The sequence below is a fragment of the Mchenga conophoros genome, linkage group LG1 (assembly GCF_057382185.1).
Source record: "Mchenga conophoros isolate Kocher_MC1m ecotype Shallow Benthic linkage group LG1, M_conophoros_male_GT1.1, whole genome shotgun sequence".
Classification (NCBI taxonomy): domain Eukaryota; kingdom Metazoa; phylum Chordata; class Actinopteri; order Cichliformes; family Cichlidae; genus Mchenga; species Mchenga conophoros.
Window position 1 is genome coordinate 25392692 of NC_140526.1, and position 253670 is coordinate 25646361.

Consider the following 253670-nt stretch of genomic DNA (forward strand, 5'->3'; position numbering starts at 1 on the left):
CAATGCTAACCACTGAGCTGAGAAGCCACAAGTCAGAGATTTCATGTTCCCCACTTCAAAGTGTTGCTAATCACTTTAAGAAGACTGTAAATATTGGAGCAACCGACACACACCATGTGGTGTAATCTGTACACTCAAATCTATATTTTCATGTAAATGTTTAACCTTTACATCTTATTTCCCCCTATTAGACAAAACTGAGTTAAACAGCTAACTGAAAATGAGCCATAGCATTACCAAAATGCCAGTGGCACGGCAGCCTGCCAGCTCACAAACCATTACGACTCTCATTTTATTTCCAGTAAAATGACACATGTGACCTAACTTTGGTGAAGAGCCATTAAGTGATCATTGTTTGCAAGTTTCACTAACATTTGACGAATACTCTTGGAGTACAGACCCTTATAAACTGTGATGAGCAAAAAAAATAGACAAAAACACCACTTTAAGAACATGATATATTTGCTAACATAATTGGAAAAACACACAAAAACCCAAAAAGATGACAGAAGATCCCGACATACAACTGAAAGATGGAGCATTTCAGAATTCCAAAATCTTCTTCACATTACAACACTATTAAATTTCAGTCCCTCAGGTGTGTCACACCCTCTGTGGAAAGTGAAATTTGCCCGTGAAGCGTCCGTGGTTGTGCAGGTCGAAGGGGCTGAGCACCCTCCTGATGCCCAGCATGTTGCCCTGTGCGATCTTCTTAAAGCTCCAGGGATTCTGGTTGTTCTGCTCCATGTCAGCTTGTTTCTTATGCAGGGCTGCTAGACTCTCTTTGCTCATTACCTGGAATAAAGACATGAGAATACTGTTACCACAGAGAACCAGTGGGTAAAAACTGCGGTCACTTCTAATCAAATCGCATCATCTGAAAACAGTTCAGACTTTTTCTCCCACCAGCGCATGCCTTATCTGTGATCTCACCTTCGCAGGAAAAGGAAGCTTCTTTGCCACTTCAGTCAAGATGTGCTCGACCTCGCCCAGCTCCACCTTTCCTCCCACCTCCACGATCAAACGTCCGTAACGAACCGGTGTCACGTAGTGGTCGATGGCTCCCTTGCCCCCACCCATGCGCTGACCCAGACCTTTCCGCGTGATGGGCTTGTAAGGGGCGTTGATGCGCCACATTGCAAACGTGGTCCGGGCGTCCATCTTTCGATTGATCGTAAGACGCATCATCTCTATATGACCCCAGTGGAGGTACCCACCTCCCAAGGCCTGTATATCAGATCAGAGAAAACAGGTCACTTAGTGTCATTCTCTATTTTTTAACTATTTAAAAAAAACATATGGCAGCACACAGATTAAACCAGGCAGCAACTCTTAAGTCAGTTTAATGCCAAAAACTGCAGTCCCTGAAATCAATCCACATAAAAACCCATTTTAAAGAAGCCAACATCGGCACAAAACATTCTGGCACAAAAAGCGGCTTTGTTTCCCATCACTCACTTTCACCATCTACCCGCGCCAAACTGACAAATACCTCACTTCATTTAAACTGTGTAAAAGGCTTAAAGTTACCATGCTGTGGCCGCTGTGTGACAGACAGGTGCCGTTTCATCTCATTTAACTTGCAGGTGTACTGTTAAGTTTTTCCAGCAAGTACTTTAAAAAAAATATCTTGGGTAAAATTAAAAAAGAACCAGGTTGAGTCACCTTTTATTTTAACTATAAATCTTGATCAGCACAGAACAAACAAAATGTCAAGGCACTTAGTCATATCCTGTAAAACATGCAACACTACTGTCAGCCATATCTAAAGTAAGATAAATGCACTCACCACAATAGCGTACTGTCCCGTGGTGAAGGTATTTGCAGATTTAGCTGGGCCCTGGATATCCCACAGCTTCTTTGCCTCTTTCTTGGCCTTTTTTAAGTTCGGCACCTTGTTCAAAAACTTCAGTTTGGGCTTGTCTGGCAGCACCACATCTGTAGAGGATAAAAACAGGCACGAAGGAACATGTCACATATTTACATATTTACCTGCTACTGAACACCAGAACTGAGGGTGCTGGATGCAAATAAAAAGGTTGCTATGTGGAGAAGGGTTGGGATTGGAGCTCTAACTGCTATACTAATAGTCCACGCAACACTCATGGTGAAAACTGCACCTCCGGCACAATTTCCTCCACGGGTGTTTTGGATCAGAGGCGACCTTTTCACAACAGAAAGGAGTGAATTGACGCATGCAAAGTGTGAATTGTGTTGCCATGACACATCTAGAAGAAACCCAAACCCTAAAGATTTGTACAGCCCTGCTACAGGCACATTTATGTCAGCAATGTTTGTAGGAAAACTATAGATGTCTTCCCACTGTTCATGTTTACATCGCAGTGCAGTCTGATTGGTGACCTTTCCAAATCTACAGTGAGATGAACGTGTTTCACCTTTTCAATTTTGAACCTGTGCATAACTGAGAAAGTATTTATTACACAGCGTGCTGCGGGGAAAAGCCTGTTCTAACGTTTGAGTCTAAGGTTTATTTTTTAACACCTGGCGGCTTTTTTGCTTCTCATCCGTAAATACTCTGCATACTCTTTCACATGATTCAGTTTATTTTGAAAAGTCTCAACAGGATCTTGAGCTTTATTGTGAAAGGTTCATGTGGAAAATAAACAAGCGGACATGCGCTTGTCCGTCTGTAGTGTGGTTATATTAAATATAAGAGAAAGAGAGAACTTTAAGAAATTAATAGAGCCATGAAAAAATATTGACGTAAACAGTTTATTTTGCGACACCATGAAACAAACTATAGCGTAAAATGAACCGATAGATGTTTTTATATAGTCATCCGATATATAAATCGTTATATCAAACAGCCCTATTCACATGAATCATAACTACTGACTCATGCACATCTGGTATATCCCTCTGCATGATTTTTGAACCAATAAATATATTTCAGGTTTTCTTAATAGGCGGAGAAATCAGCATATAAAGGCCCGCAGGTTGAGAGTTGGGGTTACTTTTGAAAGCTTCATGCTGTGATTTAAGTCATGGTTGGGGTTGTTTAATGAGAATGAAGCATGACTCTGGACCAGCAGTGTAAAGCCATAAAAATTAAACAGCCTGACACAAATAAGTGAAAAGAAGATGAATAATTACCACTGTAGTCTGGAGGGATTTCATATGTCTTCAGCCCTGCAGAGAGGACTTTCAAGTAGCTGTGCAAAGGACCTGTGGAGTAAACCACACGTGAGACAACTGTGCAAGAGGAATTTTGTGGTTTTCAGAAACAAAACAAGTCTTACTTGTGTAGGCTGTTATATTTACGAAAAATATGCTTGAAGCAAGTCTGCGGTGAACTTGTCTTCATCTGAAACTGATGTTGTCATGTCCTGTGTGGAAAATCTATTTACTGTGTGTCCAGCTTTTACAGGAAGTCAGCTGCTCTTTGTACATGTGCAGCTTATTGTTAACTGCAGGTTTCTTGTTTGGCATAATGTAATTATCATATCCTGTTGAATAAAATTAATATGGCATTTCTGTCATAGAAGTGCTTCAGTAGCCAAATGTCTAATCACTTCAATCAGCCTCAGCGTTAAGGACCTTGGGGGTCCAAGTCCTGTCCAAGTCCTGCATGCCGAGTGAAAAATTGCCAAAGCTCTGCTGATTCAATAACCTCAGAGCCCCAAACCTCATCTCCTTACCATCAGCTCAAAAACTTAGTGCAAGAGCAAGGTTTCCACAGCTGACCAAATCCTGTAGTATGCATGTGTGAGTGGCCCAGTTGCCCAGTTTTAAGGCAGGACCTCACTCATAAACTGCAAAACAAGTGAAAATGTGTTGGAAGACACCGTGCCCTTACAGTCACTGTACTAGTGTGTGGTGAGCTCACTGATCCACATCGGCACCAGAGAGAACATCTCTCATGATTTCTCTCTGTAGTCTTGTGACTGCTTCTCTACGAGCCTACTTACACCCATCCATGGATTGGTGTAATTGTGTGTATGGTGTGGTTTAAAGTAACCACACCATACACACAGTAATGCACAGCGGTGCATTACTGCACTGTGATATACGAATGAACTCACTCTTTATTTTTAATTGTTGTGTTTACTGGCTGGTTGCCCGTCTAGTTGATAACCCTGGCCAGGATCCTGTCTTCATACACTGCCTTTCTTTATGGGCTAACTGTGTAACGTTAGCATGGAAAATAAGGTTTACACAGTTTAGCTGCAGTCTCGTCTACCTAGTAGTGAATGTCGGTAACCTAATCAAAATGCCCCGTTTCCACCTTTACCTGGAGGTTAACGTTATGATGAGGTTACCATTAGCTAGCTTGTATTACCTTGTAGGTGACTGCTGGTTTGACAGATTCCGGTCAGCCCGCCGGCAGCAGCTTTAATGAGGGAGAGCATGATGTTAGCGTTGAAATGGACCCTACAAACACCAAACAGTCATTCCGTGTGGTACATATACGAGCATTTTAGGTGTGTGAATAATATAAAATTCTACAAACACCACGTTGGACAAATGGTCGCTGCCATCGCGGAGTTACTGTAAGACTTCCGGCACAAAAAGAAACATTTCCGGTGTTCGTGTCTTTCACAATAAAAGTATTACAGCCCTCTTTCTGGCTTTTTCTTGTCATTATTATCATTAATCTGATATATTTAATGTGATATAAACATATCACATGAAAGTACAAAATCTATTGTGGTATTTGATTTATATACACATTTAGCACATGAGTTCAGAAGCTGACACAGTAAAAATCCACCTTAACCTCCTAAGACTCGAACTCTTTCATGGCATGCATTTTTAATTTCTCTTTGATATTTGGGCTGATTGGGACCTGAGAAGTTTAAAAACAAAGAATTGCCAGATTTATTTTTTTTTTACCTGATTTTTTTTTTCTGACAAAAAATGAGATGCACATATGAGGATATTTGTTTTAAATTTCAATAGAACAGTAGCAGTATCATGTCCTCGTAAGTGAATATCAGGCCCTTGTAGAGCAAAATTTTGTATTTTGGTCTAGAGGACCCAAAATGTTATGTCCACATATGTGAACACCAGGTCCTAGGAGGACTAATAAGGTTAATAGATCTCAACCTACTTCTATTATCCACCTATGGGGGATTTTAGACGTATGCACACTGCTCTATGGAAGTTTTTTTTTGTGCCACTGGAACAAACAAAAGTTTAGAAAATAATACATTTTTGCCACCCATAAGTTTAAACTTTCTAAATAATCATCTGAAATTTTCAACTTACTAACTCACCTTGTTGAGAAACTTGAACTCAAAATTGAAAAAAAAAATAATAATGTAAAATTTCAAATTAAGTTGACAATTTGAGATGAAAATTTCAACTTATCTCTGCCAATCAATCGTGTTTGTTTCAGTGGCAGAAACAAGCTTCTATACCACAGTCCACTGCTGTCATCAGAAGATCAAATTTAATTACCTTACCCTTACATTAACACCAGTGATCCTAAGAAACTTGTTCTAAACAGGTAGAAAATGCAAACTCCACACAGACAGACACCTGTCCAACAGGAGGGCTGAGCCGAGAGAACGCAGAGAAAAATGATGGTTGAAATTTTATTATAACAGCAGAGCATGCACAGTGGATAAATGTGCCATCTCGCTGCTGATATACATTGGTTTACCACAGGAAACGCTAACACAGTGCATCAAAACTCACGCCTATCAAACGTGTGAAGAAGGCAGAAAAAAACAAAAAACACCAAAATTATATTTTTCACTGATAAAAAATTTTTTTTAGTGTTAACAAAATAAACTATGAAACATTTGACAAATCCCACTACAGAGTGCGCACCTGCCATTACTTAACACAGGTAAAATTTGAACTCATTCCAGTTTTTCCAGCCTCCCACATAGTTCTGTTAAAAACTGGTAGAGACTACCCTGCAGTCAAACTCTTTACATCCCTTAGGTTTGCATTTCCTATATCATCAAATATTTGCAAAACACTTCTGTTGATATCTGTTTTTACTAACCCGCAATCCTCCTTACTGTCACACTCCCTGTCTAAGTGAATTAGAAGAACCTTTAAAGTATCAGGAGTAGAAACAGTAAAGGCAAAAACACTGTCGGTAATTTGATCTCTACAACAAGAACAACAACAAAAAAAGAATAAATGTTCAACAGTCTTTAAATCAGAGGCACTTTAGTATTCCTCAAACAGCTACTTTGTGGTTCAAAGTCTGAATGTCTCTTGTTACTCATTCAGCAGCCGTCAGTGCTACTCTGCAGAGCTTCTTGCCCATCACATAATGAATAAAGTCACCGATTCTAAATCCCGTGGTAGAGGAGATCATATTTGGGAATATTTTGAGGATCTATGGGACTCTGGACGATCATTTTCCCCCGCATGGCTCCTCTGTAGATCACTTCAATCAGGTCCATGAAATCTTGCTTGGTTTTGAAGCTGCCAACGAACTTGGTGTGATCTGGAGAGCTGAAAGACAAACAATTATTAACAACTGTTGGCCTTATTCTGACTCTTTGCGCATCAGCAGTAGCTTATACTTTTGGTATGTGTTGATATGTATCCACAAAATTGACATTGATTATTCTTAAGTTGAAAGTCATGCCATCAAAATGAATTTGAAAAAAGTCTGAAATCCCTTATTTCTTTATAATTAGGAACGGAAATACAACGTTAATGAAACGTGTCAAAATAAATAGAGCATCAGAGTTTGTAAAATTCGAATGAGTTTGAAAGTCAATATTTGGTATGACCACCTTTATTCTTCAACACAACCTGAACTCTCTTAGGCAAGCTTTTATATAACATCTGTAAACAGCCTTCAGGAATGGCAAATGGCAAATATTTGTATAGCGCTTTTACTAGTCCCGCCTAGGGACCCCAAAGCACTTTACACACCCAGTCATCCACCCATTCACACACACATTCACACACTGGTGATGGCAAGCTACATTGTAGCCACAGCTGCCCTGGGGCAGACTGACAGGCAAGCTTTTATATAACATCTGTAAACAGCCTTCAGGAATGAATGTTCTGTTGTCTGTCAAGATCGACGCGATGGGCAGAGCCGTGAGTACTCAAACCGTGCTTATTGAACGCAATATGGATAAGATCTTGGAGAAGCTCACAGCTCTGCAAAGAGAACTGGATAGACCTGGGGACCAGTGATGGATATTAGATCACCTGCGAAATCAAATGCAGCCCGGTCACTCTAACCTTAAACCAAACAACCATCATCTTATTCAGCTACCCGGCCGTCAGCTTAGAAGGCTTCAAGGCCGAAAGCTGGCTGGAACAACTCCCCCTGATAACAGGACTGTGATTTGACCCTCTGGCCACATCCTTCAAGGCCAACTGCGGTGGCTGGAGAACTGCTGACTTTTGCTTAGAACTGGGTGAAAGGACGCTCTCTTTTCAGTTGATACAGGATACACACACGCACACAGACACACGTAATCAGACACAGATATACAATCACCCTCCTCCCCCTCCAAGCGGCTCCGATGCACGTCCTTTATGTTATATGGTGGTGTGAAGACTCATGTGCTCTCTGTGCTGAGGTGTTTTTTTTCTGTTCTCAAACTGTCGTCCTGTAGTAGCTCAGTCTGGGTGGAGTTCTTTTTCCTCCTCATATTCCATCATATATTGCATATTCATTGCTTCCATCCTACCTCTCTTGACATGTCTTCCCAATGTGAAGTATGGGATTTGTATGTACAGTCAGAAAGGGTCCAATCTCACTGCATATGCACGTAAATGGCTATCTATCTACATATCTAAGATGACCCCACAGTGCTTAAATAATGCTAAGGTCTGGGCTTTTGGGGGGCCAATTCATGACTGATAATTTTCCATGTTTTTTTTTTTTTTTCTCTATCCAGGTATACTTGGATTTAGGGGTGGGTTTAAAAAAAAACTGATTTCCTGATTCAAATCTCTTAATTTGAATAATGTGATATTGATTCATTATTCAAAATTCATTGAACCAGCAGCTAAGAAGATAAGAACTACACTTCTGTTTAATACACATTGCCATGCAGTTCCTCTTACTTTGGCAGTTTTGCTTCCACCATGATAAAAATCACACTTCCCGCACAGCTCTCTCTCTGTACTTCAAGACCAGTTTACCATCAAAAAAATCTCTGGTTTCTGCCTTATTTGGTGGCTTATTAAACACCAGTCTGTGTAACTTGACTTCCTACAGTTTTTTCATATGTATTTTAAGGGAACACTGCACAGCATGATCACAAATGCTATGTTTTCAGCTAATAGCTATTTGTAATACACCTTGTAGGTGAAAAGTGCCAATTAATGTCTGTTATCTTTTGCACATATCATAGATTCAATTAAATAAGCAGAGACACATAAGGTGTTTTTGCTGCCTAAAGACACAATGTGTGCGTGTGTGTGTTTTAGATTACTTCTTTGCTAAGTAATCTTTTAAGCGTTTGTTTAACAAAACAAAAAAAAAAACTCAAGAAAGTCTGGCAAGGAAAATGTAACTGAGGGGTAGCTCAGTGGCCCTCGATAATCACTCGGGTCACTTCCCTGGTTCAAGCTATTCGACTGCTTCAAACTAATGTCTTCTTATAGTGATTTTAGGTTAATGTCATTCTGAGCCCTAGGTCCACTCACCCATAATCGACCTTCATGTGCTGTCCGTTGAAGAAGAAGACAGTGGAGGGGATGTAGCTTATGTCGAAGTATCTCGTGTAAATGGGAGCTTTATCAACATCGACGATGTAAATGGACGCCATGTTACTCAAGTCGTGGGCCGTTTTAGAGAGCTACAACAGAAAGACAGGAGACACATGAGCTAAAGTAGAGAGTGAGCAGTTATTATTTACATTCATGTCACCGTTTCAGCTTACTATCTCGTCGAGCTGCAGACACACCGAGTCATCGTCCCTGCCGAACCGTAAAACCACGACTTTTTCTGCCACCCCTTTAATGACTTCGTCGATATCTTTTTTGCACGTTAATTTGGGCAAAAACAAACTCATTTTGAGGCTAACGAGCTAACGTCTCCCCCTGTACGGTTGTTTTACTTCCGGGAGGGAAGTGCGTCATCATTGCGTCGTGTGCGACACCATCAAATATCCGCCTTAACTTTAATTAGAGACACTGTGGAAATAATTTAAATAAGCTGTGGTTTATAATTTACTATATCATATTACCATTTAAATATATTGTATAGATTTAGCTGGCTAAAAACGGCTCGTGTTCTCTTCTCAACAAAGACAATCGATGCTGTGCCACCTCGTTGTTTCCTCTACGACACATTATAGTGTGACACCGTGACCTTCTTCCCTAGTGTTTGAGAAGCCTGGCCGTCAACACATGTGAGCACACGTCTGAGAACGTTCTGGACTCTGAGTGAGATGTTGCCGTTACTTGTAATACTTGAATAACAGCGGAAGTCTGGGAGAAGCGCTTCTGTAAACACAGTCTGGCTCTCCTGGTTTTCTAAGCAGCTCTTGTTTCGTTTCATTTGTGGCGATGTTGCTGCGGCTCTTCACTCCCAGAGGCTGTGCTGTTTTTTGGAAATGCGCTCATTCTGTGTCATTCTGCGCTTTCGGGAGGCAAGTGTGCAGTTTTAATACTAGCAACAGCAGGGCCAGCAGGCACAGAGCGTCCATCGCGGTGTCCATCCGCCTCCTCAGTGCTATCAGCCCAGCGGGGACAGATGCTGCGCAGACGAAAGCAGGTAAAACCCAGGAAACAGAGGCTCTAGATCTGGACAGGTGGAAGTCTGTGATGAGATCCCAGGCTGCATTTGATGAGAAGCAGGTTCAAGATGAAGCAGAGGAAAGTGATGATGATGAGAACCTGAAAGAGCCAGGAGATGATTCAAAGGACGGGTCTTCTCTGGAGGCAATGCGGGATCTGGTTGCGATGTGGCAGCAAGCTGGAAAGCTTGTACCTGAAGAGATGACTGATGAGGAGGTGGAGACACTGGCGAAGCTCACCACCAAGTCTTCCAGGAAGAAGTACCTGAAGTACCTGGCTATCAGGGAGCGCCACAAAAAGGCCCGTAAGGAGAAGCAGCAGCAGAAGGCAGCCAAGAGAGAAGCATCTTTGATGGAGAGCGGTGGAGAGGAAGGGGAGGGCGAGGGTGGACCCAGGTTGAAAAACACACTCTTCCTTCAATTCTGGGACCGTTCTCTGGACAAGCTGCTGGCGTGGAAGTCCGCTCAGTCCATGGTGTTCGGTCAGCCGCTGGTGTTTGACATGAGCTATGAGTCGCACATGTCCAGACGGGAGATCGAGAACACGGTGTCCCAGCTGATGGATGTTGAAGGGCTAAACCGGCGTGCCACTGAGCCCTACCATCTCCACTTCTGCAACCTGCAGCCAGATGGACTCTACAAGAAGGAGCTGCTCCAACGGTACGGTGCAGAGACTTGGGAGCGCCTACTCATCTCCACCTCTGAGCGGCAGCACGTTGACCTGTTCCCCCGCGAACAGCTCGTGTACCTCACTGCAGACTCGCCCAACGTCCTCCGCACCTTTGACCACTCAAAGGTTTATATCATCGGAGCTCTAGTGGACCGCTCGATCCAGAAAGGCTTATCGCTGGCCAATGCAAAGCGTCTGAAGCTGGCCACAGCCCGTTTACCCCTCGATGAGTTCCTCCACTGGGAGATGGGAGCCAAAAATCTGACTCTGGATCAGATGATCCGCATTATGCTCTCTTTCAAGGATAGAGGGAGATGGGATGAGGCGTTACAGTTTGTGCCTAAAAGGAAGCACGATGGCTTCCACCAACAACAGACGCAGACTACCAGACACAGAGCCAGAGATGATGGCGACAGGCCACCGAGGTCAGGAGAGAAAAGAAATATAAACACATTTAAAAACAAAGAGCACAGAGAGTCCGGGTTCACTGGAAGAGACAGAGAAAACACACCAGCTGGAACCAAAGTACGGACATCATTAAAGAGTGACATAGAAGCCAGAAAAAGTGGAGGCAGGAACAGGATGTGGTGGCATGAGGAGTGAGAAAACGAACTTTTGCTATTTTGTAAATGTAAATTGAAAGTGAATAAATGCTGCTTTAATGACAACAATGCAAAAGTAGAAACTACTTTGGTCTTTATTTTAGAAAAACAAAGGATGTACAGATATTTGTTGTGCATTCACTGCAGATGAAACCATCACTATTACTGCAAAGAGCAGTCGTTTCCAAAAGAGATGAAAGAAACAGCTCAGTTTTAAATACATATTTTCAATCGATTACCAGTTATTTTATTGTAATGTGTTTTGAAGCAAAAATACAGCCCTTATACATTTCTTTTTAAATAATAATAGACAAAACAAAAACGACATTAAATGAAGAGGAAAAAAAAAAAAAATGAGTCAAGGTCATTTTTGCTCTTGTAGTACCATCTGTCCACTTCCAAAATACTGTATATTAATGCATTTACATGATGAAATATACAAAATATATTAATACAGTGTTTTCCTAAATAAGGTAGCACCATTATACAGAGGAAGTGTGGCTCCTGCAGTATAGGAGGGACCCTGATTCACTTTATATACAGTCACAGTGGAAGCAGCTCACTGGAGGGGTATTTACACAACATACTTTCAAGTCTCAGGATCAAACTTACAGCTGGAATATGCAAATAAAACTCAGCACACCCTCAAAACACACTAAAGACTGGAGGCTCCGAAGGAGTATTAGTGCCACATTAAGAAAAAATTGTTTTTGATCATTTTGAGAGTAAAGTCAAAATGTGGCAATTAAAACCTTCTAAAAATGCCTTGTATAGATGAGTTACTTCAGAATTGCATTCAGTAATAAGGCAATAATTTCTCTGTTACTACATAAACACAGTGTAGTGATAAATATGAGGATGGTGCAAAACATTGCATCTGATCAGAAGAAAGAAAAGCACAAACTTGAAAGAGTTGGCTGAATTTCTGCAAACCAAAGTGGCTGGCAATGGACAGATGCAAGCATATCCAATGGTTACACCTGGGTGCAATAAAGTAGGTAAGTCACAACATACAATAAGACACCAACAGATGATCAAGTTGTTTCACTAACTCATCTACACAAGGACGTCTGTAGAAGGTATCGCAGCCGTGCCAGCTGTTTGGCTTGAAACTATAATCTCCACATTTCTACTTTCTTTTTTAAAAATAAATATATTCTCTGCTCCAGTTGCCTAGGTAACCTCCAAATGCATATACTTTCAGATAATAAGTCAATCATTCTTACAGGTAGTCACTTTAGTCGCCGGCCTGGAAGTCGAGAAAAACTGATCTTGGGTTCTGTCCATGTCCATCGCCAGTGACTATGGTCACCGATCATCACGCTGCTGTGAATCGCTTCCAGCGTGCATGTTTGCATCTCTGTTCAACGCATAACACGGACTCACCTTGATGTCACATCCCAGTGAAAAGTCTAATCATTGCGTTACGATTCCTGAATTCAGTTAAAGAGCAAATAAAAGTAACAAAATAAACAGAGCCATATATATTCCGACCATCATCTGAAATGTAAAAATAACAGTCAGGGTAAAACCACAACCAGGAGAGCAGCAACTGTCTGCTGCTGTTCCAACTAAACACAAAGCTCCAGTAACCCTCAGACTACACTCAGTCCTTTGAAATAAGCTCCAACGATGTTTGTGGTAGTCTCTGTGACCTCTACAGCACCAGGATGTCTCCTGTACAGTGCTCACAGCAGTTAAACGTAATGTTCTCGTAGCGGGTGTAAGGGTGAAACCTGCCAATGCTCTTCTTACTATTGAGGAAGTTTGAGGGGGTGGAGTCACTGAGTGGAGACTCAGCCTTGTTTTCGGAGCAGGAAATGGGATCTAAACTCTTCAGCACCTGAGACAGAAAGTGAGTGACATCTGTGAGTTTCTGGATTTTCTTACAAATGTGAGAAATTAAATATGATATTTATCATAAACAAACATGTAAAACCTTCACCTTCTCGGCCATCTTCTCAGCCGGTGTGCTGCAGAGCTGCTCAGCTGCTGCGCTGCTGCTGCTGCTTTTTGCGGCATTGGTGCTGCTGCCGCCGCTGTTACCCAGCAGGTGGGCGTTGATGGCGTCTGCTAGCTTGTGATTGGCCACCGCCAGCTCTCCCGTGCTTAGGGGTTGTGAGGTGGGATAGTACGTCTGTTGTCTGCCCCACTGCAGAGACACCAGGAGCTGCTCCAGAGATCTGAAAACACAAAAACAGGTAACGTCAACACATACTGCCATCATTCACGCCAGCATCAGGGGCTCTGAGTTCCAGTATGCTTTAAGTTTAGAGTTCTTATAATAGACACTCCAGTTTATTTAATCACTACATGTGAGTCACAATCTTACCTGTGGGTGAGCATCATGTCCCTGGAGAACTCCTCTCTCTCCAACAGCAGGTCCTGAATTGCTCCTTGTGCCTCTCTGGTCTGTCTCTGCAGAGCTGCTCTGGCATTCGTTAGTTCCTCTGCCATGACTCTGAGGAGACAACACAAATTCAAGAGTTTATTCAGCAAAACACAGATAATATATATACACACACATACATTTTTTAATTTATCTTCCACTGAATTATACTGTCCATTACCTGCTGGCCAGGAACTTGCTCCTCCAAACGTCACACTGGATACTCATTCGCTCTAGTTGCTCTGCAGTGTGTGCCAGACTCCTGCCCAGAGCCTCGTTCTCCAAAATCAGCTGATTTTTCTCCCGTGACAGGCGCTCAAAGTGGTACTGAAGGTCGTCACCCACCGACGCCACCAGCAGCTTCTTTAGCTCACGGTTCACCTAGCGCACAAATTTGATAAAACCTCCTTTTACAACTGAAAACACAAATGAGAAGTTGAACTGTCTTCTCTCTTCGTATTGTAAAGAACTTTGTCATTAAAAAGAAAAAAGCTTTAAGAATAACAAACCATATTAGTTACATTTTTGTTGTGCTCACCATTTAAAAAAAAAAAAAAAAGGGTCCTCAGTGTGTCTGATATTTAAATAATGCGTGTCAGTTTCATTGCAGCCTCACCTCTGTTTGCACACGGAGCTGATTGGACAGGCCTTCTTTGTCCTGCAGCAGCCTGCGCTCAGAGTTCTGCAGCTTCACCAGCTGTCCTCTCCAGTCCTCCACTAAATGCAGCGAAGGAGACCCCTGCTCCTCAGCCTGTTGCCCGGTCTCCCCTTTCGCCTCAGTGGCTCCTGTGCGGCTGCTCCGGCTAATAGCAGCACGTGGGACCATGATCCTCACAGCCTCCACCTCTGTGCAGGCCTCTCGAGTTACTTTCCCAAGGTGGAGCACTCCGAGTGGCTGCGGGGCAGCAGGAGGTGCTGGATGGGTAGATTTGGGGCTGCGCTTTGGGCTAGCTACTTTCACGAGGGGAACTTCAGATGGACCTGGTGGAAGTGTATCTGTGTTAACCTCCAGGATGGCTGGCGGTTTTTCAGTTTCCATGCCATCGCCAGGACCTCGGACAGGCACACTGGCAGAATCTGGAAGATAAAAAGGAACAAGAATTGTGATCACACTTTGCACTGAGTCCGATTCCTCTAACATGCGGACAGTGCAGTGGAATACATATGCCTAACAATGTTGTAAAGCTTTAATCCTTATGTGTGTCAGCTTTGTTTATGTTTCACAAAAACAGAAGCTCCGCAAACACCAAACAGCACAAGAAACGCATGAAGACGATAAAAAGACAGACTTCCATCAACTCTTGGTCAAGTTTACTTCCGCTGACTTTACAAATACCCGTGTGTAAAATGTGAACACTAGAGCACAAAGAAACCACACGTACCTCTAACAGCAGCAGTCATGGTGGAGGTGGTGTTGGTGTGAAAGGTAGTCTGTTTGGGTGAAACCCACGTCTTGATGACGTCTCGGGTGGCCCTTCGCCCTGTAATAACAACAATGGGGAAAGTGAAATATTTTTAACACCTGTCGTGTCCAATGATTAAAGAAGACCGCCAGTCAAAGGTCAGGGTTAACAGCTGAGGCTCTGAAAACGTAACGTGATAACGGTAACTTGGTAGGAAGCTAACTGTGCTAACATTAGCCGATTGCAGAGCAGCGTCAATGATAAACAACTTCGCTTTATATTAGCATTAGCTGTGTCATAATGAGTATACAAGACGCTTTTCTGTGTATTTGGTATCGTTTCTAGTGAGTTCACAGATATAATTGGATAACATACTGGGTAGAATCCTCCTCGCTTAACTAGCCGTAAGCCCCAGGCTGTTTGTTTTGCCACCGGACACAGTTGGCCTCTCGCGAGTTTCGTGTGAGATTTTTACCCTGATTTTTACCTCCCAGGCAAAACTTCCTGTTAAACCAGCAATACACCTTTCTAACCCGCTCGCCAGATGGAAATAACTGCGTAAATATTAAGCCACGTTTTTGTTTTGTAATCCTAAACTTGAATAGCTGTTACATTATCTACAAAATAATCGTTTTTGTCGAAAAAGTAGCGCAGGTCGCACGTAGCCTGTCAGATGTAACCCAGGAACTATTCCACCCAATTACTCCCCTCAACGTCACAACACACTGATCTCAGATCGGTTTATCTATCATTCTACTAACATTTCTTAAGCCTCAGCTGATTTATGGTCCGAAATAGATGCTGCGATAAACCGCTGGTGTAACAGAGTATTGATACCCCTCCCGCCCCAAGCCCGGAACCTTCATACGAAGGGAATAATTGCTTTCCGGATGAAAATACAGTTGCAACAAATGTTAAAAAGGGATCCCCTTTTTCTGCTCCAGGGGTTTCAGGACAAATGCTCAGTGCTTATAGCGCACTGTGGCATTGTGGCGGTATGTTTCAGTTTGTAACACATTAATTGGACTGCTAACTATGGGAGTGCACGGACTGTGGAGGCTATTGGAGAGCACAGGGAAACCCATCAACCCCGAGACACTGGAGGGAAAGATCCTTGCTGTTGGTATCCTCAGTTAGAAATGCTGTATTTATCTTTGATCTGTCCACCATTATTTGCTTCTTCTGTCTCAGCAGTGTGTAGGTTTTACTAACTTCAGTCATAGCAGAAACCTTAACCAGAGCCCCCCTCAGACATCAGTATATGGCTGAACCAGGCGGTGAAAGGGGTGAGGGACCGTGAAGGCAACAGCGTCCAGAACGCCCACCTGCTCACTCTCTTCCACCGCATCTGTAAGCTACTCTTCTTCCGCATCAGGCCAGTCTTTGTGTTTGATGGGGATGCACCGCTGCTGAAGAAGCAGACCCTTGTAAGTCTGTGTGCCCGCGTGCATGCGTTTGTGTAGCAGGCAAGCGATTCCTGCTTAGCGTCTTCATTTTAACCTTGTTTTCCTCCTGCAGGCTCTGAGGAGGCAAAGGAAGGAGGAGCTGACTCGCGAGTCCAGAAACACCAATGAGAAACTGCTCAAAACATTCTTGAAGAGACAGGCTATCAAAGCTGCACTTGGAGACCACAGGTGAGGGACAGAGGGAGCATCCCTAAACCAGCAGTAAATAGTTCCTCCCATGTTTACCCTCCTATTCTTCAATGACATCAACAAAATAAAAATACCTCTGCTCTCCTTCTGGAGTCATTATAGTGTCAGGGCTTTGGCCTGAAATTAACGCACATTTCTTTCCTACTTCCCAGTAAGGAACCTCTCCCCAGCCTCTCCAGCGTGAGGAGAAATGAGGTGGATGACATGTATGTTCTTCCAGCACTGCCACCCGCAGAGGAGAAAGCCAAAAGCAGGTTACTGTTCACTTGCTTGCATACATAAGTTAGTCAGAATCCATGCAGGGTCTTTTCTGGGTAAACGGAATGCTGAAAAGCTCTTTTCCTCCACATGTGTGGACATGCCAGGAGGGTCAGGTGCTTTGTGAAAGCAAATGGCTTCATATCCACGACTAGAAACTTTTTGTTTTCTTGCCCTCTTCTCTCAGATAACCAAACAGTTCATATGAACCAAGGAGCAATTAGTAAAATGCATGGTTGTCTTTATTTAGTGCCATATCAAACATAGTGTGCAATAACAAACATCTGAATGTTTTCCTGTTGCACTTACAGCTCAGAGGAGGAGGAGGAAGAACGAGAGGAGGAGGAGGAAATGGTTGATAGTTATTACATGTATCAGGTAAAATGGTGTCATTGCACTCTGAAAGTGCACCAAATTGGTATCCTCTCCCCAAAATGTTAACATATTTTTGCAATTTTTCCTTTACAAACTCTTCTTTATATATCCAGTAAAATTCATCGCCTTGTGTCTCTGTTCACATATGGGTAACTGTCTTTACGTTTATTGTATAACTGTCCTCACTGACTAAAGTGAGTTTGTTCTTCATGTCTCAGGGAGACATGTGTGAAGACCCCAACTCAATGGACATCAACTCAGAGGACTTTGCCAGCCTGCCTCCTGAAATGAAACATGAGATCCTCAAAGACATGAAAGAGTTTTCTAAAAGACGGCGGACCATGTTTCACAAACCTCCAGAGGTACATCTCACTCTCAGGCTACAGTTATTGCTAAGGCTTTTTTTTATTTTTAAATGTTTTAAAATGGAAATAGTTTGGTCTGGATAACTCCTCACTCATGCTTCAGTGTCTCCTGACGCTTCTTCACTCTCTCAGCGGTCCGGAGACTTTTCACAGTACCAGCTGGCTGGCCTGCTGCAGAGGAACCGGCTGAACCAGCGTCTGGAGGGTGTGGAGAAGGAGATGAACCACCGGAGCGCGGGCAGTGCTCCAGATGTCTGCCAGCAGGACGGAGCTCAGCAAAGCGTGGAGGCACAGCGGCTGGTTTCAGAAGACCATTCTCACTATATCCTTATCAAAGGTGAGGCAGTCAGTGGATTGTTGCACTACTGTCTGGAAAATAGATAATCAGTGCTACAGATTTCTTTTCCGAATCACATTTAAATGTCTGAACATTTAAAAGGTTCATTGGAAGACAAGTAATGTTCATATAAGTTCATATTTTAAACAGTTTTTTGTTCAAAAACATCATGATGTAGTTCTTTTTATCAGATTTTTATTGGTGGATCATTGTGTTTTACTTTTCTTTTGACATATCAGAATGCTGAAATGAAAAAGTACAAGCTTGCCTCTGTGTTAGTTTATAAAACTGCACTCCACTTTACCTTCATAGGCACCAAAAAGAGTGAGACAGCCCCCGAGAGCCAACCTGCAGCTGCACCCTGGGCTGGGAGCTCCCTGTCAGGCTGTCAAAGACGGCCCAAAGACAAACCTGAGCCTCTTTGGCGTCCTGTCTGTGAGGAAGAAGATAAAGCGCAAGCTACCTCCTCAGGCGACTCCAAACCCTCAGCATCAAAACCGTCTGATGGAGACGCCTCACCGCCCTCACCTCGGACATTCAGAGCTATCCAGGCTGCGATTAACGACAGCTCCGACGAGGAGAAGTCCGACCGGGTTAAGACGGATGGTGGCAGCATGTCTCCACGCACACTGCTGGCAATCCAACAGGTTCTGGCTGAAGATGAAGGTGGAGCTGCTGAATTTAAGAGTAGCTCGCCCACCAATCAAACAAATATTCATCATCGTGCCCCAAGAGCGGTCACCAGCAGCTCGGAGGAAGAGGCCAAACCTTCACTCAAAGAAAAAGGCCTTGATATGAAGCTCACGGGGCAAAGTTTACGTGACAAAGACAGGTTGTTAGATAGCAGCTCTGAAGACGAGATGGAAGAATTGATTGGCGAGAGAAATAAAGCACTTCGATTAGCAGCAAAGGAGATCAGCTCAGAAGATAAGATGAGGAAAGCAGAGCTGTCTGAGGATATAAAGACAAGCTGTCGGGCACGAGTGGAGAAACAAGAACAAGTTAATAGACGAGAACCAGAGCGCACACCTCAGGATGCTGCTGCTGCTGCAAACAGTCAAAACCCAGTATCTACAAACCTCTCTCCTCAGCTCTCTGGAAGACCCACCGCACTCTTAGAGCAGTTCACCGAAGCTCCAGAGAAAAATGGATCTGAAGTGAAATCAGAGAGCAGCGAGGAAAGCGAGTCAGAAGGTACAGTAATGGTGTCTTTCACATTGCAGTCATTCAAAATGTGTTAAATCTGTAGTGTGTTTGTGCTTCCAGATGTCAGATTTACAGGTTTAAATAAGCAGAGGGTTTTACATTTTAATATAAAATTTTGAACTGAGACGTGTTGGTTTCTGAAAAGCCTGACTTCTCAGAACAAAACCGATCACTGTATGGATAATATAATAACAGGGCTGCATATAGGACGTCAAATAGACATCCTGCAAATTGGTCCTGTGCCTTGGGTAAAGATTAAATTATCTAGCTTACAGAGTAGGTTCAGTCATCAAGGAAAACCAGTCGCTTAATGTTGTATTAACCAGATTTTAAAGTGTAATTATGCCAGTTACCCCATGCTTGGTCTAACAGCGTTAGTGTTTGTTCAGGTCGTGCAGCCCTGATGCATCAGCAAAAGCCAGATGGTGGCCCAGCTGATCTAGTTGGTAAATCTGCCATAAGGCACATTATTAAGCCGCCTTTGCTTGCCGACACTTTATTAGGTGTCTGCTGCAAGCCGCTTTGCGACCCAGCCTGATCCTCTATTGTTGTTGATGCTTTCCACATATACGCGTGGTCCCAGAACATATCAGTCACTGCAGTTAGAAATAACGCCACATTTTCTCTTATGGGAATGCAAAGGTCATCTCAGTCTGCTCTTTCCCTGTTTTCTCAGAGAGCTTCATTGAGGTCTCAGAAGACGACTCAAAAGAGGAGACTGCAGATGATTCCCTCGTGATAACTGGAGAGAAAGCACATCCAGATAAAGTCCATAAAGATGACGCAAAGGAAGAAGGAAACTCAGAGGAAAGTTTAGCAGAAATTTCCTCAACTGTTGCGCTGAACTCAGAGGAAGAAGCAGAAACAAAGGCACAGAATGAGATGAAAGAGCAAACGGAGACAGAATCCAGATCAGCTCCAGCCATCAATGAATGGGAACACTTTGATGTTGTAAGTTTCTGTAATTCTGCAGTTTACTGATCTCTGATAGACAGAAAATTAGTCATCTTGATGATTCATTAGTACTCAAGCGGTACTACAAATATAGTCACACGTGGCCTACTTTCTTCTAAGACGTAAAAAAATTCTTCTTTTTTCTTCTTATGTGAAACTAAGGGCTCATTTTTGGGCTCTTCAGTGCTGAAATTTTCAGAAGACTGGTATCCTTTTGATATTTTAACAGAGAACTACTCAGATCATACTGATCACTTCAGATCAAACTGTCAGATCATTAAAAAAAGGAATTATTATGATGGGCATATTCCCAAACCCAGTCCATTAATTTGAGATGGTCGTGTAAGTAAGTTTTACCGAACTGGTGTTGATTTGTCTCCTGAGGAAAGACCAGATGTTCAGAGAATGCTCAACTAACACCCTTTCGTATTAATATTATTAAGCAAACACTCATTCAGTGAGTCATGACCAAGGTTTTGCAACTCAAAAATAACACGTACGTCATGTCTGTACTTTGATTTCTTATCAGCTATATCCATTACTGTTTGTGAAGAAATGACAGTTTCAGACTTTCTGGTTTATCTATAATTATTTGTTGTTGTTTTGCACGTCAAGCATTCTTCAGCATAAACAGAAACAAGACTATAAGGAGCAGGTTGACATGCAAAAGTGTGTGTTTGTTCTGCAGGATGAGCTGGAGGCCCTGGAAAGCTCCCTGAAGGTGGAGCAGAGCAACCTGAGGGAGCAGAAACAGCAGCAGGAGAGAATGGCCAACACAGTCACCGGGCAGATGTACCTGGAGAGCCAGGTGAGAGAGAAATCACATCAGCACATACAGCCACACGCAGACCGTAAACAAGTATATATGTTTTTTAAAAAGTTGATGTGTACGCTTTAATTAGAAAAAATAGAAACCAGCATGTAAATAGATTAATGCGCTGACAGCGGATCTGACAGATCAGAGCAGGTGTTAACTCCCAGCAGGGATACATTTCCCAGCATCACCTCTGCCAGACATTCCCAGAGTCATTGCTACCTCACAGTCTTTGCTGTGCGTCTGCTGGCTCGCTCACACCCCTGAAAGCCAAATGCTGTCAGCATTTTCTCCTTCATAAAATTCACACTGAGGTAAAAGCTCAGTGTGTGCGATCTGTTTTTAATCCTGTCAGCTGCTCCTGTAATCAGCTGCTAAGAGCAGAAGTACCTCTCAGATGACCACGGAAACATCCGCAGCCTGTTGAGCTGAAAGGGTTGTAATTTTAAGATCAGAGTCTTTTAACACATCTCGGGACATAATGAGACCTAAACCCCTAAACGCCAACTCTGATACTGAGAACGCTCTACATCATCTTATTGTACTTTGTGAGTAATGACCGTTTGAAACCAGGAGCTGCTGCGGCTGTTCGGCGTCCCATATCTGGTGGCTCCGATGGAGGCCGAGGCTCAGTGTGCGGCGCTCGATTGGGCCGACCACACGCACGGGACCATTACAGACGACTCGGACGTGTGGCTCTTTGGAGGACGTCACGTTTACAAGAACTTCTTCAGCCAGGACAAATATGTCGAACATTACCAGCACAGCGACCTGCAGAGCCAGCTCAGTCAGTGAATGTGTGTGTGTGCGTGTGTGCGTGTGTGTGTGTGTGTGTGTGTGTGTGTGGGGTTATATGAAAAAATATATATCAAAGGATGGAATTCAAGCCTGCTTCCAATCAAATGTATTAAATCTACATACATGATTGCTGTGGAAACACAACAATCATGTTCTTTCATGGGCACATTATAGTTATTTTCTCTTAAACCAGCACACTGACCCACATGGCTCCGTGCATGGTTGATTTAGTTTTATTGGTGGTTGCAGCTGCAATGGTGTCATATTTATGGGAGTGTTGTAATAGTGCTAAGATGGCACATCACAACAGGAATTTCATAAGCTAATATTGTACATATGAGGGAGAGGTGTTTGTGTAACAGGCTGTCAGCACAGTCTTATTGCTTACAGTGTTGTCCTTTTCTTTATTTTTCCTGTTTACTTAACAACCTGTAATCTCGCCTCCGTCAGGTCTGGACAGGACTAAAATGATAAATCTGGCTTACCTGCTTGGAAGTGACTACACGGAGGGTGTGCCAGGGGTCGGCTACGTGACTGGCATGGAGATACTGAATGAGTTTCCAGGACCAGGCCTGGAGCCACTGATACAGTTCAGGTGGGTGAGATTGCTTCTGTGTGCAAGAGACAAAGACAACAATCAGTACTGGATGTCTGTGATCTTTTGGACTCAGGTGGATGAATTAAAGAGTCTGATAGCAACAGGAAGAAATGACCTCCTGTAATGTTCCCTCAGAAAGCGAGGTTGAAGGAACCTGTTTCTGAAACTGCTCTTCAGATTGTCCAGTGTGTTAGGGAGGGGGTGGGAGTCATTGGAGTCAAACATGTCCCTGTGCCAATTTTTATTTTTTCAAGCATGCTGCCACCATCAAATTCAAATTGAGCCAATATTTTTCTCATTTTTTTAATGTTCTACTGTGAATAATGTTATTATATAAGATTTGCAAATCATTGCATTTTTTTTTTTTTTTTGCATTTACATATTTTTTAGGATTGGGGTTGTGTGCTAAAAAACACCATGAGTAAATATAAATGTTATTTCTGCATTGAGCTTTCTTTCTTATTGTTGTTGCCTTTGTTCTTTTCTTTTTTTTAATTTAACTGTAGTAACTGGTGGTCAGAGGCTCAAGAGAAAAAGCACCTGGCGTCTGATCCTCGGGACACAAAAGTTAAGAAGAAGCTGAGGGATCTGAAACTGCAGCCTGGTTTCCCCAACCCTGTGGTGGCTCAGGCTTACCTGCACCCCACTATTGACCAGTCAGGCAGCTCCTTCAGCTGGGGACGTCCACAGCTGGACATGATCAAAGAATATCCTTTCTCTGTTTGTGGGAATGTGTTTGCCTGCTTTTCCTGAACGTATGAATATTTCTTAACAAGCGCTTTACATTCTGCCTGAGTCGTTTTGGCTGGAGCAGTCGGAAAACAGAGGAGACTCTTCAGCCTGTGATCAAGCAGCTCAACACCCAGCAGGTAACCAGGTTACATCCACATGTGAGCATGTCAAAGCAACAATAACCTGGCACGGAGGCCAATGTCAAAAAAGGAGAGAAAGGCGCACACCTTTGAAAATGCAAGACAAAATCTTTGTGTTTTTTTTCCACATGTAAACAGTTTCTTGAAGTCTTCACTCAGGAAGCAGCTTCTCCAAAGATCAGTTTTCAGTAACCTCAAGTGAGAAGAAATTTAGTGATAGGCTAAACATAATGGTTGAATATTTGCAAGTTAAAAGTAATGAGTAAACAGTTAAATGGTTAGCTGAAGGCGATCAATTGTAATGGGTAGCTAGAAGGAAAAATACATTTCAGATTACAAGCTTGTCAGTGGTGTTCCCCAGGGCTCTGTCTTAGGGCCCTTTCTCTAAAATGCATATCAACAATTTTATTCATACTGTGATTTTGTTATTTAATTGATTTTAAGGTGTCCCAGAATGTTTTGAAACAAAAATAAAATTTATTATTATTGTTAAACACATTAAATGGCCATAAAATGGCTAAAATGTTTAGCTAAATGTTAAGCTAAAACCTAAAGATACAATAAACAGTGCAGATAGTTGGTTATAATTTGGCATGTTATCAAAATGTTAGCTTAGCTAAGATAGGTTAACTAAAATAAATAATTGCCTAAATGTTTTATTAGCTAACGATTATTGATTGCTGACATAGCAGGAATCAGAATAATGAACGGTTACATATTGAGCTAAGAGCAGTAAGCACGCTAGCATTAGTTAAGTCTTAGTCTTAAACAGTACTATTATGCTGTAAATTCAAACCCGTGCATATCAAACAACCACCTGGGTCTCAGGGGTTAAATGTCTCCAGTTAGATTGTGTAACTTTTGAAAAATCAATAATAGAAACAATAAATTAAACTGGCTTGTAGCCTTCTATCGTTCATGTCTTGTCTGCTTTGGTTTAGACTCAGCTGCGGATAGACTCGTTCTTCCGCATGGAGCAACGTGAGAAGCAGGCGATCCGCAGTCAGCGACTCCGCCGAGCGGTCACCTGCTTGAAGCGAAAAGAGAGGGAAGGAGGAGCCGAGGAGGAAGAGGACGACAGTGAGGACGATACGCATTCCCTGTCTAAGTCTAAGAAAGGGAGTCAGGATAAAGGAGGAGAGGAGAAAGATGTGAGGAGATCTGTGGCAGGAGGAGGCTTTTTAGGGTCAGAGATGACTGATGAATCTCCTCTTACAGCTCTCAGAGATAGCAGTAGCACCAGTCATGACTCCCTCTCAGTAAAGTCTGTTCCTCAGTCTAATAAAACTCCACCTAAGAGAACCAGGATGAGCAGCAGCAGCTCTGGTGAGGACAGCGACGGTGGTCCTGGAGTTGCTATGGTTACAGCCCGATCTGTGTTCGAGGGGAGCCGGAGAGGACGCGGAGCGAAAAGCACGAGAGGGAGAGGAAGCATGAGAGGAAAAGGCAGGGGGAAGAAGACATGAGGACTTTGATATGTACTCCCAAATGTCTGACGTCTACATGTCTGATAAACTCAGGGTTTCCATTTTATGAAACATGAATTTTGTTAAAAACTGCTATGAACTATTAATAGAAAATTATTTTCCTGCTTGTAGATGTTTGTGTGACCACAATGAGTTCATTTTGCATAAAATTTTTGAGATGTGGTACATGTTCACCTGTCATTTGTCGCCCTCGTGTGTCAATGAAACTGAGACAGATGCAGGTTTTCAAACTCCTTCTTTCAGGTCTTATTTCAGCTTCTTTTTATCCGCGCTATCACTTCTACCTACCCTGACTTGAAAAAACAAACACGTTTAAACTTTTGCACAGATGAGAAAGAAACTTCACAATCTTGCAAGTTAAATTGTTGGAATAAGATCAAAGATTTCTATTCCACTTCCCTCTCCAGCTCCGGTTCAGCAGCCGGCGGTGCAGCTGTTGCTGTCAGTCACTGTTACTGCTTCATGCACTTTGAGTTTAAGCATGCCCAGAAAGAGCTTGAGATATCGGGTACAGTGAGCCTCGGTGTGGGAGTCCTGGACAAGAAATTGGAAAACACTTTGTTTGTGTGAAACTTAAAACCACCGAAGGCAATCGTTAACAATCCTAGGGATCAGGATCCACAGTGACCCAAATTCAAAAGACTTCAGCCTTGATTATAAACCAAGGACTGCTTTGGCTGCTATCAGATCTCCTGCGTTGGACGTTCCTGTCCTGTTTCTTCCCTTAGTCATGGAGACACAGCAACCCAAGACCATGGATGATCCCAAAAACAGACACAAAGGTGAGTCATTAAAAAAAACATATAGAGAATACATGATAAATGCTGGCATTGTGGCACCGAGTATGAATCTGATATCAGACCGTGCAAGAAGTGTGGCTCTGCTGATGGATCTGCTTACTATTTACACACACAGAGCTCTAAATTGAGCTCTCCCTGTTCTCACTCAACCTTTGCATTGTGGCTCGGTGGGCTCCCCTGACCTTTTCTCTAAAGTAGCATTGCATAACTGAAGTTGTGGGTCAGACGCTCTGAATAGATGTGACTCACCGGCTGGAGTTACAAACAAATGCAGCAGGATCAGAGAGGCATTATGAGCTGAGATGCTAAAAGTACAAAAAAACCTCCAGTACTTCAGCAGTTCTGCTTATTGTTGTATTATTGCCTGTGAGATGAAAGTGTAGGATTTCTGCTCCCACTCTGTCACAGTGTTGCACACATAGAACAGCCATCCTGTGCTGGAGCTTCTACAGTTCTGTAGTGAATAAAAGATGGAGCAGTTGGCTTATGTTTTGTGTGTGTGTGTGTGTGTGTGTGTGTGTCATTGGAGAAAAGAAAGGTTTAAATATATTGTAATTCAAGTGATTTTGTTCTGTCCCTTGGCTTTCATTTCATGGGTTAGAAAATGTGTAATGTGTAACATGGGATTTCAGGTCACGGGCCTAAAGCGGATACATCTAAGAGTAATTTGTGTCAAAGACCAGTCACAACAAAAAACAAACACACTGGAAATGACAAAAAATAGACCTCACAGCAGCCTTATTTCCATAGAAGAGGATGTTGCAACACATGGTCAGATGAACCGGTGACCTTTAACAAAACTAGCATTTCCTGGAGGGTACTGTCCAGCACAGTGCTGCCTTTGCAGTCTTGATCCCTGCGCACAGAGATTTCTCCAGATTTCAGACTTTTTTTTTGATAATATTATGTTGCAGGTGATGAGATATGAGAAGTCCTCACAATTTTATGTTAGGAACATTAATCTGAAATTTGCACACTTGCCAATCAGTGATCGGCCCGTCTTTACTTCTTTTCTAAGAAAGTTTCTAACATGTTGCAAATTCACCTAATTAGTCGCAAAATGTCCCACCATCTATTTCTTATTAGTACCACTTGCTTTTCCAGCCTTTCGTTGCCTCCATTCACACTTTTCTGAGACGTGATGCTGCTTTCTACGGTACGGTACGGAGCCCCGCAAGGGACATGGGAGAAAAAGAATTAAGCCGGACTTTTGTGAGATCTCGCAAAACTAACTCGGGATCTCGCAAAGGTTTTGCGAGATCTCGCAAAAGTTCATCGTAATTTTTTTTCTCCCATGTCCCTTGCGGGGCTCCGTACCGTAGCTTTCAAATTCAAAATTAGCTCATATTTTTCATGGAATAGTTCAATGTTACTAAAAAAAACATTAAAATGTTTTCTATGTTCTACTGTGAATACAATATGAGTTTGGGGGATTTTTACAAAGCATTTAATCTTTTTTGGAATTGCTGTTGTAATCCCAGTGAAGAAAGACACATGAGATCAGAGAATTTACCTAAAATTTGTCCATCATGTCTGATGATCCTGCTTTCCCTTACTGTGAAGTATCTCTATATAAACACAGTTAATATGATATCTGCCTCTTCTGTAGATGCCTGCAAAGCAGGTTCTGCTGTGGATGCAGAACTAGCCAGCGCCATAATGGCACGGCAGTTTCACCCGCCTGTTACTGGTCCCGAGGTCTGGGAGGGATACGTCTTTTCTGGTCTGGAGATCCTCATCAAAGAGTCCACAGACCTCTATGGAGCTGTGCTCTGGCCCTCAGTGAGCCCAAAAATTGTCCTTGAGTTTAGATGTGATGTATGCTCATAATTTTGATCCCTGTCACTTAAAAAATATATACTTGGTTCCCTCTAACAGGCCATGGTGCTCTGTCACTTCTTGGAGAACAACCAAGACAAATACAACCTGCTGGACAAAAATGTGATCGAACTGGGAGCTGGAACTGGGCTTGTTACCATCGTGTCCAGCCTGTTAGGTACTCACACAAGCCAGTGATTAGATTTAATCTTGTTAAGTTATTTTTCTCTTCCTCCATAGTTATTCCTCAATTTTACTTTTACTGTCTCTCCAGGTGCTAAGGTGACCTCCACTGACCTACCTGATGTGTTGGGGAATCTCCAGTACAATGTGACGCGTAACACCAAGGGCCGGTGCAAGTACACCCCTCTAGTGGGTTTTATATTTTAAAGCGTCACATTCAGGAGTATCACCATAAGAGTTAAAGATTGAAAGTGTGTGTGTAAATCAACCCACCCACCTCTGCTTTCAGGTCACTGAGCTGATCTGGGGTCAGGAGTTGGATCAGCGTTTCCCATGTGCCACTCATCGCTTCGACTACATCCTGGCAGCTGACGTGGTGTACGCCCACCCTTACCTACAGGAGCTGATGGACACCTTTGAATACCTGTGCCAGGAAAACACTCAGATCTTGTGGGCTATGCGTTTCCGCCTGGATCCGGAGAACAGCTTCGTGGATCGCTTCCGGCAGTGTTTTCACTTAGAGGAGCTGTACGACCTTCCCAGTCTGAGTATCAAGCTGTACCGAGCCTGGAGGAGGGACAGCACGACCAAGGACCTCAGAGAGGCTGCTAAACACTGAAGGAACTGGATGGGTTTACTGTGTGTGTTTGTGTTTTTGCTCAGTCGAGCCTCTGAGGGTCACGTTGCTCATATCCAGTCTTCTCACAGCACTGGTGATGTGGGAAATAATGTTTCTGACAACCCAGAGATTTTCAATAAGAGGTCTTTTGCTATGTGACTTCATGTGTGCAGTGCGATCAGGTTTTATCACTGCTGGAAGGACTGGAGAAGCACACATCTGTGTCTCGGACTGTTTAAAGGTTAATAAAATTACACACACTAATGGTTCTTGTATAAAATATCTTCTGGGGACCATGAGGAAGGGGGATGCAACTTGTTCTCTATCACCATCCTCGGGTCAGGCTTTATATTTTTGGGATTAAATGATAGAAAACTGCAACCTTTACCTCCTTTTTTTGTTTTTGTTTTTAATGTTTTCTATTTTAAACTTTTTTAGATTGAAAATTAGCTGCTATGAAAGTTATTTCTTTGAAAATTTAAATAAAAATATGAACTCATCAAGACTATATGAAAGGGGCTGCACCTTGTGTGTGTGTGAGACTGCAAACAAGCCAAGGTGGTTCTACAGGCCTCAGCTGGCACGTTTAATGTTGAAGTTCATGAAAGTACAATTTAAAAAAGACTGAAGAAGTATGCTTGGAAGAACTGCAGGAGAAAGCCTCTTCATGATAACATAGCTTAGGTTTGCAAAATTGGGTATGAACGATGTCCTTTGAACAGATGAAACCAAGGTGTGTACCCGTAGGTAAGTCCAATAACCACTTGTTACAACCAGCATATGCAAAAGAGCATCTCTGAATGCACAGCACATCAAACCTCGAAGCAGTGGAAAATCACACTGAGTGCCACTCCTGTCAGCTAAGAACAGGAAACTGAGTCTACAATTTGCAGGGGCTCTCCAAAATTGGGCAACAGAAGAAAAATGTTGCCTGGTTTGATGAGTTGCATTTCTGCTGGATGGTGAGAATGAGAATTTGGCATGAACAGCATTGGAGCATGGTCTTGTATCAGGCTGGTGGTGGTGATTCTGGGTTCTTCTCCTGCACCCAAAAACATTAAATATTAAACTTTAAACATTTTTTTTATTTTTTTAAGTTTACAGTGAATTGCAGGTAATTTTTCACCAGCAAACAACTTCAGGAGGTCAAATGAAAGATCACAACCATACTGGGCAGTACATACTAGGCACACATTTTTTTGTGTTTTGGAAACTCCCCAATGAGCCTTATTAGCTGCTTTGGAAAAGGAAGGTTCCCGTCACTTTCTATTCATGTGACCTATAAAATCTGATGCCTAATTTTTGATTCCAAATCTTCCGACACATCTTGGCTCATTTCTGTCCGGTCGTTCCTCTTCTTTCTGCCAGCTCAGAGCATATGCGCAGTTTGGCTGCGGAGGTAGAGGAGAGGTGAAGATCTGTTTAACAAAGCAGCTATCTAAGCTGGTGTCAGTAAATGTCACAGCCACCATTAAGAAAAACAAATACTCAACAGCTGAAGATTAATGTGGACTTGTGGTGCCTGTCATCGAGCTTAAAAACTCCCATCTTTTATCCAAATAAGGCTGCTTGGCATCGGTAGCACAACCGGGCAATGACTTAACCACTGCATGCTTTCTATTAATGTGTCAAAGCATCCCAAGGTCCTGGATGGATTCGTGTTTTAGGATGTGAGTGGATTTAGCTGGACGATAGGTGAAACTGGAGGGTGGGGAGGTGGTACTTCATGCAACTGAGGGTGGTCTAACTGAGGTTTATATTACTGAAGCTTGCTTCTTTTCTCGGGGGCTGATCCTGTTACATCTCTGGTGAAGCAGTTGAGGGCATTGCAGGAAAAGCAGGCACAACATGGACATGTTCCACGTTACACACGTCACTTTTTTAAATAGACGAGACCACATTTTCATCTGCAAAAGCAGGTGATTGCAGGAGACGTGAACGATCAAGAAATAAAAGTGCTGCTTGAGCTTTGACCTCTTGAGGAAACATGGTGATCATCCCTTTAATTACTAATTAAAAGGCGTATACAAAATTATTAAAAGCTTTTTAATGGACACAATGCTGATGTCCTCCATTCAGGCATGTTTCATGTTGTTATTTCTGGTCTCTCTCTTTTTTCTTCCTCCTTATGCAGGAGTTACAGTTGTTGACTGCCTAACAGCAGGCATTAATTGAAACAACACAAACTTGGGAGCTCTCTGCCAAGATGCCTTCAAGCCAAGCATAAATTATGTATTGGCCTTGATTCCCCTCTTGGCCCCATGTGTCTCCACTTTTTTTAGACTACTTACTATCGCAATAAACGATACGTGGACTGATTTGAACTCACGGTGGTGTTCAAGTTAATGTAAAGTTATCTCTTAACTTTAAAAGTTAGAAAAATACCAGCTTCTACAGGTTTAACATGAATTCCTAATACATCTGGGTATGGTGTTACAGACCGTGCAGGTTTTTGCAAAGTTCCAGCTTTGAGAAGTCAAAAAGTACCGGTGACAACAACCCCCCCCACCCCACCCTCAGCCTGCTGATATCATTCTGTCTCTCTCTCTCCTTTTGGCTTCCTCTTTGGCTCGTCTTTGTAGCATGTCCGCGTGAGTCTGCTTCTACGTGTGTTCTGCTCTGGGATATTGCTTGTGTTTATTTCTCATGGGTACTGCTCTAAAAATATCACCGTGCCCTTGTGATGATGATGGGTGTGTCCTGGAGGATGCTCTATAACACCTCAGTCCGAGGTCTCTGTGATGCATTCGGGTGGCTCCTGAGATCTTTCTCAAATTTGAAGCTTGCAAAAGGTATGTGAGGCACTTACAATATTTAGAGGATTGTTTAACATACAGTCCTACATGGACTCATGTCTCAGTTAACTGTCTAACATTGCAGAGCATTTTATATGGATACTTTGTCCACAACCTCTCTGGAAGAAACCATGTATATGGGAAGTGAAGAAGAAGAAGAAGATGAGGAGACAAATGGAAGTGAAGAGGAGGACAAAGGTAGGATAACCCTTGGTGGGTTATGTGTTTGATTCAGATCAGATCAGAGTACCTGACATTTAGATCTTTCAGATGATTCGCAAACAGATCAGTCATCTGTAGGGAAGCAGCAGAGACCAGCCTGGGCTCCATGTTTCTTCTACAGAGCTGGGAAAGAGGTGTACAACTATGTCGGCCAGGAGATCATCATTCAAGAGGCTCTGGACTCGTATGCTGGCATGATATGGCCGGCAGTGAGTAGCACTGTTTCCCTGATTTGAAAGCTTGCATGCAATCATTTTCTCTAATATTACCAGCTTCTGTCTTGTATCACAGACCTTCTGTATTTCTTTGACATTTTGATCAAATATTTTTGTGAAGTTTTCAACCACGTTGCATCATCATCATCACTCAGATGGACACAGAAGCTCAGCTAGCTGACTTTGCATCCATGAAATGTGTTTGTGACAACTGTGAAGAAATCTGAAGATTTCACAAGGATTATCTCCACAACAAACTTGGTGAACTCATCAGATAACGCAGTCCATTTGATTGGGTCAAAATTTTTGTTACTTTTTTATGTAAGTGCTTCAAATATTGGCAAGAAATTTGTATTTTAATCACTTACATTAACTGCTGTGAGAAGTGCTGCACTGAAATTTGCGGTACATACAAAACAAATGTCATCAGTACTTCTACTCCTCAACAACTGCAGTAAACACTAAAACAAAAAAACAACCTCACCAGTTCTGGATACCCCTGCCCACAGATTTTTGAGGTTCTTGGCAGGCTGGTTGCTGGAACAAGGGGGTCAGACACATGCTCTGTCCCCCTTGTTCTTCTTGTTGCTGAAAATAATTTTTAATGACTCTGGCTGAATGTTTGAGCTTGCTGCAGAAGGAATATGGGACAGAATCATCGAGAAAGAATGATCCTACTCTGTACTTGAATATAAAGTGCTTAAAATTGATATAGGGAGTCAAAAAAGGATGCTTAGAAAAGTAATGGATATAGAGTCTTGCAGTTCATCGTCCTGCTGCATAACCGAAATGTGTTTTATGGCATGAACTGATTGCTGGACATTCTTCTTCAGGATTTTTCTGGTAGAGAGCAGAATTCATGGTTTTATCCGTTACAGGAAGTTGTCCTGACACTCCAAAGCACTATCACGCTATCACCAGAATGTTTGACTGTTGGTATGATGTTTCTTTTATGAAATTCTGTATCACCTTTAAGGTAACAGGATTCAAATGTTGTAAAAAGTTAAACTTCGGTTGATAGTGGATTTCTCCTTGGAGCTCTCCCATTGATGCCATCTTTGCCCAGTCTCTTTCTTATTGTCAAATCAAGAACTCTGACCTGGACTGAGGCAAGTGTGGCCTGCAGCTCTCGGTTGTTCTGGGGGTGGGGGGCTCCTGAATGAGTCGTTGATGCACTCTTGGGGTAATTTTGGTAGGCTGGCCACTCCTAGGAAGGTTGAGCACTGCTCCGAGTTTTCTCCATTTGTGGATAATGGCTCTCATTGTGGCTCACTGGAGTCCTAAAGCCTTAGAAACAGCTTTGTAACCTTTCCAGTCTGGTAGATGTCAATGTGTTACTTTTTGAGAGGTTTTAGTCTATTTCGCTTTGTCAAACAGGCTGACATTAACTAAATCGAACAGGGTTTGCTAATTATAAAGAGAAGATTAAATATGTACATATGTCCTCAGGGGTTGGCTCTCTGTCATTACCTGGACACTCATCGAGAACAGATCAATCTCGTGGATAAAGCAGTCCTGGAGATCGGAGCAGGAACCGGCCTTGTGTCTGTCGTAGCAGCACTCCTTGGTACATAGGCAGAGATGAAGCTGTTTTCAGAGAGCTGCGAGGTTCTACATGTTTTGTTATTTCTCTTTCAGGTGGCTGGGTCACAGCCACAGACCTACCAGAGGTCCTGAACAACCTGAGGGTCAATTTGTGCAGGAATACCAGGGGCCACTGCAGACACACGCCCCAGGTAGCAACTTTGTCATGGGGCTATGACCTGGAGCGCACTTACCCATCATCGGTCTACCGCTACGACTACGTGCTAGCAGCCGATGTGGTCTACCATCATGACTTCATGGATGAGCTCCTGGTCACCATGAAGCATTTCTGCAAACCGGGAACAACTCTAATCTGGGCCAACAAGGTCAGGTTTGAGTCTGACTTGACTTTCACTGAGAACTTTAAAAAGGCCTTTAACACAAGCTTATTGGCCGAGGATGGAGAGATGAAGATCTTCATGGCAACAAGTAGAGACTGAAAGGCCAAAGAGGTGTGGATAGATTTCCTGAGACACTCCCATGGGATAAGCCATTGAAGTGTACGAATTGCCAGCAACTCAAATGGATCCATTGAAATGATCCAGTGTTTACTAATGCTGCTATGAGCTTGAACTAAAATTTGTTACCTGCTGTTTTATACATGTTGGTGGGGGATAAAAGAAAAATCTGAGGAGATGAGTGTGAGTTTGGATCTGCTGTGGCAGTGACGTTTGCTAAACAAATGTTTGGATACCAAATTCAAGGATGCTGAAAATGTGTTGTGAAAATCATCTGCCTTCTATGGTGCAGTCCTTTCTAGACTCATTAGACACTTTCTCGGGGGTGCGTGTTACACTGGTTGACAATAACCTTCATATAGGAAAATTTTCTATATCATGCTGATAACACACATCCTGTACACTTTTGTAGAGTTGTATTACATCCCCCAACACTCTATACTCATATTTTGTAATTAATACTTAAATAGAGTCAATACACACTTACCTACCACTTTATTACTGGGTTGGACCCACTTTTTTTTTCGTCAGAACTGCTTTAATTCTTCATGGGATAGATTTAAACACGTCTCAGAGATTTTGTTCCATGTTAACAACAACCACTCTGCAACTATTTGAGCTTTGGGACATTGTGGATTATCCCGATAGAAGTTAACATCAGAAGACAGGTACACTGTGGTCATAAAGAGTCAATACTTAAGTTGTGCTGTTAAAAATATCCTCCACACCATTACACCACCACTAGCTTAAACCATTGATCCAAAGTAGGATTCATGTTGTTTACATCTCATTTTGACCCTAAACATCACAGCAGAAATCCAGACGTTTTTACAATCTTCTGTTGTCCAATTTTGGTGAATCCATGTGAGTAGCCTCAGTTTCCTGTTCTTAGCCAACAGGAGTAGTGGTGGTCTTCTGCTACTGCTTCAAGGTTTGACATGCTGTGTGTTCAGAGATGCTCTTCTACATACCCTGGTTTTAATGGGTGATCGGCTTCCCAACAACCTAACATATTCACTTTCCCCCAAAAAAATCAGACTTTTTATCCTTGAAGGCCTATAAATAGTCAGTTTAATGCAGATGGTTTTGTTGTTGTTTAGACTTGAACTGTCTTTTAAGATGACTTTTAGCCATCTTTTTCCTCAGATGGTAGTATAAGAGGCAGCTTCTCAGATGTAAAGATTTTCTCTTAAATATACTGTGTTTGGGATAAAACAAATCATCTGAACAGGACTCACTGGGCTGTGGGGTATGGAGGGCCATAAGTGCCAAAAGGAATTATATTAAACACACCATTAAAGAACTGTGATTAATTAAAATTGGAAGTAGACAAATGTCAAACAAGTCAAATATTTAGTCAATAGAATGTCATTAAAATAGGAAAAAAATATTAAATGGCTTAAATGAAGTGAATTGAAATTGAACTTTTTCCCCCAATTTTAAGTATTTATTTTATTCATGTTCGGCTCTCTCGGCCCTCCACAGTAAGTATAAAGAAGCTATGAAATGTCTTTTTTTGGCATGTCAGCTGTACCGTTTTTAAGTCTCTTTTGCTGTATGTGCAAGTGATGCTCAGTGAACACGTGAATTCTTCCAAATATTTTTATTCAGTGTCATTTTTCTGATTGTGACTTATTCCATGTGACCACAAAATAGTGACAGTAGCTCGGGGTCTTTCCCACGTCATCAAGGAAGAATAGGTATAAAATAATACTAAGAGCATACAACCATATCTCGTAACATTTGATAAAATATTGGCATTTACTAGATTTTATGACTATAAATATAAACACAACCGTAAGAAGCTTTTCTGAAGTCTTTCTCGACACCAGCAGAGTGAGAGCAACGGATATGAGACGTCTGTTTGGTGCCATGAAGTGGACGGTAAAGTCCTGTGGTGAACGTTAAGGCCTTTTTAAAATTATTTTAAAAGTGAAACTGTCATTGGCAGCGTGTAATTGTTGATAGCAGAGCCCTGAACGCAACATCTGTCTGAAAAACAATCCAAAACTCCAGAAAAAGGAGAAAAGAGAAGATTTAAAAAAAGAAAAATGGATTCCAGCAGAGAAACCTGAGACTGCTGCTGAGAAGCTAAAAACAGAAGAATGATTTGTGACCACCGATTCACCCCCAGAAGAGATTTTTCTGCTCCCCTTGAGGACAAGAGGCTCGAAAGCAGCTGCTTTTACATTCGTAGGCATGGACCTTCCACTTGAGAGAGGTCTTAAAACAACATCAGGGAAAGATGAGACCATAAACAGTCACAAAATCCACACCGGAGGGTGAGGGTTCATCTTCACACGTGGGGCGTGACACCACCACCACCTCCTCTCCGATATGGTTTATGCCTTCATACATGCAGCGATGATTAAACAGCTTAACGTGGAAAATCGTTCTTTGGTTAAAGTGATGAAACAGAAATCATACTTTAAGTTTTATGGATTTAAAGAGAAAAAAAAAGGGGGGGGGGGAAAGATCTGTCCATGTTAGATACACCCTTAAATACAACCCTTTGAATTTTTGCTGAACAGCTTTCAGAAGCATGTTGTGAGGTTTGTCTATTTTTAAAAGCATTTTTTCCATCTACACCGTTTTCCTATGCTTGCACACGGCAGCGTCGACCATTTACACATCACATCATCACTACATGAAGAAAAAGCATGCACAAAGCCTCAGAGCCGCGCCCATTCCAAGGTAAGGAGGAGAGGAAAATAAAATGTACATTAGCTGCAAACCTCACTCACTTCTCACACACGCACTTTTCAGCAGATGAGCATTGTGTATCATAAACTCTGAGCTCTACTCAGGCACCAACCTCGCCTGGATTATTTTGAGTAGAGAAACATGTGGCACATGGCAAATGTCCAGACCTATTAAGTTCAAAGAAAAAAAACAAAAACAAAAATCACAACTTGCAGAAGCTGTAATTTAAGGTCTGTGTAAATTAGATAAATTGGACAAAAGCACTGTGTTAGTCCTCAAAAGCAAAAAACAAAACTTATGCTCAGCTCCCCTCTAAATGGCTTTCGTTACAGTCTCGCTGGGAGAAATGTCGATGTACACAAAAACACCCTCACAAATAATATTCACTCACAGACACGCACACATGAAAACAACATCAGAGGATACCGTCAGCGATTAAAAATCATTCAAATAGAAACTGAAAATCCGCTTCCAAAAAACTATGCTTCCTTACATCCTAGAAGACATGCATATACTCAAAACACATCGATTAGAATATTTTTGTGTTATATACCTATTGCATCTTAATATACTGTAAGTTATGAGTGTATGTACATTATTTTATGACACTGTGTACATGTGCAACGCCGTGACTGCTGCACAGAAACTCGTCTTAACACTGTGTGAAAGTTTTACGATGAAACCAGATCCGAACATCCTACCGCTGCCCGCGACTGCATCGTGACGTTAGTGAGGTCTGTTTTAGGTGGTTGTCGAAGGCGGCGGTGACGCAGCGAGCACGCGGCTCGTCGCGCTGCTGATACGAGCTTCGACGCATCCGTCGACACCACTGAAGGTTGATGGGTGAAAGCGGATGAGCGCCTCCTGTGGTCAAATCCTCCCCCTACGACCTGTGTTTCATCCCATCAGAAAAGGTCAAGGTACATGAAGAAAGGCACCTCAAAACTGTTGTGTGTTCTGAGACAGACAAGAATAAATGGTAGCTTTAACCCAGGCGGGCTGGACAATCAAAAGAAAAGAAAAAAGGGAGATTGAGCTCTGTCTGTGACTCCCTTTTAACTCAAGGATCAGGCGCCGTGTGTCTGCACGTGTGCAGCAGCGAGTCCTCCGTCTTCTCTCTGAAGTATAACAGCAAGCTTTGAGTAGTCAGTTTGTTTTCTTCGCTAATAAACCGGGTCGTGGCCCTTTTGTTTTGTTTTTTACAGTATTTACACCAGACAATGAGGTTTTTCATGTGAAATGAAGTCCAGACAGCTGAGAATGGGGTGGATGTGAACGCCTCCAAAAATCTGTGGATGACAGCAAAATAAAGGACGACGACTGAGCTGCAGGATCAAGCCCACCCTCGAGAGAGTTCAGAGCTCTTAAAAACTCATTTATTGGTTGTTTTTCTTGCTGAACAGCCGAGGCTGCTCGACAACATGTTTAAAGGTAACTTCAGGATGAGCATGATCCCTCCACTTACGCTCGCCGTCATCATTTATTTGGTGTTCATCAACAATTACATTTTAAAAAAAAAAAAAAAAAAAAAAAAAAATCTGAGGAGGCAGCTGGTTGGTTGAATGCATAGACCATGTGACCCTGAGGGACATGATATCGTAGTTGTCATGTGATGGGACCGTGGGTGGCTGTGCTGCCCGAGCGTGCATGCAGGTGTGTGCGCGCCGTTGCCTAGAACAGCGTGTAGTCGGCGGGGTACATGACGGGGAGCCAGTTCTCGCTGAAAGCAGCGCAGTGTGTCCATCCGAGGTGACGCATGAGCTGAGGAACAAGAAACAGAAAAAAAAAAAAGAATAATTAAAAATCACTGCAGTGAAAAAGACGTCATCATGTGCTGGCCGTCACTGCTGCCGTACCTGGATGGAGTTCTTCATGTTTTCTTTGCTGGGCTTCTCCTCCACCATCTTTGAGGCGTATTTTAAAGCCCGCCCGTACATCTTGTTCACCAGAGCGTGTTTATATGAAAACATCAACACCTGAGCAGCCAAGGCAAAGAAACACAGAAAGAAAACTTTAGCCATGACCCCAAATCTTAAAAAAAAAACAAAAAAAACAAAAAACCCAAAACAAACAAACACCAATTTGACTTCTCTTACCTTGGACTCAGTTAGCTCCGCCCACTTCTGCACCTCCCAGAATGTATCCATCAGGGCTTTGGAAATGTTCTGCAGGATGTCATCAGAGCTGCTGGCCGCCTCCTCTGCAGGCTCTTCAGCCACCGTCTGCCCCGTGGCGACAGCCCCGGCGCCATCCTGCGACGAGGGGGGCAGGAGGAGCTGGTCGGCAAGAGCGCAGCCCTTCCTGCACAGAGCGTCGAGCAGGGACGACTTCTGCTTCTCCATGTCGCTGATACACAAATATTACCAGAGGTCAAGAGCAGCACGGCTACGTTAAGCCTAATTGTGCTTTTGTTTTATTGTTCTTCAGTTTGTCATTTTTCCATTATGTGTTTTATCCTATTGTAACGTGTCCTTGGGTGTCTTGAAAGGCGCTTTATAAATTTATTATTATTATTGTTCTTTTTTTTTTTTATAAAAAAACAAACAAATAAAGGAGCCTAAATTCTAAAATGTACTTCATGTACAACTAAGGTAAAGAATGCCTGTTTATAGAACAGAATGCCTGGAGTTTGCAGAAAAATATGAGCCAGGTCACAAAACAACATCAAGGGTTTTTTTCTAGTTTGCTTTCAATGGATTGAAGAGTTGAGCTCTTGTTTGAGCTGCCAAAAACAAACTAAACTAATAAAATTTGTTATGTGTGGAACACCTTCTCAGGGGTTCATGCTTAAGCTAGACTGAAATATTTACTAAAACTAGTTTGTGGTGTTAACGCTGCTCCTTGGAGCAACATACCTCTTGATAGAAGCGGCGTCCGGCCGTGGGTCCGTCTTCATGGTGAGGTAAACAGCCAAGGCTGTCTGGTCGATGCGGGAGATGACGAGGTCTGCTGCTGACACCACCTCCTTGAGGCGTTTCACACGCTCCTTAAACGTAAACAAAAGAAAAAAATGACTGTGAGTCAACAAGGTCGCACAGTTTAAACTCCGTCCCACGACTCCTGGCACATTCCCCGTTCCTCTTTCACCTTTTCCGAGTCCAGCTGGTGGAGCCTTTGCACATGCAGTGCCAGGTAGTCGGCGTAGTTTTCCATCAGTTCGTCATAAACAGCGCTGGAATCTAACCTGAACAGTAAAAGGTGACACACGGATGAGCGAGAAATGAAGCCGAGTTGAAGCGTTGGCGGACATAAGAGATGAGAAAGTGCACACACTTGGTCATCCACTGAATCTTCAGATCCCTCATAGCTTCTGCAAACTCGTCCTTAACGTCCTTCTCCTTCTCTCCTTCCTTGTCCTTCTCCTTCCCTCCATTCTTTGTTTTGTTGGGAGCAGGAATTAAGTGGTAGAAGACGGGAACGACATCCTGCATAAATGTACACACACACACACACACACACACAAAACAAACAAACAAACAAACCAGCTCAGTCGAAATAAAGTCATTCAACCTTCAACATAATCCATCATCATATCCCAAATTCTCACCCTCTGCTAACTTAAAGCACCAAAATCCTCCCGTTTCACTGATTTTTAAATTAAGGAAAAAATACCCAGTTATAAAAGTTTCAATTATAACTAAAAAGATAATTGTATTGACCACCAGAAAACTAACTACTCTGTCGAACAATTCATCAAAGAACAGAAATACTGACATGCTTTGAAATGATAAAGCAGAAGTAACAAATCCTAGCTTAAGGCAAAGAGTAAGCCATTTCCAGATGGTAGGAGAGCAGTGGACGCTCTGTTGTACAGTGTTTCTAGCTCATCCAGTACCTTTTTAAACTTCCCTTGTCGTTTTGCTGAGGCCTGCCCCTGGTGGTCAGAATAACACACAGTAAGGAAGAGACAACACAAGCACACCAGAAAAAAGGATTCTCTCTTTATTTCATCCTCACTGGCAGACTCGGAGAGTCCGCACACCTACCTGTTGCTCACTAAACGTGTGGTCTTAGATTTAAATCTAAACACATCTGATCTACTTATTTCCTTTATTCCTGCAGCAGGGAAAACTGAATGCAATCAGTGCATTATCAGAACTATATAGGTTCTGATAATTATATAAGTATAAGTGGAAAACACTGATCTGTAAATGGCTGCTAGAGTTCAAACTGAAGTCTTTTGCGCCGCAGCCACCAAGTAAAGCCACGAACACACACAAGCTTAAAATAAAAAAAAATAAAAATAAAAAAAGGGAAAGAAAGACATTAAGAGTTGATTCACGAAGCGTCTTTAGGGAAGTTAAAGTGAGTGCTTGCAAACTAAGAAAAACCAAGAGAACAGGCTCTGCACACAAAACAAAACAATTGTAGAGCAAATTTTGGCAGGGTTATTGCAAACAGCCCCCAGGCCCAGTGGTAAGTAGCAAATCCCCCTCACATTAATTTAGTTGGGAAAAAAATCTTTGTCTTTTCCAACTAAAATTCTTCCAAATTTTCCAAACAATCGGACTCAGCTGTATTCAGTGTGTGAGAGAGCCGCATTTACCACATTAGATTGATTCTGGATTGAAACAGAAGCCAAATGAATGAGAAAAAAAATATATCAGGCTTCAACTTCAACAGGTTTGTGCGTGGAGGGGAGCAATCGAGCACCGGTGTTTTCTGATCCTCAGGACTGCGAGTCCTGCCGGCTTCACATTAAATGCATCTAAGTGAATGCTTGGCAGGAAATGTGAAATCCAGCACGACTTTGGGTCCTGATGAGCAGGACCACATATTTCTTTGAAGTATCGAAGTTTACAAAGAACAAAGCTACTCACAGCTTTCTTGCCATACTCGCTCTTGGGCACGACGAGAGAGCCTGAAAGGTAGCATCCTGGACTCGTTCCCTTCGGGATCCTGTAAACAAAGTAAAGGAAGAAAGAGAATAAATTCAGAATTATAAATAAAGACTCACATATTTTAAAGGTGAAGTATTTTCACACTGGTTTGTGGTCCTGTTTTGAAGTCTAGAGATAATGATCATCATCATGGTTACAAAAACCTGGTCTGACTGTGACACCACATGCTCACTGACGAGTCAGTCATTAGCCAACGAGCTTGCAGCTGCATACCACAGAGAGTATCTGTGGTAATTGAAGTGGATGAAATGAAATGTTGCGTGTAAAGAGCAACCAAATCTATTTAGAGACCAAAAATGGTGCTGCGGTGCAAGGCCACAGGAAATAAAGAGTTTTGGAGCATGGATATGCAGACTAAATATGTCTGGCCCCTTGGTGGGTTTGACTCACTTGTCATCTGGCAGGCCTGTGACGTAGAAAGGCTGTGTGGCACCCGGGGACAAGGTGACAGAATTCACCTTCTTCTTGGCCATGAGGGCAGCGCGATGTGTCTCGTAGACATCCAGGCTGAGGGTGGTGGAGAGACGGTGAGAAACCACGAACGGCAGATCCTTAAGTCGCTCCAGCTCACTGGACTGCTCGTGGCGGACCTGCAGCCGGATAGTGTAGTCTCCCTTTTCCAGCTTTAAAGAATACTGTAAAAATAAAACATTTATTTTTTTAAAATCCACTTTCCCATCATCATAAAGCAGGTACAACCTGCAGGTATGAAGGAACGGTTCAGAAATGCGTGTACAGGCATTCCTTGTGGCATGGTCTTCATGTGTACCTGGTGTGGATAGGCGTCACCAGAGCCCAGCAGTCTCTTGTTCTGGTCAAACAGCATCCAGAGCTGACTGTCAAACTCTGACTCGTACAGCAGCTCACACAGCATTGGGCAGCTGGGTGTAACTTCTCCACTCTTGGGCTGAAAACAAGCAGGAGAAGATTATACACACATGGCCAAAAAAAAAAAAAAAAAAAAAGCTACGTTTTCCTCTTCATATGTTGTGCAGGTGGTTTTACCTGGTGAAAGCTGTAGGTGAGCACGATCTCATAGAGTTGTCTGTTATCAGGCAGAACATCCCTCATCCCCAACGCTTTTATCTTTGAACTTAAGGGCCTACAAAACAGACAATGGGCTCAATAAAGGAGCTACAACTAAAGTTAGAACCAAATTGTGCACACCTACACTCACCTCAGAGGCTGAACCCACGACTTGAGGGTGATAGTTGGAGACACTTCTTCGTATCTCAGTGGTGAAAACACTTCGAAACTCGTCACTCCCTCCGAGGCATGCTGCGCAGTCACAAACCAGAGTCAGAAAAGAGACAGAAGAGAACCGATACGGTCTGAGCAGCGTCTTAATTCCTGCTGTTGCTGTTCTCTTTGTTCTTACTATGTGCAGGGGTGACGGAGACGTGTTGAGCCCATGGAAGGCGATGGTGTAGTCCACCGTGACGTCACCCAGGCTCGCCCACCAGCGTGCAATGCAGAACTCTACCACTTTACCTGACTGGAGAAGAGATTATAAAGCACAGTGCTTATCCACACTGTTTTGTTTTTCCACATCATAATTTACATGTTGAATCCCAGCCAAGAGAATATAAATATACACACCAGAACAGGGAAAGCCTCAGTTAGTGAGCCTCTCTCCAATAGTGACGAGAACTTGTAGAACTCATTTGCTCTGTAGGCTTTCTGTTTGACCAGGTGCACTGCATGGAGAACAAACTTTGACGAGACGTCTCCCGAATGAGACGTCAGTGTGACCTCTGCAAGAGAGAGACAAGAACAGAGGTTAAAAAAACAGAAGAAGAAGCAGCAGAAGAAGAAGGCTGTATCCCAATTCAGGGTCTGCAGCCTTAAAGGCCGCATTTTAAGGCCGATTACGTCACAGCGATGCGACGAAGGCTGTCCCAATTCGAAGACTGCTCGAAATGCGGTCCTCAAATGCGTCCTTCATTTCCCTGAATTTTAAGGACGTGGCGGTGTAGACTTCGTGGCCCAACATATCCCAGAATGCATAGCGCGGCGGTGGTGTGGATAATTTTGCCGGGGAAAAAAACGGCGGATAAGGGGCGCCCGAAGAGTAAACTTTAAGTAAGTACTGAATATTATGTCACTTATTTATGTGCAAATGTTTAATAATGAAGAACATTAAAACATTACTGTTGGCCACATGTCGGCAAAGTTATGTGACATTAGTGACGTTTGTACTAACTTGGTCTTAAAGCCTTTACTTTAAAATATACGCCGTTCAATAGCTGATCTTAATCAGAGAATGATCAAAGCTCATGTAGAAACAAACAAACAAACAAACAAAAGATTTTCTCCTTCATTTCTGTCAGACAATGCTGTATGAAACGTATCCAGCTATTAGTATCATGGTTGCTAGGCAACCTGCGCAGCGCAACGGAGGCTAGACCATCCCATTTCACAAGCCTCGCACTTCCGGCCTTAGCGGTCTTTAAGTACGTGGCCATTGAGGATCGTTGACGCTGCGTACTTTAAGGCTGCAGACCCTGAATTGGGATACAGCCGAAGAAGCAGCAGCAGCAGAAGAAGCAGCAGCAGCAGAAGAAGCAGCAGCAGCAGAAGAAGAAGAGCAAGAAGAAGAAGAAGAGCAAGAAGAAGAAGAAGAGCAAGAACAAGAAGAAGAGCAAGAACAAGAAGAAGAGCAAGAACAAGAAGAAGAGCAAGAACAAGAAGAAGAGCAAGAACAAGAACAAGAAGAATCAGATTCTTCAATTATTCTGAGGCGTGCGCAATCAAGATATCCACTATATGGTCAAACATGTTGGGCTACACACCTAATTGTTGCGGTGCTTTCACTCCCTTTGCCACAGATATATAAAACAATATCAAACAGCCAGCCATGCAGTCTGCCTCTATAAACATTTGTGAAAGAATGAGTCATTCTAAAGAGCTCACTGAATTCGACTGTGGTGCTGTAATAGGATGGGCCCACGGCACCAAGTCAGAAATTTCTTCCATCCTAGATTTTACAGAATCAGCGAAGAGTGGTACTGCTGCAAAGTAAAAGCATTTAGGAAACGCACCAACTCAGCCATGAAGTGGCAGACCGCTTAAAGTTATAGAGAGCAGTCACCAACAGCTGAGGCTCACAGTGCATAAAAGTCACCAATGCTCTGCTGACTCAGTAACTGAAGCATTACGAGATCTTTTCACTGGATCTAAGCTATAATTAACAGTTGACTGTGCAATATGTAACAGTGAGGAAATTTCCCACCTGGCTTGTTGCACAGGTGACATTCTATCACATACCTTGCTGGAATTCACTGAGCTCCTGAGAGCGACTCATTCTATCATAACTGTTTGTAAAAGTAGCCTTCATGGCTTGGTGTTTGATTTTACACACCTGTGATCATGGAAGCGGCTGGAACGCCTGAATTCAATGATATGAATACAGGGAGTGCAGAATTATTAGGCAAATGGGTATTTTGTCCACATCATCCTCTTCATGCATGTTGTCTTACTCCAAGCTGTATAGGCTCGAAAGCCTACTACCAATTAAGCATATTAGGTGATGTGCATCTCTGTAATGAGAAGGGGTGTGGTCTAATGGCATCAACACCCTATATCAGGTGTGCATAATTATTAGGTAACGTCCTTTCCTTTGACAAAATGGGTCAAAAGAAGGACTTGACAGGCTCAGAAAAGTCAAAAATAGTGAGATATCTTGCAGAGGGATGCAGCAGTCTCAAAATTGCAAAGCTTCTGAAGCGTGATCATCGAACAATCAAGCGTTTCATTCAAAATAGTCAACAGGGTCGCAAGAAGCGTGTGGAAAAACCAAGGCGCAAAATAACTGCCCATGAACTGAGAAAAGTCAAGCGTGCAGCTGCCAAGATGCCACTTGCCACCAGTTTGGCCATATTTCAGAGCTGCAACATCACTGGAGTGCCCAAAAGCACAAGGTGTGCAGTACTCAGAGACATGGCCAAGGTAAGAAAGGCTGAAAGACGACCACCACTGAACAAGACACACAAGCTGAAACGTCAAGACTGGGCCAAGAAATATCTCAAGACTGGTTTTTCTAAGGTTTTATGGACTGATGAAATGAGAGTGAGTCTTGATGGGCCAGATGGATGGGCCCGTGGCTGGATTGGTAAAGGGCAGAGAGCTCCAGTCCGACTCAGACGCCAGCAAGGTGGAGGTAGAGTACTGGTTTGGGCTGGTATCATCAAAGATGAGCTTGTGGGGCCTTTTCGGGTTGAGGATGGAGTCAAGCTCAACTCCCAGTCCTACTGCCAGTTCCTGGAAGACACCTTCTTCAAGCAGTGGTACAGGAAGAAGTCTGCATCCTTCAAGAAAAACATGATTTTCATGCAGGACAATGCTCCATCACACGCGTCCAAGTACTCCACAGCGTGGCTGGCAAGAAAGGGTATAAAAGAAGAGAAACTAATGACATGGCCACCTTGTTCACCTGATCTGAACCCCATTGAGAACCTGTGGTCCATCATCAAATATGAGATTTACAAGGAGGGAAAACAGTACACCTCTCTGAACAGTGTCTGGGAGGCTGTGGTTGCTGCTGCACGCAATGTTGATGGTGAACAGATCAAAACACTGACAGAATCCATGGATGGCAGGCTTTTGAGTGTCCTTGCAAAGAAAGGTGGCTATATTGGTCGCTGATTTGTTTTTGTTTTGTTTTTGAATGTCAGAAATGTATATTTGTGAATGTGGAGATGTTATATTGGTTTCACTGGTAAAAATAAATGATTGAAATGGGTATATATTTGTTTTTTGTTAAGTTGCCTAATAATTATGCACAGTAATAGTCACCTGCACACACAGATATCCCCCTAAAATAGCTAAAACTAAAAACAAACTAAAAACTACTTCCAAAAACATTCAGCTTTGATATTAATGAGTTTTTTGGGTTCATTGAGAACATGGTTGTTGTTCAATAATAAAATTATTCCTCAAAAATACAACTTGCCTAATAATTCTGCACTCCCTGTAGTTGAGTGACTGGTGTACACTATATTTCCAAACCCAATCTCATTTTTTTAACCTTCACCATCTTTAATATTAGCTTCCATCACTGTGACCGTATAGATATGATAGAAACGTTCATAGAATGGTACTGGGCACAAAAAAAAAAAAAAAAAAAAAGCTGGTACCTGCAAGGCACCACTAAATTGCTGTGCACAAATTTGGAACCAACTATAGGAGTGATCCCGCAAGACCAAGCAATGATGCTTCCCCATGGAAATTAGTCCAACTTCTGCTACTTAGGGTTTGGCTAATGTGGGCCAGTTCTCTAAAGGGAGGCAGATCAGGCCCAGCATTAGCACAGTGTCAGTGGAAAACAGAGAGACACCAACCTGCCCAGGAGGCTCCCTGAGGAACAGTAATGAAGTGGCGTCTGATCTGGCCCGGTCTAAAGTGGACGTCTGTGAAACACACCTCATGACTACGACTGTCTATTACTCTGTAGGAAGAGAGAAGATCCATCAGACAGAGAAACACACAAACCTCTTATGCGGAGCGGGGGCAAGCATGTACTGACTTACTTGGCAGGGATAACAACTGTGATTGGAACTCTGAATAGTGGCCCACAGGTAGAAGCTGCTGTATCATACCCACACACCTGAAAGACAAATTCAAAGTGAACGTAAGTGCACACAGACACATGAGCTCGATTTTTTGACTCATTCTGTCCTTCACGTGGTGCCCACCTCTGTGTAGTGGACTCCCTCTCTCAGTCCAACGGGGTCGATGCGGACGTTAATGTGACGACACTGGTTCATGAGCTCGAGGTGGGAGGGGCACTGGACCCACGGGGCAGCGCACGTGAGCGCCAAGTGAAGCTGCAGGTTGATTCGCTCAGAGTTTCCTGTGATGGAAGAAGAAGATAGCTACATTCTTAAAAAAAAAAAAAAAAGAACAAAAAAATAAATAAATAAAAACATGATGTATGAAAGTACCTGTGTTCTCTGGAAAGATGGGCTCAATTCCAACTCCGTGATCAGTGGGTCCAAGAACGTGGGCTGGGTCCCTGAGGTAGATGCCTCTCTGTGTTCCCACACTTACCGAGAAGCCTAGGTGGCTTGTGGGTAAAGAGGCGTGCTGAGTGAGGTAGTCTAACGCCTTTTCCACCTGAGAGGAAGACAAAACGATACATTTGTTTAACATCTATCAGGGAAAGAAATGGCAGAATATCAGGTTGAAAGTCTTACAATCACAGTACCTGGATTATTCCATGGCCCTGTGCAAACACCTCGATGTCATCAACCTTCAGAGCAGTGTTTTCCAGCGCTCTTCTCACAGCAGGAGCTGAGGGATGGATCCCGTTCTGTTTCAATCCTTTTTCACAAAACAGCAAACACCAGCATCAGCTTTGAATTCACACACATTTCTCTACACACAGCAGGCTGAATTATCACATCTCACTAGACCCACCTGAGAGGACTAGTGCGATGCCGCCACAAGCGTTAGGTGATGACATGGATGTGCCGTTCATCAGCTGGGTACCACGAAGGGTCCAGTTGGGCACGGATGCAATGGCACCGCCAGGGGCGCTGATGCTGACCCCCAGGGCCCCGTCGGTACTGGGACCCCTCGATGACCAGGTGTACTGGTTCGGAGGCAGCTTCTCCCTCAGGGAGTATTCTGCCACCATCATGTCTGGCGTCACGTATGCGCCAACTCCTGCAGAATGAACAAAGCAAAAATGAAACCAAGCATGGCTGGACAGATGTTTTGATCCAGAGGTTATCAATCCGTGGTCCAGGACCCACTGCAGGCTTAACAGTTTGAGAAGCACTGGTTTCATCCGAGCGTGTACCTATAACACTGCTGGTGGTTCCTCCTGGGCAGCCGACTGTAGTGAGGCAGGGGCCGTTATTTCCCGCGCTTGACACAAAGATCACGTTGTGTTTCTGCACAGCTTCAGTGATCACCTCACAAATCCTCCTGAAGGACAAAAAGACAGCGACAAATGAGTAACAGTAAGCAACGAGGAGCTACAGAGGCAGCGCCTGCTCTCCATGTACTTACCCTGAATTGGGCCAGTGTGTGGCCTCCCCATAACTGTAGTTAACCAGGTCACACTTGTAGTTGATTACTTCAATCATCTTTAAATGACAGACAAATAAAGAATAAAATGGTGCAAACATATACAGATATTTTCTTTAAATCTATATTCTCAGGACTTTGAGGAATATACCGCGCGGATGAGCCCTGTGCCTGTTTCCATGGTGCTGAGGCGGGTGTCTCCAATCTTCAGAGCCAGGATTTGGGCACCCGGGGCCACACCATTACGTTCGGGCTCCTCTGGGAAGTAGCCTGCTGCGATGCTTGCCACATGTGTCCCGTGAGCCCCTTTAGGAGCGCACAAGCAGCATTAGATCATGTGTGAATACCCGACTATTAGGCATATTAGGAATCTAATGCGCTGGGATGGCTCACCTCCGCTGGTGACTATGCAGAGCGTGTTGCCGTCATCATAAATATTAACAGAATAGTTAAGCATCTCGACAGTTCCTAACGTGGCATACTCATGTGACTCTCTGTATGAGCTCAGCACAGTGCACTGGGACAGCTCTCCGCACTCTGAAGTGTCAACTACAGCCCTAAAGGGAACAAATCACAAATAGATTACTGGTAAACAAGGGAAGGTTGTGAAAAGAAAGGGTAAAAAAAAAAAAAACAACAACAACAAAAAACTGTAAGGATACAGAAGGGGAAAGAAAATTAAAGGTGGCCGTACTTCCATGTGACGCCATCGTGCCAAAGCACACAGTCATATACAGGCCCAGGATCACTGTACTTCTTTTCTAGCGATGCCAGGAGCTCTGACTGACACTGCAACTCTTCTTTCTGCAACTTCTCAATCTGTGGAGAGACTGAAAGATGAGAGATACAGTCGAGGCATCCCATGCTAGTAAAGGGTGCCTAACTACACTTGGAAAAGGCAAGAAATGAAGCCCAATACGTTAGATCCTCTCACATTCCCTCCTTATTCCTCTTGGTGATAGCAGCTATTCTTGCTGCTCCATTTTCTTTGTCACTTCCGATTTTGATCTTTCAAAATTGTTTATCACCATTCTTGTTCAATAATCAGCCCACAATCCCACTTCTTTAAATGTATTATTTGTGCCATTCTCACTTTCTCTTCTCCAAGTCGCTCTATGAATTTATAAATGTACATATTTTCTAACATAAACGTTGCCTTTTTCTCTCTCAAATGACCTCAAGGGAGCAGGTCTGACCTGTGAGGGGTTTGGATGAGCGAGGTCAAACTCTTCCGTCTTGCGGCAAACCTCAGCGAGTGCTGCTCTGTGTGGCGGATCCCACATCTTCTCCTTTCGCTCTTTCTAGTAGTCAAAAACCACAAAAAAAAAAATCCAATAACTCTCCAACACAACACACAGTCTAACATACAACTCAGGAAATAATCTGAGCTTAGGAGCTGTCAACAGGGACACTTCAATTATGTTTTTCCCATCATTCATTCATCAGGTGGGTGTATTATATGAAAAAAAGCTATAAACTCTTTACAAAACTTTCCAAGTATGGATAATCAATTCAGAATAAAGGTCAGAAATCCTATCAGTTCACTGATTTCAGATGGATTTTCTATGAGAGGGAAGAGGACAATTCAGCAAGTTTTTCTGTGTTATCGCTAAAGCTGACTGAAGTGTTGAAACATCAGGAAAAAATGCCTGTCTGTGACTCAGGTGGCCAGAAGCTCCAATGCCATGAGTCTTTTGAACAGTTGCTATCATGTCCAAGCTTAATTGTCCACGTGTCAGGCGTACTGGGCTTTGTGCTCAACACTGTCAGACAAAATGAAGTAATAATGTCACCTCTTCCTACCTGTACTCTTTCTTTCAGAGCCTTGGGGAAGAACTCGTAGCCATTTTTAACTCCAATGCGATACTTCCCTGATGGATTGACCCAAGCAGGAAGGATCTGGACGATGTTAAAAAAAAAAATGCAGTGTGAAACAGATGTAAAAGAGCGCCTATAAAGGAATGTTTTTAATGTTTGTGTACGTTGAGGTGTTTATATACTGACCTTGAGTGTTCTGCCAGAGAGGCCGGTGATTGTCCCATCTTTAGGCTCCACCACAGTGGTCATGTTCACGTCACCACTGCCTGTCGTATCAATGATGTCAACAATCTTTGGCTTCCCCTCAGTTGTAACCTAAGAGAACAAAAAAAATTTGTAAGAAATCAGCAATCCACTAGAATGCAGACAGAAAAAGGTGCAAATCATAACTGGTATCTTACATTGAATGGGGAGGGGTGTGTGGACAGCAAACTAAATGAATCGTCATCCATAAATCAGCTAAGTAACTCAGCCGGTAAAATGATACCTGAAAAAGCTCGTGTTTTTTAACATGAGGATTTGTTTACTACCAGAGAAGCAGTCAGTTTCAGTCTCAGCCCCTCAAGCATGACTGAAGCAAGAGAACAGAAAATAAGCTCAATGTATTATGAAAGCTACCCAGCTAGACTTACACATGTGCACTGGCAGGTTTAGACTAACATGTAGTGTTTAACACTGTGTTGGTCGGCTTATTTTCTTACGTTGTGACTTGGCAGTTTGGATAAAGTTTCAGAGTTTACGGATCACTTATCAAAACGCCAAATACGCTTAATTTACTCTGCCTTGCTACTATTAAGCTAGCTACATCCAGTCAGCGTGTAAATCTAATAGTGTAAACACTGGAATAAAGAGGGGTAAAAAAAAACCAAAAAAACCCCCACGAAAATAATTCAGCGGCTAGCTTCCAGGCTGTCATGCTAGCACACATTTTAACTTACTGGCTAACTGTACGCCAGATTAGCACGGAAATACACTCTGACAGCAGGGGTAAACACACACTACTAGCTGCTTTGCCTTGATATGGTTGTCATTGTGGCGTTAAGTTAACTACTGGTGTATCCACATATGCTAAGTATCTAGCTAGATAGCTAGCCGCTGCCGTTGTATACCAATGAAGTGAATGAGTCGGCCCTTTAGCTTCGCTAGCTTCCGCCAACTAGGTCGTAGCTTAACACGAGGCAGCCGGTCAGATCTACCTGCATGCCGGGGGCCCCGGGATCCACGCCGGTGTCGAGGATGGCGATGAGCACCCCTCGGCCGTCATACTCGGGGAACCGGGTGAGGTAAGAGGCAGCGCCGGTTTCTTTTTTGGGGAGCAGCCCGTGGAAGGGGAATGGCTCTTCGGTAGAATGAGCAGCCATGATCGGAAGAGCGACAATGAAAACAAAGCAGCGAAATGGGGAAGAGAGCAACAGTACGCGTGTGGGACTGACGGGGAGGAGAGCTGGTTAAAGGGGCAGTACTTCCAGTAACCCCAGGCCAACGAGCAGGCCTTTATCAGCCTGTTAACTTATCTGCTTTAGTCTGGACTGGGTTTTTACTGTCATGTGAACTGTCTGCTGGCTGGAAACCAAGATGTGTAAATGAGCAGTGTATGACTGCATGAAAGCCAAGAGGTTTCACATCCTTCATAACATCCCCGTACACACACACACACACACACACAGAGAGAGAGAGAGAGAGAGAGGTGGCTGACTGATAAAACTCAGAGGTGTATCAGCATCTGCAGTGTGTGCAGAAAAGTTGATTTTTGGCTGTGATCATTTTTGTGTTTGTGAAACGTCATCTCCAGGTCAACCTGAGGAAAGGTCTCATCGGCCACCCGTAGAGGTGAGCAGGACTTGTACGCTGTCACATGCATCTTGTAAATCCTGGGTCATTAGTGAAAAGTGGCACTGGGTGGTGCTGTATTACCGCTGAGTGTTTGCTGCAGTTAAATATTTGTGCTCTGTAGGAACTCTGCACAGTTTATCCTCCCAAACGGGTTTATTAAATCAAGTCTTAATGCATCAACATCACCCTTAGGAGAGTAGCGGCTTGCACTAAACCACAATCCAAGCGATTTTAATAATGATTTACTGCTTTGTGAACTGAAGGCAACAAAACCATCTGAACAAGCCTATGGACAGCAATCTGTAATTTGTTGGCTATGGATGCAATGTATGCGCATATACATTTTTAGAATTTTAACCCTGCGTAGATTAGAGAAAATCCTGAAGAAACAGCACCCAGTTGTTGTTTTTAAAGTCATTAAATTTGTGAAAGCTGGATTAAGGGCTATTCATATTTTTGCACGTGTTCTTTATTAGTTTTTCTGTAATGTAACACCGTTACTAGCCAACAACAAAAGTGCTGCTCTCTAGTTTCTTTCTGACACATGCAGTGCTGAGAATAAGGAAGAAATTAAAAGTTACAAAATGAAAGTTTTATTTGTCTCCCTCTCACATACCAAATGACATACATTCAGATTTGATTCATCCTGTATTCATAGAGCTTTTTTTTTTATCTTCTCTCTAATACCAGGATTAACCTTCCACGTCAATCGCCATCTGTACAACTCAATATCACGTCTTTCTCTCTCAACTTATAGCACATCGATTCACATATCTAGACTGTAGGTTAATCTTTGTGGTTGTGCTATTAAAAAAGGGGGGAGAAAAAACCACAAAAGGAAGGGTTAGTCTTTGTTATTTTAAGTGTGCCAACGCCCTCAGATGCTGTTATGATGCCTGGTTTGCACGTAAAAACTAACACTTAGGATCGTTTCACTAATCTGCCTTTAATCAGCATCTGTCTTCTCTTCCTCTTTCTGTCAATGGCTCATCGTTGTCACATATGAACACACAGAGATAACCACACTCCTGCAGTCATATTTTGTTGTCATGAACAGGATGCATATACTGTATATATATATTCCCCCCACCCACCCACCCCCCCCCACCCTTTTTTTTCTGTTAATAAAATCGTTGGTTTGTAAGATTCTCAGTTTTATACCTTTTGCAGAGACATACACTTACATGCACACACTTGCAGTTAAACACACTCTTGTGGTTTACCACAAGGGCGTAACCATTTAGCTGAACTGAAATAATGCACGTCATAAACATCTTTAAGGCCGTATTTTCCTACGTGATGCTGTGCATTGAGCTTCAAACTAACGGTGTTCTCCCTCTCCAGGTTTGGAGATGCGTCACAAACTTTGAATGAAATGTCTTGATAGCAGCGACCTGTGACTCTTGCACTGTAGTTTTACAGTGGGGGAAATAATTATTTGATACCCTGCTGAATTTGTAAGTTTGCTCACTTATAAAGAAATGAACAGTCTCTCATTTTTATGATAGTTTCATTTTTTACAGAGAGAAACAGATAATCAGTTACGATAGCACGTTACCAGTGGTGTTCTTGGTGACTGTGTTTCAATTGCTTTCAGATCAGTAACAAGCTCCTTCTGTGTAGGTCTGGGGTAATGCACCACCCTTCTCATGATCACCCTCATTCTGTGTGGCAAGATCTCACAAGGAGCTCCGGTTCGATAGCAGTTGATGGGCATTTTATATTTCTTCCATTTCCAACAACAGTTATCACCTTCTCAACAAGCTTTCTGATGGTCATGTAGCCCATTCCAGCCGTATGCAGCTCTACAATCGTGTCCCTGACGTCCTTTGACAGCTCTTTGGTCTTGCCCGCAGTGGTGGGGAGGGTAGAATGGAAGAAACTGATTCTGTGAGCAGATGTGCATCATACACACAATGATATGAGATCAGGAGCATGTGTAATTGATTGATTGACGAATTGTAATCTGTGTGCCACATGGGCACGCAGCCAATCTGCAGCAGGCAGAATTCTGTCTCTGCTGAAGGCATTCAATACATATTTCACTCAGCGACATGCAAATCAATTTATAGCTTTTATATAATGTTTTTCTTTAGTCATATTTTATATCTCGTCAATAAAAATGAAGCTACCATAAAAAATAGAGACTGCTCATTTCGTTCTAAGTGAGCAAAGTGAGCAAACTCAGTTGTTACATCTTTGCATAAAACGGTATCAGTGTTCTCCAGTTATCTGCTGTGATAAATTACTGGGGAGTCCAAATCGCTCGTTGTCGCTAGATGCTCAAATGCAGCTGACAGGACATGTGCAACTTAAAGGAGTTGTATTTTATTACCTCACATGCTAGCAGGCGAGTTTCCCTGCAATGTAGTTATCTTCAGAGGTTATTTATGCAACATGGGTAATACCATGGTTATTATCTATGAAAATAGCCACAGACTCTTAGAGGCGCTATTCAAATGCAGGCAAATGCTCTTGTAAACTGCGTCACTGGTATTCACCCTCAGACACAATGTGTACATTCAGTGAGTTGGGGGGGGGGGCAGTCTTATTACGTGTGAGTCATTTTCCAGTAGTTTTTGATGCATTAAAACACACGCACATACAGTTGCAGATGATAAAGGCAGAGCTAATATTAAAGACATTATATAATGCTGACTGGTTTGTGTCATAATAATGCATCATTGCGTATTTGCTAATTATGATGATGGTTTATTAAAGAAAAGAAAAATCTTCACTGTAATATTCTGGTAATAGTCCTGCATTCAAATTCTCACTAAAGCAGAAGTGCAGAGGTATCAGGAAAATGTAGAGAAAATGTTGCAAGAAAAACTACCTCCCTCTTTTGAGTGCTGTACTAAAATGTACACTCAATGGGCATTTTATTAGGTACACTTTCCTAGTATCTTTTGCATTCAGAGCTGCCTTAATTCATCATGGCATAGATTCAGCAAGGTGCCGGAAACCTTTCTCAAAGATTTTTGAGATGCCAAATTCTCACCCTATTATCTATCTGAATGTCGATGTAGAAACAGAGACAAGGCAATGTTTTTTCAGTCTTCTTCTATTGTCCAATTTTGGTGACCCCATTTTAACTGTAGCCTCAGTTTGCTCTCCTTAGCTGATCAAAGTGGCACCTGGACTAGTTCATAGTCCTGTTTTAATGTATTTTTTCCCCAGAATATTTTCTCTTTTTTCAGACCATTCTCTGTAAACCATAGAGATGGTTGTGTGGAAAATCCCAGTAAATCAGCAGTTTCTGAAATACTCAGAAAAACAGCCATTCAAAATTTCCTCATTGTCACTTAAATCGCCTTTCTTCCCCATTCTGATGCTCAGCTTGAACTTAGCCGAAATGCACTGAGTTTCTACCATGTGACTGGCTGATTTGTATTAAGCAAGCAGTTGCATACAGTAGGTATACCTAACAACACGAGTACTGTACTTTTGACATTATTAGCATGTTGTAAGCAATTTGCTGTATTCCCACTAATACATGTACCTCATGGAGGCAGAAGTAAAGTCCAGATATTCCCAGGCTGGGGATCAGTGGCTCCAAAAAGATACAAACTAAACCTGAAGATGATTATTAGTGAAGAAAAAAGACCAAACAAAGTTCGACTGCATACTAAGTCTGTGTTAATTTCTCGCACTTTTCCCCTCATTTTTGCTGTGTTGTGTCAAGAAAAGTCCTTCCATCGATTTTAACTGCTTCTCCAAGGCTACAGCCGTGGGCTACACCCCAAATAGTCTATTACAGGACTAGGGCTGCCACGATTAGTCGACTAGTCACGATTACGTGGACTATCAAAATCGTCGACGACTAATTTAATAGTCGACGCGTCATTTGAAGCTTTGTAAGATCCCAAAAGACGCAGGAATAAGTAGTAGGATTTAAGAGTGTCATAACGGACTGAAACAGAAGATGACAGCACTGCATGTACAAGGATGCCAGCTGCTGTTAAACCCCAAAGAAGAAGAAGCTGCGTCCCAGAATTCATAGCGCAGCCCAGCTCAGTTTTCAACAATGGCAGCAGCTAGTTAGTTTTAATATTACTCTTATTACGGTATTCTTTCTGGGCCACAAAGTAAACGTTTAACATGTTTTCAGGCGAGAATGTAGCTGTGTAAACCTCAAATATCTGCTCAGTTTATCAAGACACCACATATTTTCAAAAGCTCTCCGACGTTTTCAGAGACGTCTGTTACCTACCAGCTTGATAGCTAGCCGGGAGCAAGGCTCACTAGAGCCTGCGAGAACACCGGACTCCGGGCAAATCGTTTTCAAACCCACCACCGTCTTTCACTACTCAGGTTAAACATGATATATAAGTCACTTGGATAACTTTAAAATGTTATTGTTTGGCTTTTTTTAGTATTTTATTTGTTCCTGAGTAAATCGGTTTGGCTGAGATTAAAGAGATGCTCGAATATCCTCCGGTGTCCTGTTATATTTTAGATCGCAAGGAGCAGACAGCTGAGTTTATTAAACTCCACTGAAACAATCTGCAAATTTCATTAAAATTGAATAAACTATCATCCTGTCTTTATTTTTAGTTAGCACATATCTTAAACACAAGCTGTAAGCTAATGATAGTTATATAAGAGCAGACGCATGCTGGTGCAATAATCTGTACGTTTTACGTCCAATGGATGATGATCTGATTAGTTGACTAATCGCAAAAATAATCGGTGACTAGTCGACTATCAAAAATAATCGTTTGTGGCAGCCCTATACAGGACTAACACAGAGAGAAAGACGAACACACCCACAACTACACTTGTGATGGTCTTGAAATAACTAGTTAAACATGTATATTTTTTTGGAGAAATCCAAATCTTTCCACACATACACCTATGTCCTCCTGGAGAGGTATTACAAAGTAATTGGAAAATAAAGCCTTCAAATTATGTAGGAAATTAATAACTACTGCCATCTAAATCTACTCAAATAAATTCTAAGTAGCTTAAAATTAAAATACTCAAGTACAAATTGACTCCAGTGTGTGTGTAATTTCTAATCTTGATGAGGGTTTAACATGCTAACAGGCTGATGAGACATGTTGTCACGGTCCTGGGTCTCCTGACCCAGCGTTTTTAGTTCTTTGTGATTTTTGTATTATTGTACTTGTGTGTGATTTATTCTATGGCTTCTAGTTTTGATCCCTTGCCCTTCATGTCTCTCTGTGTCCCCTCTGTTCTGTGTAATGGTGTCTTTGCATGTTTGAGTTTCTTGTTTTCTGTCACTCTGCATTGTGCATTATGTTCTCATGGTTGGTTTTTTGTTGCTCTCTCTAGTCTAGTCTCTTGTGTTCCCAGCTGAGTATTTCCCTGTGTATTTTGGTTCTTAGACCTCTGCCTTATGGTTTATGTCTCTGTATTTCTTAGTTGCTGTCTCCACTGTGTCAAGTTCGCGTCTCTGTGTGATACTTCCTGTTTTACTTTGATGGTCCGTGTCTCATGTGAATGCGTCCTGCTTTGCTTGTCTCGTCAGTCCTGATTTCTCCCATCTGTGCCCTCCTTCTGTGTCTCATTCCCCTCGTTACTTCCCTGTGTATTTAAACCCTGTGTTTCTCTGAGTCAGCGTCGCGTCGTCCCTCATGCTGTGTGGATCTCCCTGTGTGTCTCTCTGTGAGTTTTCCAAGTTCCCAGTTTAGATTAGTTTGTATGTTTTTTCCCTGCCAGCAAATAAAGCTGAGTTTTGAGTTCACCTCCCTGAGTCTGTGAGTCCTGCACTTTGGGTCCAACTCCTGCCTGCCGCACAGCGATTCATGACAGTACGATGCGACCAGATATGGACCCAGCAGCACTCAACCCACCAGAAGAACTGCGTCTGGACATTATCTACTCCGTGGAAAGACTCCTGCATCTGTGGCTCGAACATGAGGGGAAGGAATTTCGCCGTGCTGTGGAAACCAAACTACAGCGTTTAGTCTCTGGTCTTCCCTGGCTACTCAGTGCGCTCCACCCACTCGAACAGGATTTAATCCACAACGAGCTCCACCTTCATCCCCCCAGCTGCTACTACCCACCTGCCTGAAGGGCCGGATGTGGAGCCGCTCGGCCCGTCAGAGCCATCATCAAAAAAGAAACGACGCCAAGCCAGCGCGCCACCCCACAGCCGGACATTCAGACTTGTACATCGCCGGCTGTGGTGAGTAAGGACTCTTTTTCTGTGTCGAACCGTGGGACTATTCGTTCAGGGGCTGTGTTTTGTGCTACGGATGGTAATGTGAACAGTTTATCAGCTGCCCAGCCTCCTGAAGCTCTCTTAGCTGCCCAGCTACAAGCTGCGTCTCCTGTGTCCCCGCTAGCACAGCCATTAACTCCACCACACGCTCCGTTTTCACCTCTACCATCGCTTCAGTCATCAGTTCGGTCTGCCACTCAGTCGCCCTTAGTTCCGTCATCCACACTACCACCTGTTTCCCTTCCACCACCACCATCACTACACCCAGCCATTCAGGCTGCTACTCAGTCAGACATTCAACCCATAGCCCTGCCGTTAATATGCTCTGTAGCTGAGCCACTAGCCGCCCGACCCGCAGCCACTTCAGCCACTCCTCCACCCGTCACACCTCCACTACAACCATCACTGCAGTCTCTAGCGCAGTCTCCTGCAGCTCTGCTTTCCCCAGTGCAGTCTCCAGTGTCCCCAGTGCAGTCTCCAGTGTCCCCAGTGCAGTCTCCAGTGTCCCCAGTGCAGTCTCCAGTGTCCCCAGTGCAGCCTCCTGCAGCCCTGCTTTCCCCAGTGCAGCCTCCTTTAGCACAGTCACCCACTCAACCACCAGCACCACAACCGTCACTACCTCTAGTTCATTCCCCTGTGAAGTCATTAACTCCACCACCTACTCCACTCTCACCACCACCGTTACTACAGACATCAGTTCAGTCCCCTGTGCAGTCATTTACTTCTCCACCGTTAGCAGCTCAGGTCCCCGTGTGTCCAGCAGCTCAGGTCCCCGTGTGTCCAGCAGCTCAGGTCCCCGTGTGTCCAGCAGCTCAGGTCCCCGTGTGTCCAGCAGCTCAGGTCCCCGTGTGTCCAGCAGCTCAGGTCCCCGTGTGTCCAGCAGCTCAGCTCGCACCTGAACCTTTGGCCCAGTTCCCCGTAGCAGTGCAGTTTTCTAGCCAGCTTAACGTTGAGCCCGGGGTCCCAATTCTCTCTGGCTCTACATCGGCTCCTGCTGGAAGCTCGGATGAGCTCATCCAGCACTCCGCGGCTCCCGTGCCGCCATCTACCTCGTCCGCTGGGGGTTCCAGTGAGCCCAGCCAGCACCTCCTCGTCTCCGCTGGAGGGTCCGAGGGGCCCGTTCAGCCGCCCGTCTCCGCTGGAGGGTCCGAGGGGCCCGTTCAGCCGCCCGTCTCCGCTGGAGGGTCCGAGAGGCCCGTTCAGCCACCAGCTGCTCCACTGGCAGCCTCGTCCTCGTTTGCTGCAGCTCCAGCCTGTGCTTCACCTGCTACAGCCTCCGTGTCTTCATCCACACCAGCTGCAGCCTCCGTGTCTCCACCCTCGTCGTCACCTGGTCCGGCTTCATCTGAGTCTTCATCCTGTCTCCAGCCAGAGGCCTCCGCGCCTACTGGCCCTGCCTGTCTCCAGCCAGAGGCCTCCGCGCCTACTGGCCCTGCCTGTCTCCAGCCAGAGGCCTCCGCGCCTACTGGCCCTGCCTGTCTCCAGCCAGAGGCCTCCGCGCCTACTGGCCCTGCCTGTCTCCAGCCAGAGGCCTCCGCGCCTACTGGCCCTGCCTGTCTCCAGCCAGAGGCCTCCGCGCCTACTGGCCCTGCCTGTCTCCAGCCAGAGGCCTCCGCGCCTACTGGCCCTGCCTGTCTCCAGCCAGAGGCCTCCGCGCCTACTGGCCCTGCCTGTCTCCTGCCAGAGGCCTCCGCGCCTACTGGCCCTGCCTGCCTCCTGCCAGAGGCCTCCGCGCCTGCTTCGCCTGATCAGGCCTCTGCCTCAGCTGCACCCACGCCCGGTCCGGCCTCTGCATCAGCTGCACCCACGCCCGGTCCGGCCTCTGCATCAGCTGCACCCACGCCCGGTCCGGCCTCTGCATCTGCTACGCCTGGTCCGGTCTCAGCCTCTGCTTCTGGTCCAGCTTTGGCTTCTGCTTCTGCTCCGCCTGGCCCAGCTTCGGCTTCTGGTCCAGCTTTGGCTTCTGCTTCTGCTCCGCCTGGCCCAGCTTCGGCTTCTGGTCCAGCTTTGGCTTCTGCTTCTGCTCCGCCTGGCCCAGCTTCGGCTTCAGCCTGTGCTCCGCCTGGTCCAGCCTCAGCCTCTGCAGCTCCGCCTGGTCCAGCCTCAGCCTCTGCAGCTCCGCCTGGTCCTGCCTCGTCTGGTCCTGCCTCGTCTGGTCCTGCCTCGACTGGTCCTGTGCCCACCAGGCCATGGCCAGCACGCCTGAGACTGGAGGGCCGCCGCTGCCTTCCGCGCGGTCGGCCCCCTGAACTGCTCTGTCGTCTCCTTCGCCGCCGCCGCTGCCTTCCGCGCGGGCGGCCCCCTGAACTGCTCCGTCGTCTCCTTCGCCGCCGCCGCTGCCTTCCGCGCGGTCGGCCTCCTGAACTGCTCCGTTGTCTCCTTCGCCGCCGCCGTTGCCTTGCGCACGGCCGGCCTCCTGAACTGTTTCCGCATCGCCGCCGTTGCCTTCCGCATGGTCGGCCCCCTGAACTGGTTCCACGTCTCCGCCGTTGCCTTCCGCATGGTCGGCCCCCTGAACTGCTCTGTGTTTGGGTTGTTTTCTTGGGCTCCGGTGTTTGCTGTGCTCTTCTTTCGTTTTCTGTTCCGAGCCCTCCGTCCTGGGCCCCCGCCGCCCGCCCTGGGTTGTTTTCTGTTTGGTTTTGTTTTTCTGTGTTTGGGCTGTCTGGAGCCAGCCCTTGAGGGGGGGGTACTGTCACGGTCCTGGGTCTCCTGACCCAGCGTTTTTAGTTCTTTGTGATTTTTGTATTATTGTACTTGTGTGTGATTTATTCTATGGCTTCTAGTTTTGATCCCTTGCCCTTCATGTCTCTCTGTGTCCCCTCTGTTCTGTGTAATGGTGTCTTTGCATGTTTGAGTTTCTTGTTTTCTGTCACTCTGCATTGTGCATTATGTTCTCATGGTTGGTTTTTTGTTACTCTCTCTAGTCTAGTCTCTTGTGTTCCCAGCTGAGTATTTCCCTGTGTATTTTGGTTCTTAGACCTCTGCCTTATGGTTTATGTCTCTGTATTTCTTAGTTGCTGTCTCCACTGTGTCAAGTTCGCGTCTCTGTGTGATACTTCCTGTTTTACTTTGATGGTCCGTGTCTCATGTGAATGTGTCCTGCTTTGCTTGTCTTGTCAGTCCTGATTTCTCCCATCTGTGCCCTCCTTCTGTGTCTCATTCCCCTCGTTACTTCCCTGTGTATTTAAACCCTGTGTTTCTCTGAGTCAGTGTCGCGTCGTCCCTCATGCTGTGTGGATCTCCCTGTGTGTCTCTCTGTGAGTTTTCCAAGTTCCCAGTTTAGATTAGTTTGTATGTTTTTTCCCTGCCAGCAAATAAAGCTGAGTTTTGAGTTCACCTCCCTGAGTCTGAGTCCTGCACTTTGGGTCCAACTCCTGCCTGCTGCACAGCGATTCATGACACATGTAGCCTTATTAGATTTTGAGCTGTTCTAAAGTAGTCACAGTTAATCCCAGCACACCGGCCAGGAGCAGAAACACTGCAGCTAAATGTTCCTATTCCTGCTGCAGACACTGTCCGACTGTTCTTCAGCCCCACATCTCTGCTGGGCTGGGCTGCTGGGTTTATAGAGCAGCGCGGGCCAGCGCCGTTCTATTTTGAGGAATGTGGTTAAAGTGATCTCAGGGGCGTGGCCCAGTAGGCTCAAGCGTGGGCCGATGATGTGTCTTTCACCTGAACGGATCCATCTGTTATATTTAAACTTGACGTCAGAGTCAACAAGAAAAACAAGGACCAGTCTGCGATCATCTTTAACTTTCACCCAACCTGTATTTAACGTTTAAGGACTACACGCGGAATAAAATGCTTTAAGAAACAGCCCTGGAGGCAAAAATGTGAACATAATCCATGTCAGCTGAATGTCTCCAGTCGTCAAGGCTATGTTTTACATTATGTTTTGATAGACTTTGGTGATGATTCAGATCAGCTGATGGCATTTTATTCATGTATGTACAGATTTTAAACAATGCTGTGTATGCAGACTCTATGCACTGTGACTGGGACATTTTTCTTTCATCATTTATGGTCTTTCTCTTTTTTATATTTATTACAAATATTTTATATTATATTTATAATGTAAAGACCCTACAATAATACAGAGAAAACTCCCAAAATAAAAATAAAAATTACTTTAAGCATGCACTTGGCGACAGTGGGAATGAAAATCTCCCCTTTAACAGGGCAAAACCTCCAGCAGAAGAAGACTCATGGAGGAGCAGTCATCTGCTGTGACTGGTTGGGGGTGAGGGGAGAGAGACAGGACAAAAAGAAATCCATGACTTAATCCATATTTAACTGCATGAAACACTGCGGTGCACTCAGTTCAGGCTCTGAAAGCCAAAATGATATTTGAGGACTTACTCTGTGTAAAGCTTAAATTTTTATGCATACATGTGACTGATTTTAAAACATAATACCATAGATATGCAGCATGTGCTGTCATTAAAAGTTAATCCGTGGTCCTTTACTGCTTATAGAAATGATTGTTTTGCTGTTTTTAGTAGTAAAAAATCAGGAGAGATTCATTATTGGCTCCTGCTGCTCTATGCAGAGCTGACGCTCATAGACGATGGGTTAACAACAGAGAAAGGGGGACAGATCAGAGCCGGATGTGCATGAGTGCACATGGGCAACCTAGATTTGCTCTGGTCTTATTTTTAAATCATTCACATTTCCCATTCACAGTTAATTACAATTCTACCCACCCTTATGGTGTTGCACAAATGTATGAGGAGTGATTAATGCCTACAGAAGGTGAAGAGGCAGTGCAGTTTTCTGCAGGGAATTTGTCTACACAAATGTTGTGTATCATGCTTGGCTTTAAGCTTTGAGGAGGCGAGGTGAGATGATTTACATATATGCAGAGGAGGGATAGTTGATATACTGCACAAAAGATGTTGAAGATGGAGCTGCCAGGCAGGAGGAAAAGAGAAAGACCTCAGCGTAGGTTCATGGATGTTGTGATGGAGGACATTTAGAGGGCTCGTCTGGCAGAGGAGGATGTAAGGTATAGAGTTAGATGCAGGAAGATGAAATGCTGTGGTGACCCCTAAAGGGTGCTGCTGGGGAATAGCTGCAATCACAGCCTCGTAAGCTGGAAGAAGTGGTGAAGAGGGCTCTGTTAACACAGAGCACCATCCCCAGGCCCGAAGTAAATGTGGTTATCCCAGCTTAAAATTTGTGAAAAGCTGCAAAGGCACATCAATAATGTTGCAGGCCAACCTCTGCCTAAACCTTTGGTAAGGCCTTATGTGTCAGGAGTATCAGAACACATGAAACACGCTACTCCAATCAGATGTCACGGGACTCTGCAGTTTGTTTACATATTAGGGCCAGTGGCCACTCCTTCAGTGACGAGGATGTGCCTGGACAGGAAGGAGAAGTAGCCATGCTATCAGCATTCAGGTAATCAACATTTAGAGTTTGGGTAATTTGGATTAGGGGGAAATATTGTTGGGTTTTTAGCTGCTCCAGGAAGGAATGTGAAATTAAAGGAAGTTCTGAAATGGGGAAAATAAAAATAAAAACTATGAATTGCAAAGCATGTGTAAAAATGTTTATTTGTCACTCCTGTGTTTGTAAACCCGCAGAAAGTTTTTATGGTTTTCAATAAATTATGTGTCAGATTGATACGAGGAATAATAAACTTGCCAGATTTCTTGAATAAAAGCATTAAAAAGGAGCTCTGATTTGATCTGGAAAGCAAGGTCGTCATTTATGCGAAAATATATCTTTCGCCATCTTACAATGCTGTGTTTGCAGCCATTCCCCAGCTCTCGCTGAATGGTACCAATGATCGGTGGTCATGGCGATCTGCATATTAACAATCATGAAACTGAGTCATTGTTAGGCAACGGTGCTAGTTTCTTTTATTGTGTAACCTCCTCACACTGAAGAAGTCACTTGGATGAGTGATGAATTGATAACATCCAGACCAGAACACTGAAAACATACGTTTACCTTTGTAAGCCTCTGGATGATTTACATTTACATTAGCATTAAAGAACAAAGCACTCTGAGCTTTGACGGGATTAGGAAAATCTCTCTCACTAGTTATTGAGTTAAGTGAGGAATAACACGCCATGTTATTATTAAACTAGTAAACAAATATGCTTTCCTGCATTTGCGCAACGTTCCTAAGATTTAAAAAAAATCTCTGAGTGATGCTGAACAACTAGTTCATGCATTTCGGTTGAACAATTTTAATTCATTATTATCTGGTTTCCCTAAAAACTCCCTGAAAAACCCTTCAGCTGATCTAAATTCCTCAAGCAAGAATACTGACAGGGATAAGGAGAGCATATTTCTCCCTTTTTGGCTTCTCCTCACACAGAAGGTCTTGAATAATCAGGCCCGATTAGGGCTCTTCTCTCTGACACTGCAGGGTTACTTTTGGTTTGTAGAGTATTTAAAGTAGAATGGGAGGCAGAGCCTTCAGCTTTCAGGCCCCTATTCTGTGAAATCAGCTCCCAGTTTGGCTTTGGGAGAAAGACACCTTTTCTACTTTTAAGATTAGGACTAACTGTTCCTTTTTGATAAAGAATATAGTTATAGCTGAATCAGGTGACCCTGAATTCCCCTTGTAGTTACACTGGCCTAGGCTTTTGGGGGCTTTTGGAGTGGTTCTTCTTCTTCTTCTTCACTTTTTACTTTTATACACCACTTTGCATTTAATTATTAGTTATTATTAATCTCTGGCTCTCCTCCACAGTGTGTTGTTTCTGGCTGCCCCTCGCTGAGCCTCAGTCTGCCAGAGGTTTGTTAGGACCGTGTCTTGGAAATCAGCCACAATACTTCCTGTAACATCGCCTTAAATCTTGTTGAATTCAGTTGTGAGCAGCTCTTTACAGCCCATACACAAAATGTACTGAAGCTCACAATACAAATTACTAAGTTGTTTCTGAGTGGTTCTTTTCCCCAAGCCACACCGCTACAACCTACATGCCAAGTCACACTTCAACCACTGACGATATTCATCTTCCTGTTTAGGTGTGGCGACACCGCTTGCAGCACAGACAGCAACAAACAGAGTTAGTTTTGTTTTGCTCTTTTATTCCCTTTGTTTTTTCTTCTTTGTGTGTTCCACATAAAATATATCCAAGAACTCATTAGAATTAGAACTTAAGTTGAAATAAAGCTTATATTCCCTTGCATTAATTTATTTGTATTGCTCTATGGATATGACAAAAATAGCTTCCAGAGGAGCCGCTTGTTTCTTTCATACTTTTAGCACATTTTAAAGCCTGTACCTTTTCACTTTTACTTGAGTAAAGAAGTGGAATCAGCACTTCAGTTTTCACCATACTCACCATGCTTTTACTTGAGTGAATACAATATGAAAAATAATTTAAAATCACAGCTCATGCCTCTCAGATGGTGTCATCTGTGGGCAACTGCTGAAATGTAAACATGATAAATGTAATAATAATAAATAAAAGTCTTTGGGACACGTGAGATTAACTTGATGCAAGGCAATGTGATATTTTCCCTTTAAGCCCTTATTCCAAAGAAGGAATATGTCCGATTCAAATTTATTGTTAATATTATTTTACATGTAAAATTTAAAGCTTTTGTTTACAGCAGTTTTCCTGGTGAAAACGCTTCCGCTGCGCTTCAATCGCCCGGCACTGTTCACCCAGCATATACTAGTGGGCGGAGCCGTATAAACCACACCCCCTCTAGCGCGGCTGCTGCTGCTGCTGTTGGTCTGAGGTTGAGTCCGCTTGTTAGAGCTGAGCCAGCCAGCAGCCGGAGCGCGATCGCCGTCTGGGGAGCATAGATGTGCACAACCCCTGGAATATCCGTGCGCTGGAGAGGCCAGAACCGACCACCGTGGAGGACCGTCTTCATTTAGTCGTCATAAAGGAAAGTGCCACGGCGAAAGCATGGCGGTAGAAGAGGAAGGTCTCCGGGTTTTCCAGAGCGTTAAAATAAAAATAGGTAAGAGAAAAAAAATCCCTACCCCCAGCCTGAGCGCCTCAATGGATGGCCCCGTATTCACGGGTGAAGCAGGCAGTCAGTGAGGGGCTGGAGGGACTCGGATCTGTGTTGTTCAGCCTGGTATTGTAATTCAAATCACACGCTTTTTCCTCCCAGCGCACAGGCTAATTACAAAAATGAAAATGTTAAGGGGGGGGGGGGACATTTCCAGAGATCCAAAGCTTTGGGGGATATTGTGGGAATTTGGCAGCTGGCATTTGGACCCAGATCATGTGCGTTTGATAGAAGTCTCCACATGCGGACTTGAACCGATTAGAAGCAAGCTGTGTGGCTGCACACCAAACATCCGGCTGTTTTTATTATTATTATTATTATTATTAATAATAGTATTATGTATCTCAGATAAAGTAAGCCTTGATTTCGCCTAAGCTGCAGCCGGCCAGTCATGTTGTTGCACCCCTCCTCCCCTTATCCCTGCTTTCTCTGCACTCGCCCCCTTCCAAAAAGCTTTATGCATGACTGTCTAGCTATTGATTGTTAGCCCAGATTTCTATATTTAGAATTGTAGCTAGTCTCCAGTGGGTAACCCCGGTTTCTAGGAGGTATGTGGTGCACGCATATCTTGTGAATGGAGCCATGAGGACTCGTGCAGTGAGTGCTTTATTGAAGAAGACAGTATCCTAATGTAATTGTCTAACTGTAATATAGTAGTAACTGCATGTAAGCCCGCATATATCAAGCGCAAGAATTGATAATACCGGCTATAACAACAGTCCTGCTTTCATTTTTATTACTCTTTAATTGTTTGTGCAAAACAGTCTTATATGTGTACTTGCTCTTTTTTTTTTGTTAATGAATCTGTGGGACTGTTGCTAACTTTGGAAAATACTTAACAATAAACTGGATTTGCAAAGCAAGTTTTGAATACACGTTTCAGGTGTCATCAGAGGGAAGACTGTGACGTTTGTTTTGCGAGGGGAAGTGGTCCAAAATGCCGCAGCAGTCTGACCTGTTTGACAGCATGTTCACATGTTTGCCTTTTTAACATCAAACCACAGGGAGCAGACAATCATTTCCTCTGTGTGCTCTAACTGTTATCACGGGTCCTTTTCACTGACATCTGGCACCCAGTTCATCCCGTCTGTGCTGTCCACTTTGTTTTGACTCCAAACATGCAACAGAAGGGATGAACAGGGATGAAGGAGGGGTGGGGGGGATAAAAATTTACAATAAACACACATACAAGCTGTGTGCCAGCCAGTATTTCTGGGCACAAAACTCTCCGGTTGTCAGCTTCTCAGTTGAAGTTAGGCTTTGTTTCCAAGCTTCCAACCTCCAAGTGAGTTCCCAGGAGAAAGTTGGAGAAAGAACCTGAGTCAAGTTTATGAAGTACTCCCAGTGAGATACTATGCTCAGACTCAAGGGAGAGTTGGAATATTTAAATTACTATGGTCTCATTAGTTTGCTGCACTTTCTGAATGAGTGTTCAGCCGGCCAGCAGCTTTGAGTTCCTGTTCAGGAAAACCGAATGACTGGAGCAACTCTTCCCGTCACAGATGTGTTTCCTAGATATACGTCTGCTTACAGCTCATGCAAGAAAAGAAAGAAGTGGAAGACTCATATCCTTTAATTCAAGAAAAGAAAACTGTTACCAGTTAAAGTCCAGACCTGAATGTATCTTCAGTATTGAAAACAAATGCAGACACAGGACCGCTGTGAGTGTCATACACAAACATGTTGTATTTTATTACTGAAGAACTACTTAGGCATTAATATTAATGTGTAGTCAGCATTTCACTGTTAGTTGGTTTCATAAAAGCCAGTATAATATGAGCTTTCTTTTAGACATACCGATATTTGGCGATTTAAAAATCCGATATCCTGATATATCAGCCGATATTTTTCTTTATTTTTCAGACACAAAGCAAAAACACATTCTCCTTGATTTTGTTATGTATAGTTATTTGTTTAAATATTTAAATTTTGCCTGACTCTCCTCAGATCAGCTGGTTGTTGTTTGTAGCATTCCAAAGTCAATTGTTCCTAACAGGGAAGTTGCAGAGCTCCCCCTGGTGGACAAACCATGCGGTCACTGGTAACATAGTCGAAGGGTGTTTCTCCTGGCTATTTTTTTTTAAACTTTTGTAAATGTTAGCACTGCTGCATAGACAAATATTGGATGATATTGATACACACTCGCTACACTCAAGGGTTTTTGACTGTTTGTTGGACATCTTGTTGGACTGGAAGTTACTGGATTTTTTTTTACTGTTTTTCTGAAATATAATGTGTTTATTATGGATTTACATGTGCTGAGGTCCATTTACCCATGCCTTTTTATATACCAAACTGCTCTCTAAACCTTAATTGAGAAAATAAAGCAGAAATTAACACATAAAAATAATATTAGTTGGAAGTTGTATTACATCGGCTTGCAAAATGTATTCCATCAGAGGTATAAAGTGTATGTAATCTAAAGTGGAGCTGTGTTACCCTGTAAACTTTTGCCAGTGAGGCATGATTACTGACACTCATGAGGAACATTTACTGTGCGTTTTTATCACTTCCGAGCACTGACCCAATGTTTCCTTCGTCCTTTTTCTTCTGTGTCATCAAACAGTGATGACAGTGGAGTTTATACTGTGTTGTTGCCTAGCAGCAGTCATACTTGCCATCAGTACGATTCCCATGGCGCTCTGCTCCCAGTAATGTCTGTGTAACGCTTGCATCACATTGTTTTCATCAAAGTCTTCTCCTTTGGCGTGAGAAGACATTTTGCTGATGACTCAGAGCTGAAAATTTGCCACATAGTTGAAGACCAGAGGCAGCGAGGGAGAAAGAAGGACTTATTATTGTAACGCTGTTCCAGGTGATGACTCGTCTCAGTTTCCTGGAGGAACACGCGAATGTCGGAAACTGAACGGGGCTACTGGGCCCGAGTCTGTACTGTCTGGGGAAAGACAGGAAATAGGAAGCTGCCCCCAAATGTCTTCCTGATTGGCTGGACTAGACTACAAAAGAATTGTGTTTTTTCCTGCATGGCAACAAGCTAATACAAAGCAGATGTAGTGAGATGCAGGGAGAAAGGGACAGAGGTGGTGTCTCACGTACAGGAGCAGGCTGCGCTCCGTCTGTCGGCGGCTGTGTCTGTGTCGGCGCTCGGAGAGATGGGAACTCTCAGTGGCACAGCTGGAGTTGGGACTTTGCACTAATTAACAACAACATATGTGCGTTTGGCCTCTCTGTTGCTGCTATGAACATAATCTGACAAACACAGTGCAATTGGACCGACCTACCGATTTGACTCATTTGGAAGTTTGCATTCCTGCGTACACCTCTGACAGCTTCATCAGGGAAAGTTATCACCATAGCCAATAACAATTTACAATCTACACAATAAGTAAAGCGTTGGAAGAAGCTTGTGCAAAAATACTCTGTAAGAAAATATGGAATAACAATCCTTAAAAGTGTGACAGTAGATTTTTTTTGTGGCCTTTTTTTGAGCACTGCCAAAATTCTCCCTGAATGTGTGTTTTACAGAAACCTGCCGTGTATTCAGTAAGCTTTTAATAATGAAAATGGAGTTACCTACAAAGGACAAACAGAAAAAAAGGGACCGGGAGTCCCGGCTCAAGCAAACAAAAGAGGAAGAAACCTGTGAAGTGACACACAATAGGTCCCCTAAACAAACAAAACTGAAAACAGTAGCGCCGGTAACTCCCAACTCAACCTATAGCTGACAAACAAAGCTGTAAAAGCAGCAGAAAAAAAACAGCCGATGGAGGTGAGGCGGAAGGAACGAACGCCCGAAACGCCAGTTGGCAACATTTTTATTCGTCGGTGAGCCTTCAGCAGCCAATCGGCGCTAAGAATAAATCAGACAATTGAGAGAGCAGGTTAACTAGAGTGACGATAAAAACACAACAAGAGGATTACTCGACCACCACGCCGGGGTCGTGCGTAACAGTCATTAACGGTTATGTGGAGCTGGTTCCCATCACCTAATAAATATCTGTCTCCTCAGCTGTTCAGTGCTTCCTGTACTCATCAACTAATACTAATTTGCATGCATATCAGCGCTGGGTGGGTTATGGGGTGTATAGAATTAGCTGAAAACCACCAAGACGTTGCTAATAGCACTGAACCTGAACTGAATGGAGTCTTTTCTGGGCTGATTCTGGCCCCCGGGCCTTACGTTTGACATCCCTGGTTTAAATCCTTTCACGGTGCGGTCATTGGCTGATTGTGTCATAGTGCAAGTCACCGGTTTGGTCTGGAATCGGTTCTCCGCATAAGCTGCGCACCCTGAACTGTTTTCATAGGCTTCATGTTGGTTGGCACAGCACTGTTGTGTTACTGCTTAATGGCGCCGTAACAATACAAGTGTGATTTTTGGAAGTGGGAAAAAAAACACATAGTGAAAGAAACTGCACAGAGTCTGGAGGAGAAAAAGCGGTGGCGGTCCAGGAAACAGGAGTGCGCGGCTGACTTCAAGAGGCTCAGGCTGGGAGGGAGAATTTGGTTGGGAGTGACAGAGCGTCCCTCCCCTCCCTTCGCTTTGCCTTTCTCTTGATAGGTGGCCAACAGAGTTTCCCAAACTTCATTCTGTCCAGACTGAATAGGAGATGCGGAGTGACGGGTGGCTGCGTGTGGGGTCAGAAACAGTTCATGTGCGTGCAGCGTTGAAATCTGATTTAGTTTAATGGAAGTAACAAGATCAGTTTGGTGCTGTTATTACATGATATTCATCTACAGTAGATGCTTAATACACTGCATAAGCACAGTCCACTATTTTGTCCTAGAAGGCGAGGTGTGTTGGAAAAAAGTTTGCTGCTGTAAACGTGTGTGTTGACCTGTTCAGATGCAGACAGTGTAGGTGGCTTTAGGCTGGTGGAATAATCCGGTTTGTAATGTGTCCTCCATGGGAAAACAGAATGGGGAATAATGTGGAAGCATTGCCGTAGGCCCCGCATGCAGGGTCAGCACGGGTAAATAGAGGTCTGGAGAGCACGGCTCCTCCCGCGTGTCCTTCAGATGCCTCGTGGAACTGGAAGATGTCTACCAGCAAGCAGTGACTTAAGCGTGAAAGCTTTTAGTGGACAGAGAAACTCCCGTGTCACAGAGTGTCCTCTTGTCACGACTTTCGTGTGAAGTTGAACTTGTGTGGCAGGCGTCTGCACACACGCTGATTAAATCTGGTTTTGCAACAGCGTTTTCCTCCCCTGGCAACACCGGCAATGTCAACTTGCCACATGCGGGGACGTACACCCAACTCGCTCTCCCTTCCTGTGCTTGCAAAAGATAACGTATCTTTGTGTTTGCCAAGCCTGTTTGTGAGTCTGCGTGTGTGGAAAAATAACGGGTGGGAGGGTAAGAGCTCGTTTTACACCGTTTAATTGCTTTTTTTCTAGAAGTCATAAAAACAAACACAGAGATTTCTAAGAATTATGTGAACGGATAAAAAGCCCGGAGGCAGAGTTGAGGTTAAACTGACCAGAACGTAAAGGAAATAAAGAGCAGTGAAAGCAGCTCTCTGCAGCAGCTACACGCTGACGTGACACCGAATGAACGCATCAGGTCTCTGATCGGAGCTTAATTTAAGCCTAACTGTCCCTGCACAGTTGTGTGTGTGTGTGTGTGTGTGTGTGTGCATGTTTGTAGTTGTGTATTTTTGTTTCGCTCAAGTCAAGTTTTCCATTGAGACTTACGAATCTGTGTAACCATTAGCTCTGTGCAGCGGCAGAAAGAGATTGGGTTTGATCAGTAACTGAATCCTGGTTTATCACACAGTCTGTGCTGTGCAGCCTTTAACCATAAACTCCCTTTGTTTTCCATGCTGTTCCATGTATGCTCCTCCAGCAGCTGTTCTGGTTGGGTGGAAACTTCAGGATAAGACAGCTCAGCTGGATTCATGGGAGGCAGCTTGTGATAAGCTGCAGTGCGTTTGAAAGCACCTCAAAACGTCTTTGCAAACCTAAAGAAGTGCAGTTCCTAGTGCGGTACAGTCATCCAATGGACAGACAGTTCAATTCGCACTAATCGTCTCATTCATGATTTAAACGTTCATTTCCACACCTATGATTCCTGGTTTGGAAATACTTATTTATCTAATACTGGGGTTTGGCGCAGCTCTTTAGTCCATCTGTCTGAAACAAGTACTCCCAGCCCCCTTGCAGCTCCCTTTAAGGCAGGCTTGTGATTGGTTGCCCCTCATAAATGGATGGTTCAGGGTGCACTTGGTGACATTGTGAAAGCAAAACTCCCTTTAAACAGGAAGAACTCTCAGACAGAACCGGGAATTCTCAGTTTTTCATTAGAACCACCTCATGTCTTCTCCTGATGTTACATAATAAACCCTATGATGCAAATATCTTTGTGGACCTCAGAGCCAACAGTTCGTGCGATCGAGTCTTTCTTGCAGAAACTTGTTACTTTTCTTTTTTTCGTAAAAGTCTGGATGTCCAGGTGACGTTGAGACATGAGCTCAACAGTGGCTCAACCTTAATTTAGGAGTTTTTTTTTCAACCATGACTGGATGTTGACAAAAGACGGCCAGCCGAGAGTTATTCATCGTCGATATCCCAGAGAATGTTATTTTAATGTTTTCACGCAGATAAAACGACACGTTCAGAGCCATACATGTGGCTACAGCCGAGTGTAAAACAAGTGCATCTGTTATATGGTTTAGTGAAACTTTTGCATGAAACCCTCAGCCCACGTAGGCTTAAAAAGTGGCCGTTCTTATCTACCACACCCCTTGTAGCCTCCTCTACCTGAAGCTGATTCTTCAAGTGTGATTTCCATGCTTAGATGAAAGTAAATCTCTCTGCAGCAGTGCTGACTTATAACAGCCCCCTCCTTTTGTAAAAACCTCAGAGTGGGTGAGGTTTCAGCAGCGCAAAGAAACTGGTGGGGCGGAAGCACGAGCACGAAACGGCTGTCTTAAAAGGTTAACAGGTTTTCACTGATTGTGGGTTTCAGGATGCCCTGGTGCAGGTTCGCAGCGGTAATTGTGGCTACCTGTTGTTGACTGTGTGGCTTATTTCTGACTGCACTGTAATCTGCTCCTGGGCCGTGTTTATTCTCTGAACTGGGCGTACTGATTAGTGCTCACCTTGGACAGTTATAGCTAAAGCACGGATGCAGTTTTAGAGAAGATTGCTTATTCTCTTTGTCACACGTGAATAGGACTTTCAGGCTGCTGGACATCACATGAGGTCATTCTCCCAGTGTGCAGAATGACTTCACAGCTCAGGACCAGTTTGAGGTTAACTTTGAAAGAAGCGGTCAGCATTGGAGTTGCACTGTGCCAAGTGTCGGGCCTCGTTTGTGCCGAACTGTCCCACCCCCAACTGTTGCTTTAACCTCTGTCGTTGAAAGTGCAAAGTCATAGAGTGAGCATTTTTATAGGGCAAATTATTAATCAGATACTAAAAAAGTTGATTGGGAGATTAACTGATGCTAAAAATACATGTGGGCTGTGCTTCTGGTTTCAATTATAAAGCAATATTTCCTGCAAGAACAAAGTGCCAGCTGTGGAGATCCACCAAAAAGGCCTGCATACGTATGGGTGTGTGTGGGTGGGCGGGCGCAATGTTTTTATGTTTAGTCAGAAAAGACTGTAATGTCTTACAGTTTGGTTTCAGTTCTCGTTTTGACTCTCTACCCAGAAGCATCAAAGGAACTGAGCGGAGACAGAGGGATAATATAAATGAGTTTCACTCTTTTCCATTCTCACGGTGTCTCTCTCCGTCTTACACACACACACACACACACTCTCAGGGGCAACTGGGTTGTTCGCCGCTTTTAAACTTTGCCTTGGATCCAGTTGAAATTCCTTTCTCCTCATCTCATTTCCTGTTGTCGCTCTCTCCAAAGCTAACCGCTCTCCAGTTTTCTATCTGGCTGACTTCTCTCTCTCTCTCTCTTTCTGCAGTCTTCCTCGTCTCTCCCCCTTGATTGAGTACACTGCTTGTATTTTTCTCAGTAACAACCCCCCCCCCCCCCCCCCCCACCCACACACACACACACCCTTCCTTTTCTTAAAGCCTGCGTTTCCCAGGCCTGCTACTTGAGCCCACGGCGACTCAAAGCATTCGCGCCTGTGTATCCTCGAGTGTGTTCGTGTCAGAGGGGATTAGAATAACGAGCCGAGCGGTGCGTCTGTAACTGTACGCCACAGCGTGGCCGACTGAAACCGGTCGACAGAAGGAGAAAGCCGAACATTCGCTGCATCCATCGCTTTGGCTTCGCCGACTTCCGTTTCCTCATTTCTTCCGTTGTTTTTTTTTCTTTCCTCTGCAGGGATGTAAAGTTTCTTTTTAAGTGTCTCATTCGGCTGTTCACTCTTCTCCTGTCATCTCAGCTCAGTGCCTCCCCCTGTTTTGCGTGCACACAGAAACACGTGCAAAGTGTGTGTGTGTGTGTGTGTGTGTTTGCTTGTTTTGCTCAGATACTAGGGCAGGATATTCTCCAAGGGCAGCTGCGGTGATGCTTGATGAAAAGAAAACAAAAACTGCTGTTGTTGTTGGTTTTCTTTCCATATTTTCTGCTTATTATGAATCGCGAGAGAACACACACACACACGCGCACACAGCTCTGGAGAAGTTGAAAAATGAACAGATGAAAAAAAAAAAGGAAGCAGCATGAGATGTAGGGAAAGTGAAATCAGGTTAAAGTATCTTGAAAGGGAAAACGAAAGCAGGCGTGAAAGACAAGTCCTGCACTGATAAAAACGCAAACAAAGGAGGCTTCAGACCAAAAGAGAAAAGGGATAAAAGGAAGAAAATGATAGGCAGGCTGAGACAGTGGATTACAGACTCTGGTTTTATAATAAAGTCTTTAATCTAACATGATGAATGGCAGGTTACTGAAGAGGCTTATCTTTTCTTTTGTAACAGGCTCACTCACTCGCCATCAAACATATACACACAAATATCTAAAAGTGGAGTTTGTATGCTCCACTCTCAGGCTGACAAACTCTCCTGGTCATCATCCAGATAAATAAAACGGTCCATCGCTTCTTCCTCTCCTGAACAGGAAACTGTCACACTGTACTTCTAATTGTGGTAAAGACAGATGGTTTGGCGTATTTACTACAGATCATGTCGTCTTTATAGAGCATACGATCATTTTCTGAGCATTGAGGCAGCAGCCAGTTTCATTTAGTTCCTCAGTAAAGCACAGCATGGAAACACTGTGATCCTTTATTGTAGCTGCCTTTATTTTAGCTTGTAAATTGCACAGTAACGCAGCTGGAAGCAGTAACTGTTCTGATGTGCTTACAGGCACTCGAGCACAGTGTATTCAGGCTGTTCAGTATGCAAGGCCGAAGGTGGGAAATCAAGAAGATTCTTCTTCAAGCTTGATTCTGATGTTGTGTGTTTGCTTGCTTGCACAGTGTTAAGTATCGAGATGTTGAAGTCGAGTGACCGCTAATCATGAGATGCTAGGTTTGGACATTATGGGTGTGACAGCGTAGGATCAAGTGATAAAAGCGCCAGTCACAAAGGGATAGAGACTGGTTCCCGACCATCTGACAAACAGTTGGGGAGTGTTTGCTCGAGGTTGGAGGAAGTTGCTCTGAAGTCGATTGCTCAAGCTCCTGCCACAGAGGCCTGGAGACTGGCCATTGTTCCCTGGCAACCACAGGTTGCTGGGTAAAAATGTGTATTTCCTGTTGGGGAAAACCTCAGATTGCTTTGTTCACTAGTGGATTGTCGTGGTTGTCATGTTTTTCATGGAAGACCATGAATGAGCCAAGACCCAGAACTATAGTGAAACTGCCAGTTCACCTTCAAAGTAGAAGTTGTGCCTTGTGAAGCATGTTGGATTTTGCATCGAGGCACACCTTTTTACTTTGAAGCAAGGTCTTCTCAGTTTCAGGTTTGCAACACAGTTTTTCAAATTATGCTACTGCTTGGCTAGTAGTTAGTGAGCGTTTGCAGACAAGCCAGCGTCTTCCATGTAAACTATGGGTGACTGTGACAATCTGCTAGTGACCACCCTCACTGTGACCGATTTCTCTCAGCAGCCACTCGCTAACCAGTCCAGGAGTGGACGCTTTTTTTCTAGAGACTGGTGGTTGTATCATGTTTAATCTGACAGGCTGCTCCTCAGGAATGTGTAGGCTCTACTAATCAATCAGGGTCTGGAAAATGAAGCCAATGTGCAGGTAGCTAAGCTTGCAAATCCTAGAATCACACCTTTAGACTGGCTCCAACTTTCATTGGAATATTACCAAAGTGAAGCTAGTAAGCTTAGTAAGCTAGCTAGCTAGCTAAAGTGCGTCGAAAACAGTTTTTTATGCCAACTTAAAAAGATGTGCGTTTTCACACTAAAATATTATTAACTCACTTTTGGTGCCAGTTTCAGATGGCTGTATGAGGAACACTTCGAACTTGCCTTCATTTAATTAAATTCAGTTCAATTTAGTTTTAGTTATATAGCGCCAAATCACAACAGCTGCATTTAGAGGCTTCAGTAATCACCTGACCTGAATATGTGCAGGAGATACGACACATTGGCAGTCGTAGAACTATATTCTTTATGTTGAACTCATAGGTGTCAACACCCCCATTATGCTGTTTCTAATTTGTATGAACATTAAACTCTATTCTAAATAACTTGACCGCACAAGTGATTAAGTTTTGTGTTTTTACCTAATGTTCCCAGATTGTCTACATATACAGTCCACATATTACATATAGCTTCAAACCATCATTTCAATCTTTCAACCCACAATCAGATTCAAAAGGTGTTGGCAGCTTCTGTCCAGAATAACCATAAATAGTTGAAAGTGGATGATATATCTTTGGTGGTTTAGCTGCTGTGGGACGATTTCAGTTCTCCACTTACTGCATCATTTTGATTAAAATGGTTGTTACCCACCATCTAGCGCTGGAAAGACGCGCTGTTAGATCACTTTGCACAGTCTGTTTACAAAGTGCAACACTTAGATACTGCAAAAACATGCAATTTGGGCAGAGTAGTGTCACCAAAATCATTTTGCACATCCTGTCGGTTATTGTGGGAACTTAAAAATAAAAATGAGACTTTGCCCTGCTTATATTGAGTCATCTATGTAAAGTTACTAACTTTACTGTAAAAAAAAAACAACACTGTTTACAAGCTACTTGTAAGACCTCATGATTTGAAACTTTTAACCCCTTGAATTATCTCAAGACTGATTTAAAAAAAATTGATTTAATCTGTGCTGGTTTTGTTTTTGTTTTTACTAAGTTGAGTCATTAAACACATTTGCACGCTTTAAGCACGCTCACTGGGAACGCTGTGGTAATCCCATGATGTTTCTGGTCACCAGGATGAGTGCAATCTGCAATCTTGCAGTTCGTGAATGAAAGCAGGTGGAAAACAGAGATTGGAGGGAATTCGGGTGCTCGGGGTGAATGAGGAGGATTACGGGACGGCGATAAAGTAAATATGAGAAAATAAATGAGAGCTGCGGAAGCAAGGGAGCTCTAATGACAGTAGGAAGTAAAGGGATAAAGACAGAGATGAGAGGCAGTTACATCATCTTGAAAGGCAGATGGAGCTGTATAGTTTGCATCAATACGTCAAAGCGGTGCTGCGTGTGTCCTGTTCCAGAGCTCAGGTGTCGTCTTAATTTGTGAATGAATGTTGTTATTGTGAATTGTTGAGTGCACGAATCACGCAGTGCACGAATCAGCCTCCAGAGAAGCAGTCATAACACCGTGTTGTATTACAGACCCCACAGGGTGCACTTCACCATCTTTGTTTGTCTCAGCGAGGGTTTAAGGTTTATCCAGCGTCACGGACTGAAGGTGGAGGCACCAGATCGTATCTTCCTTGCAGCTGGCTGCTTGCCTGCTATCTATTTTACAAAAAACGAGTGGGAGTAACAACAGCGCATTGTGAAAACGCTCAAAGGACACATCTTGTGTTTTGCATTGTCAGCAAATCATTGATTTGACTGATTGTTTTGAATTTTCCTTGTGGGATTCGTTGAAGGAAATGTGGAACATCTTGCCCCACCTTCCTGGTTCTGTGATAAGATGCGGTTATCGGGAAGTCTTGATTATATAATGCCAGCAGGGGAATTATGTTTTAGTATTTATGGTAGGGCTGATTGAGTGGAACTTTAGTGGGGCTGCTGCATTAATGTGCAGCCATACTGACAAACAGGAAAAATAATTTGAAGATAGCCATCTGCTTTGCAGTTTCACGCCCGGCTATTTGGTGTCAAATGTCAACTCTCTCCCCTCCCCCCTAGGGTCAGCCGCAGGGTCGGAAACCCGGCAGTGGAGATTTCTGGCTTAGTATCTCTGATGTGTTTCCTGGTGCAGTAAATGTAATCAAAGTTTATATTGTTATGTATCATATGATAAGGCAGTGGTTCCTAATGTGTGGATTCACTCCCAAGATAAATACAAAGTGACGCAGGATGATGGAGGAGTTCCTCATCGGGGCTCTAGAAATCTTTAATAGGATCCTCTTTAAAGGATAAAAACATAAGGAGACATGCTAAATATGAGGTAAGGTAATGTAAAAGGCAGAAATGTGGATAAAGAGAAGTACTGCCTTAAAGAGAAAGTGTCAATTTATCAAATAGCATCACCCGCCCTTTAAACTAATGCTTCTTACTGTGAAGACGTTTTAAAGCCAGAAATAACAGAGCAGCGTATGCTAGCAGTGTCAGATAACCACACAGACAATGAAGCGTTACTCAAGCAGACGTTCACAATGATGGTTAACACTGTGAGTCCCCCCCAGGGTAAAGAGGGTAATGGCTAAAGTGGATGCACGTCTTCATAAATGAGAATAAATATGCCCTGCGGGACCAGAGTACCACCTCTCCGGTTTGTGTGTTTGTGTGTCTCGGTGGGTGGCTGGATCACATTTTTGTTAAAGGGAGTGCTGACACACATGTTTGACATACAGGAAGTGTCCCACGCAGATTCATTCATTCACAGATGTTACATCACAGACACAGACATGCTCGCGGACACGGCGTTCACATGTCGCACATTGTTTTCTGAGGCCACGGTTTTATATATCTGCACATAAAAACAGCCGCCCTGGCAGAGCTAAGCTCATTATACATGGTGTCGGATGTGGTTAGGTAATGACAATGAGAGTGCGCGTTGGGACACTGTACCAGCTCTGGACCCCTCCTCCCTCCTTCATACACTCATCTCTAAAACAACAAACTTTACATAATGTTTCTTTTCAACCCTTTCCTAGTTCTTTAATAAATAATGACCTGTAGCCTGAATAAACACATTGTTTTTTTCCTACTTAATATGCCTCCTTTGTTCTTTTCATTGTGCAGGAGAAGCAAAAAACATCCCTCCGTACCCGGGGCCAAACAAGATGAGGGACTGTTACTGCACAGTCAACCTGGACCAAGAGGAAGTCTTCAGGACCAAGATTGTGGAGAAGTCACTTTGGTACAGGCCCACCTGTCCATTTTTACTTCTGTCTTTTTAACTTTGCTTCTAAACTTTTTGGTGTGTAGTTACAGAAATATGCAGTTGCGACATTTAAATAATACCTAAAGGCAAAGCTGATCATGAATTTAAACAAAAAGAAGCACCAGAGTATTAAAAATGGCAGCTGGAAAGGGAAAACGATTGAGGTGTCTCACCTGATGTCAGCGTGTCCACCATAGTGGAGATGGTTCAAAGACAACATGTTTTAAAAGGCACAACTTTTATTTTGAAGGCGAACCTCCTCCATTTCCAGGTTTGCTGCACAGTTTCACTACAGCTCCGAGAGTAGCTGTGCAGTGTCCATCACAAAAGAAATCACAAAAAGTTTTAAGTCAGCCGTTCAGGAAATATTGTCCATTTGTCCCTAGCGACAGTTGTTGCCGGTTGCAGACCAGTCTCCAGACCTGTGTGACTAGTTAACTTAAACCTATACTGTCACAATGACTGTTACATATCTAAAATATCAGACGTTTACATGGTTACATGTGGTTAGTGGTCACATGTCTGCAAAACCTCAGTACGGCCTAAAGATGTTTTGACATATATATGACCTATAGTTTGTTCTGGTCTCAACCAGTGGATGAGTTTGTAATCTGTAGCTTTTTCCTGTGGTTTGGTTTCTGTTCACGCAGAGAAAACTCCAAGCCAACCGAAACGCGTCACTACAAACGACGTGAAAACATTCAGTCTGCTTGTTGTCAAGATGCATCTAGGGCAGGAGAACAAGATAAAATATAGGAAAGATGTCCTAATATTTGTATTTTTTTGGCATCAGACTGAGACCATCTGAGTGGGATTACGGTTGTCACATCTTCACATACGACCAACGCCAAGGGAGAAAATGAGCCATCTAAACAGACTAAGCCGGTGTTCCTCAGACCAATAAACTACTATTATTTTCACTTTATGATATCTGCGCTGTTGCTCACACTTGAGGGAAAGCAGAGACTAAATCGATGGAGTCGAAATGTACTTAGCCCGCGAGGGCTTTATTTTCATTGTCTCATGTGATTCATTGACAAAATCAATCACTGCTGAACAAGGAAAGAAAAATAAATGTGGCTGTGATGTTTACACAGAGGGGAATGTACCCTTACCTTACCCCAACTAAGACACACCAGTTCAGACAACACTGAAAAATACTGTGGAGGCACGAATAGTTTGCAGATTAACCAACCAGTCCATCAATTAGCTCACTTTAAACTTGATAGGCTGCTTTGTTACTTTCCAAGCACGACATCTTGTATTTCATAGAATACTTTACATTGAAATACTGCTATAGTAGTGAAAGTATTACTTTAAAATATGACGCTGTTTCCAGACAAAGATGAAATAAATGAATTAAAAGGCAGTTATTTGGTGTCGAAGATAATGCAGCACCACTTAAATGGCATGGTTCACAACAGGCTGTAAAGGGGTACAGTGGTACTGAAACCCACTGCATTCACAATACCAAGAAAAACTTGCACACTGTCTTTCTCAGTATGACTTCTCTATCTAAACCAATAGTTTCTCACGATAATGAAAGATCCGATCATTTTTTCTTTGAATAATTCCAAAGCCTTTCATTGCATTCGTGACTTGAATCTGCATTTTGCTATATCTCTTTGTCCAGAACATGTTGCAGACATGTGACCTGAATTTCTTCTCTCAACTTTCAAAATCTCGCCATCTGTGTTAGTCGTGCAGCTTGCTTTATCAGACTGATCACAGTTCCTCTCTTCTCTCCTGCAGTCCGTTCTACGGGGAGGACTTCTACTGCGAGATCCCGCGTAGCTTCAGGCACCTCTCCTTTTACATTTTCGACAGGGATGTCTTCAGAAGGGACTCCAGTATCGGTGAGTAGGCAACTGCTCCTCTCGATAAAAAAACCTCACCGTTTCACCTCTCGCTACGGGCGTAACGATTCTGAAACCAAGGCAAAATTCTGTAGTGTGAAACCCACCCCACCCACCCACCCTTTGCTTCAACTGTTGAGCTCTCTGTCCTCTGTCCCAGAGCAGGCATGCTGAGACAAACCTCAGTGCAGCAGCTCAGTGTATAAGTGTAAACACAGACAAACAAGTTATATGTTGCGTGGGGGGCCATGGTAAATATACTCACCACAGGTTTTTACTGTTCTTACTCAAACCTCCCACTGTTTTTAGGCATTGTCCTGTGATTGGATGTTAAATTGTTAGCCGTATCTGATTAGGCGCTTCCATCGTAGGCAGGCAGAGCCAGATAAGTGACAGAGTCACAACTCGAGATTTTTACAGGTTTAAATAAACAAAAACAGCTGCATGAGAGCATAATGCAGAACGATGCAAGCATGGCGGTGGTGTCGTTATTCTTTTTGCAAGGAAGTTTGTTTAGGTGGATGCACGCACCTGGTGAAACCATTCATTTGTGCTGAGGGTGTAAAATCAAAAATAGCACCTTAGTGAAGGTCACAGCTGACATTTAGCTGACTTAACCTTTTTCCATGCTCAGCACATCAGCTGTTAAATGAAAGGGAAACAGCCAGTCAGAGCGGAACAAGAGCGTCCCTCCCACTGATCCAGTCCAGCACCTACCGCAGACTCAACCACGCTTCACTTCCTGTGTTTTGATTTGCAATCGTGGGCGACTGGTCTCTCATACTTATTTCTACAGAACCATCAATAGGTACCAGTGTCTGTCTCCATGGCAACGTACAGACTCATTGATGTTTCATTGATGTTTTTCCCACGATCCAGGATCTCTCTGTTCTGGGTTGGGACACCTTTTCAAACACCATCAATTACTTACAGCAACAGCTAAGGATGCATTATTTCCTTTTTAAAATGTTATTTTTTTTCTGCCCAAAACCTCTCATCTGAGGTTGGCAGTTTGGATTTTGAGGTGAAACATCAGAATAACTTGTACTGACATTCAGTTTTTAAACTGATGTTCTTGGAATTTGCACTTGTTTGGAAATTACTCCAAGAGACCTTCCCAACTTGTGTAAATCTTGAGTTCTCCTTAGATCTTCACTGAGTTCCTTGGACATTTCCATTGTTCTCAGTATTGATCAATCCAATGAGTGCTGTCAAACAAATCCTTTATTGCTGGCAAAGACAAACTACCAGCTAAAGTCAAACATGATCGTTACAGTTCAAACAAATCGTTAAAAGCCCCCAAATTATCGTGAAACATTGATGCCCACGATTATGGTATGTAAACTTGTGACCACAACTGCATATATATATATATATATATATATATATATATATATATATATATATATATATATATATATATATATATATATATACATATATACACCATCATATATGTGTATCTGTATAGTGGGTATGACTGCTTTATCGCAGAACAATGTTTTGGCTACAAATACGTGTCAAAGGTGTGTGTTTGTTTGTGTGGGCGGATGTTTCTATCATTGGGTGTGTCAGTGTGTACTGGTGGGTTTGGATATGCAGCGTGGGTGTGTGTGAGGTCTCAAGCACCACACACACAAATGGAAAAATTTATGTGTGTGTGGGTATGTGTGTTAATGTCTGTGGGTGTTGCAAACCCCTGCTCTGACTGATTTCAGAAAAGAAATGACTGGAGTCATTTCCAGGGTACTGAAATGCACGTTGTTGTATTTCTGTGCCAGGTGACTGTGTGCATTAAAAAGCAATTGGCATGTGGTTTTACAGTACATGAGCAGACATGTAAGTATTTGTGTAAGAGTTTGTCAAGCATTCACGATCTACGTCACACTGAAGTACGCAGGCTTTTTGGGATGCATGAAGTGAGTTGTGTTTTTCAGCTCATTTATCTTTGTGTGCTAACATGTGCGTAGGCAAGGTTGCCGTGAAGAAAGAGGACCTGCAGAAATATCACGGGAAAGACACCTGGTTCCAGCTACAACCTGTCAGCGCTGACTCAGAGGTGCAGGTCAGTACAAAGACACGGAGACATACTTTTATAACAAAACTAAGTGTGCACTTTTCATCTCTTCCTCTCTTTTTGTACAATCTCTAGTTGTTGTTTTTTTCTACAGCTTTAAAGGGTTTTTATATCTCCCCTAAAAATGTGTACAGTTAAAATTGAAAGCTGGCATTAAATACTTTTAATGTCAGTCAACATTCAAAGCAAACCTAAACCATAAATCATCACTGGTAAGAGAAACCCTTTATTTGGGTCAGTCTTATAATAGCATTTCTAATTTCTCCACTTAATGCAAATTTAACAGTTCACAGCATTAATCCCATCACACAGCTGCACAGTCATGTTCCCCTTTTTTCCCCGTACACTGATAAGCTTCTTTGAAAATTTTCACAAAAAAACATAGTGTGAAAAAAGACATTGTATTAGATTATTGTAAGCCCACATTGCTTCATTATCACCCTCCTTTTATTTGTTGGTGCCACTGTTGTTTCGATGTGAGTTTATTCCTTTTGATTTTTAATATAAACTAAACACTTGGTGGCAAACACATTGTCAGGTAAAATCTTAAAGTCTCAAAGTCTTAAAATTTTAACCCAGCACATGAAAGAGCCCCAATTCGAGACCAGGTATAGACACAAATCTCTGGTAGGGTTGGATCAGGAAGGGGATCTGGTGTAAAAAATCTGACAAATCAAATATGTAGTTCCTGCTGCTGTGGCGACCGCCCCTGTGAATAACAGAGCACCTGAAAGAATAGGCTAGCTGACATTAGCTAGTGCTTGCTAATCAGAATCAATTCTGATTAGCCTTCAATACTGAATACTAGGCTAAGGTCACCTTCTCAACCAGGTGCGCCACAGTGGTACCCCAGCTAATGTTAGCTAACTTTCGCTAACAGTACCTCAAGCTAAACTTAGCAAACATGAATTTACATTACTTACCAGTCTTCATTTTATGTGTTGATAGCCCAGCTAATGTTAGCTAACTTTATCTAACACTAGCTGAAGTTTTTTAACATTAGCTGACATTTTCAAACATTAGCCTTCAGTACATGGGTCACCTGATCAACCCGGTGAGCTATAGTGGCACCTCAGCTAATATTAGTTGCCTTTAGCCAACATTAGCAGACACTAGTTTTTGATACATGGGTTGCCTGTGAGCTATAGTGGCAAACACTAGCTTAGGTCTGTCCTTAATCTAATATCAATTAGGGTACCTAATGTTAAGAACTTGTGTCACTTTACTTATTCATACAGTAAATCCTCTTTTAATAAGCTGTTTGGTTTAAGGGAAAAGGGCCCTGCTTAAAAATCATATTCCTGAAGATAAGGTACTAAACAGCACTGTTTTGGTACGGAAATACAAGTGTTTTAAATGTACTCATATCAAAACTTTTAAATATTACACCTTCCCTCCACCATGTATAGATGTAGTGCATCTGTGTGTTTGTGTCTGAATTGGGGCAGAACCCAAACAAACAGACTGTGTGTGCACCTGAAACATTTGAGACTGGAGGGTCAAAGTCACCTGCGTCTCTGTGTCTATATAAAAAACATTTGTTCACCTCTAAGAGTTAACGTGCAGCTTTTATAATATTACTCTATGCTCTCTATTTGCCATGAATGAATGAAATTAATGGCTAAATGTCAGCTGATTGACAGATGTGAGAGCTTATGTTTGGACTGCAGGTTTTTGTTTTCATTGACTCATCTTGTATGACAAAGATAAAAGAAGTGTTTGCGGGAAGATTAAAGGACAGCGCTGTATGAAAGGGTCGTTTTAATGTTCAGTGTAGCACTGTTTGCAGTCTCTCTGTTACCACTGATGTGTCTGTCAGTTGCTTTGTCCTCTTTCCCCTCGCTCACAGCCAGTCGCGGCAGATGACTCTCTTTGAGCTTGGTTCTGCTGGAGGTTACTTCCTGTTAAAAGGGAGTTTTTCCTTCCCACATTTACCAAGTGCTTGCTCGCAGAGGGGTTGTGTGATTGTTGGGGTTTCTTTCGTTTTAATATTGTAGGGTCTTCAACTTGTTGTTATGATATGTACAGATTTCGTTTTATAGCACTTGTCCACCATACTTATTTATTACATGTGCAGTATTCTCTACTATTCACTATTCAGCAGTGTCACTCACCCACACACATGCACACACAGAGTGTGAGACACAGTGAACAGTGAACAGTAACATCTGCAGACAGATGGGTGTGTGTAGCCCTAGAGCAGTGGTCTGAAACAGAGAGACATTCATGCGAGGAGCTGGGGAGAGGAAGGATGTGTGAGAGAATGAGACAAGAGAGAGAAAAGTGAATGTGATGGATCAGATGAAGTAGGAAGATAGAGTGTCTCTCTTCTCTTTTCAATAGAGGACACATTGTTTTGCCTGTGTGCACATGTGTGTGTAAAGTGTGCGTGTGTTTGTTCTCTCAGCTTGAATCGTGCAGAAAGAGCCAACGCCTGTAGGTTTGCATACTGATGCTGTTAATTAATGGAGTTTTTCTAGACAGCTGCATCGCTGCACTGTCATCATGTCATTAATCCAATCACTTCAGAGGAAGAATAACTTCAGCATGATGTTCAGGCTCAGCTATTTTCACAGTGTCTCTGTTACTGAAGGAATTCCACTTGTTCATGATTGTGTGTTTTTGTTTTGTGTGGGGATTTATTAGAGATAAATTACTCCGTATTTCTGTGTGTGTTGAATGAAACTCCCTCTCCATGGATCGGTCCTATTCTGAGAAACTGTTTCACGCCTTAGATAAGATTAAGAAACACCAAGTTTGCACCAGATTGCATGTCGGTTTCAGTTTCAGATTTAGCAGAAATTTGTCTTGTTACACAAACCAACTGTATTTCCTGTACACACCTCAGGGTAAAAATCTGCAGAGGGCTGAATTTTATGCTGTGTTCTCAGTGGACAAACAATGGGCTAATAACAGGTGTCTCTGTTTTTGTGTCATGCAGGGAAAAGTGCACCTGGAGCTTCGTCTGAGTGAAGTCATCACGGACAGTGGCGTCATCAGCCATAAACTGGCCACACGGTGAGGCCACTCATACACACAAACACGTAAACACGCAAAAAATGCTTGGATTTAATGTACATTTTTTACCCGCATTGCCATACCATCTTTCTTTGTACCACTATGGTGCTAACAGGCGGTGACAAAGAGACTTTTTTTGTACATGGCCCTTTGTTGTTTGAAAATGTGACTGTATTCACATGTGACTGGTAAACTTAAGCGATGAATAATGATAATTATGCTCATGGATGAATTATTACGCTTACGACTGTGTGCGCTTGTTGGTTTTTCAGCCTTTGTAGCGTGTAGCAGTACAGGCTGATGACGAGCCAGCGTGGCTCTGTTCCCAGTGCACATCGTGGGTAAGGAGCTTAGAGTGGAAAGCAGCAGGTCATCTAGTCAGATTTCTCTAGAAAGACACGTGTACGGCAGAGACGGGGAGAGCCTTGTCCATTAAGCAAAAAAGTCTTAGCCATTATTAATTTACCGTTAAAGTGTTGTAAACTGGAGACCCAGCTTCATTCACGTCTTCAGAGTTGAGTCCCGTGTGGGTTTTTTACTAAGAGTTACATTTTAAGCACGTTGTTGTCTTGTGTAGTTTTTGTTTGATGCTACACACAGGGGGCTTTTTTTTAAAAGCAAGTACATAGCTAGTTTCAGTTTCCATAAATCACAAAAACACAGATGATGGTTATATCAATTTAAACCCCCTTCCCATCTCTCAAAGGGAAAAACATGACATGCTGGCAGACGTTAGTACTCATTTTACAGCAGAATACCTCAAACACAAAGTCAGATATGTTTCTGATTGAACTCCACACCCCCCGAGGGTTTAGGACTACAACTATGAAGTAAGTGTGTAGCCTGCTGATTTATACTGAATGAATTCCTCAATTCAAGTGGTGTTTAAACTATTTTAAGAAACCACTATCACCCAAAAAAAGAAGCAGAAGCAGCAGGCTGTATTACGTTTTATTAAAATTACTGCAAAAGTATAAACAAAATAAGAAGAAGGCTTCAAAGTTTTTAGTCTTATTACTTTAGAGTATTCCCAGAGTTAAGATCTCTTCTTATCTTGTCTGAATTTATATGAAGTCAGACAGAGTGGCTCCATAGCCCTGAGTTTGACTCTAGGGGACACAAATCCCTTGGGAGTTGTATCAGGAAGGACATAGTGTGTAAAAATGTAACAGTGGCAAGTCCTTGTGAATTAGGTAGAGCTGAAAGCTGAAAGTAGGATATAAAAACAGACATAGCCACCATGACATCATGCATTGGTTTCTGAACTCTGCATTTTAATGCCTCAGTGTCAGCATGTTAATTTTGTGTACTTTTTTAATAACTAGAGGTTGGTGAGTTGACGTATAAGCTAGTAAAAACAAGCTTGTTTGGTAAGCTGTATCTGTACACTCTGCAGGTCGGTTTCACAGAAACAGATACCAGCTAATTAATGCCAAGCCAGAACCAACCTCACAACATGTCATAATTAGCTACACAGCGAACCATATCATTTGTCAGGTAATTTAATTATAAATGCTCCAAAAGGCACCAACACCACAAACCGAGAGGTCAAGCGTGACTGGAGTAACTGGAAGCTGCCTGTCAGTCAAACGGACTATGCCCTTAACTCTAAGACTTAACAGCTGTCTAGATAACAATATTTAGACTTGAGAGTTATAAGAATAAATTCCCACTGTATTTATGAGTGGGGAACATTTGCACTGAGACAATAAAATCTTTTTTTTGTGTTTTAATATCGGGCTATAAAAATGCATCTTAATACATGCTTAATACATACTATTAAGTATTGAGATACAAGTATATTAATGTAGAGTTGACATTTCAATGTGGGACTCAGCCTCAAGTGGTGATTAGAGGAACTGCAGTTTTTGACACTTTTTAGTCCCAGAGGTTATTGCTAGACTTAAAGGTACAGTGGGGAAAATCTCACCACTAGATGTCAGTAGATTGCAGATTCAGTTAACCGAATTCTGTTTTTTACCCCACTTAATTCAAGTGCATAACCCTAGCTACGGTGGCCACTGTAGGACAAACTTATTTTTAAAAAGACCCATTTTCAGGTGATAAAACATATCTATGATCCTTCACGGCTTCAGTCTAAAGGCGCAAATATGAATTAAAATTTGCCTTCACAAATTGTTCCAACTTTAGCGTACTGCTTATGTCTCTAGCTTGTCCCTAGTCGATCTTGACTGCTGTATTCTAGATGCCTCAATCTGACCTCTCAGTAATATCTACATGTAGTGCTACATGTAGCCTCGAGCCTTTAGGGATCAGTAACGGTTTGTAGTGCTCGCTTGTTTCTAATTTCCACCTTCAGTATTTCTTTTCCCCATTTCTCTTTCTTTTTTCTCTCAGCTTGCAACCGCAAATATCACTGACTCAGAGTCCCCTGAGGCAGTGTATCAGAGTTCATGCAGGCTCCTTGTGGGCCCTGTTTGGAAACAGACAGGTAAACAAAATGCTGAGAAAACTGATGACTCGAGACACTGACAGGCAGATTGGAGCTGGTCGTGTAAAACCATGGGGGACATCAGGAGATAACAAGTGCCTTATAACGTCCCTGCTCTCATATATCGCAGTGGTGTAGCCATCAGAGACACTGACTCATAATCACATCCACTCTATTTGTCTGGGCTGTGATGTAATTAGTTTCTCTTTTATTTGAGTGATATTGTTTTTGACAGGAAGCATGGGTGCAGCGGTGAAGCACATTAACCTAATATGAGTAATGTGGACTAAAACAACCAAAAAAAAGTCCGGATCTCCACCGCTGTCTGGCATGCCAGAGCTCACAGCAGTGATGAGGTAGCGTGGGGCCAGGATTGTAGGCCAAACAAGGGTTATATAAACAAGCTTACTGGCCAGGAAGTGCTCTGGCATTAGTGATGCTTAACCCAGCCCACTTCTTATTCCTTATTAGGGGACCTGCGTGTGCACGCGCATCTGTGTGCATACATGTGTGTCTATTCAATTGCGGGCAGCGCTTCTGTGATTTGCCGTGTGGTTCATCATGTGTTGTGACTAGTGGTGCATCACAAGTGGTGACACACAGGAAGTGATTCGTCCCGCTGGGTGTCCTGTTTGGATGCTAATCTCCTTACAGCATGATGTCATGGGGTAGGAGGACAGCGGTGACACGTAGACATAGATTACAGTGAATCACTCTGAAACATCATTTTACCGCTTCGTCCTGACCTTTTTTTTAGTGTACTCAGCCAGCGTTCGGTTAGTTTTTAGTTCTTTGTGCTTTAAAAGGGAACTTTTTAACAGCTTGCTTTTTGTAGCATATAAACTGTCCACGTCACACAAATAAGATGAAAAATATACTTACATTATACCATAGGGGAGAAATTAGAATATGCAAGATGTCAATAACTTAATAAAATGTGGCAATCATAGATTTTTATACTATAAAGTGTAAACAATCTTTATATTATCTACTTTAAAATGCAGTGTGTTTATTTATAATGAAAGAAGTGAAATAAATGTCATATTTTTTAGAAAAATCACAATTCTTGGGTGTCACTTATGGACCAAAAGCCTTCCTGTGTTTAGTTTCCTCTAAACTAAATCTTTGTCTATTTCCCTAAAGATACAGTTTTGATGGTTTTAATGTGATCTTATTTTCCTGTAACTTCTCACAAGTGACGCTTGGGTCGTGACTGTAGTTGCTGAATGGCGCTGGATTTAAAACTGGCACAGGCACTTGCCAAACAGCTCAGAGGGAATTACTTTCTTACATCTTTTTTTTTTTCATGTGTTTCTCAGCACAGCCCGGTGGGGGATTTGTTCCAGAATGCCTCGATGGTCACTGTGTGCCAGCTGCTGGCATTCAAACTATTTTTCTAAATGAAACGTTCACACAGAATGATGGCAATGATTGGAATTTTTTTTAAAAAGAATAGTTTTATTCATGTATGTAATTGGTTTTGTATTATTTTAAGATGTTGAGGGATTTTTTTTCAACCTGGTAAAGCCACACATTCTTGACAGGTGGACCTGAAGTCGCCACTTTGCGCTGGTGCAAACCAAGCTAAGAGCAAAACAAGTCTACAGGGAACGTGTATGCCCAGAAAACTCTTGTTTCAAATGACATCACCAGCCCAAGATGTCAGCACCCATTTCTGAGATGTGTTGGCCTCGCTTTTTCTTTGCACAATGACAGGAAGTGGTGACACATTGTCTGTTGTTAAATAGTCCGTGGGTAAAGCTGAATGGACGTTTTCTCCAGGAAAGGCACAGGAGTGATTTAAAGACATTAATCATGGGTTAAACTGTATTTAGCCTGACCAGCAGGAAAAACATCCTTAAATTCTCACAAAGGCTTCAGATGTCACCAATTATCTCAAAAAGTATATGCAGGTGTATTCAGGTAAATTTCTTTAATGTCTTCAAATTAGAAAAAATTGATTCTTAAATGAATTTTGAGCTGTATTGAGTCTTTTTTTTAGCACTAAGATACTGAGAACCTCCAGAATAAACTCAAATAATCACAAAAGCACAGTCATCTACTTTTTGCATGCAGGTTGTTTGCTGGTTGTTTACCTCCACAGAAACTTGCATATGTGGTCGGATGCTACGTGCACAATAGCAATTATTTCTGTGTTGATAATAGCTTCTTTTTTGTTCTTATCCTATAGGCGGGTTGACTAGAGGTCTGAGGCTCTTACTGGGTGTGCAGGGCTGGGAGATTGGGTGTCAGCTCTCAATGATCTTGACAGTACTCATGACCCTATTACGAGTAATATCATTAACTGATTATGTAAAGTGTAATGGGGCTTTAAGAGTCCTCCAGGAGTATATTCAGACGGTTTTGTTTTACCATTGGTATTTGGCGATCTCTTCATCCTTCACCTTTTTTTTCTTTTGCTGCTATTTTTAAATGAAGGAAACAGTTGAGCCAACTCCTCTTTTATTAAGGATTGGAGATTAGAACACCTGAACTTAAAATAATTAGTATATTGTAAAGAACATCTGGGTTTTTACAGCTGTTATTGTGACACAACTTGTAGGACTATGATGTGTGTGTGTGTGTGTGTGTGTGTGTGTGTGTGTGTGTGTGTGTGTGTGTGTGTGTGTGTGTGTGTGTGTGCTCATTCGCTGATGTTCACTTCGTCTGTTTCTGCAGAGTACTGGAGTGCCAAGGTCTTCCGATTGTCAACGGCCAATGTGACCCCTACGCTGCCGTGTCCTTGCTAGGTCCTTCAAGGTGTGAGATCTTACACAATTAAGTGTGATTTTAGAAGTCAGCATGTACAACTTTATCACGTTTAGCTTTGAATATACATGGATGTGGATGATTTATCTCCATCTGCTTTTCTTTACCGCTCAGGTCAGAAGCCAAGAAGACTAAGGTGAAGAGAAAAACCAACAATCCACAGTTTGAGGAGGTTTTCTATTTTGAGGTAGTGTGTCAAGAAATGAAAAAATATATATATTAACAATACAAATAAGTGTAATTGTCAATTTTCCAGTTTCATGTAAAATGTGGCCTGATTCACAATCCCAGTTCCTCTGAAAGGCCATTGACCTTATAATTCTCTTTATTACACTTGAACGAGGTTATTGATGAGTTAAACTGTTGTGTTTTACTTGGGGAGGGGTTATTCCCAAATTACTGATAACTATTCGTGAACAACACCTCATTTTTGTATCAAGTTAGAGGTTTTCATGGCTAGTGAAAAACCTCGAACCTCATATGTTCCTCCCACTGAATGAGCAGTGGTATTTGCACAGGCTTCACATACATTAAACACGAGCTGAATTATTGATTTTTAGAATCTAAGATAGTAAATTGTGGTCTGTATGAAGAGCATAACTACGTAGAGCCCTCATAGCTATTGACTCCAAGGCTTTGGGGCAGTGTGGCAATGCCAGGTGTTTGCTATCACTCTGTTTTTGACATAATATCCTGTTAGCTCACTCGGGCATGTTTGCTGGAAGTTTAGGAGCAGGTTTGCTTCCAAAGTGGGCTTTCAGGCAGCGAGGCATTAAAAAGACAGGAACTGAGGGGAGGCATAAGATAAATAATTGGGGGCGGGGGGGTTTGAGCTGTGATTACTAATTGTAGAAATAAAGCAGACATTGTAACTTTTACAAAAACAAGCGTGGCTAATAAACAAATGCTAACAAGCTAATGTATAGTTAGTATCAACAAGCTACAGTCATGTGAAACAGAAAGTTTTCACGGGATTTCGTGCACTCATGTGAAAGACTAAGTACAACCTTACTTCTCGGTCAGTATCATCAAGGTGCCGTTAATTAAATCCACTGATTAACTGATCATCAGCAAGTGTGATCACCTCTTTAAAAGCAGAAGTTTTAGCTGTTTGCCTTTCTGGAAAATCTATGTTTGCACAATGCCACGATCTTTATAAGAGTGGACGTCCCAGCAAATTCACCCCAAGGTCAGAGCGTTGCAATGATCCAAGAGGAAAAAAGCTTTTTTTAGATAGAAAAAAAACATGGCAGCACAGCTTAGCAACGTTACATGTGAACAAATTAGAAAAATGTTCTTTGGAAAAAAAAACACTCTCTTTGCATTAGCTTATATGTAAAGATATTTTTCATACACCCCCTATCACACTGACCCCGTTAACCCTCGCTCACTCTGACATTTTTGTGTTTGCTCCTCCTTCTCGCTGAGGAACTTACTCTGCCGTGGCCTCCTCGTTGCAGCACCAGCAGACAGCAGGACAAGACTGTGATTGATTCAGACAAACCAAACAATCTGGCCCATTGATTTCTAGCCGACAAGAACGTCCTATTTATTCCTAACCACCACATGAACACAACTGTGCATTGCCTGTCATGCTTTCAGCTGGCAGCACCTCCCCCCTCGCTCTAACATAGCCCATCCATCATATTTCTGTCATGTGATCAGATTTTTTGTTTCATTGCTTCAAAATGTCTTTTCTTACTGCCCCAAACCAGCGTGAGCGAGATCCTCTTTTGCACCCAAAATGATTTGAAATCGTTTTTTTTAAATAGGATGTAAACAAATTGAAACTTTCTCCATTTCTAGGTAACGCGGCCATTGAGCTACACAAAGCGGCAGTTTGACGTTGAAGAGGAGGATGTTGACAAACTGGCGCTGAGGTGAGTCAGTTTGCTGTCTTGTCTGTGCCGGGATCAGCGCTGAACTTGGCATGGCGTCAAGCCTCTCTGGTGTTTGATCGGTTCCATGCTCTTTGTGTTCAGGGTGGACCTGTGGAACGCCAGCAATCTGAAGTTTGGGGATGAGTTTCTGGGAGGTGTGCGTGTGCCCCTGCGGGTCCTGGGTCAGGCCGGAGTACACGACGCATGGTGAGAAAAAAACAGGGCACACATTCCACCCTCCACCCAGTCCTCGCTTTAGGATTACATGTTACAACTGTCCGTTTTTAATCCAGTCTAGTTTTAAAGATGTTATAAAACGACACTTTTTCCTGTGCAGGTACTTTCTGCAGCCCAGGGAGAACGGGGGGAAGTCTGTGAAGGTTGATGAGCTCGGCTCTCTGCGTCTGAACATCGTTTACACCGAGGACCACGTCTTCCCCTCCGAACACTACACTCCGCTCAGAGATCTGCTGCTGCACTCCGCTAATGTCGAGGTGTGTGCACCTGCTCTGCTAACCCCTCCCCCCCACTCAAGTACTGTTAATCGTGCTGCTAACCGCCGTTTCTCAACCCCCCTCCTCTGTGTTCAGCCCGTTTCAGCGTCCACAGCTCATACTCTCGGGGAGGTGTGTCGAGAGAAGCAAGAAGCCGCCATCCCTCTCGTGCGTCTCTTTCTTCATTACGGCAAAATAGTGCCTTTCATCAGCGCCATTGCTCATGCTGAAATTAACCGCACACAGTGAGTGACTCATTACAACTTTTAGACCAGTATTTGTTTGTTTTCACTCCAAATTCTCACTTTTTTGTTCTTTTCGCAGGGATCCAAACACCATTTTCAGGGGAAACTCGCTGACTTCTAAGTGCATCGATGAGACCATGAAGCTGGCAGGAATGCACTATCTCCAAGTCACGCTCAAGCCAATTATAGATGAGGTGTGACACTTTGATGTCAACACGTTTTTCATTTCCCCGAGTTACGTTTGAAAAATCTCTCATGAAATAATAATCGCACGCTTTTCTAACTCGCCACAGATCTGCACTGAACACAAGCCCTGTGAAATCGACCCCGTCAAGCTCAAAGAGTCAGAAAACCTGGAGACGAACAGGGTAAGAAGGAGAAACCAAAGAAGTCTGTTAGTTTGTGCCGGTGCGTGTTTTCTGACTCCTGCTCTTCACACCTCAGGAAAACCTTCGTCACTATGTAGACCGCATCTTCAACGTTATCACAACCTCTGGTGTTCGCTGTCCCACCGTCATGTGTGATATCTTCTTCTCTCTGCGAGAGTCTGCTGCCACTCGTTTCCAAGGTAACCTGGAGAATGAATGGCTTAGAGGGGGATGAAAAAAGCTGCTAATATGAAACAGGAAATAAAGGATGGTAAAGGATGTGCAAGATGTCCAAGGACACTTTTTTTTTCTATTCACTCAGAAACAGAAAGGCTTTTTATGCTCTGTTAAACACTTAAACCTCCTTTACAACCCTTAAGGTCATCTGTAACACATTATGAACTGTGTCTCTTATACTGTGCTGCCTCCTGTTGGCCATTACATGGCACTGCATTCATTCAGAACGAAGAAGCTTTTACATGTTTTCTTTGTGTGGATATCCTGCATCAGTCCTGTTTTTGTGAAGTTGTGGACTTTCAGAACAGGTCTAATCAAAACTTTCTGTTTTCTGCTCTCTAGTTGACCAAGACGTCCGATACACAGCAGTGAGCAGTTTCATCTTCCTCCGTTTTTTCGCTCCAGCCATCCTCTCTCCAAACCTGTTCCATCTACGACCGCACCATCCGGTGAGTTTGATGGTTAACCCTTTAACGCCTAGTGCAGGGGTGTCATAAATAAGGCCTGGGGGCCAGAATCGGTCCAGCAAAGACCCCAGTCTGACCCACTGGACGGCTTTGGAAAATGGGAAGGGGAGGCATGGATTTGGACCTTTTAACTGTGTTTTTTTTTAATAGTTTTTACAGCCTTTCCTACTAATAAAGACCTCCACCACTGCCTTTATAGTACACAAAAATAACTAAGTTGTAGATAAACAATAACAATTAAAACACAGAAAGGTTTGCAGTGAGATACCAGATCTTTTTCTGGAGCTTTACACTTTTATTTGTGCTGACAGATTTATTATTTGCCATATTTATTTATATTTATGAGCCAGATGTAGCAAATATTATTCATTTTTATTAATGTAATAAAAGTTTAATAAAGAACAAAATATTTTTTTTGGCAATTATTTCATGATTCAGAGCTAACCAAGTTTAAACATTCCTGCTTTACTTTTTTGTGCTCTGGTCCTGCTTGAGAATTTTATTTTATTCGCCTTTTCCTGCCCTCAGGACCCTGCCACTTCGAGAACCCTCACCCTCATATCTAAGACGATCCAGACCCTGGGGAGTCTTGCCAAGTCAAAATCTGTGAGTTTCTCAGCTCAGCGTGCAGTTTTTCTGTTTTCGTTCCTGTCTCTGAGCTGGACTTCCTTTGTATTTCAGTCTAAGTGTTCAAAAATGCTGACCTCTTGTCTCTTTACATACTTTTTTTTGTGTCCTTCAAGGCCAATTTCAAAGAGTCTTACATGGCTGCTTTTTACGACTACTTCAACGAGCAGAAATATGCAGACGCTGTGAAGAATGTGAGTGTTTGATCTTTGATTTTCTTTCACGTTTCTTGCATTCAGTGAATTTTTGCCTGTCAGCACACACACGATCAAATAGTCTTTTAGTCTTGCGTGTCACAAGTAGAATAAACACAGATGAACAGATAATAAATGAGTGAATAAAATGGTGAAAGCATTCATTTTACAGATATAAAAAAACTGGGATGGCACATGAGCCCGACCCAGACTTTTACCACAGCAATAAACGTTTTGATTGATGGCCTTCTTACGCTTAACCTCCACAGTTCTTGGATCTGATCTCCACGTCTGGAAAATGGGATCAAAAGAGCATTGAGACGCCAATCATGCTCAAAGAGGGGTAAGGAGCCTGCTTTCTAAAACTTTTTATGATGCAGACTATAAACAGCTCCAATACTTCTCCTCCGAGATTCTTCTTCGTTAGATAGGTGGTCATATCCACAGTGGCCACTTTATTAGGTATACCAGTTTAACTGTCCATTAAAGCAAATATCTAATCAAGAACTAATTTAAGCCAATGGAACGGCAACATCAAGGCATGCAAAAGAGCGTCTCTAAACACACAATACATCAAACATTGATCTGACCATCTTCTGATGACTGCTGGAGGCTGCTGCCCATATTTGACCATGTAATGAAGCTCAAATCATCATTAGTTTCTTTAACATGACAATGGGTTCACTGTATTAAACTATATTAAAATGCCCTCCACCCTCCCTGGATCTCAATCCGTCTTTGGGGTGTGGTGGAACGTGAGATCACATCATGGATGTGCAGCCGATAAGTCTGATCCCCCATTTCCCGTCTTTATGCAAAACTAACCTAATCTGACTGTCAGACTAGACCTTTGCGTTACAGTGAAGCAGATTCAGCCTTTACATACCTGACTCCTTAAAGTAAACATTTCCGGAAAAGCTCCATCTGAGGTAGTAAACAGATTCTTTTGTGCTGACACGTTGGCTGTTCTGATGTTTCTAATGAGGCATTAAAGAGGAGGAGAGTTTCCATTTGACATTAGTTGTGCCAGCAATTCACTCACCAGCATCCCCACCCTCTTTTGTTTCTGCAACTGTGCGTAGGAGTGTAAAACTCACTATAAAGAGGGTTGATGGGAAGGGGTCAAAAGGCACGAAGGGCAGGTAAGAGATTCTCTATATAAAGGCTTTGCCCCTTGAGACCCCCCTACTGTTTGTGCACTGTGTCCCCACCTAAATCAGTCCGGGTATTTTTTTTTCTCCCACCAACATCATGCGCTGTGGTAGATGCTGCTGCACTTTACTTTATATCTGACCTGTATACAAGTGGTCTGTCTTGTTGTACTATCTGAAACTCTTATTATCTGCTCTGGATTTTAATCTTTCTGCATTTACATGGCAGTAGACCGACGAATACACTGGCTGTAATGGTATAAAGTAAAGTGTACACATTTAAGCCTGCTTACTTAGGAAGTGTAACCAGTGTTGATGGCCATAATTTGTTGTTCCTCCGAATGCCAGACATGCTTAGTGTGACCGCAGGGGTGGGTTACTGCAGTGATTGTTAACCAAGGGTACAGTATGTCACGAGAGGGTGTATTTTATTAAAGTTAAAACACAAACAAAACAAAAATTATATTTTATATTTCATTTAGTTAAAAGTTTATAGTAAAATAGTAAAAAATAATTCAAAGTAATTGTCAAAAGGGGAAATAGCTAGCTAAAATAATTGCAAAAAGTATAAATTGGCAAATGCTATCCGGTTGTTCAGTGATGACGCGATGAATCCTACTTCCGGGCCTAAAGTAGTCTGCGTTTAATATGGCTTTTGTGTTGTTAACATGTTTAATGTTATGTATTTTCTTCTATTTAATCTCAAAAAGCTCCTAAAACAGTCAGTGATCACTGTTGACCTCCCTCAGCTTTTATTACCGCTAATCATTTATTTAAGCTCAGTTTTTAAAACCTTAGGATGTAACTACAGCCCAGCCCATGCAGCAGTATATGAATGACTAACCTCGTATTATGGATGGATTATCTCAGTTGTTCTCCTGGCTGAAGTTTGGTCCTTTTACAGCATCCTGCCATGCCATTACATTTGTTCCTGACCACCGAGAACACTCACGGTAACTTTTATCGAGTGGAAAAAAAGTTAGCTTGTTTATATTATGCTAACATAGCTGTGTCGCTAGCGGTCACGTAGCACATCATTATATACCAGCTAGCCCAACTTCAGTTGGGCTAGCTGTTTAGTTTTCTGTCTTCATTTATGTTGGAAGTGATAGCAGAGCTGTACGTTTTAATTTGTTTCCAAAACCCCGCAGTCAGGACATGCTATATTGTATTTAGAAGCTAGCGAGCTAACTCCCTGCTAACTTCTAACTCCGTTAAATGTCATAAATTCCGTTTTCATGGATGCCTGGATGTTAAACTCAATTGTTACACCTGGTAGAGCAGAACGCTGATCATTTTATTAAAGATGAAAGACTTTAGACAGTTTTTCAACTCTCAGTAATGCCATAGTGATCGATTGATATATGGACCTGCAGCGGAGTTTAGGTCCAGACACGGCTAGTGACGTCAGACTGAACAACCGGATACTGCTATAAAATGATGAAACTTTGGATATGACAAAATTAAGATTAAGCAATTTTATTTATTAGCTATACATATGCATTTACAGTTAAAATAGCAAGCTACAACTGAGTAAGACTCTGACTTAACATTACAGATAAAAAGGCAAAGTTTCCAATTAAACATGAAAAACTGTTAAAATTGGTCACTAAATATAATCAATAGCTGTTGAATGGAGTGAGCTAAAATATGACTAAAAAGGTAGTCAAGTCAGTCGTTAAAAATGTGGTTAGCAATTTAAATTGTTAGCTAAAAATTTGATTTATAGTGAAGTTAGCTCAATAAAAGTTAGTTGTCAGCTAATTATATGGTTAAACAAGCACAGCTTCTAGTCAAACACTGGTCACTAAACACAATACGTAGCTGGTAAATAGAGTCATAGCTAAATCTATAACTAAAAGGTTGGGAATGATTCGTTTAAAAAAAAAAAGGTTAGCAGTTAAAATCGTTAGCGAAAACTATGGCTTTACAGTTAAAATGCCTCAGTTTAAGTTAAACGCTAGCTAACAATATGAAGTTACCACAGTTTATGGTTAAGCATGCTAAACAGTTAAACTAAAGGTCAATTGTTAGCTAAATGGTACAGATTAACAAGCACAGCTTTTGGTAAACACTGGTACTAAACTAAATAGCTGTTAAATAGAATCATGGTTAAATTTTGACTAAAATGATTCATGATGAAAGTGTTAATTAAAACCGGATTTAAAATTGCAATAACTTTATAAAATTAGCTCAATAAAAATTAATTGTTAGCTAATGGTATGGATAAACATGAAACAAAAAGATAATATTGGTCACTAAACATAATGAACAGCTATTAAATTGGGTGTTAGCTTAAATTATGACCAAATGGTTAGAAATTATTAACTAAAAATATGGTTAGTTGTTGAAATTGTTAACTAAAAGTATGAATTTACAGTCAAAATAGCTAAATATAACTTAATTGTTTGCTAACAGTGCAAATAAGTAAACACAGTTTGTTGTTAAACACAACAAACAGCTAAAATTCATTACTAGACATAGTGACCAATAACTGGTAAATGTATTAGCTGACTGATAAATGGCAAGTAAATAGTAAAGACTGACTTAAAATTTGAGTTGTTGATGACAAAGGGGTTTTGACTCCACCTGACAGACATGTCAGGTGGACTACTGTGTGAGCATTTCTTGGATCACATATCTGCCCCCATCCTGACCCTTTATGTCCTTACTCTAGAGTCTAGACTGTGACCATATCGCTACTAAACACAACTGAGTTTCCAACACAGCTTGCAGCAGGTGTGAGACCAGCATGTTCTTCACTCTGTAGTAAAGAGTTCAAATTGTGTTGTGGGAAAGTGTTGGTGCTTTTGTATTTCACATGACCTTTGGCCCCTAAAAAGCAAAAATGAAAACCTTCTGCTGTTTACTATCCTTAAAAGGAGCATACCAGTGGTTTTACATGTTTTAACAATGAATTGTGTCTTTCACAAAACATTAGAAACATTTTAATACAATGATTTCAAGCAACAGGCAACCACTGGTTCCTTTAATTGAATGTGAATGTCAGTTTATAGAAATCAGAATACATCCTTGAAGATATCTAATCCATTATATTGGATATTTACATCATATTGATGGCATTAAGGCGCAAAAGAGAGTGACATGTAAACACAGTTTTACAAAACTTTAAAAAATACAATAACTTTTAAACAACTAAGAAATTGATTGGCTTATTCCCTAAAAAATGAGTGCTGATGATGTCATGCATCATTTTTCTTGCATTTCATCTCTAGCATGTATATTTTCATAATGAAATGGAATAAAGAGAAATCAGTGGTTATATGGAAGGCTGGAAATAAATCACTAGAATCCTGTTTTAGTCAGTGATTTATGCACAATTTGTTGGTACTGGGGTAAAATATGCAAAAACACTGGTACCTTTACCTGCTGACCCATCTCATTTTTTGACTCATAGGCTCATGATCTATGAGAGCTGTACTGTACTTAAAAAAAAACAAAAACATGTACAGCAGCAGTTAATTCAAATAACTGCCAGCATGTAACTGGAATGATTAATAGAGGACTGCAGCCGATCCCTTTTAAGCGAATAAAATGGCATTTACAAATAGCTTTTCGTCTTACACATTTAGGTAGCACACTTTCCGGCGTGAAGAAATAAAAATGCTCATCTCGTATTTTTCTTTCCCATTTTTGTACAGGTTCATGATAAAGAGAGCCCAGGGGAGAAACCGGTTTGGAATGAAAAACTTCAAGAAGAGATGGTTTCGTCTCACCAACCACGAATTCACCTACCACAGAACGAAAGGTGCGCTCTTGTGATCTGCTCGTGATCCCAGTAACGTTGTTTACTCACCTGATTGTGTATCATCAGGATGGTGGGGACATGGGACAAAATCTGCATACTCATCATCTAACATATGTGGAGGATATTAGGTTACTGAACACACATACATGAGCAGTTTTCAAATTCCTTAAGCAGAGGGCTATACTACTTAGAAAAATGGGAATCACAATGGTGGTTATCAACTTCCTTTGTTAAACCATATGACTTCCTATGAGTGCATCCTGCTGATAAAAGTCTATAAAGGCCATAAAAATAGAGATAGAGATTTGGAAATATAGCTTAAAATTATCTTCTGGGAGCTGCTCAAACATCATCCTACCTAATAATAATAATAATGGATTGCATTTATATAGCGCTTTTCGGAACCCCTCAAAGCGCTTTACAATACTACTATTCATTCACTCTCACATTCATACCTAGACAACATCTTGACATGGCCTGGCAGGCTGAACTCATTTCATGAACTGATGTGGAATAAACCAGCTGTGCTTTCTAATATCATCTTTTGTATTAGATCTTCCACATATGTAGATCTCTTTCTGATTTTTAAATGGTTACGTAATGAAGAAAGGTGAAATATCATCCTACAAAGAGAAGTCACAAGCTTATAATTGATGTTAAAACTGATCTCAACAATCTGCATGGGTGTAAAGTGTAACAAATTAAACATCTTAGAAATGGTAGCCAATTGTCTCTTTTAACTGTTAGATTAAAAACTTACGATATGAGTAAAACAATTTTTTTTCTTTAAAAAAAAAAAGTCCATATGAAAATACTACAACTCCTTATCACGACAATTTGCCACAAAGCAGAAAGCCTAACAAGAAAAGAAGCTGGACGGAACAGGTCAAATAAAATGTGTATTTACACCATACTACGCATCTCAATGACAGTCATAACAATCCAGTTTGTTATTACCTCAACAGTTCCATGTCTGATGTTGTTCCTGTTCCCACCAGGTGAGGGAGCTCTTTGCAGCATTCCCATAGAGAACATTCTGGCTGTAGAGCGGCTGGAGGAGGAGTCTTTCAAAATGAAAAATGTAAGGAACCCCCTGTGAGCCCTTGTGAAATATTTGAGGGTTTGAGCATTTGGGCCCAAATCTCTCCTACAAGTGTTTACTTTCTTACCTAACTTGCACTCTTTTCTTCCCACACTCCTCCTTCAGATGTTCCAGGTCATTCAGCCAGAGCGGGCGCTCTACATCCAGGCCAATAACTGCGTAGAGGCGCGCGACTGGATCGACATCCTGACCAAAGTCAGCCAGTGCAACCGCAAACGCCTGAGCACCTACCACCCCTCAGCCTACCTCAACGGCCACTGGCTGTGCTGCAAGCTCTCAGCAGACACGGCTCCCGGGTGTACGCCCTGCACCGGGTACATAAAGTTGCTAACATCTGCGCAGCTTCACATTCCTGTGCTTTGTTTCCGCTCTCTCTCATTCCATGCACGCTTCGTTTTTTTCAGCGGCCTCCCGGCAAACATCCAGCTGGATGTAGATGGTGACAGAGAGACCGAGAGGATTTACTCTCTGTTCAGCACATACATGACCAAACTGATCAAGATGCAAGGTTAAATGCCAAGCGCATGTTTTTTTTTTTTTTCAAACTTCCCACATTTGTGTTTTTTCACATTTCCGTCTCTCATTCCGTTTCCCGCTGCAGAGGCCTGCGGCAGTAAGTCGGTATATGACGGCCCCGAGCAGGAGGAGTACTCCACCTTCGTCATAGACGACCCCCAGGAGACCTACAAAACCCTGAAGCAGATCATTTCAGCCGTGCAGACGCTGGAACAGCAGCACACCAAGTACAAACGCGACAAGTTCAAGAAGACAAAGATAGGCAGCCAGTACGTGCACTGCTTGTGTTGTATTAGGAGGTTAAGTTATAGATGAATGCATTTATTGTATCTTTAACAAAGTGGAGGCGCTAGTTCAGAACACTGCAGTCACATATTTTTTCCCTTTTCTTTGTCCTCAGAGAGCATCCGATTGGAGACAAGAGTTTCCAGTGCTACATCCGCCAGCAGTCTGAGAGCTCCACCTACTCCATCTAGCCACAGCCCTGGATCCGGTTTCTGTGATGGACAAAACCAGCATATTTTTCTCTACTGCAGAAAAATCCACTGAAACTGAGCTCTGTGTCTGGTATTGAGTTTTGAAGCATTTCCCTTGTCTAAAATAACTTCCTTAAGACGCTTGTGGAAGCAAAGCAACCTTTCACCCCGATCTGATCCTGTTTTGAGAAAATGACAACTTTACGACTCGTTGCCAAACTCCAAGAGCCGCGTATATGGACCTACCTGCAGTTTCTCAAAGTGCATCGCTCCACATTCGGACAAACAGACCTCACTTTTAGAAGAGAGAGAGGAGAAAAAAGAGGAGCACTTGTGGAGGAAAGGAGGGATATGAGTGAAGAGGTAACCGTCTCCTTTACATGACGTGACGAGAGAACAAAGGTTTTCACTGGACAGTTCTGACAGTGACCAGCACGCACTTTAATCGCCTCCAAATCTTCGGACGAACAAGCCTCACAGCACAGTTTTCAGAAAACGACTTTTACCTCTTTGATTTGTGTGCGGTTATTTTAAATGTTGTTGAAATTGTTACCTTTCATATGCCGTCTGACGGACGAAGCTCCAGACGAGAAGGAATGACTGCAGCTTATCCCCTCTGCGGGTGATGTTATACCTGTGTACCTTTCACTTTCAAGCTTCTCCCCCCAGCGTCTTCGGGATACAAGTTCAGGGAGAGCCACAAAAAAACAAACAAAGGGATCGTCGGGCCCATTCACAGTCCAAGTGACTTCATTTAAGCTACCGAAAATCTCTCCACACACAGTTTTAGCCCACATTTTAAACCCTTTTAAAAGAGTTTTCCACGTTTTGTTTTTAAAGCTTTGGTCTGTCATTTGGTCGTCATGTAACCAGTACCCAGGTTGGCATTTCCCCCTCCCCTTGCCCGCACAGGTTATGCTTTAAATTACATCATTCAAAACCAGTTTCTTTAGATGCAGAAAATGTGCACGTGACAGAACAAGTCCTTTTACAGGTACAGCTGTACAGTGTAGTGGACTACTGTATGTTATACTGATACAAACAGAAAGGGAGACAGAATATTAGAGAACGCTGAGTACAGTGTAGTCCAGTACAAAACTGGCTTTAATAACTACAGCAGAGCAACTGTTTTGTGTCATAAGACACAATTTTCATCACTCACTGTCCATTTATGGTGGATAAATATAATTAATGTCAGAAAAGCAGCTTTAATGATGAAATGGAAAGACACTTTTCCCCGACACACAGCGCTGGGCTAAGGCCCCACAGCTTGACATTAACTCAGAGGCCTGTTTCACTCCTGTGTAAGCAGGAAAATAAGTAAAAGCCAGTCTACCCCCTTCAGCTATCACAAATGAGATCATTAACAGGGATGTTTTATTTTCAGATACACTTCTAATTATTACACAAACTAACATTTTAACCTGTCTTAGTTTGTAATTGTGAAATGGATAGAGTGTGACTGATTGTGTTGCCCCGCTGGTTACCTAATAATAATGTGGTTCTTTTGTTTCTGTGAGTTAGCCTCCCACTCCCTCCATACCTTGTCGTTTGAACTCTTATTTATATGCATTCCACTGAAAAGCTACCTGCTGTGAAGCGCCTCACCATCTATTGAAGGTACAGGATTTATTGTTGCTAGCCAGCTGTGTTGTGTTGTCCCACGCTTTCGCAAAGGCGGACGCATTTTTTGTCTTTCACTCCGACAGTGCATGTGAAGTGTAGACAGCAGCCTCTGCAAGCGACTACAAACCACGACTTTTGTATTTTCCGAATCCAAGTATGTGCTTATGTAGCCTCGCGGGTGTTCGCCCCCATGGTCACAGGATCCCAAACAGTGCCAGTTATCACTTTTCTAAAGTTCATTTTTGAAATATATATATAAATATATTAAAAAAATAAATAACTGTACTGTTTGTAAAACAGCTGAGCAACTAATCCAATTATATGTTTTTGTTTTTTGGGTGGGTCAAATAAGGACAACAATTTGACTCAACAATTTGACTCTGTTTTCTATCTTGTCATACGGAAATTTTGCTGTGTATCTGAGCTGGATGAGGTGTGTGTGTGTCTGTTATGTGGGTGTGTGCTTGTTTTTGTCAGTGTGGACACATGTGACTGACATGATGGGTTGTGTTGCCAATTGATCAAACAGTGTTACAGGTCAGGAAAGGCAGATCACTGCCTGTAATTATACTGAAGACACTGTTACTTCACTCTTGGCCTGACGTAGCGTATCCCCTCTTTCCTCTCATATACAATCACTGTTTCTTTTCAAGAAGATTTTGCCAATCTATTCTCCCCAGATGTCTTATGAACAGTAAAAAAATATTAAGAGAGCAGCCTGGGTTTAATCTCTTTCAGGTTTTCCTCCCCCTACAGGTTACTAACTCTCCTCAGGTTTATGAAACTCATATTTATTATAACTTTCATTCAAACCTTCCCAGAATTCCCAGCGAAGTTGGTGTGGGTATGACTCCTCCAACCCCGATACCCATAAAAGGAATGAATTATGCAATAACGGTGTTTCAGCATGCAATAATATTAACAAGCCCTCGATAAGCCTGTCAAGTGATCACAAATTAACAATGCACATCTGCTGATGTTTTGCAGTCAGATGCCTCTTCAGATAAACACATATTATAAAAGGGAGAACAGTGTATTTTGTACAAATATTTTAAAAGTATTAAAATAAGCCTGTTATTTGTGTACATAAAACAATTGAATGAATGGTGAAAATGTGATGTGTTTTCCCCCGAGTAACCAAATGAAACAATTATTAATGCAAATCTGGTGTGTGTCATTTATTACTTATCAGTAAAGTCTACTGTACAAACTCACATTAGCAGATTTATATTGTTTTGTTAGAATTGCCCTGCCTAAGTATGCCAATCTTGTAGCATCTCACTGATAAAGACGTTATTGCTATCATTATTAGCACTCAGAGCACATTACACTCCAAAAAAGGCCCACCTTAAACACGAAGTAGGAATCTTTCACCTGATGCCATAACAGATAATTTAAATGTTACACGTGAAATTATAAAGTGAGGTAAGTGGCAATGTGAAACCTAATATACAGCTTTTTTTAAAAAAAAATCTACTACATATTATAATCTACAAAATTATAATCTATCATAATCTAGTGAAATAATATAATAATAATTAAAAAAACATTTATAGTAGTTTAGCAGTGCCATCTTTTCTTGGATGCTTAGCAACGGCGAGACATTTGCGCCATTTTTTTCTCGTCTTTTTTGGCGTGACGTTTGTGTGTGTGTGTGCGCGCGGTGGGGGGGGGGGGGGGTATTAATGATAATTTGGACTTTAAGAATAATTAAAAGTATTATAACTATTCCTGATACTAGAGCAGCCTGTTCAGCACAGAGTTTTGTGGTTATTTACCTACACAGTGTGTCCCGGGCCTCCTTTAGTAAACCTATTTTCTGCATGAGTTCAGCCTGAGCCGAGCCGCACGCGCACGCTCGGGGGAAAAAATAACGGCACAGAGCGCGTGAGCGTGCGTGCAGCGTTCCCTAGCTGCCTCCCCTCTCCTCACGCTCCACACACACACACACACACACACATAACCCCTCTGCTGGCAGCTGCCTGTGCTCCCCCCATCTCACCCGACGAAAAACACTTTCGGGAAGAATAAAGTTTTTTCCCTAACGGACCTGCCGCTCAGCCAGTCTCTACTCGCATCCAAACCGTGGCCTAGCAGGAGGAACGGCTCGACTATGTGGAGAAAGAAGAGGGCTCTTGGGGAACCCCTGGCTTGTCTCGTGTTACTGGTGACGCTGGTCGATGCTTATCGGTGTAAGTACGCTTGAGGTTTTGCGGTTTTACGTGTTGAGCTGGATTGTAGTGTTTAGTCAGAATGTCCCAGTTTGAAGAGAGCAGTTCACAGACTGGATGAGACCAGCTGGGAACCGTTTCAGGACTTCAGTATTTTTGTAATCACTTTTAGCATATGTGAGGGTCACATGGCTCCGTTGTTCACCATGAAACAATGCTTGGAAAACAACGTGAAGTGCTTGTTACAGCAACTAGGGGTCATTTCTGAGAAATGGCGGTTTCGCAATAACACTCCCTACCTCTTTTCGGGCCAATTCATCTAAATGAAATTAAGCTGCCCTCTTCATCCATTTAGGCAGAAGCCTCGGGAGAGCTGTCATGACAGAGGAGGCTTTAATTCCTACGGGCATCAGTCATTTCTTTTTATTGTAATGTTGTTACAGGTGTTTATATTAACCAGCAATAGGTTTGTTGGACTCAAAACAGAGCTCACAGTTAAAAGATGTGCTACATGCATGCGCTGTACACATAAGTGTTTGTGTCTCCCATAGTCTTGAGCCAGAGCACAGCCTCGCAGTTCCTGAGCAGGCACAGGAGGGCCAACTCAATGTTTGAGGAGAGCAAGAAGGGCAACCTGGAAAGGGAGTGCATCGAGGAGCTGTGCAACAAGGAGGAGGCCAGGGAGATCTTTGAGAACCAACCGGAGACGGTGAGAGCTGACAGGGAAAGCCAGGTCAAACTGAAGTGACTAGATGGCAGTGAAGAAGAAGATGAAATAAGCAGCAAAAATTATAACAGTGGATTGGATTTTTGGCTGTTATCCAGCATGTGTTACTAATGACATTATGAAGGCACAGAGCTTTAATGAACGTGATTAGTAACACAGTAACGAGGGTGTGTAATCGGTGGTTAGGGAGCTCCAAGTCGTTTAAGATAAGAGATAAGATAAACCTTTATTAGTCCCACACGTGGGAATTTTTTTGGTCACGACAGAAAGTACAAGTTTAAGAGCAGTAAAAGTTAAGAAAAACTCAATAGAATAGGAGAAGATTAAATAGAATAACATACTATACAGCAAGAACGAGATACTATATACAATAGAATAAAGTACCAACAAAATAGAATAAAATACTGTACAAAATAGAAAGAAAAAGCTCAGTTATAGTAGGGAAAAAAAGATCTGTACTGCAAGTATTTACTGCTTCTTCATCTTCAGCTCCTTTTAGGGGGCACCACAGAGGATCATGTACCTCTATCTCACCCTATCCCTAGCATCCTCCCCTGTCACATCAACCCTCCTTCACTGCATCCATAAATCCTCTCTGTGTTTTTAATCCTGTCCTGCAGCTCCCTAGTCATTATTTTTTTTGCCAAAATATCCACCATACCTTCTCTGCAGATGTCCAAACCATCTCAGCCTTATCTCTTGCTCTGATTTTGTCTCTAAATGTCTCCGTCTCATCTGTTTGGGCTCTTGCTGTAAAATAGTAAAAGCTAAAGATGCAGCTGCATTTTCTCCTTTCTGTCCTTATCAGTAAATACCAAACTATCAACAGCCTTTTTTTTTCCTTTTTTCTTTTTTGCAGGAATACTTTTACCCTAAATATGTTGGTAAGTCTGCTAAATGAATCACATTTCTTAATATTTTTGTCTATTTTGAACTGTTTGTCTCAAATAAACGCTCATTTTTTTCTGCAGCGTGTCTGGGTTCACACCGTGTCGGCATAAATAGCCAGCACTCAGATGCCGGCATCCCCTCTAACCTACGTGCCTGTGTGAAAGGTGAGCTTAAACCTCAAACTAAGCTTTTTATATGCCTGTTACACTTCTCTGTAGCTGTCAAATGCTGTGTTTCCAAAACCAGAGATCAGTAATCAGTGCACGCCGTTTCCATGCTACAAGGAGGGTTCAGAGCGCTGCGAGGACGGCATGGCTGCCTTCACATGTGTGTGCAAGCAGGGCTGGAAGGGGCTGCGCTGTGAGGAAGGTGAGTTCTCATTTAGTCTTTTGGCATTTTAAACATTTTTCATCATTTTTTACCAAAATACATCCAGCAATCATTCATTCCTAATCTATGGAACCTGCTGCTGTTATTTTTGTGCGGCGTATCGATTGGGCAGACGTCGATGAGTGTTCAGATCCTGAACTTCATGCCGGATGTAATCAAATATGTCAGAATATCCCAGGTAGCTTCCATTGCATGTGTGAAGAAGGCTACATACTCACCGACAACATCAACTGCATGGGTAAGACTCTACTGGATGGTCATTTTAATAATAATTAGGCTTAACTGATTTTCCTTATATACACTTGTTTGTGTGTGCCAGCTCTGTTTTTTACGGTCCCTCTGTTGGAGACACGTCACCAGCAGAGTTTTACATGGCAGCTGAGCATACAGGATATAATTCTAATTACTTTCTTTTTTATTTATTCATATGGATGCATTGCAAAACAAATTTTAAAAAAAGATCAGCTCCTCCAGCTGTTACCCTCTGGGGCCACACCACTTGTTTTTTGCAAAGCTGACCTGAGGTGACTCCTTATGTAAGAGGAAGGGGAAAGCTTTTAACATCTGAAAAGATGGTTCATCCTGATTGTTGTAAACACACCAGCAGGCTCGTAGCTCAGAGCTGTAAAAACATGCTTAAACTGTCCGTGCTTATCGTTGCCTGATTTCTCTGCATCTTGTTTTGGTGTGTGTGGGCAATCTAGTCACTGTTAGTCTTTCAGGCTGACCACTGCATGTTGAGTTCAAAGTCTTCACAAACATGTACTGAGTCAGACTGATAAATTTGCCCTCTTTATTTATTTATTTTTTGATGGACTGTTAGATAACACAGCCTGTCAGTAGAAATCAGTTATTATAACCTATTATTTAGGGATTCAAGATATTTTATTAAAATCAATCTGCCAGTTACGATAACTAGAAATTATTTACTTATATGCATTAAATTTTTGATAATTTTTGGATTCCATTTTTCCGGAGATGCCAAAAGAATCTTTGAGCTCCCCAGAGAGAAATCTTATCACCACTGTGATAAGATTTCCCATACTTGAGCACAGTCTACGTTTTTGTTTAGAAAATGTTTATATTCCTGTAAAATAGTGTCACAGGGGTCACTGTCTACCCTTTCTGAGAAACCATGATGAGATTTTCAGACTGTCTTTAATTTGCATTAATACTCAATAGTCGTTGTAGCAAATATAGAATAAATAAGTATGTAATGGAAGTGTGCATGTGGAAGTGTATTGTTAACCTCCCAAAGTAACCAGTACGTCTGTGAAAGCAGCTTTTGTGCGCATACAGCTATGTGAAAATGGAAGTTTTCAAAGGACTCTGTGCAGTTTTATGAAAACTCTGTAAAAGCAGACGTTTGGCACAATGTGACCAAATTCAACCCAAGTTCAGACCGTGCAACGCTCAGAGAAACTGACCCCACTGCTGGAACAGCTACATCAAGGCGAGGTTGCAGACTCCGATGGCATCAATCCCAGGATCCTGATGCACTGTGCTGTCTGGCTGTCTGGCATCCTGCAGCATCTCTTCACCTCTTCAAAAGGTTCTAGTGCCGTGGAAGAAAGACGCCATGTGTAGTACTAGTACCAATGAAAGCTGCTCCATCAGGGCTTAACAACATCAGACCATGTACCTTGATGTCACATGTTATGAAAATGCTGGAGAACTGGTTCTGGCCCGGCTTAGCTCTCAAGTGAAATATGCGTTTGAGCCTTTTCAGTTTGTTTACCAGCCTCATATGGAGGATGTTGTTATTTACCTGCTGTAGCATGCTCACTTCCACTGGCATTGGGAGAATCATGTTGTTTGATATTTCCAGTTTCTTTAATACCATTTAACCATCTCTCCTGAGTCAGACACTTTTTAGGATGAGTGTCACATCATCTACTGTCTGTCACATGAGGGAGGCATGATCCAAAGTGCATTATTCAACAGAACCCCCCCCTCCTAAAAATCAGAGTCTTATTTAATGCTGGAAACCTGACAGAGAAAAACAGCTAACTAACTAACTGGATTGAGACTTAGACAAAATATACACACTGAGGATAATGAGGAAACGTGGCACAGATGACGCTGATCAGGGATAATGAGAAAAGAGAAGCAAAATTTAGCATATTCTCTCATCCCATGTACATTATCAAAATAAAACAGAAAATAACTAATGCTGAGACCAGGACTAAGATATATACATTTGACACAAAGACAGAAGATAGGAAACAGAGACACGACTGGAAAGACAGAATAGGAAAACTAAAAGGTGATTAATAAACTTATCAACTAATGTAAAAACTGAAATACAAAATAATCGAAATACAAAACCAGAAAACAGCAACTAGCCCAGAACCTGTGTCAAAGACCCAGGGACCTTGACACTGTCTCCTGGATTGCTGACTATCTCTCAGAGAGTGTTCAGTTTGCATTGGCAGAGAGCACTCTGTTTCAGGATCAAAAAAAATATTCACAAGGCTGGAGTGATCATTGGCCAGAATTTACTGTATACTATTTTTATTCTTTATGCTATCTATCTATCATGTTTGGAGAAAACCAAACACAGCATATCAGCACAAACACCTCACACCATCTGTCAAGCACGGTTGTGGAGGGGAGATGATTTGGGCACCTGGCAGACGTTAAGTCTGCTCTGAACTCCTCTGTGTACCAAAGTAATCTGGAGTTAAATGTGGGACTGTTTGGTCCAAATTGGGTCATGCAACAGGGAAATGATCCCAAGCAGAGCAGCAAATCAACAACAGCATGTTTTTTTTTTTTTAAAAAGACTCAAGGTGCTGCCATGGCCCAGTCAAAGTGCAGACTTCAACCTAACTAAATGCTGCTGCGGGACCTTAAGAGAAAAGCTCACAAACCTGAATGAACTGAGGCAATGATGTAAAGAAGAGATGGCCCAAATTCCTTCACAGCAATGTGAGAAACTGATAAACACAGAAAACAATTACTACAAGTTATTTCTACTAAACGACTGCACAGAGACCTACGAAATCCTTCTTTTTCACCTGTCTGTATCTCTGCTTGCACTACAGTAAGGCAATTCATTAAAGTGTGTTTTTCATTTGAAACATTAAAAGAAATCAGATTGTCTTTTATGTGTATTAATTGTACTTCATCCGAGTAGCAAAAATGACACTTTACTTCCTTATTCTGAAGTTCAGATTCCAACCACTCTGTTTGCTCATCGTCACTTTTCCCATCACACCTTCCAGATGTCAATGAATGCCTGCTATACCGCAGCATCTGTGGAAGGCAAGCTGAATGTGTCAACATACCAGGCACTTACGACTGCAGATGTCCTGTGGGATATAAATATAACTTCACCTCCAGGACATGTGATGGTAAGCTTTCAAATTTATCACCCAGACGCAGAATCAAGGGTCACTGCTAATAAAGTCTTCCCAACCTGTCATTGCAGACATGAACGAGTGTGAGATGAACGTGTGCAAGGGGGTTTGTATAAACACTCAGGGCAGCTATTTGTGCTACTGCGATGGTCGCCAGGGTTTGCATCTGGCACAGGATAGGCAGAACTGCAAGAGGATCCCCGTGTGTCTCAACCTGCTTGAGGAAAAACACCCTGAGATGCTTTACTTGGGAGAGCAGTTCGCAGGCCTTCCTGTCATCTACCTGCGCTTCCGCCTGCCGGAGAACACAAAGTAGGTGTTTGTCACACACACAGAAACACACACACGTATTAATGTAGAGGACCAAGAGTCACAATACATGTAGTGCAAAGATGTTACTTTTTTATGCTAAAGGTTTTCACTGTTGTCTCAGCCCTGAATCAACAGGGTCTCATAGCCAGTGATGGAAATAACGGCGTTACAAGTAACAGCGTTACTTTTTTTTAGTAACGAGTAATCTAACTACTTACTATTTCTGTCGTTACAACGCCGTTAGCGTTACTAACAAGAAAATGCGGTTACTATTTTTCAACAAACAGACGGTTGAAGCTGTGTTCAGCTTACTGCATCTTATATCAGTTGCACGGAAGTAGCTGCCTACATAAGTAATCTGGACGCTACAGCTTTAAGCAGCTGCGCACGCTCCCGCGCGGGGCAATCACTTTCTAGCAGTGATTGCCGCAACACCTGGAGCTAGGGGGCAAAACAATCGCATGAGTGCTGGTGTTTGACTGAGGAAGAATAAAGTAGTCGTGGTTAGATGACACTTAAGATGACAAACCAACAAGGTGATATATACCAGTTTTTAAATTGTGCGTAAAACCAGAGTCATGATAAGCAATATATACGCTGTGTTTTTTCCTAAATAGTTTCGTCACGTTTACTGTCTAAGGACAGTGCTAGCAAGCACTCTCTGCTTATGACCAAAAAAACAAACAAAACAAAAAACACCCCTTTTGTGTTGGTGGAAAAATGCACCATGTCGACCAATCAAATATGATATGGCAACATGACATTTGGTTGTTTAGGAAGGGGGGAAGTTTTAGGAGTGACGGCGAGAGAGAGAGAGAGGGAGAGAGAAAGACAGCAGCGAGAGAGCGAGTTTTGAGATGTGAGAGATTTAGCGTGACGTTTAGCGTGTTTGGGGTGTGTAGTTCATGTGTTGTCTTGTGTAGTTAGTGTGTAGTGTTGTGGATAGTTTTGTGTTGTGTGTCAGAACAATGAGGCGACTGCTGTCTCCAGGTAGAAAACAGGAGGAGTGGTACACCTCCTGCTGTCAGACCTGCAGGTATCAGGCTGTGATGTTCTCCTTTATAGTGGGCAGAAATGTTTGGAGTGGCACAAATAATTTGTGTGGCATCTTATTGAATGCAGAACACCTGATTGTTATTTAAATAGTTTGAAATGGTTATTAAAAAAGGGGGTAAAAGGTAAATGGTGCATATGATTTTAAAATTGACAAAAATTAAATTTGCATTTAAAGTTATGAAATAAGATTAAACATGTTTGTGGTTGTTACAGTAAAAAATATAACTCCTTCTACTCGGATTTTATGTTTTTTGTCTGATTATTGTAATTATTATACAGTAGTTGTAATTTGTTTTAACAATTTTTTTGATTGATGTTTTGTTTCCTTTACAATATTATACATTAAAAATAATCTCTTTTTTTTTATTCGGGCTACTTAAATTTATTTTGGGCTACCAAAAACTGAAGAGTTCCTGCCCGAAGGGCTACCAGGCATTGTGAAATTTTGCGAGCCCTGCACACCATCTGAAAATCAAGTTACAGGGTTGCTACTTTGTTGAGATCCATTGTGCACTGCAGATGCACAAGGTTTGCGGTCCTACCTGGACTTTAGTGGAGGGATCTAAAAGTGGTTAAAACAATACACTGCTGCCCAAGAAGACAACTTGGAAAAGAACATTTGTGAAATTTAGGTGGTATGTTTTTTTTGTGGGGAGGGGGTCATGGTACATGGCCATAATTCAAAGAGACAGGTAATTCTGGAAATTGTGCACAATGCTGCCCTTACTTTTTTTTGCAGTGGTAACAAGTAATAAGGCACAGCTAGGGTCTTACATGTTATTCATCACTACCTGCAGGTTAATGAGAAGGGCCGTATTCTAGTTACTGTGTAAATTTACCTGTCTTCCTCCTGGTAGGTTTGCAGCCGAGTTTGACTTGCGTACTTTTGACCCAGAGGGAGTTGTTCTGTATGCTGAGTCTTCTGAAGGCTCGTGGTTCATGGTGGGACTCAGGGGCGGTCGCATTGAAGTCCAGTTCAAAAACCAGCACACATCTAAGGTTACCAGCGGAGGAAAAGCAATCAATGATGGACAATGGCATGTGGTGAGAAAGTCTGTCACTTTGTTATCATATAGTGAACATAAATCCTTAAGACTAAATTGACGAACTAAAATGATGAGAAGTCTATTACGCTGTGGTAACATGTAGTGTGCAAAGTACATGATAACAGTGACGTGCTGTATTATGATTTAGTGTTACGTGTGACACACAGATCTCTGTGGATGAGCTGGAGAGCAGCATCAGTGTGAAGATCAGCAGGGAAGCTGTGATGAGCATTAACAGCCCCGAGAGTCTCTTCACATCAGTCAATGGCAAGCTGGAGACCAAAGTTTACATCGCTGGCCTGCCTAACCGCACCGACAATGTCATCAAGCCTGTAAGCTGTTCATTCCAAGGCATTCACACATAACTAACCTTCCCAGGAGACAAGATACAGCAGGGAGGGGATTTTAGTGTTAACTAAACCTGTGTGAATTTAAATTTGTTGGCTGAGACATTGTGTTAAAGAGCAGAAGTTCACGCTACTGCACTGTTTGTTTATCAGATCAACCCCAGGCTGGATGGCTGCATCCGGGGTTGGAACTTGATGAATCAGGGGGCGTCTGGGGTAAAGGAGGTCATCCAGCAGAAGACAAGTAAACACTGTTTCGTGCATGTAGAACGAGGATCTTTCTTCACCGGGGAGGGACTAGCACACTTCAACATAGACTACAGTGAGTAAGTTATGTTACACTTTATTAATCCCTCAGGGAACATTTGGCGTCTGCATTTGGTCTACACCAACAGCTTAAAGGCATTACAGCAGCAGCTCTTAAATTTAGTTTTTGTGCAGTTCCCTGGTTTAAAGTCTTTAAGAGGGGAATTAATGCAGTGGGTTGAGAACTCTGAATTAACACAGGAACATAGTGAGTGTAAAATACCACACAGCTAGTCCTGTTAGGTTTGTGCAAAGACCTGCTGATACAGCTGATATAGATCTAAACTTATCATATGATGCATTAAAGGAAGACCTGTGATCTTTTATGAGCCGTGAGAGACATTTTGCTGGCATGTTTTGGGTCCACTTTTCTCATCAAAGGCAAGGATGACCTCAATTCACTATAAAGTTTTTAATTCAATTCAATTTTATTTATATAGCGCCAAATCACAACAAAAGTGGCCTCAAGGTGCTTCATAGGTTTTATGAAGTTTCATAGGTTTTATGTTTTAGCCCTTACTATCATCTTACGATAAGATCTTTTTCATGTGATTGGAGTGGTCTGTTAAAATCAACCCTCTGGAGAAGTCTAAAGATAACAGTCCACTGGGGGGCTCCCTTGACAACTGCATACTGTTATCTTCTGCTAAAAGCGGATTCAAAGGGATGTGATCAGTTTGAGGAATCTGATGGAAAAGGGAAAACATCAGTTAGAGGCTGGTGAAGGGTAAACATTGTGTACTGTTAATGAGAGCTTACTCATCACACTTTTTACTGAAGAAGCGGGCGATGTACAGCAGGTAGGCAGCTGGGAATTTAGGAGAGGCAGATGAGACGAGGAGGAAAGGGGTAGGCAGCTGGTAAGCAATAATCCGGGTAAGTAATCCTGCAGACAGGTTGAACATTGACGTGTTGGTCCGGAGAGAGGAATGCTGGCTGGCACTGTTCTCCTGGTGCATAAACAGTTATGCAGTCTTGAGAGACGAGACTCTGCAGTGATGAAGATCACTAATAATGTCAAAATATTAATCAGAACATTGTCGTAATGGGCTTTTTACCAAAGAGGCTGAAACAATGATCAGGCAGGAAACAGTTGCCATGCTACTCCTTAGATACACCAGCTTGATAAAGTAAACTGTCCCCAGGTGCACATGGAAACCCCGAGCACCAAAGCCACCCTTATCCATCCAACTGTTCCTAAAGAAATAGACAAAAAATAAAAAACAGGCTTTTGGACTAACAGACTTTTTCCAGATACCTTTAGAAGTTTTTTCATTTGCATCTATCAGCAGCAGGAATTCTAAAGAGACATACTGTACATCCCAGTGATACCCACAACAGTAACATAAAGTATGCTGTGTGTCTGTTGTGTGTCTCAGAGAGCACCAATGTTGGAGAGGTAAAGTGCACCTGAGGTTACTCTTTCTGTTCTCGAAATAACGTAGCATTACAAGGAACTATTTTTTCGATGTCGTTGCTTGCTCTGGTGTACTGCACCTCCCAGACCTCCCATATCCAAGAGCTTGACTAGCAAACCTTTTTTGCTGCGTTACCAGCATATGCCAGTGTGTGGCCACCCTGGATAGGTCACCTGTTCATTGCATTATCATGTTACGTCCCCAGCCTACAGGTAACCTGGACATAACATGAGACACAGTTCATGAATCCTGATGCATGGCCCTGAATCATAACAATTATTGTTATTATTATCTTGATGTTGTTTGGTTGACTTCTGCCTGGTTACTTTAGGTTTACCCTACACAACACGACACACCTGCTGACACACTGATTAGCATGCCTCGTTAAGTTAATTATGGTCTTTGCTTAATTTCGCTAACAATTCGGTAAATCCTGAGAGGAGAGACAAATCCCTTTAAGGTTGGTCCTTCCCAACATCTGGTGTGAATATCTGCCAAATCAAACATGTGGAGTTACTTCTTGTGAAGAAAGGAGCGACTGAAAGTAGATCCTTCTTAATTTTTTCTTCAAGTTGTGTCTCTACCATTTTTCGTGATTAATCTTGAGCTGGATCATGACAATACAGAACTATAAAAAAGCTTATTTGATACAGAAACTCCCATTGCTACATATAGAAGGAACAAGGGGCTCCGGAACTGAATGATCTGCTTGTGAAAATCATGTGACGGCCATATACATTGGCCAGATCTTAGACTTTTACCCAGCACGTCATTAGAAAGCCATACTAACACTGGATAAGGCCTTCTTCTCAAAACAGCTTCATTTGATGGTGTTATAGATCCCACAAGCTGTTCCACTAATTTGAGACACTGCTCCATGTTGATTTCATCACACATCATTTTTGCAGATTGTTCAGCTGCACGTTAATGCTGCCAATCTTCTGTTCTGCCATATCCCAGAGGTTTCCTGGTTAGATCAGGTGACTGCAGAGGTCACTGCAGTACACTGAATTCACAGTCATGTTCATTAAATAATAATAATAATAATAATAATTAGGGCTGAACGATATATCGCATTTGCGATAATATCGCGACATGATCAAGTGCAATTTTCTAACCGCAAAGGCTGCGATTATACTGCGATTATATTATACAATTCATGGGCTGCATCCTCCTGAGGCCGCATTTGTAGACCGATTACGTCACAGCGACGCGCCGAAGGCTGTCCAAATTACTACCATATCCCAGAATTCATAGCGCGGCCCAGCCAAACTCCAGTTTCCAGCAATGGCGGCCGCTACTAAGTTTTAAAATTACTCATACTAATCTTTCTGGGTCACAAAATAAACTTTTAACATATTTTCAGGCGAGAAAGTAGTTGTGTAAACATCAAATATCTGCTCGGTTTATCAAGATATCCCATATTTGCAAAAGTGCTTCGACGTTTTCAGAGGCGTCTGCTACCCACCAGCTCGACAGCTAGCCGGGAGCTCGAGGGTTACTGATGCGGCCGAGAACGGCACAACTCCCGGCACATCATTTTCAGATTACCGCGGAGTTTCGCTGCTCGGGTTAAACGTAATATATAAGTCACTTAGACAACCTAAAAATGTTATTATTGGGCTTTTTTCAGTGTTTTGTTTGTTCGTGAGTAAATCGGTTTGGCTGAGATTAAAGTTATTAGATTAGATAAAATAAAACTTTATTAATCCCCCGGGTGGGTTCCTCCTTGGTTTTCACACAGCTGACTAAACGTCAAACAGAAAACGTATCAAACAGAAGTATGAGACAGTCGAGAATTTACACCAGTGTCTGGTTATATTTTAGATAGCAAGAAGCAGACGGCCGAGTTTATTAAACTCCACCGAGACAGCGGTGACGCTAATCAGAACTAGCCTTCTGATTAGCTAATCAGAAGGCTAGACCGTCCAATTTCACGCCTTTAAACTTTAAAGGCGTGTTTGTGTGTGTGTTTATACAATTGCTATTATGTTTGCACTTTATGTGTAATGTTACTGACTGCAGAGATCAGTAAGATGTGTGTATTTTTTATTTATTAGTTTTATTTATTTAATATTATTTTTTAATTGAATGACTGTCTAGTAGTTCACAGATGTCGAAAAACTGAGTGTGGTAAAGCCACTGATTTTTTTTATGTATATTTCTGCAATCTGCACATTGTACTGACTTTCATTTTAATGTTTACACCAGGGTTCCTTGTCAGCACTTTATGCTCAGATGTTTGTAAGCTAAAAATAAACTATTGTGTATGTTCAAATATACTGTTGTGATTGAAGAAGTTAAATAAAAATGTCAGTCATCAATTCATGCATCACCTCATGTCATCATAACAGAGGTCTGTCTTCCAGGAAAGAACAGTTTAAAATTAATGTAATATAGTATTGGCCATACTATATGATGTATTGCTTGTCTTTGTTTAATAATACAGAAGACAAAGACCTTAAAAAATAATCGCATATCGCATCGCAATCGCAATATTGGGGCAAAAAATCGCAATTAGATTATTTTCCATAATCGTTCAGCCCTAATAATAATAATAAATTTTATTTATGAGTGCCTTTCAAGTCACCCAAGGACACTTTACAATAGAATAAAACACTTAGTAAAACAATGGGAGAATAAGAACAATAAAATACAAGCACAAGATAAAATGAACAAACAGTGGATTCACAGTGAATATGCAGATTTGAACAGATGAGTTTTGAGTTGGGATTTAAACTGGGGGAGAGAACCAATATTTCTTATTTCAGGGGGCAGAGAGTTCCACAGCCTGGGAGCAGAGCAGCTGAAAGCTCTGCTTCCCATGGTGGTGAGGCGGAAGGAAGGTACAGTAAGCTGGATAGAAGAAGAAGAACGAAGTGAACGGGCAGAACAAGTGGTGGTTAACAGGTCAGAAAGGTGAGAAGGAGCTAGCTAGGTTATGAATGGCCTTGAAGGTGAGCAGAAGAAGTTTGAAAATTATCCGGAATTTCACAGGGAGCCAGTGAAGTTCCTGAAGAACAGGGGTGATGTGCTGGTAGGAGGGGGTTCTGGTGATAATGCGAGCAGCAGAGTTCTGAACCAGTTGAAGCTTATGGAGGGATTTTTGGGGGAGACCATGCAGAAGAGAATTGCAATAGTCAATAACAAGACTGTGTACAAGAATGGACGTAGACTGGGTGGAAAGAGAAGGAAGGAATCTGTTAATGTTACGTAGATGGAAGTAGGCAGAACGGGTGAGATTATTGATGTGAGATTTATAGGAAAGTGAACTGTCTAGGATGACACCAAGGCTCTTAACCTGAGGAGAAGGGAAAACTGTGGAGTTATCGATGGTGAGTGAGAAATGGTTTGCCTTCAAAAGGTTGGATTTGGTGCCAATAAGGAGGATCTCAGTTTTATCCTCATTGAGCTTTAGAAAATTAGAGGTAAACCAGGATTTTAACTCGGATAGACATTCTGTAAGGGAAGAAGGTGGGAGGGAGGAATCAGGTTTGCAAGAGAGATATAACTGGGTGTCATCAGCAAAACAGTGAAACTGAAGATCAAATTTGCGGAAGATGGTACCTAGAGGGAGGATGTATATTATAAAGAGAAGAGGGCCTAAAACTGAGCCTTGGGGTACACTAGAGGTGACGGGGAATAGACGAGAGCGGAATGATCTTAGTTGAATAAACTGGGAGCGGTCAAGGAGATATGATTGAAACCAGACGAGGGGTGTGTCAGAGATGCCAAGAGAGGAAAGTCTGCTTAGAAGGACAGAGTGAGAAATGGTGTCAAAGGCTGAGCTCAGATCTAAAAGGACGAGAATGGTGAGAAGACCAGAGTCAGCTCCGATTAGAAGATCGTTAGTGACTTTAAGTAGAGCAGTTTCGGTACTGTGACATGAGCGAAAACCAGATTGAAATCTCTCGTAGATGTTATTATTAACCAGGTGTAAATGAAGTTGAGCTGCAACCACTTTTTCGAGTATCTTAGAAATGAAGGGTAGATTGGAAATCGGACGGAGGTTGTTAAAGTTGTTAGGATCTAAAGAAGGTTTTTTCAGTATAGGAGTGACTAGAGCAGTCTTCAATAAGGAGGGAACGATACCGGTGGTGAGAGAAGAGTGAATGATAGCAGAAATGAGTGGGAGTAAAGAAGAGAGGCAGGATTTCACAAGCCCCGTGGGCATGGGGTCAAGATGACATGTGGCAGGCTTTGATTTACATATTAACTCGGAAATATCAGATAAATCTGGAAGATGAAAAGTGGAAAACGGCTCAAAAAGGAGAAGAGGTTCTGGAGAGGGCGTAGACACAACATTTGATCTGAGTTGCTGGTGGATGTTATTGATTTTCGTAGTCCAGAACAGCATCAAGGAGTTGCATGTTTCAGAGGAATAGAAGTGCGGTGGTAAAGCGTTGGGGGGTTGAATTAGCTTGTTGAAAACTGAAAACAGAGTCCTTGCATTACCCTCATAAGAACTGATAATACCAGAGTAGAAGCTTTGTTTGGCATGGTAATGGAGTCTTTATACTGAAGTACGTGGTATTTATAGATTTCTGAATCAACAGTTAAACCAGATTTCTTATATTTACGCTCTAGCTGCCGAGCTTTGGCCTTCAGAGCTCGGAGGTCAGAGGTAAACCAGGGAGCAGAGCGAGCGAGCGAAGGAAACCGAGTGGGTTTTTACAGGAGCCAGAGAATCAAGGACAGTGCGTAGACAATTATTATAATATAACAACAAATCATCAGGAGTAGAATAGAAGTCCGGAGTCTGAACATTGTCCAAACTGGTAGTGAGAATGTCCATATCAATGTTCTTGATGTTGCGGAACGAGATGAGACGGGTTGGCTTGGTAGAAGAGCAGCAGAGAGTGAGGTTAAATGAAAGGAGGAAGTGGTCAGTTATGGGGATTTCAGTAGCAGAAAGATTCGAGGGAGTAAGACCAGAACAGCAGACCAAGTCCAGGGTGTGTCCTTTAGAGTGAGTGGGAACCTCTCTGACTTTTGATCTGTGAGATGATGCTGGAAACAAATCACTGGGGACATTATAACTAACAGCCGTTGGATATTTAGATCCATGACTGAATGACTGATGGTCAAAGGCCAAAGTTGCTGCATTGCTGACATGTATAGGCTGGTCGTGTCTGTGTTCCACATTATAACAGAACCCTCTATGAGTTTACAACCATGTAATTTTGAGAATGATATAACAGACCTGTGGGAAGTTATTTTGTTAAAAGTTTGTAGAGAATCCTAAATTTATAACCTGACAAAAGGAATAAATGTTTCTTGGCATGCATGTGTGTAACCAGGTGATTCTGGAAGCTGGAAAATGGATATAAAGATGAACATTCGTCCATCCACCAGCACAGGTGTCCTCTTTGCTGTTGTCTACAACAACACAGTCCCCCTGTCAGTGGCTGTTCTACCAAAGGGAAAAGATGCTGCTGTAAGTTTGGTCACATTTTGGCTGAAAATAAGCACCTGTCTATCATCCTTAAACCAATGTGCTCTCCAGAACTTGCAGGTGTTCCTGCACGATGCCTCGGTGGCCACGTTGGACACTGTGATGCTGTGTTACCCTGATCGGCTGATGGTGCAGCTGAACGTGACTCCCACAGAAATCCTGATCTCAGCTGACTCCTCCAGTGTGACTTACATGGAGTCCAGTGCCCTGCAGAAGGAGCTGGAACTCCTCAACAGCACCATGCAAAACCCTGTCAGCACATACATTGGTGGAATACCTGGTTAGTAATTATGAAGGAATTTAAGCATAAGCATTTGATGTGTGATCAAAATGAATAAAGGGTTTTGAGATTTTCATGCAGGTTATCCTCTTGAATGTGTTGCCTTTCCTGCTGGATCTGTGAGCCTTGTGTGAACAGTGGTGCTTTGAGCTGCTAATGCTAATATCCACATGTTGCCATAGTCACAGTGACAATGGTGACGGCATGCTGAAGCTTAGCAGGAGGTGTTTATTGTTTTTCATGTTTCATGATTAGCACTAAGCAGAGCTGAGAATGAAAGGAATCAGAAAACCTTTAACTAGATGACTGCACTAGATTAAAAGCACCAAAACAAGGACCCATTCATATTGAAAGTAACATGAACAACGATACTTGGTGTCATAACAACCCATCAAACAGTTACTGTGTTTCTCTCCTTCAGAAGACATCCCTTTGCCTACCACCCCTGTGACGGCCTTTTACTACGGCTGCATGGAGATCAGTATCAACAGCCAGCAGCTGGACTTCGACGAAGCTCTCAGCAAACATAACAGCATCAAGTCCCACTCGTGTCCTCCTATCACTACCGTGGTTGATGACCTGGAGGTGGCACACATGTACAGAAAGTGACCCAATTTAAAAAACCACATTGCATTAAAAAGCCCTAAAATTAGGCAGTCCCACAGGGGAAACTTCTTGGGATATTTTGGAAAGAGAATCTAGAGAGGAGGAGAAGAAGAGACGGAGGCAGAGAGTGATTTTAAGCTTTTCATCCCTACAGTGTTCTTGTTTGTACCCTGACCTATTTTGTTCTGGTATTGCTTTAGTGAGTCACAACAAAGGCTGGCTTACCAAGGAGGTAGCCGGAAGCTGGATGACATAGGTGTAGCAGTTTTTGTCTGCATTAAGTTGTTTTCCAGGAAAGTGGAAACAAAAAGGAGCTGAGCTCTGCAGCGTGCATGCCATGAGTTGAGCAACAGATGGTTATGTTTGTGTAGAAAAATAAACAAATGGTCACTGCTGACCAGGCTGTGAGACCACCTGCATCTTTGTCCCTGCTGCTGCTGAAACATGGTACTCTCTCTAAATTGTTTAAAAACAAGTAGTTGAAATTAATGTTTGTGGCAGGAGAAACCACAGAGGAGATATCTGAGCCTTCAGGTGTTCCTATCAAATTCTGTTTCATCTCCTTTGTTTAAATCACCATCTGGAGCATTTCCGAAGCCCTGCTTCAATTTACCACTGTTGTCATCAGAGGTGTACACCTGTCATAATTACAGCATTTATTGTTCTCCTGTTTATTTCCTCATCTTAAGGGTTCTCCTGGTTGTCATTTGTTTCCACTTTGTATATAAAACATGCCATCTTTAATATATAACTTACATGTAGTTGTTTGCTGTTGTGTTTGATGTTTGTTTTAATAAAACTGTATCAAAGCAACCTTATTATTGGATTCCAGCCCTGCTTTGTTTTGGTCTCTCGCCACTGCACAAAACAAGGTCAGAGACTGGGAACAGATTCAGAATTTAGTTTCATGATTCAAAATGTGTCATGATTATATCAGTGTCTTACTTGGTGAGTTTTCTCATGTTCAGCAGAAAAACCTTAAACTCATACTTCCCAGCACTGCATCTGTCCAAGTACTTGGTGACACAACAAACTCATAAATCTGCCATTTACAAAACACAGTTTGGAGGTGTTTTCACATCAAGTGATGTGCTTTTTAATTTTCTGCAAAGCCCACCGTCGTGCAGATAAGGCAAAACGGGTCAAATGTGGACTGAAATCTAAAGAAATTACTGAAAAACATGTTGCACAACTTCCAGAGTAAACGAAACAAAAGACTGTTACTTTGCAAAGGCCTGGATAAAAATAAACTTCCCTGAAAATGAAAGTAAAAGTGGGCATAAGACTATTGAAAAATACTCAGTTACAAGAAACTGTTGAACTTTGAACACTGTAAACAAGTATGCAAGCCCTGTATATTCAACAGAAGACTAAACACACATTATCCATGCAGCTGAATGGCTCCTTGTGTAGCTGTGTCATTATGTGTACCATAAATTGGTATTTAAGCACTTAATGTCATTTCACTACTTTAAATGCTGTTTAGTAGTTAAATCTATAACAAAGAACATATTTTATAAGTAAATGTTATGACCAATGCTGAGCTATAAGTTATTTTTCTACTGTAAAATCTGCAAAGCTGTTCAAATTAAGGACTATACTTGGGGGATATATGTATTTTATTTGCATTTTTGTTCCTTTATAGCTACTCCACTACTTCCTAGCTTAACTAATCAGTATTTCACACACATTATCTATAATAATACAGTTTATAATGATAATAATAATAATAATAATAATTAAAGTAACAAAAGCTTTGAAAATAAATATTACTGAGAATTAAATTGGGCACTCTAAGACTAACACTTCCAGTTAAAGTTAGAAGTCAGAATTTCCAATTTCCAATTGGAATGACCCTTCAAGATGGATTTCCAGTTTGGAAAGTCGGAGCACCCCCACCAACCTTGAATTCACAATCCAAGATTATGGCAATGCGCATAAACATTAAAATGTAAAACTTGAAATTTGTATTGCCATTGTTTTTTTCCATTGTATTTGTGACTCACTAAATAAGGCATATGCAGTCTGCTGACCAGGCTCTGTTCATGAATGTGCTGCAGTTGTGTTTTCAAATCCAAGCATTGTGGTGTACTGCTTGTGATGCACAAATAGGTCTACCTTGCTAAGAAGAAAACCAAATCCTCTTTTTTCTTGCTTTTCTGACTTTAGTAATAGAACACGCTCAACTTAGGAGTGACGTCATTTCTGCTTCTGACATGTGACTGTGACATAGTCAAACATTTGCAATAACTGGCAACGAGTATTTTACATCGCTGTGGAGAAATTTTGGCCCACTCTTGTTTGCTGAATTGTTTTAATTCAACCACACTGGAGGGGTTTCCAGCATGGATTGCTTGTTCAAGACTTTATTTTGTTCCAAAAAGTTCAGTTTTTTCAATAAGCAAATAGGCTTGGCTGGTGAAAGTGAACTCAGCTTTTCAGAAAATGTGGTTATTCATCGTTAATTCATGATGATTTAACAGGCAAATATGACACATATGCAAAAAAGAAAGAAAAATAAATCAGGAAGGGGAAAATACGTTTTCACAGCTCTTCAAAGTTCTATCATTAACTAAAACTAAACTAAAAACTAAAATAAAATGTGAAAAAAAATTAAAATTAAAATGAAAACTAGACTTGAAATATAAATATAAAAGAAGTATGATTTGTTTTAATATTTGTTTTTTCTCAATTTTATTATAACTTGCCTGACAAGACACTGAGGAAATGTTTATTGAGACTTTGGTTGTCTAAAACACTAAGTAAACTGCTTTCAAGAAATTCTATGTTTTTATTGTAACAATGGCACTGATTTACTTTTTAATTTTTTAAAAGTAACAGAAGAACTAATTAAAATTATAAAATAAAACTAAACATTTCCAAACAATAATAATTAAGCTGAAATAAAAAAATTCACTTTGGAGATTAAACTGAATTTAAAAAAAAAAATCAAAGGGGGGGATAACAATTAGCGTAGTCTGTGCCACCTCATGCCCCCCTTTGGTTATGCCCCTGGACTAACGTTTAAAATACTTTTGAGGGCATTGCAAAGTACTCGAGTATTGTTTACTTTAATACAAGTATTTACTTACTAACCACAAGTGCAACAGCCAAATCACGGATTGCGTGCCAGTTAAACAGATTTTTTTCCCCAGTGTGATGCGCGCGCACATGCACACACGCGAACACACAGAGAAGGGAGGGAGGGATGAAGAGGTGTCTGCATCACTTCAAACTCCTGCCTGCACTTCTCAGAGAGCTACTCCTCCTCCTGAAGCAGAGACGAGCAGTGTTCCTCCGCAGACTGTCCGGTCCGCAAACGGCTAAGTAAAAGTCCCCACACACCGCGATGGGGACCAGCTGAACCGCACGCGAGGGGGGTAGAAGAGGTCGGTCGTGCAGTTTCGCCGTGTAGTAGTAGTGAGCGTCCTGGAGGAGGAGGGGGACACAGACTCACACACAAGCGCGCGCGACGTTCGTGTCCTACCGTAGACGTTAACGGCCAACGGTCGGAGCAAGTCACCTGAATACCTGCGGCGTTTCGCACCGACGCCTGCGCTTACACCGAGAGAGGCTGAGGAGGGGGTGGGACGGGGCAGGAGAAAGTTTCTCGAGCTTGGCGCAAACACAGCAGTCAAACAATGCGGCTGACCCCGACAAAGTCCTTTCCGTCGGCAGCGCTGCTAATCCTGCTGCTCGTCCGCTGGTCCGACAGCAGTAAGTAAACAGTTACATGCTAGGCGGCTAGCTAGCCCGCTAAACCCTCTTTGACATTTGAGTTGCAGCTGGTGATGATACACGTCTTGGTTATTGCCAGTACTGACGGTTAACGTTAGATATTTCGCAACATCCCTCACATTGTTTTCCTGCGCCAGTGTATTGCTTAACCGCAGAGTTGTTTGACATTCACTTGCTCTTTTTTTTTTAAAGGTGACTAAACTTTGCTCGTTTTGCTCTCTTTTGTCCTTCTTTAGTCTCACTGTCCCCTCAAGAGGCGAACCAGTTTCTGAGCAGACACAGGAGGGCGAATCAAGTCTTCGAGGAGACAAAGCAAGGACACTTGGAGAGGGAGTGCGTGGAGGAAAAGTGCAGCAAGGAGGAGGCCAGAGAAGTGTTTGAAAACGACCCGGAGACGGTGAGTGGTGTGTTCACAAGTTAGTCTCAGCTGCAGCTCAGCAAAGGCTGCATGCGAGCAAAGGCGGGCTTCCTTCTCATCCTGTGAGGAGGTACTGCAGTACCACCAACTCCATCAGAGCACCATTACCTGCTGAGGTTGTGTTATGTACTGTAACTTCAGGGAGGCTGGGTGTTTACATCATGTTCATAATGACTACACACACACTAATGATTCATTGTCTGGGCTGCTTGCCGCTAGTATTCATGCTTCAATAAGTCCAGCATGCTGATAGCTGTCAGGACACATAATATTCCCATGTCTGGGACTTGGCCGCTTTCCGCGTCTTTTGTTTTGTTTCTGTGACAGACACTGAGTCAGCATGACTCTACCGTCATTTGTGAAATCCCCTTTTATATCCCCAATCTCCTCTTCATATTGACATGTGTCCTTAAGTTGATAACAAATATGGGATGTAGCTGGATGTCTTTCTGTTTCTTTTTCTCATCGTGTTGCATCTTCTGATGTTGCACATGCACACATATGCATTTCATTCAACATTACTGTGTACGTTGCCCTGGTAATCTGAAGACATGTTTCCTACTTGACATTTAACATCGTACAAAATCCATCACACGGGCCATGCTCAGAAACCTGTACTGGAGATTAGTTTCCATTCTGCATTCATGAGTGTACACGTCAGCCTTTCCATCCATGTGAATTCATAAGCCTATTTTATATGTACTACAGTGTGCTGTATGTGCAAACAGGCTATAAATAATCCAAAGTGTTTAGAAAAACACACAGAACTTGGGCTTCTTGGGCTTCCTCGGGAAGATGATATGTGCTACAGCAAATAATAGTGCAGATGCATGCCCAGAATCTTCTGCAACAAGTCTACCCTAACGTGGCTGGATGCTTTTGATTGTGAACTCTGTAATTTTTCTTAATTTCTACATCTGACATTCATATTCAACGGTTTTAAGTGGTGGACTTGTGTTGGTGATGTGCTGCCCTTTAAATGTCACATTCACTCCTTAAGATTTGATATTGTGAATTGTAGTAGAGAGGGAGCGAATGAGGCAATCGATGACTTAAGATTACTTGTAAGATTAGTCTGGCGCTGAGAGAGGGAGGATTAAACTGAAGCTGAGGTGGATTCTGGTAAAAAGGGTGAAGTCGGGTGATGTCTGAATCAGATCCACGCATGCCACCGGCAGAACACCAAATTACTCCTTTAAGTTTTGAACCTTGTCGTGACACAAAGCTGCAGTCTCACTCGTATCTGCATTATTCATCCTGAAAGGGCCTGTCTCTGACTCTGCATTTTATTCTGCTGCAGCTTTGTAGCTCTGCAGAGAGGGAAAGAGAGAGGCTGGGGTGTTCCCAATGCTTATGATCATCCTTGGCAATGGACAGTCATACCAAGTTTCTGGTCTCTTATTTATTTGATGACATACGGGACATACAAATGAGAAGAAGGTGTCAAAACTAACTTGCTCAGTGTGAGGTTCAAATTTAGTCGTTTTGGTTAACCTTTGAAGGTCAGCTTATATTTTAGGTCAGTGTATAATCAGACTTTACCCCACACAGAATTTTGCCTGATTAGTTTCACTTAATAAGACACCGGTCTCACGCAAGCCTGCTGCATCTGGCATCTACTGCAGCATGAGTGTGACTCTGTGCCTCCAGAGTCTCAGATTTTGGCCTATATGTGGAGAACTGCTGCAGCCAGAAGGCAGGAGGGATGGTACTACTACCAGGAATGCAGAGAATGCTGAAGAAGCTCCTGTCATAGAGCTGCACCCTGTTAGAGCAGATTACAGAGTAATCATAGCCTAATCTCTGCATCGCACTGCCAAATTTCATGATTGTTTATGAACTGTTTTTCCTGCAGAAGTGAGCTATAAAACCCCCCAAAACAAATGCACAATTAAGTCAAGTATAAGCAGAAACCTGTTACTAATTTTAAGAGTTCATTGAGACTGTATTGCCTTGTTTAGATTTTGTTTGCAAACACATAACTTTACCCTCTGTGTTTTGTTTTTGTTTTTCTCTGATGCAGAACTACTTTTATCCCAAGTATTTAGGTAAGTTATTCTACCTAAAACCATTAATCTCTCTCTTGGCTGATTATACGTTTGTCATCCCTTCAACTGAATTCCATTTTTGTCTCTGTCTAGCCTGCCTGGACACGTTTGGAGATTCTGAAAAGAAAAAACAGGATCTGGTCACATGTGTCCACAGTAAGTTTTTTTTGTTTTGTTTTTTTTACCTCCTCCTGTCTGCCTTTCAGCTTTATTGTTAGTCTGTGAATAGGTTAGATTAATGCATGTCTACATCCTGCTCTCTCATTTATTCTCGGTTTTTATTTCACTGAGAAAGTTGCTACATGAAGAGACAGGGAGCTAGTTATGTTGCAGAGTTGTGCTGCACTGCAGTATCACTGCTCTGCATCACACTCCAGTGTGTGCCCTCTGCAAGTACAGAAGCAATCGGAAGCAGAGATGTGCTGAATCTCTTCGGCACCTCCAGGTCCATTTTCTCAGCGTGGCACACCTAGCTCCTTTTAAAGTGAACTGTGTGTGCGTGAGTGTCTATGAGTAACATTGCAGCACTTTGCTACAGTGACGCTACACGTTGCTGAATGAGTGACACACCCCTTTAGTCGTCACATATTCGCGCACTCACTTCCTGAGCGACTGCGCCAGCCTCTTCGTGTGTGGGCTCGGCTGGGGAATGACGTAGAGAGGATGGTCTGATGAGAGGATGGCTAAGGATTTCTGCTGCATCAGGATACAGGAGACCGGCTTTACTGCTATTGGCTGTTGATTGTCTTGCGGGGGAGGCGTTTCCATGACTCAGCTGCAGCATTGTGACATTTAAAGATACGGCAGTACTTTTTTTCCACCAGTTGTCAGCACCATCTCCTTTCCACCATTTTTCTATCTCGCCCATCAGTTGCCTGTCACCACTGATGGTCTCAAAGCAGATTCTGGCTTTCCACCAATTTATTTATGGAATATTTCCGACATGCACAGCGCATTATGGAAACATCTACTGAGTTAATTCTCCCACTGCTCCCTGCTTCTGTTTCCTTAGTCTGCAGTTTTCTGTGAATGGCACTTTACAAAAATGGATAAAAATAGATCACTGAAAGACACGTGTTACTGTTCTTTGACATCCACAGTATGGCACATTGTTACTTCTCTGGAAGCTTTGTAGGCTGTGATTCCACAGTGTGTGTTTTAACAAATGGAACTAAATTGTGACTCTGTGTTGGGGGACCATTAAATTTTGAAGCAGAGGAAACAAGCTTGGCTCCTGCAGTTACACTTCTTGTTTAATGGTCTACAAAGCATCACTAACCAGGAGCATGGGTGGGATTCTTTTTTTTTAATATCTGCCCTCCTTTGTCAGAGAGTACAATTGCATGCACTGATGCTGATATGCAAATATTTTCAGTTTTGATGAAGGAATATTACTTCAATGTTAAAAAAAAGAAAAATCTGATAAAATGTATTGTAGTAAAACATTCCTGCTGTGTTATTTGTAACTGAGGGATCATCATCTGTAAAGCACTGACATCAGCCAAGTATTTGTGCACATAACGCTCAGTTTAAATACAGATGTTTTTAATAAATGCACAAAGTTACATTACACCAATAGCTGGTAGTTGAGAAGATTAAGTCTGTTAAGGCAAATATACCCAACTATAGCATCCAACCTTAGGCATTATTAACTTAATTCAAACTTAAGATAATAAAATGGTCCTAATAATAATAACTTAAAAGTGCTGTTTAAATGTTTTTAGTGCTGTCTCTTAACATTTGTTTTTTGTCTTACTCTGCATTGATGAATTGCTGAGCTTTTCCTCATTGCTGGCATCATGCAGTGCTTTAATGTTTTTAAAGTCTAAATTCAGCTCACAAAATCATTGTCTCTATTTAGATTTTGCTCTTTCCGAATGAGACGGCTAGCTTTGGCTCTACACATCTCTAACTTGTAATTTCGACTACATTTAGCACAGGTGTGACAGTCAGCATTTTTTATATTTGACTATTATTCCATGTTATTTTTAGAGCAGCTGTCTGGCTTGCTTTCAGAACATAAGTCACAAGCTGGTATCTGTTATTAATATACACAGCATGGACAGATTCATCTCTTTGTAGGCACCAAAAATGCTGAATGGTAGAGGATTTGGAGAATATTGGTGTATATTGTAATATGGACATGTTATTTTCATAAGGTCTTGCCCATTGCAGTGAACGGATCCCATGCTTCACGTAGTCTTGTTTTTGTTGAGGAGTGACAACCTGGTATTCCTGAAAAGATTTGGTTTTGTATTATGTTTCTGTTGACACTTTCACAGCATCGCAACTGTCATATATGAAGCTGTCAATAGAGATTGCATAAACAAAATAAAGGTTCACAGATGCAAAGTACCACAAGCCGTTAGTGTGTAGTTTTGAGCAGCTGTCATTAGAGATGGCACGATACCACTTTTTTATGACCAATACCAATATCATAAATTTGGATATCGGCCGATTCCGATATGAATCCGATATAGTGTGTTTTTTAATCAATAAAACTGTTCTTTTAATATCTTGCTGCTTTTTGTATAAGTTAATACTCAAGTTAAAAAACAAAACAAAAACACTAATGCTATTCTGTTATACCTGTATGCAAAAAATACACTGCACCCAAAAATAAACTTAAACCTGCACCATCCTCCCTATTCTGGTATTTTAAAGAGTAAGCAACCTAACTAATAGGGTTCTAAAACTCCCAGCAAAAAATAAATAAATAGGGAACCACCCACCACCTCATGATGCTTAATCGACGTAATCAACTTTAATTTGATGCAGTGTGGAAAAAAATGCCCAGAAATAAATTATTTTTCAAGAATAATTAAATAGATTCAACATCTTTCTTCAACAGAACTACAGACTGCACAGATCATACCTTCCCAAAGGAAAAAGTACTATAGCTTACTAGGGTATATTAGACTTAATAGTTACTATATACAGTAATGGACTTATATACATTTTACATCAGATTAAAACTTTGGGTGTAAGATTCGGATAATTATTTATTAAAAGCGAGACATTTTAAATGAGAATAAGAAAGAAAAGTATGTCTTTGTGCCCCCTTTTCCCTGTTAATGCCCTATCGGCCCCCCTGGCTAAACTTTGCTAGATCCGCCCCTGCACAGTTACCAGCCGTCAGCTATGTAGAAAAGGATCCTGGTGTAGAAAGTAGAGATGGACCGATCTGATATTACGTATCGGTATCGGTCCGATACTGACCTAAATTACTGGATCGGATATCGGAGAAAAATAAAAAATGTAATCCGATCCATTAAATATCACGAAAGCACCTCACAAAACTTGCAACACGCCGTAACTCGCCTCAGAACATTAGCAGGTCGGAGCAGTATGCATCACGTGATAGAGCGGCTGTGGCATGCGGCATTCTTTGTGCCCCCTTTTCCCTGTTAATGCCCTATCGGCCCCCCTGGCTAAACTTTGCTAGATCCGCCCCTGCACAGTTACCAGCCGTCAGCTACATAGAAAAAGATCCTCGAGTAGAAAGTAATATTAAATAAATTCTAACAACAGCTTATCAAGCTTAAACGTGCTGCTGTTGTTCAGCCGCTGGTTTTCTCTTTCTGGTGCAAAGTGGGCCAAAAACAAACGAGACGGACTTGCGATAGAAAAGCCCGATCAGCTGATCATTGATCAGTTTCTCAATTGAAGTAGCAGCAGGAGAGGGAGGGGGAGAGAGGCAGTCGCTCCATATATCGGTTGTTAAGCTTAACGAGGGAATGCTTTACAAACATTCAGAGATGTACTTACTAGGGGTGCAACGATACTCGTATCGATATTGAACCGTTCGATACAGTGCTTTCGGTTCGGTACGCATATGTATCGAACAATACAAAATTTGTAATTTATTTTATCAACTTTCCTTCTGACGATGCTGTCTGTGTTGAGCGCCTAGGCTGCACTGTCGAGCGCAGATCCACTGAGTGTTCAACACAGACAGCATCGTCAGAAGGAAGAGCGCAGGGCAAGCTAGCGAGACAGAAGTTAAGCTCTCCTTGCAACATGGCAAATTGAACCTCCTCCACCCTCATTCAGATCTGGCGTTTGGAATTATTTTGGTTTTCATGTGATGTATGACCCTGAAGGTAAGCGCGTCATGGACTAAAGTAAAACAGTATGTTGGATGTGCCACGCAATGCTCAATTACATGGGTGGGAACTAGTGTGTTAGCGCAGTTAGCTCGTTAACGTGTTGGCCGTCTAGCCCCACGCAGGGGTAGCTCGTTAATGGAGATTTGCCGTGTTGTGGCGTTAACGTCATTTCAACGAGATTAACGCTGACAGCACTAGTGGGAACACAACGAATATGACTGCACATTTACGCCGACATCATCCTAGTGCAAAGACAAGTGGAAGAAGACAAAAACAACAAGCATGCTACTAACTTTACCCGAGTCATTTAGACAGCCCTTAGCACACGATTCTCCTTATGGGGACCTGATATGTTTAATATTGTGGCGAGCTCAGACAAGGAGGAGACGGAGGTATTGTTTGGTCTTGCTTCCCGTGAGCTAGCCAGGGAGCACAGCCGTTTATTGATATCTGCAGAAGAACACTGCCGCTAGCTAACTGCTCAGCGCGGCAACCGCACAGCAACAACAACACACAGAGCGCCCTCTGACCCTGGAAGGATACACCGTCGCAGCGAGAAGGCGTCACCCGTCACTATGGCAACATAAACAAAACATAACTGTACAAACAGAACCCCGAACAGCCCTGACCCGCTACAATATGCTGCTGAGAATATAGCCCAGAAGAAGCGTATAGTATAGCTTTTATTTTGGAAAGAGCCATTTCTCTGTAATAAACTCTCTTTTCCAAAGATGCATGATTCCTCAATGACTAAATGACTCGGGTAAAGTTAGTAGCATGCTTGTTGTTTTTGTCTTCTTCCACTTGTCTTTGCACTAGGATGATGTCGGCGTAAATGTGCAGTCATATTCGTTGTGTTCCCATCGCTAGCCCGACGTCCCGGGGCTAGCGATTTTTCCAGTCGGGGTACCAAAATCTATCTCTTCCCTGCCCGTCGGGCTATTGTAGGAAGGAAAAATATATGTCAATGCTTTTGCATTCTTTCGGAAATGTAGCTGGGTAATTATGTCATTGGCATCGGTGAGCCACTGTCAATATGTGACATATTGAAATCTCGTTTGAATTTGCGCTTGTTTTTTTGCTTTCACTTTGCAATCGTGCGAACTGTGTATAGAGAGCGACAGCACTGATTGGTGAGTGATGATAATTTGCGCACCAATTCCTCTGACATCGTCTTATCAATCGTTAGCTTACTATGCAAACATGACAAGTGAAATCTCCCGCAGCAAGCTTAAACATGTGAGAGGTTGATCGCGCAGAGAATTACTGAGCGTTATGTGTGTGTGTGTGTAAAAGCAGCAGGATATATATCTTAGTTCTGCTGAGCCAAATAAGAGAGGTCAGGGTGAAGAAGTGACAGCCAAAGAAAAGCTTACCACAAAACGGAAAAGTTATGACAAATCAGACTATAAGGCAAAAAGAAAGTGCAGCTTTATGGTTTCATGGACAAAAGAATTTCTGTGGCTGCAATATGACGAGCTATATAACCGGGGCTGCACATAAGTGGTCCGCAGGTGCGCATTCGCTGTCAAAGAAAAAAACCCCAAAAAAAACGCGCACAAGATATGAAGTTGCAACGCGTGTTTGCATACATAAGATTTTCTGGAGGAGGACAGACATTTGTTTAAAACTCTTAAAGATGTCGAAGAAGCTCCTTTAAGCAATTACTTTGGTGTTCCTCTACCTCCAAAGAAATGTCAGAAGGAGTCAGAACCACAAAAGAAGCGCGTATTCTCGGAAAAGTGGTTGCAGGAGGTGAGCTGGCTTCAAACAAATGATGAACGCACAGAGACGTGGTGCGGAATGTGCCGTGAAAATCCCACTCTAGCGGACAAAAACAGTGCTTTTTATATGGACGCAAACAGCGTTGCAACTTCTTATCTGGTGCGCGTCTTTTATTTTGACAGCGAATGCGCACATGCGGACCACTTATGTGCACCCGTGTAAATAACATAATGTTCTGCCGGGTGTGTTGTTGGTTTTCTCTCGATTTCTGAGTCGACAAGCGCCTTTGTTACTGGGACCAGTCATTTTAAGAAAGGCCCCCATTAGAACCCATGAGAAATGCAAGAAACGCATTATTGCTCAGTCTGCAATATCTTTCCCAGAACAAACACCAATTGCAAATAACATACTAAAAATAAACCTGAAAAATCTGTTTAGACTTCAGCGGAAATTTCAAATTCAGGATCTGACACAGACTGATTCATGTCCTACACAGTTCTTACAAGTTCATAGAAATTTCTGTTCAATTAGAACCAAGTATTTGAGTTGATGATTGTGTAATTTTTATACAATGTTGTAATTTGTTTTTCAACAATTTTTTGATTAATGTTTTGTTTCCTTTACAATATTATACATTAAAGTATAATATTGTAAAGGAAACAAAACAGGAAACAAAACATCAATCAAAAATTGCTCTCTTTTTTATTCGGGCTACTTACATTTATTTTGGGCTACTTACACATTTGCTTTACTTCTCTCTGGGATCACTTCCTCGGAGATGAAATGCCGGATTTGTAGCGAGGCTACAAATACACACAGCCGCTCTATCACGTGACGCATACTGCTGCGACGTGCAACGGTTATGAGCCGAGTTACGCCATGTCGCAAGTTTTGTGAGGTGCTTTTTTGATATTTAATGGATTGGATTAAATTTTTATTTCTCTCCGATATCCGATCCAGTAATTTACGTCAGTATCTGACCGATACATAATATCGGATCGGTCCATCTCTAGCTGTCATGCAATGTTACAAAAAAAGAAGAAGTTGTGGCTTTGGGTTTTATATGCAAAAACACAAATGCAAATCCTCCCCCCCCCCCCCCCCCCCCCCCCCCCTTTCATTTTCTCCAGTCTTTGTCATTTTCTCTTTCTCTGAACTCCAGCTAACATGTCCAGACTTGTCGAGTACTCAAACTCCTCTGCTTGGGAAGGAAACAGATTTGGAGAGAAAACTGAGCACTATTACACAAGCGTGCAGTGGGGGGGAAAAGAGGGGGGGAATTAAGTGTAAATATGGAATAGAAAAGTAGCAAAAACAAGAATTAAAAATAAAGCTAAATATCAATTCAGTATTGTTTCTTGAGAAGTAGAGGACAGGTGGTGGGAATTAGGGCATGTCCGGAAAGAGAGCCTGTCACAAGTTAGGCTATTTATACAGATCTCCCAATGTGCAGAACCTAAGAGAGATTCTGCATATCAGGAGTGTCCTCTGTCTGTTATGGTATACAGTTACACTGACTATAAGCAACCTTTGTACAGACTTGATGCTTAAAGCAGTAATAACATGTCTTTTTCTCTGTCTCTGTTTTCTCACACTTTAAGATATTCCCAATCAGTGTTCTCCCAATCCCTGCAATCCCAGCGGTACCGTCCGCTGCGAGGACAAAAAGGGCGACTTCCTCTGTCATTGTTTTACGGGCTGGACGGGAGCCACGTGTGAGAAAGGTACTGTCATCATTATGGAAAGCTGTGTCCTGGAGCTCAGCAGAGGTTGAATTTTTGCTCTGTCATTCTGGTACATCAGTGCAAATGTCATTACTGTGACCTTGGCTCTGACAGCGAACCCCTGTCCTGTCCACTGATAGAAACATCCTGCTTTTCTCATGTGTAAACTAATACTGTTTTGTCTCTCAACGATGCTGGAATTAATTTGACCTTGAAAAGCTGTTATTGATGGCATGCTGTCTAATATCCAGCTCCTGCTGCAGTTATTAATGATGTGTGAATGGTGTGTAAGATCATTATGAAGTGCATGTACGGGAAGTGCTATCCCAGACTCCAAACTGAGGTTTGCATGCTTGTTAGAAGTTAAATCCACATAAGTTCTAAACTCTCACTGTGAGGGAGAGGGGAACATGTTTCTCTGATTTATGGCGCAGCCATCATTCCACACATTTCCACTGTGACTCATCCTACCACCTTACTGCGAGAGGAAACCAAAACAGATTCAGTTTGAGTCGGTCTGAGCCTTTTCCACTTGACAACCACAGTCCTCCTAAACACTCAGCCACAGTTACATACTGTGTCCCTTATTTGGAATGTACAACAAACAAGAAATTCACAGTCACTAAACAGCATCCAGCTGAAAGCAACCTGCATTTCTCACCTCTCTCCTGCTTGCAGATGTCGATGAGTGCAGCAGGAGAAATGGAGGATGTGACCACGAGTGCAACAATACTGTGGGCAGTTACCACTGCTCCTGTCGCCAAGGCTACACACTGTCAGGACGTCAGCTGTGTAATGGTAAGCCGCAGACCACGAATGCACGTCTTCTAATAGCTGGAATCAAGTCAGCACTGCTGCAAATAGACACATCATCGCCATTTACCAATTCTGAATCCACTTCCCACTCTGAAAATATAAATTCTTTATAGACTTGTATAATTGATTATGTTGTATTTTATCTACTTCTGCTTATTTATATTTTGTATTTAATATAATATCAGTCTCATAGACTGTAGATGGATGTACCCACGATGACGTCATCCATTGGTCTCTGGACTCATTTTGAGCCTCAGTATTAACAATTTGGCTGCCTCCACATTAGTTTTTTAAAACCAGAAGTTAATAGGTCTGGTGTCTCACAAGGATCGATTCTCAGTCCAGGCCTTTTCTTTTCTTTAACTTCTTTCCCTGGGCCTGATTTTTAAAAAACATGGACATGCATGCATATCTTTCCTATGCAGACAACACCTAAATCTACCTGCCTATAAAAAGAAATGTCAATTCAACTCCTAAACCACTACAGAAGTGTCTGAAAGATATCAGATCACAAGGAACTCAGATCATTGTGTTCAGACCTGGTGGTGTGTGTACTACTCCTCTCTTGGACCTGGGTCCGAGTGACTAACCTTGATGTCCGACTGGACTGTGATTTTTATACTAGATAAGCATATAAATTCCATTATTAAAGCTAGTTTTTATCATTTTATCAATTTTTCATTTCAGACTTTTTCAAAGATTCAAATCCCCCCCCCCCCCAATTTTTGGATGTCTTATTTTATCACAACATATCTGGACTACTGTAATGCGCACTATATTGGCCTTAGCAAAGCTTCCCTTGCTTGCCTACAGTTAGTCCAAAATGCTGCAGTTCGTCTTTAAACTGGAGCACATCTCCCCCGTCCTGGCCTTCCTTCATTGGCTCCCTGTTTGTTCATTTTAAGATTTTATTTTATTTTTTTTAAACCTTTAATGGATTGGCATCACCAGATATATCTCAGCTCCTAACTCCATTTAAAACATATATTAAAATGTTATTCTTTAGCTTTTAATTCAGAATGAGAGTGGTGTGTTCTAACCTTCTGTTTGTTACTGTTTTTGTTGCTGATTTGTTGTGTGGTGTTTTGGTGCTTTCTACAACACTTGTGTTTTTAAAAAGTACTTTTGTAAATAAACTGATAATTGGTATAGTTGCATGTTACATCCATAAACTACACAGGGACAATGCATAGACACACACAATGCTAATTATTGTTAAATACTAGAGCAATGCGTTTGTCAGATAATCCATTAAAATGCTCCAGAAACGCTCCAGAAACGCATACCTGTCAATCTAAGCTGCCATGCCCCAAACTCCAGTGTCCAGATGGACGAGTTATTTAAAAAAAATTTAAAAAAAACTCTCCCCACTTATATGGAATTTAGTGGCTGAAAGCATTTTGACACGATGCTCTGTGGAAACTGAGTGGTCACTGGGGGAAAAAAGCGCAGTTTCTGTCCTCAGAAGTTGCAGCTTAGCCTCCATACCCACGGACTGCAGATGAAAACTAGCCAGTAGCTAAATCTAGTTCAGGGCTTCTTTTCTTTTTGAGATCAGTGTTTTTGTGTATAATCCCTGACCAAAAAAAATAAAACTAAAGTTAAATTTGTAATTATTCTGAAGTTCAAGTCTCTGAAACAGTCCAGCAGCAGTGTTATTCTGTCTTGTGTCATAACCATCATTGTGAGTCCATAAAAGAACACATGGCTTTGATTAGTGAACAAACGAGGCAGAAAATAAAACATTACAAGCTCATGTTTTCCTAATGTGGACCCCTGTGTAAACTCACACAGTTTTATTTATAGTTTTAGCTTTCCCCCCAGAAAAGAGAAGTCTGAGAAAGGCCTCAAACTGTTGTGTGATTTAACATCCTGAAAGGTTCCTTCTGTAAATATTTATTTCAGTGTAACTGCAGTGCTGGAACATACAGATACTGTGTATTAAATATGCAAACAATACATCCATGTATTTAATTATGTTTCTTTGGAGAATTAAATGGTACAAAGCACATGAGGACCAGGTTAAGTTTCCATTCTTTAAATTACTCCCACTGGATTGTTCTATGTCTTTTCCTTTGAAATGTTCCTAAGCCCTTACACGTGACTTTTGGAGTGTCAAAGCTGAGGACATTTTGGTGTCTTTCAGATCTGAACGAGTGCAAGATCGCAGGTGTGTGTGGAACGGCACGATGTGAGAATAAGGAGGGTGGCTACGACTGCTTGTGTGACATCGGCTATGTTTACGACAATGAAACCAAAAGCTGCGTCGGTAAGTGTGTTTAACTACACATAAATACACTTGGTTTAATCAGAACTGACTGAGGGAAAAGCTTTACCCTCAGCGGGGCTCGGTGCAGCTGCGTAGCGGGGTCAAGAAGGGAATGCAAAGGTATTTGGAGAAATTGTATATAAGTAGGTAACAGGTCACTGTGAAAAAGTCTGCGTTTAGAAAAAGATAACTCGGGGAGTAAACATACAGACTGAGCCATCGATGCACCTTTCCTTGGTAATTAATGTTAATCACTCTAAAGAAAATGTGGTAGAGCGAAACCGCAGCAATCCTGTATTTCAGGATTTATACGTGACAGCTATCACACAAAATCCAATTTTTTATTCCACAATATGTGTGATAACTTAGCCACCAAATCATATGTGTTGAATCAACATGGAAAAGAATCTGCGGATTTAAACCGAAGCTTTGAATTACTCGTGTGCCCAAGTTCTAATCTCTACTTCAAACCAGACTTTTCATAACCTCATTGTCCCTCCTTAGAGAATTACTGCTTATCATAGCCTGCTCATGGCCATGTAAGGTTATATATAAAGTATGGCGATACCATCCAGTCAGCGTCAAAGGCCACTTAACTCAAGTGTTGTTTGCATTCCCTGATATGTTTTTTCTTCTTTTCCCCCCCTGCATTCCTGGATTTGATGTTTTGTTGATCCTTGTGGGGTCATGTTTTGACTAATCCCTCTGCTGATGTGACTTTGATAAATTTATGAACTCTCTTCTTCTCTGTAATTCTCTCATGTCCCAGTCGTCACTCTGAGCTCTCACGCCCTTTAATTTCTCCAACCTTCTGTCGCTTGTCAGATGTGGATGAGTGTGAGACGGGTGTCTGTGAAGAGGAGTGTTTGAACACTCAGGGGAGTTTCCACTGCTTCTGCGATGGACGCCAGGGTATGAAGCTGGCGCAGGACCTTCGGAGCTGTAAGGTGAAATACAAAAACCAGCTGCCGCTGTTGTTAAATGATGATTAAAAGCTATGTCTGTTGGACCACGTGCTATTTTTCTTGCTTCTACCATCCCATCATGGGTTAAAAAGTACAATTTCAAGTGCCATCTTGTATATGTGCATGATTCTCATGACTTTATCTCCACGCTGGTTTTGTGTTTGTTCTCTCCTCCAGCCTATAACTCCCTGCACAACACCGGCCCTGAAGAGGAACCCCCGCTCTCTTTACCTGGGACGCATGTTCAGCGGTGTTCCAGTGGTGCGGCTGCGTTTTCGCCGCAGGGTTCACACAGGGTGAGAAATTTCTGTTGGATTTTTCAACGTGTTCATCAGCAACAGCTGTCTTGTCTTGGAGGCATTTTCATCTTAGTTACCATTGGACAAAGACCATCTTCATTGCTGTTTCCTAATTCTCTTTTCAGCTTTTCAGCAGAGTTTGACTTCCGCACCTACGATCACGAGGGAGTGATCTTCTTTGCTGGAGGTCACCTAAACAGCTCCTGGATCGTGCTGGCGATGAACCAGGGGAAGCTGGAGCTGCAGCTGAAATATGGCGGCGTCAGCAGGGTCACCAGCAGCGGACCTATTGTCAGCGATGGCCAGTGGAGGAAGGTCTGACTCTTGTGCTGAGGATCAAAACAAATAATACTACGCTGTATACACGGTCTTCATTAGCTTATTAAAAGCTTGTTAAATGTCCGGTTTTAACCAGATCTCGGTGGAGGAGCAGGGGCGGAGCCTAGTGATTAAGATTGACAGGGAAGCAGTGATGAAGATTGCGGTAAACGGGGACCTGTTCACACTGAAAAAGGGGATGCATGAGCTCAACCTCACTGTGGGGGGAGTGCCTTTCAAAGAGGACAGCCTGGTCAATAAGGTGTGTGTTTTGTTTTTTTTAATGTATACACCACAAAGAGACTTTCACACATTTCCTAACTGTTGTGACTTCATTCGTTCCTCAGGTGAACCCTCGTCTTGACGGTTGTATGAAGGAGTGGCGCTGGCTAACGGGTGAAGACACCTCCATACAAGAAACCATCAGGTCTAATGATAACATGCAGTGTTTCAGCAGTGAGGATCCGGGGGCATATTACCCCGGCACAGGCTTTGCTCTCTTCAACATCACCTATGGTACATGCGTATTTGTGTTCATAGCTTGAACAACTCTTTGTATTCATTGTAAGCACATGTGGTCATCTTCATCCCCCTGCCCTCCTCTTCTCTTCAGAATCACAGAACCTGAGCGTCCGCTTGACCCTGAATCCAACCACTGCTATTGGGGTGCTTTTTGCACTGGTTCACCAGGACAGAGTGCCTCTCTCCATCGCTCTGGCTGATTATAACCCTGTAACCGATGAGTGGCGAGATGTGAGTAAATGCATCCCGCACTGTGCACGTGTTCAAAACCACTTTCTGTATATTTGATATGCAAACTGACTTCCTGTGTGTCTTTAGTTTGTTCTGGTGTCTGTAGGTAATGCCGTCATTGCCAGCTCTCCTGCACCCTTCTGTGATGGTATGAGTCATGAAATCCAGGTGACAGTCTCTGGTAACCAGACCCTTCTGCTGGTCGACGGCCATTCTGGACGAAGTGAAGATGCTGAAGTTCCCACTGGCCTCCTGTCACAGTCTACTACATTCATAGGAGGCCTCCCTGGTGAGCACATACACACTTACGCAGAACAGAAAAGTTTTCCATAAAGTTTTTAAAGTACTTCCTACCTCTATTGAAGAGTATCAGCTTCTGTTATTGTCTGCATGACTGCTGGGTTCAGGCTGGAAAACATCCCCAGCAGCTAGAATCTTGCACAGTTCTCAAAGCTGAAAGAACAACATAAGATTTTTTGTAATGCAACAATTAAAAAAAAAAAAAACACACAAAACGTCCCACATGACAACAGATGGATGAATGTTTTCACTGACACGTTGAACAAAGTGAATAATGTTATTTGGACACTTCTTGTGATTTCCACCCGCAGATGTTCCTCTGGTGTCCACGCTGGTGTCGACACCCTACAGCGGCTGCATGGAGGTCAGTGTTAACGGACAGCCTCTGGACCTGGACCGGGCCATCCACAAACATAACGACATCCGCTCGCACTCCTGCCCCCTGCTGGACTCCCACCAGTGAACAGCGCTTGAATCTGCCAAAACCGATCCATAAGCAGTTCATTGAGACAAGGGGGTGATGGGAAAATGTTTTTAATTGGAATATGTCACAGTGTGGCTTGAGCCCAAGATCACCCCTTCCCCTCCATCCTCTCCCTCCCTGGCCTTATCCTGTGATGACACTGCTGCCTAGAAGCAGTGGCAGGGATTTTCACAGCAGTCTCAGTGTTATGACCCAGCAAGTTAGTTCTTCTGCCAGTGAGTAACACTCCCTGTACAAAGGGAATAATAGCTGCACAGCATTGCCTGAAAACTGGCTGTGTTTTAAAGCCTCGTAAGCTCACAAGAACACGCAGGGTCTAATCCAAAATCAATGCTACGGGTTTGGTCCGGGGTCAGCCTTCTACACCTGGTATCCTGTGCTTAAACGCAGATCTAACTGGAGGTTTGTAAGCAACGACTAGTCTGTGCTCGTGTTGCTTACATCCAGCTCACTTAAGGTCCACGTTCACAAAGCTTGAATTAATCGAGTGCTAATATAGAATCTCCAATTAAATGAAAATGTAAGAATTAAAAACACAGGGACCAGAAAGACAGTCCTACATCAGCTACTTCACTCAGAGAAAAGGTGTGAACAGGTGCTCAGATCTTCAATGAATAAATCCCATTTGCCCTTAACACCCCCCCCCCCCCCCCCCCCCCCCCCCCGCCCCCGCCACAGCGAGGCGGTATGAACTTTGCGTTCTGTAGAAAATATTGCACATCGTTGCAGGTATAAATGGACTGCCTTCTTGAATTTTTTCCCCCCCCTGCTCTCGATTGGAGGAGCACTCCATATCTGCCTGCAACTTCGAAAATCAACCGTGTGCCTACAAAAGAACAAACCAACCCACACTTGTCGACAGCTTCCCTCTAAACAGGTGAATCAGTTCCCAAAGGTGCAGCACTGCAACCCAGCAAACTAACCGACGCTTTGCAGTGTGTGCCCCTGAGGATTTTCTCTTTTAAAGAACAGACTCACACTCATGTTCATCACAAAAAGGTCCCTTCTTTTCCCAAAAATCACCCAGTCACAGTTAAAGCCTGCCATATACCAACCCGAGGACAGTAGATTAGACACAGAAGCACAGGGAGACAGAAAGGGGCCTTCTCCACAAGGAAGAGAGAGCACTGCATTGATCGCACCACACAAGCTACTGAGAAAGGAAAAGAGGGCGCTGTAATATACTGAATATGTAAATAATGTGACTGTACAATGCTTTATAGAAGACAGAGCAAACACTACCTTAAAACCCCCCCTTGAGGCACATTTATGGTCCAAAGTTCAAAGAAAGATCAGAGTCTCTCAACTTCATCTGCTTCTTAAAAAAAAGAAAGAAAAAAAAAGGTTTCAGCGACAAATCATGGTGGAACTGGGAGACTGTGAGAGCAATACCCAGGGATCAAAGTAGCATCAAGCTTTAGAGACTCAGTTTTTAATTTGATTTATTGGTGCTCAGCGAATCAAAACACAGTAACAACAAAGAATGTCAGAAGAGCGAATGCCTAAAGGGCTCCAGTGTTATTTTACATCCCTGTGTAAGGTATCATTTTCTAGTTTTCTGATGGATGAATGCCAGAATATAGAGCTTGACTTGTTAATGTCTTATTTTATTTTTTAATCATATGTGATGTATCTTGAACTTCTAGTTTTTATTTTTCACCTTAACTGCCAGTATGTGTATGATGCTGAGAGAAGTCTGCCTTTTTTGAGTTTTAACTTCCCTCAGCAGTGAAAATCCTATTTAAAAAAAAAAAAATTAAAATAAAATAAAAGCAGCTGTATGAAAGTCACTGAGTGAAGTTGTGTTTTGAAAAACAAAAACACATCCGTGCACCTTGTGCTTCTGTTTCCGATGCTCTCGACTGTTGCGGCATAGCTTAAGCTGTGATGGAGCTCAATATTATGCTTTAATACGGAACCTCCGCCTTAGAGGCAGGGTGACCTTGAAAAGAGAAGAGCTAAAACATTCTTTTAGACGGAGGATAACCTGAGGGGCTGCATCAGGGGTCTCAAACCTGTGATTCTAGAGCCACATGTGATTGTTTTGCCCTACTTTACAGTGGCTTTGCCATTGGACTATTTTTAAAGTTGTTAAACTGCTGTATGTTTCAGTTACTGTCAAAGTAGGCTGCTTTTAATGTAATTAATTTTCTCCCAGAGACCATTTGCAGTATAGTAAATGGATTGGTGCTTATATATAATGTACTAACAAGTGAACGCAGTGGAAGTAGTACTTTAAAGGAGCTCATGAATGAAGAAAAGAGTGGATGGATGGATGGATGGATGGAGGTTAGTGAATCAGAAAGTGCAGATGATTAGTGAGGATGAAGGCAGGGCACCTATGAAGAGTGGAAGATGGTCCAGATGACATACCTGTGGAGGTAATGAAGATGTGTAGAGGGCAGTGGACTTTTTGATCACTGAATTATGTGAGGCCTGCTATGATGTCTGGTTTGTAGACAGTGACACTGGGGGAAAAAAGAGGAGGTGGAGGTAACAGAGCTGAAGATGTAAAGGTTTTGATTGAAATGACCAGGAGGGACAGGAGTAGAAATGAGAAGACATGGTTATAATCGACAAGGGAGCTACCAGGCATGAGGAAAAGAGGAAGGAATAATACAAATAAAGGGACACTTTTGTCTGTGCTTTCCAACATTCGCAACTGAGGTTTAGTATCTTACCCATGGATACTTTGGCATGCAGACTGGAGTAGCCTGAGATCAATCCATGATCTCCTGATTGGAAGACAACCTGCTTTATCACATGAACATTCACCTGTAGCTAGTCTACTTCAAAGTAATCTTAAACATCTCTTTCAATTCTCCTGTTTGTAAGAAAAATAGGTTTGGTGTTTTTTTGTTTTTTGTTTTTTTTTAATATCATGTGATAAATTAAACAAAAACAACTGTAACTGCAGCCCACTACAAAATAGTCACTTGTGTTAAAATCTTTTAGTATTTTATACCTGGAAGAAACACTGATGCCTAACAGGCTGTGTCAGCTTTATTAGAGAGTTCCAATATAGTTTGTGGCTCCATTCAGAATCCACTCAGAAATTTATATTTGGGCCTCGAATATTAAAAACATGGGTTATTATGGCTAAACTACCTAAAGTGGAGCTGGGAATGACCACAGTAGGTTCACTCTACAGTTTAATAACAGCAGTCACTACAAGCAAATATATCACTGAAAAAAGCAGAACTACAGCGCAGCACACTGGGTTATGCAGAGCTGTGCTTTATTGCTTATGAATGTAACAAGATGATGAGACTATGAAGTTACACGGTCTGCCTTTGAGGTGAAAAAAAACCTAACAGAAGCACTGAAAAAAAGTTCAACATTTTGGAAAAAATAAACTTATTTGCTTTTCCGATGAGTGAAGGCCAAAACAGGAAAACCTGAAACCCGTTTGCCTGGATTTGTTTGAAAAGTGGAGGACAGACATTACACAAAGTCTTTGAAGACCCGTTTTCAGACTCTCTGCCTCGGATATTACAGCAAATAAACGTATTTTTGTCAGTGTTGAACTCCTTCAAAGGTGAAGTTTTTTTCAATATAAAGCCCTTACTATGCATTTTTTACAGGTCCAGCAGTCCCATGCATCGATCACTAACTCAGAGGTCATATCGACTGTAAAGTGCACATTAAATGAATCACACAAACATAATTAAATAACAGCTACATGAACATAATTTACTCTCAGGAAAGCCCTTTGAACTGTACAGTATAATGAGACGATACACAGGACGACTTGCAACTTAGAACAGAAACCAGACCACAGTCAGTATTTAAACTCAGTTTGAAGCCCTCCAAAGGCCAGTCTTAGGCTTAAAAGAATCTTTGACATCTTGAGAAATTTTGCTTATTCACTTTCACTTCACAATTTTTGTCTTTTTTAAGAGAAAACTTGTTAATAATCGAGCAGATTCAGAGGTGCTGGTACTTTTCCCTCATTTCTGGTCTTTTTGCTGCCGTGCAGAGCTTCAGAGCTGTGTGGTACTGAGTGAATAAGCAAGTTTCCTTTGATGGCTACATATTAAAAGGACTCATGTCTACATATTAAACACTACATAACCATAAATCTCTGTCTGACTTCACTTGAAACCTATTAGACACACGTGAAACGCAGCATTTAAATCATTGAAATCTCTGTCTCTGAAATGTTTTGTGCTACAGTCAGTCTGACCAGGTGAAGGTGTTTGCAGCACGCTCTCCATATTTGTCTAAAGTCTCAGCAGGCGTAAGGTGGAGGTTTCTCAAAGGCGCTGTAGGAGGATGCATAGAGCACCGGAGCGTTGGGGGTCAGCATGTAGCCTCCTGGGTCCTGGGTGGCTCCCTGAGGCTGTGGCTGGGGGAGAACCTGAGAGGGCAGCTGGCTCTGGTTCTCCTCAGACGGGCAGGAGGAGGGGGAGGAGACAGGGCCTCCCCCAGGAGGGAGCATCTGGGGAGTAGCAGGTGCCTGGTGGTTGGTGTTATGCTGTGGGAGAGGAGGAGAAACAGGAAGTGGTTGGCTGCAAAGGCATGTGGAAGTTCAGCCAAAGAGATATCAAATATCAGCAAAGATCAGTCCTGAGCCATCGATCAGAAATACGTAACCAGTGCAAAACATCTGCTGCGACTCTGTTATGAGCTACAGCTGTGCTTTCAGCTCATGTGTAACAGGCATTAGTTCACTTCCATCACCAGCTGTTTTGATACTAGAGTGCTAGTAGGCAGGAATGTACACTCAGTAGCGAGTGCATCTCCCTGTATTTCACTCTTAGTTTTGGCCTCAGCTCCTACCTGCATGGATACTGGGTAGTTGGGGTAGGCGGGCAGAGCCTGCCCAGACGGACAGAAGTTGGGGTAGGTGAGCATGTGCTGGGTCGGGTTGTACAGGATGTGAGGTGCTGGCGTTGGGCTGGGAGCGATCTGAAGAGCAGGCTTCTGCTGGAGGAAAGGGTAAAACATGCTTTATGTAAAGAGATCACTAAAAACAAGCTGCTGTTAAAATAACCGGTTAACACACATTTACACAGATGCAGGAACACATCAGGAAGTTTAAACTGCTCAAAGTTGATGCGTTTATTTAACCAAATAAGCATGTAGCCAATCATAGCATGTGACTGCTTCTAAACTCTCTGAATTCAAAGTTTTGGGTTTCTGTTTTTTTGGGAGGGAGTGGGGGCAGAGTGAGTTAAATCCTCTTGGACTCCTCACCACGATATCCTTATACGCGCCGAGGATGGCGGCGGTGATGATGCCCAGGAACAAGCCGATCACGTTGAGCACCACCGAGGTCCACATCAGGCGGTACAGCTGGACCACATCCCAGCAGCCGCTGACCCCGGTGAACTCGTAGTAGTGTGAGGAGTACAGGCTGGAAGATAAGGACAAGTTGTGACATGGCAGGAAAATCGCAGGTGTAACTTATTTAAGTTCTGCTTTATGGCTCTTATTGTAGTTTCCATTTCACATCCCAGACTGTTTTATCCCAAACCTTCCAGGATGGCAAGAAAACAAAGAGTCTCCTACACCATCCATCACTTTTTCTTGCTTTATTATTTCCAGACAGCCTTTTATCGGCTTATGACTGAGTGGTAACGCGGTCAAAGGCACAGGGAGAATGTTTTGAAAGCGCTTTCTCGTGTGTGTGTGTGTGTGTGTGTGTGTGTGTGTGTGTGTGTGTGTGTGTGTGTGTGTGTGTGTGTTAGGCTAAAATATCCAAGATTTAAGAGCTGGCTGTCATACAAGAAAGAGCTGAAATTTCCAGGGTTTCTCTGAGCTCTTTCTCATGTCTGGGATGCTATTTTCCTGCTGCTCTCTGGCCTCTATGTTATTATTAGAAGACTATAAGCTCATAACTGGAAAACAGAAAAAAAAGTGGTTGGCCGGTATTCTAACATGGCCTGCAGAAAAGCTCCTCTGAAACTAAACTGGAGAGAAATGGTTAATTAACACAAACCTGTGTTGTGTTATGGCCTGCAGACCTGCAGTTTGAGTTTGTCTCACCTCTCGCAGTTATACAGGTAGCAACAGTAGCAGGTGTTGCTCCTCACTTTCAGCTTGCATGACTTCTCAAAAGAGTGGCACATCACCTGCAGCTCCAGAGAGTGGATAAATTAGAGAGAGATGGGTTAGATGCAGATGCAGAAACCAGATAAACAAGAACTGCATGGACCAATAACCAAACACACACACACACACAAAGTTGTCAACATATTGCTTCCACAGCATCTACGTTCTTTTTATTTGATTTGCAGAGGGAGACGGAAAGCTGTTGCTTTCAGTGAGCCAGTAAATCTGTGTAGTAACATCATTTGACCACTAGGTGTCACAGCACCCTTTGCAAAAGTTTAAACTGAGCATTAAAAGGTTTGTCAGAGCACACAATCAGTACTGTGGTATATTCTTTAAAGCAGAGGTGTCAAACATAAGGCTGGGGGGCTCAGAACAGGCCCAGCAAAGACTTTAATCTGGTCACTATTGGAAAATGTGAAAGTAGGCGTACATTTTTAATTGTATTTTTATAAGTTTGTCCTACTGAGGAAGACCTCCCCCACTTCCATTCATACTACACCAAAGTCATGTAGTAATAGATAAACATTTGAATTACAGATAAATGCTGTTTTTTCACTATCTGCTATAGGAATTTCACCACGTGTACACAGTAAAGTAAATAAAAAAATCAAGTAAATAAGAGCTATGAAAACATTTTTTACACATTTATTTGTGTTTTTTAAGCTCAGAGAGCTGTGCTGGGAGATTTCCTTCATTGCCTACAGCAGCGTTTATTTCTCATGTAGAAAAACTGAGGCGCACTCTTGAGATGACACTTTATTAAATGTGTATTTAAACTTCTTCACACTGACAGAAAGAGGGGCACAGGGTTTACACATATATCAGAATCACCTCAGTGTAGTAGCTGTCGTAGGCGTAGCCAGATCCACTGGGGTGAAAGTCACACATGCCCTTCTGCATACGCGTAATGTCCTGAAAAAGAGAGCCGTTACACATCCATCCTGATCACATCCTCCGCAACCCTGCTGCAGCGCACCGTCCGCTCTACCCGGTGCACAAAACCCACCTCGTTCAATAAAACCCTTACTGAACTTTATGCAACGTGAAGGCTAATAAAATCATTCTTACTGTCCAGAGCTTGACTGTGCAATAAATGTGACTTTTACAGTCATGAGATCACAAAATGAATATATCTGCAGAGGTCTGATAAGCACCCGGGGATCGATAACGGGGACGGGGTCCAGCTTTGAAACTCTCATTAGGAAGTAGAGGCTCCTTACACAAATAACTGCGAGAAATACTTTATAAAAGGGGATAATTCCCCTGTAAATGAATGGAATTTAAATGTGTTTTATTTGAAATTAAAATGTAATTAGGATGATCACAGTTGGTGAGGAAGAACATTTCTATTTAATGTAATTCTATGTAGTTACTTCTTTGTTTCCTATAAAAACCTGACTGGTTACTCTGTTGTTCTAGTGTTTCTACCTTTAAACAGGTGTAGGCAAATATAATTACAATGTAATTTCAAATAAAATACATTGAAATTACACCTTTAGTTGTGAAGTGTTACCAAAATGCACACAAGCTAAACTCTACACTCTGATTTAACCTGTGAGAGTGTTTGGTGATCACATCCCAGCTGATTTATTGTTGTCATCAAAGTTTCTGTGACACAAAGAATTTAATCAGGCCTGGTATCCTGAAAGTTTGACAGCTTTTCATGTCGCACAGCAGCTCGCTGCAGGGTGAGATTAGTTGGTCTACCTTGCACCCACACGTTTCTTGATCTGACCTTTTGATCTCAGCATGTGTGGTTAAACCCCGTCTGTGAGGATGCCTGCTTGAGTTTATGTCAAATACAAGTGATACTTACAATAAAGTCTGAAGCAATTATCCCATCGACGATGGCACAGAAGCAGGCAACGATGACTCCGACACTGATGAAGATTATCGAGGACACCAGCTTAAAGAGAAGCGAAGGGAGGAAAGCACAGAGGAGAGTCACGAGACACGATTTAGTAAAACAGAAATAAGAAGTAAGTCAAAAACAAAACTATCAGAGCAGGTGCAGCTTGTGTTTTTGTGTTATTTGCATGCATGTATATCTAAATAAAAGCAAAAACAAGATTTTATAAACTCAACACACAGACACACACACATATTTAAGCTTGGCATGTCTGCTGATTGACTGCAGGGCAATAAAGGCAATGTAGAGACTCTCGCTCTGCCAGCACAGAGGAGCTTTGTGGCTGATTTACAGGCGAAGAAGCAACACGCAGGACAGAGCAAGGTCAGTCCAATTCTCCCACACACGCAGACACACACACATATTCGTCTTCACATCTTTGTGAGGACATCAAATTGACATAATGCTTCCCCTAATTAACCATCAGAAAACAAAGCCGAATCCTAAACTCAAATTTGTACTTCTCAGACAAACTGAACAATGCAGCGCACACGTGGGTCTCCTATAAGGCTTCTTCTGTTAGATAAAATCATTTTCTAATATCACACACGCACACAGCCCAGCAGACCCAGCTGGCTGATCACAGATGTCTGATCATAAACTTTATCATCGAGCATTGGTTACTGTCTGTTCAATCGCTCCTCCAGGACTGAACCTCCTGCACAGAAACACAGTTTCTCTCTCTCTCTGGTAGTTGTAGTTTGAGACCAAAAAGCAAGAAAAAAATAAAAATATTTTTGTAGCTTATTATAATCTGGCATCAGTGGCTTACTGTTTTACAGAGGGCAACAAGTACAGACATAGATGGAAAAACAGTATATAAATGAATATAAAATATAGTTTGTGCAGTTCTAACAAGCTGGAAGTTGTTATGATCGCCGTCTTTTGTCTTCCAATTGTTCAGTTTTTGGTTAGTCGCACTTTAGAAGTCATCTTGTTGGCACAAAAATACTATTTATGCCTGTGAACATTTTTTTATAGATTCAGTTTAAGGAAATCAGAACAAACTGTGTGTTTTTATGACAGGCTGCTAGTAAAAACATGTCTAAAGACTATGTAAAAGGGGATCTTTGCTAGCTTGTCTGTTAGTTTGAAAAAGATTGAATTTGCATTTAGAAAATGACAGAAGAAAATGGAAACAGTTGGTGGGGGGACCACTTCTATAAAAACGGCCATTTCTTTGTTCACCCAGTTCAGGGTGAACACGCTAGCGTTAGCTTTAAAGCTGCTGAGACAACATTCATTGGGATGAACGTGCAAGCTGATCCAGAGGTTAGCTGATCACAATCGCAGCAGATTTATGAACTGAAAACTGAGGCTGGATCTAAATGAAGGAATCGTTAGAGGAGGAACCTTTCACAACCACAGAAACAAGTATGGGGTCTGTAACTTGGACCCTGTAGATCGTGATGGTCACAACAATCAGCTCCAGGTATTAAAACAGGATGTTGTTTTGTGTTCTTTCTTTTCCATAAATCATCAAACTCTTTTAGCAAAACAGGTTTGCGGATGATTACACTGTCCCGTTTATTTGGGGAAAAATGGATACGAAGGCATATTAATTCTGAGCTTTTCCTGAGCAAAGTGAAATAAGAGGCAGGCTGAGAATATAAGCTTTTCTGGGTGGGTTTTATCTGCCACTGGTCCAGACTCTCTGCTTCATTAGCGGTTTAAATGGCTCCGCTTTTATGGGCTGCAAGTGGGAGATGAGGCCAACGGCAGAGACAATAGAGCCTGACAACTGCATTACTTCACATTACCTTAGCACCAGCTGCCAGCGCATAAAATATCCATGCCACCCAAACCTCCCCTGATACTGAAAAATCAAATAGTGTAAAAGATTAAAGACACGCGGCATACTGTAGATGGTTTTCTACTCTCAGGAGCCGCTTTGGGGAAGAAACATTAAAAAGATGGGAAAGTAATTCAGTCGAATCCTTTTACTGACATGCAACTGTAAAGTGTGAAGTAATTTACTTGATTACCGTATCTCTGAATTTAATCTGCTACATTTTAAAGCAGTTTTTTTTTAATTCTACATGAAAACAGTCAAAGGCGTGTCAAGCACCTCTGTAAGATTTATTCTGATAGTGCTCAGAACGTTGAGCCTTTTCTCTAATCCTCGTTCATTTACACAATGTTTGGGAAGAGCTGATCTACAGCGAGTGCAGAATTATTAGGCAAGTTGTATTTTTGAGGAATAATTTTATTATTGAACAACAACCATGTTCTCAATGAACCCAAAAAACTCATTAATATCAAAGCTGAATGTTTTTGGAAGTAGTTTTTAGTTTGTTTTTAGTTTTAGCTATTTTAGGGGGATATCTGTGTGTGCAGGTGACTATTACTGTGCATAATTATTAGGCAACTTAACAAAAAACAAATATATACCCATTTCAATTATTTATTTTTACCAGTGAAACCAATATAACATCTCCACATTCACAAATATACATTTCTGACATTCAAAAACAAAACAAAAACAAATCAGCGACCAATATAGCCACCTTTCTTTGCAAGGACACTCAAAAGCCTGCCATCCATGGATTCTGTCAGTGTTTTGATCTGTTCACCATCAACATTACGTGCAGCAGCAACCACAGCCTCCCAGACACTGTTCAGAGAGGTGTACTGTTTTCCCTCCTTGTAAATCTCACATTTGATGATGGACCACAGGTTCTCAATGGGGTCCAGATCAGGTGAACAAGGAGGCCATGTCATTAGTTTTTCTTCTTTTATACCCTTTCTTGCCAGCCACGCTGTGGAGTACTTGGACGCGTGTGATGGAGCATTGTCCTGCATGAAAATCATGTTTTTCTTGAAGGATGCAGACTTCTTCCTGTACCACTGCTTGAAGAAGGTGTCTTCCAGAAACTGGCAGTAGGACTGGGAGTTGAGCTTGACTCCATCCTCAACCCGAAAAGGCCCCACAAGCTCATCTTTGATGATACCAGCCCAAACCAGTACTCCACCTCCACCTTGCTGGCGTCTGAGTCGGACTGGAGCTCTCTGCCCTTTACCAATCCAGCCACGGGCCCATCCATCTGGCCCATCAAGACTCACTCTCATTTCATCAGTCCATAAAACTTTAGAAAAACCAGTCTCGAGATATTTCTTGGCCCAGTCTTGACGTTTCAGCTTGTGTGTCTTGTTCAGTGGTGGTCGTCTTTCAGCCTTTCTTACCTTGGCCATGTCTCTGAGTATTGCACACCTTGTGCTTTTGGGCACTCCAGTGATGTTGCAGCTCTGAAATATGGCCAAACTGGTGGCAAGTGGCATCTTGGCAGCTGCACGCTTGACTTTTCTCAGTTCATGGGCAGTTATTTGGTGCCTTGGTTTTTCAACACGCTTCTTGCGACCCTGTTGACTATTTTGAACGAAAAGCTTGATTGGTCGATGATCACGCTTCAGAAGCTTTGCAATTTTGAGACTGCTGCATCCCTCTGCAAGATATCTCACTATTTTTGACTTTTCTGAGCCTGTCAAGTCCTTCTTTTGACCCATTTTGCCAAAGGAAAGGAAGTTGCCTAATGATTATGCACACCTGATATAGGGTGTTGATGTCATTAGACCACACCCCTTCTCATTACAGAGATTCACATCACCTAATATGCTTAATTGGTAGTAGGCTTTTGAGCCTATACAGCTTGGAGTAAGACAACATGCATGAAGAGGATGATGTGGACAAAATACTCATTTGCCTAATAATTCTGCACTCCCTGTACATTATCAACAGTACAGTTACTCTATAGAGTGAATACACTACCTGCCCAATCTCCGGTTCCACACCTTCTTTCACCTGATGGACATCAGTTATTTTTTCATTCATTCATTGCATAGCCACACACACACACACACACACACACACACACACACACACACACACACACACACACACACACACAAAACTATGGTTTGTTACATCGAATGTGCATGGAGCTGGCTCCAGACGAGGATGCCTAGATTACTTGTTTTTGGGGGCAATCAACTTGGTCAGACTGGACTATTTGAAGAAATGAACAGGCTCAGTACAGCTAGAACTAAACCCAGTTAAATATTTAGCTATTGTTTATTCTAAGCTCACAGATTTAGCTAAATTAAACCACATCCCACTTTTAAAGAAAGTCAAATACGATCTAGCTAGATGGAAGTCACTACCCATATCACTCATGGGAAGGGTCGTTTCAATAAAAATAATGGTTTTGCCAAGAATCAGTCATTTATCCTCAATGATCCAGAGTAAACCTTCACCCTTTGGAAAGATGAAGCCCCATGTATTAGCTTAAAAACACTACAGAAGACCAAGGATAGAGGAGGACAAGGTCTGCCTAACTTTCACCACTTCATCTTAGCCAACAGGCTACAATACATCTCAGGACAGCATCATTGACAGCATGGTGGGAGTTTTAAAAAAAATGACTGAGTCTTTAAATGACTAGAAATCCCAGTCTCCAATTAATACAATACAAAATCACGAACAGAGTGCACTACACAGGTCGATGGATGTTCATGATGGGTTTTATGTCATCTAACACCTGCTCACGCTGTCAAGGGAAAACACCTGACAATTACATCCGTGCTCTTTGGTTCCGTCCACCTGTTCATGTTTTGGTGCTGGATATGTGAAACCCATCAAAGTGCTCCAGCCTCCCCTTCAGTTTGCTTTTCTGGCGACTTAGATGATGTCATTATGGAGATGAACACAGTCCGCCTTATGCATTTCTAAGAAGACCTCATGAACTGGAAAAATAAAAATAATCTTAGCATTAACCAATATAGAGGGGGTAAGGGCTTGGGGCGTCTGGAGGTTTGCTAGGTGTAGGTCCCCTCCATGCCTTCCTCAGGTCCTGGAGGGCGGGGCTGTGGCTTCCCACACCCACTGTTAGACACTTACATGGAGAAACCTCATGAACACAAGTGCTAACGTATACCGGTACCCAGACTAGAGATGGCACGATACCACTTTTTTATGTCCGATACCGATATCATAAATTTGGATATCTGCCGATACCGATATGAATCCGATATAGTGTTTTTTAATCAACAAAGCTGTTTTTTAAATATCTTGCTGCATTTTGCAAGTCTGCAAGTTCATACTCAAGTTTAAAACAACAACTACACTAAAGCTATTCTGTTATACCTGTATACAAAAAAAATATTTCATAGTTCAGCAATACTGATCAATCTAATAAACTTAGACCTACACCATCCTCCCTATTCTGGTATTTTAAAGAGTACTTAGCGTAAATATTAAGCAACCTAACTAATAGGGTTCCAACTCCCAGCAACAACAAAAATAAATAAATAAAAAATAGGGAACCACCCCTCACGCTCCACCTCATGATGCTTAATCGACGTAATCAACCTTAATTTGATGCAGTGTGAAAAAAAATGCACAGAAATCAATTATTTTTCAAGAAATATTAAATAGATTCAACATCTTTCTTCAACAAAATTGCAGACTGCACAGATGGTACCTTCCCAAAGGAAAATGTACTATAGCTTACTAGGGTATATATATTAGACTTAATAGTCACTATGTACAGTAATTGACTTCTATTCATTTTACATCAAATTAAAACTTTGTGTGTCAGATAATTATTTATTAAAAGCTAGACATTTTAAATGAGAATAAGAAAGAAAAGTATGTCTTTGTGCCCCCTTTTCCCTGTTAATGCCCTATCGGCCCCCCTGGCTAAACTTTGCTAGATCCGCCCCTGCACAGTTACCAGCGTCAGCTACGTAGAAAAAGATCCTGGAGTAGAAAGTAATATTAAATAAATTCTAACAACAGCTTATCAAGCTTAAACGTGCTGCTGTTGTTCAGCCGCTGGTTTCCTCTTTCTGGTGCAAAGTGGGCCAAAAACAAACAAGAGAGACGGACTCGTGACAGAAAAGCCGATCAGCTGATCATTTAAGCAGTTTCACGATTGAAGTAGCAGCCGGAGAGCGAGAGGCAGTCGCTCGTTAAGCTTAACGCAGGAATGCTTTACAAACATTCAGAGATGGACTTACACACTTGCTTTACTTCTCTCGGGGATAACTTTGTCGGAGATGAAATGCCAGGTTGCTATCCAGACCACCGACAGGTCCCGCATGCCACAGCCGCTCTATCACGTGATGCATACTGCTCCGACGTGCTAACGTTCTGAGGTGAGTTACGGCGTGTTGCAAGTTTTGTGAGCTGCTTTCGTGATATTTAATGGATCGGATTACATTTTTTATTTTTCTCCGATATCCGATCCAGTAATTTAGGTCAGTATCGGACCGATACCGATACGTAATATCGGATCGGTCCATCTCTAACCCAGACACACACTATTTTGGGCTGCTGCTGCCTCTAAAAATATCTTGTATTATTAGTACTGTGTGCTTCTCAGTAACAATGTCATTGTTATTTATGTTGGTTGTTGCCGTGGTTTCTCTGCTGTTTGAAGCAGATTCTCAGTGTTTTCTCTCTCTCATCTTCTTCTTCTCCTCTATTTTTCTCTCCCTGTCTTTCTGTTAACTTTCCTTCCAGCTTCTCTTTCTTTCATATCCCCTGGTCTTGTCCATTGTGGTTGTAACAATCCAAAGTAAAAAATCCAAATAAAGTCCCAATAAAATAGAGCTATCAAGTGGACCATTATAGCGAATGCCATTACGCTCAACTTGTGAAAGTAAATCTGTTTGGCATTTTCTGGCCTTCTGATTGCTAAACTGCTGGACAGGACAGGGAAAAAAGAAGAAGAAAGAAACACAGAGAGGAACCCCCCCCCCCCACACACACACACACACACACACACACTAATAACATAAAATGAGGAATTTTACAACCTGGGTAAAGATACCTATCAGGTTATGTAAGCAAAGTTGCTGACCTCTGCAAGGACTTCCTCCCCTGCTCAGTGGTCCAGTGTGCTATCATGTCACCAGCTGAACACACCGCTATTAAGAAGCAATCGTCCCCCGGCCAGTTGGGTAAAATACGACCCTTTAAAGGCCCGCCGCTCCTCTCTCGGAAGCTGCAAGGTGACCATGAGGACGGCAGCGTGTGAGATACCGGCAGTGCCTATGGGAGAGGCCACCGGGGTAACGAACACGAGCCACGTGAAGCGTGTGGTCATAAAGAAACATTACAGGGTCTGAGGGCAGTGAAGCCTGTTATCACACTGGATGTGTGAGAGCAGATAGAAGTGGAGGGTTTTTTTACAGACAGATTTTCACGCTTCACAGTCCGTCACAAAGGACAAAATGAAACGTGGCTGGACGAGTCATTAACATTTGTAAAGCTTTATTCAACAAATAGACAGAGAGAGCTTTCCCTTTAGCTTACTTTGAATTAGATCACGAGGAAAAGGGATCAACAGTTGGACAGAAACGGGAGAGAAGACGCATAAAATGAACAGGGAAAGAAGGCACAGGTGAGGTCAGTCAGACACTAACAGGGGTGGGAAGATCAACCTTCAAAACTGGAAAACCGGAAAAGTATGTGCGTTTATTGCACCCAAAGTGTCAGACCTCCAACCAGGTGGCTTTTTGCCACATTTTTAAAGATGAGTCCGAAAAGGTCCTAATGTAGACTATAGCAGAGTCTCAGCTACATAAATAAATAAAGACACACATGTTTATATTGTGTGAGCCTTTTATATTCACTTAGTGTTTTTTAATATTTGTTCTTTCTTTGCCTCATAGATATTCTGTAATTTGCTCATCTCACTGCTGTTGTTTTATTGTTGTCTTTATTCTGTGATAAAGCAGTTAGCTGTGCATGTTTGATTTAGCTGTTTTTGCCCTTCCTCACAAAAACACACACAGCTCTGTGTCCTTGTCTAATTTTCCAAATTTTGACATGGAAGTTTCAAAGTTTGCTAGAAACATTCCTCTGAGATTTTGGTCCATGTCAACATCTCAGCATCACAAAGTTGCTGCAAGTGTGTCAGCTGCACATCTATGATGGGAATCTCACATTCCACCACATCCTAAAGCTGCTCTATTGCAGCGGTCCCCAACCTTTTTTGTGCCACGGACCGGTTTATGCCTGACAATATTTTCACCGACCGGCCTTTGAGGTGTCGCGGATAAATACAACAAAATAAAACTAGTACCGGTACCGAAAAAAAGAAGATTTATTCATAACACACGTGAAAAGACCCAGGAAAACCGAGTTAACGATAAAAACGATAACAAAATAACGCTGAAAACCGATAAAACCCCTGAAAACCATACATTTCACACCTGAGTCTCAACTCTCGCGGCCCGGTACCAAACGACTCACGGACCGGTCCGAGGCCCGGGGGTTGAGGACCGCTGCTCTATTGGACCGAGATCTGGTGACTGTGGAGGCCATTTGAGTCCAGTGAACTCATTGTGATGTTCAAGAAATCAGTTTGAGCTAATGTGAGCTCTACAACACAGCGTGTTATCCTGGTGGAAGCAGAAGATGGGTACACTGTGCTCACAAAGGGATGGCCATGTCAGGTAGGCTGTAACGTTTAAGCAATGCTCATTTTGAGCTCAGGGGCCCAAAATGTGCCATGAAAATTTGCCCTAGCAGCCAGAACTGCTGATACGAGGCAGGGTGGATCCCTGCTTTCATGCTGTTTATGCAAAATTCTGACTTTTCCATCTGAATGTTGAAAAAGAAATTGAGACTCAGACAGACCAGGCAATTTTTTTCCAATCCTCTGTTGTCCAACTTTGGTGGGCCTTGTTCATTTTATCTGACAGGACCACCCAGTGTTGTCTGCTGCAGCTGTAGAACTTCACTAGGTCATCTTGATCATGTCTACATGCCTAAATGCTTTGAGTTTCTACCACGAGATTGGCTTAATAGATACTTGCATTAAAGAAAGTTAAGCAGGCATAGGTCTGTGTATTTTCTATATAATACTTTTTTGGTCACTTTTACCACTTATCATTTGTTGTTATTTTTATTTAGTATGTCAACCTCACCTGAGAATTCTAATGTGCATAAAAACTGCTATAAAATTTCATTTTAGCTGCTTTGATTTGGGTGGGCCTGATCTCTGATAACAACGAGACGGCCTACCTGAAGGAGATTAGGAATCTGGAGAACTGGTGCCAGAGGAACAACCTCCTTCTAAACGTCAGTAAGACAAAGGAGCTGATAGTGGACTTCAGCACTAAGCAGGAGAGGAACTACCAGACCCCCGTCATCAACGAGTGCCCAGTGGAGAGAGTGGACAGCTTCAAATACCTCGGAGTTCACATCACGCAGGACCTGTCATGGTCCTGTCACATCAACACCGTGGTGAAAAAGGCCCGACAGCGTCTCTACCACCTCAGACGCTTGAGAGACTTCCAACTGCCCTCCAAGGTGCTCAGGAACTTTTACTCGTGCACCATAGAGAGCATCCTGGCGGGAAACATCTTAACCTGGTTCGGGAACAGCACCATGCAGGACAGACGAGCTCTACAGAGGGTTGTGCGGTCAGCTGAGCGCACCATCCGCTCCGAGCTCCCTGACCTGCACTCAATCTACAGCAGGCGGTGCTGGACCAAGGCCAGGAAGATGGTGAAGGACCTCAGCCATCCCAACAACAGACTGTTCTCTCTGTTGAGGTCAGGAAAGCGATTCCGCTCCCTGAAGACCAACACAGAGAGACTGAGGAGGAGCTTCTTCCCGCAGGCGATACGGTCTCTCAATCACACCACCACACAGTACTGACCCACACATATGGTTCTTACACACACACTGGACTTTCTGGACATTGTTTTTGCACACATTGTTTTTTTGCACAACACTGGTCACTATATTCTTCATTTCCGGTTAATACTTGTACAGCTGCTGTTATTGTGTATATATTTATTTATATTTAGATTTCTTCATACATTCTTATATAGTTCTATATTGTGTATTTTGTTGTACAGTTATTTTATTTTCAACTTTAATTTATATATTTTATCTTATTCCTTCCCAGTTAAATTTACCCTTCATTCTAATTTGTGTTGTACAGTTATTTCATTTTTAACCTTAATTTATATTTTATTCCTTCTTAGTTAAATTTACCCTTTTTAATTTTTCATATTTATTTCCTATCTTATTCATAGCCTTTTCCTTTTTTGTTTTCTTTAGGTCACGAGCAGTTGTCCAAGCATTTCACTACATATCGTACTGTGTATGACTGTGTACGTGACAAATAAAATTTGAATTTGAATTTGAATTGATTTGATTTGATTTTACAAACCTTCATTCAAACAGGAAACTTCTGTTTGACTGCAGTAGATGAGCTTATCACTTCTCTTCAAACCACATCAAAATCTTCATCTGCTGTTGTATGAAGTCAAAGGACCAAAAGCGTTGGCCAACCCAGGAAGCGAGGCAGGCTCCGGTGCTCTCAGGTGTCCGCGGCATTGTGGCACAGTTAGTTGTTCTTTAATGAGCGGCCTCGCTCTGCGAGCCAGCTCTCGTGTTACAGGACAAGCCTCAGATGCAAGAGGGAAGAAGATACCTACGTGAGAGCCGTGCCTTATAAGAGACACCGTAGACCAGCGATCACACCATTAAAGTTTAAAGCACAGAGCTGGGAGTGATGCCAGAGAGACAGAGACGGCAGCTTTCGGTGTCTTTCCTGCTGTCCACACATTTAAATCCACACAGTCTGAGAACTGAAACAACGAGGACTGCAGATCTTTATAAAGATTTTAAAAGCAGGTTTATACTGGACCCTGTGGGCCGTAAACACACACACACACACACACACACACACACACACACACACACACACACAGATGCTACATTTCTTTACATATGTGAACAAGCACAAGGATATCTTGGTAGACCAGATCAGATACGATACACTGCAGAGCCAATGTGATCTGACCAGGTCCACGACACCTGGACAACACATGAAAAATTCACAGCACAGACACACAAACACACAGAAATTCAGGTGCAGTCATTCAGGGACAGGAAAAAAGAATTGATCTGTTTTAGGACACAGTTTACTTGAATCTAACTCACTTCCCTTTAGCACACGATCATTTGACAAATACGGCTGCTATAGCCAAACGTTTACCTGAGACCTGATGACCCGGAGGCCTAATTGAGTGCGTCATACACCCATTCACTCACTCACAAAGTCTGTTGGATCGTTTGCTTCTTGCTAAATTCATTGTTTGTTATACTACAGCGAGGGGGGCAGATTTCCTCACCTCCTATCTACAAAACCTTTATCTTTATTTGCACCCTGATTAGACAGGAGCTCCTTCACGCACCAGAAAAAACCAAAGAAATGAAATAAAAGGACACATCCAAACGCAGAAGCAATGTCTTTACAAAATCCGATGCCCTCATCTCAAATGCAGCTTTAATACACCCGTCATCAACCACGCCCGTACTCCTCCATTAATAAGAAAACCCTGTGTAATCAAATATTTGCTTTAGCTTCGACACCTTCTGTGGTTTGAAAACACCCTTATCATACCGAGTCTCTCAGAAACCAAACATGACAAAGGGTCATTTATCACCGTTGCCATTCAGTAATCTAGACCAGGATCCAATCAGCCTACATTCAGCTAGCTTTATCAACTTACGCACTTTTCCACACGCAGCACACTGAAATGTGAAATATTTTTATGCCTGTGGGGCCATAATTTCACGCCCCCGACTGGATTACAGTGCTTTAATCTTACAAGCACTTAGCTGAGCCCTCCTTCTCTTACCTCCACAACAACAGTGGCAACAACGCCAGCCGCTTATTTAGGCTCTAAAAAGATTTCAGAAGTCTAAGTCAGGCGTAAGGGTGGGGGCGAGATGTGCCGCCGTGAGAACATGCTGCAGCTCGTCCAGAGGTCTGGAAGGGAAAGCAAACAGGACGCCGTCGAGGAGGAAGGAGATGAAGGCATGAATGATTTTAGTTGCAATATTTGAAATCGATGGTTGATTGGAGATCAACAGGGGGTAAAAAAAAGGCAGATTTGGAGATGAATTTGATTTTTGATGGTGAGGAGGAGAGGGTGGAGTCCAGAATGACACATGGGCTGCTGACCTCGGGAAAATGATGAGACGTCAAAGAGGAGGTCCGGCACTTTCCAGAGCAGGAACAGTTTAGTTTTCTTGCTGTTCAGTTTGAGGAGCCTCAGAGAGACTGAAGGCTGACAGTCACTACCAAGGCTCTGCTTTGAATTTAAATACTGAGGAATTCCCCTGTGAGGGTTACAGAGCTACAACATCCAGCATGCCAGCCCGAATAACCTCTGTTATCCAGCGAAGCAGCTGAGAAAACTAATCAGACCTCAGCTCGACAGCTGGATGAGCTGAGCGTTAAAATCAGGACAAACTTGCAGGTGAAAAACGAGGAGTGGTACCTCACTGATGTCACACACTTAGTCTCATGCTGGGTTTCATGTGCTGTGAATGTGATCCTGACCGGCCGACTTAAATGTCACAGCGCAGCTTCTGGTTGCTGCTGGTCTTGAGGCAGCGTTGGCCTTGTTGGCAGCCGACACAAACAGCTCAGCGCTGTGGCCATTTTTAAAACCTCCTAATTCACATTCGAAATCCACTTTATGTACTGTGGAGTTTTTCAGAAGCTCTAATCTTTCTGTAGACAGGCCTACCTGTAATCACCACTCCTGAATCATTTAACATGATCGTTTCTTTGAGCACAGAGAGCCACTGTGAGGATATAATACCTGTGTCCCTGCCTCAAATAAAGGGGCGCTGTCAGCAACTGACCAATACTAACCCAATTTCTCTTCTTGTCACTGAAGTCCAGAGAAAAATATATTCACTTCCTCTCACCGCAAATCCTGTCACGCACACTAACCCGGGCACAAGGACCGAGGATGCATTAGGCCTCCCGTGAGTAATCCGATTTGCTTCGTGCTCATAAGAGCAAATTCCCACAAAACAGTTTAGGGAATTTGTAAAGTTTGTAACATAATCCTTTAATTTGTGATGTATATATATCCTGTTTTCCAGGAACAAAGCCTCATTTTTAGAGGATGAGTGTGATGGAGATTAAAAAGCTGACAGAAATCGCACAAAAAAAAGGCTTCAGTGCAGCTTCACCTGCTTCACCCACATGTCTGTGATGAAGCCATACCGGTGCAAACTAGCAGCATGTGACTGAAGCTGACCAACTTCACATTTTACATAACTGAGCCAGATGTTCCCATACACCGAATAAATCACTCATATGTAAGATATCACCTGAGAGCAAACCCCCCAACAAGGCTGTGGTGATGTAAACACACATTAACTGATGCTTCTGTTTGAGGGTAAATATATGTAGACATGCACCATAATTTTAAGTACACTTGCAGCTCCTCCTTATGCAAATAATTTGGCTGTAATCAGCCAGTGATGCAGAAAATCCTCCAAAAACCTGTGCTAGATATCATTTCTTGAAATAGAGGTGTGGTTTAGGAGGTGGGGCAGGTCGTGTGCTAATTAGGTAGGTTAGTGGTTTGATCCCTGGCTGCTACAGTGTGCATGGCAGAGTACCCTTGGGCAAGATACTGAACTCTGAGTTGCTCCTGATGCATTCACAGGGTGTGAATATTGGATAGAAAACACTTTGACTCTGTTTTTGTTGACCTGTCCAGTTTACCCTGCCTCTGGTAACCATGAATTGGACAAGGGGAAGAAAATGGATGGATGGATATTGGTCACTTCATCTGAGGGATTTTTTTTTATGGGAGTAAAAACTTATACCTATATCAAACCAGAAATGTTATAACCAGTCAGTTTATTTTTTAAAGTTTCTGATTATTTGAGGTCTTATTTAAGAATATGGAGGTCTACATGGAGACAAACAGGTGTTGGAGGACAAGAATAACTGAAATCATCATCCGCATTTGAATCTGACAAGAGGAGCACACTCACCATAGGTCTGCGGTTTTCCACCAGGTGGATGCCAACAATACCCAGAAATGCTCCGAAACTCAACTGCAGGGCACAGAAAGCAGAAACTGTGAGTATACACGTGAAGGGTCTGAGAGAGGAGCAGAAATGTCTGTTTCATGACTGAGAGCACGTTAACTGAGTAAAGGTGACCGCCACTCACTATTATGCCCGGGTATAGTCCAACGACCGGCACGTTGTCGGTGCGAGTGGCCGAGATCAGACCTACGGTCAGCACCAGCAGACCCAGTGTGAGCAGAGAGATGGTCACCCACAGAGCAGTTCTCCTCCGACGATGGTACTGAGCTGCAGGGTGACAGAAAACCTCTTTTACATTCAAACACACTCAGGAAACATCTTTCACCCAACTCGCCTGATTGTGATGGTTTAGACTGCTGACTGTTGCAATCATGCAGCTGAAATGCCTCATGTTAATGTCAAGGCACCTTCATTTGTCTCTTTATTATTGTAGGTTTATCATTTGCAGCACATCTCATTTTTGAGATGTTTTTCTTTAGAAGGACATGCTCAGGAAATTTTTATTACACAGAAGGAAAACAATGAATGAACAGTAGAGTGAAAATTAAATGACAGTGCAGTAAAGCAGGATTTAAAAAAAGGAAAAGCATAAAACTATGTGAGTAAATCTATTTTTTCCTGAACTTGTCTCACATAAAGTCCCTTTTATCTGAGAATTAAACTCTGCAGGAGTTATCCAACCTTTTCCTCAGATATTTAACTACACATAAACGCTTCCTGGACAAATAATCCTAGATGAATAAATAAGATTATATATATATATATATATATATATATATATATATATATATATATATATATATATATATATATATATATATAAATAAATCTAAAAGATAAAATAATATAAAAACCTTTAAGATAAAATAAATTAAAAGGTAACATTTTCAGGTCTGTTGACTGAGAAAGTGACTGTAGGTGTACCTGTTGGATCCAGAGGTTCAGGCGCAGTTTGCCGACTTATCTGCGGGGTTTCGGGCTGCTGCATGTTCACTCTGCGAGGATGGATCTGCCCTGAAACGAAGAGACAGATCAGGAGGATGGAGGCGATTCTCGCAGTGTTTTATTTCTCGACTTTTCTGTCTCTTTAAAACCGACTCCTCATCCCCTTCGAGGCTGCAGGTTCGAGCAGGCTTCTTCTTGTAATCCACTCAGTGTCCAGATGTGGGGTCTGATCACAGCTGACTGCCTCTGAGCTCACGAGGGCTCAACTTTACTTGAAGCCTTAAAAGGAGAGCGACACACAGAGAGAGAGAGGCCAATCAGCTTCCTGTATTCACCTCGGTGATCAATTATTTAGTTATTGATTTTACATAAGTCGATATATATCTCCGATTTGATTTATGCTGAAAGTAATTACACGATCAAACTTTACGCACGATGTGATGCAACAGAGGGTTTGATGTATGCTTGCTGAGTGTTGATGTTTGCAGACGGATGGATCACACCTGGTCGGGATGCAGCGCACTTGCTGTAGATGTAAAAGAAATATAGGACTGCAGCGCCCTCCGTCGGCTAAGATTGGAATTAGCAACACACCTATGAGGTGAGGACACTTCGTGGGATGTTCTGGAAATTGTTGCCCATCCTGTTTGCCTGTCGGTTAAATATAAATAAGCTCATATGTAGGACATTAAAATTTGATTTTTCATGAAGGTAAATATGTTCAAAGACTCAAACATTTTTTTCCAGCTTATTAAATTCAGAGCCTATCCCAGCTGCCATATGGCGAGAGAGGCGGGCTTCACCCTGAACGGTCGCCAGTCTCTCGCAGGGCTAACACAGGGAGACAGACACCCATTCACTCTCAAGAGTCACTTTAGAGTCACCAGTTAACATAACTCCACTAACTGCGTGTCTTTGGACCGTGGGAGGAAGCTGAGGTACCACAAATCAGACCTTTATCACTGTGTACTCTTTTTCATGTTAGGATATAATGTGCAGGTATTCGTTTTTTCCATTTGGTGCTTAAACTGTAGTGTGTAAAATAGTGTAAAACTATAACACTATCAATTCTTTACAATTTAAAGTCTCCAAAAGTTGATACTGTTCATCTGGACGTCAGGATGAACAGAATCAATGTTTGGAGATTTACTTACCTGGATGATTGAGCATGCATCAAGACAATTTAAAGTCTATTATTCCACAGTGAGAGTTGAAATCATTCAAGACATCTGTTGGCCTTCTCAGGAGTGGATGTACCAGCAAATTCACACCAAGGTCAGCACTTGTAGTTGTGTTATGTTAAAGTTCATGACAGTATGGATTATTTGGAGAAAGTGTCTTCTCTCTAAAAGGAACATGACAGCACAGCTCAGGGTTGAATAAAAACCACACAGAACAAACACTCCAGCTGTCAAGCACGGAGGTGGAGGGGTGATGATTTGGGCTCCTTGCTGTCACTGAATTAAACTCGGTAAGGACCGGATGAATATTTATTATTACCTGATGTCTTTGTCGCTGTGTGTATTAGTGGAGGAAAAAAACAACAACACAAAATCCTGATTTTAATGGCAAAGTATTTATTTAAATCCATAAATATCTCTACAGCTACGAGTAGACTGTTATTAAAGTGTGCAAAAATGTTAGAGCTGAAAAGTGGAAACACAGACGTAAACCTGCATACATGCTCTCACCTGTGCAGGTGTTTTTGATTAATTAAGTTGCATTTCAGAGAGTCTGAATGCTGGCAAAGAAAGCAGACAAACAAAAGCAGGATAATAAAATATATAAATTCTCTGTTTTTTGCGGTCCACGCGCACAAACAATGAATAAGCAATCGTTCCTGTAAAACTCAAAGAGAAGTCAAAATGACATTACAGCAACAAACTGAACACAAAGTGCAGATAATACTGTAAAAACCTGATTATGGCTCAGAGCAGTTCCACCAGTGCAACTTTATCATGACGAAATACACTTATGTCTAACCTGTACTGACCACCTGTACAAAAAGTGCTCAAAAAAGCAAAAAGTTCATGTCATTTGAAACCCTTTACGACACAGCGCAGGTGGAGGACTTGGGCGGCTGCTCCAGGATGGATTCCCGCCGCAGGTCGTTGGGTAAAGTGCCACCCGGACCCCAGACTGTGAGCTCGCCGTAGATGCCGGTCTCGATCATCTCCTCCTGCCAGGGGATGGGGATGTTCCCCGAGGCGAACTCGTCGAAAAAGTCCACGTCCTTGTCGTCCAGCTGCACGCCTTTAACCGTGGAGAAGGCTCCGACGTCGTCGACATCCTTCGCGTAAACTGTTTTGGAGTCCGGCACGAAAGGGGGCGTAAGAATCCCTGTGCAGACACAACACAGAGAGACGTGGGTTCTTATCTCTTCCCTAGGGTGACACACTGTCCTTATTAAAAGCAAAAAACTGTTGCTTTGGCTCTGGCTGAATTTATTTCTGTGGCCCATTTAAAAAGAGAAGATAAGAAGATGAAAAGCCACAGAATAAATGTGGGTTTGGATCATCTCTAATGTTGGGGAGGTCCTGAAGTCTGAGTGAGTGTTTCTACAGCTGGATTTTTATCAGCACTAAAACCGATCACACCAAGCTTTAAATGAAACCAGTCCCGCTCTTTAAACCTCATGCACAGATGTGTGTTAGTGCAACCATGATGAAAGCCGACACTACAAACGGGAGACTTCAGTGGAACTTTGGGTTCCTTGCGTGTTTCTGTCTGACCTGCATTCAGTTTCCTCCAGTTAATCTCACTGAAGAAAGGGTGCGCCCTCAGCTCGTCGCACGAGTCGTTCTTGAAGCCGAGCCTCTTGTCGACCTCTTTGCACAGCAGACCCTCACAGATGGACCGGGCGTTCTCGCTAAACTTCTCCGGATAAGTTACCGGATCATTCAAAATCCGCTTCTTCACCACCTTATTCTCCACCTTTAACATTAAAACCAAAGCAGAAAAAAGAAGGTGAATGAAAACCTGATTGTCACGTTTGTTTAACACTCTAAAATCTGTATAATTGCACAGACAGCAAGATGCATGACAGAAAGAAACGAGAGGTTCTTGAGGAGAAAAGATCAGAAAGATCAAATGGTAAATTTACAAACTGCTTCAAAAAGAAAATGACACGAGATCGCACATAGCACGTCTCAGTGCTTCTACCTTCTCTCCTCGGGTCCTGAAGGGCCCCTTAGCAGCCAGAAACTCGTACAGAGTGACTCCCAGAGTGAAATAATCCACAGAGTAGTCGTATTCCTCACCTTTCAGCAGCTCCGGAGCCATGAAACCTGCAGGTGACAGCGTGTGACAGAGTGTGGATGAAAACGACCAGGATGCAAAGTATCCTCCATTAGCAGGGAAGACGCTTTTGTATTTCAGGGGATCTATTGATTGAAGATTCAATTTTAGTGCACATTTTGCCATTTCCAGATGTTACACTTTGGCGAACTCCTAGAGATGTTATCCGATCAACTTCATATTTGCTCAGTCTGAACTATAGATCTGGACCATATTGAAATGTGGAGCTTTTGAGTTTCTGTCAAAGGGCGTGGCCATGGCGACATTGCAAAATGTAATCACTCCTCATGAATTTTCATTTTGATCTCATTCACTCATACATTTTCCAGTCTGGACCAAACCACTCAGGTGTGATAAGGCTCCGCCCCTAAACACATTTCATTGCCAGCAACCATAATTTGTCCAGGAAAGCCGCACACAGTGGGTTTTAGTTCACATTGAAAAATGTGAGTTTTTGTCAAAAGGTGTGACCCTGACGGCATAACTTATTTTGATGCTTCGCCATGAAGCACGAAATTGCTATAACTCAAAGAAATTTAGTCTCCTAAACTTCACAGGCATGCTGAGAGTCCCACCCTGAACAGGTTTGAATAGTTAGAGTGGCACCTAGTGGGAGCAAGACATGTAGTTATTGAGACTTTGATGTATTGCTTCTCCCAGGTTTACCCCATCCACCTCAAAAGCGGTCAGAATAAACATCACACTTTGATGATACTTCAGTGTTAAAATTGTGGGTTTACGTTGAATGGCGCACCCTGGTGGCAGGGTGAATCACCGCAAAACAGGAAGTAGGTTTCATGTTTTATGGTCCTTTCCATTGACCATTGTAACAAGGCTCCACAGCGCCAGCTACAATTAAAAAAAAAAAAAAAAAAAAAACTAGCCCTCACACCATTCTTCATTTAGGAGTCTAAAATTTGGCAGCCCGATAAAAGACATCAAGATTTACAAAAAAATCTCTTGGAGCCATATCCTAAACCCAACAGGAAATCAGACATTGTGAATTTAATGTGTAATGTTAGCTAAAATTTTCACAGTTTTCAGGCCTCGTACTTTAGCGAACTCCTCCTCGGGATTTCAGGAGATCAACATGATCTCAGGTTGAAGTTAAAGACCTGGGTGGCATGTAATATCTGCTGTCTCCTCTGCTGCCTATCTACCAATGATGAGGAACAGAAAATTAAAAGAATATTTTTCATCGCCACCTAGTGGACAGAGGAGGTGTTTAGCATGTCTCGATGCACCCAGTGTGAGTGCCCTCGCATTTCTGATTGCAGCTTTAATTTTGCATTGTTTTCATTATATGTTGATCAAAAGTCTCATACAAATAAACTTTCACTGCCTTTCTTGAACAAAAGTACACTTCGCTATTATCATACTGTGTAAAACAAATGATCTCTGAGCGGTTTTACTTTATTTCACATGATAATGTTAATTTGATAACGCTGGAGCTCATGTATGCAAAGAGTTAAACACCTGAGGTAAAATCCTCAACTGTGAAATGTAAATGTAGTAGTCTGTATTTCAGTATATTGCAAGGTAAATTTCACACATTACGTGCAGAAACACTGAGTTTAGTTGGTTTTTTTTTTTTCCATTTGAGGATTCTGTGGTGTACCTGGAGTGCCGGCGTAGCCCTTGATTTTAAACTGATCATCAGCCAGCTCCACAGCCAGACCAAGGTCAGAGATACGGACGTTACCTGTGTGAGAGCAAACAGGTTAATGTCAGCGTCACAGATATGATAAGCAACTCATTAACCTGCAGAAGTGTGATAACCCAAAGATATCCTTCTGTTAGCTGTGAAACACATTGTGTGTAATGTAGGTATGAAGTGTGTGTGTCAGTTTTAACTTCAGGAGGCTATTTCAAGTCAAGGTGAAGAGCTGTAATTGCACAAGCAGCTACAACAAGGCTTTTGTAATGGTTTTTAGAAATAGTTCACCATTTTGGAAAACACGTTAGCATAAAGCTAGGTGAGACAGAAGCATAATTCTTACCATTATCGCAACATATAGCGCGCTATCTAAGGCTAAATGCGTCATTAGGGAATCTTAAAAACACAATAAATACTAGAGTCCGAACAATATCTGACTTTCAAGACTGATATCGATCTTGTGTTATTTAAAAATCTGATATCTCAATTTTGATATAAAATTTTCAATTTTATGAAACAAAAATGGATGAGCTTGTTGTCGTTTTTTTTGCAGTCTGCCCTCTAGTGAGCAAACTATGCAACATCAGCAGTCACACAATGGTCGAAGGGTGTTTCTTCCATCTCTTCTTTACTTTTTCAATTTTCATTCAGCAGTCGTTATAAATGCAGATACCAATAAATCGGTAAATAGCTAATACTGGATGATAATATCAGCCCTCCAATAAATCCTTTGTGCAAATTTGAAATGAACTATGTTTTGCAGGATAACCACAGAACGGTGCCACAGGTTGCAAAAACAGGAAAGCTGATGCCCCCTGTAGCTCTCCCCTCTTCGCTCTAAGCCCCTCCCACCAGAGAAGCACAGGCATTATTTGGGCTAAAAAAAATAAGACTTTATGCAGCACACTTGCTGTAGACTGACCTGATCTAATCTGGGAAGGCTGATGATCTTGTAGGGAGTTAGACTTTCTAGAGCCTGGAGGAAGTGCAGGAGTCTAGCTCCTTCTCAAAAACCTCTTGATTTTACAACATGCAGAAATGTAACGATTTTGGATATGTTTAAATTATATATAAAATATATATGCTGACTCGAACATACAAACGGTGTGTAAAGGATGTTCAATCAATTTTGATTAAAAAAAAAAAGCTCTGAAATATGGTTTTAATTTCTTCTCTGGTCATATTTCCTGTTGTGGAATTCTCTCACAGAAATCAGGATCCTTCGAGTCCCATGAGTGCCTCTCTTATTGTCTGTGTCTATAACTGATGGTCACTGCCAGATGTTAAACATAGGATTTTCCTGTGTCCTTGCAAGAAGTGGAAATAGGTTTCACGTGACTGTATTACCAGTCTGAAAATTGTTTAAATGTGATATCTATGATCCTGCAGGTAACCAGCTGCTGACCTCATACTATCGCTTCTTTCATGTTTACATTGTCTCTACGTGGTGGCATGAGCACTGCAGACTAGACAGTTACCTTGGAGTCATCTTGTTCACGAGTGTTTTACCTTGATTATCCAGCAGCACATTCTCTGGTTTGAGGTCTCTGTAGATGATCCTCTTCTGGTGGAGGTGCTCCATGCCCTGGATGATCTGCGCAGCATAGTAGCAGGCTCGTGGCTCTTCAAATCCCGGGTTGTTCTCATCCACATTATAGATATGGTACCTAATGCGATCAGAGAGAGATGTTGTAGGTTCATCCAAGGCAAAAATCCCTATATTGCAATAATAATTCTTAGTTTTGGGGTTGCAAGTTGTTAAATTACCTCTATGAGCCTGAAAAGGTGTAGGACGATGGGTCAAAGAGAAAAGATGATCTAACCTCAGGTCTCCGCCGTTCATGATGGTCATGACCAGACACAGCTCTGTTTTCGTCTGGAAGGCATACGCCAAAGAGACGATGAACCTGCTGTGAACTCGGGCCAGGATCCTTTTCTCCACCATCGCGCCCTGCAGGCAGCAGAGGAGACAGCAGGAGACATGAGAAACTCTGTGAGTAACAATATCTGAACTTGCATTTCCAGCTGCACCAGCTCTCCAACTTTAGCAGCGTCTTCTTGTGTCTGCTTTGATGACTAGAGACAGGAGACTTCAGTCGAGGTCCGCTCCATTTATAAACATGACAGGATTGGCACTTTATGCTATAAGGAGATCAAAATGTACTAATGCCGAGAGGACTAATCATATAAGCCCATGGTGCTCACCTGTAAGCCTCTATCCTAACACTGACTGTTTAGACAGGTAGGCTGGTCAGCTACTGCAGGTAAAAGTCCTGCAGAACCTCATGGAAACTAAATCAAAAAGGTTCCTGTATTTGAACAACTTCATGAACTGCTGGACCTATAATAGAGCAGGTGGCATGACTCCTTACCTCATAGCCTTTTCTCTTCTTCAGCCTCTTCTTGTTGAGCTTTTTGCAGGCATACAGTTTCCCCGTGCCCCTCATCTGACAGGCAAAGACTTCCCCAAAACCCCCTTTCCCCAGTACACGAAAATCCATGAACCAGTCATCTCCCATGGGCTGCATCTCCAGCCACTTCCACTGCAGAAACCTCTTCAGGTACATACTCTCCAGGAAAAACGTGTAGGGCACTTCCTTGAGGAAGTCCATCACACTGTCCATGGTCTCGTTGAAAAGGTCGTCAGAAGCCTGTTGGTGCTTCTCTTTGACCTTCGTGATGCCATTTTCTGGCAGAAAGGGGCAGTAATACTTGGCATCAGGCTCCATATAACGCGATATGATCTTGCACGCTTTGTTGACTCGATCTTCATCTTCAGCATTGTTGTACTCCTCGATATCTTTCCACAGACGGCTGGGGCCTTTGTACTCGTTGTTGGACTCCAGGAACTCCTGGAAGAGACGTTTGCCGATGGGCTGCTCCACACAGACCGTCTGGAAGCCCAGGTCTAAAGTCTCCCGCAGACCCTCGCACACCGTGATGTGAAGCAGCTTCAGGCGGGAGTGGAACTTCTTGTCTCGGTTGGCCGCTGGGTTGGCAGTGCCATCAAAGCTTCCGCGGGCCGAGATGTAGGCAGAGTTGGCCACAACTGTCGTCAAGCCACCGATATCCATGGTGGGTAAGAGAAAAGGAGGGAAGGATAAAGAGATGCAACTAAAGTGTTACAGGGAAGAAAAAGCAGATGGGAAAGTCTGCAAATGAGAACCGAAATAAAGAAATCGCAAAATGCAGACAAAAATCACAGAGAAGTAAGTGATGTAAGAGAGGACTTCTTCCTCCGGTGATTCAGAAGCAGAGTGACTCGCACATGTGAGCATCTGCTCACTGCAGAGTGACTTCCCTCCCTGACAGTCTCTGCCTCTCACACATGCACACACACATGCAGATCTACCTGACTCATCGCCTTTCCTCAAAGACACTTATCCACGCTGAAGCTCTGTAATGCTCTGCCCCGTGCCCGACCATGTGCTCTGTGCCGGAGGCGGGACGAGAACAAGGTGTGAGGGAACACGATGGAAAGTAGAGGCAGAAAATGAAAGAGGAAAAAGAGACAAATTAGGTAAAAATATGCATGTATGTAGCGGGACAGTAATGACAGCAGTGTAGAGAGAGAGCAAAGTTCTCCATCACTTTATTAGGTACACCTGTTGACTGCACATTAAGAAAGTGACGAAAAGTGATTTAAGTGACTTTGAATGTGGCATGGTTGTTGGTGCCAGACAGGCTGATCTGAGAATTTTAGAAAGTGCTGATCTGCTGGGATTTTCCCACAGAACCATCTCTAGGGTAAAGAGAAAGGAAAGGAAACAGAGAGAGAAAAAAGAGAAAACTTCCAGTGAGCAGCAGTTTTCTCTGGGGAAAAATGTCTTGTTGATGTCAGAGGTTAGAGGAGAATGGCCAGATTGCTTCGAGCTGATATGAAGGCAACAGTAATTCAAACAATCACTTGTTACAACCAATGTATGGAGAAGAGCATCTCTGAATGCACGAAACATCAAACCTACAACAGCAGAAGACTGCACCTGACGCTGAAAAATGCCAGAGTCTCAATTTCTGAGCAACATTTGGACACTAGATGAAATGAAAATATGCTTTGTATCACCCCCCCATCCCTTTAGGACCTCAGCAGGATCATGTATTATGTCACAAAGCTCAGATCACTTCAAACTGGATTCTTGAACATGACAATGCTTCATAGTAGCTGGAGTAGCTGGTGTCATTAAAATATATGAACTTAGTAGCAGTGAAGCAAGCCGGCGGAGCCTCCACCTGAAACTGAATTTGAAGTTTTTGCAGCCCTGTATTAAAATAACCTACGCTCAACCCAGTAGAGCACCTTTAGGATGTGACAGATGTGCAGCCAACAAATCTGCAGAAACTGTGGTGCTGTCATGTCATCATGGAGCAAAATCCCTGCTGGAGGAACATTTCCAGCATCTTGTTGAATCTCTGCCACAAAAAATGGGCTAGTACCTATAAAGTTTGTGCTTTAGTACATCAGAATTAGTCAAATGTTTCAGAGGCCAAACTGACTCAGGTTTTCATTTCTGTTTGGATTTGCAGTGATTTAAATCAGTCCTGTTATCAGTAGTAGCCAACCTTTTCAAGGTGATCCTGGTGTTTCTCCAGTGAATCAAGGACGTCATTGCTAATGAAGGAAGTTTACCTGCTCCTGTCACGGTACACCTTATCTTGGCCTCATAAATACATAGTGAAAGATAACACACATCACACTGTGGACCGACTGTAAGTGCAGAAAAGAATGAGACTGGACGCAAGACGTTAACACAAAAGCTGAAAGTTCCTCAGAAGATTTGGAGAGGGACGAGAGAGGGAAGAAAGAAATATTACAGCTGTCTTTACTGAGCTGAGAGAAGGAAAGAGAAAAGGTTTGCTGTGAAGCTCCATCATGGCCACTCTGAAGGAAAAGAGGACTTGCGGGCAGCGGTGTGAAGACTTCGGCCGCTTTGTCTGGAACTCGGAAAATGGGACGTTTATGGGAAGAACGCCAGAGAAATGGGGTAACAAGGACATGACTTCACTAACCTCTCCTGCATTAAATAGACTAGAATTTTTAAACCGCTTGCAACAAGTATTTTTCAGATTATTTAAAACATGCTGATAGCACTCATTCAGTCAAGTTACATGTTAAAAATTGTCCTAATAACCTTTAAATCTTTTCTTTTCTTTTTGTCTGTATTTTATTTTGAATTGTTGCTGTGATCTGAGCTTTGTGACATGGTGCGCATGATGAGCACACTGTCCTCATAAAGGATTTGATGTGGTCAGCAAGAATACTCAGGAATGCTGTGGTGTTTAAATGAAGCTCAGTTGGTACTAAGATGCCCAAAGCGTGCCAAGAAAGTATCCCCCATGCTGTTACACCACTACCATCCTGAACTGGATGGAGCCATGTTTTTATGGTGTTAATGCTAAATTCTGACCCTAAAATGTGAATGTAGCTGAAACGAGAGTCATCAGACCAGGAAACATTTTTCCATCTTCTACTGACCAGTTCTTCCCATCCGTTAAGTAGCCTCGGTTTCATGCTCTTAGCTAACAGGAATGGCACCAGATGTGGTCTTCTCCTGCTGTAGCCCATCTGCTACCATTAAGGTTTGGTGTGTTGAGGGCTCTGACCCTAGATTCAAATGTCACAGCAGAAATTGAAACTGTGTGAAGCTGTAACTTAGCTTCCTGTTCTTCGATGACAGGAATGGCACCGAGTGTGATCTTATGTTGTTGTAGGTTTAATTTGCTGTCTTTCAGAGGTACTTTTCTGCAGAACTTGCTTGTAACAAGTAAATATTTGAGTTACTAATTCCTTTCTATCACTTTAAAGCAGTCTGACCTCTGGCATCAACAAGGCACTGTCACTCTCTGGATGTTTTCTGTTTTCGGCCCTTTCTCTGTAAACCCTCTTTAAATCATATAAGTCAGGGCCGATTGGCTCGTTACACATTTACATTAAAGGGCAGTTGAAAGGCTGTACCTAATGAAGTGGCCGGTGAGTGTAGTTGTTTTTCTTTCACATAAAACATAAAAGGCCTCAACAGTATCTGTGTGTGTGTGTTTGCTGAAAGACACGCGTGATCCCAGTCACATGTCATGCACTCCTAGAGCAGCGAGAGATAAGTAATGATAAGTTTTGTGCACCCTTCTCTGCTTGACCTTACAATGAGATTAAATTCAGTTTGCAGCAGCAGAGGACACCTTGACCTCTGCGTTTCCACATTAGGCAGAGCTGCCTTGCTAGTGTGTACAGTAAATATTCTTTCTCTCACTCTGATTTTCCAAGCTTCAGAGTGAGCAACATTGATAACTAAAACACTTATTGATGTACCCATAAAGGTGTGTTAATAAACTCCTTCCTTCACAGTGTACATTAGTCTGTACTATGTGGCCTTCTACGTCATCATGACGGGGCTCTTTTCTTTGGCGATCTGGGTCCTCATGTACACCATCAGTCCCTACAAACCTGACTACCAAGATCGACTAACATCACCAGGTTACATAAATCATGAATACATAAATACATAAATAATCACAAAAGATATCTCAGTGCCTCATAAGCATCTGCTTTCCCACTCAGGGGTGATGGTGTGGCCGGACACATACGGAGAGGAAGACGTTGAAATCTTCTACAACACGTCAGAGAAGGCCAGCTGTATGGAAATGGCCAACATCCTTCACGACTTCCTGAAGCGTTAGTGTTCCCATACACGATTTATTCTGCATTATGTAACTTTTAATGTGCACATATGTCAAAGAAAATTAAAAAAAGACACCTGGCTCTGTTTTCACCTCTCTCTTTTAGCCTACAATGACACCAAGCAGCTGGAGTGCAACAACTACAACTGCACCAAGGGGAAGTACTTCATCCAGAAGACCTTCTCTGCCCCCCACCACACCAAGTGGGCTTGCCCCTTCACGCAGAGCATGCTGGGACCCTGCTCTGGAATTGAGGATCCGACTTTTGGCTACAACAGCACCATGCCTTGTGTCGTCATCAAGATGAACAGGGTGCGTTTGGTTTCACTCTGTCAGGATATTTAAGCTAGAAAAGCAATGACATCATATAATAACCAGAACTAAAAGCAAATGTTGTGTTTTGTCTGCAGATTATTGACTTTTTGCCTTCTAATAACACCGCTCGGCCCCCATATGTGAACTGCACCATACTGGTGAGCTGCATGCAGTTACTTTAAAGTAGTAAAGTAGTAGTATAATATCTGAAAAAAGTAGTGGGTATAGGGTGACTCTATACTGTGGAAAAACACTGGATTCAACACATTTTCCACCTTTCACAGCTCTTTCCATCACACGCTTCCTGTCTGTTAATCTCCTGCCTTTTAAACTCATCAGCCACAGTTTAACAAAGATTCACAAAATGAATCAAGATCTTCTTTCAATAAAATAAAACTCTGTTTCTGTTTGGATGTAGGATGGAGAGGACAGTGTGGCAAAAATAGAGTATTTCCCAGACGGTGGAATCATGGATCCCTCCTACTTCCCATACTATGGAAATCTAGCACAGGTAAGACAGCAGATAATGATCTAATATTCAGGAGGCTTCTTCCATGTACAGTAACCTTCATTTGCTTTTAGCACAAATACATAAAAAGGGTGAAACACCAGCCTGATACACAGAAATAATGAAACTGGTCACTCTGTGCTTTCTTAACCTCATTACTTACTTAATTTGATAACATGAGTTGAACTGAAGAACAAAGATGAAACATATTAGTGGAGCATACAGGATGCAGAGCATGGCTATGTGCTGAAAGGCTGCAGAGACCTGGGTTTAATTCAGCCTGGACCAAATTTCCTGCCCATTCTCAACCATTTTGTCCAATAAAGGCTAAATATATGAAAACACTAGAGGCGTTTTATTTTGCTATGGAGATCACACCCTGGGATTTTCATCTATAATGGCCTGGATGAGCCAAATACAAACAAAACTACAGTTATGGTATTTGGCCCTAAAACACAGCCAGACATTTACTCTGGGTGGAACTACTTTGATCTTCAGTGCTTTGACCAGAACTCGCTCTTTAAACGAATGTTTGTGTCTCCCTTTGTTCACATGCACAGAAGTGCTAAAATTAGAAACATCGTGTCTCATTTGCTTTGATCTCTGGATGTCAGATATGGACACCGAATTCACAATCCTCTTTGTTGAGTGCTTGTTCACTGATGATTGTTGGATTGTTGGAGTTTTTTATTTATACTGTTGCAGGTTCTCTACCATTATTTTATCATAAGAGTCTTGAGATGATTCGGTGCCACATCATAAGCACTTTTTTTTCTGTTCAGGTACCCTCGTTCTTATGTTGCACTTGGGTAAGGAACCAACACTCTGCCTCTTCTTCTTTCTTTCTTTCTTTTACAGCCTACTTATGTCAACCCACTGGTGGCCGTTCGGTTCAGCCTGGTCGGAGAGAAGGAAGCCAAGATCCAGTGCAGAGTGGTGTCTGAAAAGATCAGCTACGAAAACATCCACGACCCCTATGAGGGGAAAGTCGTCTTTTACCTCAAAGCAGTGAAATGAACCATGTCAGATAGTCATACAGTACCACTACTCACCTGCTAGTATCATGTATCTGGATCTGTAGGGATACTTATCAAACCGCCTTTAAGCCACTTGTATTCAACTTAAGCAGTCTATAGACCTAAGTTTCCAAGTAATTTATTAATGTTGTTGCAAAATAAATTGTAAGATCTAGAAATCTGAAGGAGCAAAATTCAAGCGTTGTGACCTCCAAATGTGTCCTTAGAAACAGTGGATAAATGTATTTAAGCAACATAATGAAGAGTCTGAATAATAACAAATAAAATGATATGAACAATTATATAGTTTTGACTATGAGAATGAGCAAAATCAGAACGGTCACTTCTGACTAATAAAAATCTGAGTATCAGCTGTAGAGTGTCTGTAACTGGCTGCCGTCTCCTCGAGATAATAGGATGATGACAGTGAGGAGGTTTCTCAGGGATGTGCTGACTGCAGACTTTGTAAGTTATCAGCTTACACGGTGCAAGCATGCTGGTGTGCACACATACAGAGACACAGACGGACACGTGTAGGTGTGTCTCACATTATTATTATTAGAACCACAGCAGGTTCGGTGTGGAAGAACTTGACTGGCCTGCACAGAGTCCTGAGCTCAACCCCACACCTGAGCCAGGCCTTCTCATCCAACATCAGTGTCTGACCTCACAAATGGATGAATGGACAAAAATTCCCACACGTTCCTCAATCCTGTGGAAAGCCTTCCCAGGAGAGATGAAGCTGTTAGAGATGTAAATGGTTGACCAACATCATATTAAACCCTACCAATCTAGAAGGGGATGTCGCTCAAGTGTATATGCGTGTGAAGACATACGAGTGTATGTAATACACTTGTATGTCGTATGTCCTCCACACCATTACACCATCTGGTTTTGTTTTTTCAGATCATTCTCTGTAAACACTAGAGACGGCTGTGTGGGAAAATCCCGGCATCCTGATCTGATGATTGGTTTGAACTTCAGCAGGTGGTCTTAACCATGCGATTGGCTGATTAGAGATTTGCAACTGAACAGGCGTAGCTAACAAAGTTCCTGATTATTGTAGATTTTTTCAGAAATGAACCTCTTAAGCAACTTTTTGCGTCTCTACAACACAACTACAGTTAATTAATTGCCAAGTTTCCCAGTGCAATTACTGGATCAAAGGAGGAAAGCAAACACGAGACCAAATAAATTCTTCGTTGTCATCTTCTTTTTAATAAATAAAATGAATTTAGCAGTTTAGAAATACACAATCATGAATGAAAACAGCACTTCTTTATGACTTGTAGTGTCTGCCATGACCACCAACACACATGTATGTAAACAGAAAAGAAAGAAACAGTATCTGAGAATCATATTAAAATATTCAGTAACCTGGCTGTTGGACACATTTACATTGCACTTTATGGAATATAAGACACTAACAGCACAAGATGAGCAGGAATACACTCCTCAAAGTCTTGTTTTTAGTGCAGAGAAGTGTTGAGCAGGCACATAAGTTTGACATTCAGGGTTAACTAGTGCATTTTGTATTCAAACGTAACATCAGCGAAGAGTTGTCATTAGTGTCTGATGCATTTCTGCTCCTAAAATCATGTATTTCATTATCTACCTTCTGAGTTTGTTAGTAGTGTGACCTACCACGGTGTTCTGACATTTGCCAAGAAAAAAAAGAGTAACAAACTACAGTCTTCAGAGAGTGCTATTATAGCAAAATTCACAGTAGCACGATGATCAGAATAACCCACTTCTGATTAAATACAGCACACAGAAGGTTTTTACGTCAGTCAGAAGCACAATCTGTCATCTACGATAACCAAGAGCCGAAGAAGACAAAGTGAACAGTAATATAGTCATCTAGAAGAACGACGGAGGTCGTTTTACATAATACAAAAAAAATACTTCCCAAATATTTCACCTATTCATAAGATCACAAAACAATATATGGAGATGTGTTGAACTGTCATGTGATTTCTACATGGAGGAGGCAAATCTAAGGTTCAAATTGCATAAGTGACGGAATGACTGATGAAACAAGTGTCTGAAAATAAGAAGAAAGGCATTTCTGACATCAAAAGCGTCACAGCGTAAAGGATCTCTTATCTGTTGTGCTTCTCCTCAAAACATGTGCTTTCTATCAAAGGTTTTTTGTAAGTAGCAGACACCACCGAGCCTTACAGATGTTTCCAGATTACATGTAAAACTATTTCAGCATGTGATATTAAAATACAGTATAGTTTATCTAGCACATACACTACATGTTACACCAATTTGGACCATACCTAGGATGGAGAAACTGTAATGAAGGCTTTTTTAACAGTCAGAAGCAGGCTTTGATTAAGGACCTCAAGTCACTCTCCTCTAAAGCAGCAGATTGAGTCAGTACAAGAAGAAGAAGAAAAAGAGGGAGATTTGGTCCTGCATAAATAAAACTTCTTGTTATGCCACTGTTATTTCTGCAAAACTCAAACGAGAACCCTTTGGTGCTGAAGTCAGTGTGGTCATGTGACTGGTCTGCGTTCGGTGCGGGGAACCCATCTGTGTGTGGTAACCTTCCAGAGCAGCGGAGCCAGCAGCAGACTGAGAGTGGTGACGCTGAGGACCAGCAGGTACACCTGCACAGAGCCAGAGAGGCAAACCAAATAAAGATCCAATAATCAGATGGCGAAATGTCATTAACACAGACTTTGAATAAAGCTAATTTAACACTCTTTTGATTTATTCCACAATGATACCCCAGGGAGAGAGATGGATGTTCTTAAATGCCAAGATATCAGTGACATAGACGGTCGTCCTAGTCACGATTCTTTACGATGCAAAGATTACTGCGTCATTATAGGATTAGCTTAGATCAGAGATAATAGGTCTTTTGGCTAAAAACTAACCAATGCAGTTGGTTCTTCTTTGTAAATAGACAATGGATGATTGACACTACACATGAAGATCTGCCCAGCTACTGTTCAAACCTGTTTTTGGGAGGGGCAGCCAATCAGAAGAAAACTGGCTGAAAGGGAGGGGCGAGTCAGCTACAGCTCAGAATAACATAAAAGTATTGACCTGGAACAGGGTATTATAGGTCTCGTCTAATTCTGCTTTAAACAATCATTAATAAATGATTATTTAAGGCAGAAGACGAAGCAAACAAAAGTCAAATTGAGCACCTACTATATTCTCCTCTGTCTGAATAGTAAAACAGATGCCAACACTAACATAAGAGGTAATCACTGACCTCTCTGGAGATGATGCCAGCTCGACGCGCACGACTGCCCAGGACGAAGGAGAATTCGCTGACCTGAGCGAGGCCAGCAGAGACGATCCACTGTATGTGCCGAGACCCTGGAGGCAAGATTGCTGACAGCACGAGTACAGCCATCATAAACTGGAAGGAAATAAGGAGTCAAATGAAACAGAAACTGGAGATAGACAAAGAAAAGCAAAAAACAAAGACAAAACACAGGAGTAGTCTGTACCTTCATAATGACGAGTGTGAGAGTTAGCGCCAGCAGGATGGTGAGTTCATACAGCACAAATGTCGGGAACACGTGGAAACCTGCAGCATCACACAGACACACACTTACCATTCAGTAAAGTCACGGTAAACAACACAAAACTAACGCAACACCAAGGTCAGATCAGTCACATGATCGCGTTCAGGCTAACCGATAGAAGCAAAGAAGATTATGGCAAGGAAGTCTCTGATCGGCTCGATGCATCCCATGACCTCTGCTGTGACCATGTGACCCTGTGAGGACAGCAAAGCTCCAGCCAGGAAACAACCGAGCTCCATGGAAACATCCAGCACCTCAGTTACCTGCAGCATGAGTCAGCAAGAAAAGAACCAGCACAGACACACGACGGGTTAGACAAGAACATGAAATACATAATAAGTGAATAAAGTGAGATCTTTATCTAAAAGAAAAGGTTAAAAACAGACAGCATACTGTCAGCATGAAAAAGACAAAAGCTGCCATCCCCAGCACCAGGATCTCCCTGTTGCCTTTGCTCTCAATGTGAAGCTTCTTGTAAAAGGGGCCAATCAGGAATGATCTGAAGAGCAAGCAGAGCAGAAGCACAGCAGCCAGCGACACCAGGACCTGGGCCAGGAGATAGAGCACGTGGAGGCTGCCATACAGGAAGCTGCGGTGCACAGAGGGAAGAGTTTACAATGCTGTGTGCGTGTTTACACAGAGCACACATGCAATAACAACAGAAAGACCAACACACCCGTCCAACTCTCCACTTTGTGCCTGGATCAGAGTCGGCATGACAGCGATGAAGAGGCCGAGCTGAACATCTTGCATCACCAACATCCCAAGGAGAACGCTGCTGTAGTCCAGCTCAGCTGCCACACACACACAAACACGTTAATGATCACTGGCTAAGGAAAACACTCCTAGTAATCAATATTGTATAAGCGGATGTAGTGTGATATTAAATTTGCCTACATTAAAATGTGTAAATTACCTAGAGTAATGGCATGGGAAAAGGCCTGTGGATAGGCAAGCTGCTCTTAAATGTAAAATAAATGTGATTTTTCTTCACTGTGAGCAAAAATCATTTACCGCTGCTGTGCTAGCAGAAGTCAACACAGGCATGCAGGTCACAAAATCCTACTCAGCTATATACTATCAGAGGTAAGGGAGGATCTGCTGAATGCTGCTATAACTGGTATCTGAGGTATGCTTAACTTTCTGGAATGTGGCCAGAGGGATAAATATAGATTTTCTCTGTTTTTTATCTTTGAAATGGAAGTAGTGAAGAGGAAAAACCAGCTAGTCACATCTCATAGCAATTAAATGCAACCTGTTCTCTTCATGTAACAGACACACACGGTCTGTTTCCCTCAAACGCTTTAAACAATCTAATGAGAAGACTTTCAAAACACTTGTGTGAAAGTGCATACTTCTAAGGTTTTATTATAGAACATAACCCCTTAGCAGGTCATAAACTAGGTTAGTACAACCGCAAGCAACATCAGCCTCAGGTAAACAACAATACAAAATATTATACCATATCATTATTTATTGAACAAAACTACAGGAAAATGCAGAAGCAGTGTGTGGAAAAACTAAGCACACTTTCCTGCTTTCATAGGAATTAGGAGGTAAGTAGCATTCAGGTACTGCTAATCAGATACATTTAACTGATCATCAGCAAGTGTGATCACCTCTATGAAAGCAGAATTTTTGTCAGTTTGTTGGTCTTGAGCGTTTCTCCTGCTAAAGGTGGTTCTAAAACCTAGAAGCTGTATGAGGTGGATCACCTCATACAGCTTCTGCATTTTGGCTTCATTCTTACAAAATACACAAGGACACTGTGTAATGTATCATGTGTTATTGTTCATCTGATACTGTATTTACCTAATTTTAGGACCTGGTAATAACCAGATGATTGCTTTATTATGTCCTGACACATAAAACACAAACCTTCCTTATCTCCTCTGCTTCCTCCTGCCAGGAAGCGGGACACCAGTGGAGTGCTGGACAAGGACAAACAAGTAGAGATGAAGACAGTCTGGGTGGGTCGAATATGCAGGACTTGTCCCCACAGCAAACCGGCTCCTACCATCAGCAGACTCAAAGAGCAGGAACCCTGAACTGAAATCTTCCATACCTATGCACACATAGACAGGTTGATGACTGGATGATGACTGTCCATAAAGTAAGTAACAGAGGCTTTAAAAACAAATGGTATTAAAACAACTAGACTATGAGCAATAGTGGATTTTACAGAAACATTCTAATACTGATGTGGAATTAAATCTAGATGTATCAGCCAATATTCTTCAGCATGTCCGCTGCTACTTAAACTTTTTCTAAATTATCCCAAGCATAAAAAAAGCTTCTATATTAGCACAAACTGGACAGTAATTACACATTACATTGGCAAACATCAGCTGCTAACATCCAATATATGTTTGCGTAGTTTCTCGGTCATCCAGGTCACTGCTGTTTAAGGAGGTTAGAAAGAAAGCGACCAGACTTCTTTAAGTTTTCTTTTAAAATCATTTCTCTTCTCATCCAAGAGGCTTCTTCACTTCTAAAACCAAAAGGTTGAGAGTCCCAGGTATTTAAACCCTTGTGCGGTCTTCAAAAAACGTAAAGTCCAGTCGCCTTCTTTTCAGCTCTAATAATATACCAATCAGGCTCTAAACCAGGGGTCTCCAACTCCAGTCCTCAAGGGCCGCTGCCCTGAAACTTTTCCATGCGTCCCTGCTGCAACACACCTGAATACGACTAGTAGGTCATTAGAAGGACTCTATAGAACCTGACTGCATGCTGAGGTGGCAACTCAGCCATTTGATTCATGTTCCAGTAGCTCATGAGTGAATGAACATGGTGCAATAAAAGTACATTATTCCTAACACTTACATTTACTTAAACTGACATGAGTAGGGTTAGGGGTTGCCACCTCAGCATGCAGTCAGGTTCTATAGTCTTGCTAATGACCTACTAATCGTATTCAGGTGTGTTGCAGCAGGGTCGCATGGAAAGGTTTCAGGACAGCGGCCCTCGAGGACTGGAGTTGGAGACCCCTGCTCTAAACCAAACATTGAAGGACATAAAAGTATTGTTTTAAAAGTTGCTTTCATACTGATGTTGGTTAATTCGTGTCATGCTGCACCACCGCAATACAACACACAGAACAGTTTGACCATGTCATTGGCATCAGTGCCAGACTTGCCTTTGCCTTTGCATTATTCCAAAAGCAAAATCTTCTTCATTTACCTTTCTGAGGCGCTCAGGTGAGAACTCCAGTCCGACCACAAAGAGAGTGAAAAACACACCCAACTCCCCGAGAGTCTCCACCTGAACCATAGACTGCAACAAGCAAAGCCGAGCACAGATATAAACAACAAGCACAGAAAGTAGAAAAAAAGACTGATTTAAAAAAAATTAATTACAGTCTCGCTCTCACACACCTTGATGCTGTTGAGCCCAGAAGGACCAAGCAGGACCCCGCAGATGATATATCCAAACATGGGAGGAAGACCCGCCAGAGTGCAAATCCAGCCACAGGGCAGAGACAACATCACCACTGAAACCAAGTCCTGCACATACATGTTTAAAAAAACCCGTCAATACTGACTAAAAACGACTCAAAACAAATTAATACAGAGTATCTGCTTCTTATACACGCGAGGAATGACTGACTTTGATAAAGTGGTGGTCGGCTCTCGGCATTGTTGAGTCTCGCGGTTTAGTCAGAACATACTGGTTGTTCTGCGAGTCAATGAGCATGCTCAGTCCCAGGTCATCCTCCACTTCCTTTTGCCTGGACTTGTTCTTCCTCTTGCTTCCATTCTCTTCGTCGTCTTCCACTCTCAGCACGGCCTCTACATTCACTCCTTTCATCTACACAGCACACAGCACGGAAGGAGCTACAATCACTATCATCTTCAGTTTTTGAGTAACCAAAATATGTGACAGTGACTGTCTGCAGACCTGCTTGTTGTTGTCAAAGGCGTGCTCTTCGATCTCCTCCTCAAGTCGGTCAGCTGCCTTCCTGACATCCTCCAGGATCTCATCCAGGATGGACAGAGTCTTGTTCTGGGCCAAAGCGCTTTTAACAGCTTCCTGCTGATGCTTCTCAGCCGCCACCAGCTCCACGTACTCCTGTTCTTCCTGAAGTGAGATAAGAGGGGCCATGCATATGTTAGGAGAGATGAATGTAGGAAATTTGTATTAAAGATTCAGTCTTAAATTTTGAGGTCTGTAGGATGATCATATCAACAGTCTCCTATATTCACACAGGACTTATTTGATAATAAATTTACATTTTGGATAGTCTTTTTGGGAGTTTCCATTTCTGCTACAGGTCTCTTCCTGTTAAAAGACAGTTTTTTCTTTCCACTGTCACCAAAGAGCTTACTCATAGTGGGTCATCTGATTGTTGGGCTTCTGATATTTCCCTGTCTTTTGAAAAACTGAGATACAAATAATGAAACACAGCTGACTTCACCTTTATGGCTGCCTCCCTGAGGGCCTCCAGCCTTTGTCTGCTGCTCTCCTTCATGTTGACCACATCCTTGTAGTCTCCCTGTAGCGCTCTCTGCAGGCTGTGCAACGCCTGGAACACGAGGTGCTCGCTCTCATTCAGCTCCTTCTGCAAAACCTCCAGAGTGTGAACCTTAATGCAGACAAACAGAAACTTGTCAATCGGTAAAATGTCTCTGGTCATCTTTCACTGAAGCCACCGTGTGCAGTGCAGTTTACAATTCTTCATCGGAGACTGGACATGACAAACAGGACAAAACAGATTGTGATGAAGCAGGTTACAATAGGATGAAGGTGCATTTTATGTGACTCTCGGCACACATCAGAAGAGGCACTTAAACACAATAAAACAACTGAATGCACACTATCCGTATATGCAGAATAAATATGTGCAGAAAGTCACATGTTGAATTTAGATGGATGTCACAGCTCTGGGGAAGAAACTGCCTCTCAGTCTGGTGTTGTGTTTTAGTGAGTTAACCAGAAGGCATTTCATTCAGATCGTTTCAGAGGTAAACTAGAAAAAAAAACTTTGAAGATTTGAAGAAACCACATTAAATTTAAATGTGTTTTCAGCTTGGTCTGGTATAAAAGTCTAAAAGTGGTGCTTAGCTATTTCTCCTGTTAGTTGTTTTAATCAAACCAGTCATCTTATCGCTACATGCACATATCATAGGAAACATGAATTATAAGCATGCACAGTCATTCTGTGCAACAGTCAGAGAGGCAAACAGTTTAGAGACCTAAAGAAGAATTACAGGTTATGCAAAAGTTAAATGTCTCTAACTCTTCAGTGGATAACAATTTGAAAGGAGCTCTTGGCTCCATCAGATTGCTTTTTCTCAGTCTGGTACCTGGAAGTGTTTCTCAGTCTCTGAAAGGCTCCGGTCTTTCCCAACAGCATCGGCAGCAGCCTCCAGCTTCTTGAAAACCACATTTTTCTGACGTAGGAGGCCCACCAGCCGCTTGCAGTTACCAGCCACCCAGCTCTGCCCGTGTGCAGCCCTTTTACTTCGATAGAGCTTGACGGCATGCTGGGCCACCTGGTCTTTGTGGACCACGGCAGATGCCCCTGCCAGGCTGAGGCACAGCAGCCAACATACAGCCTGCATCCAAAGTCCTACTCGCGTCTTCACCAGGGTGTGAGGGGGACTGAAGACGGGTGTGAGGCCTGGATATGGAAAAGGTTTTTTTTAAAAAGTAAAAAAAAAACAAAATAGTATGACAGATTAAGATGGGTTGAGTGTCAATGCAAATATATCTATATATCAGCCAGTCATATGGCAAAAATTCAATGCATTTGTTGACATGGTTGAGACAACCTTCTGGAACTGAAGCTGAGCATCAAAATGGGAAAGAAATGTGATTTAAGTAATCCCCTTAAAACCAAACTACCATCTACCCATCTCCCAATGGCTCCTTCCTGTAGGATAACACACCATCTCACAAAGCGCAAATAATCTCAAACTGGTTTCTTGAACATGACAATGAGTTCACTGCACTCAGATGGCCTCCACAGTCACCAGATCTCAATCCGTAGAGCACCTTTGGGATGTGGTGGAACATATGACTCAGATCATGGAGCCATGTGTGATGCTGTCATGTCAATTTGGACCAAAATCCCTCTCCCATGTTTCCAGCACTTTTTTTTTTTAATATAAGCCATGAAGAATTAAGGCAGCTCTGAAAGCAAAGTGAGTGGTGTTATGTGAGATACAGTGTGTACTTATGCAACCTGTATATTTACTATTGTTATACCAACAGCCTGTTCAGTCTTTAAGCAGGGTGTGGTGGCAGCTGAACATGAGTTCCGTCTTGCTAGCAGTTCTTATTATTAAGCTTCACCTTAATGTGACTGAATGCTTAACCTGTAAAAAATTCCAGAGCTGCTTCCTCTGCTGCCTTCATCAAATACGCTGCAGTGTATATAGTGAGGGAAAGGATTGTATTTAAAAAAGAAACAACCAAAAAAACAAAACATCCAGGTTGCTTTACATTTAATCTTTATCCACACCAACACTGAATACATTCAACTCACAGCCAAGGCAGTCTGCACTGTTGTGAGCATGAGTCAAGCTGAGAGATGTTTACTTTCCAAACTCCTCCTATGTCCTTCTTCCTTTGGGCTAGGCTGCAGACGCTCTGCCACTGCAGCTAGAAATCAGTAATACCACTGTTCCGTCTTGAGCTGCTGAAATGGACAAGCACACATACGCGCACACACAGGTTCTCAGATTTAAGGCATTACAAACTTGAAAAAAGCCATGTCACCCTCAGAGAATTTAATGTAAACAAAACCAGAAGTGCAGTTTAAACATTTCCCCTACATTTCCTTTCACTTTACAAACGCTTGATCTATGAAAAAAGACCGCGTATACACCATGAAAAACAAACAATGTTAAATGACTATATAACAGGTTATGTATGTTAAAAATAAAACAAAAATGCCATTATAAACAGCCTCCATTCTATTATTATTACTGACACAGTAACATTAAAGGTTAATGTTTTATTTGGTTTCGATAGAGTAGATTTTTAAAAATATAATACATTGCTTTGTATGACAAAGTCTTTGTTGTTGTAGTGATGTAAAAAGAAATACTCAAGTAAAATGAAAATGTTCCTTCCCACAGGTGATCTGCACTAAACTTTGGACTCGTACCTAAAACTTGAAGTTTTACCTTGTCAGGATGTGCATAAAAAACACATAAAAAATGGAGCACAGACGTGTCAATGTAAAATAAAACGGGGAGGACATTTAGCTATCTTAATAACACACACCGCCAGGTATGAATGACATACCGAGGAAACAGCACGGACAGCCAGTGAAATCACCCATTTTCTTCACTGTCCCAAACACAGATTACTCGACTTCTATGAGTGGGTATATCAGCAGAAACAGATGAGTAAAGAAATCACTACCTGCGAAATGTGTGTACTGTCCTGGCTCTCAACTCCACGACTGAAGGAGCAGCAGAAGAAGAAGGAAACAATCGTGCTGTTGTGCCGCACTACCACCACCCCTCCTCTCCTGCCACATAGCTGGAGACAGCGTCGGTGCAGGCGTTCACCGGTTTTTACTTGGCCACCAACTTCATGTTTACTCCGACCTCCGGGCCGTCGGTAGCAGTGTCGGTGCAGGCAGACAGGAAGGGGTAACAATACTTTTTTTCCCAGGTAGGTACAAACGCCCAGTCCCTAAAACAGCTGAGTTAGTTCTAGTGTGGCTAAAGTTGAATAAGCTGTTAGGTAAAGCTAAGTTAGCTTCCAAATTGCCCGGAGCTGTCAGACCAGCTCCAGCCAGCTGAGTCCACACACACACTTGTGACACAGCAGTTAACGCTATCTCAACTTTGCTAACATTAGCAAAGAAATGACAGTCGTGTGTGTCGACAGCGGATCCCCTCCCCATTTACACCAGGCGCAACTAAAACTAAACAACCCCTCCTCTGCTTTCAGAACATATTCCTGTCGATAAAAATTAAAGATCCATCTTCAGATTACTTCCGAAACATCTTTATCAGATTTGATATGGGAGTTGTAGTTCTCAGGTGTTTTTGCGTTTTCGACTCGACTCTTGCGTCAAGTGCTTTTACGTTATGGTAGCGCTTCTCCGTTTTTTCTTTTATTTTTCGGTTATGACACATTTTCACTGTTGTGTAAAGTCGTATTATTTCGGTGAAGCGAGAAAAAATACCGTTAAATTATCTCCACGCCTAGTTCTATGACCCGTCCCCCTCAACAAGGGTTATACTCACGGTGTAGTATCGCAGTAATAGACGCGGAGTAATAATGAGACTTTTTAGGCGGTGTCAGAGACGTTGCACAATATTTAAGAATAAAACAAGTATTTTACCGAAGCGGGGATTGTATCTTGAATTTCAGCGGTGCTGAACTACATTACCCACGACTCCAATTGCCGTACAGTAGCCCAGTTCTTTTGCGCATGCGTGCCTGGGGGAAATTGGATCTCAAGTTGGCCAAAACAGCGGGTGATAAAAATGGTAGGTGAGATTAAAAATGAGAAACCGTTAGAGTTGTTTATCCCCGTTTATGAGCTCCTCAGACAGTAACAGCTGTCTCTGACGCTCAGGGGTCACCGCAGTGTGCGGGGTCGGGGTGTCCGCGGCCAAGTGTCGCATCGTCAGAGATGTGTGTGAGGAATGTGAGGGGAGACGGGAGGTCAGTTGTTGATGTTTTTGAGACGGGATGCATGCACTTGCGCCACGTACCTTTGCCTTTATGGGGTAGCTCGTCTGCGATGCTGACCCAGGTGAGGATACCCCGTGAAGGATCCCTCCCCCGTGCCTAGAAGGACCAGGTCGACGAGCTGTGGCCTGCCATAGTGCGTTTGCTGTTTGATCATCGCGTGGGTCAGGTCTGCAAAGACGGGCCACATGATCAAACAGCATATTCGTGGACTAACCGAACCTCGTGGCCGTGCATTTGCAAGTGCTAACATCAGCGCTGTGGCACACCTGGTTTCCAGCCTTTTACTTTTTAATTACATGCAAAGCTTAAAGTAGTGAGAGACCGCACAGCAAGTTTTCTGTGGAGTTTCTAGTGAAAGCCTCAACTTGAAGGGAAGTCTTTGCACTCTAGCGTACTCTAATAGCACTTATCCTGTATGTTTGAATGTTGGTGTGCAGTCTGATGATGCATGGCAGGATTACCAAAGCTGGCGAAGTGGGGGACCTGTCCTCCATTACCCCAGGACTTAGAGGGGTCCAGAATTTGTAATGTTGGTTTGATGAGCATTATTTGAATTTATATGCAGCTTGAAATATTTTAATTACTTGAAAGAAGGGCCTGTGTCTAGGGATGGGTATTGATAAGATTTTCACGATTCTGATTTCATTTTCGATTCTGTTTAACGATTCGATTCTTTATCGATTCTCTTATCGATTCTTATTTTTAAAAAAGGAGAACACTAAGGTCGATTAGCTTAGAACTTTGTTTTATATCTTGTCTTTGAACAAGATAGAAATTTAGGAGTAACATGGCCTTACAAACCCAACAGTGAGATCTTAAGAGGTCCAGCCTACGGCTCTTCAATGGGGTGTCACAGGGTTCCCAGGAAAAAAAAATTGTAAATGTAAAATAATAAAATAAATATTATCCCGTTGCAATAACAAAGTGTAACATAAATTATTCTGTAGCAATTACACAAGAATATCCAGTAATGTCCCTGCCTACAATTAAACACATTCACTTACCAAAGTGAAATTGGGGGCATCTGCTGTGGCAAATAGGTGCAAGCCTTTGACCACAAACTTAGTCACTGCTCGGTGACATTCGTCTATCCTGGCCTGAAAGGAGACGCTATCGGTAGACTGCAGCGAGAACTGCCAGCATCTGAGCCAGACTCTGTCTGTCTCTCTCATCATGGTCACCTAAACGCACAGTAATAGCAGGTTTTGTAATAAGGCAGATCGCGCTAACATAATATGCACTGTTAGTTGATTATTTACCTGCCGCATTAACGGGAGAGGACGTGCAAACGTTACCGCTGCTGCTGGGTTGAGATTCACGAGTCCGGAGCGGAATTAAAAACACAACATTCATTTAAGGTTATCGCGTGTTTTGTGAGCAAATGCTTTTGCATGTTCGCAGTGTTTCCTCCCTTAAATGAAATCTCTACTTTGCAAGTATTGCAAGTTGCCCTGTTGTCATCCGTTCTCATAAAGTATAACCAAACTTTTGAGCATTTGAGCCGCTTAGGCACCGTGTTTCCTGCCAGGTAAGCAACGCTCTGCAACGTGGTGACGTCATTCGGGGCGACTGGAATCGATAAGGGAATCGTTTGCAAAAATGGCAAACAATTCCAAGGAATTGAAACAGTGGGAACCGGTTCTCAACAAGAACCGGGTTTCGATACCCATCCCTACCCGTGTCTATCTTACCTTATCACATTTGATACTCTTTCCTATTTCATTTATATTTTGGCCCCTGCATTCACCTGCATCCCTCCTTACTTTCCAGCACAAGCTGAAGTCATCACAGAAGGACAAAGTTCGGCAGTTTATGTCCTTCACGCAGGCAGGCGAAAGGACAGCTGTGTACTGCCTGGCACAGAATGACTGGAAACTAGAAGTCGCCACAGACAACTACTTCCAGAACCCAGACCTCTACTACAAAGAATCCATGAAAACCTCAGTGGACCGCAAGAAACTGGAGCAGCTCTACAACAGATACAAAGGCAGGTGTCAGGGATTGAAATCGGAGCGATCCGCTCATTCCGTCGCGCTCATTATTTTCGGCTTTTGTTGTAGATCCCCAGGATGAGAACAAGATAGGCATCGACGGGATCCAGCAATTCTGCGATGACCTGATTCTAGATCCGGCGAGCATGAGCATACTGGTGGTGGCGTGGAAGTTCAGAGCAGCCACGCAGTGCGAGTTCAGCAGGAAGGAGTTCCTGGATGGCATGGCTGAGCTAGGGTGAGCAGTAACTGGCTTTGAAATCTATTTTGTGATTAACTGTACTGCATTTCTGACATATGAGTGTATGTACTGTGCCGTTTGTCTCTGTAAGACGAGTCATACGAGTATTTAAGGTTTCATATTTCAGACTTTACATCATCATCATGTCCTACAGGTGCGACAGCCCTGAAAAGCTTAAGGCCATTCTTCCCAGACTAGAGCAGGAGCTGAAAGACTCAGGAAAGTTCAAAGACTTCTACCAGTTTACCTTCAGTTTTGCCAAGAACCCAGGCCAGAAGGGGTTAGGTAAGAATGACAGTGTGTAGGGAAAACACTGTTTTTAATCAAAAACATGAAGCATCCACCCTTAAACAGATTTTCTGCTTTCTAGACCTGGAGATGGCCGTGGCTTACTGGAATCTAGTTCTCACAGGTCGGTTCAAGTTCCTGGATCTGTGGAACCGCTTCCTGCTGGTGAGTGTGGGATGTTCTGTTGTCTCCCCGTTCTTTTCATTTTTGGATCAGTGGGACATTTGGGTATCTGACATGCATGAATCGATTTCCCTGGCATTTCAAGCATGCTTTGTCCATCTTGTTGACCTATATAAAAGAAATAATCCAATCCCCCACATTGATTTTTGACAGTTTAGAGTTATGTCACCTTTAATTGAGGTTGTTTGTTTGTTGCCTTTGTAATTTAAAAAAAAAAAGTGGTTTTTTTTTTTAGTTTTTTTTTTATGATCACAATGAAACTCCAAACGTTTCCTGTTGCTGTGCTGCATTCAGGAGCATCACAAACGATCGATTCCCAGGGACACATGGAACCTCCTCCTGGACTTTGGCAATATGATTGCAGACGACATGTCAAACTATGATGAGGAAGGTGAGCTAACGAGTCTGGATGAAGATGATCGGTGAACACATTGAAAGCTCATCAGTTGTAACATTAAATACGAATAATTCAGGGTGTTGTCTCTTTGTCTGCCCCTACGCCAGCGCACAAGTGACTTGAAGTACTGTGCAAATGCTTTGAGCCACCAATAATTGCTTTCTTTTGCTTTAAATGAGCCAGATTTTCTAGTAGTTCACATTTCTTAAGCTAAATCTATGATAAAGGCCAACAATAAGTCAGTTTGACAGGTATAAAATTGTATTTTTTCAGCAGCTAAACAGCTCTTAGCATCTCTTAGAATCTAAAAAAAAAATGAAGGAAAGTTGACAAGTAGCGGGCAAAAGAATTGGCAGGCCGTTAAAAACCATCTACAGCAGAGTCACTTCCTTTAAGGCCACCCTTTTATCTAACTTTCTTATCTCTGATGTCTTGAATCGTGATTTCACTACTTAAATCTTGTTTATTTATTCCCTCTAACATATTCCCCTTCTGCTCGCTCTCCTCAGGGGCCTGGCCCGTCCTGATCGACGACTTTGTGGAATTTGCTCGGCCGATTGTGATGGGGACCAAACGCAACGTGACATAATGTTTGTCCCGGCTTCATGCAGCGGATTGAGTTTCGCATTTCTTCCTGTTTTCTTTTCCTGAATGAGGTTTTTGATACAAACGAGCCAAAAATGAGACTACTTCTAATTAAGCCTGACTGCAGCTTTTTCCATTAGGATTGTTCTTCCAACTGCATACGATGCCTCTGAAAGGGAGAGACCCGAACTTTTAAAATGGAAAGCTGGACGGGAATCAGCCAGAAAGAGAACTTTTTTTCTTTTTTTAGTTGTTGTTTGCTGACACAAACAGCAATGTGAAGAGGATGTAAATGCTCAAACTTCTCACCGACAGGTGTAAAACCACACCTGTGGACTCACTAACCAGCAGCCTCGGTACAGTGACAGCCAGAGAGTCGGTTGGAAGTTAAACTCTGCATGTTTTGTGAGCTAGTGTGGAGTGGTGCCATGATGTGTGTGTGTGTGAGTGGGGGTGGTGCTATTAAGGTTATTTTTACGGATGTTGCGAATGTGTTGCTCTCCAAGTTACAGTGAGAGCAGACAGAGGAAGTGAGCTTGAGTGTGTTTGTGTGTGTGTCTGTGCATATTGCCTTATTTACAATACCATCCCACATATCTTTGGTTTTGTTGATATGTAAAAAGCTGGAATAATTCACCTTAAACTCCACATCTTGTGTTCAGAGATCTAGGTAGAGAAGCACGTTTGTTGAGCACCAGCAGAATCACAAAGGCTTTATCGATCTGTTACAGTGGTGTCACTTTCATTTCATCACACAAACCCCACTGAACGTCTGTCTCTGTCACTAACTGCAGGCTTTCTGTGCTGCTCCTGATAGCTCTACCTCCTGCAGAGGCTCAGAGAGGGACGTCTGTGTTCTGAATTAGGAATTACCAAAAAAAAAAAGCATCGTAAAAGGAAATGAAGTTGATGAGATAAACATGTTACTGCTGTTTGGGGCATTCTCAAGTGAGCTGAGGAGCTCGCAGGTGATTGCAGAGAGAAGTGCAGCAGTCAGTTAATGTGCTCGTATTCAGACTGACGCCGGTAGATTTTTGTTGTGACTTCTGTGGCTCGCTCAGGCCTGAAGCTCTTCTAAAGGAGCTTTAGAAGAGCAAAAACAGGTCGTGGCACTTTTTTTTGTTGTTGGTGCAAAAGCAGCATTTGGGATGCTGCAGCATTACACTTGTTGGTTTTATGTCTTGACTTTAGCAGCGATTAAAAGTACGAACACAGAGAGAAGCTGAGGGGCGCCCTGACTCTTTCCTGTCATCCCGGTGAGGATGACTTGTCACCTCTACAAACTGCACTGAAGTACACTTTTTCTGTTGTAGGATTATACGTTTTTATTTAATCAGACGGCACTGTGTGGAGCATCGGAGTTATTCGCGTTTCGTGGCAGTAGGTTTCTCTCACGTGCTAACGTTTTTATAATGAAGTTGTGCATCGCAGCAAGGAGTATTTTAACTGATTGTTTACACGGCTGAAGATTGCTTTTTATAGATTTGGTTGAATTTATTACATAGGACAACATGAACACTGCTCAGGCTGCCATCTAGTGGTGGCAGTGGGCTATAGCATTTCTCACTTTTCTGTAGTTTAATAAAGACTTGAGCCTTTTAACACTTAAGAGATCAGTGCAGCAATGCTTATTATTATTATTATTATTATCATTATTAATAGGATTAACTGTTTCTCTTTAAGTGTACCTAAAACACTCTACATCCCAGAGTATGGCAGAAGTAGGGGTGCAACAATACACAAAATTCACGGTTCGGTTTGGTTCGATACTTTGGTGTCACGGTTCGATATTTTTTCGATACAAAAAAATGTTCATGCCTTTTTAATTTGTCATTTATTAAAATTATAAATATATATTTTAACTCAAAAGTACAGTTTTTAAATTTAACCCTAACCCTTGTGCGCGTTTTTTATTTTGACAGCGAATGCGCACCTGCGGACCACTTATGTGCAGCCCTGGTTATTTAGCTCGTCATATTGCAGCCACAGAAATTCTTTTGTCCATGAAACCATAAAGCTGCACTTTCTTTTTGCCTTATAGTCTGATTTGTCATAACTTCTCCGTTTTGTGGTAAGCTTTTCTTTGGCTGTCACTTCTTCACCCTGACCTGTCTTATTTGGCTCAGCAGAACTAAAATATATATCTGTCTGTGAAGGTTCTCAGTCATCCAGGTCATCGTAGTCAAATATAAATCCTGCTGCTTTTACACACGCACTCACATAAGCTCAGCGATTCTCTGCGCGATCAACCTCTCACATGTTTAAGCTGCGGGAGATTTCACTTGTCATGTTTGCATAGTAAGCTAACGATTAATAAGACGATGTCAGAGGAATTGGTGCGCAAATTATCATCACTCACAGATCAGTGCTGTCGCTCTCTATACACAGTTTGCACGATTGCAAAGTGAAAGCAAAAAAACAAGCGCAAATTCAAACGCGACTTCAATATGTCACATATTGACAGTGGCTCACCGATGCCAATGACATAATTACCCAGCTACATTTCCGAAAGAATGCAAAAGCATTGACATATATTTTTCCTTCCTACAATAGCCCGACGGGCAGGGAAGAGATAGATTTTGGTAGCCCGACTGAAAAAATCGCTAGCCCCGGGACGTCGGGCTAGCGATATTGCGAGCCCTGTATCTGATTGAGGAATCACTCATCTTTGGAAAAGAGAGTTTATTACAGAGAAATGTCTCTTTCCAAAATAAAAGCTATACTATCCGCTTCTTCTGGGCTATATTCTCAGCAGCATATTAAACAGCTGTCTAAATGACTCGGCTAAAGTTAGTAGCATGCTTGCTTGTTTTTTTTCTGCTTCCACTTGTCTTTGCACTAGGATGATGTTGGCGTAAATGTGCAGTCATATTCGTTGTGTTCCCACTAGTGCTTTCAGGTTAATCTCGTTGAAATGACGTTAACGCCACAACACGGCAAATCTCCGTTAACGAGCTACCGCCAATCGCCCCGTGCATGGGGCTAGACGGCCAACACGTTAACGAGTGAATCTGCGTTTGACTACTCCGCCTAGGCTGCACTGTCAACCCTAGGCGGAGTAGTCGAACGCAGATTCACTGAGCGCTCAACACAGACAGCATCATCAGAAGGAAAGTTGATAAAATAAATTACAAATTTTGTATTGTTCGATACATATGCGTACCGAACCGAAAGCACTGTATCGAACGGTTCAATATCGATACGAATATCGTTGCACCCCTAGGCAGAAGGTACCAGAGCTCAGGTCCCCGTCACCCTCTCCTCAGTCAGGGTGAGCTGTGCGGCTTCCTGTATTTGTCAGTTCTGGTTCTGTCATGTGTTGTCACTTCAGTTAAACCATGTGCTGAAATAAAGATAGTAATTCTCTTGCATCTGCAGCTACCTACAGGGGGAAATAACTTGACAACCTGGTTGGAAATGCTCATATTTATGTAAACACAGTCACTCATAAACTGTGGTGGTATGTGTGTGAATGTATCATTTTCTTTCTTTCTTTTTTTTTAAGTTCAAGGTAAATCGGGACTGGATTGTGGGTTCACTTCCAGACTGATTATTGCGTCACAGTGTTTGCCGTTGTAATTAAGTTAGACATCTTGCTTTAATAACAAAGTTTCCGTCCTGTCAGCATCGCCACCGTCAGCCAGGGTGGCTGTTATCTAACACCTGTGGTTCAGGAGTGACAAAACAACTTCCAGTATTTAGTGTTCTGTTACATTCAGTGCATTTTTAGTTGTCGAATGTGCGATCGGCTGTTTCTAGTCGCACGTGGTCATGGTCTTTAAGACAGTGTTATTTTTGCTGGCAAGAAAACAGGTATTTACAGAGTAATGTTTCTGCTGCAAAAGCATACCGAACATTGTTTTCTTGATAAATGTTGTCAATAAAGCATGTTGTTTTTAACAATCTTGTAAAAGGTGGGTTTTTTTCACAACTATTTGTAGTTTTTGATTTTAGTTTAGTTTTAATTAACTACAGTTGCCTTGATCCAGTGACCTTTGTATATTTACCCCTCAGAGTTTTCAAACAGCTAGATGGTGATGGGCAAAATGCTTGAGAACTATGAACATTGAAGTTTTATTGAAAAAGGGAAAATGATGTCATTGGTAATGTGCTGGAGAGGAGTCGGAGTGCCCTCTGCTGGACAAACTATCCGATGACCCCACTGTGAAATGATCCCATGCCTCTTTGTTTTACTTTTTTTTTTAAAAGTTCTTTCAGCTCATATTGAACAACACATACCAATTTATAATAATAATAATAATAATAATAATAATAATAATAATACATTTGTGTTATATAAAAGTTGTTTATGTCCAGTTGCACTTAACACAAACCCAGCACAGTGATTTCAGAGATGTTTTAAAAAAAATCAGCAGGAAATGGGAGGGGAGAAAACATCCTCCTGCTGAGGACGAGTTGCCCATCATGTTTGAGTGTATGTAAAATGGCTACTTGTTAACAGTTGCCTCTTATCAACTTGCATTCCTGCTGTATATCATCATGATCATTGTTCTTCTGGTAATGCTTTGTCTAGTGTTACTCTGAGTATAATAATAAGGGCAGCTGATGAATGTAAATAAGGGTTGGGTGTGGCACATTTGTGTAATTTGCAGTTAACCAAGTAGGGATTAAAGAAACTGAGAACAGGTCTCTACCAGTGCACATAACTGAAGCATAGATCAGCTGCTGATGTCAGAGGAGGTGATGAATAAAGATGCTTAAAACACTGAAGGAGGGATTAAAGTGTTGAGCTCTTGAGCTTATATGGTATCAGGGGGTCACTGATGCTCCCCTCTTACTCCTCTCTCATGGGACAGGAGGATTCTCAACAAGGTCCAGCACCAGCTGACAAGCTTGCACTCGAGCCCACAGCACATTAGCATCTTCTCCAGTGTGTCCGGCCCCTGTTACCATTCCACACCAAGCCACCCAGCTTTTTGGCTTTGGTACCGGGGGGATTGCCTTTTTAGGAGACACCTGATCACTCACCACCGCCCAGCTCAATGAAGCTGAGGCTGATAACACGATGCTTTCGTGTTTGCCCGCCCTTAAGAGTTTGTCTGCTAGAAACTAATGAGAAACTACAAGAGAGCTGCGAGGATGGGGAAGGCAGTAGAGCTCTGATGTGTCACGAACAAAGGAAAATGGGAGTTTTGACAAAAACCTCGAGAGCTGGAGAAGCTTTTTGAACTTCTTTAGGATGTTTTGGGGGAAGAAAGTTTGATCTGTTTCTTGTTTTTTGAGGTAGTAAAGTACACCTAAAAGGACCCAGATCAAAAAGCAGCATGGAGAAATTCAAGGCAGCCATGGTTTTAAGTGCTGCAGGAGATGCCTTGGGCTACAGAAAGGGCCGTTGGGAAAGGTGCACCTCGGGAAAGATAATCCAAGAGGAACTGGCCTCTCTGGGGGGACTGGCGGCCCTAAAACTGGATCCTGATAACTGGCCCCTAAGTGATGCTGCGCTGATGCACATGACCACAGCAGAAGCACTTGTAACAGGTATGTTTGGGATTAATGACAATTATGATTTATGATTGTGATTCTGATCAAGATAAAAACACATATTTTACACCCAACTTCACAGAAAACCAATAATGGTCCGTCTTTTTGTGTTCACGGACGCAACCCTGATTTGATGCAAAAATAGACACGTAGCATCTGGCCTGCTCAGACTGGCTCTAATCTCTCTGTGCTCAGAGGGACCAGAATAGCTGCTTCTATACGGGCAAAGGAAGCTGCTAATCACGTTTTGGCAAATCAAAACTGAATGACAAAACCTCACATACCCTGATCCATCTCTGCCACAGGGGGATCAAAGACAAAAATCTTAACGGGAACCTTACTATGCAGGCCCTCACCCAAATGCCCTCTTGAGCTCCCGCAATGTGGCTCGAAGTTTCCAGGACAGAAGAGTCCAAAATAGACTACTTTGGAAAAGCCTGTCCTCTGCTCCGCTGTCGGGAACAATAGCAGGCCTGACTCCTCTGTAATCTGCTGGTATCATGTGTGCCTGCAGATGTGGCTCAAAGCCAGTGACAGTGGTCCTGAGAAAGAATGGTGATGACATATTTTGAGATTAGCAAGCTCTATTTAGCAACAATCCAACATGCCTGCACATATGCACTTATGCACACATACACACAGCAGCCAGATAACAGCACATGGAGTGTAATGTATGCTGCGCTTCTCAATGTTTGCCCTGTCACTGGACTTACAAGGACAAAGTAAAAGCAAATGTTACAGCAATTATTACTCATTAAAGTAATTACATTACACAGTCTTCTTTAAAGCAGTGAGTAAAAATTAAATCTGAAAGAAAATAGTTCATATTTTCCCAGCACCTTCTTTCCACACATGCATTGGAGTGGACAGACTTCTTTATGAGTGAAGGTCTGAGTCCTTCATCACAAGTTATGAATCACTGACTAAAAGGTGGTTCTTCTCTGTCCACACGGACACTCTCTAATCCACACACACACATGTACAGTCCACAGATTCTAGCACACTGTCTGCGGGCTCTGCTTGTGGCTCCCAGTTGACCTCATAGTGTGTGGAAGTGACTCCATGCACACCGCTGCTAATCAGCAGTGTGGCAGGCTGAGGCTAAATTTAGCTCATCAAAGCACCACTCAGCTCATCTTCCACGCCAGGCATGAATGACTTTGACTCGGGGGTTTGTGTGTGTGTGTGTGTTTCCAGATTACTGGTGTCTGGAGGACCTGTACAGAGAGCTGGTGCGTCTCTACGTTGAAGCCGTGGTGTCTCTCCAGGGCCGAGTCCCTGATCCCGCCACAGTGGAGAACTGTGCTCATCTCAAACCTTACAACTTTCTGCTTGCCTGGCACACACCTTTCAATGAAAAAGGTCACTGGAGATTTTAAATATATATATATGTAAATTGTATTTTAGAGTTCATGATCACATACGGTTCACATGCAGTCATCATGGATTTGTAATAATTTCTTGTTCTAATGTTCCAGGTTGGAATGATTGTAAGTTTGAATTTATTTTCTGTAATTCACACAGGGTCAAAAGTATACATACAGGCTCACTTATGTCTTTAAACTTGACAAGGTCTATTAACTTCTTGCTAGTGATCATGGTTGACTGTAACAGGTAGTTTCTCTTTGTGAGAATAAAAAGGATTTATTTGACAGGACTCACTGGATTGACCAATACTCAAAACAATGGGGAACTCCAAGGAACTCAGTGAAGATATTAAAGGGGGGAACTGAAGATTTATACAAGCTGAAAAGGTCTCTTGGAGATATTTCTAAAACAAACTGCAGAATCCAGGATCATCAGTTCAAGCAACTGTATGTAAATACAAGGAACCACCAAGGCTCGAGCCTAGCAGATACAGAAAACTGCTGGAACACCAGCTTCGTCATCCACAGCGAAGCCAGTTTTACATCGCCTGTGATCGAAAGGGTGCAGACCAAGAAAGAAGTGCCTTCTCCAAAACCAACACCTTTAAGCTGGACTAAAATATGCAGCTGTCCACATAGACAAGCTAAATCTCTTCTGGAGAAAAATTTTATTTGACCACAATGACAAGGACAAATGTAAGAACACTGTACCAACTGTCAGGCATGGTGGTGGTAGCATCATGCTCTGGAGCTGTTCCTCCCAGGAATAATAGTACATTGCACAAAGTGGATGAACGAAGGAGAACTACCTCCAAATTCTTCAACTTCACCTAAAATCAACATCTTGCACAGTTAAATGAATTCTGCCAATAAGAGTGGTCAAATATTCAGACACAAATATGCCAGAAGTTTGTTGACGGCTGCCAAAAACTTGTTGAGATGCAACTCGCTAAGGGACACTTAACAAAATATTAGTGGGGGTGTATTTATATATATTTGACCCTGTGTAGATTGAATTTATTTTGGTTTTTGTCCAAACTTGTGCACCCAGTTTTTTTTTTAAAGTTAGTAAACATGCTGTACAATCATTTGACCTTGGACAAAGAACAGTTCAAAGAAATTAAAAGCCTCAAAGTACCATGACATTCATACCCATGATGAGCTTATGTACGTAAACTTCTGACCACAGTGGTTGATACAGTACAGAAACGTGTATCTGGATACATGTCTCCATGTTCAGGGTCTGGGTTCGGTGCAGCTTCCAAGGCCATGTGTGTGGGCATGAGATACTGGCAACCAGAGAGATTAGATAGCTTGGTGGAGGTCAGCATTGAAGCTGGAAGAATGACTCACAACCACCCTACAGGTGACGATGTTAACAGCTTCTAATCCTAAGAAATCTGTCACAGGCAGATAATTAAGCTGCTGTTTGACTGCGTAGTATTTCTATTTTAGCAGCAAGAACACAAATTTATTATGGATGTAACTGGTGAGCCTGAGCTATCAGCAGACTGATCAGGCGAAGTGTCTTGTGATCTCATTTGTGGCTTCAGGCTTTCTAGGTTCCCTGACAACGGCACTATTTGCATCCTACGCCATCCAGGGAAAACCTCTTGTGACATGGGGTCGTGAGCTCTTGAAGGTCATCACACGAGCTGCGGAGTACTGCAGGAAAACCATACGGCACATGGCAGGTTAGGCCGGGCCTGTCTGTGGTATGAAAGAAAAAGCATTTAATATGTGCACAAATGTCTGTGAAAGTTGATGTGTGAATGTGTATTCTAATGCAGAGTATCAGGAAAACTGGTTCTACTTTGAGGCCAAGTGGCAGTTTTACCTTGAAGAGCGAGAGATTGATAAGGAGGGACACAACAAAGCTTTGTTCCCTGATCGCTATGATGCTGAGGAAACAGACAAAGTAAGGCTTTTCTTTCAGAATTTCATGCCAATAGATGATAGTTCCTAACAGGCATGTTGCATGCCCGTTAACTCTGTTTTTCTGTCAGTACAGATGTACAAGCGTTGGAGTTCAGAGGGCCGCGCAGGCCGGAGAGGCCACGATGCCCCCATGATTGCCTATGACGCTCTTCTGGCCGCAGGAAGTGACTGGGCTGAGCTGTGCAAACGAGCCATGTTCCACGGAGGTGTGAGCTACAGCTCTGAGGTCCTTCACAGTGCTATGAAAGTGATATTTAGTGTAACTCATACTCTTTGTAACTTAATTATAGGTGAGAGTGAAGCCACGGGCCTGATTGCGGGATGTCTTTATGGCCTCCTGCACGGCCTGAGCCAGGTTCCCCCAGGTCTGCACCAGGATGTGGACAAAAGAGAACGTCTGGAGGAGCTGGGAGAGGCGCTGTTCAAGGCATCATCTGCAGAGAAATGCATAGACAAGTAATCCTGATATTCACTGGCCTGAACTCTGCTGGCTAGCAGCGACTCTGCACATCACTCTAGTAGTTTTAAGTTGTAGCCTGCTTCCTCCTTACTACTTTTGTCGTGCTATCCTTGGTTTTCCTTGGATCAGTATGTACAGATCTAGTTGCAGATCTGTCATGAATAACCTTTTATTATGGGTCACACTATCCAGCGTACAAAGCTGAGAGGAATGCTTTGTGTGGGATTGTCTGTTATCTGTCAGTCTAATATTCAGTTGATGGTAATGCAACACCTTAAGTGCCATGGAAAAGTATTTGACGCTTCCCCTGTGTGAAAAAGTATTTGGGCCCCTTGTTGAATCATAATTAACCACAGGCATGATTACTGGCAGACCTGTTAAAAAATGACTTAAATAGAACCTGTCCGAGAAAGTGAAGTAGGCTAAAAGATCTCAGAAAGCAACACTAAAGAAACAGCTGAGAGACTTCTATCAGTCTGGAAAGGGTTACAAAGCTTAAAGCTTTAGGATCCCAACGAAACAAGCTTTGAGCCATTATCCGCAAATGGAAAAAACTTGGAACAGTGGCGAACCTTCCCAGAACCTACCAAAATTACTCCAAGAGCGCATCAACGAGTCATCCAGGAGGTCACAAGGGAGCAAATATTCTTTTCACAGCACTCTAGTACCTCACATACTAACGACTAATGACATGCCTCAATTATACTGAAATGACAGAGCAGTGGGGGAAAAAAGGTTATTTTATAACCTGCTTTAACATGAACTATGTACTTTTTAGTCCAGATTAAATGTATTTTTAGCGCATGTGAGATGTGGTTGGGATGATTTTAACGTTTTTAAGTCATAGAATATTAATTTTGTGTTCTAATACCGTGATTATTATTGATGCTCTTGTCAGCAGCACATTGTCAAAGCACCTCTACACAGTTAATATTAAAATGACGTGACAATTAAAGTGTAGTTATATCACACGTAAAGTGCCCAGCTCTCTTTGTCGCCTTAATTTGATGCACAGCTTCATAATTCTATCAGACTTCCTTCTTGTTACACAAATCGCCCTCACAGTTTCCTGAACTAATTATCTAATTCATGCTGCTTTGCTACCAGTCTGGACATTTTGCTACGGGGTTAAAATGACTGCTGGAACTCCCATTTACAGCAAAAGTATTGTTTTTTTGTTGTTGGTTTCTTTTGCTTGCTGGTGAAATAAAACATGAAATCAAAGACATGCAGTTCTAAAGCACTTATTCTGGCGATTACTCCCTTAAAGCTAACTCTAATGTCCCCCCTTCTCTGCTGTAACGACTGCGCTTAAACAATAGTGGTGGTTTTACATGTCCTCTATTCTCTGTAGACAAAACTCTCAGAAAACTGCTAACATCCCGGATGCCAGTATGTTGAAGAAGTTGATTAGAGATCCAAAATGCCGTCCGGTGCTCCGTGGGATTCTCGAGAGTCTCCTGCAATACCTGACACAGGATCTGCCCAAGTGGATCACCAGAAATAGAAACTCGGAAAAGCCAGATGTAGATAATATATCACAAAGAAACGCAAGAAACAAACATCGTTCTGAACCAAGAAATGAGTCTTCAGTGAAAATGGCTCAAATTCAGAGAAACTGTGAAATTGTTCACCTGCCTGAACCAGAAAAAATAACCAGAGGGAAAACTGCTGAGACAAGTTCAAACCTCTCGGAAAAGCGCTGGGTGGAGACGCAAAGAAACAAAGGAAATCATACAGCAGGAGACTTAATACCCCGACGCCTTACCACATTCCAGCTGCTCCAGTCCAAATTCATAAGATCCACACCCAAACCTCCCATCACCCATCAGAGGGAGGTGGGAACTCTCCCCTGCAGTAGAGGATTGCTGGGTAACATGAACCGAGACAGCGAGGATGGCACGCAGAAGAGGGAACGAGCCAAAAGACAACGGAAGAAAGAAGGCGGCGTGAAGGATATGGTGGCCAAGTTTGCCATGGCTGAGCAAAAAGAGCAGAAAGTGCTGAATAAACAGCCGGTCAAACCAAGACTCATTGGAAGAGGGATCCTCTTATCTTCCATTATGGAGAAGTTCGAGACCATGGCCACTGTGTGTCAGGGAAGTGATTTAAAGATTTCTCATGAAAGGAGTTCTCAAGGAGTCAAAGTGGCAGTTAATGTAAAAGACAAGGTAGCTTCTCTTGAAAGAGAACAGGAGGGCGTCCAAAGTGTCCACAAACCAAACACAGAGAATCAAATTCTTCTCGGGCCGGAGCCGAAAGAAGATGAAATTAGAAATGTGCAGGGTGACAGGAAAGATCGGGCACACTCACACTCGGGTGACAGAAAAGATTTGACGGCAGAGCAAATGGGAGAGAAGAGCTTAGATGATGAGGTTTGCTGCTCATTAAAACATGTGAAGGCTCAAGCTTATGATTTCAGCGTCCAACGGGAAGAATGTGATGATGAAGAACATTGTAGCAACAACAGACTAAAATATGCACATGTAGAGCTGCTCTGTTCAGCTTCTGTGACAGAGTGGTCGTTCCCAGAACCTTACAGGCTCTTGCCTCAGGTAGAGTTTCCACTCAAGTGGCATGTGGTGACAATCAGGACCTGCTCTCCTGTGTGGTCCATGTGTGTAGATTCCTCTTTTGAGCAGTTAGAGCAGGAAATCAGTCCAAATAGTTCAGAATGCCCAAAACAGGACAAGACAGCGAGGATAACAACAGCTAGTCCTGGTGGAGATGTGCAACAGTCTCTCAGTGAATCAGCTGCAGGTGAATCCTCCATTGCTATAACCAAAGGCAATGCAAAACCCAGTATGAAGGAATTTTCTACACACGCACACATCGACACCAATCACAACATAGAAGCAAATCCCCGAAGACCTATGGCAGTTCAAAGCAGGTTGCCCAGGTATGTCATCCCACGTGTTTACAGTTTTGGTTATCAACAAGGTCCCGATCAGAATAATCCCTCCTCTCAATTAGCTCTGCCCCCACAAATCATAAATCCTATCGATCCACTTCCACCAACGCAATCTGATACGTCTTTGGCTGCTCTTAGCACTGCACTAAAGACGCTGGAGAACTTTCAAGACACTAACCCAAGCCTGCGTAATGGCATCAGCCTCCCTACACACAGAAGAGGAACAGCAGCAGAGGGTGAATCACAAGAAAGAGACGGGGAGGTCGAAGAGGAAACAAAAGCAGCAAAACCAGTGGACAGTAAAGGCACAAGTACGATGCAGAGCGTTCGACTTTTAGAAGATGCTGCCAGTAAGGAAACGTTTGAAGACAGTCAGGTCTCTGCTGTAACTTTACCTCAACACAAGAGAGAGGATGCAAAGCAGAGACCGAAGTACACGACAATCAACTACGGGGATCCATCAGTCAAGCAAACATATAAACCCAAAGTTATACGATTTACTGACACCTTCACGTTCTAGACTGATAAATTCATGTTTTCAGTTTGCCCTGACAATACTGACTTACAAATGAACCACCAGGTAACTAGTATTATTCAATTAATATTATAAACAGCAAATTAGCTGCAATCCACAGGCTCATACAAACTAGGAAAAAGTCAAAGTCTAGTGCCGTTGGGTATCTTCTGTCATATTTATGGTATATTACAACATACAATATCCCTCCCAAGAATACTAACATTTTTACTGATAGACCAAATGTGTGTCATGGTTGAGTTGTTGCCATTTAAATCTGTGCGCAGACAAACAACACTGATGTTACACTCATTTGTCTTTAAACTGCTTTTCTTTCTGAAGCTGTGGTCTGACTGAATTTACTGTAAATGTGCTCAATGAAATGTTCAGGAACTGTACAGTACACACTGCTGTTTAAGTTTAACTGTATTCTGTCTACATATTTTACATGCAATACCCCTTTAATGCAATATCCCTTCTATTTGTCCATGAATAAAATGAAACAACACAGTATTATATGTTAGTGAATCTAGGTTGTTCATTTCTTTTTTTTCTAAATAAATGCAAAACAGGACAGGAGCAGAACTCTAAAAATCAAAATTTTCCATTTTCATATGTGTGTCATTCAGGTCACCGACAGCAAAATACAGCTGACTGGGTTAATGAAGTTCTTAGAACCTTAATAGTGCATCTTAATAATATTCATTCATTTGTATAGATTGTTGAGTATAACTGAGACAGAGGGAGGCAAAAGTGCTGTCCAAATCTGTTAGCCAGGTAGGTGACATGTTTGTAAAGTTTTGTATTTATATTATTTTAGAAAAATGGGCAAAGTGTTCTTTAACCTCCTAAGACCCAAACTCTTTTATGGCATGCATTTTTAATTTCTCATTGCTATTTGGGCTGATTGGGACCTAAAGAATGTAAAAACAAAGAATTACCAGAATTTGTTTTTGAGAAAAATGAGATCCACATATGAGGAGATTCGTTTCAGATGTTGATAGAACAGTGGCATAATGTCCTCCTAAGTGCATATCAGGCCCTTGTAGAGAGTATTTTGGTCTAGACGTCCCAAAATGTGATGTCCACATATGTGCCAGGTCCTAGGAGGTTAAATACAATTTCAAAATGATTAAAAACTGAAATGTTAAAAATGTCAAAAAGTACTTTCTTTCGTGCATTTTAGCTAAGCAGTAAAAATCATGTGCTCCATCACTGAAGGACATGTGCAAACTCAAATTGTTCTTTATTGTTATTTTTAAGCTGTGTGGTTGTCAAAGGCCCTTTGACATAGACTAACATGGTTTACCTATTTAACTTACCAAGGGCACAAACACATGCCCTCATATGAACGTTTCAGGGTCATCAGAGTCTGTTCTGAAAATGTGGTGGTTTAATCTTGTTCAGTTCATTCTTCCTGTTCCCATGTGAAGACGCTGATACAAGAACTGAACTGCTGCAAATGCACACTCTATATGGCTAACCATAGAGTAGCCTGTATTTTTATTTAGGTCTACCTTTAAAAAGTATTTGCTTTTGGTTGTTCAGACAAGAAAGAAAAAAGTGTGGTAACTTTGAAGCACTAAGAGTAAGTAGTATATACAGAGATGTGAACAGTCAAACAGGGCCTGGTAGGTCCGGATAGCTTTTTTCACCTTAATAAATGAAATCATCATTTAAAAGCTACATTTTATATTTACTCGGGTTATCTTTTTCTGATATTACAAATGTGCTTGATTGGAAACATTTAAATTTGACAAATACACAAATAATAAAATAATAATAAAAATAATGGGGGCAAATACTTTATCACAGCACTAGACAGGTTGTTGTAGAAAGGATAGAGGCTAACCTGTTCCATTTCCTGTACACCTCAAGGCTTACCCTCAGAGTTACTGGTGATAAAGAGCGTAGCTTCATTGTTACTGTGTTGAGAATAGTTAAAACTACAAATTTGGTGTGTCTTTAATGTAGATCCATTAAATGTCTAATATTAAGACTCAGTCATGCAACACAAACACATACTGATACTTCTGGCTGCTGTTTTGGTTAGGAATTTCTGTCATCATCAGCCTGGGTCAAATTATTATGACTGCTGCTTGTTTGTCGTTGCGTTTGCTGTCCACAGATTCAAAAATAGTCATGACTCAGCGCCTGTTCCTATGACATGACATATTAAAAATAGGTCCAGGTAGAAGAGCTGCATTAAACAGTCACAACAATATTATTGTTGTTTTGAAAGGCCTTCCTGGAAATCAGTTTTTTTTTTTTATCAAGGTTACCACAGCCATAAGAAGGAAGAGTGGTTTGATGACATCACAGAGACATAATATGACACTAGCTTGATGTTTATGCTGTTTTTATTTTTCAAGAGATTTCAAACTAGCCTTAAAAAGAGTGAATGTTATTTTAACCACTCATGGTACTTTTTGAACATGAATCTATGCTGAAGGAAGGACGACAAAAACTCAGGTAAACCGATTAATTTGATATACTTTGACACGTATTTACTTTGAGCTTGGCCTTTAATGTTTATTTATAGTTATTTTTGTAGTCCCGAGTCACCAAAACAGCATATATTAATTTAATTTCAGGCATATTTTGTACGACAGAGCGGCCCAACACGTGGCTACGTTCACCTGTGTGACGTGGCCTTGCAGGGAGAGCTGCTTACAATTTATGATGCTTTTACTTGCAGTAGGACACATTGGTACTTTTAAGACACCCTCGTTCCAGTGCACGAGTTCAAACAGTGTTTGGCTTATTATTATTATTTTTTATAAGTAAGTTTTAATTTGCTTATAAGTTTTTTATAAGCAAAAATATAGTGCGTATAGTGGAAAAATAGTAGCATTTTTAACTTTCCAGAAGAAAGGGTGTTTTACTTTTAAAGCAGTTATTATTGTGCGTTTCTATACCTGATGAGCAAAGCCTAACCTGATTTATTTCAAACCTTAGAACAATGCTTACATCTTCTCCTTTTCTTTTTCTACTTCTCTACAGCTCTGCATCGTATTCCCCCAAAGCCTCCTGAATGCAACATAGCTGATAGTTTGTCCCGTGAGAGCTTTGAAACGGGATGTTACGGAATCCCTCGAAAGCAGCATTACGGATTGATTGAAGCGCGTGTCCCGGGACATACGTCACATGTACGAGATCCTCCATGACAACGGGAGTGGAAGTTACCGAGCACCCGAGTGGCTTTTAGAGCGGGGATAGAAAAAAGGGAAACCGCAGTGTTTGCTTGTTAGCTGCACTCTATCGCGCCTGGGACCCGCAGCAACAGGTGCATGTAGATGGCGATAAAACTCGAGAAAAACTCTACTTTTTCACCAAACACGGTCTGACGGATGGGACGACACTAAACAACTTGTTAGTTCGCGCGAAAGACAAGAATGAGTCTCTCCCCAATTCCGGGGAAAAGCAGCTGTGTCTCAGCAGGTTTCCCACCGCTCGCACACATGGGGGAAAAAAGTCAGGCTTGGGGCTAACTTACCCTAACTTTGATTTTCTTGTTAACTGTGAGCTTTTTTTTTTCTTTGGAGCAAACAACACGGCGGATACATACAAGGGATATCACCGGAGCAGGACTAGAGGCGGTAATGGAGAAGAGCAAACCGAGCAACGGGAGCCGCTCCCCCGCCGACCGTGGAGCTAAAGACAGGGTGGACAGGTAACGTTGAAAAATGGTTAATAATCACAGAAAGCTTAAAACAAACAAATAAATAAATACGACTTGTTATTATTTTTCTGCTCTCAAAGTTAGTTGAGTTTCGTAAATCACGAAGCAGATATCACTTTGTTTATTTGAGCTGTTAGGTACTTCTGACGGTTACTGTAATAGTAGCTTAAACCTGACTAAAGCTAACATATATAAACAGGAGTCAGGTTATTAGTCAGTGTTAGCATCACAAAGATTTTGTTTTCAGGCCGCCAAAACTGATGTTGACTGTATTTAGTATTTTTATTTAGTATTTTTCCCCACCATGTTCACATATATCAAAAAGTGTCTACTGTGAGTACTGAAGTATTACAGAGTATTGTACGTGTGTAAAAAGCTTAGGATTAAATTACAATTACTTGAAGTTTACTCCACTGAATAACTGCCACGTTACTGAATTCACCCAAACTAATGCAGACCCATAATAAATCCCACCTTCATGAGAATTATAATGTTAATGCTTTGTTAACACTCTTCTACAGGGCTTTGTTAACTTTGACTTCATTGTAGTGGTCATTTGGAGGCTGTACTTTTGGATTTTACTTCGTCCTGTAAACATTATTACTCAAAAGCTACATATCGTACTGATTAATGGCTCCACGTTTTTATATTTGGATTCTACAAGAGTAGTTCTGAATAATTTACCGTAAAAAATAACCCTTACTTATCTTTTGCGCTGCCCTGGTGTCTGATTGGCTGCTCCTTACAAACAGATGGTTTGAATAGCGGTTGAGTGGGGTTTCTTTGCTCATAACCAGAGCAAGGTGCCTGTCATCATAAAGACCCAAGAGTAGAAAAAAAATGTCTGAAACGGAGGCTCTGAGCTTTCACAGACTCACTCCATGTTTACTATAAGCATGCACCACTGTAAGCATATATGTTTATGACAAAATAAGAAGCTGTATAAAGAGTTTACTCTCTAATGGAGAGTAAATTTAGAGCCATCACACTGATAATGAATCAACACCTTTTTACAAAATGTTGCTAACTCCCTATGAGAGGGATTTTTGTCAGCTGTGGTTTACAGTGAATAAGCTTCGTTTCGATGTACAGGTGGTGGTACTGATTGGAAACGCTCTTGAATTTACTAACGTTTATATATATATATATATACTCCATACTGCACATACAGTTGTTTACTGTATGTGAAGTGGAACTGTGAACACAAACCAGCACGACAAATCAGATGACACATTGGTAACATCAACACTGATACATCCAATGTCTGTGCTTACTGTTGCTTTGGCAATAAGGACACTCTCAGAGGAGAAACTTAACCTTAGCATGAAGATAATTTTAAAGTTTGTGTGTTTATTTTTCACTGTAAAGTAGTTTCTGCAAATCCAGACTCTTGTGTGACGGTGGAGTAGGAGCATTTCTTCTTCAAGGGACGACTTTGCTCTTGGGTTAATCAGATTATTGTGTTACCTAATTCGTAAGGTTGAGCCACCTACAGCCACAACTTCTTCACGTACTGTAGGACCAGATTACAGATGGAGCTATTGGTATTTATAAAACACAACATTAATAAAACAAAGCAATTTTTTGATATCTACTCAGCTTGTCTTGGCTCACGCTCAAAGAATCACAACACAAAGGTACACTTCCTGTTTAAATAAATGTTTTCCAGTTTGTTTGTTTTTTAAGCTTTGATGATGACGAGCCTGAAAACTATTTCGATAACTTGCTTCTTTGAAGTAGTTTGTAACTTTGTCCACTTTTCTCAGAGTGGATCCGTATGGCTTCAAGCGGTCAGAGGACTTTGATTATGAGTCATATGAGGAGCTCATGTCTGAGTATCTAGTTGTGCTCACCCGACGAGCCATCAAGTGGTCCAAACTACTGAAGGGCAAAAGCAAGGTGCAGAAGAATATGAAATGTGAGTATGAAAACAAAACACACTCACACAGTTCATAGTCCATAAATGTGAACTCAACATAAATACTCCCCTCTGTTCCAGTAAAGCGTTACGTACGCAAAGGAATTCCCAATGAGCACCGGGCTCTGATCTGGATGGCAGCCAGTGGGGCTCAAGATCAATTGGAGAGGAACCCAGGGCACTACCAGTCCCTGCTGGGAGCTGAGCACGACCCCAAACTTGTGGAGACCATCAAGACAGGTCAGCCTGTTCAGTTTCTCACTCAGAATATTTCACGTCTTCAGCAATAAGCTAAGGGTACAGCTTATTGCTGAAGATGTGAAATATTCTCCACCATTTAAATTATGATTGGCCAAAATTAATATTAGATTAACTTTTTGACACACAAACTTTAAGTATTTGCAATTAAAAGCTCTGTAAAATTTAGCTTTGTTGTGTCTTTGTCTTCATTTTAATATCTTTATTTATTTGTGAAATAAAAAATGAAATAAACCTCTACAGGCTTTGCGCACCTGGATTTCAGTGTTTTGGTTCTTTATTCCTTCAGGTTCTCCTAAACTCACAAAGCAACTCCTTAACCCTCTATTTCACTAGTACCTACTCAGCTCGACTCTATTCTGTTTCAGTGGTTTTTCATTACAATTGAGTACCACCACCTCAAAGTGCCTGGGGTTGTTATAGCAACGCGTGTGAAAGTCACTCAAATAATTTGCATGCAACACAGACGCAACATAATGGACCACATTGAGCGACTGTGGCTCTGGTGGTAGAGTGAATCGTCTACCAGTCGGTGAATCAATCCCCGACTTTGAGTTCTCAGTTGAGAGGCGCTATAAGAGTGCCGGTCCATTTACTATAATAATACCACCTCTGTGTTTCACCTTAGGGGTGTTTGTAGCCAAGTGGTGAGCAGTGCCTGGAAGAAATGCTTGGATTTCTGGTCATCAGAATGGAAACATTTTTCCATGTTTTCCGAGCCCGTTTCAGAATAAAAGACACAAAGTCCAAATATTCAAGTTAATGTTTAGACTGACACGGTCTCACATTTAAAAGCAGGGTTTCAGTTTCCTGCTCCTTATCTGTTACAGCGTGTATACAAACACTCCACACACAGTGTGATCGGTGTCCTTGTGGTCTCTCGTTTTCAGACTTGAACAGAACATTCCCGGAAAACATCCACTTCCACAAGACGTCAAACCCATGTATGCAGAAAGCTCTGTACAATGTGCTGCTGGCCTATGGACACCACAATCCAGCTGTGGGCTACTGTCAGGTACGGCTCAGCGCCACAGATTCTACCCTGATGTGGATTTTGAATAATATTTAAGGAATGATAATGTAATGAGGTAAAGCAAAAAATCTAGTATTATTATTCTGTGATATTAGTTTGGATTTCAGCAAAGCCACCTTGCGTTGGTCCATCATTTAAGAGTTGTGCTGCGGGGTTAAAATGTACAGTAATGTAAACTGTAAATAAAAACAGCAGTTTTTTATCCTTAATGAAGTTACTTTATCATCAACACTTACCAATAATTTGCCTCTGTGTCCAGAAAGAGGCTTTATGTGTCTATGCCAACTGACTGTGGTTATTATTAGCATATGAAAGCCAAATTCCATTCACCAGATCATATGCAACTTGGTTTGCAATTTAAACAAGGGTGTGTTGATGTTACATTTGTTGCCAGGCATAAATAGAATCCATTTATCTTTAATTATACTCAGTGGTTGTTGTTTTTTTTTTTTTCTTAATTCCCATTCAGTCAGTGTACACTTACTGCTCTGTGCCCTAGATGCTTTATTAAAGAGCTCTTCTGTCTGATACAGTGTGCTCAGGCAGGATTACAGGACTCATGTGAAACCTAACTGTGTGTCTTTGGCTTCAGGGGATGAACTTCATCGCTGGGTATCTACTCATCGTCACAAAAGATGAAGAGAAATCCTTCTGGCTGATGGAGGCACTGCTCGGCAGAATTTTACCAGGTGAGTGTTTCTGTGCATTCACTTACTGCCACTCTGAGCCCTGTGCTATGAAGCACGTTCAATATAACCAGTGTGTCTCAATTTAGTATCTAGTACTACATGTGTGCCCTTTAAGAGCTTTAGTCAGTAAGACTGTAAAATATGTGCTGTAAAAACGTTTTGCCCATTTTAAGCCTGTAAAGAAAGCTGAAGCAATAAAATTGCACCTGTGAAACTATATTTACTGATGCTCATCAGGGAAACAGTAGAAGTTACCTTGGCAATATAACGTAGTATAAAGTGAACCAGCTTCAAATTACAGAAACCCCAGGGTTAACCCGGAAGTTATGCGGATAAGTTGAAATCCTGCTTTGTAGTACAGAGCCGATCTTGTGACAGGTGTGTATGCGTCCAGGCCCTTTGGGTACCAGTGCTGTAGGCTAAGAATAATCCTATCACGTGGCCTCTGTGTGTGGCTTCAGAGCTGCACTCTTTTCATTTGGATCTTGTAGTCAAACAAGAAATGTTTATTAAATTTACATTTAAGCTCTTCATTCAGGTGTTGTATTGCATATATTGCTTTGTTCTTATCAACGATGTGTGTCTGCGTTGTGGTTACAGACTACTACAGTCCAGCCATGCTGGGTCTGAAGACAGATCAGGAGGTGTTAGGGGAGCTGGTGAAGGTAAAAATCCCGCCAGTATGGCAGATCATGGTGGACCATAACGTCATGTGGACCCTGGTGGTCTCCCGGTGGTTCATCTGTCTCTACATAGACATCTTGCCTGTAGAGGTGAGTGTGTCTGTGATCAGCGTTTCATACTCATGATCCAACTCCTATCAGTACTGCCACAAAACTTTTTTTTTCTTTTTTTTTTTTATTGACATGTAGTTGTAATATCTGAAAAATAGTCAGATTATTTACTAAATACTCGTGCTTCATCACAGCCCTTTTTTTTTTTTTTTTTTTTTTTTTAGTGGGTTTCGATAAAAATGACAACTTTTGTTTTATTCCTTGTGTTTAATTAATCCAGTGCAGCTAACCCACTTTATACAGCAGTCTTTATTGTTTCTGTCTCCCTCTGTTGACCTTCAGGAGGGTGTGAGCTGCTATGTTTGTTCCCCAGATACAACTGCTGTAGGAGGGTGTAACACTTGCAGAGAAAGTGGAAAATAACAAGTTGGATGTGAAAAATGAAAGGAAAAGAAAATTCTCCCCACTATTTTGCACCTCTCTACATTAAAAAAAGACACTAGAAATACAGAAAATAGTCAAATTTGTATTTGCATTTTTAGCAGCAGTGCTGAGGAAACTACAAAATTATTACAAGTAACTGCTTGTTTTTGTAAATGCATAAATATGTAAAAGCACCACAATTTATGGCAAAGTTACTGTGAGCTTTGTCCAGGTGGGTCAAATCTGCATGCACCAACTTCTCTGAACAAACAGCAGTGGTGAGATGGCCGCTGTGTGAGCACTGCCGCTGTACACGTGCTCTATGCACATGTGTGTGGAGGTGACCTCACATTACATTACACAGCAGGGAAGAAATGGTAAAGGTAAAATAGTTTATAAAATAAATGACTTTTTTAAGCCAATGCTGTTTGTAGTTTCTGTAGTTAATTATACACAAATGGCAAAAGAAGTAATTAAACGGCTTTTGAACCACTATGCAAGTCTGAATGTAGCTGAACTGCCAGCAGAGTCAAACACCTCCTTTTCTCTAGTGTCAGAAATGATACCTGAACAGGAAGAGTTTGGGGGTGATGTGAAGTTTTCCTTCATCCACTGTTACAAACATCTACCATGAAAAATGCTTAAAAATAAAAGTTAAGAGCTTAAAAACACTGGAAAATTTTTTAAGGTAAATTGAAAAGGAGGTGAAAATTGTACTTGCCTTCTTTACATCTACTAAAGTTAATAAAGACAGCTGATTCTAATTGAGCAGGAGGCCTGTTTGACCCTGCAAACTACTGCAAAAATGCTGTTAACCTGCATTAATACTTCCCAAGCTCTGTTCAGTAGAACCTTTTACATATGGTTTACTCTTCATGTTGTGCACTACTTTGTTGTTGGGATTCAGTGCTTTGCTGCTGCTTTTCCCAGACTGTTCTGCGGATCTGGGATTGTTTGTTCTACGAGGGCTCGAAAATCCTGTTCCGCGTAGCTCTGACTCTGATCCATCACAACCAGGATCTGATTCAGCAGTCCCAGTCACTGCCAGATGTCTGCCAGAGCTTCAAGCAGATCACACACGGACCATTTGTAGAGGAGTGCCACACATTCATGCAGGTAAAGACCCCTACAACTCTTAAAAATCATCATGAGTCATTTTACGGGATGAAAGATTAGAGATATTACTTTTCCTTTTTAGTAATCCTTTAATCCCCGTTTCTCTTGCCTTTCCTAGAAAATCTTCACTGAACCAGGAAGTCTCTCCATGGCAACCTTGACTAAGCTCCGGGCGACCTGTCGCTCTCGTATCACTGCTGAAGAATCCTGACCTCTCCCTGTTACTTAAATTCAGCACTCATTCCAGCAGATGTTTGCACTTTTTTTATTTTTTATTTAAACTGAGTCACTGTGACTGCTGTACATACTGTGTGTGAAACAAACACGCAGCAGTGTAAATATGTGATTAATATTCTTAGGTCTGTGCTGTATGAAATGGTTGTGTAGTTTGGTAAACATTTCCTTTTGTTTAAACATGAAATTCTGCACTTTAGTCTAGAAAATGAGTCACGGTGAAGAAAATGCTTAGCAGTAAATGTTCAGGTGTGATGAGTTGTACACTATACATAGCTGGAAGAACCTGTCTACTGTATTTCACATTAAAATCCATCAAGAGTATATACAGTGATTGTTCAATTAAATAGAAAGTTGACATTCAATACTGGTACAATGTTGTAATATAGTATGAATAAGTGATTAATCTAAGGTGTTGCAGTACAGTAAGTTAAAGGGGTGGATTTCCCCCCCCCTCACAATTGTGTTCAGGGGTCTCTTTAACAGTTAAACAGTTTAAGTTCTAGTTTGACTGATTAGAGTTGGTTCAATATGTTCTTGAGTAAAATTGTGGATAATGAAAAGTATCATCATAACGAACCAGTCTGTAATACAACAAAAATCTCTCAGCTGAATATTTAACATACACCTGAGTAACCAGCTTTGAGTTAAAAATAATAATTAAAGCTGCAAGCAGCGTTATGAGGGCCCTCGCACCCCGGCGTGTCGAGCCATGCCCAACTTCGAAAACCAGCACGTCCGATCTCATGTCACATTGATGGAATTCATGCATTCAACCACCAGCTAACATTTAATCTCATTCTACCACGATTATAGTCGTCCCACTAGGTGGCGCTCTAACCATTACTGACAAATGGCATACCAAACATTTCCGACCTCAAGTCTCATCAAATCTGCGACCTTTGGGAGAGATTGGACATTGTGTTTTTGAGTGACAGCAGATTACTGCTCTTTGGCGAGTGATTGAAACTCCACGTGTCGCCATGACCACCCCGTTTCCCGGAACGTAAAAAGCTTCGCAATTTAACATCACAGAGGTCTTTAGATTCGACACACAAGAGAGAGCTTCAATCTGACGAAATCCCTTGGAGGAGTTCGTTAAAGTACGGTGCCTGAAAAGAGGGGAAAATGGCACCAAAATTACACATTAATTTTTAAAATGGCTGACTTCCTGTTGGATTTGGGATATTGCTCCAAGAGACTTTTTGTACATCTTGATATCTTCCATAAGCTTACAAGGTCTCAGACTCATAGATAAAACACAGAGCAGGGGCTGTGGTTTTGAAATTTTGTAGGGGGCGCTGTGTAGCCATTTTGCGCTATTCAATGAAAATGATCACATAAAAACAAAGCTTTCATCACATTGGAGGTGTGGGCCAAATTTCAAGCCTCTATAAACTTTCCAAGCCCCACAAAAGCCATTTCATCTTTCACGGTGAACTGCGCAGCCACCAGGGTGCGCAGTTCACCGTGGTGGCTGCGCCGTTCAGTTTAAAATCTGGTACTAATCCGACTGGATTTCATGGAGTTATACTAATTTGTTTCTTCATGGCGAGACATCAAAGTTCGCCATGCTGCTGAGGTCACACCCTTTTGTGAAAAGTCAGTTTTCACTGTACCCCAAGAACAACTGCTTATGGCTTTCCTGGCGAAATTTGAGGCTGCAGATGTCACCCATCATTATACTGTACCCCAAAGTGTAAAACATGACATTTCCTGTTCCCACTAGGTGGCACTCTCCCTGATGTCAAATATGGCAGTTGAAATATGTTCAGGGGTGAAGCCTTATATGTGTGGTCTTTGGTCCAGATCGGACAATGACAGAATGAGAGGCAATAAGATTTTCATGGCGAGTCATCAAAATTCGCCGTGGCGCCACGGCCTCGCTGTATCGCGAAAACTCAAGCTCCGCAATTTAACATGGCCCAAGTGTGTAGTTGACACTGACCAAAGATGAAGCTTATACGACCAAATCCCAAGGAGGAGTTCGAAAAAGTTCGAGGCATGGAAACGGCGAAATTAGAGCCAAAATGTCACCTTCACGTCTAAATGGCGGACTTCCTGTTGGGATTGCGTCAATGGGCCCACTGACTTTTTGTTCGTCTTGGCATGGTACAGATGTGTGCCATATTTCATACATGTAGCTCAAACGATGTGGTCGTAGGGCTGCATTTAACAAGGCATAGGTGGCGCTCTAGAGCCATTTCCCAGTGCTCATATGTAAAACCATTAAAATACAAAAAAAAAAAAAATTCAACAAACCTGGCATGTGTGCAAAATTTCATGAGTTTGACCATGTTTAGGCCCTCAAAAGGCCCTTGTTTTGCCTGAATAATAATAAGAAACTGAGCAGATACAATAGGGCCTTCGCACTCTCGGTGCTCGGGCCCTAATAATAATAATAATAATAATAATAATAAGCAGCACATCACTCTACAGTAGGAATAGAATTTATTATACAATACAAAAGACCAAACTCAGTACTCCATTAAAAAGAAATTAATTTTTTACATTTTTTGGGGGAGGGGGTGAAAAGCAAGACTGGAAGTCAGCCATGCAGCTGTTAACACGTCTATTGAATACATTCTGATTTTGTTGACCAAGTCTATGTACAGCTTCAGGGGGCACATCATTTACATTAAAGTAGGAATCCACACTTTATTGGCACAACTATCAGACTGCATTTGATTAGCTGCATTAACTGCAGTGCACTGATGGGATAGGCTTTGTTTCATCTGAGGAGGAATATTACTATAGGTGGCAGGGGAGAGGAGAGAAAAAAAACACTGCAAGCACACAGAGCCTTCTCCTAAGAGTTGCCAGGATTATCTTATGCTCAGGAAGGAGAAAATACACCTGTGAGCATGTTTAGGTAGTTGATGGGATTCCCTCTGCCTCTTCAACTGGAAGATTCTTTATAAATAATTACACAGCTAAAAAGACAAACAGCAGTTCAAGAAAATACAATCAAGCTCCTAGAACACGAAACAAGAGCAGACCATTAATGGTTAACATGCTGCAGCAAATTCAAACTCTCTCAAACTTTGAGTCACCTCACGTTTTGTCAAGATGCATCTAAAGTTAGCAGTTTAATCATAATCTACAGAAAAAGTGAAAAATATTCCGCAGATATGCACACTTCCATTCACTCAGGTTCATGCCCATAGAGTCATCCATCACCGAGTAACACCCTTTGGTTCATCCCTTCACCAATCAGCCTGTATGGTTCAAGTCTAATGAAGGGTTGCTCAGATGGCCTGGTAACCAGCATGGCTCCTCCTCTTGCCTATTAGATAGGCAACAAGGGTGATCAGCACCAGACCAGCCAGAGCTGCTCCAACAATGATGGGGATAATCATCTGGTTCTGGTCCATCTGACACTCCTCAGCTATAGACAAACAGGTAGAGCAGAAGGTTACGCTGTGCAAACAAAATGACAGTTTTTCCTTTAACACCACTGTGCTATATGGATTTAGCATGTGAATGTTCCAGCTGGTCTGGTAAACTGCATTTCAGACTTATCATTTTAGTACAGGGTAAGGCTTCATTTCATCTCCATCTCTGATTATTCATTCTGAAACAAGTTATGGATGTGTTCAACTGTCACCAGCAGCATCAGATTTCTCTTTTTGAATGCAAACCAATTCAAAAACTTTTTGCATGTAAAGAATATGGCAAAGTTCACCTTTTTGAATCAAGTTACAAAAACAAACTTGTCTCAAAGTTTTTTAAATTTTGTTGTTTGTTTTTATTTTTTATTTGCAGGGTTGTTCATGGTCATAATAAACAGTTGCTGACCACTATCAGGCTACACAAATGCTCCAGCTGCTAGAAACAAAGGCTTCAGATATCCAATCTCAAAATGTTTGATCCAACTATTAAGTGTGCATCTGCCCTCCACACATCTTCAGCCAGTGTGGAGAATCTCGTTCAGCACAATTTTCACAATGAAAATAGGTAAAAACTGAGGAATGACGTGTAATGTCAGACGAACAACATGCTTAATTCATTCATACCTGTAGCAAACCGGCCACTCTTGACACCGAAGGGCTGGACTTGGAGATCGAATGTGTTGAGAGAAAAGCTCGGTGTCACAAACAGAGTCTGCTCTGCACTGCACATGTAGGAGTAGCCCAGCGTACTGCGCAGGTAGTTCAGACTGTTGTTACTCATGGAAAAGTTAGCTGAGTAGAGAAAGTTAATTTTATTCAGCTTCAAAAAGTCAAGGGGGAAAATAAAAAAAAAAAAAAACAAAAACTAAATGCATGTTGTTCATAAGAGGTACTTACCACTGTCTGACCAATTTGCAAGCAGTGTTACCCCACTCAGATGGTACTTGTTGGTTGTGGAGTTCTGTGGACCAAAGGAAGAGCTGAGCAGTTTTGTAAAAATAACTAATGTAACATTAACAAAAAAACCCAAAAAAAAACAAAGGGTTAAATTTACCAGAGTGAAGTTGAAGGTGAGAATAGTAGATTGCATCTGTGTCAAAACCAGTGTAGCACTGCTGGCTCCACATAATCCCGTTGAGTTTGTCACATTAGGATTGAGGTTTAATACATCCTGGATAGTCTGGCCAAAGAGAAAAAACACAAAACCCAAGATACACTTTGTTTCAAGTTTGTTTTATTTCTATTGACAACTGGTTAAACATTTGCTGTTTTTGGGGAGAATGGCTACGCTTGAAGCTGTAGTTTACCTTATTCTGAAATGTGTAGGAAACATTGAGCTGCAGCCCCATTTTAGCCAGGAGACATATGGTGTCATTGGTGTCCTTCACAGTGTAATTGCCCTGCTGAGGTGTTCCTGGAGGGGTCTGAGTTGGAACTGCTGTTGTACTGACAGTGGTAGGTGAAGGTGTTGTGCTGGTTTGATCTGCAAAACATACGGTCTCTGCGAACAGAGAAATAATACTGTGAACATGAAACCGTTCAAACTTAAAACCACTCAAAAGTAAAAATCTTTAACATCCACCTACCATTTCGACTCAGCTCATTCCCTGGCATGTATGCCTCCAGCCTCATGTCAGTGAAATTAACATTTGCGGTGGCAACTGTAATAACTGTAGGGCTTGCACATTTGTAGGTGGTGTTGACTTTTGCTTCAATCCCAACAGAGGCAGACACCAGAGTGACCACACCTACAACAGAGTAGGTAGAAATCACCACAACAGTACCTTGAATACCATTCTGTTGTTTATACTGACATTTCAGTCCAAGTCCTCCTTCAGTTTTCCCAAACAATCTTGAGGCACTGCTAAAAGTTACAAAGCACTCAAATTTAAAATAATCAGTGTGGCCATCCTCACAACTGTTATAAAAAAAAAAAAAAAAAGCTCATCCAGGCATTCATAAGAGAAGAGCTACAAGTTAGCTAGCTGACATCTGAAGACGATCCCTCTAAACCCTGACTTTGAGGTAAAGGTCACACATTCAAACATGTTTTTTAGTAGATGCACTTAGTGTCATTTTGAAGCACCTATGTCACTTCATTCTCACATTCAAACTTTGGGGTCCAAGTTGCCCACCCACCTGGGTCACGCATCAGCCTTTTATTGCCGATTAGGAATAACAATTAGATACCTCAGACCTGCACTATGAAGAAGGACCTAACCAAGTGTCAGTCATCCAGGACATTGTCATTTTAAGAACTTGAAAATAAGCATAATTTTTAACATTTCCCACCTTGCAAACTTCTTGAAATGTCTCCCCCCAAAATAAGAAACCCTCCAGATTTTTTGTTCAACATCAACAACCAAATAAATTCCTAAATGAAATTTATGTGCAACACTGAAATGTCTAGTTATACATGTAGCATCCCATCTTTATGCTACACTATTAAGAACAGAATTCTGACATTTTTTAAAAACCACAAAATATGGTAAATGGCCTGTATTTGTATAGTGCTTTACTAGTCCCCAAGGACCCCAAAGCGCTTTACACAGTCTGTCATCCACCCATTCACACACAGGTAATATATTCAGATCTATCACATTATTCAGGACAATGCATGGTCTCACCGGAGGTGGTTGCATTGGGGAAGACTGAAGTGTCGCTTAGGTTGTACTGCAGAGTCAGGCTAGAAACCTGATACAGGGTTCCATTGGTTGAGAAGTTCAGCCCAAGAGTGTAGCCAGATCCAAATACTGCCACCAGCCTGGCGGAGCTGCCATCTTTGCCACATGTGCTGTTTGCTGTATCCACTGTGGTAGAGTTGGGCAGAAAGACCTGCACTGTTCTCTGAGGACACAACAAGTGATACAACAAATAAATAACCGGACACACAGAAATGAAGCTGTAGTAGGTGAGCAAACATCTGTACATACGTTGGCATGGGTAGTGTTGTATATAATGGAGAATGATGCAGACAGATCAGCTTTAATGCAGGTGGTGTTGCTCTCCTTCACCTCAAGAGTAACTGCATCGATACAACCTGGATATGATAGACAATAAGAAAAAGTAATAAACTGTTTAAATCAAAATCATTCAACCATTTAAAACTGCATCTTTAGGCAGAAAAAGGAAGAAAGAAAAAAAGTGGCAACAAGTCTCATCGAGTGATAAATCCAAGTCTGAAATGTTTTGGTTTCACAGACTTTCAGGGGTGTTACAGTCAGTGTCTACATGTTTGCAGGCTTCAATAAGATCCCAGAACCCCATTTTAAAGAAAGGCATAGCTTTAGATATTTACATAGTAATTAGATTACATGCTGAATTGTGCATTGTCATTTACAACACAGAAAACCCACAGTCAAACTGTAAGCACTGATATACTCATTAGCTCAGAATATGATCCAGATGATCCAGTTTAGAGTCTGACCCCTAGGTTTGCTATGATACCAAAATAAACGGATTTATTTAAAACCCACACTTACACCATGTGCATATTCTTTCTCAGTCTTTAACTTGACCTTGTTAGATAAAGGGTAATTAACAGTGATAATCGTACAGCGCAGCCTCTGTTACAAGACGGCATGGCCTACATTTACCTTGTTAAACAAAAGAAAAACAAAAAAAAAACAACAAGTTAACAGAAACCACCACTAGAGGTCTGCAGACTGCTAAAGCCAAGCACGCATGACCACAAACCCAGAAGCATTTCAAAAGACAGCACTCAGTGAATACTGTGCAGAAGGCTTTTTGTGACCGAGGTCCACTTAACAATAATCCTAAAGGCCGATAAACTGATTTTATGACAGCCGTATAATGATCAGAGTCCACCTATGGGATTAACAGCCTGTTGAAAATTCAAAACATCTGTGGGTCATGATATAAAAAGGGAAGACGCACAACATTTATATGACCTGTGTCACTTATCAGCCATGTTGACCTTAGTGACCGTTGCTATGAACTGTTGAGCCAAATTATCTCCTTTGCCTTCATAACAGATGGTCCCATGTATCCTTTGCTAAAGTAATGACGCAAGCACTATCTGTAGGTTCTCAGTAATCCAGGTCATTTTCTGTGTTTGTGTTGAAGGCAAGCAGACTCCTTTCAGTTGCTTTAAGACCTCTACAGGGTAAACACCGAGAACACATCAGCTTTTATAATTGATGCTTTCAGCTGAGGTGAAATCTCTTCAGAACCTTTAAAAAAAAAAAAAAAAGTCTGCAGCTACCTTCAACATTAACATTAAGAGAATTCAAACAACTCATGCCTGTCAGACACACCCAGGTCACTTAGCAACCTTCCCAAACAAAATCTGACTCATGCACTTGTTAATGTTAACTACTGAAATTAAAACTTCAACTAAATGCCCAAATAGCTGCCAAAAGATGTTTGAGGTGGCTACAGAGACCTGATTTTTTTTTATTTTTTTTTTTAAACAACATTAAACTTAGACAAAACCCATCTGACCTAATGTTGCCAATCCAGTTATACAGAAAACTCAGCCTACTTTCACACTGGCAAAACACACGTGGGCTATTAATACCTTCATCCTCTGGAACCTTCTACCCACTGCTACATGTTTCACTGTGTGTCAGATGGTGGCTATAAATTTCAAACACATTGTTATCTACAGTAAACACTTGTATCCAATCCAACAAATCAAATCCTTTAAATATAATACAATACTAGGGTTCTCCCACTTGCGTCACACTTCCCATAAAGTCAATAGAGAAGCTGATGTGCTCTGGGTTGAGTTTGACTGCTTTATTTAAATTCAGAGAGGGACAGTTTGACTTTATCAAGTTCTGTCTGGCGTTCTCAGAATATGCGGGAACAATAAAATGAGAAATGCCATCAACAGAACAAACATGCTGGTGAGTTAGCAGGAAAAAAAAAAAAAAAAAAAGAAGAAGAGGATGATGCCACACTGAAAAAGTTCTGTGCATTTCAGGAATTTATTTGCTAGGGGGCAGATTTAACCAGCCTTTGGCCTCATCCCACTGCAAATTTCATCATTCATTTAATAGTGCACTGACTGCTCTTCCTTCCTCCATTTGATCTGAACATAAAGACCACTGTGCTTCAGCCCTGTTGGTGGTCTTCGTCAATCACACCCACTCCTTTCTTGCTGAAACTTAACCCCATGTCCCCCCTTTGTTGACCCTGCAAACATACTGCAGACTGTTTAGACACTGCAATCCAGTGAGCTGCAGACACTGTGTGCACAGACAGGATGAAGCATATCTCAAAAAAAAAAAAAAAAAAAAAAAAGTATAAAACACTGACCCCTGTTTTGTAATACAGATTCAAAACTGAACCCCCCAGTTAGGTTTTATTTTAAAGCAATGTCAGTAATGTAGTTTTATATTACAGAGTGAGGATGGCAACAACTCGAGCTAAAACTGTGCTGGCCTGTTTCCCTGTGTCAGCAGCAGCCAGGTGCCTGTGTTTGCAACACAAAGCAAGCATGGCAGTCATGTGAAGCTCTCAAATGACACAACAATGAGGCTGAGCTGCAGCTCACCAACATTTAAAAAAAAAAAAAAAAAAAAAAAAGGAAAGAAAAAGATTACTAAATCTTCAGACTTTTCGGGCAACTGTGGTTTGGTTTCACAAATGACTCAGTGTGAAACTGGAACTTAAATAAAATGCTTTTGGGTACCTACTAACCCAATTTTACACTATAAAAAGAATTAATCAGGAAGCTGTAATCGCACTGAATCAGAGACATTCTACCTTTATGTTACAAAAGACTTCAGGCAGTTATTGGAAACGAAGGCCATTTTGTACTGAAAACTCAAAGTTTGATTTCTTGGTTCCAGTCTTTCGGAAGGGGGGGAGGGGGGGGGGGACAAACACCACGACTGATCTGCGTGCATCAAGACTTGACAAACAGACAATAGGAAAATCCATAAGTCTTTGTTAATTGGAAAATATCTAATATTTTTTTGCCACATTAAGCATAAAAACTGTGCTCCGTTTGCAGTCACACCCATAAAAGCCTGAATTTTTTTTCCTCTTTTAAAGCCAGGAAAAACCCTGGTATGCACTATTCCATTTACATTATGTAAATGTAGCCTTGATAAAAGAGAAGTAGAAGGCTCTGCTGCACAACTGAGCAAGAGGACAAGTCTCTAGTTTGATAAGCTGCAAATAACACCGATAAAACACCATCCTCAGCCACCCAGCTAAAGGTGTGGTGGCTAAAATTTACTCGTTTTGTTTAAATGTTTGACAGTCTTAAAGTTTTGTTTTTCCCCTTTTAAAACCAGCTGAGGTCAAAGAAACAAGTAAAGGCTGATGTTCTAGAAACTCAGTAATCCATACTTTCAGCTTCTTTAATCACTACAGTAGCCAACAGCTGTCCCATCACCCACAGGAGGCTGTTTTTTTTTATCATTTTTAGCCTTTAACAAAGAAAGTGTGCACACAGGAACATCATGCCATGAGGAAAAACTGTTTAAAAAAATAGTCTTATGTAAATTATCCTCCCGAGTTGTTGATGTTTTAATTACGTTATGAGTTTGACATTTATGGATATTAAATACAATGCAATTTGTAGTCCATGCGAAGGCACCGGCAAGCACTAACAACCTGAACGGCGGGGGGGACCTTAAACCTTTTTGGCTAGAACGGTTAAACGGCCCGGGCCGGTAACGCACCGACAGTTTTTGCACCTGACATCTAAACCTACCGCAGGTTGCTCGCGCTTACACAGTTTGGTCCAACAGTAGCTTCTCAAGAGGGGGAAAAAAAACGAACTCACCTAGGACCACAAACCAGACGACGAGTCCGGCCGTAGCGTGGGACACTTTCATTTTCAAGCAGAGCAAGAAGCACTTTTTCACCCTTGCGGAAAGCACGAACAAGCCCGGAGAGATAAGTGGTGCTGAGCCGCGGCGGCTACTGCTGTTGTTGTTGCTGCTGCTGCTGCTGCTGTTGTTGCTGCTGTTAACACAGGTGGGTCTACACGGCCACACTTGACTCCGCAGTTGCTCCCGTTCACGTGTGTCTGCTGTGTGAAGGAGGGTAGTCGAGGCTTTTTATTGTCCCTAAACTGCGTCCAGCTGGGGCTAAAGGACCAATTAAACAGAGTCGAGCGTCGGTCACAGGCGTACAGTCTGATTGCGCCTCATCTCATCATGTGAACTGTTAGCCTTTAGAACCCCAGTCACGTGAGACCGCCCCTCCCGCTTCCTCTGTGAACTCGGCTCGGCCATCTCCGCCAAACAACGAAGGCTGCACATTTGCGCTGCTATCCAAGTGGCAACAGCATTTCATTCTGTATACCTGCATGGCAAAATATGATTGTTCTAGCCCCACATTTACTGCCGGGTAGGATTTGTCAGCAGGATGTTAATAGACGCCTAATGAGAAAACTAGGGCGCAATAAAAATGACTTCTCACAGCACTGTCATACGCAGGGCTCATTAATTAAAATGCTACTGGCTGGAGAAATAAAATGATGGGATATTTTGACTTCCGGGTTCTCCTTTTCTGTTCCCAATTCATTAAAGAACATTTTAAACCACTTATGGAATTTTAGATTTTCGTTATACCATCTGTGCGAACTACAGCACAGTGAACTGTATATTTTTTTATATGAGGGTGTAGCACGTGAAAGGCGCCTCCACTCTATGCCGTGCACTCTGCTAAGTGCGTGTTGTGGGCAGTCAGCTGACACCTTCAATTCACGAGGGCATGCAAAACCCTAGAAGGAACTCAGAGGGCCCTGCTACATTTTAGTGTACAGTTCAGCCATCCTTCTTTAACAAGGGACCCACCTTTTTTTCTTTCTTTTTTTTGCCTTAAATGAGACTATAGTATCAGTCAGCCAGCCATTAACCCCTATATTTCTATGAAAAAAGCAATATCAAGGGAATGGTGAAAGGACAGTGCTATTAGTACAGCCTACAAATCCTGAACCAGAATGTATATTTGGCTCTCTTTAAAGCACTTTAGGTCAAATTCTGTTGTTTAAATGTGCTATATAAATTAAATAGACATGACTTTCCCCACAATATGTGCTACCTGTTTATTCTTTGCCTCTCTGAAAGAACTGTGACAGTGGGCTCTCTCTCTGCTGAGGGTTTATGTCATCCTCTCAGTTTCATGTCTCTGTCACTCTCCACTGGCTTTTGGTTTGGTGTAGATATTGGTTTAAAATCTTCTTTAAAATTGCTAATCTACTCCCTGTTCTCCAAACTGGATCCTTAGGTCCACAGACAGAGGTCTTCTGGTGATTCCACATACCCATCTGAAAACTAAGGAAGGCTGTGCATTCTAAACCTTAGTGCCAAAACTGTGGAACTGCTTATCTCTCTCTCTTTCCACCCATGACTCTACAGCATCCTTAAAGTAAAAAAAAGAAAGAACAAAAAAGCTGAAAACCCATCTATTCTGACAGGGATGTCAGTAATGGTTTTGTGTTGTTTCACTTGATTTAGCTGTGTTCACTTTGTCCTTGTTTTTAATGCCTCTCTGAAGCATTTTGTGGCTGTTTTTTTGCCTTAAAAAGCGCTGTGTAAATAATCTTTACTTACTAGGTCTCAAACGATGCGGAAATCTGAAGTGTACAGTAAAAGGAGTTTCCAGTTTCGCTGAAGTTAGGACGTAGAATTCCCACAGAAGTCTAAACCAAGCTTCAACAGGAGTATTAATCCTATCTTGCTAGTGTCAGTTCAATACCAACACCAGCGTTGGTATCTTTACTATCGATATTTGGATCCGCCCACCCCTACACATCACCAACTGAATCATTAAATACCCATTTATTCAGCTTCACTTTCCGCACTCCTACACAGAACACAATCTGGTCTACGAAAACATCAGCACATGACAGTGAACATTTGGACATTTTGGTCAAAACAAATAACAAAGATGCCAAACGTAATACCCGAGCAGCTTGCCTGCATATGTTTTAGCATCTGTGCTCTTTACTCGTCTCATCCTCAACAGCTGTGTCAAGTAACCAGCCAGTCAGGCTTATACTCAGCAGTTTATGCAGCCGTTCATAAGAAAAACATCTAAAACAACAACCAAAAAAAAAACAAACAGAACTCATAAAACTCAAGACAAACAACCTATAATAGAAAATAAGTGATATTAGAATGACATGGAGAAAAATAATCCAATCTGAGGGGAAAACAAAACTAAACAAAAACAGAGGAAAGTGCTAGTTATTTTCTGTTGTGTGTTGCATTAGCAGATTTGCAAGTCACATGAATCAACCATCAACAACCTGGGCCACTCCTCCAGCCCAATCTTAGAGTCCCACTAAGGATATTGCAGAATGGGAGCAGCACAGCCAAGTGTCTCTCGTCTCTCTGGAGCTCTGTGTCATCTGGACCTTGTGTCCAGGAGAGTGGACGGAGGGAAAGATGGGCACCAGAGGAGAGTCGGGTGGCTGAGGGGCTGTAGTCCTGTGCTACGGGGCCAGCTGCACGCTTGCTGTGAAAAAAGCATGACGGTGACAGCGGTACCCCTTCAGGCAACATAGTGGTACTGGTTAGGAGTCTCCTTGTCACGTTCCATGTAGTCTCTATCTATGAGCGACTCGATCCGCTTCTTCAGATCACCCGGCTGTGGAGAGTAAGGAGAGTCAGGTGAGCTTTAGGTGCATGGGGAAATAAAATTAATTAGTTAATTTAAAAAAGCCCCAAAACAGGCTTAATCTTGATCACCTTGACAGGGAACTTCAGCTGGTTGTAGAGCTCCGATACCAGCAAGTTGTGACTGAGGGTCTTCCTCATCTTCATGATGCGCACCACTGCTGCATCGATCTGATACTGTCTGTCCTGAAACACACGCTCTGTGGTGCTCACCTGCTCCTCTACCTGTAGGGAAAACAAATAAATAAGTGTGATGAGTAAAAAAAGAACAAAAAAACCCCCAACTAGTGAACGAAAAAACCAACCAAAGACCAAGACGTTATTTTTACCGTTTCCTTCATTTGGATCTGGTTGATCTTGATGCGGAACAGTTTATGTTTAAAATCATTGTTGAAGTTGAAACGGTCTCCGTCCTCCACGTCTTTCCCTCGAGGGTTCTTGTTGAGGACGCGTGCCTTTCCGCAGGCCAGAGACTGCAGCGTGCGCTTGAGCTCTCCCTCTTCTGTGAGGGATAAGAGAGCAGCCATGTGATACAGCAGGTACCCCTCCCCAAACAGAACGGTTAAACTGTATAAAGACACGCGTTACCTATGCCAGTGGCAGCCCGAATCTCCTCCATGCTGAACTCTTCTCCCTCATTAAACATGAGCAGTACCAGCGTCTGGAACAAGGAGACCTGCAGTTCCTTCTTACCCTGCAGTACAAAGTAGTCATTTTAAATCCAGGTGCAGTCCAGATGTTTTCTCAGCCCAGTGTATCCACCTTCTCCACGCTCCATTATCTCTTACAAGGCTCTTACCTCTTTAAACTCTGCCTTCAGTACAGCATGGCCCAGTGTGGGCTGCCACTGCAGCTTCCTCCCACTGTGCTTACCCAGATAGAACAGCTTGAACACCTCCTGGAGTTTTACCATCTACCAGAACATAAAAATATTATTTGTATCAACACTGTCTTGGATCGAATCAGCTGATTTGTTTTGTTTCATGCAGTGGTCAAGTGTATTTGTGTGCCAGACCTAAATGCAGAGCTGCTTACCTCTGTGGGCAGGTGCACCTCCATGGGTGTGTATGAAGGCCAGTAGCCCATAGTGAGGATGTTCACAGTAAGTTCTATGTTGCTCGGCTCACTCTGGTTCTGCATATACTGAGTTAAAAAAGAACAATTGTTTTACAATGATGCACTAAAAAAAAAAAAAAAAAAGCATTTTGAGACACAAATAAAGTGGAGTGTGTCTACAAAGCTCAACAATATCTTATTTTTCAGGAGCTTGGGGGAAAACAAGTGACTGGACTTCTCATACGAAGCTTCTTCATTTATCTAGTTTTGTTTATGTGCATGAAGACTTCAGGTACCTGTTTGAACTGGATCATGATGTCTTTGGACAGCTCCATGTCTTTAAACATCCCCTCGAGTTTACTGGTAAACGCCGCCCCACATTCTGCAGGAAGTCAAGACCATGAATATTACAGCTGGCTGCTTCTCACACTACCACATTACCACAGACACCCATGAGAGTCTATATTAGCATTAATAACTTCATATTAGAACTTCATTTAGAGCTGCTGCTGCTATATTACTGCAACATAAAGATCCTCTCTGCAGTTAAAGCGGCATCAATCAAATTTCAGAATATACTGCATGCACAGGATAAGGTCAACCAAAAGGCCAGTTTCCTCATCTAACTGCTCTAAAACATCAAGCATATATCTATAAGTGAGGCATGCATGTTGATTAACAGCAACGTGCTGACTGTGAGGTGTGAAACATTTCCCATCTGCCTTAAAAAACAGCTACTCTGCTGACTCAGCATATAAGAGCAACAGACAATTGTTCAGGGTTTCCAGTATAAACAGGATATCTGGATGACGGATTACGGAAATCCAGTTCAAGATTTTTCTGTAGGACTGTCATTGTTTTTAAAATCTAATGAAAATTTAAACTGTCATCAGACAGCTGATGTTGTCACTTTTATTTTTTTTTTAACTGAGTCTGACTGGTCAACAGAACTTGGACTACAAGCGGACTCTCATCTGTTTATAGACTATATAAGATATCGGACTAGAGACTTACCGTGTTTGAGCTTGGACAGCATGGACTTCTCAGCATCAACAGAGGCACTCTTGCCAACCAGCAGGCGTTTGGCCAAGTCCTTCTTATAAAAAGCTTCAAACACATCTTTTCCTGGATGTACAAAACAGATCAAGAGGCGTCAGACGGAAACAAACTTCCTATTCACTAGTAAGACTAACTGGGTGAAAAGCAAACAGTGACATATTCATTAAATATAACTAACCGTGTATGAAGCGGAAAATTATCATTATCTTATCCAGTATTCTCTCCAGCTCCTCCTCCGTAGCCTCCTTGTTCCCAGCTCTTAACTTAGAATCCACATATTTAGCTGCATGGAAAGCACAAAAGCGGTTATCACATGCTGGAACTAATGAAAACCGCATTAAAATGAGCTGTGTAAATTCATTTAAGCGCACAAAGGTAGTGTTTTATACTTCCAAAACTCTTAAAAATCTAAATTACTGAAACAAATTCATCATTAAATGACCTGGCCTACCGATAAGCTCTGCAGGCTTGTTGGGCCTCTTGTTGATGAAAGTTTCAAAAGCCTCCTTCATGGCATTGATGAAGCTCTCATTGCGTGCAAAGCAGCTCTGTGCCACGTTGTCCATCTTGTCTTTGAAGTCCAGCAGGTCTTGTACCATGTCTTTGTCTTTCTCTGGAGTGCATACAATCTCTCCTCCAAAGGACTGAAACCAAATACAGTGTACATACACACGTCTTAGACACAAAAAGACCAGGACACATTTATTTTGACAGTAATGATTTGTGTTGATGTTTACAAATGTGTTGGGTCTTGTGTGTACCTTGATGTAATCCCTCCAGAACTGCAGCAGTGTGGGAAGTCCTCCCTTCACTTTGCTGAAGAGCTGGTAGAGGAGGGTGAGTTCAGTCACACGATTCTCATCCAGCAGAGTGCTCAGACCTGTCACAAACATGCTACACGTGAGTGCTTTTTACATACTGAAAATGTTTAATTACGTACATAAAAACAGGATACAGCTCTACAGGCAGGACAGCTCAACTAAAAAAGTTGCTAAAGGAAAAAAAGAAAGAAAAGAATACTCATGTGTACCAGTTTAACAGAAACCCAGCACTACGTCAGTTTGTGGCTGTTTGCAAAACCTTTCACACTGACATACCCTTTTGCAGTATTGCAGTCATATGTTCTTCTAACAGCTGTTTCTCAACACAGCTAATGAGACGTTTCCTGTTAAACAAAGAAAACAATATAAGACAAACCAATCGTAAACAAAGTTCTCTGCTTGCCAAGCAAAGCTGCTGTTCTTCAGAATATCTGTTACCACACCTATAAAAAGAAAAAACTATATAATAAATAAATATTTTGCCAATTATTCCTTCAGGATCGTCTCCTTGTGAATCCATTCACCACTTCCAGCATGACTGCTGTTTTTTTAAAAAGGCTCTGTGGGAATCCAGTTCGGTCCATATGCAGATGCACTTTTGTGATGCACACTGGATTCCCTCCCCCATCAGCTTAAATTGCAATTTGAAGAGGAGGATGAAGTCAAAAGGAAACAAATTTAGCTGGTGCTCAGTTGTGGTGTGTTTGTGGGGCTAAAAAAATTCAAGTTATGTGCACCAAATATAATCAGTAAGTCCTGCACAACCCCGTGGACAATGGAAAAATAAGGAGCAAGCACCTCATACGGGCTTGCAGACTGTGGACTGTTTTACTGAAACATGCTGTTTGATGTCTGAGCTGTGGTCAGAGTTCTCATCCACAGTGATGATCCTTTACATAAATGCTTACATCAATTTGCATTTGGTGCAAGTTAGAGCTGCACAGTTAAACTGCAAATGCATAGCTGCACGTGGTCAGAAGGGAACTTCCAGGGTGCGATTGAGACGATCATAAATGAGTAAACCAACCAAAACATGTAGATTTTTTTTATTTAAATAGAATCAAAAGATAGTGTAGTAGTGTCAAAGTTTGTGATGGCAACAGTGCTTGTTGACACTTTAAGGCACCACTGGCCTTCTGACTCAAAACTAAACCTCATTTAGCAGTTTCTATATCACTATATGGTAATGAATGGTTTTTAAATGTTCTTTCTGAACGTTGCATGAGAGCTGTTTTAAATGGCGAGTAGGCAATTTTACCTTCCTTAAGCTCCCGCAACCCTTGAAAAGGATAAGCAGGTATAGCTGATGGTTGGATGTCTCAGCGATATGCATGAATATAATAAAAATCCAAATAAATAAATAAATAAGTAAATAAATAAACATTACTGAGTGCTCTGATCGAGGTAGCTCACGATTCGATCATTTTCCTCCTCCAACCGACGAGCCACGTGGTGCAGGTACTCGGGTACCTGAACACACACAAACACACACTCAGCACTGCTGATGACAATCACATGACACACACACCCACTGGTGGTCTCACTCACGTCTCTCTCCTGCATCAGATGCTGTCCCTCTGCTGCATACAGACGATTGGTCTCAGTCAAAAATCTCTCCTCAAAGGAGTCTTTGTAAACCTAACAAGAGTTGAGAGTCATGATGGAGAAATACTGGCATGCACTCTAAGCGCCCACGTGACGAAGAGGCGATTGTGTACCTGCAGGTCTGACAGCATGCCAAGAAGACTCCTAAGCAGACTCCGGTCCACGGTCTCTCCATTCCGCTCCAGTTCAATCTGCTCCAAAATGCCTTCCACTGTTCGCTTTTGAACAGCACTGTCGCTCACGATGTGGGTGCGAAACAGCTCCAAACCGGTGTCCCTGCAGCGAATACATAACATCAGCTTTCTGAGAACATCTTTACAGACACAGTGACTGGAATTAACTATAATTTTACCAGATAGAAGGGAGTAGAGAGTTCTGCAGCACATAGGTACGATCCAGGAAGAGAAAGATGCTCCGGATCATTATCTACAAAGAATTATTAGATTAACATTCCTACAGTCCACTAAGGTTTGAGCAGAGCAGATTTAAATGGATATCTATCAAACATCACACTCACAGTTTGCCTACAGTGGTCCTGCCAGCAGCGATTCATTCGCTTCAGGAAGGAAAGGTTGTCCAAAGACTCTGTGAGGTCCAAGTTAAAGAAAATCTTTTACTGAGGCATCAAACCCCAGCTCTGAATTATATTACAGTACCTCTAATGAGATATAATGACAAAGCATGTTTATCTAACTTCCTCTTAATACTTAAAAGAACAAACTTCAACCAGTGTTAATAACCAAACTACACATTTAGCATCGCTTGACGTCTGCCAGCAGACCCCAGATATCATTGAAAGAGTAAAGCTACCAATAAGCTCCAAGCAAAATCCACCTTGAGGTCCCAACTGCAGATTTATAAAGAAGGTGGAGCACTGCTTTATCTTATCTGTGTGCAGCCGATCTCAAACAAATTGCTACTCACTATATAAGCAATACCCAACTCTTGTCTGCACACAGATGAACAACATCTGGAAACTAGTGTCCGGTTACAGATTTTCCCCTCATCAAACTTAAGTAATTTAGATATTTATCTCTTATAGTGAGAAACTTGTTATTATCAAGTCAGTGGATATAACATATACTGACATGATTTCACTCCACAGTTAGCGGAGAATCATTTTGGTTTCTAGTAAAGAAGATATCAGGCAGATCCTACTTGCTTCAACATTTCAGCACATAGCTTGCCTGACATGCCTGTGCACATAAAAAAGGATATTCTCTAAACTGGTGGATCTGGGCCTGCACGTGATCTTCACAGACTTGCCGAAGCTGCTTGTACAGAGTCGGTGAGACTTTATACGAGCACAGGTTCTCCACCGCCTTCAAGTGCAGCAGAAACAAAGAGAAAACAGGAGACAATTGTTTTTATATGACAGGACAGACAGGTGATTTGGAGAATAATAACACTTACTTTAACACTATTAGTAAAACATCATGGATTTATGTGAAAATGTGGTGAAAGGCTTTGAGATGCATAACAGTTTAAAAGCAAACAAACACATCAGCAGACGTCCTGTACGTGATGCAACAAGCTCAAAACAAATGGCAAGTCTTCACAAGTTTATTTTAATCCTCGGCTGTTCTTCAACTTCAGACTCATTTAATATTCGTGGCTTTATGGTGTTAGAAATGTCGAGACTGCAAAGCATTTGAGCTTGACATGCCCCGTTGTTCCGTACCAACATGTTTTTAAGGCCCAGCAGTGCAACACATTACTCAGGGTGTGAAGAAAATAAGTCTAACTCTAGTTTGGTAATTAAAAAGACAAACAGCAAACCTGATAGAGCTCCTCCAGGTTATACTTGATGGAGGTGCTGTTCTGGATTGCACCCACCGCATCTCGCAGCTTCAGCCACGTGTCCTCGGTGTAGTTCTCTGCTAGTTTTGGCCTATCTGTTTACAAAAACACAACAAGACTCACTTATAGGACTAAAATATGACCATATTAGGATGTGGGCAGCACATCCTAGTATCATTTCCACTTGCAGAGCATTTGTTTATTACAAATGCTCTGCAAGTGGAAATGATAAAACCTGAAGAATAAATGTTCAATGACATTTTCAAAGTTTTCTGTCATATGTTGAAGGTAAGGAAAGCAAGTTTTGATACAATAGCTTTACTGTACTTATGAAGCCATCAACACTGGGATGACTGACAATAACCTACAGAGGGAGTACCTCCACACACTTTGGACTCTCAGCTATGTTGGCAAATAAACATTTATCCTGCTGGAAATTGAACAAAGCAAATTTACTGGTCTCTCTGACTCAATCATTTATTGACATTTATTTATTTGCCAATCTTTTTCCACACACGAAATTTCTTTCATTTCTAAAATGTCCAAAGTAAATGGTTAATTGTAAAGTGAAGTGCTGTAACTTCTCAATATTAACATCAACCTTGATTTAAAACAACCTCTTATTTAACCCTGGAGAACCCATGGGATCAAATTTGACCCCATGGGTTCCCTAGAAAAACAATAGGGTCAGCTCTGACCCCATGGGTTCTCCAGGGTTAAGTTTTTTCCCCATTTGTGGTGTGAATTAATAGACTGACAGAACAGCGGTATCTTTCAGACGATCAATTCATTCAATGATTAGTTATGTCAGATATAAAACCTCGTGCTTTTACTTTATACAACAGGTGCTGGGATTTAGGAGTGGCCCAAAACTCCATGGCTGGTGGATTTGGCACAAACAGCTATGCAGCATAATGGAAAATGCATATCAGTCTATCAGGAGCAAGCCCTGGGTAAAGGTGACATGTGAGTGCTTGAGCACGGCAGTAAGGGCAGCAACTTTTTTTTGTTTTGTTTTGTTTGTTTATCTTTTTACAGGCATTATCTGAAAGTAACATCCTCTTACGTGCTATGGTATCTCTGTGTAACTGCTGCTGTTAGGTAACGCATTAGAAGAGGCTCAGTGACAGTACCTTTGAAATTTTTGATCACTAGTTTCTTTGACGTGCCGGTTTTGCCTGAGGCCACAGCGGAGGTCCTGGCCATCCCGTTGGCACTGTGTTCCGTTATAGAGAAGCTGGCCCTCTTGTCCTGTCGGGTGTCCTCTGCCATTATCAGATTAGCGCTTTGGCTTATCGCTGTATGGTTCAAGTGTTTTGCTAACTTACTGACGGGCTGTTTACTCGCCGTCAGCGGGGCAGCCTCTATATTAAGTTACTTGTCTTTGGTTGACAGCACAGGCACTCGCAGCCTATTTAAAATACATTCACGGGGAAAAAAATGACTTAATACGAGGTTAACTAATCCGAAAACATAACTACCTCCTGCTAAGTAAACACACTGCTAGCTAACAGTATGTTATCTGAACCTGCAGCACACTTTAGCAAACACTTCTCGTCTTCTCATCAGCTCTATAGCTTCACAAGCTAGTCCATATCCCCATCGGCTACTTACAGGCCTCCACGAGTTTAACTGTTGTATTTTGCGACAGTACACTAACACATAAACGCGACATCGTTAGCGCTGACATAAAAATCCCAAATTACTGCTGGCTTTCTCTAACATGAAGCTAGCTAGCACAACAAAATGGCTTTTCTCAGACGGTTCAGTTGGACAGGTGCATCTTGGGTGAAAACCGGCCGGGTTGCGTTCAGGAACATATGGTGCATTTTAGTGTCAGAACAAATTGGTCAAATATTTTTGGTTTGAGATACTGTGTAGTTAACTTAAATATCAGTAACAATAAATCAGTTTGCCATCAAAAGGACAACAACTTTTTTTTTTGCATTAGTCATTAAATTAAGAAGCTCTAGTCATAATAAGAACTCTAAGGAGGTAAAATTGAGGCGTTCTCTGGAGAGAAGGGGAATGAAAGTCAGTGGAAGCATGACAGAATGAATGAGAAGGAGATAGGTGTAACAGTGAGGAGCAGACGTAGTGAATCTGGATGAGTTTAAATGCAACAGCACCCCTTACTAATGCTAGTGAGTACACGTTTACTGTTATGGCACGCATTTTCTTGCACACATGCTACTAGGACCAGTTTAGAAACACTTAATCACCTCTGATATTTGTTTGGCTCTTGTCATTGTAACGCACTTGTCAGCTATGAGCATCACCAGAGATAAAGATCTATATTACTTGTTAATGAATGAAATATACTGAAATATTTGTGTTTAGTCTTAATGTCTGTGAAGGCTCTCAGTCACCCATGTCATCGTAGTCTGAGGAGCTTGGAAGTCCAGATGCTTTTCTTTCCAAGCTCCTTAGACTGTTTAGTTTAAATATTTTATATGTGAAGAGGTAAACAAGGAATAGTACTGATGCACCTGCCTCACAATAACACTGCTCCAGGTGGTTTCTTAGCAGTGGCTACTGTTGAAAAACTCGTAACAACGGTGAACGCACCACTATATCACCTGCAGCCAGCAGGGGTTCAATGCAAATGGGCGGCGTTTCATATTGGACAAGCAGGAACTCTCTGGCTGCCATTCAGCTTGTATTATCCGGCTGTCGGTGCGGCAACGACCCCCAGCAGCATGGCAGTGTTGACGTTTAGGTGTGAGTTCATGTCCTGGTTTTCGGAGTACTGAGGCTTTTCTGCGTGTAGTGACTCCGGCCTGCCGTCCCGAGCGCCGCCTGCATTGATAGGTAGGTCTGCTGTCTACGCCAACTGCTCCGGGAGGAACTGGGCAGGGTGTGGACGCACAGAGCATCATGTCAGTGAAGGGGAGATTGACTGGAAAATAGGTTGATTTTCCTTGTGCGGGCACTCCGTGAGGGTTGTAGCCTTGCAGCTTTAACCACACTGGAAATGTAGCCTAGCTTTAAATTAACTTGCTAGCGTTAGCATAGCAAGAGAACAGTGTTTAGAAGCTAACTTTAGCCGAAAGAGCTCAGCTACGTGGTACTGAAACAACCTATCAGATTTAAAACTGGCCACGGCTTCCTGACATGACTAATATCCTAATGATGACTCTCTCACCTTCACACAGTCACTGTCAACAGTGATTTTCTTTTTCGCTGCTGCCTCTGTGTTTGGGGAGCTAGCTAGTGCTAACACCATTAGCTCGTACTGTTTGAGCATGAGGGTGTGAGGAGATCAATCTCTAATGGGTCAAATATAAATCAGTAAACTATACGATAAAGTGTTACTATAGTAGTGTAACAGGAAACTCAATACAATTGTGCTGTTGATATAAAACCGCATATCTGCTTTGTTAATCTTTTTGTGTCAGAACACATAACCTTTCACGCAACCCAGATCCGAAATCGCATGCCTTTAAATGTAAACACCAGCAATCCTCAGCTGTACTGTCAAGGAGAGACTTTAAAGAAATGTCAATCTCCTTATCTTAAAGAGAAAACGTCTTAAACAGTATCTTCTGCTCTTTATCAGGCTCTCGGTTGTAGGAACAACAGGTAGGCATAGAAGCCCAAACCTTCCTTTTCTTTACCTCCTTCAGCTCACCTGGCAGGGAGGCATTAAAGTGTTGAGATGTAAACCCTCCAGTGTATCCTGGTTCTGCCCTGGGGTCTCCTTCTTGTAGGACATGCCTATAAAACCTCATCTAGAAGATTTTTAGGAGGCATCCTAATTAGATGTCCAGCACCTTAACTGGCTTCTTTTTATACGGAGGAGTGGCTCTACTTCCAGCCTTCCTTCTAAACGACCAAGCTCCTCACCCTCTAAGGGAAAGTGCAACCACCCATCAAAGGAAGCTTGTTTCTACCACTTGTATCCGATATCGTTCTTTTAATCACTACCCAGGGCTTATGGATGTGGGAGGGCGTGGGAATCGACCTTTCAAATCGACAGCTTTAAAGCACCTTACATTCACAGACTCACACATCACACATGTAAAAATTCACATACATGTATAGTTTTATGAATAAATTATATGCTGAGTATATCCAGAGACTTAATGATTCCTCACAGGGAAATGTTGTACAGTCCGCTTTCCACATTGATTATTTGAATTTGTCTGCAGCTTTGCTGACGCAAACTTATTTTGTACCTCCTGTAGATGCCTTGGCCAAGATGAGCGTGAAGGCTTTTGAGCTAGTCCCCGCTGTGGAGCGAGATCTCCTAATGGGCGACAAAGCTCGCATCAACATTGAGTGCATTGAATGCTGTGGAAAGCACTTGTACGTGGGCACCAATGACTGCTTCATCCACCACTTTCTGCTGGCTGAGGTCGCCTCCTCTAAAGGGAAGCCGGGTTACTTGGCTCAGAAGTTGCTGCACAAATACCTTGGCCTCAAGAAACCTGTTGCTGAGCTGCGGGCTGCTTCTGCTCTGGAGCGTCTCATAGTGCTCTGTGAAGGGTTAGTGTTCCTCGTTGACATGGTGACGCTGGAAACGGTGCCCTCGGCAGGTGGAGGTGGAGCCAAGATCAGGGGCGTGGCATCATTTTGTGTTAACGAGAACCCGGTGAACGCCGATCCGTTCTGTGTCGAAATGGGCGTGCTATCCTCCAAACGGCGGACAGTCCAGATTTACATGGTGTACGAGGACAGAGTGCAGCTGGTGAAAGAGTTGACAACGCCCGAGCAGCCCTGTGCTGTCAGTCTTGACGGTTACTTCTTGTGCCTGGCTCTTACCACACAGTATATGATCCTGAACTACAACACGGGAGCCTCCCAAGACCTCTTCCCTTACAACAGCGAGGAGAGGACACCCATTGTAAAGAGAATTGGCAGGGAGGAGTTTCTCTTAGCAGCACCTGGTGGTCTGGGTAAGTCAGAACAAAAACAGTCCCTGCAGTGAATACTTGGAGTTTTAAGATGATATCTCAATGGGTGACAAATTAAAAGAAATTCCAACACAAGGGGCCTTAGTAAGAACAGATCAGCTGCGCGAGTGTGTTTTTCTGAGAAGAAATACATTGTGCAGGATGTATTATATTAAATGTTTAGTCTGTTTGAAGCTGCAAAAGTTGTGACTCTGTAGTTTAACAGACTTATTATTTCAAATCCAGATACAAACTTAGTCTTCATGCAAATTTGATATGAGGTCAAAAAGCACAAATTGCTGTGTTTTGGATTAATGATTGTAAAACAGAATTTTTCTGAATCAAGATTACGGATCCTTTTTTGGATGAAAGAAAGACTAAAGCTTAAAAAAACCCCACTAGTAATATTTGTGATCCTCCTATCATTGTGATTGTTCAGTACACAGTGATTTCACACCTACTGATGTCTTATCTTGAACATAATCTACTCTAGAGCAGGTTTGTCCTGCAGCACAAGTTTCCATAGTAATCTGTTTCTTTTAATTGAACCTTCTTGAATTAAAGGTGAATCTACCAGGATAAATCCAAATCCTGCTTTGTAGTACAGAGGATTGTACATTAAACATTCTCATCTTCATGAAATAGTTTGATAAGGACAACCAGAGGCATTGTCATGTTTGAAGGGTCCACTCCCATTGGCATAGAAATGTTTCATCACAGGATGAAGTTCATCAGCTTTGTGTTGCTTTTAATTTCTCTCTCTAAACCATGTAAAGCACTTTGCTCCCCACAGCATTACACAGTCACCAGCTCCATTCACTGCAGCGCTCCGGGTTCAGCCTTTCTTTTATGTGTCACACATCTGTGTGAAAATACATTTCAGGCATTTTGTGTAGGCTAACATCTCAAAATAAAGAGCGTATTGTTTTGCTCACTATCTCTTAAATGTTGTGATTCTCCAAACTTATTTTTGGGGCTGTTTAAGGGAACATGTGCATTTCCTTTTTAAAATTAAAGTACTGTGTGTAATTGGTGGTGTCTGAAGGATCAAATTGTGTTCTGTAACTTTGACAGCATGTGTGCATCTGCTTGTTTATTAATAAGAATCACCTTGGGGTTTTTTATTATTGGTCAGCTGTAAAAAGCTGAGGGGGAATGGTTGTCACTCTGCTGGGAAGGCAGGCAGAGTATTGATCCAATACCGATACCAATGCTCGTATCGATACCTGAATCGGTCCGCCCACCTATACTTAACATGTCCATGTTGATCATTAAAACTGCTTTTCCACATGCCATCTCCAGGAATGTTTGCCAATGCAGAGGGTGTATCTCAGCGAGCTCCGGTCAGGTGGTCAGAGAGCGTGATTGGTGCCGCTGTGTGTTTTCCATACGTGGTGGCGTTGGACGAGAGCTTCATCACCATCCACAGCATGTTGGACCAACAACTTAAACAGACCCTTTCATTCAGGGATGGCCATATTTTGCAAAACTTTGAAGGTATGTTTGCATATTGCTTGTTTCTAATGTCTACCAAAAGGTATCACAAATGGGAATTACTATTTAAGTAAATAGCATTTTAATTTCCTCAAGGATTAGGTTTAACTAACAGGTACTTTTTTGATGCAAAGAGCTCCTGAAAAGTGCGTTTGAAAAACAGGAAAGGATTAATAAGTGATATGGGGATGGAAATAGTTATTGCTTTGGCTGACTGGACTGTGTAACCAAAACTGTTCATCAGAAAGCGTCTGGATGGCGCTGTGCACTCAGGTCTCAACTCTTAATGGGATCTGAAGCACTATCGACCATTTCTTGCTACAGAGGATTTCAGTTCTGTGTTAAAATGAAACTTTTATTCTGCTTGGCTTTAGAATAAAAGCATTGAAGTAATATGAAGTCATCTTTGAGCTTCAAGTGCAAAACGACACTCATATGTGCTTGAAAGTGAACTTGAAGCTCTGAGCTAAAGCTCTCTGAAGCTTTCCGTGCGCTATATATATTATCCCTGGTTTGGCTGCAATCATCAGGTGCATGCAAAGCTTTCAATTTATGGAGCTGTTGTGAGGAAAAATCAGTCTGACCCCTCAGTGCTCTGTGTTTGTGTTTTTTGTAGGGAAGGTCATTCTGGCTTCTACTAAGGCCGTGTACGTCTTAGTACCTCTGCCGCTAGAAAGACAGATTCAAGACTTGCTGGCCAATCACAGAGTGGAGGAGGCGCTCATTCTCACAGAGGGAGCGCAGAGAAATATCCCCAAAGACAAGTTCCAGGTAACAACATGTTTAAGAAGATGATATGTTGGCCACACAGTGCACCTGTTGTCACTATTAGAAAATCTTAATATGTTAATTCTGCTTCCTAAACTAATCTTGCTGAGTTTCATTAAAGAGAATATTTTTCACAACTACAAACTCGATTCACTTCTAAATTGTCACTTTCTACTTCTGCAGAATTTGCACAAACGAATCCTCCAGCAGGCCGGATTCATACAGTTTGGCCAGCTTCAGTTTCTGGAAGCGAAAGAACACTTCCGGTAAGTCTGGGTCAGTGCTGGTCAACCCTCAAGTCATCAGACAGTTTTATTGACATTTATGAGAATGCCTGGAATATATTTTATAAAAGAATCATTCTTAATGGCTCCAGTTTTTTCTTTTTTAAATGCGATCAGGTCCATAAGATGGATATATTCTTTTGGAGGGGACACTTGCTTTCTACTTTTGTCTCTGAATACATCTGCAGTGGATTTTAGAGCATGGAATGGAGGTGTGATTTTAAGTGTAGAATTTCAGCTTTAATTGAAAGACTTTAATATTGTAATATCACTTACGAACATACAGCCGGGTTACTCTGTTCCTTGAATGTTAAAGAGCTGTGATTAGTTTAGCAAGAAGTACATGACTCACCCTAAAGTTTATCTCTAATCCTCAAAATCTGCCACATTTTGTACATTTTATCAGACTCTTGTGTTGTCTGTGTCTGCAGTGAGCTCATCTTTTCACTCCACTTTGAAAGTTCTGACAAATGCCAGTTAGAGATGTTGAGTTTTTTATGACCTTACTCTTATTTATTTGATCCTTCAGGAAGGGTCAGCTGGATGTGCGGGAGCTGATATCTCTCTGCCCGTTACTGCTACCAGCTTCCTCTTCATTCACGCGGTGCCACCCTCCTCTCCACGAGTTTGCAGATCTCAATCATCTGGCACAGGGTGACCAGGAGAAAGTGTTGCGATGCAAGAAGTTCCTCATAAGTTATTTAGGAGAGGTAACTGGATTCAGACCTGCACACAGTTTTGTCACTTGTCTTGTGTTAATGGTTTTCATTATCTGTACGCACAGGTACGAAGCACAGAGGTGGTGAACGGCTGTAGAGAGGATGTGGACACTGCACTGTTAAAGCTGTATGCCGAACAGGACCACGACAGCCTTTTAGACCTCCTGGCTTCAGACAATGCCTGCGTGCTAGCAGACAGTGTCCCATGGCTGGAGAAATATCACAAGTTTGTATACTCTTACGATCTAATCTTTTATGTTAACATGATTAAAAACTCAGAAACTGGTCCAACACAGAGAGACTTTATGATCTCCAAAATGTTGTTAATTATAGCTTCATTGATAAACATGCACAATGACCTAAAAGCTTTGGTTTCTAGTGTGTGTGTGTGTGTGCGTGCTCGTGTGAGCGCATGGTTTGACTGTTGTATAAATGGTGATTAAAGTAAATTAGTCCGACTTCTTTCATATGAAATCAGGCTTAAAATTCAGTAATTGGCAGCAACAATAACACTTGGGAATGACTGGAAAACAGAACTTTAATTATTACAGCTACAAAATTCACTAGAGGGATGGACTGAGATGGGTCTTCATTGGGTAAATGCTCTTCCTTCCTCCCACACTGTTAATTAACACCCTGGTAAAGCTTTAATACTATGTCCAGTTTAGGAAGGCAATTTAATTGCTTTATACAGAAAATGTAATCCTCCAGGGCGGCTTTGGCTTCATTCAGCTCTTTTCTGTCTTTAAGATATTTTGCGCTGGGGCTGCTCTATCATTATAATGGTCAGGATTCAGCAGCACTTCAGGTATGTTTGCAAATTTATTTTTTTTCTCAGTGATTTATGACTGAAGAATCTGCACTAATACGATGTTTATGAATTGAACCCTTTACGTTTCTGATAGTTGTGGATTCGTGTGGCAGATGGGGAGCTGCAAGACCCTACTAGATCTGATCTTTTTGAGTACATTGTGGACTTTCTCTGCACCTCCTCTAATGTGGACCTTGTATGGAAGTATGCAGACTGGGCCCTACGGAAGGATCCCATCGTAGGTTACCAAAAATGTAACGCTGCTGCAGAATTATTAATACTGGTCTCACTTGGAAGTTTTTGAGTCTTGCTGTCTGTCACTAGCCAATGCTTGCACAATATTTCCTAGTTCTAGTGTTTGAGTGTACTTATTCTGTTGCAGTACATTGTCTTAAAGAGCTTAGAGCTTTGCTCTGCAGACAGTTTGCGTCACTTCCAGTCATTTTGCAAAAGCTAAAGTAGTAACCTAATCTCTTTTCTTGCCCATAGATAGGTGTCCACATCTTCACTAAGAGGCATACCAGTAAAGACCAGCCGGAATTGAACCCTGATGATGTCATCACTTACCTGGGAAAGCACAACCAGGCGCTTCTGCTCTACTTGGAGAACCTGGTGCTGGAGAAAAGGGTGCAGGTACAAAAACACAAGCTGTGATGGCTGATAGACAGTGTTCAGGTCTCAGGCTGCACTCCCACAGAATGTTTAAGTATGAGGAGACGTGAAGGCGTGATATTCAGCTGTAGGTTGTTCATATTTTGGCAGCACAAATGCACAACCTCTGCAGTTAAGTGAGCAGGGGATTCAGAAAAATTGGAAGTGTAAACATTGCTTTCTGTCACATTTAAGGTTAAATAAAACCAAACCTTTCCTGCAAGGTGGCAAAGGCATCACCAGAAATTGTGCGTCCAGTATAAATGTTCCCTAATTCCGACATGAAAATGCATTTGAACACTTGACTAAATGTGAAAGCATTTTAGTGAAGCAGTTCACGTGAGACATGGTAGCTTCGGTGGTTAGCTCTGTCTCCCCGACTTCCCCTTCTAGTCTTGAGCTGTCAGAATTAAGTTACTTCTAAAGGGTGTGCACATCCTTAATTTGGAGCTTAAGTACAAGTACTTTTATAAATGGTTGGATGAATATTTTCATGAGTTCTTGAAGCCTGAAGTCTATAAATGTTTTCACATCAGCGAACTGCTGCACATGCACACAACTGAACACTTGCTGCTGCTCAGTGAAACCACAGTCTGAACTGTGGGCTGCAGACATGCTTCACTCTTGTAGTTTGGGAATAAGATCCTTAAAGTGATCCTGAAAGTAGGCCCCACGATGCCCCTTTTTCATTTTTCTAGCTAACATTAGATTCTAGAAACTTGCTTACCTATAGTATTGAATCATTGTAAATGGTTATTTTGGACAACTCTCATCGTGGATTTATTTTTAGGTTTCCATCTACAGATGTGCATCTTTAAAAGCTTATTTAATTTGAACTGTTTTCATGTTTGTGGATGCAGAAGGAGAAGTTCCACACACATCTAGCTGTGTTGTACTTGGAGAGGGTGTTATCTTTGATGTCACAGTCTCCAAAAGATGAGGAACAGCTGACCAAAGCTAGGGAAAGGCTTCAAGCCCTGCTCAGGGAGTCCGACCTATACCGTGTACAGTTTCTTTTAGGTGAGAAAAATATCTGTTTGTTTGTCTCTAACAGGAGTTTCTTTTTTCTTGTGGAATTACTTTGTAACGTCTCTTTAAAGATTATGAACAAGATTTAATTGATGCGCTCTAACGAGGTCTTGCTTTTCATTTAATTGTGCGTCTGGTGATCATTTTGGAGATTTTCATGATGTTTGGTGTTCTTGTGCTCTGTTCAGCTAAAATGGAGAACTGTGAAGAACTGCTGCTAGAGCGTGCAACACTACATGGAAAACTAGAGGAGCATGACAAAGCGCTGCACATTCTGGTGCACCAGCTCAGAGACTTCCCGTCCGCCGAGGCCTTCTGCATATGGGCCTCTTCTAGTAGAGATTCGGCGTACCGACAGCAGCTCTTTCACCTGCTGCTGGGGGTGTATTTGGATGGGAGCCCTCCTGGGCAATCGGGAGACAGCGGAGAGCTGGAGATGGCGGCAGTGGATCTCCTAAATCGGCACGGGGAGGTGTTTGACGCGGTCCGTGTCCTGCGAATGCTGCCAGAAGGCTGGTCACTTCAGCTGCTGCGTCCCTTTCTGGGTCGAGCCATCAGGGCCAGCATGCACGCCTGCCGCACGTCCAGGATCGCTTTAGGGCTCGCACACTCTGAAAACCTTCAACTGCTGCATGATAGGGTAAGAAACGCATTATAGTATTAAGCTAGATAAGTATATAAATAACTGCTCTACTCTTACGCTTAACGAAACACTTTCATTTTTAATTTTCTGGTTTCACGATCAAATAAACGGGTAAACAACCATGAAAAGTTTTTAACAAAACACCTTAAAACTCCTTTCCCTGTTATTTTTTTTTTTTCTCGTCCAGTTGAAAGAGTGTAAGAGACCCGTCTTTGTGTCTGAAAAGAAGGGATGCCACCTGTGCCACAACACCTTCAGCGAGCCCAGCGTGGTGTGTCTGCCCGGTGGAGTGCCTGTCCACACCCACTGTGTTGCCCAGAGAGTAAGAGACTCTCCCACAAAGAGACAGTTGACTAATAGCAGTAAACACACGTGAGACCTAACCCTTTTTAAGAAACCTCATGGCTTGGGATGAGAGGCACCAAACTACAGCAGGATGCGCTGAGATTTTCAATGGCTGAGGACTGTGGGGATGACAAAAGCACAGAGCCCCAGTTCCCCTAGTGGGCTCTGCAGCTGTGGAGTTAACAAGACACACAAAGAAGGCTGGGCGACTGTGTGGGGGACTCGAGCGCCGCAGTTGTACTGCACTTTCAGACTTACAGTTTGATTTCTGTTCCATTCTGTGGCCGTCCTGTCTTTGTTTTTTCTTCTTCTTTTTTTTTTTTAATCCTAAATTCAAGAAACTGCTTGAACTACAGAACATAATATTTGAATCTCATTGCATATATTTCTGAAGCATGAACAGTCTTACACTTTTCGGTCTAATCGGCTCCATATGGGTATTGTATTAATACTGTTCTAACCTGTCTTAACTCGCACATTACAGAGTTGGGTTGTAATGTGAATACTACAAAGGCTCATCAGTACTGATGGAAAAAGTCTGTTGTTCTTTTTCTTTTTTTGTATGTCTTTGACTCTTTGTTCTGGTCTCAAAGCTGCTTTCCCTCCACCCACAATGATGTTGTATTAGTTGGTAACTGACAAGCAGCAATTTGATCCAAACCCACTAAATGATTGTCATAGCAAGGTTTAAACAAATAAACACCAACCTTTTGTGGAGCAGCAACAACATAAAATGTGAAAATAACAGTGCTTCACTTATGAATAAGTGTAATTGGACATTTATTAGACTATACACATCACATTGACCTTCTACAAGTTGCACAAATGAGATGAATCCTTAATGATGTGACAGTTAATCTTACAGCGTAACTGAAATGAACCTGCATACATTTTGTCTGGTTTCAAGCAACAAATAAATAAAATTTCCATTGCCCCAAGCATGCATGCATACATTTTGTTTGTTTGAACAGGCCACTCATACTGTTAGATATCCTAATGTATGCATGTACGCAATACTGAGCAAAACATTTAAGTTGAAGTATAGGCTATTTGTTTAAAATTTGTGTACAAGATCAATCATGTAGAACAACAGGCCACGAACTACAACTCTCTCCATTGAAAGTGCAAAGTGCACCCGTCTCATTTCTGTGATTCAAAGAGCCTGTAAAATTCTCAGCTTTCTCAGTTTTGGATTTGCATTTAATGCAACAAGTGTTAAAACTGCCCGCAGTGAACGTGATAACAAAGATTGTGAGACTTCATAAAAATGGCAGTGTGTCCAAGAGCAGCAGTAGTATGCAATGACATTTAAGGTGAAACACTTGAGGAAAAAATGAACCGTGCACAAAATAAACTGATGGGTAAGTGGGTGAAAGATCCTGCATGAAGTCAATTAACAGTGTCTCTTCTTCACACACCTGTGACATCGTAACAGGAAAAGTAGTCAAGTTAGTTATGGCATCATAGTCTTTGGTCTATGAGAATGAGGTGGACATGCAAAGACAGGCTCCAAACATAAGTGTAATATTCTTTTGTTATGAAAATATAACAAAGGAATATTACACTTATGTTTGTCTTTGCAAGTTGCCTAAACTGTTTAAATGTTTTAAAGATCACAAACGTCCCACTAATACGTTCTTTTTAAAAAGATCATTATTTCACTGAGGTTTTGTGTATTCATTTGAATCCTTTCAGCAAAACACGCTTCAGAGGAAAATGTGTGTGTGCGGGATGTGTATAAAGATGTTTTCATCGGAAATTAAATTAGGTTTGACTCTCCAGAAATTAATTGTTCCAAACAGATAAAAATAAATAAAACATTTCAATTTCAGAAAGAATCTGGCAAGAATGCAGTGTGATAACTGTAATTTGTCTCTATTAATATGCAGGGGTAAATTACTTTTGGCAGCCTTTTCATATTTCAACACAAGAACTTCATCTCCCTGTGACTGTTTCTAAAGACACCAGAAGATGGCAGTAATGTGTCTGAAACCAGAACGCCAGCTGATACCACAATCTCTACAGTTCAATGTTCTTGGCACATGCTCCAGTTTTGAGTTTCAATAAATTCAGCCTGGTTGTTTTTGCATAAACGGGTTCACAGGCAAACAAATAAAGAGCATCACTCATGTCTTTATGTTGGAAAATTAAAAGAACCACACATTCGTGGAAATCACTTTAAGGTCCTTTACCACGGCTCCACTTACTAATGGGTATGCTTTAAATAACAGGTGGGGTGGCTCTGGAATAAAGTGTGTTTTAAACGTGTTTAATCTCACTTTCAAATTATACAACCTCAGTCTGACAGTCACTATAACTGCATGATTCAAAGATTTTTGGGAAAACAAAAACTTACAGCTGTATCAGACTCGCTGCCACAGTGTGCAGGCTGAGTGAGGAACAATGATTTTTTTTCCTGCATTCATAATGAAACGACCAACTAACTAATGCATGATGCTGCACTGCGCTTGTTCCCCTAAAACATCTTTCTCCTCTAAACGTTTCACAAGTGTGACAAAAAGTGTTTAATCATCGGGCGCTGTCACACCTCAGATCACATGCTGTTGCTTAACAAGTCTTCATAACTCATAGCAGGTGGATGTCATGTTTGTGAAGAGAAGATTTGGGCATGTTCCTAAATATCTTTAGAAGGTGAGGCTTTGAGAAAACAGAGGAATGAAGGAAACCCCAAAGTAAACATGACTGTGTCCGTGTGCTGCCCAGAGAATATACTCAATTTAAATCATTGTTGATCTCCATGTTTTTTAGGGGAAAACTTTCATGAATTCAAAGTTGTCCAATCTACTAAAACCCGTGTCTCTGAATGCTGTGGTGGTGTTGATGTTAGCTACCTGCTGCCTATTTCTACATGTAAAGAACTTTGTGCATTCATGGGCTATATTTCTAACTCGGAAGGCTGAGCTTTGTGGATGCATTGGGTTTCACTCCACAGCTGCTTCTGTCTGACGAATTTAGTCATAGCTCGCTTAAAACTCCTCGCCATGACTTCAAAGAATGATGATAAAAGTATTCAGGAGAGCTGTGTGAAAGCATCCTGTCGTATTTTACATAAATATATATCTATACCTCTGTATATACTGCATTTGTATCCCTTTGCTGCTTCTTCCATCAATGCCCGTGTGGATGGAAAAAGGACCAACCTGGTTTAATAAACATGAAACTGCATCAGCTCACAAGTAATTCCAACGTGCATTTTAGCATGATAAGCAGGATTACTGTTTGTTTCTGTTTTTTTCCTCACTTCTTGGGAATTAAAGTTTTTCTGTGGATTAAAGAGTAATAAAAAGGATTTTTTTAAAAGCAGCTGTTTTGTTGGATGTCAGTTAACCTCTTGAGTGTGAAGTTAAAGCATACATTTTAGCAGCAAAAACTCATTGCCTTACACTAACTGCTAGCTGTGGTGGCAGTTAGAGTGTAAGGCAATGAGTGGGGTTGGGTATTTGTGTCTATGCGCACAAATACCCCCCCCCCCAAAAAAAAAAAAAACCCACAGAATTTTTTTTTTCAAACGTGCAAATGGTGCCAATAATAATGTCTTCATGTCAATCCTGACAATTCTGGAGATGAGAACTAAGATTAAAAGAAGCTGATTATAAAAAAGACACATGGACTTTGAGAGCATTTATGATTCAAACTGATAACGTTTCTCATATCTTCTCTTTTTCTTTTGTAGTTTTGTTGAAGGCGCGGTAACAAATATTTCAGGCGTTCAAGATGAAATTGGCAGATAAGAGACTCCTCGCTGTGTGAAGAGACGGCGATGCAGTTGGAAGCCTGTTGTGGCTGCAGTTTTGATGATCCTGATCACTGACTGTTTTCAGACGAGACATTCACTGTGCAGAGCAACACGAAGCAATTGGAACTGGAAAACAACCAACCAAAGGAAAACTGTGTTTCCATCTTGCTCTCCAGCAAACCCGTCCTACCTCTGGAGATCCTGACGCACTGATCCCGACTTGCTCGTGCTGCCTTACTTAGGGAATTACAGGTCATCCATGCTTTTGTCTTTAAGGCATGGCTGTAATTTAATTAATTTATTTGATTAAGCTGGCTTCATGGATAAATAAAGCTTGGTATCATCTGCATAGCATTGTAAGTTTATGCAGTATCTGTATTAATATGATCTTATCACTCACCAGTCTTCACTGTGCAGGGCATGGTGAAGGAGAGTACACACTTAAGAGCCAGAGGCAACACAGTCACCATTGGACTGTTGAGCTGACTAATGCCAATGCCAGTGACATGCCAGGACAGGACTGTGTTCCCAGTTTGAAGCAGAGGATTAGTTAAATTCCTGTGGTAAGACTGTTTGAACATGACACTACCTGTGCACAACCAATATGTTATCCTGACTGAGAGACAGTAACAGTCTATATTTACTTCCTAGCACGGTGGGCTTCTCTCTTAAATATAGTGGCAATTGTTCTCCTCCTGTATAACATCAACCCTCTGCATGTCCACCACTACACCATCACTACACCCATGAATTTTCTTTCTGGTCTTGCTCTTTTCCTCCTGCTTGGTAGTCTTATCTTCAACAAGCTTTGTCCCATATATCCACTAACCCTGCTCTGCACATGTCCAAACAACTCGAGCTGTCTGTCTGATATTCTCATTTCTTATCCATCCTGGTCACTCCCAACAAAAAGCATCTTCAACTCTGCCACCTCCAGCTCAGACTTCTTTTTGCTTGTACTACTCTCTCCGAACCACATGTCATAGCAATTAATCCTTTGCTTTCACTCTTACTCCTTTCTTTCTGTCACAAATCACCCGTTACGCTTGTCTCCACCCCCTCCACCCTGTCCCCACCTCTCTTGTGCTCTATCTGCACTTTGGATGGTTGACCGCAGGTATTTAAACTTCACTCCTTGCAGCTTCCCTATTACACCTGCCTCTCTCATTCACACACATACATTCTGCCTTGATTTTACTGAGTTTCATTGCTCTTGTCTCCAACACCTCAATTTTTCAGGTGGTATATAAATGAGGTTTATTACTATTATTAGTATCATTATTATT

General features: G+C 42.1%; 21 protein-coding genes across 34 annotated transcripts; 12 read left to right on the forward strand and 9 right to left on the reverse strand.

Annotated features, from left to right (window-relative positions):
* Window positions 1–444: 444 nt before the first annotated feature.
* mrpl16 (mitochondrial ribosomal protein L16) lies at window positions 445–4536 on the reverse strand. Its single transcript, XM_085271637.1, has 5 exons — window positions 4301–4536; window positions 3115–3186; window positions 1790–1938; window positions 934–1227; window positions 445–795 (listed from the first exon to the last, which is right to left on the reverse strand). Exons 1-5 carry the CDS (start codon window positions 4368–4370, stop codon window positions 604–606), a joined length of 777 nt encoding a protein of 258 aa, XP_085127763.1. The 5' UTR covers window positions 4371–4536; the 3' UTR covers window positions 445–603.
* Window positions 4537–5544: 1008 nt separating this feature from the next.
* Window positions 5545–9059, reverse strand: txnl4b (thioredoxin-like 4B). Of its 2 annotated transcripts, none has more exons than XM_085271737.1 (3): window positions 8865–9059; window positions 8605–8756; window positions 5545–6438 (listed from the first exon to the last, which is right to left on the reverse strand). In XM_085271737.1, exons 1-3 carry the CDS (start codon window positions 8970–8972, stop codon window positions 6273–6275), a joined length of 426 nt encoding a protein of 141 aa, XP_085127863.1. In that variant the 5' UTR covers window positions 8973–9059; the 3' UTR covers window positions 5545–6272. The 2 variants fall into 2 exon arrangements, with proteins under 2 accessions (XP_085127863.1, XP_085127854.1); XM_085271728.1 differs by having other exon boundaries at window positions 8841–9047.
* A 203-nt stretch (window positions 9060–9262) lies between these two features.
* trmt10c (tRNA methyltransferase 10C, mitochondrial RNase P subunit) lies at window positions 9263–11054 on the forward strand. Its single transcript, XM_085271661.1, has one exon. The coding sequence runs from the start codon at window positions 9469–9471 to the stop codon at window positions 10969–10971; it is 1503 nt and encodes a 500-aa protein (XP_085127787.1). The 5' UTR covers window positions 9263–9468; the 3' UTR covers window positions 10972–11054.
* Window positions 11048–15570, reverse strand: blzf1 (basic leucine zipper nuclear factor 1). Of its 2 annotated transcripts, none has more exons than XM_085271683.1 (7): window positions 15524–15570; window positions 14742–14840; window positions 13976–14436; window positions 13541–13740; window positions 13303–13431; window positions 12916–13153; window positions 11048–12813 (listed from the first exon to the last, which is right to left on the reverse strand). In XM_085271683.1, the coding sequence occupies exons 2-7, from the start codon at window positions 14758–14760 to the stop codon at window positions 12628–12630; spliced, it is 1233 nt and encodes a 410-aa protein (XP_085127809.1). In that variant the 5' UTR covers window positions 14761–14840; window positions 15524–15570; the 3' UTR covers window positions 11048–12627. The 2 variants fall into 2 exon arrangements, with proteins under 2 accessions (XP_085127809.1, XP_085127800.1); XM_085271674.1 differs by lacking the exon at window positions 15524–15570 and adding an exon at window positions 15138–15458.
* Window positions 15571–15639: 69 nt separating this feature from the next.
* ercc5 (excision repair cross-complementation group 5) lies at window positions 15640–24659 on the forward strand. The gene is made up of 15 exons (XM_085271647.1): window positions 15640–15885; window positions 16014–16189; window positions 16281–16396; window positions 16570–16671; window positions 16987–17053; window positions 17269–17412; window positions 17548–17752; window positions 18065–18946; window positions 19635–19909; window positions 20601–20720; window positions 21300–21513; window positions 21975–22119; window positions 22629–22829; window positions 22907–22991; window positions 23936–24659. The coding sequence occupies exons 1-15, from the start codon at window positions 15798–15800 to the stop codon at window positions 24458–24460; spliced, it is 3345 nt and encodes a 1114-aa protein (XP_085127773.1). The 5' UTR covers window positions 15640–15797; the 3' UTR covers window positions 24461–24659.
* A 266-nt stretch (window positions 24660–24925) lies between these two features.
* On the forward strand, window positions 24926–28624 carry mettl21e (methyltransferase like 21e). The gene is made up of 5 exons (XM_085271715.1): window positions 24926–25263; window positions 26891–27063; window positions 27160–27277; window positions 27374–27471; window positions 27572–28624. The coding sequence occupies exons 1-5, from the start codon at window positions 25212–25214 to the stop codon at window positions 27899–27901; spliced, it is 771 nt and encodes a 256-aa protein (XP_085127841.1). The 5' UTR covers window positions 24926–25211; the 3' UTR covers window positions 27902–28624.
* A 2152-nt stretch (window positions 28625–30776) lies between these two features.
* Window positions 30777–34650, forward strand: mettl21ca (methyltransferase 21C, AARS1 lysine a). Of its 2 annotated transcripts, none has more exons than XM_085271694.1 (4): window positions 30777–30894; window positions 30958–31127; window positions 32583–32700; window positions 32772–34650. In XM_085271694.1, the coding sequence occupies exons 1-4, from the start codon at window positions 30792–30794 to the stop codon at window positions 33155–33157; spliced, it is 777 nt and encodes a 258-aa protein (XP_085127820.1). In that variant the 5' UTR covers window positions 30777–30791; the 3' UTR covers window positions 33158–34650. The 2 variants fall into 2 exon arrangements, with proteins under 2 accessions (XP_085127820.1, XP_085127828.1); XM_085271702.1 differs by having other exon boundaries at window positions 30792–30894; window positions 30967–31127.
* A 113-nt stretch (window positions 34651–34763) lies between these two features.
* tpp2 (tripeptidyl peptidase 2) lies at window positions 34764–51081 on the reverse strand. 2 transcript variants are annotated; one of them, XM_085271751.1, is made up of 29 exons: window positions 50826–51081; window positions 49816–49944; window positions 49615–49710; window positions 49008–49112; window positions 48506–48630; window positions 48205–48368; window positions 47963–48117; window positions 47794–47870; window positions 47582–47709; window positions 47197–47445; window positions 46985–47100; window positions 46722–46893; window positions 46473–46630; window positions 46308–46384; window positions 46119–46225; window positions 42379–42533; window positions 42158–42274; window positions 41957–42057; window positions 41785–41881; window positions 41549–41686; window positions 41170–41414; window positions 40699–40777; window positions 39714–39752; window positions 39152–39303; window positions 38966–39062; window positions 38734–38864; window positions 37975–38224; window positions 37735–37854; window positions 34764–37639 (listed from the first exon to the last, which is right to left on the reverse strand). In XM_085271751.1, exons 1-29 carry the CDS (start codon window positions 50988–50990, stop codon window positions 37550–37552), a joined length of 3834 nt encoding a protein of 1277 aa, XP_085127877.1. In that variant the 5' UTR covers window positions 50991–51081; the 3' UTR covers window positions 34764–37549. The 2 variants fall into 2 exon arrangements, with proteins under 2 accessions (XP_085127877.1, XP_085127885.1); XM_085271759.1 differs by lacking the exon at window positions 39714–39752 and having other exon boundaries at window positions 50826–51080.
* A 14290-nt stretch (window positions 51082–65371) lies between these two features.
* On the forward strand, window positions 65372–105531 carry rasa3 (RAS p21 protein activator 3). 2 transcript variants are annotated; one of them, XM_085271770.1, is made up of 25 exons: window positions 65372–65590; window positions 78903–79020; window positions 80797–80900; window positions 82871–82965; window positions 85919–85995; window positions 91127–91207; window positions 91331–91403; window positions 93023–93096; window positions 93199–93303; window positions 93434–93590; window positions 93687–93835; window positions 93915–94029; window positions 94129–94203; window positions 94280–94403; window positions 94783–94889; window positions 95436–95513; window positions 95651–95728; window positions 95998–96071; window positions 96811–96870; window positions 100542–100648; window positions 101647–101729; window positions 101856–102064; window positions 102155–102258; window positions 102352–102535; window positions 102667–105531. In XM_085271770.1, the coding sequence occupies exons 1-25, from the start codon at window positions 65536–65538 to the stop codon at window positions 102740–102742; spliced, it is 2562 nt and encodes an 853-aa protein (XP_085127896.1). In that variant the 5' UTR covers window positions 65372–65535; the 3' UTR covers window positions 102743–105531. The 2 variants fall into 2 exon arrangements, with proteins under 2 accessions (XP_085127896.1, XP_085127906.1); XM_085271780.1 differs by lacking the exon at window positions 96811–96870.
* Window positions 105532–106249: 718 nt separating this feature from the next.
* On the forward strand, window positions 106250–123553 carry pros1 (protein S). 2 transcript variants are annotated; one of them, XM_085271799.1, is made up of 14 exons: window positions 106256–106560; window positions 107091–107248; window positions 108126–108150; window positions 108238–108321; window positions 108404–108526; window positions 108660–108785; window positions 111775–111903; window positions 111981–112221; window positions 114135–114321; window positions 114491–114655; window positions 114824–114992; window positions 121695–121831; window positions 121901–122129; window positions 122551–123553. In XM_085271799.1, exons 1-14 carry the CDS (start codon window positions 106482–106484, stop codon window positions 122736–122738), a joined length of 2040 nt encoding a protein of 679 aa, XP_085127925.1. In that variant the 5' UTR covers window positions 106256–106481; the 3' UTR covers window positions 122739–123553. The 2 variants fall into 2 exon arrangements, with proteins under 2 accessions (XP_085127917.1, XP_085127925.1); XM_085271791.1 differs by having other exon boundaries at window positions 106250–106560; window positions 121695–122129.
* A 2391-nt stretch (window positions 123554–125944) lies between these two features.
* On the forward strand, window positions 125945–143343 carry gas6 (growth arrest-specific 6). The gene is made up of 15 exons (XM_085271813.1): window positions 125945–126452; window positions 126710–126870; window positions 128915–128939; window positions 129033–129095; window positions 136375–136497; window positions 137176–137295; window positions 139460–139582; window positions 140408–140529; window positions 140725–140843; window positions 140972–141161; window positions 141262–141426; window positions 141512–141680; window positions 141778–141917; window positions 142005–142206; window positions 142529–143343. The coding sequence occupies exons 1-15, from the start codon at window positions 126377–126379 to the stop codon at window positions 142678–142680; spliced, it is 1950 nt and encodes a 649-aa protein (XP_085127939.1). The 5' UTR covers window positions 125945–126376; the 3' UTR covers window positions 142681–143343.
* A 2594-nt stretch (window positions 143344–145937) lies between these two features.
* Window positions 145938–165716, reverse strand: tmem255b (transmembrane protein 255B). Of its 2 annotated transcripts, none has more exons than XM_085280820.1 (9): window positions 165486–165716; window positions 164686–164828; window positions 164505–164567; window positions 150578–150667; window positions 149593–149673; window positions 148693–148778; window positions 147901–148060; window positions 147484–147627; window positions 145938–147178 (listed from the first exon to the last, which is right to left on the reverse strand). In XM_085280820.1, exons 1-9 carry the CDS (start codon window positions 165547–165549, stop codon window positions 146933–146935), a joined length of 1077 nt encoding a protein of 358 aa, XP_085136946.1. In that variant the 5' UTR covers window positions 165550–165716; the 3' UTR covers window positions 145938–146932. The 2 variants fall into 2 exon arrangements, with proteins under 2 accessions (XP_085136946.1, XP_085136936.1); XM_085280810.1 differs by having other exon boundaries at window positions 147484–147630.
* Window positions 165717–167068: 1352 nt separating this feature from the next.
* On the reverse strand, window positions 167069–173803 carry grk1a (G protein-coupled receptor kinase 1 a). The gene is made up of 7 exons (XM_085271825.1): window positions 172833–173803; window positions 172284–172411; window positions 171970–172127; window positions 170422–170505; window positions 168669–168793; window positions 168239–168440; window positions 167069–167846 (listed from the first exon to the last, which is right to left on the reverse strand). Exons 1-7 carry the CDS (start codon window positions 173532–173534, stop codon window positions 167554–167556), a joined length of 1692 nt encoding a protein of 563 aa, XP_085127951.1. The 5' UTR covers window positions 173535–173803; the 3' UTR covers window positions 167069–167553.
* Window positions 173804–175270: 1467 nt separating this feature from the next.
* On the forward strand, window positions 175271–179060 carry LOC146583453 (potassium-transporting ATPase subunit beta-like). Its single transcript, XM_085280833.1, has 7 exons — window positions 175271–175442; window positions 176801–176929; window positions 177014–177127; window positions 177239–177444; window positions 177543–177605; window positions 177866–177958; window positions 178814–179060. Exons 1-7 carry the CDS (start codon window positions 175331–175333, stop codon window positions 178970–178972), a joined length of 876 nt encoding a protein of 291 aa, XP_085136959.1. The 5' UTR covers window positions 175271–175330; the 3' UTR covers window positions 178973–179060.
* Window positions 179061–180166: 1106 nt separating this feature from the next.
* slc9d1 (solute carrier family 9 member D1) lies at window positions 180167–190884 on the reverse strand. 3 transcript variants are annotated; one of them, XM_085271843.1, is made up of 15 exons: window positions 189894–190884; window positions 189010–189159; window positions 187826–188142; window positions 186937–187104; window positions 186420–186599; window positions 186129–186329; window positions 185897–186025; window positions 185703–185795; window positions 184401–184587; window positions 183199–183316; window positions 182916–183111; window positions 182635–182785; window positions 182445–182524; window positions 182204–182353; window positions 180167–181589 (listed from the first exon to the last, which is right to left on the reverse strand). In XM_085271843.1, exons 3-15 carry the CDS (start codon window positions 188081–188083, stop codon window positions 181476–181478), a joined length of 2025 nt encoding a protein of 674 aa, XP_085127969.1. In that variant the 5' UTR covers window positions 188084–188142; window positions 189010–189159; window positions 189894–190884; the 3' UTR covers window positions 180167–181475. The 3 variants fall into 3 exon arrangements, with proteins under 3 accessions (XP_085127969.1, XP_085127961.1, XP_085127978.1); XM_085271835.1 differs by having other exon boundaries at window positions 189010–189162; XM_085271852.1 differs by lacking the exon at window positions 189894–190884 and adding an exon at window positions 189774–189863 and having other exon boundaries at window positions 189010–189162.
* dcun1d2b (DCN1, defective in cullin neddylation 1, domain containing 2b) lies at window positions 189956–196737 on the forward strand. Of its 3 annotated transcripts, none has more exons than XM_085271876.1 (7): window positions 189956–190148; window positions 192954–193170; window positions 193244–193412; window positions 193570–193700; window positions 193786–193868; window positions 194181–194277; window positions 194793–196737. In XM_085271876.1, the coding sequence occupies exons 2-7, from the start codon at window positions 192996–192998 to the stop codon at window positions 194870–194872; spliced, it is 735 nt and encodes a 244-aa protein (XP_085128002.1). In that variant the 5' UTR covers window positions 189956–190148; window positions 192954–192995; the 3' UTR covers window positions 194873–196737. The 3 variants fall into 3 exon arrangements, with proteins under 3 accessions (XP_085128002.1, XP_085127992.1, XP_085128009.1); XM_085271866.1 differs by lacking the exon at window positions 189956–190148 and adding an exon at window positions 190429–190975; XM_085271883.1 differs by lacking the exon at window positions 189956–190148 and adding an exon at window positions 190984–191244.
* Window positions 196738–199733: 2996 nt separating this feature from the next.
* On the forward strand, window positions 199734–208076 carry adprhl1 (ADP-ribosylhydrolase like 1). Its single transcript, XM_085271896.1, has 8 exons — window positions 199734–200367; window positions 201568–201732; window positions 202978–203103; window positions 203291–203431; window positions 203528–203655; window positions 203749–203881; window positions 203966–204131; window positions 205490–208076. The coding sequence occupies exons 1-8, from the start codon at window positions 200154–200156 to the stop codon at window positions 207564–207566; spliced, it is 3150 nt and encodes a 1049-aa protein (XP_085128022.1). The 5' UTR covers window positions 199734–200153; the 3' UTR covers window positions 207567–208076.
* A 2616-nt stretch (window positions 208077–210692) lies between these two features.
* Window positions 210693–218011, forward strand: grtp1a (growth hormone regulated TBC protein 1a). Of its 2 annotated transcripts, XM_085271919.1 has the most exons (9): window positions 210693–211001; window positions 211106–211233; window positions 213009–213160; window positions 213242–213400; window positions 214309–214433; window positions 215044–215140; window positions 215741–215913; window positions 217228–217413; window positions 217532–218011. In XM_085271919.1, exons 2-9 carry the CDS (start codon window positions 211163–211165, stop codon window positions 217622–217624), a joined length of 1056 nt encoding a protein of 351 aa, XP_085128045.1. In that variant the 5' UTR covers window positions 210693–211001; window positions 211106–211162; the 3' UTR covers window positions 217625–218011. The 2 variants fall into 2 exon arrangements, with proteins under 2 accessions (XP_085128045.1, XP_085128036.1); XM_085271910.1 differs by having other exon boundaries at window positions 210693–211233.
* A 2070-nt stretch (window positions 218012–220081) lies between these two features.
* lamp1a (lysosome associated membrane protein 1a) lies at window positions 220082–228193 on the reverse strand. Its single transcript, XM_085271932.1, has 9 exons — window positions 227803–228193; window positions 223973–224079; window positions 223667–223886; window positions 222626–222787; window positions 222347–222540; window positions 222094–222219; window positions 221937–222000; window positions 221664–221831; window positions 220082–221035 (listed from the first exon to the last, which is right to left on the reverse strand). Exons 1-9 carry the CDS (start codon window positions 227852–227854, stop codon window positions 220896–220898), a joined length of 1233 nt encoding a protein of 410 aa, XP_085128058.1. The 5' UTR covers window positions 227855–228193; the 3' UTR covers window positions 220082–220895.
* Window positions 228194–229788: 1595 nt separating this feature from the next.
* cul4a (cullin 4A) lies at window positions 229789–238768 on the reverse strand. The gene is made up of 20 exons (XM_085271966.1): window positions 238122–238768; window positions 236968–237083; window positions 236406–236510; window positions 235706–235774; window positions 235541–235614; window positions 235302–235464; window positions 235132–235221; window positions 234971–235053; window positions 233860–233927; window positions 233524–233642; window positions 233214–233406; window positions 232941–233045; window positions 232718–232828; window positions 232000–232085; window positions 231683–231790; window positions 231447–231560; window positions 231236–231341; window positions 230977–231149; window positions 230720–230872; window positions 229789–230618 (listed from the first exon to the last, which is right to left on the reverse strand). The coding sequence occupies exons 1-20, from the start codon at window positions 238258–238260 to the stop codon at window positions 230523–230525; spliced, it is 2271 nt and encodes a 756-aa protein (XP_085128092.1). The 5' UTR covers window positions 238261–238768; the 3' UTR covers window positions 229789–230522.
* Window positions 237903–250465, forward strand: tgfbrap1 (transforming growth factor, beta receptor associated protein 1). 2 transcript variants are annotated; one of them, XM_085271953.1, is made up of 13 exons: window positions 237903–237954; window positions 241176–241886; window positions 243186–243380; window positions 243994–244148; window positions 244329–244411; window positions 244959–245139; window positions 245214–245374; window positions 245899–245956; window positions 246054–246197; window positions 246449–246592; window positions 247471–247630; window positions 247828–248279; window positions 248470–250465. In XM_085271953.1, the coding sequence occupies exons 1-13, from the start codon at window positions 237903–237905 to the stop codon at window positions 248656–248658; spliced, it is 2685 nt and encodes an 894-aa protein (XP_085128079.1). In that variant the 3' UTR covers window positions 248659–250465. The 2 variants fall into 2 exon arrangements, with proteins under 2 accessions (XP_085128079.1, XP_085128071.1); XM_085271945.1 differs by lacking the exon at window positions 237903–237954 and adding an exon at window positions 239573–239799.
* The last annotated feature ends 3205 nt before the right edge of the window (window positions 250466–253670 follow it).

Coding starts and splice junctions, on each gene's coding strand:
- tmem255b (XM_085280810.1), bottom strand. CDS start 165,549: ATGCAGCAGCCCGAAACCCCGCAGATAAGTCGGCAAACTGCGCCTGAA. Junction 150,668..164,504: donor TGGAAAACCGCAGACCTATG/GTGAGTGTGCTC, acceptor CTTCTCTTTAAG/CTGGTGTCCTCGATAATCTT. Junction 148,779..149,592: donor ACGACAGCTACTACACTGAG/GTGATTCTGATA, acceptor CTGGAGCTGCAG/GTGATGTGCCACTCTTTTGA.
- mettl21ca (XM_085271694.1), top strand. CDS start 30,792: ATGGATACTTTGTCCACAACCTCTCTGGAAGAAACCATGTATATGGGA. Junction 30,895..30,957: donor AAGTGAAGAGGAGGACAAAG/GTAGGATAACCC, acceptor CCTGACATTTAG/ATCTTTCAGATGATTCGCAA. Junction 32,701..32,771: donor TGTCGTAGCAGCACTCCTTG/GTACATAGGCAG, acceptor TTTCTCTTTCAG/GTGGCTGGGTCACAGCCACA.
- trmt10c (XM_085271661.1), top strand. CDS start 9,469: ATGTTGCTGCGGCTCTTCACTCCCAGAGGCTGTGCTGTTTTTTGGAAA.
- slc9d1 (XM_085271843.1), bottom strand. CDS start 188,083: ATGCAGGCTGTATGTTGGCTGCTGTGCCTCAGCCTGGCAGGGGCATCT. Junction 186,600..186,936: donor TCAGGGAGGCAGCCATAAAG/GTGAAGTCAGCT, acceptor ATCTCACTTCAG/GAAGAACAGGAGTACGTGGA. Junction 181,590..182,203: donor CTGGCATCATCTCCAGAGAG/GTCAGTGATTAC, acceptor GGCTCTGTGCAG/GTGTACCTGCTGGTCCTCAG.
- tpp2 (XM_085271751.1), bottom strand. CDS start 50,990: ATGGCTGCTCATTCTACCGAAGAGCCATTCCCCTTCCACGGGCTGCTC. Junction 42,058..42,157: donor CTCCGTCACCCCTGCACATA/GTAAGAACAAAG, acceptor GTGACTGCGCAG/CATGCCTCGGAGGGAGTGAC. Junction 38,225..38,733: donor GACGCCGCTTCTATCAAGAG/GTATGTTGCTCC, acceptor TTTGTGTATCAG/CGACATGGAGAAGCAGAAGT.
- adprhl1 (XM_085271896.1), top strand. CDS start 200,154: ATGGAGAAATTCAAGGCAGCCATGGTTTTAAGTGCTGCAGGAGATGCC. Junction 203,656..203,748: donor ATGCTGAGGAAACAGACAAA/GTAAGGCTTTTC, acceptor CTGTCAGTACAG/ATGTACAAGCGTTGGAGTTC. Junction 204,132..205,489: donor GCAGAGAAATGCATAGACAA/GTAATCCTGATA, acceptor TATTCTCTGTAG/ACAAAACTCTCAGAAAACTG.
- LOC146583453 (XM_085280833.1), top strand. CDS start 175,331: ATGGCCACTCTGAAGGAAAAGAGGACTTGCGGGCAGCGGTGTGAAGAC. Junction 177,606..177,865: donor ATGTGAACTGCACCATACTG/GTGAGCTGCATG, acceptor GTTTGGATGTAG/GATGGAGAGGACAGTGTGGC. Junction 177,959..178,813: donor ACTATGGAAATCTAGCACAG/GTAAGACAGCAG, acceptor TTTCTTTTACAG/CCTACTTATGTCAACCCACT.
- txnl4b (XM_085271728.1), bottom strand. CDS start 8,972: ATGAGTTTGTTTTTGCCCAAATTAACGTGCAAAAAAGATATCGACGAA. Junction 8,757..8,840: donor GTCTGCAGCTCGACGAGATA/GTAAGCTGAAAC, acceptor TTTCTGTTGTAG/CTCTCTAAAACGGCCCACGA. Junction 6,439..8,604: donor CACATGAAGGTCGATTATGG/GTGAGTGGACCT, acceptor TTTGTCTTTCAG/CTCTCCAGATCACACCAAGT.
- grtp1a (XM_085271910.1), top strand. CDS start 211,163: ATGGAGAAGAGCAAACCGAGCAACGGGAGCCGCTCCCCCGCCGACCGT. Junction 211,234..213,008: donor GCTAAAGACAGGGTGGACAG/GTAACGTTGAAA, acceptor CACTTTTCTCAG/AGTGGATCCGTATGGCTTCA. Junction 213,401..214,308: donor TGTGGAGACCATCAAGACAG/GTCAGCCTGTTC, acceptor TCTCGTTTTCAG/ACTTGAACAGAACATTCCCG.
- lamp1a (XM_085271932.1), bottom strand. CDS start 227,854: ATGAAAGTGTCCCACGCTACGGCCGGACTCGTCGTCTGGTTTGTGGTC. Junction 222,788..223,666: donor CCCCAATGCAACCACCTCCG/GTGAGACCATGC, acceptor ACTCTGTTGTAG/GTGTGGTCACTCTGGTGTCT. Junction 221,036..221,663: donor GAGTGGCCGGTTTGCTACAG/GTATGAATGAAT, acceptor GTTTGTCTATAG/CTGAGGAGTGTCAGATGGAC.
- ercc5 (XM_085271647.1), top strand. CDS start 15,798: ATGGGAGTGCACGGACTGTGGAGGCTATTGGAGAGCACAGGGAAACCC. Junction 18,947..19,634: donor CGAGGAAAGCGAGTCAGAAG/GTACAGTAATGG, acceptor CTGTTTTCTCAG/AGAGCTTCATTGAGGTCTCA. Junction 21,514..21,974: donor CGACCTGCAGAGCCAGCTCA/GTCAGTGAATGT, acceptor CGCCTCCGTCAG/GTCTGGACAGGACTAAAATG.
- dcun1d2b (XM_085271883.1), top strand. CDS start 191,122: ATGTGTGTGAGGAATGTGAGGGGAGACGGGAGGTCAGTTGTTGATGTT. Junction 191,245..192,953: donor CGTCTGCGATGCTGACCCAG/GTGAGGATACCC, acceptor CTTACTTTCCAG/CACAAGCTGAAGTCATCACA. Junction 193,171..193,243: donor GCTCTACAACAGATACAAAG/GCAGGTGTCAGG, acceptor CTTTTGTTGTAG/ATCCCCAGGATGAGAACAAG.
- pros1 (XM_085271791.1), top strand. CDS start 106,482: ATGTGGAGAAAGAAGAGGGCTCTTGGGGAACCCCTGGCTTGTCTCGTG. Junction 108,527..108,659: donor GGGGCTGCGCTGTGAGGAAG/GTGAGTTCTCAT, acceptor TCGATTGGGCAG/ACGTCGATGAGTGTTCAGAT. Junction 114,656..114,823: donor CCGACAATGTCATCAAGCCT/GTAAGCTGTTCA, acceptor TTTGTTTATCAG/ATCAACCCCAGGCTGGATGG.
- mrpl16 (XM_085271637.1), bottom strand. CDS start 4,370: ATGCTCTCCCTCATTAAAGCTGCTGCCGGCGGGCTGACCGGAATCTGT. Junction 1,939..3,114: donor AATCCCTCCAGACTACAGTG/GTAATTATTCAT, acceptor TATCCTCTACAG/ATGTGGTGCTGCCAGACAAG. Junction 1,228..1,789: donor CGGGACAGTACGCTATTGTG/GTGAGTGCATTT, acceptor TCTGATATACAG/GCCTTGGGAGGTGGGTACCT.
- rasa3 (XM_085271770.1), top strand. CDS start 65,536: ATGGCGGTAGAAGAGGAAGGTCTCCGGGTTTTCCAGAGCGTTAAAATA. Junction 93,304..93,433: donor GCCGGAGTACACGACGCATG/GTGAGAAAAAAA, acceptor TTTCCTGTGCAG/GTACTTTCTGCAGCCCAGGG. Junction 101,730..101,855: donor AGTCTTTCAAAATGAAAAAT/GTAAGGAACCCC, acceptor CTCCTCCTTCAG/ATGTTCCAGGTCATTCAGCC.
- mettl21e (XM_085271715.1), top strand. CDS start 25,212: ATGGAGACACAGCAACCCAAGACCATGGATGATCCCAAAAACAGACAC. Junction 27,064..27,159: donor GAGCTGTGCTCTGGCCCTCA/GTGAGCCCAAAA, acceptor TCCCTCTAACAG/GCCATGGTGCTCTGTCACTT. Junction 27,278..27,373: donor CATCGTGTCCAGCCTGTTAG/GTACTCACACAA, acceptor CTGTCTCTCCAG/GTGCTAAGGTGACCTCCACT.
- grk1a (XM_085271825.1), bottom strand. CDS start 173,534: ATGGATATCGGTGGCTTGACGACAGTTGTGGCCAACTCTGCCTACATC. Junction 170,506..171,969: donor TGTGCTGCTGGATAATCAAG/GTAAAACACTCG, acceptor GCTCTCACACAG/GTAACGTCCGTATCTCTGAC. Junction 168,441..168,668: donor TCAGGACCCGAGGAGAGAAG/GTAGAAGCACTG, acceptor TTAATGTTAAAG/GTGGAGAATAAGGTGGTGAA.
- blzf1 (XM_085271683.1), bottom strand. Junction 13,741..13,975: donor AGCTCCGTGTGCAAACAGAG/GTGAGGCTGCAA, acceptor TTTGTGCGCTAG/GTGAACCGTGAGCTAAAGAA. Junction 13,432..13,540: donor AGCAAGTTCCTGGCCAGCAG/GTAATGGACAGT, acceptor TTGTCTCCTCAG/AGTCATGGCAGAGGAACTAA.
- tgfbrap1 (XM_085271953.1), top strand. CDS start 237,903: ATGGAAAATGCATATCAGTCTATCAGGAGCAAGCCCTGGGTAAAGGTG. Junction 247,631..247,827: donor CCGTGTACAGTTTCTTTTAG/GTGAGAAAAATA, acceptor TGCTCTGTTCAG/CTAAAATGGAGAACTGTGAA. Junction 248,280..248,469: donor TTCAACTGCTGCATGATAGG/GTAAGAAACGCA, acceptor TTTCTCGTCCAG/TTGAAAGAGTGTAAGAGACC.
- cul4a (XM_085271966.1), bottom strand. CDS start 238,260: ATGGCAGAGGACACCCGACAGGACAAGAGGGCCAGCTTCTCTATAACG. Junction 233,643..233,859: donor GACTGCAATACTGCAAAAGG/GTATGTCAGTGT, acceptor TGTTTGTGACAG/GTCTGAGCACTCTGCTGGAT. Junction 231,342..231,446: donor TGAAGGCAGAGTTTAAAGAG/GTAAGAGCCTTG, acceptor TTTGTACTGCAG/GGTAAGAAGGAACTGCAGGT.
- gas6 (XM_085271813.1), top strand. CDS start 126,377: ATGCGGCTGACCCCGACAAAGTCCTTTCCGTCGGCAGCGCTGCTAATC. Junction 126,453..126,709: donor CGTCCGCTGGTCCGACAGCA/GTAAGTAAACAG, acceptor GTCCTTCTTTAG/TCTCACTGTCCCCTCAAGAG. Junction 142,207..142,528: donor ATTCATAGGAGGCCTCCCTG/GTGAGCACATAC, acceptor TTCCACCCGCAG/ATGTTCCTCTGGTGTCCACG.